The following is a 214,713-nucleotide window of genomic DNA, read 5'->3' as shown; positions in this document are numbered from 1 at the left end:
GCCAATGGACCAAGGGTTAGTAGATAGAGTAGATAGAAACAATTTAGATAAATGTGAGGTGCCGCATTTTGAAAAGGCAAATCAGGGCAGGGCTGTCTCTCTGGAGTTGGCGGGGGGGGGGGGGGTCGAGTTGATATCCAATCCACTCTCTGGGGGTGAGTGTGCTGGTACCCAGCCCATTCTCTAGGGGTGGGGGCTGATATCGAGCCCACCCTCTATGGGTGGGAGTGGGAGCTGAGTTCCCACTCTGTTAGAAATCACACAACACCAGGTTATAGTCCAACAGGTTTGTTTGGAAGCACTCGCCTTCGAGGCGCCTCTGCTTCATCAGGTCTTGAAGCTACTGCTTCCAATTACACCTGGTGTTGTGTGATTTTTAAGTTTGTCCACCCCAGTCCAACACTGGCTCCTCCACATCATGCCTACCAACTCTGTGGCATGATTTGGAGATGCCGGTGTTGGACTGGGGTGGACAAACTTAAAAATCACACAACACCAGGTTATAGTCCAACAGGTTAAAAGGAAGCACACGAGCTTTTGGAGCGATGCTCCGAAAGCTAGTGCTTCCAATTAAACCTGTTGGACTATAACCTGGTGTTGTGTGATTTTTAACCCTGTGGCTGTGTGTGCTGGAATGCCTGGTCACTCTAGCTTGATGGCAGACCCTGGGGAGGGAGGGAGGGGGTGGGGCCGGAGATGATCGACGTGGGCTCTGTCCAATCCACAGCCAGAGAAGTTACCCCGCCCCTGGGTAAGCGCCAATAGACGGGTGAGGGGGGCGGGACCTCCGTTGAGATGGTGTTTGGTTGCGCGGTTGCTAAGTGGATTCCCTCTCTGTCTGCCCTGAGATGACTCAGGAGGAGGTTCCTTCAGCCGCGTAAAAAGAAATGCACGAACATCGACCGTAACGGGAGCAGGGGAAAAGTAGCGACGCTTGTTTATCAATTTTTTAAAAAAAAATTGTTGCAATGTATCTCTCTCGATGTGAAGGAGAATCACAGCAATTATAATGTAACCTTAGGCCAAGGCTCTGCCAGCAGCAGCCCCCTCAGTCTGATACAAGTTGCCATCCACAGGCCCAGAGCGGTTCCTCTGAGGTTTCCAGTTACACTGTTGCCCGAAGACACCGCCGATTGCACCCATCTGCACCGTGCTGTGGGAACTCGAGGCCTCCCCACGGTGAGTTGGCCAAAATGCACCACGTTTACAAAACAAAAGTGAGAGTGAACTGGCGCAGGCGGGACGCCTCTCTCCTTGAATCTCACTCCCGTGAATCCCACCCGACTTGGGAAGCAAATGCATCGTTATCATGTCGGGGGATTAAAGGTGGTGCATGCCTGCGACTGTTACCAGCGTTGCCTATGGTAACGCTTGACTCAGTTGAGGTGGAAACGATTCTGCCTCAGCCAAGTCAAACCCAAAGCCGTCCGTGTCACTGCTATTTTATTAAATGTAGGTCATGGGGTTCGTGCAATGAATTCTTGTTGGTTTATCCTTACTACAACTTTCAGTGGAACTTTCCTGCAGTTGTTGCTTATTTTGAAGCATTAACTTTGGCGAAGTTTTTTACATGATGTATTTGGATACTTCAATTTGAATGATTTAAAAATGAAGCTTGGTCTGGTGCTTTAAGAAAGCCATTAATCAATTAAATTTAGAGGAGTTATTAGTCCTTTTAGAACAGATTGAAATTTGTTTTATTTGTTTGCGGTTTGTGAGCATCATAGGCTTTAATCAGGGCTTATGGCCGACTCCAAACTGTTCTTGAGAAGGTGGCAAGGAGCCACCTTTTGAAATGCTGCAGCCCTGGTGTGTAGAAACATTCAAAATGCTATTACGAAGGGATTTAGTATTTTGACCCAGTGATGGTGAAAGAATATCTATGTAGTTTGAAGACAAGATGGGAAGGGAGTGAAGGGGCACTTGCAGGTGATGCTCCCATACATTTGCTGTCCTTGACCTTCTAGGTGATTGAGGTCATTGATTTGAATGGTGCCGTTGAAGAATCTTGTGCATCTTGTAGATGGGGCACACTACTGTCACTGTGCTTTGGGGAAGGAAGTGAATGTTGAAGTTGGTGCTTGGGATACCAATCGAATGGATTGCCTTTATCCAGATAGTGTATTGTGATGTTGGAGCTACACCCATCCAGGCAAGTAGAGATTGTTGCATCACACTCCTAATGTGCCTTGTAGATGATGGGCAGGCTTTGAAGTGACAGGAATTAAGCTAGTCGTTGCAGAATTCCTGGTCTATTGTAGTCACAGTATTCTATGGCCTGTCTAGTTCATTATCAGAATAATGTTAATCGCCAGGATGTTGTTTGTGGGAAATTCAGTGATGGTAATGCCATTAAACGTTAAGGGGTGATGGTTAGATTCTCTCTTGCTTGTGATAGTCGTTGCTTGATAATTATATAGTGCAAAGGGTACTTGCCCCTTTTCAAACCAAGCTTGGATGTTGTTCATGTTGTGTTGCTGCTTCAGTATCAGAGGAGTCATGAACGATGCTGAACATTTTACAGATGTCAGCAAGTGTCCCCACTTCTGATCTTGTGAAGGACGGAAGGTCATTGATGAAGCAGCTAAAAATGGCTGGGCTAAGGCCATAATGCTGAGGATTACTAGTGCTCCCTTGATGTTGAGGGAACTTGCTCTCTTCAGCAAGCAACTTTTACTGAGCTCGTGCAACATCATCGCACTGTCAATGACAGTGATAATTTTCTTATCAGCAAGAGTAGACTGTTACTAGAATCTTGTCAGGGTTCATAGTTTTTGCAGTATCTTTTGGGTTTAGCTGTTTCTTGGTATCATGTGAAGTGAATTGAATTGGCTGAAGGCTGGCATCTGCAATGCTGAGGATCTCAAGATGAGGTTGAAATTTATCATTTACTTGGCACTTCTGATTGAAGGGGATGAAAATGCCTTGTCATCTGCACTGATAATCTGGGCTATTTGAGGAGCCTCTTCCTCTGCCTTTTAATATAATGTATTGATTACCTATATGTTATTGTCCCATCTGTCAATTTAAAATCCTTGCATCCTTTTGAAGAGAATTGTTTGAAATATACAGCTTATTTTAATCTACTGTGTTTGAATACCTAGTTATGGGTTATTTTTCTTCCAGAATTTGCATGTAAATTTGTGTATCTTTTGACATTCTCATCAAATCATATTCAAATCAGATTGGCAGTTAACATCAAAAGGAAACCAAAAGTATTTTGTAAAGGCATAAATAAAAATAGGGTCATTCAAAGAAAAGAGAGGCCGATTTGGGACCAAAAGGTAGATCTTGTGAAGACATGATTTAGAGGTGCTGGTGTTGGACTGGGGTGTACAAAGTTAAAAATCACACAACACCAGGTTATAGTCCAACAGGTTTATTTGGAATCACAAGCTTCATCAGGTGATGAAGGAGCAATGCTCCGAAAACTAGTGCTTCCAAATAAACCTGTTGGGCTATAACCTGGTGTTGTGTGATTTTTAACCTTGTGAACACAGAAAGTATGGATAAGGTACTAAATGAGTACTTTAACATTTATACATGATAGCAAGCGTAGAAGACATGGGATTAAATTAACAATGGCGACAAGGGTGGGTGGCACATTGGCTTAGTAGTTAGTACTGCTGCTTCAAGGCACCAGTGACACTGATTCAATCCCAGCCTCAGACGACAGTCTGGGTGCATAGAACATAGAACATTACAGCGCAGTACAGGCCCTTCGGCCCTCGATGTTGCGCCGATCAAAGCCCACCTAACCTACACTAACCCACTATCCTCCATATACCTATCCAATGCCCGCTTAAATACCCATAAAGAGGGAGAGTCCACTACTGCTACTGGCAGGGCATTCCATGAACTTACGACTCGCTGAGTGAAGAACCTACCCCTAACATCAGTCCTATATCTACCCCCCCTTAATTTAAAGCTATGCCCCCTTGTAATAGCTGACTCCATACGTGGAAAAAGGTTCTCACTGTCAACCCTATCTAACCCCCTAATCATCTTGTACACCTCTATCAAGTCACCCCTAAACCTTCTTTTCTCCAATGAAAATAACCCCAAGTGCCTCAGCCTTTCCTCATAGGATCTTCCTACCATACCAGGCAACATCCTGGTAAACTTCCTCTGCACCCGTTCCAGTGCCTCCACATCCTTCCTATAGTATGGCGACCAAAACTGCACACAATATTCCAGATGCGGCCGCACCAGAGTATTATACAACTGCAGCATGACCTCAGGACTCCGGAACTCAATTCCTCGACCAATAAAAGCCAGTACGCCATATGCCTTCTTCACTGCACTATTTACCTGGGTGGCAACTTTCAGAGATCTGTGTACATGGACACCAAGATCCCTCTGCTCTTCCACACTACCAAGTATCCGACCATTAGCCCAGTACCCCATCTTTTTATTACTCTTACCAAAGTGAATCACCTCACACTTAGCTACATTGAACTCCATTTGCCACCTTTCTGCCCAGCTCTGCAGCTTCTCTATATCCCGCTGTAACCTGCCACATCCTTCCTCCCTGTCTACAACTCCTCCGACTTTCGTATCATCCGCAAACTTGCTCACCCAACCTTCTAACCCTTCCTCCAGGTCATTTATAAAAATGACAAACAGCAGTGGTCCCAAAACAGATCCTTGCGGAACACCGCTAGTGACGGCACTCCAAGATGAACCTTTGCCATCAACTACTACCCTCTGTCTTCTTCCAGCCAGCCAATTCCTCATCCAATCCTCCAACTCACCCTCAATGCCATATCTCTGTATTTTCTGCAGTAGCCTACCATGGGGGACCTTATCAAATGCCTTACTAAAATCCATATATACCACATCTACCGCTTTCCCCTCATCTACCTCCTTAGTCACCTTCTCAAAGAATTCAATAAGGTTTGTGAGGCACGACCTGCCCTTCACAAAACCATGCTGACTATCCTTGATCACATTATTCTTATCCAGATGTGCATAAATCCTATCCCTTACAATTCTCTCTAAGACTTTGCCCACAATAGAAGTGAGACTCACTGGCCTATAGTTACTAGGATTATTCCTACTCCCCTTCTTGAACAAGGGAACCACGTTTGCTAGCCTCCAGTCCTCTGGCACTACTCCTGTAGACAAAGAGGACACAAAAATCAAGGCCAATGGCTCTGCAATCTCCTCCCTTGCTTCCCAGAGAATCCTAGGATAAATGCCATCAGGCCCAGGGGACTTATCTATTTTCACCCTTGCCAGAATTTCCAACACCTCTTCTCTACATATCTCAAAGCCATCCATTCTACTTATTCGTGCCTCAGTATTCATATCGACAACAATGTCCTGTTCCTGAGTGAATACTGACGAAAAGTATTCATTCAGTGCCTCCCCAATCTCTTCAGCCTCCACACGCAACTTCCCATTACTATCCTTGATTGGACCTATTCCTACCCTAGTCATTCTTTTATTCCTAACATACCTATAGAAAGCCTTAGGGTTTTCCCTAATCCTACCAACTAAGGACCTTTCATGTCCCCTCCTTGCTGCTCTTAGCTCTCTCTTCAGGTCCTTCCGGGCTACCTTATAACTCAATCGCCCCTATTGAACCTTCACGCCTCATCTTTACAAAGGCCGCCCTCTTCCATTTAACAAGGGATTCCAATTCCTTATTAAACCACGGCTCCCTCACACGACCCTTTCCTCCCTGCCTGATAGGTACGTACTTATCAAGGACACTCAATAGTTGCTCCTTGAACAAGTTCCACATATCAATTACGCTCTTGCCTTGGAATCTACTTTTCCAAACCACACATCCTAAGTCATGCCTCAACGCATCATAATTTCCCTGCCCTCAGCTATAACTCTTGCCCTGGAGTACACACTTATCCCCCTCCATCACGAGAGTAAAAATCACCGAATTGTGGTCACTGTCCCCAAAGTGCTCACCTACCTCTAGTTCTAATACCTGGCCTGGTTCGTTACCCAGAACCAAATCCAGTATGGCCTCACCTCTTGTTGGCTTATCTACATATTGTGTCAGGAAACTCTCCTGCACACATTGCACAAACACTGACCCATCTAACGAACTTGAGCTATAGCTTTCCCAATCAATATCAGGAAAGTTAAAGTCTCCCATAACAATCACCCTATTACTGTCACTCTTCTCCTGAATCATCTTCACAATCCTTTCTTCAACGATTCTAAGACTATTAGGAGGCCTGTAAAAGACTCCTAACAGGGTGACCTCACCTCTCCTATTCCTAACCTCAACCCAAACTACCTCAGATGGCAAATCTTCGTCCATCTTCCTTTCCACCGCTGTAGTACTATCTTTGACAAGCAAAGCCACACCCCCCCCCCTCTTTTACCCCCACCTCTGACCCTACTAAAACATTTAAACCCTGGAACCTGCAACAGCCAATCCTGTCCCTGATCTAGCCATGTCTCCGTAATAGCCACAACATCGAAGTCCCAGGTACCAACCCACGCTGCAAGTTCACCTACCTTATTTCGTATACTTCTGGCATTAAAGTATACACACTTCAAGCCACTCTTCTGTTTACAGGCACCCTCCTTTAAGATTGATGCCATATTCCTAACCTCCCTACACTCCAGGTCCTGCACCCTAAAGCTACAGTCTGGGTTCCCATGCCCCTGCAGAGTTAGTTTAAACCCCCCCAAGAGCACTAGCAAACCTCCCCCCAAGGATACTGGTGCCCCTCAGGTTCAGGTGCAGACCATCCTGTTTATAGAGGTCCCACCTTCCCCAGAAAGAACCCCAGTTATCCAAGTACCGAAATCCCTCCCTCCTGCACCATCCCTGTAGCCACGTATTTAACTGTTCTCTCTCCCTATTCCTCGACTCTCTATCACGTGGCACGGGTAACAAACCAGAGACAACAACTCTGTTCGTTCTAACTCTGAGCTTCCAACCTAGCTCCCTAAAAGCCTGTCTAACATCCTCAGCACTCCTCCTACCTATGTCATTGGTGCCAATATGGACCATGACTTCAGGCTGCTCCCCCTCCCCCTTAAGGACCCGGAAAACACGATCAGAGACATCACGTACCCTTGCACCTGGGAGGCAACATACCAAACGTGAGTCTCTCTCGTTCCCACAAAACCGCCTATCGGTGCCCTGAACTATCGAGTCCCCAATTATTATTGCTCTGCTCTTCTCCACCCTTCCCTTCTGAGTAACGGGGACAGGCTCCGTGCCAGAGGCCTGAGCCCCGTCACTTACCCCTGGTAAGTCGTCGCCCCCACGTATCCAAAACGGTATACTTGTTCTTGAGGGGAACGACCGCAGGGGGTCCCTGCACTGGCTGCTTCCTCCCAGTCCCCCTCACTGTCACCCATCTATCTGCCATCTTTGGAGTTACTACTTCCCTATAGCTCCGATCTATGACCCCCTCTGCCTCCCGAATGATCCGAAGTTCATCCAACTCCAGCTCCAGTTCCCTAACACGGTCTTGGAGGAGCTGGAGATGGGTGCACTTCCTGCAAGTGTAATCAGCAGGGACGTCCATGGCATCCCTCACCTCATATTGCAGGAGGAACATTGCACTGCCTTCACTGCCATCCCTCTAAAGCTAACCTTTATTTTAAAACAAAACTGTGCAGTTTGCACATTCTCCCAGTGTCTGTGTGGGTTTCTCTTCGGGTACTCTGGTTTCCTCCCACAGTCTAAAGATGTGCAGATTAGCTGAATTGGTCATGCTAAATTGCCCATAGTGTTCAATGATCTGTAGGTTAGATGCATTAGTCAGGGATAAATATAGAATGGTAGGATAGGGAAATGTGTCTGGATAGGTGACTCTTCAGAGGGTCAGTGTGGACTTTGGCGTAATGGCTTATTTCTGCACTATAGGGATTCTTAAAATAACAATTGGCCAAGAGACTGATTGATTATTGTGAATGGTTCTTTTTCAGACTGGTTGATGCCAACCTCCTCTGTTGATTTTAGGACCTGTGCTATTTCTGATTATTTATTCAGGACCTAGAATTTTGTATGCAGGGCATAATTTAAAATTTTGCAGATAAGTGCAACTCAGAAATGGAATAATGAATGAGAAAGATTGTCATAGATTTAAAGAGAGAACAGAGAAATTGATGAAATTGACAGATGTCCAGTCGATGAAATTAATATGGATTACTGTAAAGAATGAGGGCAGCAATACAGTGTGCTATTTAAAGAGAATAAAGGAATGGGGAAACCCTGGTGGGTTATATACATAAATGTTTGAAGGTAGCTGGACAAGTTGAGGGCTATTTCTTAAAAAAAAGACATATCAGCTTTATTAATAGGTAAGTGGAGTACAAAAGCAAAGAGGTCAAGCTGTATATTTTATAAAAACATTGATTAGATTTCAGCTGAAGTGCTGTGTTCTATTCTAGGCATAACAGTTTGGGATTCTGTCAACCCTTCGGGACAGTTATGGAGGAGGTTTACTAGAATGGTACCAAAAGAAAGGAGAATATTTGAGAGAAAGCGTTAATAGGGCCATGGGGGAAAATCCAGGGCTCTCCTAAAGAGCCAACATGGCTGTGATAGGATAAGTGCAATTCCACAAATATTTCTGAAGTATTCTGTGTTAAATCAAAATGCATTAGAAAATAAGGTTTTTAACTGGATCATTTGTTAGATTAGAAAATGTTTGTTAGATTAGAAAAAATGATAAAATCAATTGATTTTATTTTACAAAGTAATAATAATTCAAAAGCCAAACATAAGTTATTTGAGAGAAGTGTGTAGCAATATTTTTGATATAAGGACTGGGTTGAAAGAATCAATTTACAAGTAAAACAAAAAGATTTCAAGTAATTGAGCTGAAAGTAATTGGACATGGGAAGGAATTTTGTCATTAGATTTTGTTGTCAGGTAATGAGTGCATGAATCAGAACTTTAATTTAGTGAATTTTTAATGAATTATTCTATTTTCCAAATTAAAAGCATATTTCTCCAATTAATATACTTGAAATTGATATTCAGTTCTCAATTCATCCCCGTGGAGCAAAGCAAGTTAACATTCATTTGGTTGTTAAACCATTAAAATAGAACATTTATTAATTTGGATTTGAGACAAGTTGCTTTGTTGTGTCTTTGGTGCAGTGCTTTGTCAGAAATAACAGTATGCTAAGCTGCTGGGTTGGTCATTGCCTACAAGTAAACAGTATAGGCAACAAATTCATTTCATGCATTTGCTAGAATGGATAACATAGCTAGAATGGAACTTGAGTGATATCAAATGATTGTTAATGTAGATGGTGATGACTTTTCATCAGTACGTTAGCATTATTTCGTTTGTACAATGCTTTTCAGTTTTTTTCTTATGTGCCTATAAAGAGATTTTTTTTCTCACTCTGTTATCATCAGATGGGAGTACTCAGTCATTGTTTAATGATAAAGTTCCTTTTATATCTGGAGTAGGATGACCAGCTTGAGACTGGCAGGGTTCAGTGGATTCATGAAATAACTGCTCAGAGGCTGGCCAGCCAGATCAGAATCACTTCATTTTTTAAAAGCCTTTTCTCCCGTACTATCGCCTAATGGCAGAGTCTTCTGGTTATATCAGTCAGCCAGGGCTTTTCTGATTGGAGTTATTAACCTGGTAAAAACAAGGACTGCAGATGCTGGAAACCAGATTCTAGATAAGAGTGGTGCTGGAAAAGCACAGCAGTTCAGGCAGCATCCGAGGAGCAGGAAAATCAACGTTTTGGGCAAAAGCCCTTCACCAGTTATTAACCTGGGCCAATCAATGACCTCATCAACGAGATCAACTTGGTTCCAATCACTACAGTTAGGTTGAAGTGCAAGTGCATCAAAATAGAATGATGAAGAGGTCCTTTTCAGTGTTTTCACACATTCAGAACCAGTATAAAAATAGTTCACAGAATAAGGAGCTAGATGTAATCTTTAATGAGTAATGTTTGGTGCTATGTGGGAGGCTTTCTCTTTCCAGATACAGGAACTTCAAGGTAACTTCTAAACTGTGCAGATCGACAAACAGTACTAACTGCTGATCACCAAAATTCCATATGCCGTGAAAATAACCTTGTGTTCTTGCTGAAGAGAATTGCCAAAACAATTTTCAAGGCTAGATCAACTGAACAGTGATTTTATTTTTACATTTGCTCAGAATTGGCATTTTCAGAATAAGCTTTAGCAAGGTACATTTTCAGTAGTGATAGCTTAATGCTATCTGATGCTTTTTGGCCATCTGATCCAGGGCACCTTGAGGTTGTGATTAAAGATTTATGTTTTCATGAACTTGGCTGATCCTTAGACATTACCATAAATCTGATGCTTTTAACCGTTTGCTGACTTTTATATTTTCATTGTCCTTTATGATTGTTTTACCTTTTGAATTAAATTTTACAATTACAGCACTGTTTTTGCTTTAGTTGTTTTGAGCATATTTTAAAAATGTTTAACTTTGGTACTGCAGAGTATGAGATTTAAGTTGTATGTATTTGTCAAAGAAGTCCATGAAGCAAACCTAAGTATTTCTTAATGAAGTTAGCAAAGAATAACCACTTGCAGTGTATTATAATGTAGTAAAGGGGAGTCACAGAAACATGATCCGACACACACACAGATTTTTAAAATGAAGAGCAATGTGTTAGCTTGGATGACAAAAGACTTTTAGTAAGATTACATCACATCTGGGGGACCTAGTAAATTGGGTACAAAATTGGATTGAAAATAGGAGATAGAGTAGTGGGTTACTTTTCGGACTGGAGGCTTGTGACCACGGGTGTGCTAAAAGAATTAGTGCTGGTTCCACTGCTTTTCGTTTTTATATAAATGATTATGATGTGAATGTAGGAGATATGGTTAGTAAGTTTACAGATGACACCAAGAAAGATGGTGTAGTGGACAGTGAAGAAGGTTATCTCAGAGTACATTGGGCCCTTGATCAGATGGCCAGTGGGCTGGTGAGTGGCAAATGGAATTTAATTTAGATAAGTGTGAGGTGTAGCATTTTGGTAAGGCAAACCAGAGCAGGATTTGTTAATGGTAGTGTTGTCCTGTTTCCCCCCTCAGTCGAAGCAAAATGCTCAGAGACACAGAGTAGTTTTACGTCCTTCATCTTTATTCCGGGCGCTGGAGGGAGAGAGAATGATCACCCATGAGCACAGAGACATGAGTTCATGGGCTTCTTTGGAATAGCAGTTTCTCAATGAATTATATAGTTATTTTACTGGGGGGAGCATCCAGATAAGGCAAGATATATATTGATTCGGTGACCGTTGCAATCAGCAAGTGTCAGTAGTAAAGATTAAGCCATCTGCTGTTACACAATGGCCCTTGTTGGGGCTGGCTTCACATAATGAATACTTTTCACCTTGTTGAACTGACCTCACATACTGAATGCTACCTTATCTTGTTAAATGGCTGTACGTAATGAATGCTTTTCCACCTTGTTAACCCATTACCCTCACCTCCAGCATCCCATTGTTAACTGCAAGTTCTTATCTGATCTGAGTTCTGCTCAGCTGAACCTCTTGTTTCACAAAATTCAGAACTTGACTCTTTCCCTGCCTGCTTATAGCCTATACACATTCTCAGTAGGACCCTTGGGTGTGTGGCTGAACAGAGAGACCTCGTGGTGCAGGTGTGTAGTTCCTTAAAAGTGGAGTCACAGGTAGACAGGGTGGTGAAGAAGGCATTTGACTTGCTTACCTTCATTGGTCAGAACATTGAATATAAGAGTTGAGCTATCATGTTGTGGCTGTATAAGACATTGGTGAGGCCACTTTTAGAATACTGTAGACAGTTCTGGTTGTCCTTCTATAGGAAGGATGTTGTTAAACTTGAGAGGGTTCAGAAAAGCTTGACGAGAATGTTGCCAGTAATGGAGGGTTTGAATTATAAGGAGTTGCTGAATAGGCTGTGGCTTGAACAGCCAAGATCGCTTTCCCGGACTAGGGGTGTCTAAAATTCGAGGGTATAGTTTCAGGTGAGAAGGGACAGATATAAAATTGACCTAAGGGGCAACCTTTTCATGCAAAGGGTAGTGTGTGTATGGAACAAACTGCCAGAGGGAAGTGGTGGAGACTGATACAATTACATCATTTTAAAAGGCATCTGATTGGGTAGATGAATAGGAAGGGTTTAGAGGGTTGTGGCCAAATGCTGGCAAACGGGACTGAATAAGATTGTGATTTACATTTTTTGAGAAGATTTGTAGCTTAGGTTGTGGTTCAAGTTGTAAGTTTGCTCATTGAGCTGGCAGGTTTGTTTTCAGACGTTTCGTCACCATCTTAGGTAACATCATCAGTGAGACTCCAGTGAAGCACTGGTGTTCTCTCTGCATTCTAGTTATGTATTTAGGTTTCCTTAGGGTGGTGATGACATTTCTGGTTCTTTTTCTCAGAGCTTGGTAAATGGGGTCCAAGTTGATGTGTTTATTGATGGAGGTCCAGTTTGAATGCCAGGCCTCTTATGAATTAGGTTCATCAGCTGATGTTTAAGTGTGTTGGTTGGTTTGTGGGCTACCATGATGCCAAGGAGTTAGTAGTCTGGTAGTCATTTCAGAGATGTCTTTGATGTATTGTAATGTGGCTAGAATTTCTGGGCGCATTGTGTTTGCTTGTTTGGGTTTGTTGTTGAGAAATAGGTGGACTGTGTTTATTGGGTACTGGATTAGTGGTGCTGGAAGAGCACAGCAGTTCAGGCAGCATCCAACGAGCAGCGAATGGTGCCTGAACTGCTGTGCTCTTCCAGCACCACTAATCCAGTATTTGGTTTTCAGCATCTGCAGTCATTGTTTTTACCTGTGTTTATTGGGTACCCGTTCTCCATGAAGACACTGTATAGGTATTTTTCATCTGCTGCTTGTAGTTCCTGTGTGCTGCAATGCGTTGTGGCCTGTTTAAATAATGCCCTGATGCAGCTCCGTTTATAGGTGTTGGGATGATTGCTTCTGTAGTTAAGTATCTGATCTGTGTGTGTTGCTTTCCTGTAGCCGCTGGTCTGCAGTTCTATGTTAACTGTTTGTTCCACTGTGACATCTAGGAAGGGGAGTCTGTTGTTGTTGTTCTCTTCCTCTTTGGTGAAATTTATGCCAGTAAAGATGTTGTTAATGATATTGTAGGTTTCCTCTAATTTGTTCCATTTTGTGATGACAAAGGTGTCATCCATATAGTGGACCCAAAGTTTGGGTTGGATCTTCAATAACAAACCCAAAGAAATAGACACAACACACCCAGAAACTCTAGCCACCCTGTCATACATCAAAGACATCTTGGACTACCAGACTACTCTGACCCCCTGGCATCACGGTAGCCCACAAACCTACCAACACACTGAAACAGCTATAGAGGAACCTTGAAGGACATGGGTGGAGTTAATCAAATGATGGATGGCATAGCTTAGCCAAGCATCGGGACCTTGCGATCTTGTCAGATAATCCAAAATTTGGATAATCGCATGCCAATAATTGAGGTTCCTCTGCACTTATGAACCTAAAGGACCCTATGCCAACAACCAGCAAAACAAGTGTAATTTCCTAAATACTCTGTGAAGACTGTAACAAATACTACATCAGACAAACAGGCAGAAAACTAGCCAGCAGGATACATGAACATCATCTAGCCACCAAAAGACATGACCCATTATCACTAGCAACCTTATGTACAAATGAAGAAGGACACCACTTTGATTGAGACAACGCATCCATCCTCAGACAGGCTAGACAGAGACATGCATGGGAATTCATAGAGGCCTGGCATTCAAACTGGGACTCCACCAATAAACACGTTGATTTGGACCCCACTTACCAACCTCTGAGAAAAAGAACCGGAAATGATATCACCCACTGTAATAGGCCAATGCACATCAACAGAAACCAAGACGTAACACCAGCACTTCACCAGAGGCTCACTGATGATGTTACCTAGCATGGTGATGAAATGTCTGAGAACAAAACTTCCAGCTCAGCAAGCAAGCTTACAACCTCAGATTGGGATGTTTGGTTGGTGTGGATGAGTTGGACTGAAGATTCTGTTTTCCATGCTGTATGACTTTTATTTGATCAAGGCAGAGGCCTGGGGAGGTGGAAAAAGGTTTCAGAAATATATATCACAGGGGGTAAACTGCTGCAAGCATGGCTTCTAATGATGGGGCGAACAATGGGGAAAGTGCATATCAAAGGGCAAATGTAAGGAACAGTAACTTCCTGTTGGACAAACAGGGTAGGGGTGAATGTCTTCAGGAAGATAAAATAATGAGGGTCATTACAATAAAGGGGTTTAAACATGAGAATGAGTATTTTAAATGGAAGAAGAGAGATAGTGAGTGAAAGGGACTGATTAGTTAAAATACACAAAGCAGAGGTTCAGATAAACTGAAGTTTATAGATGCTGTAGTTTGGGAGACTGGCATGGAGAGGAGTCAACTGGTCAAGGTGATAAAGGTGTAATTGACAACTTCAGTAGCAGATGAAATACAATAAGAGTACAAACATACGAAGATACAAATTAAGAGTGGGAGTAGACCATTCAGCCCTTCAAGCCTGGTCCACCATTTGATTAAGATTGTAGCTGGCCTTTTTAACCTCATCTCCACATTTCTGCCAACCCCCGATAGCCTTTTACCCCATTACTTACCAAAAATCTATCCAGTGTGGATGGTGCCAACAAGTTGGTGGAGTTCCTCAAGGGGAAGAGTGCATTATCTCTCCTTCCAACTCTGTTTTGATTTAGCCCCTCCCCTACCTCTCCCTCACTTTGGTGTTCGTGTGTTGTCCTTAATTAACTCTATATGTAAATTCAACAGTTGGAAACAAGGGTGGTTTAAAAGGGATTTGGTGGTGGGAAAAGCTATTCAGTTGTGTGTGATAGGAATTCTGGATATAAGAAAAGGAAGAAATATGTTTTTCTGTATTCTTGGTGAGTGAGCATGTGATGTCCAATATTCTTGACACTTTTAGAGAAACATAGGCACTGCAGGGGCTGCAGTGCTTTATCACCTCCTCTCCAACTCCATTTTGCTTTAATCCGCTCCCTCTGTTCCTTCCTTTCCCTCACATTTGGTGGTACACTGCATCGCCCTTGCTCGCTTTGCATGTAAATTGGTTAATTTAAACCATAGATCACTTAATGCTGGTGGAAAATGAATAAAAAGTACCACCAGTGATTGGTGATGGCATATTAAAAATCATCACATTAAACTGATATTCTATTAGCTTTTCTACTTATTTGATGCAGCTAACCTTTGTCTACTCAGCTCATGTATCCATAATTTTTCTATAGTCCCCTTGATTCCTCTTCACAATTTCCTTTACTCCTTACATTTGTTTCATTTGCAGGTTTGACAACTGTACATTTAGCCTCTTCATCTAAATTATTTACGTAAACTGCAAAGAGTTGAGGTTCCAATATTGATTCTTGGGGCACATCACTTTTGTTCTGTATTGCCAACCCAAAAACTATTTATGCCTATACTGCTTTTTGTAGCAAAGCAATTTTCTATCCTTGCCAGTGATCTAATTTATGACCTGATATTTAATTTTCTGATGAGATATTTCATCTAATGCCTTCTGAAAGTTTTAACTGGAGTACGTCCATTGGTCATTCACAGTACATATTACTACTTCAAGCAACTCTAAAAGGTTAGATAAACGTAATTTCCTTTTCAGGTTGTAAGTTTGCTTGCTGAGCTAGTAGATTTGTTCTCAGATGTTTCGTCACCATGCTAGGTAACATCATCAGTGAGCCTCTGGTGAAGCGCTGGTGTTCTGTCCTGATGGCTATTTATGTGTCTTGGTTTGTTGTGGTGGGTGATATCATTTCTGGCTCTTTTTCGGAGAGGTTGGTAAATGATCAATGATGCTCTCAACCCACTCCACAAATACGAACGAGAAATTTTGGGCTCAAAAATTATGTATATTAATGTGACTGACCATGAATGGACAAGTACGCTAGAAGGAGCAATCAAGACTAAACAGTTCCTTCATTCCTGATGAAGGATTCATGTGTGAAAGGTTGATTCTCCTGCTCCTCAGATGTTCCCTGACCTGCTGTGCTTTTCCAGCGTTACACTCTCAACACTAAACACCAGCAGACCAAGGCAAAGAAAATACTAGCCCTACAAGAAAAAGTAGCTAAACTTACACACAGCAATAACATGGACAATTCAGAGACTTGGATAAAGCACCTATTGAACCGACCACACTCAGACATGGAAAAAGCTGTCATAGTACGAGGGCTGAACTTCAACCACAGGGACGAAGTCAAAAAGGACTTCTTGGCAGCACTGGAATCCACCCTGAAAGACAATGGACTTATGGAAGAAATCGAGCAGACCCTTCAGGCAGACAGTAGCACCAACACTAAGCAGAAAGAAAGAACGGAACGCCCTCAACACACTGGAAATGAAAGCCGTAAACGTTTTCTCTCCTATTAATTTTAAAATTTATTTTTTGGTAAAGGTACAATGTAAAATTGCTATAGTCCTATCATAGGCTACTCTCTCAGAGAGAGATGGTTGGTGCTGGTTTAACCTAAGAGTCACCATGCCTTTGTAAAGGGGAGAGATTGAGAAAGAGACTCCTTCATGGATAACTTCATGGATGATGCAAGAATTGAATCCACTCTGTTGGCATCCCTCTTTATCGCAAACTATCCATCCAGCCAACTGAGCATACTGAACCCCTATTCTTTAGACGGAATATAAAAACACAGCAGTCCTCTGACCTGCCTCCCATTTTGCATAATTAAATGCTATTTCTTTAAGTTCAATACTATTTTTGCATTTGAAGTAACCATGGATTATTTTTGTACCCCATGGCATTTTTTGTTCTGGAGTTGAATGCCTCGATGGTATCTTACTAAATGTAAAATCTCTACTGTCAGCTGAAAAGGGGAAATCATCTTCCATCTCTTTAACCGTCTTTCTGTCGATTGTAACAAGTATTTCAAATTTCTAGCTAGAAGGTAGCTGCTATGGCACTTGAAATAAAACAGAGCTTGCTAGAAAAACAGCTAATTATCAAGGTTTATTCAAATGGAAAGACAAGGGAGTTTTATTATCCAGTCACTGGGAGATAAAGAAAAGCACAGCATCAAATACATGCACAAACACAGGTAATACGTTTAAAAGTGGAGTGCCTTGTACAGACAGGAGGAATAAAACAAGCCGTTTTTAAACAAAAGCTTGGAATGTGTGGGTCATTAGCTTTTGAATCTGATGCCACAGTTGTTTAATTTTTGATTTTGCTATAATAATGGCAGAGCTGGTGTATATCTGTCATTGTCAGTGAATGGGTGTTGAATGACCACATGAGCCAAACTGACATGTTTAGACCAGGAACACTCTGAAAACCGTGCTTTTTAAAATTTTAACCTTTTTTCTAATCAACCTGTTCAGAGATGTTATTACATGGTGGGCCTCTGAATCCAGGCCTTTTGGTCTAGGGGTAGGGACACTGCCACTACACCACAGAAGGGCCCAGGATACAATGAATTTTTAAAATGTGGTTTTATACAAAAATTACTTGAAATTGTTCATGTCGCATGAGGAATGTTTGCTTTTTTTCTTTTATATTCAGCCATGTTATCACAAACAACCAATGGTTTTTTTCCCATTAACAAATCGCCTGTGATATTTTTCATCTATTAACTACCACTGCTAAACCACTCGTGTTCCAATTGATTACTGCAAAGCCTGTTAAAGGCTATGCAATAACACAAAAAATGAGGGATAGATAGGAACAGGATGTTTACTCTCTTCAGGAATTTTTTATTTCTGAATTTATTTTTCTCCTTCAACCTGTTCAGCGATGGATTAGGTGGGACATGAACTCATGCCTTTTGTTCCAAGGGTAAGGACACTACCATTGTGTCACAAGAGGGTCCTGGATATAGTGCTTAGACTGTGTTGCTAACTGAATTCAGCTGGTGTTATTAAACCTGTTTTCTGTGCATGCTGGTAGAATCTTCACTTGGGACTTTAGCAAATGATTTGACTGTTTCAACAAACAAAGTATTCCTTAAATTTAAAACTAGAACAGGCCTCAGACGCAAGTGATTATTCTGAAAGCTGCAAAGAAATCCTAATTATTTTGAAGTATTAAACGACTGGGATTCAAAAGGCAAATATTAACATATCATTTTCTAATTTCATTTCAGGTTTCTTTTTAATGTGCATTCACAATGAATACATCACGAAGCAGTTCTTCATTCCTCAGTGATGGATTTGATCTTAGCTTGACTGGCTCTCAGTTACCCATGACTAAACGCCCCAGCAGTGCTTCACCTGCCAAACAGCTAACACGCTCCACCTCTGTCATCTCTGAGACCAAGGCCAAAAGGAACACTTTGGTAAATAATACCGATGGAATCTGTGCTGTAACTTTATAGAACTTTAGGAGTTTAGAAACTTAGGCTTACAAACTCAAAGATGTTTCGAAGTCTAAGGCGAGACCTTAATTGAAGCATAACATGTTTGGTGGACAGCAGTTGATAAGGTAATTGCACAAAGGATTTGGATGAGTCTAGGTCCAGAGGGCATAATCTCAGAGAAAGGGTTGCCTAGTTAGATTAATGATAAAGTGGAATTGCTTCTCTCAAAGGGTAAACAATCTGTGGAATTCTTTACTACAGAGGACCACAGAGGCTGGGTCATTGAGCCAATTCAAAATGTTTTTTAACAGTAAGGGAACCCAGGGTTATGGGGAAAAGGTAGTAAAGTAACGTTGAGGATTATCAGATCAGCCATGATCCCATTGATTGGCCAAATGGCCTATCTCTCCTGCTATGTCTTAAGGTCTTATTTCAAGACCAACTAGATTCTTGAGAAAATGGTTATTTTTCATGAATGTGATGATCCATGGTGAGTAAATCTAATATACCAGAAATCTACTGGTACGAGACCCAAGTTGTCATTTTGTGGGCAATTTAGTTGTTTTGTTGGACATTAGACATGTTATGACACACTCTGGTACAGGTGGGACTTGAATCCAGACCATGTGCCCTAGAGGTAAGGATGCTTCCTCTTATGGCCAGTTTAACCTTAGCTTAATCACTGCTAATTCCCTTATTACTCTCACTTGACACTTGTAAAAGTACTTTCCAGTGAGCTTTTGGAGAGCAATTAGAAGCATAGATTTTGGATACTTTTCATTCTATGTCACTGCACAAGGAATACTGTGTCAAATTTTAGTTCTTGCTTTCACAACTGATTGCCTGCCCGCAGCTCCTCAGTGTTGGCCAAAGCTGTGGTTAGCTAATATGTGACACCAGGGATTGTGTCTGGGATATTTCTGTGCTTTTTAATTCCATGTTCCAGATGTTATACATAAGCAGCTGTCCCTTGGTTTACTGGTGCATAGAAGTATCACAAGTGATTATTACTGCCTATTCATCAATCTGCATCTTCTCATGCCTGGTACGTTCCATAAACCAGTTAGTGAGGAAGGAATGGGTACAGTTAGTGCTATTGCCCCTGATTGATTTTGCCTGTTGTTAGTATTGCTGTGCATTTCTTCTCTGCCACCTAAAATCAGCACTACGACAAATTGGACAACGCAAAATGCAAAACTTGAAAATATCACAAATGTGCTGCAGTACTTAGAATTGTTTACAGAAATGGATAAAAATTTGTAGGAAAAATTGTTGGATGTGTGTGAAAATATAAGTGCAAGGGAAACCAAGAGAATGATAAACATAGCATTGAAAATTTATAACCGCAAAAGATATGTGTTTGCCTCTCTCTAGGTTAATGGTGGGCATGGAAATGTCAATGGCAACAGTTCCCGTACCATCAACAACTTACAAAGGTCAAACAGTGCAACACAAGTCAGCCAGCAAGCCAGTGCATCAATAAGGTAATGTTGTTAGTTCACACCACTGGAAAGTGTAACATATTCTTGGTTTAGGCTGTATTTAATCCCCTCTGAAAATATGAAAGAAATCTTGCAAATCAATTCACCAATAACTTTGTCAAAACAATGAGCAACATTTTGATTGTTCAATCAGCATTCATTGCCTCAATGTAATTTCTCTGTTTTCCATGCGTGTCTGAAAGAAGCATTTGCATAATGCCTTTTCGTTACATTTTCCCCAATGCTGTTCATAGCAGAGTCACCAATAGGTGTTGGTGAGTTTTGAGAAGATTTGTAGCTCAGGTTGAGGTTCTGGATGTAGGTTTGCTCACTGAGCTGGCAGGTTCATTCTCACCCTTCCAGCTCAGTGAGCAAACCAACATCCAGAGTCACCAAATGTGCAGAGATATTCTTGGGCTGATAGGTCAAAGCTGTGTAGTGATTGAAATAAGGTCAGCCAGGTGGATCTCATAGAATATGTGTTCCTTGATACGCTATGCTGAGAGAAAAAAAAAGTGTCTCCATTGCTTCTTTTGCCATTCAAATTCAATCAGTGTCCCCTGGTTTTTGATCCTTCCATCAATATGATCAATTTCTCCTGTTCTTCTCTGTCCGGATCGTTCATGATTCTTCATATATCAAATCTCTTTCTTCTCTGAGGAAAATAGGCATAGTGTTACCAGTCTGTTTCTTCATGTTTATAATGAATAGGCTTTAACTTTGCTGATGAGCCTGTATTGTGGCACCTTTTGTCAAACTTATACACTCCATGTACATGACATCAACAGCATTATCCTCATCAGCCCTCTCTGTTATCTCATAAAATCTAAACCAAGTTAGTCAAACATAATTTGCTTAGTGCTGTTTGAGGGACATGGCATTGTGAAAGGATGGGTGTCCATTGAGAGCCACCTTCCTGCCTTTAATCCTGAATCCCTTGCCCCATTTCATCACAACCACCAATCCTGCAAAGCACCCCTTGCCATCACTCATTGATCATGGGTCTCTCCAGTGGTGCCGCTGAACATGAGATGCTGGCAGCTCTTTGTAGACAGGTGACCTATTCCTGGAAAACTGATCCTTTGGAAGGCCTACTGCTGGTCTGGTTGATCCAAAGGAGGTGACACTGGTCACTTGCCACATCGTCAAAGGTGAGAGCAGCTGGTATATCTGAGAAACAGGACTGAATGTGCCAGTATCCTAGGGAAAAACAAGGACTGCAGATGCTGGAAACTAGATTCTAGATTAGAGTGATGCTGGAAAAGCACAGCAGTTCAGGCAGTGTCTAAGGAGCAGGAAAATCGATATTTTGGGCAAAAGCCCTTCATCAGGAATAGAGGCAGAGTGCCTGCAGGGTGGAGAGATAAATGAGAGGAGGGTGGGGGTGGAGAGAAAGTGGCATAGAGTACAATAGGTGAATGGGGGTAGGGATGGAGGTGATAGGTCAGGGAGGAGGGTGGGGTGGATAGGTGGAAAGGAAGATAGGCAGGGAGGACAAGTCATGGGGACAGTGCTGAGCTGGAAGCCAGCTCAGCCAGGCTGGTGAATTGCAAAACCTGTGTCCACACTTCCTCCGTCCAAGGCCCCAAAGGAGCCTTCCACATCCCTCAAAGTTTTACCTGCATGTCCACCAATATCATTTCTTGTATCCATTGCTCCCGATGTGGTCTCCTGTACATTGGGGAGACTGGACGCCTCCTAGCAGAGCGTTTTAGGGAACATCTTTGGGCACCAATCAACCACACCGTCCTGTGGCCCAACATTTCAACTCCCCCTCAGCCGAGGACATGGAGGTCCTGGGCCTCCTTCACCGCCGCTCCCTCACCACCCGACGCCTGGAGGAAGAATGCCTCATCTTCCGCCTCGGAACACTTCAACCCCAGGGCATCAATGTGGACTTCAACAGTTTCTTCGTTTCCCCTTCCCCCACTTCACCCCAGTTCCAAACTTCTATCTCAGCACTGTCCCCATGACTTGTCCTACCTGCCTACCTTCCTTTCCACCTATCCACTCTACCCTCCTCCCTGACCTATCACCTCCATTCCCACCCCCTTCACCCATTGTACTCCCATTAGATTACTTACTCATTAGATTACTTACAGTGTGGAAACAGGCCCTTCGGCCCAACAAGTCCACACCGACCCGCCGAAGCGCAACCCACCCATACCCCTACATTTACCCCTTACCTAACACTACGGGCAATTTAGCATGGCCAATTCACCTGACCTGCACATCTTTGGACTGTGGGAGGAAACCGGAGCACCCGGAGGAAACCCACGCAGACACGGGGAGAACGTGCAAACTCCACACAGTCAGTCGCCTGAGGCGGGAACTGAACCCGGGTCTCTGGCGCTGTGAGGCAGCAGTGCTAACCACTGTGCCACCGTGCCGCCACTCTATGCTACTTTCTCCCCACCCCCACCCTCCTCTAGCTTATCTCTCCACCCTGCAGGCACTCTGCCTCTATTCCTGATGAAGGGCTTTTGCCCGAAATGTCGATTTTCCTGCTCCTCGGATGCTGCCTGAACTGCTGTGCTTTTCCAGCACCACTCTAATCTGTGCCAGTATCCTCTAAAGTCTTCTTCTAAGAAGGGGAAAAGTAAAAAGGCCAACTTTACTTGATTGCAATGGAGACGGAGGCCCCCAGAGGGCCACACTGGCCAGGAGGATGCCTCTATGTGTGGAGTGGTCTTCAACTGCACGTGGTACCTAGTTAGCTTTGGAATATTGATTTTAATAAGCATTTGTCTCTTACCTAATCAAACAGGCTGCTCAAAACGGGCCTTGAGATGGAACTGTGCTGGCTAACCAGCAGGTTGGCCTGGTGACAAAGGATTGTGGTCCATCTGAAGTGTTTGGATTTGGTGCCCAGATTTGCCCGCTCACCTGGCCGGCCACATTCTTCTTTTTTTTGTTTCTTTATTTCTCCTTTGTTTCAAATTTCAAGTTTTGATCTTTTCTGCGGCAGCGATGGAGGTGGGCAGTTGCAAGGACCTGCCGCGGCAGTGGGATCCAGATGTCTGTTCCTTGTAGTGGCTGCAGCTTTATCAAAGTCTTCATTGTTGTTGGGTCTGGTCAATTTCTCCTGGCGGTGGTTTCAATGGTGGCTACAGCAGTGGTGGCCTGGTGGTTCCGGTTTGTTCCTTGTGGCTATGGCCTCAATGTGGTGGCTTTGAGCAGCAGTTGAAGTGGGGATGGCTTGAGTGATGGCTTCAGCATCGCCAACCTTTTGGGTTCGGTCTGTCCCTCATTGCTATGGCGCTGATACAGTGGCTTTAGTGTCAGCTTTGATGTTGGTACAGTGTGTCCAGTCTGGAAACCCGTGGTTTGGTGGCCTCGGACACTTTCGGTAGCCACTTCAGAAACCCAGGAGCCGAGGAGGGAACAAAAGATGAACTTTGTCCTTACTTTGTCTCAGTTATCTCTTTTTATACTTTCTGTAATTATAATTGTGGCAACTTATACGCATTTCACTGTATTTTCATAAATGCAAGTGACAATAAGTTGCTATTCAATTCTATTCTAAACAATCCTGCCTTTGCATCCATTTTAAAATTAAATGCATTTAGTTTTTTGAGTTTCTTCAAATATATACTTCTCTGTTCTTGGAAAGTAGAGATATAAAGTAATTTTAGTTTTGTAAAAGCAGCAAAATCATCTTATTTTACCTGATGTGGAATTTATTTTGTGTGTCTATAACTTTCATTTTTTTTTTGGATTGCAAGCAGTAAGTGATGAAATTTAACTCGCTTGCTATTTTTTTGTCCCGAGAAGGATTTGAGGAACCAATTTGCAAGATAATCAATAATTTCAAAAAGAAAACAAATGCTTTTCCACTTCATTCACTGACATTGAAATTACCAAATTGTCATATTAGAGAGATCTGAAATCCTATACAATTGCTTATTGTAATGAATATAGATTACCACTTATTTGCTTGTAGTTAGTGACAGTAGGTGGCAGTGTGACCATACATATTTCAGTAACATCTCCGATCAATAAATGGTGCCCAGTTAGTAAAAACTTGATGATGAAGAAGTGGAAATGAATTAGAAAATGTTTTCTCCATCTATTTCATTCAGCATCAGTCCATTCCCCTCTCTTCCTTGAGTTTTAATCATTACTTGATTTAAAACAGCGATCACATAGTCACCAGGTGGAGTAAAGTTCAGGCCACCAGCAATTGCTTGGAGGGAAATTCAGCTTGGTCACAGTATCTGCATGAGTACTTGATTTATGTAATCAATAAATCTGCATTTTATTCCTAATTCTTGCCTAGTTAGGGCTGAGGGAGTGATGCAGTGACTTTCGAAGAGTCAAATTTCAAATGTGCAATAATGGAACACACTGAACAGACCCGCAAGAGAGCACAGTTTGGAACTAATGAGGCATTTATGTGCATGTCATATAAGGAGTGTGGAATTATGAGAATTAAGACTTTAGGAAAAGTGAATATCTGGAACTGGCTGCACATAATCACTCAAAGTTCATTCTACTGTAGCACAACAGTTGCGTTCCTCTCAACCCTGTGTTATAGAAATCGCGCTGTACAAGATCACTATAGAAAATTGCTATATCCTTCAGTAGAAAGTTTGCATAATTCAAATAGCGGCAAAAATTCGTCAATTGCATTATAGCCAATTTGTATTAATAAAATGAATTATACCAGAATGACTATAATGCTATTTACAATTCATTGTGGCACTGTGAGTGAACAAAATAAGTCCATTAATTGTGACTCTTATCCTGTTTCCTGCTTAGTGAAGAGAGAGCAGATGATTTCCTGGCTTTGTTTGATAGCTCAGCTGATGGGAGGAAAAAACTATCCAGTTTGAGCAAGACATCCCCAGAGAAGAGGACCACTTGGAATGTTCTGGTAATTATAAACTAGCTAACTCACTAAATTAACTCTCCCACTAACAGCGTGCCTTGATGCGTCAACAAGATTTTGCCATTTGTCCTTCAGAATCCTGTATAGTTTTATTTGTTATTTTCCATCTCCAATTTACAGAAGTGTTGGTCATTTCCTGGAGTACAGTTCCAACCGCTAAATGTCCCTCACTTCTCTGGACGCTCAAAGAGTATCTTAGCCTCTTGATCTCCTGAATGTAATGAAGCTTTCTAAGTTATTTGAACAGTTATTCAAGCTGGAATAAAGAAAGTAATATTAAAATGGTACAAAAATAAACTCAAACAGTTTAAAGATTATTTTGACAGCCTGTCCTTTTTAAATGTTTCAGTATATTGCACTTATTCCCCCACCAAATCTTTCACTAATTACCTCTTGTTTGAATGTCCTGAACTTTGCACTGTAGTCACTCATACAAATATACAAAGTTAGAGCAGAAGTAGACCATTCAGGCCCTCGAGCCTGCTGTACCGTTCAGTATGATCATGGCTGCTCTGATAACATTTTGACTTCCATACTCCCATTCACTCCCAATAACCACAGATTTTATCTAACGAGAATCTATCAACCTTGTTCTAAAGAATATTTAATGACCTTTTGAGGCAGAGCTCCAAAGTGGCACAACCTTCAGAAAGGAAAAAAAAATTATCTGAAAGAGTGACCCTGAATTAGAAAACAGTGCCCCCTAGTTCTGACAGACTCACAAGAGGAAACATCCTTTCCACGTCTAGGCCATTATTAGGACCATTCAGAATCTTGTATGCTTCAACCATGCGTCTGGACAGATACATGAGTAGGTGGGGAGCAGAGGGATACAGATGCTTAGGAATTGGGCAACAGGTTTAGGCAGTAGGTATGGATTGGCTCAGGCTGGGAGGGCCGAAGGGCCTGTTCCTGGGCTGTACATTTTCTTTGTTCTTAACCACATCACCTCTCTCTCTTCTAAACTGCACTGAAAACATGACCAGCCTAACTTAACTTATCCCCATAAGAAAACCCATTTATTCCAGGTATCAATCTAGTAAACCTCCTCTGAACTGCATTTACATCCTTCCTTAAATAAGAAGACCAAAACTGCACACAGTAACCACCTTCAGAAACTTTAATTTCAATTGTACCATTTCAAATAATCACATCTTTCCAAAAGAACCAGCTCAACTATACTCACAAAACGCTGTGGACTTGAAGTAGCAGCTCTTCCACTTTAACTTGCTATCTCTGGTTTTTATTTGAGCTGTTCATAAAAGGTTTCAAATGCATGGTTTTCAACTAATTTGGCACTGCTTCACATTCAATATTAAATTGCTTCTTCATTTGACACTCTATATTTTAGGAAGCAAGATCATGCAGGAAAACATTACGTTCCATAGAAATGTTCTCTGAGAAGCAATGGCTGCTAGATCAGTTGTTAATTTTAAACCTGAGATTTTTTTATGAAACATAGGTGTTAAGGGATATGGGCCAAAGGCAGGTAAGTAGATTTCGGCCAAAGATCAACTTTGATCTCATTGAATGGTGGACCCGGCTCAAGAGGGTGAATGCCCTATTCCTGTTCGTCTGTTCCTGTGGAAGTTCTCCATTTGATTGTACTTACATTTTCGAATGATACTTTTTTTTTAAAGTGATTAATCCATGAATTAAAAGTAATTTGTCTTTAACTGCCAGGAATTAAAAGTCTCACCAACAATATTCAAGTACACCAGGCAGAATAGAATTGGCTTCCTGTAGAAATATTTTTTCATGGAACATGACTGCAGTAGTTGTATTCTACAAGGCTATCTGAATGCTAACATTCTAATAGTTAAAGCTTGAGAAATGTCCTCTTAAACTGTCGTGCTGAGTGGTCGTATATTAATTGCATTTATAATGGAAAGTTGAGGTAGCTCTGTCCCACTGTGATTCAGCGTGCTGTTGAAGATTAATTATTCTGGCAGTTCCTCAGCTGCTAATTTGCTTGAGTGTCATGCTACAACTTAGTCATGCTGTCTTGAGTTTATAGGGAATACAGGAACAGCACAAGGCCCTTTGGACCATTTACTGTGTCCCACATAATTGTAGATTGTGTGAGATGACAGTCATTGCATGAGATGAAAACTAGTTCAAGACCTCTATAGGTTCATAATTCTCTAGGCAAAGAACCAGCTTCTGACCTGTAACTCCTTTACCCTTCCAATGAAGAAGGAAGAGAAGGACCTCTGGAGCTCGTCTGTTCCGTCCACTTTGTTTTTGTTTCTTTCCTCCTTTTTGTCTCTCTTCTATCTTTTTTTTTCTCTTTTATTTTATTTATCTCTTGGTGAAGAGCTTGGTCATGGCAACACCAACAGTGGAGGCGAGTGGGCCCAGCAGTGCAAATTTAAGTAGTTCCAGGAGCATGGATTGATGGCAACAGCATCAGAAGCAAGTTTGGGTTCCCAACAACTGCTGCATCATCGAGTTGGTCCTAGAGACGACTCATGGCTGCTGCTGTGGAGTCCAATTTGGTTTTGCGGTGGCATCTGCGTGCAGTGCAGAGTCATGAAGTCGGTGGTGGAGGTGAGTTTGGGCCCAGTATGCCGTTGGCGTCAGCTGCGGCTACATTGTTGAGGTGGGCCTGAAGCTGACTCAGGCAGTGGCGGAGGTCAGGTTGGTACCCAGAAGCATCAGTGGCATCTGCATTGGCGAGGTCCAGAAAAAACTCATAGTGGTGAGGGCATCGATGGAGGTGAGAGAGTGCCAAAGAACGGGGACTTTCGTTGCAGCAGTGGCAGCGCGGTGAAGGGGACTCATGCCTGGCCTCCAGGCCCACGGCAGAGCATTTCAGAAGAATCACTGCAATGTTGGACACTTTATTTCTCTACCTTTGTGTTCTATGTGTTGGTTTATTTTTCTGTGTTTTAAAATGGCGCAGGAGAGTGGCAACATTATATGACACTGTATTTTGTAACAAGATGTACATGACAATAAATAAATCAAATTAAATCAAAACACATCTTGTGTGACATAATTGGAAGTTCTCATCCTGGGTCATTCCTAACCTATTTGATTGTAAAATATAGCTAACTGAAACACAATATATTCTTTTCATCATCTTGTATGCCTCAATCATATCATTGTTAAACCTAGGCTTTTTTAAAATGCAGAATTCCAATTCTTTTCACCTGTCTTAATAACTGAAATGATTTATTTTGGGATTAAGTCATCACTAAGTTTAAAACTAACTTTATCTTGCTCCTTTCCTTTGTCCTTTCCAAAGCGTTGGTATTATCTGACAAAACCAGACATCATATTGTAAGTCAGGCCTGGTCATTTTCAACAGGGCTTCCCAATCTGTGGTTGTTGTCACTGCCTTTTAGTCGACTACCCTCCACCTCCCCACACCATGTGGCAATGAGGGTTAAAGTTGGTAGGGGATTGGGAGAAGTGAAGGAAGGAGGGGATGAACAACTCTCCTGCCCTCCAAATTTCACTCTGGGATCACAAACCATCTAATGCATTAAAATAAGCCCCACCAGGAAAAGAGTTTGGAAGCTTTGTTCTGTGAGGACAACATTATTTATTGTGTGAGTTGTCCTTTTAATGCATCACAGTATCTTAATTGCTCTTCACAGTGTTGTTCATATGTGATTTTGAGAATTTGTGCACCTGGAAGTATGGATTTCTTAGTTTCTTCATCTTCTTTAACACTTTCCCTGAAGCGTATATGAATAAAGAGAATTCACCCTGCATCATTCACACTCCTTAACACAATTATGAAATTTCATGCTATCTGAAAGTTTGCAGATTGTTCCCCCCATGCCTTCATTCAGATCATGTATTAAAATAGCAAGCAGTAAAGGTCCCACTGTGAAATCTGGCCTAACTGTGTGGGTCAGGTGATGCCTGTGGATATTTTAAAGTAAGTGGTTTCTGATCCTTTATTTTTGAACCTATTTTAGTCCATAGAAATCCAGGTACCAAATTGACCAAATGAATTCACAATTCAATAATCCTTAATCTGTACTATTGTGATAGCAATAACTTTTTAAAAACTGCAGTTAGGTTTGCAAGATGTGATTATTTTTTGTGAAACCATTATGGGTGTCCCATGTATGCTTTTCTGTCCAAGCAATCATTTACATCATTCCTAAGTATTCTGTCAAAAATGTTACCTCTACTGGTGTCTAACTAATGGGACTGTAGTTTCCTCCTTCTGTCATGTCACCTTTTTTTGAAGCCTTGGTTCATCCAGCTTAATCATTTTATACAATAGTATTGTCCCCAAGCTCTGTCCAAATGCTGGATTTACTGATGACCCAATTGGAGACCTGAAAAGAATACTCATCTTCACTTACATGACCTGAATGTCTTATACTTCAAAGAATTATACAGTTCTTCTGTAATCCTTGCTGTTGGATCTCCCCTAACTGATGTGTGGGAAACCACTTGAGTAACTTGTAGTGGAAAGATGAAGTTAGTTTTAAATCTAGTGATGTCACACATACTGTACTAAACCAGATAGTTGAAGAGAAAGCAACTTCTTGTAAAAGATCGTTCCACTGTACTTATGACTTAACCATTTAATGACAAGTCATTTGTTGTTGATGAGAGCCAGGAAGGTAAAAGTGGCTATTGTATGACCTTGGCTTCAGCACAGTGTAGAAGGATAGTATTTTCTGTTTTAAATACAAGCAATTCATTTCAAAAACAATGGACATATTTGTAGAATAACCTGTTGTTTCTCCATTCCGGTCTTTGTTTCTTCCGAATGGCAGGATGAAGAGCCCAGAGCTTTCCCAGTTCCTGTTAGTGGTCGCAGTACCAGTACGATAGACGTGCCTGTCTTGTCGAAAAGGAGAGAGACCGCAACTGTGTCACTAGCAGCCAACTTTACAGCCAACAATCGGTTAGTGGATTTCTGGAAAGCTATAATAAGGATATAAGAATAAAAAAAGTTAATTCCCAAATATAATTGAAAGTACCTTTTGATCTTTGAACTTTACAGAAATGTTTAATAGTATGATGGTACATTTTGTTTTTTATTAGTAAAGAATGGATTTTGCCCTTTCATACATGCTTCTGTGTACTTTCAGCACTATTACTGTCCACTCCTGGATACTACCACACTTGAGAGAGGATGTGAGGATTCTTGATAATGTTTAGAGGAGGAAAGTTTTTGGAATGATTCCCTGGCTGAGGGAATTTAGCAATTGGATTTAGCAATTGTTGATGCTAGAGTTATTCTTCTTGGAGTAAAGAAGTGTGAGAAGTGATGTGATAAAGGACACAGGTTATGATAAATTTAGAGAAGATAGAAAGAAAAGCTGTGCCCATAATCTGAGACACAAGGAATAGGGAGCACAGAATTTGGACTCTGGGGAAACGATAAAGGAAGTTATTTTCTATGAATAAGTGGAAATGACCCAGAACTTGCTGTCAGTGAGATTGATGGAAGTGGTGCTGGTGAATGATTTCAAAAGAAAATTGGATGGCACCTGAGGAAAACAAACTTGCAGTGCAATGCAATAGAGTCATAGAGATGTACAGCATGGAAACAGACCCTTCGGTCCAACCCAATCTCGTCCCATCTGCCAGCAGCCGGCCCATATCCCTCCAAACCCTTCCTATTCATATACCCATCCAAATGCCTCTTAAATGTTGCAACTGTACCAGCCACCACCACATCCTCTGGCAGCTCATTCCATAAACGTACCACCCTCTGCGAGAAAAAGTTGCCCCTTATGTCTTTTTTATATCTTTCCCCTCTCGCCCTAAACCTATGCCCTCTAGTTCTGAACTCACTGCCCCCAGGGAAAAGACTTTGTCTATTTATTCTATCCATGCCTCTCATAATTTTGCAAGTCTCTATAGGGTCACCCCTCAGCCTCCAACGCTCCAGGGAAAACTGCCCCAGCCTGTTCAGCCTCTCCCTTTCGCTCAGATCCTCCAACTCTGGCAACATCCTTGTAACTCTTTTCTGAACTCTTTCAAGTTTCACAACATCTTTCTGATAGGAAGGAGACCAGAATTGCACGCAATATTCCAATAGTGGCCTAACATGTCCTCCCAACTCCTGTACTCAATACTCTGACCAATAAAGCAAAGCATACCAAACGCCTTCTTTACTATCGTATCTACCTGCGACTCCACTTTCAAGGAGCTATGAACCTGCATTCCAAGGTCTCTTTGTTCAGCAACACTACCTAGGACCTTACCATTAAGTGTATAAGTCCTGCTAAGATTTGCTTTCCCAAAATGCAGCACCTTGCATTTATCTGAATTAAATTCCATCTGCCACCTCTCAGACCATTGGCCCATCTGGACCAGATCCTGTTCTAATCTGAGGTAACCCTCTTCGTTGTCCACTACACTTCCAATTTTAGTGTCATCTGCAAACTTACTAACTGTACCTCTTATGCTCGCACCCAAATCATTTATGTAAATGACAAAAAGTAGAGGGCCCAGCACCGATCCTTATGGCATTCCACTGATCACAGGCCTCCAGTCTGAAAAACAACCCTCCACCACCACACTCTGTCTTCTACCTTTGAGCCAGTTCTGTATTCAAGTGGCTGGTTCTCCCTGTATTCCATGAGATCTAACCTTGCTAATCAGGCTCCCATGGGGAACCTTGTCAAATGCCTTACTGAAGTCCATATAGATCACATCTACTGCTCTGCCCTCGTGAATCTTCTTTGTTACTTCATCAAAAAACTCAATCAAGTTTGTGAGACATGATTTCCCACACACAAAGCCATGCTGACTATCTCGAATCAGATAGAGTGGGGACTTTCTGGTTTGCTTTCTAGAGGGCCAACATGGATTCAATGGCTGTCTCCTTCCGTGCTGTGATGCCTGTATGTCAGGAATAATGTATCTTACTGTGGCATTTATTTATTCTATTTTTTTCAACATGAAAAGACTGCCATCCTGAATTTATCCCATGATTTAATAACCTGCAGTTAATAAATTATGTACTGTGCTGAAAAGTATTAATTAGTTTCGGAATGGATTTGGGGTACTGTCATTCATGAGAAAGGGCCAATTGCTAATTTGTTTTAATTTGAGCCAGACTGACTGGCTTGATGGTGAAGCTCTTGCATTTGTCATCACCTGTGGTCTGTCTGAGAAAGCAGAATCTGGCTGGAGAACCAGTCTGCTAGCCTGCTCACATAGACACTAATGATCTACGTGTTCTTCTTATTGCACTGTAATTTCAAAAAAGAAAGTTGTAGAGTTGCAATACTACGGATTCTATCATAAATGAAACTTAACGCCACAGTGCTTTCCTGGAGCTCAGCAGCTTTCAGGTCCAAGTGTACTACAGTTTGCTCTTCTGCTTTTAATTACCATCCAGTTAAACCCGCTGTAACATGCTCTAATGTGCCAATTGAGTACAGTACTAAGTAGACCATAGTGAATAAAAGTGAACAGGGCAGATATGTGCAATTAGGATGATTGCTTGTGTGGAATATAAACATCAGTATAAATCCTTTTCAAGGATTAGCTGTTTCTATGTTGTAATTTCTATTTTACACCGATAATGGATGGTGGTTTTATCACTGAAAGATGACACAATATTTGCAGTTAGCTGCCGGATAAGATGGAGAAGATAGCCTGAGATTGGAATCTTTTGCTGTCTGATGGCAGGGTTAGAGATGAGAAGGACATTTAATTACATAGAATGATGGTTAGCTAAAATAGTGGACGGATGTGCTCGGATGTTAAATTTATTCTTTTGTTGTCTTTTATTTTGAGGAGCTGTTAATGGTCCATCGTGTCTGTGCAACTCTATCCAATTAGTTAAATTTTCCCAGTTGTATCACATACTCTGCAAATGTCAATCTTACAAGTATATATCTGGTTGCCTATTGAAAGCCATGGTTCTACCTCCAGCACTTTATCAGGCAGTGAATTCTAGATCATTTTTATTATCATAATTTCATAATCATAACAAAAATTTTCCTCATTCTCTGGATTATGACCAATTATCATAAACTCTGCTTTCTGGTTACCAATTGTCCTCTCTGTGGAAACTTTTTCTTCTGACTTCATTGCATTAAAGCCTTTCATTATTTATCAATGCAGCCATCAAATATCCTCTTGACCTTCTCTCTGCAAGGAGAACAATCTTAGCTGTTCTAGATTTTCCACACAACATAAATTCCACATATCTGTGCAGTTTGTGAAATGGTTATCGTGAAATGTTTATTATGATTCACTATATGGATAGAAAAGCAGACTTTACAATGTGTACGATGCTTCATTGATTTAAAATATGCCCACACCATGAATCAATAGGTAAAAGTCATGGTTATAAATTTATTTTATCAACTCTATTGCAATGCAGTTTATTTATACTTGAGTATGCAAGCTTGAAACAATTCAGCCATATCTTGCTTTGGAGAGAGATGCTGACTGGTGGATTTTAAATTCAATCAATAAAATCTGGAATTAATAAATCCAGTCTCAGTAATGGTGACCAACATCATTGCCTCCGTGTATAATACAACATGTTGAAAGCTGTCAGGATTTGCTAAACAAAGTCAAAATGCTTAACTTGGAGAGTGTTTGCTCATGTTTATCCAAATAAAATAACTTCATTGCAAGATGTTTTGTCTTTGTGGGTTGAATAATTTTTAATTTTCTTGCTTTACAGGAGTAACAAGGGAACCGTTGGGAATTCTGTCACCACAATGCTGCACAACAACTACCCAACTATTGATAAACTTTTGACCCCAAAAAGCTCCAATCAGAAAGCCACATCTCTGAAGTAAGTGTAATATTCTTCTGAATCGTGGAAACTATTCAAAAATCAATTTAAAATCCTATTATTCTCACTTATTTATGAAATGATAATGTTTGCAATTGTATTCAAAGTCTGATATCTTTTCTCTATGGTCTAATTTTATTAATGCATACAACCAAGAATATCAGCGGATGCTATATCACATTTCTTGACCGTGGCAGGGTAGCTCAGTGGTTAGCACTGCTGCCTCGCAGCACTGGGGACCTGGGTTTGATTCCAGCCTCGGGCGACTGTCTGTGTGGAGTTTGCATGTTCTCCCTGTGTCTGCATGGGTTTCCTCCAGGTGCTTGGGTTTCCTCATTTCCCCTCCCCCCCCCACCTTGTCTCAGTCCCAACCCTCGAACTCAGCACCACCTTCCTAACCTGTAATCTTCTTCCTGACCTCTCCGCCCACACCCCCACTCCGGCCTATAAACCCTCACCTTAACCTCCTTCCACCTATCGCATTTCCAACGCCCCTCCCCCAAGTCCCTCCTCTCTACCTTTTATCTTCGCCTGCTTGGCACACTTTCTTCATTCTGGATTAGTGGTGCTGGAAGAGCACAGCAGTTCAGGCAGCACCCAAGTAGCTTCGAAATCGACGTTTTGGGCACAAGCCCTTCTTGTGCCCGAAACGTCGATTTCAAAGCTACTTGGATGCTGCCTGAACTGCTGTGCTCTTCCAGCACCACTAATCCAGAATCTGGTTTCCAGCATCTGCAGTCATTGTTTTTACACTTTCCTCATTCCTGAAGAAGGGCTCATGCCCGAAACGTCGATTCTCCTGCTTCTTGGATGCTGCCTGACCTGCTGCCCTTTTCCAGCAACACATTTTCAGCTCTTTCCTCCCACAATCCAAAGATGTGCAGGTTTGGTGAATTGGCCATGCTAAATTGCTCATAGTTTTCAGGGATGTGTAGGCTAGGTGCATTGGTTGGGGTAAACATAGGATAATAGGGTAGTGGAATGGGTCTGGGTGGACTTGTTGGGCTGAAGGGCCTGTTTCCACACTGTAGGGATTCTATGATTTCAGTCTGCAGTAACACTTTGGTATTCAGTATGGTACATTGGATTTTATCAATGGCAAGGGTACAGCTTTTGGCTTTGGTGGGTCACTGGCATTGTACCAATGCCTTTAAGCTGGTGGCAACAGAAGAAATTCCCAAAAGAATTGAATTCCAATTTGCAAGACGTATCCCATAGATGTATGCCAAATCTCAAGAGGAAATTAAAGTCAACAGTACAACATGCTCCACTGGGGCCATTGAGGACATTTGATAGGACTGCTTAAGATGAGGTTCCTATTCTTGTAGGGATCTGGAGGTTCCTTGAAGCTATGCTACAGACAGAGTGGGCTGTGTAACCTTTGCATACTGTGCCTCAGAAGGCTAGATTGGACAAAAAGGGAAATGATGGATGGTGAGGAGCTGTGAGAGTGGCATTGTTCTTCTGCAAACAAAGATGAGGGTGTTGATTAGGAGAACATCATCAACATGATAAAGTGCAACAGCACAACAAGCTGGACAGAACTTAGTTCTGTTGTAAGTAGTTGTCTCTAAGACAGGTGAAGTCATCATTCATTGACTGTAAATGTGCTGATTTTGGAAAGGCAAAGAGCCCCTGTTTATTCCCAAATGCAAGTACAGCTTATCGGTTAGTTCCTCTCTTTCCTGTTGTGCAATAAAAGTTAATGTTACAAATCATTAGAAGGTTTCACAACATTTGATGCTCCTACATTCAAACATGGCAATGATTTATGCTAGTATATGGGACAGAATAGTAATCCTTCAGGCGGGGTTTCTGACAGAGTAGCAAAAGGAAGTGTAGCCTCTGTAGCTTCATTCTTGCAGTTGATGATGTAAAGTGAAAATGTGAAATTCAAAATACATTGAGATATCTCCCCTGCCACCTTGGTGCCCTCCGAAGGTTTTAATTTTCCTTTTAATCCCACTATGTTGATGTAGAGTCCTATGGTCTGAGACTGGCATGGAGGAAGTCTGCTGGTTGATGTTTTGGGCGGACACGCATGGGGACCTTTCTGCCTCGGGTGCCCAGACATATTGAGAGTGTGCCACCCAGAGATATCCTCACCATCCTGGGTTTGAGCATCCATGGGGGTGAGGGTTGCAGGCAGGGGTGAACTGTCTTGGCCTTCTCTTCCATATTTTCTTCTGCAGTGAGACAAAGGCAAAGATTGGAGATGATAAATCCTGCCAATTCCATGCTGTCTTACCCTTCCCAAGGAATCAGCTTGTATATCACTTTTTTAGTCTCCTTACTGAATGTCTGTTCATTGGAAACAAAACTTTTGCCATTTGTGAGTTTATTGAACATTAACATCTTGGTATCATTTGGAACTTGATTTCACTATCCTTTATATAAATTAATTTTTTAAAAACTAATTGTTTATATATACCCACTGTTCAAGAACAGGCATTTGAATAAAGCGTTGGAAGGTTACCAGGGCATATGGGCTAGTACTGAAGCATGAGTTATTCTTAATGCTTTCTCATGAATTAAGATACGAAATGTTCATCTGTTTTGTATACATGGATTCTAAGGCGATTGTTGGAATGTTTATATGTTTTGACAGCAACATGATTAAGATGCCAGCTAATGAGGAGAATAGCTTGGATCAGGGCTCCTTTAAGAAATCACAGAAAAACCTATCCAGTAATAATGTTGTAACAAGAAATAACACAGCCCTGTTGAAGAAAAAGGAAGTGACTGAGGAGGAAGCAGAAAGGTCAGTTTTAACATTTGATAATTGCAGTTAAGAAGTAGTTATAATTTGTAAAACTAGATCAGAATCTACATTGTATTTTCTAGCCACATCATGACAAGGTAGTTGAATATTTGTCCCCACAGATGGTGAAATTTAACTGTCAAACTCTGTGGTTGTCTTTATAATGTGTTTTACTCTGTTTTAATTAGCTTGCAGGAATCATTTGTCAATAAATACTGACTTGAGAGGGCAAGATCTGGTTGTATTGTCTACTTGAGATATGTGCAAATTCATGAGAATAGATATTGGAACCAATGGCAAAATCTTCTGATCTCACTGGAGTTGAGCTTGGAGCTCCGAAGGATATTTACTTAGGCAAGATAATGGTGACCTGAACTGCATAGCTTTCCTGCCCCCTTGTCAGATGACACTCACTCAAGGGCTTTGACACACTGCAGCTGGAATTAACCAAGGTCTGGGGAAGGGCTGACATTTTCATCATGCACTGTGCCCAACAGATGAAATGGTAGAGGCCACTTGTGACCTGAGGCTGGGTAGGTGGTTTTTTGTCGAAGAAATGAAAGGCAATCAATGCCTGAACAACAGGATGGCAGGAACCCAATAAGAGCTAACTCTTGCTTTGCTTTTAACTCCTTCTGAACCTCCCTTTTCACACATTCCACCTTGAGAGATGGAAGAATGAGGAACGGTTCTCCTCATTGCAGCAGCCATGGAAGCCTGAACAGTACTGCTGAGCACCAGAACTGCCGACCTTTGCCAGCTCTTGTTGCAGTACTTCTGGACCTACTCTGGGTCTTGATTCCAGGGGAAAACCTGCTGATGGTCTTGCCACCAACTGATTTGTGTGTAACATGGCAGACCTGTCCAAGACAAGGCAGCATGGATCTTTCGCTTGCTCTCCAGCTAGCAGGTAAGAGTGGCACGGCAGCTCAGTGGTTAGCACTGCTGCCTCACAGTGCAAAGGACCCACGTTTTACTGCATGACTATCATCTTTTAGAGATCGGGGGATGCTGGAACAAGCCTGGAGCATGAAGTGCAGAAATTATTGATGAATATTTGAACTGAGCAGCTGTGAAACTGATCACTATTGCAAAGCCCAAATAGCTTGGTCAGAAATCTTAAGTTTTCTTAAGTCTGGTGTTAATTGATTTCATTTTATATTTCGTACCATTCCAGCTAATTAACTTAACCTCAGAATAGATGACTCAAGGCTGTGGTGCAGTACTGTGCATATATCTGACCGTTGTAGGTCTGATTGCAAACAACAATGATACAGTACCGGAGGAGATAGAGTGTTTAATGGCATGGTATAAAGATAACAATCTCTCCATCAACGTCAGCAAAACAAAAGAGCTGGTCATTGACTTCAGGAAGTGGAGTGGAGGCCATGCTCCTGTCTGCATCAATGGTGCCAAAGTGGAGAGGGTCGAGAGCATCGAGTTCCTGGGAGTGACGATCTGTCCTGGCCTACCCAAATCGAGGCAACAGTCAAGAAAGCACACCAACACCTCTGCTTCCTCAGACGGCTAAGGAAGTTTGCCATGTCCATAAAGACTCTCTTAAATGTTTACAGATGCACCATAGAAAGCATCATACCTGGATGCAGCACGGTATTGTATGGCAACTGCTCTTTCCAAGGCTCCAAGGAGCTCCAGAATTGTGAACACAGCCTGGTCTGTCATGCAAACCAGCCTCCCATCCATTGACTTCATCTACATTTCCTGCTGCATCAGGAAAGCAACCAACGTAATCAAAGTTATATTCCCATTCCCAGTTATATATTCTCCCATCCTCTTCTACCAGTCAAAAGATATAAAAGTTTGTTTGATGTACCAACAGATTCAAGAACAGCTTCTCCCTAGCTGTTAATGTTAATCTCTCTCTGCACCTTCTCGGTAGCTGTGACATTGTATCCTGCACTCTGTTCTGTTACCCTGATGCACTTGTATAGTATGATCTGACTGTGAGGTACATAAGACAGCAGTTTTCACGGTACCTCAGTACATGTGATAATAGTAAATCAATTAAATCAAAATTATTCTACACAGCACTAACTGATGCTGAAAAGCACATTTTAGCCTTTTTGTCAAATTTGTGGGAAAAGAGCGGGTATAATATAATGTTGAGGAATGTATCAACCAAAAACATTGAAACAGTGGTTCAGTGTTTCCGATCAGTGTTACAGTATTCCAGTAATTGGTGTGGTGTTGTATTACCCAAACAATTGTACAATAGCAACTCACTCTTGGAGAGCTAAATCCTGGCACTTCAATAGGTTACTTGTTTTCATCACCTGATGTGGTTATTCTTTAAAAATGAGTATTTACTTAAATCCTGAAGCATGTTGCAGATTTCAAATGGAATCTTGCTGTGTAAAATTAGGCCATGCCATAATATCTGTGGTTGGCTTTAATACTTGTTTTAATGCACAGCTTGAGCCACTTAATTTGGAAATGTCTACTATATTCTTAGTTAAAAATCACACAACACCAGGTTATAGTCCAACAGGTTTAATTGGAAGCACACTAGCTTTCGGAGTGACGCTCCTTCATCAGGTGATTGTGGAGGGCTCGATCGTAACACAGAATTTATAGCAAAAATTTGCAGTGTGATGTAACTGAAATTATACATTGAAAAAGTGATTGTCTGTTAAGCCTTTCATCTGTTAGAATACAGTGATAGTTTCACTTCTTTCATGTGTAAATCACAAAACCGTTTTTTTAAAGCTGCATTCTCGGGTTAGCTGTTAACAATGGTGATAGCTAGACAATATGTTGGAGGTGTTAGCCCCCTATGTTCTCACCTTCAACATATTGTCTAGCTATCACCATTGTTAACAGCTAACCCGAGAATGCAGTTTTAAAAAAAAGGATTTTGTGATTTACACATGAAAGAAGTGAAACTATCACTGTATTCTAACAGATGAAAGGCTTAACAGACAATCACCTTTTCAATGTATAATTTCAGTTACATCACACTGCAAATTTTTGCTATAAATTCTGTGTTACAATCGAGCCCTCCACAATCACCTGATGAAGGAGCGTCGCTCCGAAAGCTAGTGTGCATCCAATTAAACCTGTTGGACTATAACCTGGTGTTGTGTGATTTTTAACTTTGTACACCCCAGTCCAACACCGGCATCTCCAAATCATGACTACTATATTCTTGACATTGTATAAATCATTATGTTTTGTAATAGTTGCTTTTTATTTTCTAGTTTGAGTTGGTCTGTGTATTGTTAGGAAGGATGCAGTACAGATTTATGCACTAGTTTACTTGGTGTGAATAGAAAAATTCCTTCTGTCGCTAAAATTTTCAGCTTTGATTCGAGTTAGTAAGTTAAATAGTATGTAAGTTAACATGTAAATAAATTATTCCATAAATTGGAATTAAGCCTTAAAATTCTTCCTAAAATCATTGTAAGGTGAAAATTGCCATCTTGCATTGAAGTTTGTGTTGCTATTCCTTCCTTAAAAAAAATGGATGCTCCATTTCCAGATTTGAAGGGCTGGCTTAAAATGTCCCGCCATCAAAACTGCAATGCATCTTGCTACCTGCTCCTAAACTAGTCGTGTTCCTTTGGTTATTCAATCAACTTCCTATTTGCCATGGTTACAATGTCTGGCTCTGCTGTACGGTCAAAACTGGTTCACATTTTTCCATGAAGTGGTAGGGTACATTTTTGCAATATTGTCCACTTAAAATATGCTGCTCTTCCACTGTCTCATTTCCAGTCAGTCCATTCAATGGTCAGTATGAGGCAGAGTACACACACTTGACACTGTTACTTTAAATGGTACTGGGTTTGTTGAAGTTGACATGCTATTGATCTAGGAGAGAACAAAGCACTGCTCTTTATTGCTGGATAATACTTGAAAGTAACAGGACAATGAGTGGGTCATCACATCATTTGAACCAGATCTTTGGGGGCTTCTATGTCCATAAATGGTAGAAACCTAAAGAGAGAGTGCTGGAAAATCTCAGCAGATCTGGCAGCATCTGTATGGAGAGAAAAGAGCCGACGTTTAGAGTCTAACTGACCCTTTTGTCAAAGCTAAAAAAAAGGGGAGAAATAGGGAGGTATTTATACGAGGCTGAGAGAAGGCGAGTCATGGCTCTAGAAGCAAAGGTAGCAGTAAAGAGGTGATAATGACAGTGCATGGAGAGATTATGGGGAGATTAGAAGCTGTGAATGACCAAGGCTGAAGCCAGTGCTATGTGACAAAATATGGGGGGGATGGGTGAAGCAGAGGCAAATGGAAAACAGGGGAGAAGGGTAGCAAAGGGGGAAGAGGAGAGGGAAAAAGGTGATGAGAGAGTGGGGAGCTAGAGGAAGAGAGACAATCAAAAAATAAGAGGAACAGAACAGTGAAAGAAATATAAAAAAAAATGAAATGAAATAAAACTACGGAGCAGAATGAAAACAAAGGAGTCGAGATGGGATAACCTGAAGTTGTTGAATTCAGTGCTGAGACCGGCTGGCTGTAACGTACCTAGTCGGAAGATGAGATGCTATTTCTCCAGTTTGTGTTGAGCTTCACTGGAATGTTGCAGCAGGCCAAGGACAGACATGTGGGCATGGGAGCAGGATTGTGTGTTGAAGTGGCAAACAATGGGAAGGTCCGGGACCTGATTGCGTACAGATCGAAGGTGCTCAGCAAAGCAATCACCCAGTCTGTGTTTTGTCTCTCCGATATAGAGGAGACCACATTGGGAGCAACGAATGCAATAGACCAAATTGAAAGAGGTACAAGTGAAATGCTGCTTAATCTGAAATGAGTGTTTGGGGCCTTTGATAGTGAGAATGGAAGAGGTAAAGGGGCAGGTGTTGCACCTTCTGCGATTGCATGGGAAGGTGCCATGTGTGATGGGAGAGGTGTTAGGTGTGATGGGAAGGTGCCGTGTGTGATGGGAGAGGTGTTAGGTGTGATGGAGGAGTGGACTAGGTTGTCCTGGAGGGAACGATGTCTGCGCAATGCAGACAGGGTGAGGGGAGGGAAGATGTGTTTAGTGTTGGCGTCGTGCTGGAGTTGGCGAAAATGGCGGAGGATTATTCTTTGCATGTGAAGGCTGGTGGGGTGAAAGGTGAGAACAAGAGGGACCCTATCCTTGTTCTGGGAGGGGAGGGAGGGGGTGAGGGTCATGGCACGGGAGTTGGACTGCACACTGTCGAGAGCCCTGTCAACAACTGTAGGTGGGAAGCCACGGTTGGAGAAGGAGTACATATTAAGAGCACCACTTTGGAAAGTGGCCTCATCGGAACAAATGTGGTAGAAACTGGGGTTGATGGGGTTGAACTGATCGGAAGAAGCTGAAATGAGTTACTAAATGACAATAATAAAATAAAGCTTTAGTTTGATACACCTAACTAACATCTAATCAACTTTATGCAAGTGAGAAAGTAATGGGTGCAAGTTTTCATTGTTATATGCTCTGAACCAGACCAGACCGCCCCGTCCTGCCAAACTATTGTGAGGAGAGGGCCGAGACCCTAACTTTTATATTTATTTAAAGAGAAGAGTAAGGTGCTGTGTTCCAGAACATGGTTCAATAGGTCTACCACTAGGCTTTAATCAAAACACACTTTACTCTGACAGCATAAAAAAAGAATTGGCATAACTTTATTGAAATACCTAATAAGGTTGTGTGTTATTTAACCATTAATCATTTACTGTTCCAATATGGGCTGCATCCCAAAAACACACTGCAGTATTTGGCAAAATAACAATTCAGCAAAACAGTTATGATTCTCACATGCTGTCTCCCTCCAGTGCAGAAGCAAGAAACAATCTGCCCTTTTGATTTTAAAGAGGAAGCCTCACTGTCTAATACTTCACTCGAGCAGCCAGCAGAAACGTTCAGCTTATTAAAAGCAAAGCTAAAAGGCTTTCTAGATCTGAGAGCCATGACCCCGCTCAATCACAATTCTTTTGTCTTTTAAAAAAAAATTCCAGGGTGAGCTCAAAAGCTGTTAACCAACCGCCTGTGTGAATGAGACCTTTTGACCTCACTCTGACAACACCTCTCTGCAAGAGAAACAGGACAAAACATCTCTCTTAAAGGCACAGTCTCATCACATATAACAAGTGTAGTGCATAGTTGCTCAAAAATGTCCAGTTGTGTTGGTCTGCTGTATCATTTGTATGCTGGTTATAGAATATTTAAAGCTACCTTCGTTTGGTGAGCAGCGCAGGTAGGCAGGTGAAATGCTACAAGATACTCTGATGGTCATATCGGAATCATGCATTATCCTCGAAATGATGAAAGCAGCATGGTTTCTGGGTCAGTTAGAACGCTTTTGCGACTCGAGTTTGCAAAACAAGCTGGCTGCCAAACATCTGGTACAAGTTACAATTCATCAATCAACCTCCATTTGAATTTCAGTGGGATGTGTCTACCCAGGATTAGGCCATTTTGGCCAACACCCATCCACCAATTCTGCAGACTTAAACATCATAAAAAGCAGTTTTACAGAAAAGTACATCCTGTTTCCAGAGGTAGATGTAATTCTTTTAAAAGCCAATTTCTCCAGACTGAGCACCTGTGAACATCGAGCATCTTATGGCATTTTTTTGGATTGTTTTAAATATTGATTTTTCAGTTTGATTGCCAGTTACAGTTCTGCCAAGCACAAGCTATCAATTATTTGCATTTTTGCATATCTTTGTAAAATTTTGTATCTGAGTCATTACATTTGCTTTGAGAACAGGTTTGAAGCATTTGTTCTGAGTTTTTCATTAAATCATTGGAAATTATTTTATGTTAAAACTATGATGACCTTAAATGCTCATGTTAACAGCACCATATATCCTACCTAAACATCAAAACAACTCTGAATCAAAAATTGTCTCTAAATATGTTTTTCTACCACCCCTAGAATCCGATACTTAAATCTTAACGATAAAATGGATTTTACTCAACTGCTCCAGAACGATAATCCAGATATCGCTCATCCCGATTTAGGGTATGCATAGATTTTTATGTAGGAGTGCGTTGCTTACCTTTATGGTGTTGTGCAGAAAAAAATTGCTGTCCATGTACGAGCTGACCTGTGCGATTTTGCAAAGCACATATATTAGTATTTGTAGTGCTTCCTTGCTGTTCTTCTAGATTTCTTTCTACTTAATCTTTGTGCATGAGCTTACTGCTGTAAAAAGCAAATTCTAAACTTAAGTGTTTGGTTGACAAAGTTGGATATAATGCTGTAATTTCACTGCAGTTGTGTTTGGAGTCATTGAGAATGATGGGGTAAAATTTCTTTTGCCTTTTTCAATTACATGCTCTCTCTCAGCTGTAAGAGACCTCTTAGAAATTAGTTGAGTCCAAGCACACATTGCTCTTCATCAATAATAATTGGCGTCTGTGTATTAATCGTAAATATCACTTCACTCAGTCCTTTACATGAAGTTAACTGGGCTGGAGAGAGGTTGTGTGGTGAAATTACTGCAGCTGTCGTGTAGGTGATAATCTGAAAAAAAAATGTTTTTCTTCCAATTAACTAAACATACATTGACCAGGTGGAATTTTTTATCAGACTGTTTGACAACAAATGAGAAAGTGAGGACTGCAGATGCTGGAGATCAGAGCTGAAAATGTGTTGCTGGAAAAGCGCAGCAGGTCAGGCAGCATCCAAGGAGCAGGAGAATCGACGTTTCGGGCATCAGCCCTTCTTCCTGAAGAAGGGCTGATGCCCGAAATGTCGGTTCTCCTGTTCCTTGGATGCTGCCTGACCTGCTGCGCTTTTCCAGCAACACATTTTCAGCTATTTGACAACTAAACCATATAGGAAGTCCTGGAAGTAAAATTTTAATGTTGGTGTAATGAAGCTGATGTTAGACTGGATGTTATACTCCTTTTCCAATCTTTCTTTCCAGTGATGTCTGCAGCAGAATGCAGTGTAGGTGACCCATTCAATATCACCTTCTAAAAAACTGGTGAACCTTGCCCAATGTTTAAATTGTTTCATGGAATGTCTCTTTATGGATGAGAAAGGCCTCTACATGGCACTCACTCGGTGTGTTGTTTTTGATCTCTAAGCATTGGACTTTCTTACTCAATGTGCTGTCATTTACAGCTCTCACTGAACAGCACATGATTTTATATCCCATCCCAGAATTACTGTACAGGAGGATGTTAGAGGAAGTGAAGATTCTCTGAAAGTTGTGAACATTCATTGGAGAAGAAGTGAGAATTCATACAAAATCATCCAGTATAAAAATTGCCTTGGTATCCAGAAGTGTTTCACCACAGTTTTTGAGCTGGATTTGTTTATCTGTGTAATGTATAATTTTAATTACCTACCTTATTTTAGCATGTCCTGAAAAATAAAGACTCATTACTTAATGTCACACGGTGTTCTGGTTGTAGTGCATTCACAGCATACAGAGGCAAATTAGTCATGTTATCTTAAGATCAACTCTTGATTTTCAGCTGATGCATCATGGATAATTGTGTGCAACTTCTCCATTGGTTAACACTGAGTAGGAAGAAAGGTCTTTATTTTATTGACAAATTATTAATTGAACTATGTTCTCATTTTTAAAATATTGTTTTTGGTCTTTTTCTCTCTTTGGCCCCACATCTAAATGATAGATTCATACAACATGTGAACCATGCAGTGATTACCATTCAGCGTTGGTACAGACGTCATTCCCAGAGACGCAAAGCAAGTCAAGCTGCCCTAAAGCGACTGCTTGCTACTAAAAAACAGGTGACTTCAAAAGAAATACAACTGGATAAAATGCTGTACACTGAATATTCACATTGAGCTCATCAAGGCTTCTAGCTAGGAATACATAAATTCCTCGATAAAGAAAAATCCAGATTAATTTAATTTTCTTTCTACCATCCTGATTGTCATGCGATACAGCTGGGTGGCACGGTGGCTCAGTGGTTAGCACTGCTGCCTCACACTGCCAGGGACTCTGGTGCCAATTTCCTTCTTGGGCGACTGTCTGTGTGGACTCTGCATGGGTTTCCTCCGGGTGCTCTGGTTTCCTTCCACAATTCAAAAGATGTGCAGGTCAGGTAAATTGGTCATGCTAAAGTTTCTGTAGTGTTAGGTGCATTAGTGTCAGGGGTAACTATAGGGTAGGGGAATGGGTCTAGATGGGTTACTGTTTTGGAGGGTTGGTGTGGACTTGTTGGGACAAATGACCCATTTCTCATTTTGTAGGGAACGTAATCATAATCAGAATTGTAATAATGACTCTTTGTGAATTAGTTTACTTTAAATCCAGGCATGAAGTGAAGAAAATCCCCAATGTTGGAAAGCTTTAGGCACCATCAGTCCAAAGTGACATCTTCACTCTCGAGCCTACTACACTTAGCTTATGTCCTAAATCAAAGTACTCATTGCAAGATATCCCAAATGATAACTTTCTGAAATAAAAGTTTTAATTTGCAAATGAATTCAACAATGTTATCTTCCTTCATAATCACCATGGCTATCCTGTACCATTAATAGATGACATTTACTTAATGAGTATTATATTATTTTCAGATCAGTTTGAATTCCACTACACCCCCACCCAAAAGAAAACCTGCACTATGCATTAACACACATACGTGCATACATAGATGTAACTATTGTCCTCGCATTCACTCTGTCTGGACTAGCTGAAGTAGTTTGTGGTCTACATTATCGAGTCCACTAAAGATGAACCATCTGCTAAGTTCCCCAACAGGTAGGTTCATCCGGAAAGGATGAAGCAAAAGTCCTAAAGGTGAAGCATCAATTTCAGCAAGATGGCTCAATTTACTTGTAGCTTACAGCTGACAGTTACAGAAATGTGTTTGCTGAAGTCTGGTTGCCTAATCTAGCTGATGAATGATCTGTTAGGTAAGACAGACCCCTTAAAGAGCACAGAACAGCAAAAAGTGTATTTATAATGTATATTCCATACAATTGTTTAATTCTGTGATGCAATCAAAGCAAAATGCTGCAGTTCCTAGGCATATGAAATAAAAACAAAGTGCTGGAGAAATTCACTAGATCATGCAGCATCTGTGGAAGCAGTTTATGTCTTGAATCCAATATAACTTTTCTTCGCACTCTGAAGCAGTTCTGAAGAAGTCCAATGTTAATTTCTTCTCTCTGTGTAAATGCTGTGGGACCTGCTGAGTTTCTCCAGCAATTTCTTCCTTTAGTATCTGTACTGTACTTGGTTGTTGTGAAATATTTAGTATACTTAGCGCAGAATTTGCTTTTAAGTTATGTTTCATCAAAATCATGAATCTTTAAGAAAGTGAATTATAAACAATGAAAAATTATTGAAGCTGTCAACTATCAGTACTCTTGTGCATTAGCAGCATATAATTATTTACAGTAGGGTAGAATTATGTTCACCCATCATTTGGATTAAGATCCATTTCAACTTGCCAATTAAATACAGGGAGGTGGTAATTAACTGATAGTGCATTTTTGTGTCAGGAGAGAGAGCAAGAAATGTTAGTTGAAAGTGATCAAGAGCGCCAAAGGAAAAAAAGTGAAGAACGGAAGAGGATTCGAGAAGAAAAAGCCCGACAAGCGAGGAAGGCTGCCATTGAGGTACAGTGCTGCAATGTGAATTTCATCATTCGGCTTCAGTTTGATTTTTTTTTAGTTTTAAAATAACCTTATATATGAACATCCTTATTTCAACACTCCAGTAGACTTTTATTATGTTGATGATGTTATGTGCAGCAGTCTGATAATGTCAATATGAGACTCTTCTTTTTCTATGGCCTACTTCTACAGGACATGACTACTTAAATATTGAATGTTAACAACATCTTATGTAACTTGTCAATGTAAATGTATGTCAGGCCCATCGCTTTATCATGACTTTTTTGTGGAAACAAAATGATTTAATGATTTTTTTTTAAGTTTAATTTTCTTAATTCCACTTTAAGAAATTAAACTGTGGTTTTGGTGTGGAAATTAAGTGAGGATTTATTGAAGTTCCTAATGGCCCTTAAGTATGATGATTGTTATTCATATTTTGAGCAGAGCTAGTTAATTACCTCCTCAGTGCATTATATTGTAGCTCCTGGACTAGTTCCTTTGTATGGTAGCAGTGGCATTGGGAGAGCAACTCGTACAGTTCGGAGTTTTCAAGTTACCGTAACTGTTCATTTGGGTGGATACTGTGCTCTTTCTGACAGCATGATAGCTTACTGATCAGATTTGAGTTTCATTCCAACTACTGTGACAAGGCTATAATGAGGACACAATTTCTGCAAAATTAGTACTTGTCTTTGTTGTTTTTATCTAACATTAATTTTATGTTATGAACATAATAAAATCAAAGTTTATGATTAGTAAGGGAATCAAGGGTTACAGAGAGAAGGAAGGAGAACGGGGAACATATCGGCCATGATCAAGTGGTGGAGCAGACTAATGGCTTCATGCTGCTTCTCTGTCTTATGGTCTATATATGTTATTGTGTTCAATATTGGCACTTGTCTTAAGGATGGAGAAAAAGGTGCTACAATAGGAGCTGAGAGCTTGGTTGCCTAATCTAGCTGATGAATGATCTGTTAGGTAAGACAGGACCCTTAAAGAGCACAGAACAGCAAGAAGTGTATTTATAATGTATATTCCATACAATTGTTTAATTCTGTGATGCAATCAAAGCAAAATGCTGTGGTTCCTAGGCATATGAAATAAAAACAAAGTGCTGGAGAAATTCACTAGATCATGCAGTTTATTTAGTACTGAACAATAACAAGAAATAGCATCAGGAGTTGCCTTTTCAGTCCTTTGGGTCTGAGTTTGCTCTTCCATTGAATAGGATTTAGAAGTGGCCTTAACCAGTTTTCGGTAGGGTCTCTCTGTAGCCTTGGACTTGCTTATTGATCAAAGATTTGTCAAACTCACCTGTTATTCCGAGCATAGTTGGGGTTGATTCTTCTGTTAAAATTCCTCCGTTCATGCTGTTGTAATTGCCAGAGGGATTTCTGGATCTCCTCACTCCTGTTAGCTATGATTCTCCTTTTCATATTGAAGCTTTCAGTCCCTGGAATGCTCTCACATTGGCACCACCACTGAATCCTCCATTCTTTGTGACATCCCATTTGAACAGTAATGGCCACTTAGAATGAATGTTTTCGCAGGATTTGTTCTCTTTGAGCCTCTGATATCTGTTCCATATGAACAATGAGTGGGAGTAGGCTATTCGGCCCCTTAAGCCTGCTGCTGCTTTCAAAGCAGGTTTTTTTCCCTGAAAATCTAACGCTAGTTAATGCTAGGAGTCTGTCCATGTTCGACACCTTATCATAATGCAACAATTTATATTCGATGACCCAACCTCTTGTCCTTTCAGGGGTAAATAATTCCAAAGTTTAAAGATCCTCTGAGAGATGAAATTCTTTCTCATCTCCATCTTAAATGTGTGAGACTCTTATCCTGAAACTGGGCCCCTTCATTCTAGATTTCCCCACAAAAGGTGTTGCATTGTTAGAATTGCTGGCTTTCAGATGAATGTTATTGATTCTGTTGAAAGTACAGCAAGGACGTGTCTTCACACTGATGCTCTGTGAATCTAAACCTTACAGAAGTTTTAAGAAAGATGGCTCAGTAAATGTTTATCAGGTCTCATCAAACTTTTACAAATTTTGAAAGCAACATGGAAATTCTACAGAAGAATATATAATAGAATTTAGCAAACTATATACAAGATTGTAAAAAAAAATTCCACTTGGAGATTGACAACTCACTGTTTGCCTTTAAATTGCTTCACTATTGCTAAAATGTATAACATGGATAGATTCCTTAGATTAACTGGAGTTAGATTTTCAAAAAGAAATGTGTCAGGAACAGCATTTAGAAGCTTTAAAAAAATTCTTTGGAAAACATCCAGTAGACATCAGAATGAAAGAGTCCAAAAGTGTCCATATGAATGAATATTAACTAAAAGAAGTGATTATAGAGACACCTCTGACAGGAATTGGGAACTATAACAGAAAACTGAACCCCAGGAAATTCCATTGCAAGACTGAAAGATGTTTTAGTTATGACTTGAAAAAAAAATTTGTAGTGCATTGTCTTAATCCGAACAACAAAGCTTTCCAAATTACCCATGACATGGAATGTTTGGAAGAAGGTAGTGGCGATGATACTGATCAAGCAGTTTTTTTCCCTGAAAATCTAACGCTAGTTAATACTAGGAGTCTGTCCATGTTCGACACCTTACCATGATGCAACAATTTATATTCAATGACCCAACCTCTTGTCCTTTCAGGGGTAAATAATTCCAAAGTTTAAAGATCCTCTGAGAGATGAAATTCTTTCTCATCTCCATCTTAAATGTGTGAGACTCTTATCCTGAAACTGGGCCCCTTCATTCTGGAGGAGCCTCAGCCAACCACAAATGTTTTAGTCACAAACTCATTCAATCACACTGCGTTGAGTAATGGATGCACATCTACAGTTTGTGGAGTGAATTAGTTAACATAAGTAATTAGCGATAAATGTAATACAAGTCACATCTTAAGGGGGGGTCACCATCATGGCTCATTGTGAGTCTCCCATGAATAAGAGACTTTAACAAAGTTGGAGCAATGGACTGAAAGGCATGGGATAAGGAGGGGGAAGAAACATTTTAGCATGAAAAGCTTTAAAACAAATTCATGAAAACATTTTGTGATTAAATGTGTTTTTATCTTCAAAGAAAGAAAGGGGAATAATGGAGGTTAATTTTGTTAGATGGAATATGAAAAAATTTAATTTTGTTATGAATCATATTTGTATTTTACAGTAAGATATAAAATACGAAAACAATTTTTACTTTTCATTCCTCCTCCTTAAGGATTGTTTTTTATGTCTAAAGGTTTTATTTGAAGAGAAGAGCCAAATCTGATAATGCAGTAAATAATAGTATTTAACTGATTGATTCATTGGTTGGGTTTATATAATTGGGGAACAGTTTTTGGGGGCAGGGCGTGTCATGTGGAAGGAGCTACAAGTTTGAATAGTTAATAAAATCTGTTCAGAGAGAAGGGGTTCTTCCTCACTGACTAGCTTGGATCTGAAATGACCAACCAAAACAAAGATTTACTTGTTGTTTAGTTCATTTGCTAGATGTGAGACCTTGCTGGGTCCACTTATACCGATGTAACCAGTGGATATATTTTTCCATGTACTGCATTAGCTTCAGGACATCCTGGGGACATGAAAGAGGCCATGTTCTCACACTTTTTGCTACTAAGAGAGAACACACACAATTCTTGTAAATAAGTGGTTAGACTCGTTGAATATTACCAGTTTTTGATGCCTTGGTGGTGCTGTTATGAAGAGCTGCAGTGAGGCACTGCCTGAAAAAATATCTATTATCATTCTGAAGGAGATAGCTGAAGAGATACTGGAGATGTTAGTGGTGATCTTTGAGGGATAACTGGAGTCAGGGACGGTCCCAGAGGAATAGAAAATAGCTAGTGTAACCCCCCCTCCCCCCTGTTTAAGAAGTGAGTAAGGCAAAAGATAAAAGTTACAGGCTGATTAGCCTGAACTTGGTCGTTGGTTAGATTTTGGAATCCATTGTGAAGGATGAGATTTCTGAGTACTTATAAGTGCATAGTAAATTAGGACAAAGTCAGCATGGTTTCATGAAGGGGAGGTCATACCTGACAAATCTTCTAGAATTCTTTTGAGAAGATAACAAGCAGGTGAGACAATGGATGTTATATACTTGGAGCACCAGAAGGTCTTTAGAGCCCATGGTGTTAGAGGCAAGATGTTAGCATGGATAGAAGATTGGCTGTCGGGCAGAAAGCAGAGTGTTGGATTAAAAGGGTCCTTCTCAAGATGACAGCTGGTGACTAGTGGTGTTCCGCAAGTATCTGTCTTGAAACCACAACTTTTCACTTTAGATTCCTGAAGAAGGGCTTATGCCCAAAACGTCGATTCTCCTGCTCCTCGAAGGTTAGGAGAGTGGGCAAAGCAGTGGCAGGTGGAATACAGCGTGGGAAAGCGTTAGGTCATTAACTTTGGTAGGAAGAATAGAGACATAGACTATTTTCTAAATGGGGAGGAAATCCTAGTCCAGGATTTTCTTAAGCTAAATTTGCAGGTTGAGTTGGTAGTTAGGAAGGCAAATATAATGTTGGCATTTACTTTGAGAGGGCTAGAATATAAAAGCACGGATGTACTTCTGAGGCTTTATAAAGCTCTGGCCAGACCACACTTAGAATATTGGGAGCAATTTTGGGTCCTATACCTCAGGAAGGATGTACTGGCTCTGCAGCAGGTCCAGAAAAGGTTCATGAGAATGATCCTAGGAATCCTAGGCTTAATGTATGAGGAACACTTGCGAACGTGAGGTCTATGCTCAATGGAGTGTAGGAGGATGAGGGGGAATCTAATTGAACCTTGAAGAGTACTGAAAGGCCTGGATAGATTGGAAATTGGATAGATGTTTCCATTAGCAGGAGAGATTAGGACTCGAGGGCACAGCCTTAGAATAAAGGAGAAACGTCTCCAGCCAGAGAGTGGCGAACCTATGGAATTCATTGCTACAGAAGGCTGTGGAAGCCAGGTCATTGAGTATATTTAAGACTGAGATAGACAGATTCTTGATTGTTGAAGGAATCAAAGGATATGGAGCGAAAGTGGGAGAATGAGGTTGGGAAACTCAACATGATTGAATGGCGGAGCAGACTCGAAGAGCTAAATGGCCTAATTTTCGCTCCTATGTCTTATGGTCTTATGGTCACATTGTAGAGTAAGGTAGTTCTCACAACAAAGCTGTGCCTCAGAAAATTGGAAATAATCTTCATTTCAAATTTCAAAGATAAGTAGTCATGTTGACTGAATGCTGTACAGGTGGAACTGGTCCATTCCCAGTATTGAGTATTATGTTTTAATTTAAATTGAAGACTTGATTTGGAGATGCCGGTGTTGGACTGGGGTGTACAAAGTTAAGAATTGCAAAACACTAGGTTATAGTCCAACAGGTTTATTTGGAAGCACTAGCTTTTAGAGCGCTGCTCCTTCAACTGATGAAGGAGCAGCGCTCCGAAAGCAAGTGCTTCCAAATAAACCTGATGAACTATAACTTGGTGTTGTGTGATTTTTAAAATTGAAGACAGTATTCTAAGGGGTAAATTCAATATCACTGTTCAAATAACACTAAATTGTAATTCCTAATACCTGCATTTTGTTTTTGAAGGAACTGCAGCAGAAACGTGCAGAAAAAGCAGCTGAAGATAAGCGAATTAGTGAGGAAGAAATTGCCATGCTGCAAGAAAGGGGAAAGATAGCAAAGAGAAAAACTATCAGGCCTGTGCGTGTCAATAATAGAAGTCCAGATCATAGTCGAATCAAATCCAAAAATTCAGGTGTGGGAAAATGTTTGTATTACCATAGACAAGATATTGACGATATGTGGTTAGAAGTAGAAATACATTGAATTTATTATTTTTGTTATATTTTTATATTTTCTGTCTGTCAAACTTTATTTGAACACATTGCCCCTAAGACTTCAGTACCATCAAATTTTTGCAAAGTTTTTCAGTAGGCAGACAAACAGTAGGCTTGGATTATAGAGTGCGTTCCTACAGGGGTTTTCTTACTTGATCCTCACTTTCAGGGGAAAAACTAGAAATCCAGGAAAACTGATAGTAACATTTACACTATTTTTCTAGAGCTTGCATGGTTTTTACAAAGGTTGTAGCAAACGAACATTAATTAAAGAACCTCCTTGAAAATTTATCCTCCAGAAAATTTTCTCAATTTTATATTGTGTCTCAAGACAGAACTTGAAAAGTTGAACACTGGAGTAAAGTATTCTTGTTTAGAAGTCTAACATTGTTCAAAGTCTGTATCAACAGCGTGAATTAAGTTATATTGACCTAAGTGCCATTTTTCTCCTTGCTGCTGATTTGTATGCCACACAATGTACTTAATTTGCCAGAGTGTGTATTGGGATATCCTGACCCCATGAAAGTTGCCGTGTGAATACAAGTCACTTATTCTTTTATATGATTTATGAATGAAACTGAGTGATTACATAACCTGGCTTATTGTACTTTCCATTAAGTCCCAGCACTTGATTCGATTTACTCTTTAAATTTTATTTCATTTTCTGTCCATCTGGACAAATCTTTCTCCTGATAACAAAACTATGAGAAGATTATCTCCAAGTTTAGTGATTTCAATGCGATGTGATATTCTACATAGTTCCTAACAGACTCTCTGAGTCCATATTTGCCCATACCATGCTTGATTTTTAAAAGTTTGAAGTTTTGTCCATTTTTTAAAATTTTAAAATCTTGTACTTAATGCAGTTGCGGATCCGGAAGTGCATTCTAACCAGAGAACTGAAAGTCCCCCTCATCTTTGTGTAAACACAGAAGAACCACAGGTATGTGTTCACATTACATAATATCAATACCATTTATGTTAGCTTTTTATTTCACTTTCGGTCAGTTTTGCTTTCCATGCAGCTCATACATTTTTATTGGTTCTGATTTGTATTTTTTTCAAACAAGTGCCACTTAACCCATACCTAAATATACAACGCATAATGCTTCCAAGTTTCATTTGTCAAGCTGTGCTTAGTTATTGGGTTGATAGCAGAGACACTGTTGGCTTCAGTCCCTTTTGGTAAGATATAAGAAATAGAAACAGGAGTAGGCTATTCAGCCCTTCAAGCCTGCTCTGCCATTTATTGAGATTTTGGCTGATACGCTACTTCAATGCCATTTTTCTGCAATGCTGTCTATATCCTTTAATATATAGGTATCTGTTGATCTCAGTCATAAACATACTCCATGAATGAGCCTCCATGACCATCTGGGACAAAGAGTTCTAAAACAATTTCTCCTCACCTCAATTCTAAATGGCCTGTCTCCCTTGGTTCTAGACTCTTCTAGTTAGGGGAAACATCCTTCTTGAACTTACCCTGCCAAGTTTTACCTTGTAAAACTTTAGTATGCTTCGTTGAGATCATCTCCTATTTTTCTAAGCTAAAAAGAAGGTTCCTGATCTGTATGTGTGGCTACATCAAGTATAGACAGAATAGAATGCAGTCTGTATTTTTTTCTTCTTTCTTGTCTTCTACTTCTCTTTGATCAGCTTGCCGAATGAAACTCAACTGTACTTGTTAAAAATGGACTGGCTGGTTGAGGTTTTGGAGTGTCCCGGCTCTTCTTATCCCTGTATGGAGCCAATAGTTAAGGAGAGAGTGAAGGAACACTGGCGAAGAAGTAGGCAAATTTTAAAACTAGTTTTCAAGTGAAACCAGTTACGATGCAAAGTAAAACGCACACTGCTTTCTATCCAAATAATGCCTCTTAATATTTCAGCAATTCTTCAATTTCTTGTATAGAAACACACATAATAAACATCTGTAATTTAAGGTTTTGCAATATCTTGGTGGTAATTATAATTTCAAATATGTTCTCAACCAAGATGTAGAATCATAGAATCCCTATAATGTGGAAACAGGACATTCAGCCCATCAAGTCCACACAGACCCTCTGAAGAACATCTCACCCAGACCCACTCTCCTATCCTATCCCTGTAACCCTGCATTTCCTGTGGCTAATCCACCTAACCTGCACATCTTTGGACTGTGGGAGGAAACCGGAGCAAACCCACACAGACACTGGGAGAATGTACAAACTCCACACAGTCACCCGAGAGCAGAATCAAACCCAGTCCCTGGTGCTGTGAGGCAGCAGTGCTAACCACTGAACCACCATGCCATCCCTCATGTCTTGTGCCTACAGGTAGCCTAAAATGTTAATATTGAGTAATTTATTGAAATGTTTTGCACCACAAAGGATGTGTATTTAAACATTTGAACGTGCGCTTCCTTTTACAGGATGTCTTCTAATGTGGAAAAGCATCCCAAAACCTGTCATGAGGATATAATCAAACAGAGAACATAGATTCAAAGAGGGAGATATTTAGTTGGGATAAGAAAGATTCGATCAGTGAGAGGTGTATTAAAGACACACAGGGCTTCTTGAAAGGATTTCCACACTATATGGTTGTTCCTCTTACAAACAGCAGTGGTGGGGATTTGCTAGGCCGTTGGTAGAGGAATGGACATATTATCAGGGAGGAGTTGGGCTGTAGGAGTGCAAGATATTAGAATGAATCAGACCATGAAAGCATTTAAATGTGAGGGTAACATTGTGAATTAAAACTATGGGGCATGGAAGGAAAATTGGCTGGTCAGCAACTTATTGGGAGATGAGGTAGGTCTCATGGGATGGATAAATTTGGACAAAACATTTGAAGAGATGGGGAAAAGCTGGGTTCACCGTTAAGATGGGCATAGTCTGTGAACAAGCTTGACTTGATGGGCAAGAAGAGAATGCGATTCTGCATAGACAAATGAATTTCCGTAGGAGTGGGGCTGATTTCCTCACGAAAAAACAGGAAACTGGCAGTGAGGTGGGGAAAGCTATCCAGCTGTATTTGAATAAGTACTTTACCCACGAGATCTGGTTGAAACCTCCTCCGTCCAGGTGTTCCAGAACCTTAGGCAATCCAGATCTCAACAATAGAAAGAGTAAGTGTGTTCAAATCTGAGGCATAAATCATCATTGTCATACTTAAATTATTGATCAACTTTTTAACGACAGGCTATTTCACACCTATGTTCACCTTCAGTGCATCCTCTTTAAACTGGAAGTGGGTAAATTGACTGTGGTCAGGTTTCAGACTTTTCAGTACTAAAGTTCCTGGCTGGCTGGAAGAGTTGAGTCATCCCCTCCACTATAGTGCCTGATCTAGTGATAGATGGTCAAGAAAGTTGTGTGTTTGGGGCATCAAATTCTATGTCCATTGGACTTGAGACAGCGAAGACAGGAGCTTTAATGGAATAAGCAACTGAGATGGAAGACAGTGGTTTTTACTGAGGACAAGGATAGAAATGGTGAGGGTAAGTTCATGAGTCAGTTGGGAAAGGTTAGTGATGATGCATAATAACACACAAATTAATAACTGTCATCCCATGGATCATTTAGTTGAGGCCAGGGGAATGACCTGGATTGTGCTGGTACCTATTATAAATTTTGTGGAGGTGGTGATGACATTGGCTGTGAAGCTTTTGTTTTCCTGCTGTTACAAAGGAGCTAAAACGTGCAATTGAAAGATGATTTTATTGAACACTACAAGTACCTGTGTCTGAAATTCTGCTGTAATTAATAATGAACTTACTGTGAAATTTGTTATGTTATTTAAGAAAATGCATTATTTAGCTTATTAATATTCCAAGCAGCAGATATAAAAGTTTTCTCCAGCATAAATGCAACCAATTAAGTTACTGGATCAGTTTATTATGGATAGTAATTTAATTCCCTCACTTTGTCAGACACGGATTATTTGATATTTGGTTCTCAATGACTTAAATTTTTTGTTAAAACGTTGCCAAGAAGAAAAACAATGAAAAACATCAAATATTTGCAATCTGCAATTTTATCTGAATAGCTATTTCAGATCCCCTGTGACAGAATTAAACAGTGGGATGTCATAAGCAAAATGTGACAAGAAGTATATCTGACACAGCAAGTGTACATGGTCAGCAAAGCTGCTATAATGTATAAAGTAATTGAAGGCTTGAAATTACCTGCACATAACTGTATAGAATATGGCCATTTCAGTGTTATGGTGACAGCACATGCATTTGTACTGCATATTGTTCTTGTCAGACCAAAACAGTTTTTCATCATCATGGCTTGACTATTGTTAGCCTTTCTTACAGAAGCGTGAAACATTTAGCAAAAAAGGGTTGCTATCCAAACCTTCAGAGATATACTAAATTACTTGTATCTCTTCCACCTCTCATTTAAACTATGGTCATATTTTTCTTGAAAATGCTGACTCATGATAGCATTTAATTTGTTGGATATCAGCTACATATGTCATTGAGGTCCTTATGTATGCCTGAACATGGAACATTGAAGCCTGAACTCTATTCTGTTTTTGTATGTGGGAGATTACATACACAGACTTCCAGTAGAGGTCCTTGTAGTCCCTTTATCGCAAAGAATGTATTAGACTGCTAACATATGTTTATCAGTTCTCCCCTCCATCAAACTATATTGTGGTAATCTTTTCTTTGGAATTTCTGAATTTCCTTTCTACTGTCCTATAATTGTACTGATTTATACGATTCCACGTATTTCTCATTTTGTATCTATATCTCAGCATCAGAATTGTCACAGAAGGAGGCCACTGGGCCAATTGTGCCTACATTAGCTTGTCAAATGAGTGTCATTACCTCATGCCAATCTCCTGCTTTTACCTGATGCTGAAAACCTGAAATGAGATAGAAATTGCAGTAAAGAGTCGCAAGTCAGGCAGATCAGTGGAGACAACAGAACACCTGGTATCGGCAGATAATTTGTTAAAAGAGATTTTAATTTTGTTCATTTTGTCAATTCACATTCTATCTTGGGGAAAAATGCTTAAATTTAATGAGGGACCTTTCAAATTTTAGTCCATTTCCCTCAGTGGTACAACTATTATCTTTGAAATTCTTGAGTTTTATTTCAGTATAATGCTTGAATTTTAGTGCAGCACTGAGAAGAATTGGGCAGATTTTTATCAGCTCTTTCCACCATCCCAATCTCAAATAGTTCTGTATTAATATTAAAATCTTGCTTTGTTGGAGGTGCTGCCTTTCAGATGAGTCAACAAACCTGTCCTTAATCCGTGTCTCACTGTGAACTCAAAAATTCCCGCGAACTAACTAAAGAAGACTTTGTCATTTTCTCTGGTGTCCTCACCAACATTTGCTCCTCAGTCAATGCATTCAAACATATTGGTCATGAATTTCCTTATTGTTTGTGGGACTTTTACTGGATGTTGTTTGGGCTGCATTCACCCACAAAACAACTAATTTTAAGTTTCAACAGTAATCCATAAACTGTTAAGTGCTTTTGGAGGTCCTGTTCATATGAAGAGTCATAGAGATATACAGCATGGAAACAGACCCTTTGGTCCAACCCATCCATGCTGACCAGATATCCCAACCCAATCTAGTCCCACCTATCAGCACCCGGCCCATATCCTGCCCCCCCCCCCCCACCCCCCCAACCACCAAACCATTCCTATTCATATACCCATCCAAATGCCTCTTAACTGTTGCATTTGTACCAGCCTCCACTACTTCCTCTGGCAGCTCATTCCATACACGTACCACCGTCTGTGTGAAAAGTTGCCCCATAGGTCTCCTTTATATCTTTCCCCTCTCACCCCAAACCTATGCCCTCTAGTTCTGGACTCCCCGACCCCAGGGAAAAGACTTTGCCTATTTACCCTATCCATACCCCTCATAATTTTGTAAATCTCTATAAGGTCACCACTCAGTCTCCGACGCTCCACGGAAAACAGCCCCAGCCTGTTCAGCCTCTCCCTATAGCTCAAATCCTCAAACCCTGGCAACGTCCTTGTAAATCTTTTCTGAAACCTTTCAAGTTTCACTCAACTTTCCGATAGGAAGGAGACTAGAATTGCCCACAATATTCCAACAGTGGCCATTGTCCTGTACAGCTGCAACATGACCTCCCAACTCCTGTACTCAATACTCTGACCAATAAAGGAAAGCATATCAAATGCCACCTTCACTATCCTATCTACCTGCGACTCCATTTTCAAGGAGCTATGAACCTGCACTCCAAGGTCTCTTTGTTCAGCAACCTTACCATTAAGTGTATAAGTCCTGCTCAGATTTGCTTTCCCAAAACGCAGCACCTCACATTTATCAGAATTATACTCCATCTGCCACTTCTCAGCCGATTGGCCCATCTGGTCAAGATCCTGTTGTAATCGGAGGTAACCCTCTTCGCTGTCCATTACACCTCCAATTTTGGTGTCATCTGCAAAATGTATCTCTTATGCTCGCACCCAAATCGTTTATGTAAATGACAAAAAGTAGAGCGCCCAGCACCGATCCTTATGGCATTCCACTGGACACAGGCCTCCAGTCTGAAAAACAACCTTCCACCATCACCCTCTGTCTTCTACCTTTGAGCCAGTTATGAATCCAAATGGCTAGTTCTCCTTGTATTCCGTGAGATGTAACCTTGCTAATCAGGCTCCCATGGGGAACCTTGTCGAACGTCTTACTGAAGTCCATATGGATCACTTCTACCGCTCTGCCCTCATCAGTCCTCTTTGTTACTTCCTCAAGAAACTCAATCAAGTTTGTGAGACATGATTTCCCACTAATCAATCCTTGCCTTTCCAAATACATGTACATCCTGTCCCTCAGGATTCCCTCCAACAACTTGCCCACCACCGACGTCAGGCTCACTGGTCTATAGTTCTCGGCTTGTCCTTACCACCCTTCCTAAACAGTGGCACCACGTTAGCCAACCTCCAGTCTTCCAGCACCTCACCTGTGACTATCGATGATACAAATATCTCAGCAAGAGGCCCAGCAATCACTTCTCTAGCTTTTCCACAGAGTTTTCGGGTACACCTGATCAGGTCCTGGGGATTTATCCAACTTTACCCATTTCAAGACATCCAGTACTTACTCCTCTGTAATATGGACATTTTGCAAGATGTCACCATCTATTTCCCTACAGTTTATATCTTCCATATCCTTTTCCACAGTAAATACTGATGCAAAATACTCACTTAGTATCTCTCCCATTTTCTGCGGCTCCACACAAAGGCCGCTTTGCTGATCTTTGAGGGGCCCTGTTCTCTCCTTAGTTACCCTTTTGTTCTTAATGTATTTGTAAAAACCCTTTGGATTCTCCTTAATTCTATTTGCCATAGCTATCTCATGTCCCCTTTTTGCTCTCTTGATTTCCCTCTTAAGTGTACTTCTACTTCCTTTATACTCTTCTAAGGATTCACTTGATCTACCCTGTCTATACCTTACATATGCTTCCTTCTTTTTCTTAACCAAACCCTCAATTTCTTTAGTCATCCAGCATTCCCTATACCTACCAGCCTTTCCTTTCACCCTAACAGGAATATACTTTATCTGGATTCTGAAGGCTTCCCGTTTTCCAGCCGTCCCTTTACCTGCGAACATCTGCCCCAATCAGCTTTCGAAAGTGCTTGCCTAATAGCGTCAAAATTGGCCTTACTCCAATTTAGAACTTCAGCTTTCAGATCTGGTCTATCCTTTTCCATCATTATTTTAAATCTAATAGAGCACTAAGTTAATGCAATTTTCTTCCTAAAAATTGTTAACTGACCTCAGAATGTTTTGTAGAACCAGCCACAGGATGTGATTGAGGGTGAAGTACCAGTTGAGGAGCAGGAGATAATGACAACAAGCCTAACCCAGTCGAAAACAACGCTGAATGATGTACTCGACACGCTCAAGCTACTGGAGGAAGAACCTAAATTATTCACTGGACCAAAGGTCCATAAGAAGGATAAATATGCTTGGATTGATGAGGTATGTTTTACTGTTATGTGACAAGGAAGCTATTAACTGATGCACTTGGCGAGGGTTCATCTCATAAGCCAAGATTGTCCTGTCGGTGACGATTTTGCATTTGTTTCAACCATTGTCAACTTGTGTATTCTAAGGGGCTAGTAGCCCTTAATTTTAATAGGGACTATACAGGAGCACCATCAAAGGGAGTATGGCGACTTTGCCTTGTTTTTGGACAGGGGACCAGAAGGCCAGAAATTTGTTGATCCATAATGGTGCTATTGTAACAGTAGTGTGACGTTTGCTCTAATCACATCCAAAATCAAGGGCTTGCTTTTGAGCTTACTTTGGATGACCATTATCCTGAGTGTGAGATGCAAGATACCTTGTGATGGAATGACACCCAGGGATGGCACACAGAGGATCCATCTATTAGTAAAAACTCCTATGAACACAACTCTGGTCCCATAGGTGCTAATGGAAAATTATATAGTTATTCATATGAGCCTATTTATGTTACTACATGAGGGAATAGATGACGAGTTGTGTAATGAAGCTCTTGGGTAGTGATCCATTTTAGACATTTGTAGCTCAGCAGTGGAACATTTGGCTTATTGTGTCAACACCAGTCAACAAAGACCTGGCTACACAAATCTCATTTTCCAGCTCTTGGCCCATAGCCCTGAAGACTCGAGCAAGGCAAGAGATTATGCAAGTACTGCTTAGATGTTGTGAGAGTTCCTGGCCCATCCAATCTTTCAGGCAGTGAGTTCCAGACTCTCACCATCCCCTGAGCAAAAAAACCTTTCTCCTCAACTTCCTTAGTCTTCTCCTTATGTTAAATCAATGCCTCCTGGTTATTGACCCCTTTACTAATGGAAAAAGTGCCTTTCTATCTACCCTATCTATACCCCTCAACTTTTCGTATGCTATATCACTGCTTAGACCCTCCAGCCCAAGCAACATTTTGACAAATCTCCTCTACACCCCCCCCCACCCCCCACCCCCCCCAAACCCCATAGTATAATTGCATATTTCCTATACTTGAATGACCAGAACTGCGTGCAATACTCCAATTGTGACCTAACTTGCATTTTATTCAGTTCCAGCATAAATCCCTTGCTCTTGTACTCTGACTTTCTTTAATCAAGGCAAGTTTCCATATGCTGCCTTAATCATCTTATCTGTCTGCCTTGCTACTTCAGAGATCTATTGATTTTCATACCAAGCTCCCTCTAATCTTCAATACATTCCAGAGTTCTCCCATTACTTATGTAAGCCATTGCTCTATTAATCCTCCCAGGTGTACTACCTCACTTTTTTTTCCAGGTTGAATTTCACTTATCATCGCTCTGCTCAGCTGACCAGACCATTGATGTGTTTCTGCAGTTGATGGCTCTCATCCTCACTATCTACCACCCTACTGATTTTCATGTCATCTGTGAATTTTTTGATCGTACCCCACATGATTAAGTCCAAATTGTTAATGTACACCACAAACAGCAATGGTCTCAACATCTCACCCTGCAGAACCCCATTGGTAAAGAGGCTTCTCCTGTCATGGAGCCTCCTTTTGTATAGGAATATTTTGGCTCTGTACTCTTGCTTTTTCTTCCTTGAACATCTCCCACTGTTCTGATGCAGTTTTATCTGCAAGTAGCTGCTTCTAATCCACTTGTACCAAAACATATCTCATCTCAGTAAAATTAGCCTTTCCCTAGTTTAGAACTTTTAATCCCAGTCCAAACTTAACCTCTTCCATAGTTATCCTGATTCTAACTGAATTATGGTTACTGCCTCCAAAATACACCTCTACTGATACACCGACCAATGCTTATTTCTGAATATTAGGAGTCCAGAACTGCCCCTTCCCTTATTGGACTTTCTAAATGATGGCTAAAAAAACTTCTCCTGGAGGCAACTCAAGAATCTTGCTCCCTCCCTACTTTGCATACTAAACTATCCCGAATATTTGGGTAGTTAAAATCCCTATTAATGCCTTATTATATGTACACTTTTCTGAAATTTGATTTCACCTATGCAATTTATCCTCTTGCCTTCAATCTGAAGGCAGACTACTGTTCTGTAAATTTCAGTAGAATGTTACAGGACAATCCACATCAACTTTAGTCTCTCGGTCTGCCTCGATCCCCAACAATTTGCCTCCCGACTTAAAAGGTCCACAGCAGATGCCATTTCCCTAACCCTGCAGTCATCCCAGGAAAATCTGGACAACGAAGATACTTACATCACACACCTGCCCATTGAAGACAGCTCCACCTTTGACACCATTATCCTCTCCAGACTGATCTCAAAACTCTGAGACATTGGTCTCGGTTTCACCCTCTGCAACTGGATCCTCAGCTTCTTGACCCCACAGACCACAATCAGTGAGGATAGACAATTGCAACTCCTCCACAATAATGCTCAACACTGCAGCACCCCCCCCCCCCTTCCCACCCCCCATAGGACGTGTCCTAAGCCCCCTACTGTGCTGTCTGTACATCACCAGAATGAACACCGTCTACAGGTTTGCTGACGATACCACCTTCATAGGATGGATATCTTAACAATGACGAATCAGAATACAGAAAGAAGATGGTGATGGCTTGGTGATGTGGTGCAATGAGAACAACCTTTCTCAACATCGCCAAAGCTAAAGAACTGATCATTGACTTCAGAAAGAAGGGAGAACACATCCCCATCTATATCAGTGGAGCTGTAGTAGAGAGGGCAGAGAGCATCAAGCTCCTAGGAGAGACGATAACCAACAACCTGTCAAGTTTTTATTTCACCCTGTGGTCTGTATGTCCTTGCTTACTATGATCTGCCCGTACTTCTCGTAAACAAAGTTTTTCACTGTACTTAGGTACACGAGTCAATAAATAAATCAAATCAAATCAAATCAAATTTGAATGTTGGAATGAAGGGAATACAAGAAAATTGAGCCAATGAATGTGGGAAGCAATATTTAATAACAACACCACAGCTTTCTATGCCCTTGCATTGATTCAAATTACCTTGGTGGGTATTATTCTGTACTGGTCAGGTACTAAGCTCCAGTCAGAACTAAAGAACATACAAAATAATTGTTTGCTGTAACCCAAAAGGAAGGTTTTATTCTGAGCTGTTGTACTCTGAAAACTCAAGACAAGTTTGAAAAAGCCCATGAACCTGGCTAATGACTAACCAGTGTGACACGCAAGTACTCATGTGACTCACTTCTTAAAGGAAGACTATCCAAAGATAACATACCCCAACTATAATAATTAACAGGTACCATGACTCTAACACGCTGTCCTGCTACATTTTGAGAGACTTGACACTTTGAATTAATTCACACAGAAAGAAATAAATAACAAATTGAAAACGTATTTGGTTTTTCTGGCTTTCAGGGTAAGGACTGTGTCTTGAATGAATCCACTGTTACTTGTAAAGCACATTTTGATCTTAAATTGTTTCACCATGGCTTGTAAGGTACATTGTAATCTTATATAATTTCACTGTAGCTCATAGGCACATTGCGATCTTAAATTGTTTCATTGTTGCTAATAAGGCTTCACAGTGGTAGAAACATGAAAAGAATTGGATGAAACACATTGGATGCCTGTCAATATAGTGTTAAAATTTTAAACTGTGCCTTTGATTGGTTGAGGGTGTCATGCTTGTGTGGTTACGAACTGCTTTAATATAAAATACGGTTTTAAGGTGGGACGGCAGAGGGACTGTAGAGAATCAGACAACTATGAAGACTTGTCACTGGATCTCCAAAGGATTGATGTAATATCTATTTTGTTCACTTAGTGCCCTTCTGACTGCATAACTATTAGTGTTTGATTCTCAAAGTTACTAATTGCTATCATTTTAACAGCCAGTACAATTTACTTGAAGTGCACAGTTTGTCCTACACGCTATCTCTTAATAAACAGGATTGTGACTCCACATCCTTGACGGCAGATAATCTGGAGAAACTGGGGCAAATTGAGCAGGCTTCAGGCCTGCCAACTGCTAGCCCTCTGCTTTCTGAAGCAAAGCTACAAAGTATTATGAGTTTCCTTGATGAGATGGAGAAGTCTGAACAGGAGAGACCGAAGTCTCGTTCCTCAACAGCTCCCAAAGAGGTAAGTCAGACTAATTGCTTTTGATTTAAATTAGATTGAATTCAATTCATGTAACCCAAAAATCAATAGCAAGCAAGTTCTTTAATTTAGGAAAAACACAAATGAGTTTATTTCATGATCCATGTGATATTTATGTATTTTCTGTCATTAGTGAAATCATCTGTGTAAGATTGAAAATTACATACTGGCTGTCCATGTGAGAGAACAATGTTAGTGAAGAAATCTGAGGACCTACTGTGTAAACTGCAGGCCAAAAATAGCTTGACCACAACATGCTTAACTTGACTAAAGAGTCGCTGTATGATTTATTGGGTTTATGTTATGGGTGTGAGTCATGTCAGTTGTAGAGGTATGCAGGGCATTTACTTTTCCTTTGGTAAAGGAAGAAGGAGAATTGGACATTGGCAATCGAAGCCTGGGAGGTGCACTGTGCCCTCATAAATAGACTTGAATTGGACTACATTTTTTAAAAAAATGAGGCATGGAAACAAGTACTACGTCTTGGCCTGACTGCCAACTGTTACATGGCAATTAAAGCCATGATGTGGAGGTGTTGGGCTGGGGTGGACAAAGTCAGAAGTCACACGACACCAGGTTATAGTCCAACAGGTTTATTTGAAATCACAAGCTTTCAGAGCACTGCTCCTTTGTCAGGTGTGACTTCTGACCATGAAATTAAAGTCATTTGAAAACAGTAGGTCACGTTGAGCATGTGATGTAGCCCTTTCAATGTTGCACTTATATTAAAATTTGCTGTATACTGTTTGCAGGTTCTGCTTTCTGAAGAAGAATTGTCTCACCTGGAACAAGCTTCAGTCATGGCAACTGAGGTTACAAGCTCAATGATCAGGTTAAAACTGGAATTTGAGGAAAAGAAACGTGCAATTGTCATGTTGCAGACTGCTTTGGTAAATACCAGGAGCAATCCCCACAATTTGTGGTTAATATTCATTTTAATTTCAGAGGACAAGGTGATAGAATGCAGTTTGGCTGCTGATAACAGATGGATTGAAAATTTGTACAATCTTTCTGTTGAGCACTGAAGCTAATGTAGGCAGTCTCAAATGAATTCGTCCTAGCCTTTAACTTGAAATAAACTTGAAAGGTTTTACTTGACTGCAGACTAAAGAATAGGGAAACCCTTCAGAGGAGGTAATCTAACAGCACTTCCCTTTGATATTGCGTGAAATGTAAATGCAATGCATTGTCGAATCTCGTCAGTGTTTTAATACCTATCTGCTACTAATTGTTTACACAGTGCAGATGGTGCCACCAGTACTATCTGAATATTTCCAAACTGGGCAAACTGTGAGGGCTGGGATTTACCCAATCAACATTACGGCAATGAGTAGCCAGAATGCCACATCTTTATTTTTACTTACGACTTTGTTGTGTGCAACAAGCTGAATGTTGTAGTCCTTTGCAGTCAAACATTCCGTGCTAATGAAAACATCAGGAAAGTGGATTTTATCTTTCCTCCTTGGCCTGCCATATCATTTATTCCAGTAAAATCTTTCTGCAAATAATTTAAAAATAGCTGATTAAATTTGGGAGTGGTTGGAATATTCACAAACAATTACAAAGTACCTATAGCATGAATTATAATCTGTTTGGAGCAATTTTTCTATGCTATTGTTTATATCACATATAACCCTTCTTCAACTCTTCATCCTTACCAGCATATCTATTCTGCTTTTTTCTCCCTCATATGTTTATCTGGCTTCTCTATAAATCTATCCATGCTGTTTGTGCTAATTACTTCCTGTGGTTGAAAATTCCACACTGCCACCACTCTCCAGATAAAGGCGTTTTTCCTGAATTCCCTAATCAATTCATTCGTGACTATATTGTATTTAAGGCACCCAGTTCTGCGCTTGGCTTCAGATGGGAACATCCTTTCATTTTTACCCTACCAGATGCTTTCATAATTATAAAAAGTCTGATCACATTACTCCTCAGTCTCGTGTTCAACAGAGGATGGGGTTTTAAGCCTCTTGCAGTATTTCCTAATAAGTATAACCTCAATGTTCTGGTATCATCTTAATACACCAGGTTAATTCCTGGGGTGAAGGGATCGATTTATTGAAACATATATGATTCTATGTGGGCTTAGGATGAACACTGGAAGTTTTATTTTGTGTGGCAATCTATAACTAAGGAGCGCAATTTGAATACTAAGGTGGTGATGAGGAGGAATTAGTTCTCCTTTGGGGTTCTCGGGATTCACTACCCAAGGGAGCAGTCGAGGCTGAGTTTTTGAATATATCCAAGGGGGTCAAATGTTATTGGGTTTGAAGGGGCACAAGTAGGAAAGGAGAGTTAAAGGCATAATCAGATCAACAATGACCCTTGTTTTGATGGAGGAGCAAGCTCAAGGAACCACGTGGCCTACCCATTGTTGTATTTCTCATGGGTTTTTTTTCAACTTTGCAGTGACGCTGTATTTGATGATAATGAGAGCCAGGGGAAATGGCATTAACGTCACTGGAGTGTAATCTAGAAGCGCAGGCTAATCCTCTGGAAATACAGGACTGTAGTTGCTGGTTGAATTTAAATTCAGTGGATGGGATTTATCCTAGGATTCTCTGGGAAGCTGGGGGAAGATTGCCGAGCCTTTGGCTTTGAGCTTTATGTTGTCATTGACCACAGGAATAGTACCAGAAGACTAGAGGTTTAGCAAATGTTGTTCCCTTGTTCAAGAAGGGGAGTAGAGACAACCCCGATAATAATAGACCACTGAGCCTTACTTCAGTTCTGGGTAAAGTGTTGGAAAAGGTTATAAGAGACAGGATTTACAATCATCTCAGTAGGAATAAGTTGATTAGGGATAGTCAATACAGTTTTGTGAAGGGTAGGTCGTGCCTCACAAACCTCATTGAGTTCTTTGAGAAGGTGACCAAACAGGTGGATGAAGGTCAAGCCATTGATGTGGTGTATATAGATTTCAATAAGCTGTTTGATAAGGTTCTCCATGGTAGGCTGCTGCACAAAATACAGAGGCATGGGATTGCGGGTGATTTAGTGGTTTGGATCAGAAATTGGCGAGCTGAAAGAAGACAGAGGGTGGTGGTTGATGGGAAATGTTCATCCTGGAATTCAGTTCCCAGTGGGGTACTGCAAGGATCTGTTTTCGGTCCACTGCTGTTTGTCATTTTTATTAACGACCTAGATGAGGGCGTAGAAGAACGGGTTTGTACATTTGCGGACGACACTCAGGTTGGTGGAGTTGTGGAAAGTGCCGAAGGATGTTGTAGTTTACAGAGGGACATAGATAAGCTGCAGAGCTGGGCTGAGAGGTGGCAAATGGAGTTTAATACAGAAAAGTGTGAGGTGATGTACTTTGGAAGGAGTAACAGGAATGCAGAGTACTAGGTGAATGCTAGGATTCTTGATCGTGAAGGTGAGCAGAGAGATCTCTGTGTCCATGTACATAGATCTCTCAAAGTTGCCACCCAGATTGATAGGGCTGTTAAGAAGGCATATGATTTGTTTGCTTTTATTAGTAGAGAGATAGAGTTTCAGAACCATGAGGTTCTGCTGCAGCCGTACAAAACTCTGGTGTGGCCGCACTTGGAGTACTGCATCCAGTTCTGGTCACCGCATTATAGGAAGGATGTAGAAGCTTTGGAAAGGGTTCAGTGGAGATTTACTCGGATGTTGTTTGGCATGAAGGGAATGTCTGATGAGGAAAGGTTGAGGGACTTGAGGCTGTTTTTGTCAGAGAGAAGAAGGTTGAGAGATGACTTGAGAGATAATCAAACAGATAATCAGAGGGTTAGATCGGGTGGACAGTGAGAGCCTTTTTTCTCAGGTGGTGATGGTTAGCATGGGGGGGGCTTAGCTTCAACTTGATGGGTGATAGATAAAGGACAGATGTCAGAGGTAGTTTCTTCACTCAGAGACGAGTAGGGGCGTGGAACGCCCTGCCTGCAACAGTTGTAGACTCGTCAACTTTAAGGGTATTTAAATGGTCATTGGTTAGGCATATGGACGAGAATGGAATAGTGTAGGCTCAGATTGGTTTCACAGGGTGGTGCAACGTCGAGGGCTGAAGGGCCTGTACTGCGCTGTTACGTTCTATACTCTATGTTCTATGAATGGAAAAAAAAATCCCGAATGGTCTTGAAAAACTGGATGTGGAGTGGTATTTCATCATATGCAGAACTCGGGGCACTATTTTAAAATTAGAGGTTCTCTTTTAGGACTGAGATGTGAAGAACTTTTTTCTGTGAGTTGTGTAACTCTGGAACTCTCTGGCTGAGAAGGCAGTGGGGTCCTTGAATACTTTTAAGGCAGAGGTAAATGGATTCTTTGTTAGGCAATGGAATCAAATTTACTCTTTAGTGGCTACTTAAGGCCTCCTGCCACCATTGATAATTTATCATTGGTTGAAGGGTGGGGGTGACTAGGGTATACCCTGTCCCTCTTGTTGGAGGCTATTAGTCGGGGACAGTGTACTTGCCAGCTAGGTTCTGGTGAAATCCTCTCCTTTTAATCCAGCAACAGTGATTGTTGTTGAGGAACACATGCAGCTCTCAGCAGTGTCTGCCAGCTCCTGTTGGCATTGCTGGGACTAGAAAGAGTGGCTGGCAGCTCTCAGAGCAGGGGCTAGCTTCCCAATGGGGCAGAGGTCTTGGCTGAGCCAAATAAAGATCCACTGATTGGAACATCAAGTCATGCTTTCCATTCCCTGAAGGCTCACCCGTATCTTTAAGCTGATGGTGAGTGGCTTTCTGCCTCCATGTAAAATTCCACTCGCTTGTTCTGAACTTAGTGTTGAGTCAGCCAAGTTGTACAGTACCTTCAGTAAGACTGATTTGATTTACATAGTGAGATAAATGGGACAAAGTGTAAACAGTTTCTGTTTGGTTGTACAGTTCCTTGAAAAAACAAAGCACAGAAGTTTACATTTTCTTATCAGACTTTTCTTTTTAGGCTCAGCAAAAAGAATTGACTATGCATCACATGAAGGAAGCTGAAAAGGAAATGTGTCAACGGATAAAAATGCAGAAGGAACAATACGAATCAACTATTCAGCGGCATCTGGCATTCATTGATCAGGTAAAGTTCACAATAAGGTTTTAAAATTGAGATTTTAGAGTGAATCTTTCCAAAAATTGGGCTTAAAGTAAAGGTCAGCCACAGAGTGCCCTGAAGGAAATTTACCATTGCTTATGTAAACATCTACCAGCTTTACCTTTGCTACGTTATTTGGTGCCTGTAAAACATGCCAGGTTAACAGTCCATGATTGTTCAGTAAGCCTCAATGAGATTTTCACTTTCTTTATGTAATTTTTTTGGTATTCCTGTTAAAATATTGTTCATAGATTCAGAAATGTAACAGTACAGATTGACCTCACTGGCTCATTGAGGTGAATTTTACCAAAAATTGGCCAAGTGTCAATTTCAGGGAATTTAATGGATGGCTTCTACTCATGAGCTCCAATGAGTTATTTCATGAAATTTTACTCTGCTCACCTTGTTAAGAATGCACCACAACCCTATGCTGTCATTGTCTCGTTACCTTGCACTCACCAGCATTAATGCTGCCAGGTCTTCTGGATTTATTGCTGCCAATGCCGTATTTAAACTTTGTGCACACTGATCAAGGGCTTATGCCCAAAATGTCGATTCTTCTGCTCTTCGGATGCTGCCTGACCTGCTGTGCTTTTCTAGCACCACACTCTCAATTGTGTACACTGCAAGCCAGGAAGTGCCTTTCACAGTTCCAGAGTGTGAAGAATTGTGCCAGAGATGATGTCAGAGGCAAGTTGCCACCTCGACTTTGCTGATGGAGACCTGGAGAATCTGCTGGATGGGATGGTGGAGAGGAGGGCCATCCTCCTTTCCTTGAGATGGCCAGAATAGACCATACCACCAGACGGGGTCTGGTCTGAAGTTGCCACCTGGTTCTGCGTGATGTCCTGATCTGGAGGAACACCTTGTGTAGGAAGGAGTTAATGACCTTTTGTGCTCCACAAGGGTAAATATTACCACCTCCTCTTTGCTACTTCACTCTCAGTCTAATTCCGCTGCTGCACACTCATTTACCACTTCCTCCATTGTGTGTGGTACTTTTCCTCAATGGCTGTCATCCACATTTTTTCCCCAGATACTAATCCTGCACTTCCTACTAACTCATTCAGGACACCTCCCCACCTTTCACCTGCCTGCACCAACACAAGCAGCTTTGTGTGTCCAGTTCATCTCAGTCAGCCCCTGTTTGTCTCATTGCAGGAGAAAACAGCCCACGATATGGCTGAAAGACCCAAAGTGGGGGGCACGATGTCCAACATTTGTCTCCTCTGCTCATTCAAGGAGAGGATCCTTGAGCTCATGGGAGAGGAAGGAGACTGCAAGAATACCGAGACCTGCAATCAAGTAAGATTCATTGTGAACTGTGAATGTATTTTTAACAAGCCCAATCTTCTTCCCCTATTTCACCACTCATTCCCTGTTTTGTCTTCTGCAGGCACCTGTGGAATCTGTTCATTGTCCAGCCTCAAGAGAACAGCCCCTCAAGCCAACATATCTTCCTCCACTCCTAAGGAAGTATTCACAAATTCTTCAGGGGAAGCACTGACCTTCGCTGTGTTCTGGCTCCTCCACCAGCTCAGATAATGACATTTCAGTGTGCTTTAGCTAGAGCACATTCTGGTGAGCACATCTTTGGCATGTCTGCAGCTTGCCAAGGAAGAAATGGTTCAGGTTGCTGGCACTTGGAGGACTGCTGGAGACCAGGCACCTGGACAGGGCTAAGGCAGGAGAGGACCTCATGGTGTTGCTCATGAATAACTTAGTCAAAATACAAGAGCTGACAGAGCAGAGCAGTAGCAGTGACACTTGAGGAACTGGATCAAAGATTTGCTAAGTCGGCCAATGCTATCTCCAATGGCAGTTTGGTAACCACCATGGAGAACCAGGTCCAGCACACACACTCTGTTAGATATGTGTATAGATCTGCATTCTATTGCTGTCTCCATTGGTTATCAGCACTTAATGGTAAGGCAGCAGGGGACGAAGGACTTTGACCTCACACCGAGTGCCCCTTCCCCATTGGGAGATAAGGTGGTCAGAAGGCACTCAGCAGGAACACCACCACGCACACAAACACTAGCCAACCCCCCACCCCAATCCCCATCTTATGTCAGTACACTCCAGAGCTTCCCCCCCTTCTTCCCCCCCCCCCCCCCCACCCCCCCACAACACTACCACCCCACCAAATCAACCTTGTATGTAACCCCCAGATCTTTGGACGTTCAAGCCGACAATGGTAATCCTGCATTTGAATACTCACAGCAAGCCTGGGCCTTGTTGCTATAAAGGCCCATGGAGGTGATGGCCTGGTGGTATTATCACTAGACTATTAATTTAAAGACCAAGGTCATGTTCTGAGGATTAAGGTTCAAATGAGCTTTGGTGATGACTGGAAGTTGAATTTTAATTAAATTAGTTAATGCTTTATTCTGTTACGTTCAGCAAGTATTTTTGATAACTATTGGACCAGTTACTTTGTTGTTTCAGATATTTGAAATGTGAAAGGATTTTTCCCCACTTGCCTGTGTTTTGGAAGAATGGTGGATCATTGAAGGGATGCAAAGCATCTCAGGCTGCAGCAGATTGGCAGCCACTGATCCATACATACACCTGATCACAATGAGGTGCACAAATGCGTACTGATCTTGAGCCAAATTGATTCATAAGCACTTGACTGTAAAACACAGTTTTTAATGTCTGTCATTTGACATCATTCTAAAGTGCTTTTAGTAACAACACATTAGTTAATCCATAGTACATAACAGTGCAAAACAAGTGGCAAGTGCACTGTCGGCCTAAACAAACAATCTAATCTCCTTCACAATTGAAAATAGGCAGTTTAAAAAGGCTAGATATTTTTTATTGAATGGATTAATTTTGCCAGAGATGCAAGCATAAAGAGATTGCATAGTTTGACTTGTGTATACCTTGTCCTGACCATTTCTTTGCAGAAAGGATTGTATTCTGTAATATTTAATTTATTTGCAACCATTAGGAATGTGTTATGCAAGTTAATGCACAGTTCCCAGGCAACTGTTATGAAGCCTTCAGTTCAAGGCAGTTTATTTTCTCAGTAATTGATCCCTAAAGACAAGTCTCCAGGTGGCTGTGGGATGATCAGTATTCTCCTTTGACCCGTGAAGTGAAGCTCCCTTTACAAACAACATCACCTGAATTGACCATTTGTCTTCATGTTGCTTGGAAGGTCTTGCTGTGCACAATCTGGGTGGTAAACCTGCCTACACTTGGACTACACTTGGACTCATATTGGAGTACACTTCAGAAGTACCGTCTTGGCTCTTTAAGATGCTTTTAGGATTTGGAATGCATTGGATTATTGGACCCTTTTTTTTAGATTAGATGGAAACAGTCCCTTCAGCCCAACATGTCCACACTGATCCTCTGAAGAGTAACCTAGCCAAACCCATTCCCCTACCCTCGATTTATGCCTGACTAATACACCTAACACTCTGGACAATTTTGGTGGAAATCGAACCTGGGTTCCTGTTGCTCTGAGGCAGCAGTGCTAACCACTGAGCCACCCTGCTGCCCTGGAGCCTGTTACAGTTCCATTAATACTAAAAAATAAAGGGAGAGAAATTAAGTACGGTCACCATCAAACTAATAGGGCAAAGGCTGATCAGTTACCTGGCCCTGATCATTTGCACCCTGGGATCCTAAAAGAGATAGCTACAGAAATAGTGGGTGCAATGGCTTGCAATTTTCAAAAATCGTTGGATTCTGGAGAATTTCTAGTGGACTGGAAAATTGCTAATATGACACCCCTATTCTTAGAAGCATGGCATTCCAATCAGAACTCTATCAACAAACACATCAAGTTAGACCCCATCTACCACCCCCTGAGAAAAAGAACAGGAAATGGCATCACCAACCCAAAGAAAGCCAAACATATAAATAGAAAGCAGGAATCATCAGCAGCGCTTCGCTCGGAGGCCCACTGAAGATGTTACCTAGTATGGTGATGAAACATCTGGAAATAAACCTTCCAGCTCAGCGAGCAAACTTACATCCAGAACCTCAACCAGAGCTACAAATCTCAAAACTCACCCCTATTCAAGAACAGAGGGAGGCAAAATGTCAATTAGCCTTACATCTATTGCAGGAAAAGTATTGGAATCAATTATTAAGGAAGTAAAAGCAGAACATTTGGAAGATCATAATCTAATCAAGCAGTCAGCGTGTCTTCATGAAAGGGAAATCATATTGGACAAATTTGTTAAAGTTTCCTGAAGTCTCAACCAGATCGAATAGTGGGGAACCACTAGATGTGCCGTATTTGAACTTCCAGAAGGTGTTTGACAAGGTACCTCACAAAAGGTTAAGTCACGAAATAAGACCCCATGGTGTGAGAGCTAGTATATTGACATAGATAGAGAACTGACTCATGGACTGGAAACAGTGAATGGAGATTAAGGGTCCTTTCGCGGATTGGTGACCTGTGACCTGTGGAGTTCCCCAGGTAGCAGATTGGCAGAAACTGATTCATGTGTACACCTGATCACATTGGAGGTGCATGAATGAGTACTGATCTCAAGCCAAATTGATTCATAAGCATTCGAGTGTAAAACACAGTTTTCAATGTATGTAATTTGACATTGTTCTAAAATGGTTTTACTAACAACACACAGTACATAACAGTATGAAACAAGTGGCAAATGCTGGGAGCACAACTGTTTACAAGATTATATTAATGACTTGGAGGAAAGAAGTGAATATACTGTAACCAAATTTGCGGGCAACACCAAAATGGGTGGAAAAACTGGTTATGAGAGGGATACACAAAGTTTACTGAGATATTGATAGGTTAAGTAAGTGGGCAAAAAAATTGGCAAATGAAGTATAATGTAGGAAAATGCAAAATTGTTCATTTTGGAAGGGAGACCTAAAGAGCAGAATGTTATTTGAATGGAGAGAAACTGCACAAAGCTGCAACACAAAGGGACTTGGGGGTACTTATGCATGAAACACAGAAAACCAGCACACAGATGCAGCAGGTAATCAGGAAGGCTAATGGAACGTGCCTTATTTCAAGGGGGTTGGAATATAAAGAGTAGGGAAGTCTTACTGCAACTGTACACAGTGCAGGTGAGACCATGTCTGGAGAACTGTGAGCAGTTTCAGTCCCCTTATTTAAGGAAATGTATCATTTCAGAGAAAGTTCACTAGGATGATCCCTTGTATGGGAGGGATTTTCTTATGAGCAAAGGTACAGACTGAGGCAATATTCATTGGAATTTAGAAGAATGAGAGGTGTCTTAAGGAGCTTGGTAAGGTAAATGCTGAGGGCATATTTCCTCTCATAGGAGAGTGTACATCAGAGGGCATAGTCTCAGAATAAAGAGACATCAATTCCAGACTGAGACAGGGAGGAATTTCTTTCTCTAAGGGTTGAGAGTCTTTGGAACTCCTGGTCACAGAGGGCTAGCGGGGCACAGTTTGAATGTATATTTAAGACTGGGATAGATTCTTGATCAGTCGGGAATTCAAAGATTATGAATTCAAAGGGCAGGAAATGTGGATGTGAAGAATGTCAGCTCTGATCCTTTTGAATGGCAGTGCAGGGCCAAACAGTCTCCTCCTGTTCCTGTTTTGTATGGCCTTATGGTCTACACTATTTGATGAGTTTGTGGCTCATTTGTATCTGAACTCCACCCACTCATCTTAGGCCTCAAATCTTGAATGAGTCAACTTGATTCCATAACAGGGAAATACAATTCTATCTGAGTTCTTTCTTGACATAATGAGCAGGATTGATAAAGGAATACCAGTAGCTCTAGTATATTTAAATGTATCCAATAAGGTGGCACATAAAAGACTGGTGCACAAGATAAATGCACATGTATTGGCGATAATATATTAAAGAGGACTGGCTAATATCCAAGTAACAGAATTGGTGAAGGGTAGAACGGTCTCAAGGGGCTGAATGCCTACTCTTGCCCTTAATTTATCTGCATGTTTTTATGTCAATGGGTTCAGTTTCCAGTTGGCACACTAACTAGTGGAGTGCCTTAGGGAGCAGAGTTGAGGCTTTAACTGTTTGCAATCTATTTGAATGAGTTAGATGAAGAGACTGAGTGTACTACAGCCACATTTGATGACCACGCAAAGATAGTTGGAGAAGCAAATTATGACAAGGACACAAAGGCTGGAATTTCAGTGGCCTCCCATAGGTCCTGCTGCTGAGACCTCAACCAACACTGGGGAACTGTGGTACTACAGAGGGCCTTTTAAAATTGCTAGGCTTTCGGTTCACTGGAACAACAGCCCAGCTCTTTAAACTGGCAGATCCACCTGGAGGGTCAGCAGTTTAGCATTGTTGCTAATAGAGGCACAGGTTTATTTAAAAGTACCATCTTTCGGAACGCTGCTTCTTCATCTGGTAGCTAGTGGTGCAGGATCGGAAGACACAGCTCCGAAAGTATGTACTTTCAAATAAACCTGCTGGACTATTACTTGATGTTGTGTGATTTTTAACCTTGTCCACCCCAGTCCAATACTAGCACCTCCACATCATAGCTGCTGCTAAGGCTGCAAGGGGGAAAAGAGATGCCCTTGAAATGTTGGAGTGCATTTTTTCTATAATGTAACCTGACCAGGTCATCCCAGCGATCAGAAGGAAAAACCCTTCAGTGGCAGCACTGGAGTTGTGAGTTATCGAAACATAGGAACAGGAGTAGGCCCAAACAGCCCCATAATCCTATTCCACTATTCATTGAGATTGTGGCCCAACTCCATATACCTGCCTTTGGCCCATATCCCTTCATATCTTCTGCTTACAAACATTTATCTATCTCACATTTAAAACTAACAACTAATCCAGCATCCACTGCCATTTGTGGAAGAGAGTTCTAAACATGTACCACCATTTGTCTGTAAAATGCTTTTTAACATTTCTCCTGAATGATGTGGCCCTAATTCTCAGACTCTGCCCCTAGACCTAGAATCCCCAGCTAGTGGAAATAGTTTATCTTTATCTGCCCTGTCTTTTCCTGTTAAGATTTTGAAGACTTCAGCCCTTAGCCTTCTAACTTCTAGAGAAAACAGACCCAATTTGAATGATCTCTTCTCATAACTCCTGAAATCCTTGTAAACCTATGTTGTATTCCCTCCAAGGCCAATGTATCCTACCTATGTTGTAGTGCCCAGATCTCTTCACAGTACTGCAAGTGGAGTCGAGCCAGAGTTTTATATTACTGCAGCATAACTTCTGTATTTTTGTATTCAAAGTCCTTTCGATATAAACACCAGCATTCCATTAGCTATTTTAGATTATTTTCTGTGCCTGCTCATGATATTTTAAAGATCTATGCACCTGAACCCCAAGTAAATTTTGATATCCAGTATATCTAACTTCATATAACCTAAAAAGTACCTTGATCTGCTTTTTAGTCCAAAATGGATAACATCATACTTGCTTGCATTGAACTCCATTCTGCTGCTGTTTTACCCATTCGCTTAGTCTATCAATATCCCTTTATAAATTTATTTTATAATCACATTGTCTGCAATGCTGCTCAACTTTGTGTCATTAGCAAATTCGGATATATGACTTTTTAATGCAATTATCCAAGTTGTTAGCAAATAATATGAATAATTGAGGCCCTAATATTGATCCTGTGGGACACCACTGTTCACAAATTGCCAATTTGTGTACCTACTCATTACCCCTACTTTCTGTTGTCTGTCACTCAGCCAACTTCTAGCCACATCAGTAATTTGCTGTTAGTTCCCTGGGTTTCTCACTTAGTTAACAGTTTCTTATGTGGGACTTTATCAGATGCCTTTTGGAAGTCCAGATAAACAACATCCATGACATCCCCGGTCTACTCATATCTTCAAAAAAATTCAATGAACTTTGTCAGGCATGAACTACCTGTCATGAATCCATGCTGGCTCTCCCTGATTAACAAAAAATGTTCAATGTATTCTGGTTTTATATCATGTAAATTTTTCTTTAACCATCCTCCACTGTTATTTTATGCATTAACAGATTTTCCAAGTTTACTGTGGACAGTCTCTACCTCATCTTGTTAACGGTGCCTTACCTAAATCTAAACCTCTAGTAGCTGATTCATGTTTTTTGCTTTCAAGCTCTACATTGAATTCCCTCGTGCTGTGATCAATATTTGGTAAATTAGGTTACTAATTAAATCTGGCTCATTACTCATTACTAATTCCAATATTGCTTGTCCCATTGTTGCATCCAGGACATATTGCTGTAGGGAACTCTCCTGGACACACTTCAGAAATTCATTTCCTAAGATACGGGCTTATTGAATTGGGATGAATTTATTAACATAGATATAATTTGTGATGAAGGCCATAAAACAGACTAGTAACTGATGAATAATTTTCAGATTGGCAGACTGTTATTTGGGTGCTAAGTGGACCACACCTGGGGATTTTAGCTATTTGTAAATATATTTTATTGAATTAGAAGGAAGGGTCAAGTCTAATATTTCCAAATTTACTGATGCTGTGAAATTAAGTGAGAAAGTCACGTGAGAATACCGAGAGGCTTGATGGGATTTACACACTAACTGATTTAGCAAGAAGCTGACAGATGGTGTCTGACATGGGGAAATGTGAAGTTATTTGTTTGAAAGGAGGAGTAGAAGGAACAGAATATTTTTAAACGGCAAGCAACTGTTTTGTTTGTGTTCGTAGAGATTTGGCTGCCTTGTACAGAAAATATGGGAGGCCTTGTGGCACAGTGCATCTGGGTCAGAATTCTGGATTCAAATACCAGCTCAGGCCAAGATGGTGAAGGCCAACAGGCCATCATGGCCAACAGGTTACTGGACTGTTGAGAGTGTCTTCTGGTCATCTGTGCTTGATGTAGAATGAGACCCTTGAAGCTCCAGTCTCTGCAGCAGGGTGGTAACATGTTCAAAAAACAATTACCTGTGGAACTAGACATAAGAACATACTTTGTCTGCTATACCACTAGGTGTAAGAAGATAAAAAGAAGCGCAAAAAATATATAAAGCTAATATGCACGTATAGCCAGTAATTAGGAAGATAAATGGTATGTTGACACTGAGATGGTAGAGTTTTGGATACTAAGAAAATTGAGGGATGTAGGATTGGATGGAAAGATGGAATTGAAGTTGAAGACCAACTGTGACTTTATTGAATGGCAGATCATGCTTGAGGGGCCATATGTGACTGGTACATTTAGTGGGTAATATTGCATTGCATTCTTCCTAGTTAGACTCCGGTCCAGAACTTTCGACAGCAGCAGGTGTCCTGGAATCGTGTATCCAAAAATTTGTTATATGTATTAGGAGTGGCATAGTGGTTAGCTCTATTGCCTCAGCACCAGGGATCCAGATTCGATTCCAGACTCTGTGTACGATTTCCAGGTTCTCCCCGTGTCTTTGTGGGTTTCCTCTGGGTGCTCTGGTTCCCCTACACGGTCCAACGATGCGCAGTTCTCTGGGGTAGCAATGGCCTTGTGGTATTATTGCTGGGTGGTTAATCCAGAGATTGAGATAATTTTCTGGGTACCCCGAATACAGTTTAAAAATAGTCTATAATTAAGTGTCTAATGATGACCATGAATCCATTGTTGATTGTCATAAAAACTCATCTGGTTCACTAATGTTCTTTCGGAAAGGAAACTGCCATCTTTACCTGGTCTGGCCTGCATGTGACACCAGACCCACAGCAATGTGGTTGACTCTTAACTGCCCTCTAGGCAATTAAGGATGGGCAATAAACGCTGCGTAGCCAGTGACGCCCACATCCCATGAATGAATAAAGAAAAAAAAGATTAGGTCCATTGGCCATGCTAAACAATTGCCCTGTCATATCCAGGAATGTGCGGATTAGGTGGTTAACCATGGTAAAAACCCCATGTGGGTTTTTGAGGATGGGTTGTGGGTGTGGGTGGGATGGTCCTCAGAGGGTCAGTGCAGACTCGATGTGTTGAATACCCTCTCTCTGCACTGTAGGAATTCTATTTTATTCTATTTTCTTGATGTATTCATTATTTATCTTTATCTACGCATTACAGTGTTGACACTATTTTCCTTGTACTGTGCTTTGAACCTTGGGACTTGAATTGAATTAATTAAATAAACAGTGGTAACCATTAGTTTATTCAATTTGTTACGATCTTTCCTGGTTTTTGGACTTTAAATGGCTAACAGCACTAAATGTAATTGAAAACAACTGTACACCTTTCAAATGAATTACATATTAAATACTTTAATATATTGTAAATTTCGTAAAATAAAAATTCTGTGGGTGTTGCTAGTACTGATAGTTGCTGGTATCAGAAATGTGTAATAAGAAATTAAGATAGGAAGTTTATAAATGATTGGTTCAAATAAATTTCAACAGGTTGATCTCTGAACATGCCTTAATCACTTATTTTCTTATTGATATTTCTTATGGGTGTTATCAGGGGTGGGGATTTAATTTGAGGTAGGAAGGTATAAAACAATTATATCTTGTTTACAGATGAAAGGTTCAGCAAAGTTTCAGCTGGAACCCTTCCAAGCCAATGATTTGTACCACTTAGAGGGACAAGAGCAGCAACTGTATGGGAATACCACCACCTTAAAGTTCCAATCCAAGCAACACAGTTCTTTCATTGTCACTGGAACAGAATCCAGGAAGTCCCTTCATAACAGCACTGTGGGTGTACCTATACCACATGGATTTCATTAGCTCAAGAAATTGTCTCATCACTACCTTCTTTGGGGCAATTATCAATGGGCAATAAATGCTGGCTACAGCACAAGTGATACATGTATCCCACGAAGGAATGTAAGATCATTTATATCTTTGTAAACAGCGGCAGAGTAAGGACACCTTTATTTAATCAATTTGGATGGGTTCAGGCAAAAGTGATGGTGAACTTAGTTAACTTGCTACCGGGTTCTTCTCCCAACCCCGTATAATATCTTCATATACATTATCTCTCTGTTAAATTTGAAATATGTACTGAAAAAGAATTGCTCCCTGAAGTGGTCCAGCGTCATTATTTTAAATATTCTCGTTAGTTTCCAATCAGTAGTAAATTTATTATTTTTGATGGGGCAGGAAGGGGATGAAGGCTTTAGAGTGCTTATAATTGGCATTGGTATTCTTGGTAGAGGAGGACAAAATTAACCAGAATTCCACCTCCAATCAGTATCCAGTTACTCTTGCTATAAGTGTTAGTATATAGGCAATGTGTCACAAGAGGATCAGATTTGGTTATGATACTTCAATTCTTGAGTCAATTGGCACAAGTCTTAAGCACTTTTAAGTGGCTATATAGTGATGTTAGTTGAGGGATAGATATCTGTCAGGATGCTGGGATGAAAACTCGCATGTTTTTCTTTGAATGGTGCTATTCACCCGTTTTATGTATACCAGAGAGAACAGATAGTGCCTTGGTTTAATGTCTCATCCAGTAATCAATATTGCAGCACTCTCTCCCTCGGTGTTCCACTGAATTAGGAACTTAGATTCTGTGGTCACGTCTTTGGAGTGGAGCTTGAACCCATAGCCTTCTGATTCAGAGGTAGGTGTGAGCTGGTGTGCTTTAAGACTGACACCTTATTTCATTGAGCAACAAAAGAACTCATGACATGATTGGCTAAATTACTGTAATGCTCTGGATGTGTGTCATTAGGAAGGCAAAGGGAAGACATTTGGCAGAGAAAATTTTGATGAAGTTAGAACTTGACAATAATAATGTTTATTCGTCATTTGTATTGGTTTAGACTTGTTTTTATTGTTATTCATCCTGAGCTTCATGGTCAGCTCAATTATTCTTTCAAACTGTAAATATTTACCTCTTTGATAAAGTTATGTTATAACTGTTGTAATGCTTAGTATACTACAGAATGTATTGGGTTTTTTTTGAGGGCTGAATTTAAATATACTTTGCTCAATGTTTAGTTATGTTGATAGAATTTTTGAGATTTTTATTATCTGTTCCTTACAGCTGATAGATGACAAGAAAGGGTTAAGTGCAAAGTGTGAGTCCATGGTAAATGAATTGAAGCAGGTGGACCAGAAATACTCTAAGAAAATTCAACAGATGCAAGAGCAGCATGAACTGGTGAGAGATTCAGACTGCAAATCCATATAATTATGCAGAATGTACAGTATAGGAACAGGATAATTTGCCTCCTCATCTATTCTCGTGCTTATACTCCACAACCTCTTTCCATTTTATTCTTCGTTCCTATTCCTTTTTCCTTCATATATTTGCCTAGATTTCTCTAATCTGTGCAATTCACCTCCCCTACTCTAAGTGGTAGTGAGGTCTACGTTCTTGCTGCTGTCTCTTTAGACAAGTTTCTCCTTAATGTGTAATTGAATTTATTAGGAGCTAACTTAAATGCGTAATGTCTAGCTATGGACTCCCCAGAAGTTGAAACATCATCTGTACCTTCATCCTATCAAGGCAAAAGTGAGGACTGCAGATGCTGGAAACCAGAGTTTAGATCAGAGTGGTGCTGGAAAACCACAGCAGGTCAGGCAGCATCCGAGGAGCAGGAAAATAGATGTTTTGAGCAGAAGCTCTTCATCAGGAATAGAGGCAGGGAGCCTCCAGGGTGGAGAGATAAATGGGGGTGGGGTGGGGCTGAGGAGAAGGTAGCAAAGAGTACACTAGGTAAATGGGGATGGGGATGGAAGTGATAGGTCAGATGGGAAGGTGGAGTGGATAGGTGGTATGGGAGATTGGCAGTTAGGACAGGTATTGAGGACAGTGCTGAACTGGAACGTTGGAACTGAGGTAAGGTGGGGAGGGGAAATGAGGAAACTGATGAAGTCCACATTGATGCCCTGGGGTTGAAGTGTTCCGAGGCAGAAGATGAGGCGTTCTTCCTCCAGGCGTCGGGTGGTGAGGGATTGGCGGTGGAGGAGGCCCAGGACCTGCATGTCCTCGGCAGAGTGGGAGGGGGAGTTGAAATTTTGGGCCACGGGGTGGTGGGGTGGATTGGTGTGGGTGTATCGGAGATGTTCCCTGAAGCGCTCTGCGAGGAGGCGTCCAGTCTCCCCAATGTAGAGGAGACCGCATCGGGAGCAACGGATACAATAAATGACATTGGTGGATGTGCAGGTGAAACTTTGATGGATGTGGAAGGCTCCTTTGGGGCGTTGGATGATGGTGAGGGAGGAGGTGTGGGCGCAGGTTTTGCAATTCCTGCGATGGCAGGGGAGGGTGCCAGGATGGGAAAGTGGTTTGTTGGGCGGGGCGAGGATCTGACCAGGTAGTCACGGAGGGAATGGTCTTTGTGGAAAGCGGAAAAGGGGTGGGGAGGGAAATATATCTTTGGTGGTGGTGTCCGTTTGGAGGTGGCGGAAATGTTGGCGGATGTTATGGTTAATGCGAAGGTTGGTATGGTGGAAAGTGAGGATCGGGGGGTTCTGTCCTTGTTATGGTTGGAGGGGTGGGGTTTGAGGGCGGAGTTGAGGGATGTGGCTGAGACGCGTTGGAGGGTATCTTCAACAATGTGAGAAGGCAAATTGCGATCTCTAAAGAGGGAGGCCTTCTGGTGTGTTCTGTGGTAGAACTGGTCCTCCTGGGAGCAGACACGGCAGAGGTGGAGGAATTGGGAATACGGGGTGGCATTTTTGCAGGAGATCGGGTGGGAAGAGGTATAATCCAGGTAGCTGTGGGAGTTGGGTTTGTAAAAAATGTCAGTGTCAAGTTGGTCGTCATAAAAGCGCCATTAGCCATGTGGCTGGTACAGCTACCATCCCCATGGTGATCGATGACATCACTTCCACCCCCATCATGGCCACATCTGCAGTCACTTCTGCCCCTCATGATTCCTCGTGCACCACACGTGACATCACTTCCATCCCCCATGTCATCACTGACGTCACACGTTCAGCGACATCCGCCCCCTCTACTGCCATGTTCACCCCCACTTCCGCCCCTACCAATGCCATTCACCTGCATTCTGCCAACACCCCCCCCCCCCCCCACAGATTCCATTGCCACCATCCCAGCCCCCCCAGAACCCTGAGGGGAACACCACCCCTGCTAATGACTCTCCCCCCATTCCCCCCACCACCATGCCTACACCAGGTCCTAGCTCCCAGCCCTGCCAAGTTTTCACCATTTCCCCCAGACCTTCCCCTCACTGAGGATGAACGATCAGTCCTCAGCAAAGGCCTTTCCTTTATCCCCCTCCGTCCATGCATCAATGAATTTAATATGCATTGTGACGTTGAACATTTCTTCTGCCGCCTCCGCCTCCAAGCTTACTTTTACAATCAGGACTCCCGCCCACCTTCTGAGGACCCCTTCACTCGCCTCCAACACACTCCATTCACCTGGACATCCCGTACTGGCTATTACCCGCCCTCGACCTCTTCATTTCCAACTGCCGCCGATACATTAACCGCCTCAAACTGTCTAACTCCCTCCCCCACTCCAACCTCTCAATGCACAGCCCGCCACTCCCTCTGCTCCAATCCAACCTCTTTATCAAACCAGCAGATAAAGGGGGTGCAGTGGTAATTTAGCGCACTGACTTCTACACCACTGACACCAGACGCCAACTCGAAGAACCTCCTCTTACCGCCCCCTTGACCATGACCCCCATCCCCATCACCAAACCATTATCTCTCAGACCATTCAGAACCTCATCACCTCAGGAGATCTCCCACCCACAGCTTTCAACCTCGTAGTCTGGGACGCCGCAGCGCCTGATTCTACTTCCTTTCCAAGATCCACAAACCTGACCACGCCAGACGACCCGTTGTCTCAGCCTGCTCCTGCCCCATCAAACTCATCTCCACCTACCTCAATACTGTCCTATTCCCCCTAGTCCAGGAACTCCTCACATACGTTCGAGACACCATCCCAGCACACCACCTCCTACAAGACTTCCGTTTCCCCGGCCCCCAGTGCCTCATCTTCACCATGGACTTTCAATTCCTCTAAACTTCCTTCTGCCATGACAAGGGCCTCCAAGCCCCCTCACCCGACGTCCCCAACAGTACCCTTCCACTGACACACTCGTTTGTTTGGCTGAACTGGTCCTCACCCTTAACAATATCTCCTTCGAATCCTCCCACTTCTTCCAGACCAAAAGGGTAGCCATGGGCACCTGTATGGGCCCCAGCTAAGCCTGTCTCTTTGTCGGCTACCTAGAACAGTCCATCTTCCGTAGTTAACTGGCACCACTCCCCACCTCTTCCTCCATTACATTGATGACTGCATCAGTGCCACCTTGTGCTCCCGCGAGGAGATTGAGCAGTTCACCAACTTCACTAGCACATTCCACCCCAACTTTAAATTCACCTGGACCATCTCTGACACCTCCCTCCCCTTCCTGGACCTCTCTATCACCATTAATGACGACCAACTTGACACTGACATTTTTACAAATCCACCGACTCCCACAGCTACCTGGATGACCTCTTCCCACCCTATCTCCTGCAAAAATGTCACCCCGTATTCCCAATTCCTCTGCCTCTGCCGTATCTGCTCCCAGGAGGACCAGTTCCATCACAGAACACACCAGATGGCTTCCTTCTTTCTCACAAGGTTGAAGATGCCCTCAAACCCTACCCCTCCAACCATAACAAGGGCAGAAACCGCGCCCCCCCCCCCGGTCCTCACTTTCCACCCTACCAACCTTCACATTAACCATATCATCTGCTGACATTTCCGCCAGCTCCAAACGGACCCCACCATCAGAGATATATTTCCCTTCCCACCCCTTTTCCACTTTCCGCAAAGACCGTTCCCTCTGTGACTACCTGGTCATGGAATGGGACTATTCGGCGCCGCCCTTTTGGCGCCAATCAGTTGGCCCCGCCGTTTTGGCTCTAAACTGTTTTGGCGCTCATTACTTTGGCGCTGAACTGTTTTGGCACCAATACATATAGATAACCATTGTTTGAAAATTTTGGTTTGTATCATCAAGGCGGTAGATGACTATTAACAATTGTTAAATGAGAAAATGATTACAAAACGAGATTTGAATCTACAGCTGGTCATTACAGCTTTGACTATCAATTCTTGCTAGTTGAGAAAATTACTTTGGATCATTAGTCATCCTCTCTTCTTTAATCAAACAAGACTTTTTTTTATTCTGAATTGGCGCCAAAACAGCTCAGTGCCAAAGTAATGAGCGGCAAAACAGTTCAGAGCCAAAATGGCAGGGCCAAATGATCAGCGCCAAAAGGACGGCGCCAAAACGTACCTGATCCACCTGGTCAGGTCCACGCCCCCCAACAAATCACTGTCCCATCCTGGCACCCTCCCCTGCCACTGCAGGAATTGCAAAACCTGCGCCCACACCACCTCCCTCACCACAATCCAAGGCCCCAAAGGAGCCTCCCACATCCATCAATGTTTCACCTGCACATCCACCAATGTTATTTATTGTATCCGTTGCTCCCGATGCGGTCTCCTCTACATTGGGGAGACTGGACGCCTCCTCGCAGAGTGCTTCAGGGAACATCTCCGGGACACCCGCAGCAATCAACCCCACCACCCCATGGCCCAACATTTCAAATCTCCTCCCACTCTGCCAAGGAAATGCAGGTCCTGGGTCTCCTCCACCGCCACTCCCTCACCACCTGATGCCTCAGAACACTTCCACCCCAGGGCAACAATGTGGACTTCACCAGTTTCCTCATTTCCCCTCCCCGTCACCTTACCTCAGTTCCAACCTTCTAGCTCAGCACTGTCCTCATGACCTGTCCAACCTGCAAATCTCCCTTTCCACCTATCCGCTCCACCCTCGCCTCTGACCTATCACTTCCATCCCCATCCCCATTCACCTATTGTACTCTTTGCTACTTTCTTCCCAGCCCACCTCCCGCCCCCCCATTTATCTCTCCACCCTGGGGGCTACCTGCCTATATTCCTGATGAAGGGCTTCTGCCCGAAACGTCGATTTTCCTGCTCCTTGGATGCTGCATGACCTGCTATGGCTTTCCAGCACCACTCTGATCTAAACCCTTCGTTCTGTCGAGTCTCTTTACAAATTTAAAGTATCCCATCAGGTCACCAGTAGATCTTTCTCTAGAAAGATTAATCTAGTCAATCTTTCCTGATAGTTGAACATTCTCTGCTCTATTATTCTATTATGTCATTTTTGTACTTTCTCCATACCTTCTGTATTTTCTTACTGTGGAAACCACTCTACGCAGTACTATATGATCAAGTACCAAGATTCTGAACAAGGGATGAGGGGGCTGATAATCATGCCATACAATTTCACAAGAAAAAACAAAATGTCTAATGCCTAGTGGCACAATTGCTAAATTATTAATCCAGAGACCCCAGTAATGATCTGGAGGCCTGGGTTTAAATCTCACCATGGCATATGGTGGAATTTGGATTCAATTAAAAATCTGGAATTAAGGTCTAGTGAGGACCGCGAAACCATGTTGATTGTCAGGAGAAGCCCTTCTGTTTTACTATTGTCCTTCAGGGAAGGATATCTGCCATCTTTATCTGGGTCTGGCCAACATATTACTCCAGGCCGACCATAATGTGGTTGACTCTTAATTGCCCTCTGCGCAATTAGAGATGGACAATAAATGCTGGCCTAGCCAGTGACTGCCACATCCTGCGAATGAATAACAAAAACTAGAAAATCCTAAAGAGACCACCAACATGACCTATTATTCAGAATAAAAGCAATTCACACCAGATTTTCTTCAGTAACAGAAAAAAAACAACAACAATGTAAAAGATTTATGCAACTTAAACTATACCCCCCCACACAAATACTTGCAGAGACACAGACACGCGCACACATGCATTCATGCGCACACACACACAAAGTTAACACAGTTACTACATATGGAAATAGAATATAGATGTGGTAAGAAAAATTCCAAAAGTCCACACCACAAAATGGAAAATAATTTTTACCAGTCCTTTTGATTTTTTGCGATAGGGCGAAGGTCATTCTTCAGTTTGATGGTTGATCAGATGAAGTGTCTTTTCATAGAATCATAGAATCCCTACAGTGTGGGAGCAGGCCACATGGCCCATTGAGTCCACACTGACCCTCCGAACAGTATCCCACCCAGTCCAACCCCCTCTACCCTATCTATGTAATCCTGCATTTCTCATGGCTAGCCCACCTAGTCTACACATGCCTGGACACTGAGTGATTTATCATGGCCAGTCCCCCTAACCTGCCCAAATTTTGGACCATGGGAGCAAACTAGAGCACCCAGTGATAACCCATGCAGATGCAGGGAGAGCATGCAAACTGCCCACAGACAGTCACTCAAGGCTGGAATTGTCCTGGGTCACTAGCAGAGTGAGGCAGCAGTGCTAACCACTGAGCCAGCATGCTGGCCTTGTATTTTCTTGTATGAATTCTTTCTTTTCTCTTTCTGCCTTTCTCTGACATGGAGAGACATGAGGAGAGATGGATGCTTTCTGTCTGCAGGCTTTGGATATTTCTTTCACACTGTTGCTTTTGGCACTTTTTCTCCGTGCTGTTCAGTCTTAAGTTCTCTCTTTTACAGATTCTAAAAAGCAATATTGAATTACCCAATTCAATAATATGCAATACTTGAATTTCAACTTGTAAAACTTTCCTGGTATTCTGGTCATAGCAGTCCAACCCCATTTCAGTTTATATCAGGAAGTTTAAATCCAACTGTGGCAGCTGGTGAAATTCAAAATTCAATTGATAAATTTGGAATTAAGAGCTAATCTCAGTGGTGCACGTGAAACTATCACCAGTTGCCTTAAAAATTCTGTCTGGCTCACTAATGTTGTTTAGAGAAGGAAATTTGTCGTCCTTACCTAGTCTGGCCTACATGTGACTCTGGGCCCATAGCAATGTGATGTACTCTTCACTGTCCCCAAACCATTGAGTTGAAGGGCAGTTAGGGATAACCAACACCCACATACGGTAAAGGGTTCTTTCTCCTGTTGTTGGGTGCTGCATATGGGTCTGAAAAGGTTAATACTTGATTGAGTACGTGAGGCACTCCATCTGGGTGATGATGTCACAGGGACATGGTCAGATTAAGTAAGGAGCTAGTTGGAGACAGATCTGCTGAGAGTCTCTGTAGTAGTAGGTCCCATTCATATAATCTGTGACTAGTTGCACTAATGCAGTAAACTTCAACTTATTGACTCAACATGACTAAGATGGAAAGATGGCTACCCATCTAAAAATGGGTAGACCATCCAAACATCCATACACACAATAGTGACTGATATTGATACCTCAACTAAAATCCTCTAAACAGTTTACTTAATTCATTGGGTGTTTGTAAATTGCCTGCTTTTTACCCTGAATTATATCAAAAGTGCTCTGTAATCTGCCAGACGTGAAAAGTGCTACAGCTTTTGTTTTATCTGTGACCACAGGGCAGTCTTTGTACATATAGGTTGTACTTCCCTAATCTAACACATCCACAGTATGATTCCAGTTCTAGTTTCTGGAGAACCCAACCTCTCTGCCCTTCTCCCCAAAACTGTTTTCTTGCTGCATCCATGTAAACTGGTTCAGTATCCTTTCTTGGGCCAATTTCCAAATCATCATCATTGTCTACAAGCGGCAGAACAATTGGTCCATGTAAAGTAGCTGTTTAGATCACAAGATCATGGTGTGTGCGTGCCCAGTCTGCACTCGCATTCATTTTATGTTTTGAATATTTCACATTATACTTGTTACACCCTTTGGCAAAGGATATATTTTGTTTCCCACAGCTGGGTGAGGGAGGTATAAAAAAATTAAATGCTTCAAGCTCACACAGGAACGAATGCCTCTGGGGCCATTAATACAACCTTATCTTTTTTCCAGATTCTACATTAAGGAACATTAATTATTTCAAACTATGGTTTGCAACAAGGAAATGTAATTGAATCTAATACTAAAATGCAGAAGGATTGCAAACTGCGTGGTGCATAGCACATTTTAAATGTATTTAAAAACTCCTAAGCTAACCCTGACATATGACTTCCTGTGATCTGGCAAAGGCCTGATCCTGAGGCTGCCAGAGGACAGAGGTACAATCTGAATAGTTTTTTAAAAATATATATGACCGCGTCCTTTTATTCCTGTCTCTGAATTTTTTCAGCATTTGAACTTCATAGTAAAGACCATTGTGCTGCAGTTTTTTTTAAATAACGTCCTGTTTCACTATTTCTGTCTATAGGAAATCAAGAAGTTAAAAGAAATAATGAGTGCAACAGAAAAAATACGCAGAGAGAAATGGATAGATGAGAAGACAAAGAAAATTAAAGAGATTACTGTAAAAGGTACCAGTTTACAAGCCTGGGGCTTATAATTGATGTTCTAAAGAGAATATCTGACCATTAACAGTTGCATATTGTTGTGGATGACCACGAATGGGAAAGTATTGTATTCAATCATTTTGCAACAGATTAGCCATTTAACTGAACTAAAAGAATTTCCAACTTTATCATATAGCTACTGCTCACGTTTTCAAATATACAATAGGACATATTTATTGTAACAGGTTTATAATCAGATTTGTTACCTTATAGCTTGCTTGTGAATGTTGAGAAGATTTGTAAAGAGCAAATCATCAAGAAGTACATGATGCAATTACTTTACCAGCTGTCGTCTACTTTTAAGCTGCAACCAAAAAAAAGTATCTCTTGACCAAGTCTCTGATCAGCTGCCATATTATTTGTTGACAAAAGGAAAATACTATGGATGATGGAAAGCTAAAACACTTGTGTGTTTGTGGATGTCTTGAACAGCTGCAATTCTTAACAATTCTTCAAGAATTGAGTAATACTGAGAGTTGGAGAGCTTTATTAGAACGATACAGTAATGAGAAAGAAGCACTTTGTATGTTGTAGGCACAACAACTCTATGGAACATTGCTGCAGTTGCCTCTGATCATCACTTGCGTTGCTGAAATGTAGGTGGGTTTGGCATGGTGAAATTATCAGAGTATTGTTACAACTTGATTCACTGAAGGAGCCAGAAAAGCAGAATCACTTAGTAATTGAGTGTAAGTAAGCACTTTAACCTTGTTGCAGAATTGGCTGACAATGTCACGAAAAGGTGCTTGACCCTGAACAGGAAGCTGTTAATTTTACTCAGTATTCCTTGCAAAAGTACATAGTGTGCTTTATTGTGGCATGTCTAGGTTTCCTGGAATAATACCACTGCGACTGGGATTGTTCTTCAAGTAGTAGTTTAATAGCAGCTTTAATAGAAGAGTTAAGAACTATAAACTTTTTGTGTAGAGAAACTGTTTCCACTGGCAATAGGCTCAAATGACATAAATTTAAGATAACTGATTAAAAAAAAAGGCAGAGAGCATGAGTGTTTTTTTTACATTTTGTGAAAGGGTGGTAGAGAAGATTCAATTTTTAAAAGTGAATTGGACATATGCTTGAAAAGGAAACATTTTCAGGAGAGAAAAGATGACCGTACAGGCTTTTTCTGTGCTGTAAGATTTTGCAAAGTCCTCCTAGGCGCTGACCTCTTGTCTAAACAAATTAAACCAACAAAATCTGGTGTGACCTTGGTCTCCTAGGTGTAGACGTTAAGTGAGATGGTCTACACATTTCAGTGCTAATTGTACATTGTGTTAAAAGTAATTGAAGATATAGATAAATGAGTACAGCATCTTCATGCTGTTTGCATTGAATCTGTACATTGAAATGCTCATTTCTCAAAAATGCTACACAATTCTATTGTTATCTCACTCCATCTCCACAGGTTTTTGTTCAGGTAACATTGTAAAGCATAGAGATATCTGGTGGCAAAAACTGATACTTGTTTATCTAGTACACCATTAGTGCACATGCTAAACTTGCAAACCATTAAACAACATATGAATCAATGTACCATTTGCTGGCTCTTCCTTTCCCCTTTGGGAAGAATTTGGAAGAGTCTATGCAACCTTGGCGTCTTATTTGACCCTGAGCTGCAGCAAACTTCCACCCAAAATCCAGAGCATCGTAAAAGTAGAAGAGTTTCACACACATGACATTGTCCATCTCCACTCATACTCATTCTACCTGCTAGAGGATACCTTGTATCACCTCTAGACTTTGACAATCCCAGTGATGTCCTGGACAGCCTCCTGTTTCCCACTCATCATAAATACCTGTTCCCATAAAACCTTGCCTTTCATAACCTGTCATACTCGCCCCTAACTTCAGTGACCTTATTTGTCAGTGCCACCCCCCCCCCCCCCCCCCCCCCACCAAGTTCCCTGTCTCTCCTTATGTGTGTAACCTCTTCCAGTCCCATAAATGCCCTCTGTCTTTGAATTCACCATTTCCCTGACTTTGACCTCTTATGCATTCCACCCAATTCTTTTGTCCCTTCCTTGGTACCCATGCCTTTAGGCATCCAAGCTCACCGGGAAACCATTCTCTAAACCTTTTCTCCCATCCACCACCTTCTTTTAAAAGCCTCCTTAAAACTTAAACAAAAACAAGAATTGCTTGACAAACTCGGCAGATCTGGTAGCATCTGTGGAGAGAGAGCAGCATCCATGTTCTGAATCCACTGACCCTTCTTCAGAACTCTGAACGGGTCAGTGGATTCGAAATATTAAATCTGCTTTCTTTTCACAGATATTACCAGACTGCTGAGTTTCTCCAGCAATTCCTGTTTTTTTGTTTTAGTTCTTCAGCATCTGCAGTACTTTGTTTTATTTAACTCTTTGAAACTTTGCACTTTGACAAAGTGCTTCGTCACATTCTTCCCCAACCACCCACTTCCCAATGTCCCATTCTTTGCCATTATGGATGTTCACACCTCTATAATGTGCCTTGGAAAGGCTTCCTATGTAGCAAGTTATTGTTAAAAGTCATAGCATTTTCTTCTGTCTGGCCTCTCAGTGGCCTTATCATAAATCAGCATAACTGAATTTCTTGATTTCCAGGATTGGAGCCAGAGATTCAAAAGCTAATAGCTAAGCATAAACAAGAACTCAAGAAACTGAAAGCATTGCATGAGGCTGAACTTCTGCAATCTGATGAGCGTGCGGCCCAGAGATACATCAAACAGACTGAAGAATTGAGGGAACAACTGGAGAGGGAGAAAGAAGATCTGTGCCAGAGGGAGCGGGATCTTGCTAGACAAAGGTTTGGAGAAAAGAAATTCAAATAATGTCTACCCCTTGAGTCCGATAACACTGAACTGTTCATTTCAAAGTCGGAGAATATAAATGACAGTGTTCTGCTAAAAAATAATAAGTTGTGTTTTGACTTCAGATATCAGTTCAGTTAAGGGCAAATTTCACATAAAACCTGTTTATAGCTGATTTGTGAGCAATTTTTACTGAGGTCATAGTATAATCTAAAGGCAATAGATTTGTAATCCATTCTGAGGAATGGAAAAGGTGCCATTTTAATTTGAAGAGTGTGTCATCATCAGAACAAATTTTCATAACTGATCACATTCTGTAAAGGCTTTTATAAAGTAAGTATTTAGAAAACTGTTAGTCAGCATTATAAAACTTCAGTTTTGTAATTTTTGTTTCTTTTTCTCAGTTTTGCTGACATGACCGTCAGCAATTGATTCAAGTTGATGGAAATTGTTTAAAAGGTTAAATTGAATGGTCATGTAAAATGAATTTCAGTACTTTAAGTAATTATTTTAAACTACATAGTTAATTTACATGATATTGTTTATGGTGGGGGATCAGTTAGCTTGGTTGGCTGGATTGTGATACAGCATAATGCCAACAATATGGGTTCAATTCCTGCACTGGCTGAGGTCACCATGAAGGATTTTCCTACTCAACAACTCCCCTCACTTGAGGCGTGGTGACCCTCAGGTTAAACCAGCACCAGTTATCACTCTGTAATGAGTGAGCAACCCGATGGTCTGGTAAGACTCTACCTTTACCTTTATTGTTAAGGATGTTTTCTCATTCCCCTCAGTTACGCTAAAGATACTTTCAGCATATTAAAGAATATGATTATTGCTTACCTATGTTAATTCTCCAAAGTGATTGTTACTGTGTTCCAACAGATATGAGAAACAGCTTGAACAAGAGGAGCAAGCTATCCAACAACAGCGAAGAAGACTGTATGCTGAGGTGGCTGAGGAGAAGGAACGTCTCAACCAGCAAGCGGCTAGGTCAGAATATCACCATACTGTCAAATTCAAGTAGTGATCTCTGTTAGCTTTCTCCTTGACCTGTTCCTTTTTCCTGAAATCATGACAGCCTTTGGGTTTGCAAATACCTTGCCCAACTGATTATGTTTCATGTGGGAGCCTAGACAGTCAGGTTCAGCATAGCATGCTAACCAGCACAAACAAACCAAGTGCAAGGTCACCTGATGTCCACTTTTCCTTCCAGAAGGAGAAACTGAATGTACCAATGTTAATCGCAATGTCCTTGTCTATCCTACTTGAGGTCATAAAACTCTGCATGGGCCAATGTTTAATCTATTGACTGATGTAGTTCAGTTACCCAGTCAGCTCAATAAGTCTTTGATTAGTGTTTATGGCTTTAACTGTCCTTGTAACTGTTTTATTGGCTCATTTTTGTTTAAAACAGGACCGTACAAAAATGCATCAAGGTCACCAGTTTCCTTTATATTTGTTAATAAAATGTCAAATCTCTAGCTGGCCTTGAGAAGTCATAATGTGCCCTCATCTTGAACTGCAGCAGTCCATCAAGTGTAGGCACATCCACAGTGCTGTTAGAAAGGGAGTTCTAGAATTTTGTTACAGCAACAGAGAAGGAATGGAAACATATTTCCAAGTCAGGATGGTGTGTGGCTTGGAGAGGAACTTGTATAGTTGTTGAATTGCAATTGAACATACAGAAATAAAATTAAAACAAATTGCTGGAGAAATTCAGTGAGTCTGGCAATATCTGTGGACAGAAGCAGAGTTAACATTTCAAGTCCAGTGATCTTCTCCAGAAATAAAATTTGCTTCTGTGGAGCACCTATGTATTGCATAGCTTTATGTTTTTGTGAAAAATACAATGGGTGGAACCTAATTGGGGCCTGAATGATGTGGGCTATGGTGAGATTTGTGGCAGAATCATGTGAGGAGTTGAGCGAGTGTTATCTTGTTGGAAGGAGATTTAAACATTTTTTATGCATCTTCTCGGTGGCTGGGTGAGTTTCTCACTGGGCAGCAGTGAGAACAGTGAGCCAGTTAAGAGGATTATTGCTTGTTAAATGCCTTATTAACATCACAACTCACCTATTAATATTCAGTTTTCTATCTTACTAAATAAATTAGAAATTCTCAACAGGGAAGGCAGAGTGAGTACCAGGCACCTTCAGCTTATTGATGTCTCCAAACAGCCTCTATGTTGCTCAACAGCGAACTACCTCTTGGAGAACATTCCATGGCAGCAGCCTCACAGTCCTCCGACATTGACATTGACATTTGTCAATACCTCTCAAACTTTGTGGCTCCTCTCCAATCCACTTTTAGTGTACTGAAGAAGTATAGACTTGCCTTGCAAAGGTGCGTTGGCAACGAGCCTCGAATGAATGCTTTATGTTGCTGGGCCAGGGCACCCAGATCATAATTAGACCAGGCTGTATCTCCGAGCTGCTTGCTTGCCCTCTTAGCACTTGCTTAATTAGCATCTATCTTCAAGACAGCAGCATTCATACTTTGCCTTGTCATACCTGCCATGCTGTGCCATGCCTCTTAATGCATTTGCATTTCAGTGAGGCGAAAGGCTGTCAGTACTGCTGTATTAATAAGCTCTTTTGCCCAGATGTACCTGCTGCTTGTCATAGAAGCATAGAAAGCAGGAGTAGGCCATTCAGCCCCAATTCCTGCTCCATCACTCAACATGATCATGGCTGTTCATCCAAATCAGTACCCTGTTCCCACTTTCTGTCCATGTCTTTTGATCACTTTAGCTCTAACTACTAGAGACAACTCTTTCTTGATAAGATTTAATGTCTTGACCTGAATCACTTGCCTGACTGGGGGAGACATCTTGTTGGTAAAAACAATGACTGCAGATGCTGGAAACCAGATTCTGGATTAGTGGTGCTGGAAGAGCACAGCAGTTCAGGCAGCATCCAAGCAGGCAAATCATTTCGAAGCTACTTGGATGCTGCCTGAACTGCTGTGCTCTTCCAGCACCACTAATCCAGAGACATATTGTTGTACAACACACCGAGACATCAATCCAATGAATATAGCAAATGACAGCTCTTATTTTGATTCACTCATGAGACATGGGCATCACTGATTGCCTGTCCCTAATTGCCCTTGAGAAAGTGGTGTTGAGCTGTTTCTTGAACAGCTGCAATCCATATGTTGTAGGTAGACCCACAATGCCCTTAAGGAGGGAATTCCAGGATTTTGACCCAGTGACAGTGAAGGAATGGCAATATATTTCTAAATCAGGATGGTGAGTGGCTTGGAGAGGAACTTGAAGGTGGTGGTGTTCTCATGTATCTGCTGTCCTTCGAGATGAAATTGGTTATGGATTTAGAAGGTGCTGTCTAAGGATCTTGGGAGAATTTCAACAGTAAACTCTGCTGCTACTGAATGTTGGTGGTGGAGGGAGTGGATGCTTGTGGATATGGAGCCAATCAAGCGGGCTGCTTTTTCCGGGATTATGTCAAGTTTCTTGAGTGTGTTCCAGGTCCCATTAGTGACTTACATGGGATACAGAGTTTGAGACCGGGTTATACTCGTTGGAAGATAAAGTGAGGGCGACCAAAGGCGTCTGGCTTCCACGTCTGTACCAGAGCTTAGCTCTTTCCTTGGGCTGGTGAATTATTACAGAATGTTCATACATCAACATGGTCTCCATCTGGCACCTTTGTATCAGCTCCAAAAAGGGTCAGCCTTGGGAATGGTTGTATAGCCAAGCCATAGCGTTCAGGGAAATGAAGAAACAGCTAACATTCTCTCAGGCACACTATAATCCCAAGCAAGATCTGGGATTGACATGGCGATACCTCCCTACACGGCATCAGGTTGTATTAGCTCATAGGTGACCCAATGGAGAGGGACGCCCAATAGCGTATACATCCAGGTCTTGGACTAATACAGTGGGTAAATATGCCCAGATAGTAAAGGAAGGTTTGGCAGTCATATCTAGAGTCAGGAAGTTCCACCAATTCCTTTATGGACATTAATTTGTAATAATAACAGACCACAAACCCTACTAGGTTTACTTGGAGAGGACAAGGCAGTGGTACCATTAGCCTCAGGCCAAAATCAGCAGTGGGCTGTAATACTAAGAGCTTATAATTACTGGTTGGAACACCGTCCAGGAAGCCAAGGATGTATGCAGATGCACTAAGCTGCCTTCCACTGGCAGATACAACACCGATGGTACCACCATTGGACGAGTCCATAATGGTTTTAAATTTTCTCGACACACTTCCAATCACAGCTGACAATATTGGATGAAGAAAGATCCAATCCTGGTAAAACTGAAACAGCTGGTGGTGATGGGGAAACCAAAGGGCCCATCGCAACCAGAATTGAAACCCTTGTGGACCTGCAGAGAACAGATCACAGTAAAGGATGGCACATTATTATGGGGAGCAAGAGTGATTGTCCGAAGCATAGGTTGCTGCCAATTAGGGGCTGAACTCTGCCAGGGTCATCCAGGGGTTTCCAAAATGAAGCTGTTGGTGAGAAGTTATGTCTGATGGCCAGGATTAGATGGTCATGTTGGTGTGACAGTGCCCAGAGTGCCAACAAGGACAAAATTTACAGCCAGCACGTTTATGGGAATAGCCAGGTCAACCCTAGACTCAGTTACGTATCGACTATGCAGGTCCTTTATGGGGTCAGTGTTCTTAGTCACTATAGACGCCCACTCAGAGTGGTTGAATGTTCATAGAGTTCATTTGTCAAACATGGGAATGACAGAAAACTTGCACACATCTTTTGCATAACAGAGACTCCAGGAAGTGTTGCTCACTGATAACAACAGGTCACCATTTACAAGTAGGGAATTTTGAGTATTTCCTAAAGTAAAGTGGGATATATGACATATACGGAGACCATCCATCATCCAATGGTCTGGCGGAAACAGCAGTCCAAATTTGAAGGCAAGCTGAAAGAAACAGCAACAGTTTCATTAGATACCGAACTGTCCTGGTTCCTATTTGATTTGAAGACCATCCCTCACCCAACCACAGGGATAGTTCCAGCAGAGTTGCTAATGAGGAGGAGACTGCACCAGTTAAATTTGATCTTCCCAGACACTCGGGAGGGGGGAAAGTGTGAAATAGCATCTGGAATGTCAATGCCAAATGCAGGACTCAGCCAAGCGAGAGACACAGTTTACTACAGGGGATGAATTCCCTGTAGAAACCATGGAAATGGCCCTGCATGGGTAAGAAGCTTGTTCGATGCAAGGTCAGGTTCAGTAATGTGTAAAGCTCGGGTCTAATTGACGGTACTGAATAAGTACGTGAACAATATGAAAACCGCAAACTCACAGATGGTGCGGGAGCCAAACTTACCCATGTCCTTGGAACAGTTGGAAAAGCTATCGGAACCTGTGGGTTTTCCCTCTCTGACAGATGTTGAAGAGACCTCTAAATCTGAGATGGACACAGCAGATCTTGTTGCATTGATGCCTTTGTTGCTGGAAGAAGAAAGTGAATTTCGACCAAGATGCTCCAGGCACATGGGGCAAGTTCCTGGGCATTACACACCACCCATATCTGACACAGAGTCAAAGGATTCTGGATTAGTGGTGCTGGAAGAGCACAGCAGTTCAGGCAGCATCCAAGTAGCTTCGAAATCGACGTTTCGGGCAAAAGCCCTTCATCAGGATAAAGGGCTTTTGCCCGAAACGTTGATTTCGAAGCTACTTGGATGCTGCATGAACTGCTGTGCTCTTCCAGCACTACTAATCCAGAATCTGGTTTCCAGCATCTGCAGTTATTGTTTTTACCCCACAGAGTCAAAGGAACCTGATCCAATGCTCAAATTCCCCAGGAAGTGCTATTTTTAATAAAAAGGACTGACCTATGTCCTCAGAGACAGAGGAAAAAGGGTGTGTGACGGTAGGGTTTGGGGTCTGGCTTTGCTGCTCCTCTCCCTTGTAAAATTGCTGTTTCTCTATATACACCTGTTAATGTTAACTGTCTTGTAAACTGTGTATTGTTTAATGAAATAAAAAAAGAGGAGTTCTCAGACATCCTCGCACTTTGAGAGCTGGCTCTGGGGGAAGCTGATTCAGTGACAAGGTCTTTCTGTGTGTAACAAATAAAGGGTGACTTGGTGACGGTAAACTTACCTGAATGGAGTATTTCATGGCGAATGTTAGCTCAAGCCTGGATATTATCCCGATCTTCCAGATCCAATAATCAGCGATCGTCCCCTTTTTGATCAGTATGACTCCAACAAGCAGAGATTTTTCCCTCTGATCTCCATTGATTCCAGTTTTGGTCGGGCTCTTTGATGAGATATTTGGTTCAATGTGGCCTTAATGTCAAGGTCTGTCACTCTCACCTCACCTCTAGAATTCAAGTGTTATGTCCATGTTTGAAATAAGGCTCTATTGAGGTCAGGAGCTGGGTGACCCTAATGGAACTTAAACTGAGCATTACTGAGCAGGTTATTGCTGAGCAGGTATCACTATTGATGACACCTCCATCATTTCCAAGAGATGTTTCATCATATGCCCTGTAAATATGACGATAGACTGTAGAGAATGTAATGTAAAGTTGAATTATTGATGTTATTGGAATGGAAAGGGTGTCAGAGCACAGTAGTTACTCCGTTTTGAATGTAATGAGTTGATCACTTGGCCAGCGCAGCACATTCACCAAGTTGATGCACATGTTACAACCAGGGCCATGGTGGAACAGAGGATGCTGAAGAAGAGGTTCCCCTGTTTGGACTGGTCTAAGCAGATTCCTCAGTGTAGCCCGGAGAGCATGTGGTACATCATCCTAGTGGGCTGTACTCTTCAGTTTAAGCAGGTAGCGAAGAGATGTGCTGGATGCTGAGGAGCTAGGGCAATAGGAGCAGTCTTCCAAGGATAAAAATGAGGCGATTTGGGAGGAAGAAATCTTGCGCATATCAAAGCTCATTGTGTCAGGTGCAAGAAGTCAGACTAAATCTCATTGATGCCCAGTTCCAATATATGAGAGCTGGCTGCAGCAGATCCTCATGGAAATCAAAATAGTTTTTGGTCTTTGTGCCAGATTTTATTTGCATTGTGGGGACAAAACACAGTCTCGACTCATTTGCTTTTGCTGGCAGTAAATAGTAGTCTATTACATTGATGAATACAATCCCAGATCATCCAGAGTTCAGAAGGTTGAGGGAAGATCTAATAGAAACTTACAAGATTATGCATGGCTTAGAAAGTGTGGACACTGGGAAATTGTTTCCATCAGGCGGGGATACTAAGACTCGTGAGCACAGCCTTAGAATTAGAGGGGGTCAATTTAAAAAGGAATTGAGGAGACATTTCTTCAGCCTGAGAGTGGTGGGCCTGTGGAATTTACTGCCACGGAATGCTGTGGAGGCCGGGACATTAAATCTTTTCAAGGCAGAGATTGATAAATTCTTAGTCTCGCAAGGAATTAAGGGATACGGGGAGACTGCGGGTAGGTGGCGTTGAAATGCCCATCAGCCATGATTTGAATGGCGGAGTGGACTCGATTGGCCGAGTGGCCTTACTTCCACTCCTATTTCTTATGGTCTGCCTATGGTCTTATCTGTTGGCAGTTATATATAAATAAGTGCTTTTAGGCAATTTTGTGAGAAGTTATTGAGTACCTGTACAAGCAGAGGGGAGGGACGGCAAATTAGTAAGATTGAGTTATTCCTCCTGATCTCCACTGAGTTTTTAAAACTCAAGTTTGGAATTGCCTGATTGCTTGTCTGTATGTGATATTGCCCTTCTGTAAAAATGGTATCTCTTACACTGAATTCCTCTGTCTCCAATGTATCTGCTCCCAGGAGGAGCAATTCCACTACAGGACATCCCAGATGGCCTCCTAAAGAACCACAGCTTCCCCACCCATGTGATCCAACACATCTCCGCCACTTCCTATCCTTGAACCCAACCGTGCCAACTGCAACAAGGATAGAACCTCACTAGTCCCCATCTTCCACCCCACCAATCTCCGGATACAGCACATCATCTTCCACCATTTCCACCGTGTACAATCAGATCCCACCACCAGAGATATATTTCCTTCCCCACCCCTAATGGCATTCCATACAAACTATTCCCTCCATGACTCCCTCGTCAAGTTCACACCCCTCCCCCACCCCTCCACTCCTGGCACCTTCTCTTGCTGCCGCAAGAGATGCAAAACTTACGTCTCCACCTACCCCCTCACCTCCGTCCAAGGCCCCTAAGGATCCTTCCATATCCAGCAGAGATTTTCCTGCACATCCAAACACCTCATCTACAGTGTCTGTTGCTCTTGATGTGGTCTCCTCTGCATTGGGGAGACAGGATACCAACTTGCAGAACGTTTCAGGGAACACCTCTGGGACACACGCACACATCAAACAACCCCATTGCCCTGTGGCCAACCACGTCAATTCCCCCTCCAACTCTGCCAAAGACATGCAAGTCCTGGGCCACCTCCACTGCCCAATCCAAGCCACCTGATGCCTAGAGGAAAAGCACCTCAGCTTCTGCCTTGGGACTCTCCAACCACATGGCATCTACGTTGACTTCACCAGTTTCCCCATCTCTCCTCCCCCCACCTCATCCCAGATCCAACCCTCCAACTTGGCACCGCCCTCTTGAACTGTCCTACCTATCCATCTTCCTTCCCACCTATCCGCTCCACCTTCTCCTCCGACCTATCACCATCACCCCCACCTCCATCCACCTATCACTTTCCCAGCTACCTCACCCCCACCCCCACCCCCATCCTCCTATTTATCTCTCAGCAGCCTCCCCTTTTCCCACTCCCCACATTCTTGATGAAGGGCTTATGCCCGAAATGTTGATTCTCCTGCTCCTCGGATGCTGCCTGACCTGCTGTGCTTTTCCAGCGCCTCACGTTTCGCTCTGATCTCCAACATCTTCAGTCCTCACTTTCTCCTACTGACCAATGACAAGCCGCAGGTCTCCTATGGACATTGCAGACAAAGTGATAATGACTTAGAGGGGAAATTCAGACAGGACGTAGCTAAGGACAGGTAAACTGTGGTCTAGTGATCAAACAGTGACAAGTGTGAGAGAAACGGGTTGTTTGTGCTCTGGAGTATTAGTCCCTGTGGCCAGCGAAGCTTTATGCCTACTGAGCCATTATTATGTCAGTGAGAGGAAACACCTGATCACCCATGTTCCTCTGGGAGCACAGTAGCCTTTTAAATGTGATGTGGATGCAGCGAATGCCGGTCTTTTGGCGGATATCCATTAAGTAGTAAGTTGTTGTGGGAATGGTGCATGTAAGATGGGGCTGGAATTGAATGAGTATGATGTCAAAGGTAGGTGTAGGTAGTTAATGGAGCAAGTTTGGTAAGATCTGGTTGAGAATTCTCACCAGGCCTCTCAAGATAAAGCTGGCATAAATGCCATAGCAAATGATTATCTGTTTGTTTAGTTGACTTAAGTATCATGGTACAGCAATTGGTAGGAAATAGTTTTGCCCTTTTGAAACACAGATTTTACATTGGTAACTTTTATAACTCGCAGGCAGCGAGCTGAGTTGGATGAGCTGCGACGACAGCTGGAGGATAACTCTTCCCTTGTAACCAAAGCCATAAAAGAGGAATTTGAAAAGGCAAAAGAAGAGCAAGAAAGACGTCACCAGGTAGCATTGTGTCAAATGTTAGAATGATGCTTTCATATGATGTGTTACATAATCTTTGTTGTTTCTCTTCTTACTAATTTTCTGACTCCTCACTTCTGCTTGTACAGGTACCTAACAGCTTCTTACAAAATTGCCTAAAGCAGTTATTTATATATAACTATCAGCAGTTGTAATAGACCATTATGGTAGAGTTACACTGTCCCTGTTTCATGTTTCATGTTTCATACATACAGGAGCATAAACAGCCCAGTCCTTCCCTCAAACCAGCTCTGTATTTTAACACCATTGACATACCTTAGCTTCAGACTCTTTTATATGCTAATCTAGCAAAACATTTGTCCATTCCAGTTGAAGAGGACGCACACAAAATAAACAGCAGCACAAAAAGATTAAAAGCATAACTTGTATCAACTTCATCCTTCATTTCTTTTAAGACATCATTTTGTGAATTGAATTGAATTTATTGTCACGTGTACCAAGGCCCAGTGAAAAGCTTTGTCTTGCAAACAATACAGGCAGATCACAGAGTTAAATAGCAGGCCTCTGTACCTTCTCCCCGACGGTTGAAGTTGTAGAAAAACATTGCCAGGGTGGGATGGATCTTTGAGAATGCTGGTGATCTTTCCTTGACAGCGGGCCTGGTAGATGGATTCTATAGATGGGAGGTTGGCCTTTGTGATTGTCCAGCTGAGTTCACCACTCTCTGTAACTGTCTCTGATCTTGAATAGTATAGTTGCCATACCAGGTAGTGATACATCCAGATGGAATGCTCTTGATGGTGCACCTATAAAAGTTGGCAAGGGTATTTGCCATCATTGCCACATTTCCTCAGCTGCCTGAGGAAGAAGAGATGTTGTTGGGCCTTTGTAACCTGTGTGTCCACATGAAAAGTCCAAGAAAGCTTGTTGTGGATGACCACTCCCAGGAGCTTGACATTCTCCATCCACCTCTGTGCGGTTGATGTGTAGGGGGCATGAGTAACATCACGCCAAAAGTCAATAACGAGTCCCTTGGTTTTGCTGGCATTGAGAGCGAGGTTGTTCTCAGTGCACCATTTTTCCAGGTCTTCCATCTCCCTTCACTACTCTGTTTCGTCGCTGTCTGAGATTCGACCAATTATGGTGGTATCATCAGTGAACTTGTAAATGGCATTAATCTGGTATTTGTCGATGCAGTTATGGGTTTACTTTTTCATATTTAATTGATAACATCACTGTTGTAAAGCAGAAGTCAGCACCACAATTAATGTGTCAATCGAACTTGCTTTCAATGGGAGACAGTTTCAATAGTTATTTCCCTTTGTGTGAAGATGTGTTTCCTAACTTCTCTGTCAAATGACCTGGTTTTAATTTTAAAATTCCATCTCCTAGACATACACTCTCCCAAGCAAGTTGACAAATTTTCTCTCTACTTACTCAAATTCCTTTAAACTCCTAAAAATCTCAAACAAACCTCAACATCTTTAAGATGATGGTAGAGCAGGGCTCCTGAGCCAGGACTCATCTGCTCCGACTACCTATTAACTTTTTACATACCTTTTTTCCTGAGTTCTGGTGGTGGTGAGTGGACCCTGCACTGTCCTCATGGTGGTGGTGGGTGGGCCCAGTGCAGACCTCGTGGCGGTGGTGGGTGGGCCCAGTGCAGACCTTGTGGCGGTGGTGAGTGGACCCTGCCCTGTCCTCATGGTGGTGGTGGGTGGGCCCAGCACGGTCTTCGTGGCGGTGGTGGATGGGCCCAGTGCAGACCTCGTGGTGGTTGTGGATGGGCCCAATGCGGACCCCGTGGTGGTGGTGGGTGGGCCCAGCACGGTCTTCGTGGCGGTGGTGGGTGGGTCCAGCATGGTCCTCGTGGCGGTGCTGGGTGGGCCCAGTGCAGACCTCGTGGCGGTTGTGGATGGGCCCAATGTGGACCTCCTGGCGGTGGTGAGTGGGCCCAGTGCAGACCTCGTGGTGGTGATGAGTGGGCCCAGTGCGGACCTCGTGGCAGTGGTGAGTAGGCCCAGTGCAGACCTTGTGGCGGTGGTGAGTGGGCCCAGTGCGGACCTCGTGGCGGTGGTGAGTTGGCCCAGTGCAGACCTTGTGGCGGTGGTGAGTGGGCCCACTATGGACCTTGTGGCAGTGGTGTGTGGGTGGCCCGTTGTGGACCTTGTGGCGGTGGTAAGTGGACCCAGCAGGGACCACATGGCGGTGGTGAGTGGGCCGAGTGTCGACCTTGTGGTGATGGTGAGTGGGCCCAGTGTGGACCTAATGGCGGTGGTGAGTGGGCTAAGTGTGGACCTTGTGGTGGTGGTGAGTGGGCCCACTGTGAACCTCATGGTGATGATGAGGGGGCCCAGTGTGGATCTTGTGGCAGTGGTGAGTGGGCCGAGTGTGGACCTCGTGGTGATGGTGAGTGGGCCCAGCATGGTCCTTGTGTCGGTGGTGAGTGGGTCGAGTGTGGACCTCGTGGCAATGGTGAGGGAGTGCCTACGTATCTTTCCGGTGCGGGCACTGGAATCTGAATTGGTGGCTGATACTTTGGTGGAGGCAGTTTTGGCGAGGTGGGACCCGATGGCGAAAGATGACACCTGAGGATCGGCGACTTGGTCATTGGTTGGGTCCGGTGCTGATAGCAGCAAAGTGGTACCAGAAGGGCATCAGACTGCCATCGGCGAGATGGACCAAGCAGTGACAGACATTAGTGGGTCCAGCTCAAGTAGTGGCAAGGCAGCAGTAAAGGAGAATCGGCCCAGCGATGAAAGATGGTGCCTGAAGAGCAGTGACTTCAATGCAGACGGTGGTGAGGTGTTGGAGGTGGGATGGCAGCTCTGGCTCAGGACTGATGGATTCTCTTTAAGCAAAATATTTCTTTTTTTCTTCTTATTCTTAAAACTATTCAAAATGGTGCCAGATTGTGGTGATAGTGGAAAGGTTTTTCATTGTATTTTACTGTTTTTCTCTCTGTAAAATGCGCTAACATCAAAAAAAACATCCAAATTAATCTATTCATTCAAATCACCAGTTGTCTTCTAATACAAGTATAGTTTATGCCAATCTCTCCTCGTAATGTAATCTCAGGACTCTGGTGCTTCCAAATTCGCCACCTCCACCTCTTTTAAAAAAATGGCCAGGAGACACATGGAAACACCACCACAAATTATCCTCCCAGTCACACAACATCATGCCTTGGTAATGTGTTGCCATTCCTTTACTATCACTGGCTCTAAATTCTGGAACACTTTTTGTAAAAACAGTGTGTGCTTGAACACATCGCATGCAGTGATTCATAAATCTTCTCAAGCAGCGTTCTTGTCCCGCAAGCAGTTTTAAAAAAGGCCTGTGCTGTAATGCTTCCACGATGTACTGCCAGCAGAGATAATTGGATCACAAGCAGGAATGAGAGACCTAATTTTTTCCTCCTTGATCCTGGTGTGGTGAGCCCATAACAGAATCATTTAGCACCAATGTTAAGATTAACACAAACCAGATAGTGAATCTGTTTTGATGAAGAGTCAAACAATAACTTTGTTTCTGTCTCTTCAGGTTCTGTCAAACCTGCTGACTTTCTCATGCATTTTCTGTTTTGTTGTAGTGAATCTATGGCCGAACTTGTTTTGTTTAGCCTAGCAACTTACTGTGTAAACTTGTAAAGCTAAACCACAAGTTATCAATCTTTTGAACTATAATGTTTTTGTTTAATTTTAGAACATTGTAATTTTTCTTCACTCTGTATCTATTATGCATCTGAGAAATATAGTCTAGCTTTACTGAATTTATGAAAAAGTACATTTGCAGGAAAATTTGTCCTTATTTTGTAAGTGGATAAATGGCAACCTGGAGGTTTCGCATACTTGCATTTCCAATAGGCATTTGAACAAAATAGCAGGTCAAAGGTGTAGGGAGTAACATATTAACATGAGAAAGATTGATAGCTAACAGGAAGAAGACATTAGGGATAAAATGAGTCATTTTTTCATTTATAAGGTGTAACTAGTGGAATGCGACAAGGATCAGAGATTGAGCTTGCTGCAGTGTATGTCAATGACACATGGTAGCTATGTTTGGCAATGGCACCAGGATTGTCAAGGAGAGATAAACCACTTACAGAGGCATGGAAGTAGGTTAAGTGAGTTGGCAACAATTTGGCAAAGATGCAATTTGTTTAGATTAGATTAGATTACTTACAATATGACGAATGAAAGCATGATCTTGTCTGCTTTAAGAGGAAGAACAGAATAACAATATATTATTTAAATGGAGAGAGATTGCAGAACCTGGGGCTATAGACTGATCTGGGTATCCTGGTACATGAATCTCAGGAAGTCAGTGTGCAGGTACAAGTGATAAGGAATCGTGTGGAATATTGTTACTTATTGCAAGAGGTATGAAAAATAAAAGGAGGGGCATTTTGCTGCAGCTATGCAGAGCCTTGGTGAGACCAGTCATGGTGACCAACAGTGGCTCAGTGGCTAGCATTGTTGCTTTACAGCACCAGATTCAATTCTACCCTCGGGTGACTGTCTCTGTGTGTGGAGTTTGCACATTCTTTCAATGTCTGCATGGCTCCTCCTTCCCCCCACCCCGCCCCCCCAAAGTTCCCTGCTCCTCCCATAGCCCAAAGATGTGCAGGTTAGGTGAATTGGCCACGCTAAGTCATCATAGTGTCCTGGGATGTGTAGGCTAGATGGGCCAGCCATGAGAGATGCAGGCTTTCAGGAATAGGGAAGGAGGATGGGTCAGGGTGGGATGCTGTTTGGAAGGTTTAGATTAGATTAGATTAGATTAGATTACTTACAGTGTGGAAACAGGCCCTTCGGCCCAACAAGCCCACACCGCCCCGCCGAAGCGTAACCCACCCATACCCCTACATCTACATTTACATTTACCCCTTACATAACACTATGGGCAATTTAGCATGGCCAATTCACCTGGCCTGCACATCTTTGGACTGTGGGAGGAAACCGGAGCACCCGGAGGAAACCCACGCAGACACGGGGAGAACGTGCAAACTCCACACAGTCAGTCGCCTGAGGTTGCTCTGTACTCAATGGTCTGAATGGCCTGCTTTCACACTATAGGGATTCTATCATTTAATCTGGAATATTATGTATAATTTGGTCTCCTTATTGGACAAAGGACACAATTGCATATTACATTAGAAATTGTTCAGAAGAATTTCATTTGACTCATTCCTTATGAGTCAAATGAATGACTTATGAGGAAAGATTGAATAGGTTGGGCCAATACCAATCAAAGCTTAGGAAAACGTTGGGTGATCTCACTGAAACATACAGGATTCAGAGGAGACTTAATAAAGTGGATACTGTGTGGATATTTCTAGGGGGGGGGAATAGGAATGTAGGTGTCTTAAGGGACTTGGCAGGGTAGATGAGGAATTTTTGCTCCTTCTTGTGGGATTGTTTGGGAGCAGAGCGCATAATCTCAGAAGAACGGATTGCATATTTAAAACAGAATTGAAGAGGAATTTCTTCTCTGAGGGAGTGAATCAGTAGAATTCTTATTCTCAGAGGGCTGCTGAGGGTCATTAAGTATATTCAGGGTTGAGCAGAGCTTCAATCAATAAGGCTGGGGGGAAAAGGCAGGAACGTGGAGTTGAGGATTATCAGATCAGCTATGATCTCATTGAATGATGGAGCAGACACAGTGGACTGAATGGCTTACTTCTGCACATGCATCTTTATGGTCTTATGTAGTTTAAAAACAGGATGTCTCCTACTGAAGATGGGGAAGAAGAGAAAACAGTGAAGGCTGGGTTACTGAGTTTATTTAGGGCTGAGTCAGTTAGATTCTTACTGGACAAGGGCATCGAGGATTATAGAGGGCAGACAGGAAAGTGAAGCTGAGGCCACAATCCATGATTTTATTGAAGGGCAGAGCAGATTTGAGGAGCCATGGACTCATTCCTGCTCCTAAGTCTCCATGTTCCCAGATGGGATATAGTATTTTCTATTGCTGGAACTGATTGGTCTGAAATTTTGAGATTTTAATTTCCTCGGAAACTAAGGCATTTGCAGCGGTCACCAAAACACTAGGTAAATTTAACAGCACACTCTCCTTTTCAGGAGTACCATGCAAAGGGAAGCAATACTACACTGTTTCAGTTGTACGGAATGGCACTCACCAACCCATGCTGTTTTGATGTCCATAAAAGCGAAACTTGTTGAAAAGAGCCACAGCAGAAGTCAAAATGTCTCACTGTAACTCCAGTGTCCTACAGTGGATTATATTGTCTGTTGTCACATACAGTAAATGGCCTACTTCAGATTCAAGAACGTGTTTCTGTGGTTAGATTGCTAGTCTCTGCTGCAGGCTGGAAACATTGTGCACATGCCACACCTATTTACAATTTATCATGGCACCTAAAGTGTCTCTTGCCTAAAAAGAACAGCTTTAATTGGGGTATGGTGTATATAATCTATCAGTGCAGATAATGTAGCCCTAGATTATTAAATAAAATTGAAATGTAGTTTGCTGCGACCCTTCTAATGCTGAAGCCCAAAGGGGACTGCCCCTCCAGGCCCGACAAGTAGAATAAATGGCATGTTTGATAGTAACCAGTATTTTCCAAAGGCTGCTCATTTGTCCAGGATCATCACAGCATGAACTCTGCTTAATTTTACTCCCTCTCTCTAACTTGAAGTACTGATATTAGTTGTGCCATTGCTCTAGCAGGTATAAGTCAGTTCAATACAAACTGGGAAATTACCTTGGAACTTTCCATGCCTGCTACTCACTGTTTAATGAGCTAAACTCCTGGGAGTTGGTGGACAGAGGACATTTTTTCAATACTGTGCTCGTATTTTACTGAGTTAATTTGGGATCTTAATCTTGCCTTTGGTTTTGGCTGAAAGAACTGTTAATGTTTTGTTTCTTTTTCATTCCTCTACTTGATCAGGCAGAAATTCAATCATTGAAGGAAAGACTAGACATTGAAAAACAGGCCTGGGAAGAAAATTACATGAAGAAACAGGTAATTTTAATTATCTTTCAGCTTACAACATGTGTTCCATTTGTTTGCAGTAAAGTAGTCAGAGAATTTGTTTTGCAAAGAGCAATTAAATGTTGCATTACTTGGATTTTGAAGGCTTGTAGATAGTGATACCATAAACAACTGTAGACAGACGAAACCGCAAAATAAACTCGGCAGAGCAATTTAGGTTGTAAATGCCAATAAATGTCCCTCAAAGTTTGACAGTAAGAAAGACAAGTAGGAAAACCATTACAGCAGTTAGTTTGAATTAGATAGATCATTAGGATGAATTTTACAGCTCTCAAATGATGTATTTGAAGGTGGAATAAAAACAGAAATTGCTGGAACTGTCACTGAACCCAAAATGTCAACTTTGATTTCTCTCCACAGACACTCCTGACCTGTTGAGCTTTTCCAGCAATTTCAGGTTTTTTTTCTGATTCCGACATTTGAAGTTACTTCGTTTTTTCTTTGAAAGTGAGTTGTGGAGTTTGTGACATAAAGCAAGTAACTTACCTGCTCCCTTCCAACCAGTCGCAACCTGTGCGCCATATTAAGGTGGGCAACATATCAGGCATCTGGCCCACTTGTGGGCCTTTTGAAGTCCATAAATGACCAATCAATGGCTGCTGAAGGACCTCATTCTGCCTCAGCCACTATTTTACGTGTGGCTGCGGAAGTTGGAGACATGTTAAGCTGCTGTGGAAGTAGGAATGCTCCTGTAAGTTCATCAAGAGGATATCTTGCAAGATCATACCCCTCCCTTTATCCTTTCCTCTGTGCTCTAAAACACAACTCCTTCCCTTTGCTAAGGTCTGCCATGCAGATCTGACCAAACTTCCAGATTTACTTGGAACTCCAGGATCTGTTGCCTCTTCATCTTCGTCAACTACCTGAATTGGCCAGCAGCTCTGTAGGGCAGGTCTCCTCACAGATTGGGGGCAGAGGTGCAACTCCAAACTGGTTAATTCAGTTTCTTGTCTCCCTTTTGCAATGTTAAATCCCCATAGGTATACAATAGAAAGAACACATAAAGATGTAGAAAAAGACATGAGAATGATAGTAGACATAGTATTTTCATTGTCGAAAGAATGTGCTTCAGCAATTCTGATCAGTCTACAGAAGTGGTTCAAAATTTAATGCGTGATTGATTGGCTATTTTAGTCATTTGACTGAAGAAAAACCACATGTTCAGAATGAAAGAATAATGACTGATTCCACTGATTTTCCTCTAAGCTATAAGGAAAATTAGAGAAGCTTAAACTTTAGAATGTAAAAGTGGTTAATTTTCATTGAGATACTTGAATTAGTTTAGGTAATGTAGCCCTAGATTAGTAAATAAAATGAAATGTAAATTAAAGTATTAAAAAAATCAATTTACAAATTATCCAGAATCAATTAATAAATGCCATTCATATCTCTTGTTAATCTGAAGGAAAGATTATGTTGAATGTGTTAGATGGTAAAGACAAACTAACCCCAATTAAATACAATATTGGAATAATAACTATTTTAAATTAATGATATTGGATATCTGTGCACTTAGTTTTTTGGGTAAATTCCAAAAATACCTCTGATTCAGAAATGTTATCTTAAAAATAAAAACGAAAAGAGCTGCAGATGTTGTAAATCAGGAACAGAAACAGCATTTGTGAAGAGAAACCAGTGACCCTTCCACAGATGATGCCAGATCTGCTCTGCTTTTCCAGCAATTTCTGTTATTTTAGAAATGTTGGTTTTGACCACTTGTGGTTACATAGTTAGAATCATAGAACGGTAACAACAAAACAGGAAGCTATTGAGTCCATTTTGTTTGTTTCGGGCCATTTTTTCATAGTTCTGCAATTTTCTTTTGAAACAATTATCCTTTTGCTTTTATGGAAACTATAATTGCATGTATTTCTGCCAAATTTTCAGACAGTGGAATTCAATTGTTGTGTGAAAATGGTTAGCTTCTTTAGGAAAAATAACCCTAACTATGCCAGTCTATGCATATAACTGAAGCTTCTTATCCTCAGTGCCTTCTGATAAATCCTTTCTGGACCCTCCACAATGCCTTGGCATCCTTCAGATGCTTGGACTTTGACTTCATCTGATGCACTAATGATATTTTATAATGGCTCATTATTACTATTTTGCTTTTGTACTCTGTCCTCATTTATTCAACCCAAAATTCTATCTGCTTTGTTAATGGTTTCTGAACCTGCCCTGCCACCTTTTTCAATTGGTACACATTAACCCCCTTCTCCTGCGTACTTATCATTCACAGTTATATTATCTGTCCTTTTCACTTTACCAAAAATAATCACTTCATTTATGTATGCTTTCAATTTCATTTGCCAAGTTTTTGCCCATTCCACTAGTCTGCCCATGGATTCTTGGCCAGCAGTTCACTGACCCTCCCAAGTTTTGCGTTATCTGCAAATTTGAAATTTGTCAAGTCTAAATTATTAATGTAGGTCAAGAAGAACTATAATCACAATATTAATTCTGAGGAAACCCCATTATATACCTGCACCAGTCTGCAAAACAGTAATTCCGTCAGTAAACCAACTTTATATCCTTGCTATCACTATCCCTGTTACTGTATGGATTGCAAATTTTCTGGTATGTCTGATATGTGGCACTTTAATTTGTAGTGCAGTACTTCATGCTACCAACTTGCTTTGGAAAAGTAACCTTCAGGGTTGGAATTACCCAATTAGTCTTCAAATAGTCCTTGCTTTTAGGTTGAGCCATTTCCTTTCTTCTTTAGGAGGCGTGGTTGCTTACCCACGAGCGGGGGTTAAAAGAAGAGGTCCGCAAAGGACGAGATAAGGAGATCGAGCTTGTTATCCAACGTCTGGAGGAGGAAGTCAGAGTTTCTAAGCAGGAGTGTGAGAGGGTGGCAGAGAATACGTGAGAACGTTTTCAGAATTTCTTCTTGCAAGAATCTGTATCCTAAAAGAAATTCACTGTGCTCTTGTACAAAGAAACTGAAACTAATATTTCAAATTACTAGATTAGATGGGATTCCAAATGGCAAAGACAATGTTTTAGCAATTTTGGAAAATCTGAAAATAGACCCCTGGGCCAGATGGCATTTATCCTAGGATTCTCTGGGAAGCCAGGGAGGAGATTGTCAAACCCTTGGCTTTATGTCGTCATTGACCATAGGAATAGTACTAGAAGACTGGAGGTTTAGCAAATGTTGTTCCCTTGTTCAAGAAAGGGAGTAGAGACAACCCCGATAATGATAGACCACTGAACCTTACTTTGGTTATGGGTAAAGTTTTGGAAAAGGTTGTAAGAGATAGGATTTATAATCATCTGGAAAGGAATAATTTGATTAGGGATAGTCAGCACGGTTTTGTGAAGGGTAGGTCATGCCTCACTAACCTTATTGAGTTCTTTGAGGTGGTGACAAAACCAGTGGATGAAGGTAAAGCGGTTGATTTGGTGTATATGGACTTCAGTAAGGCGTTTGATAAGGCTCCACACGCAACCTTTGCACAAAGTATGGAGTTTTGGGATTAAGGGTGATTTCGTGGTTTGGATCAGAAATTGGCTAGCTGAAAGAAGACAAAGTGGTAGTTGATGGGAAATGTTCATCCTGGAGCTCAGTTACCAATGGTGAGCCTCAAGGATCCGTTTTGGGTGTACTGCTGTTTGTCATTTTTATAAATGGCTTAGATGAGGGCATAGAAGGATGGGTTAGTAAATTTGCAGATGACACTCAGGTAGGCAGAGTTGTGGATAGTGCCGAAGGACGTTGTGGGTTACAGAGGGACATAGATAAGATGCTGGGCTGGGCAGAGAAGTGGCAAATGGAGTTTAACAGAAAAGTGTGAGGTAGTTCACTTCAGAAGAAGTAACAGGAATGCAGAGTACTGGGCTACTGGTAAAATTCTTGGAAGTGTGGATGAACAGAGAGACCTCAGTGTCCGGGTATATAAATCCCTGAAAGTTGCCACTGAGGTTGATAGTGTTATTAAGAAGGCATATGGGTGTGCTGGCATTTATTGGTAGGGGGATTGAGTTTCGGAGCCATGAGGTCATGCTTCAGCTGTACAAGACACTGGTAAGGCTGCACCTGGAGTGTTGCGTACAGTTCTGATCACCGCATTATAGGAAGGAAGTGGAAGTTTTGAAAAGGGTTCAGAGGAGATTTACTGGGATGTTGTCTGATATAGAAGGAAGGCCTTATGAGGAAAGGCTGAGGGAACTGAGGCTGTTTTCATTGGAGAGAAGAAAGGTTGAGAGGTGACTTAATTGAGATGTATACGATAATCAGAGGGTTAGATCGGGCAGACGATGAGACGTTTTTCCACAGATGGTGAAGGCTAGCACGGGCCATATCTTTAAATTGAGGGGTGATAGATTTAGGACAGATATCAGGAGTAGTTTCTTTACTCAGAGTAGTAGGAGCGTGGAACGCATTTCCTGCAACAGTAGTAGACTTGCCATGTTAAGGGGATTTAAATAGGCATTAGACATACATATAGATAATAATGGAATGGTAGGTTAGATGGGCATCAGATTAATTTCACAGGTTGGCGCAACATCGGGGGCAGAAGGGCCTGTACTGCGCTGGAATGTTCTATGTTCTGTGTAAAATGACATGTAACAAAAGTGATGTCATAACATCAGGAGACTTATATCTGAACATTAAAATTGTAAAGAATCTAGCTGCCCTGTGCAACTTGTTTGCTCCATTTTATAGATGTATAACTTGTAATCCAACACACAGGGTTGAATGTGCACCATGGAGACAGAATACATAAGTAGAATGTCTAAATGATCATTTAGATAATAGTTTGGACACCTGTGTAAACATAACGATTGGCTGAAAAGAGGAATAGTTTGTTTGTTAGAGTCTATAACTATATTTCATCTCTAATGTTTAATTGTAGAATTGGGGAGAGTTTGAACAAATTTTGAGAGGGAAGGGGTGAACTTGTGATTGGTAACCAGAAAGGAACTGCACCATAATCATAGGACAGACATAAACAACAGTGTAATTAGAGAGATATAGTACTAAAACGTTCTGTCATCACATTGAGGAAAATAGCAAAATTGACATTGGAGGTATCACATTGTATTTATTTCAGTGTTTTCTGGGTTACTAATAAAGTTGGGGTATTGCACGTAGAAGTTGCCATGTGAGATTGTGAGGTTGCATTTACAGAGATGGAGTAGAGAAGTAAGGCCAAGAATGGGTCCTTAATATTCCACATTATAAATATTCAAGTATGCTAGTGGAGGGAAAGTGGCAGGGTTAATGAAATTTCATTTTGTAGTTTTAAATAAATGGGATACATTGGACGGCTGTAGGACTGAAACCATTTGTTCAGAGGATGAGAGGGGCTGTTTTACATCTCTGAAGCTTTTATCATAAAGTTCAAATGGTAGTCAGAATCTATTCGAAACAGGTTCAGCTAATTTCAAAGGCATGTAACAAAAGTAAAGTATTAATAATAGATTTTACTACTCTAATGTAATCTGAGAAAACTTTGTGGTAAGAGTAGAGAATGGAAGCATTGAATGTTGTCACTGGAGAGAGCTTTCTTGATCAAGTTCTTCCTAGTCTAGCAGCGAAGAAAGCAGTGTTGGTTCGAGTTCACAGAAATGAAGTATGACAAATGACCACTGTCTGTCATTCACAACATAATTCTGTTTGGATTAATTATTGGAAAAGAGACTTCAAATTCTCAATGATAAAAATGTCCAACTAGGGAAGAGCAAATTCCACTAACTTGGAAAAGGTCCTAGCATTGGTAAGCTCCTAGAATAGGTAGTTTGCAGGATAAAGCTGAAATGGACTTATAGAAGGCGTTCAGAGAAGGTCAAATTAGGCATATTCCTCTGAAATGGTATGGTAAAACATCTAAAATCAATATGCCCTAGATATGAGAAGAAACAAAAATCAAATAAAACAGAATAAGGAAACTTCTGGCAAATGTCAGAGCAAGAGTCATTTAGTATCCCGGTATATTGTTGGCAGGGATAGAGGAAAAGGGAGAGATTACTTGAACATATTAAAAACTGTCACTAAACAGAATCCTAAAACATTTTCTATGCCTACAAAGTATAATGGCTTTCACTAAAGTAAATTCAGACTTATTTGGAACCCAAAGAGAGTCCTTCATATAGAGGCAAGATTATGGCAAAGGTTTAAATCAGTACTTTACATCTCTTTTGATATAGGAACCAAATAATGTGAATATTATTGTCAGTGAGGATGGGGAAGATGAGGGCAGGACAGGAGAAGTCATGAACAGTCTACATTTCAGATGTAGGGAACAAAATTGCAACGTTTGTAGATGGCACAAACCTTGGTATTGTCGTGGATAGTGATGAGGATAACTTTCATCTTCAGGATAATGAATAGGAATAATGATGTGTGCAGGAGCATGGCCAATGGTGTTCAGTACAGTTTAATGGGAAGATTAAAATGGAAAGATATTACACTAGGAATGGCACAATTTGAAAGTGTAAGTGAGCAGAGAAAATTGCTGTCCATGCACTTAAATCCTCAAAGGTGTACTTCGACAGCCTGTGGTTGTTGTCCATAAACTTCCTATGTTGGGTAAGCACAAGAACTAAGGCTCCACCAGTACTATACTCTGGATCCCCATAGCCTGCTCACCAGTATTCACAACTTCCTGTTTTACTGCAGACAAAATCTGAAGTATGGAGAGCAGCACAGCACCGGAACAGATCCTTCAGCCCACGATGCTAATTTAAATTAGTCCCATCTGCCTACACATGCTCTGCATCCTCTGTCTATGCTTCTTAAACTTTGCTATCATATCTGATTCTACACACGCCCCTGGCAGTGCATTCCAGGTGCCTACTACCCTCTGTGTAAAAGCATTTTTCTTGCACATCTCCATTAAACTTACACCTCTCACTAAACCTATGACACACACTTACTTTCTCTCTCTCTCTCTCTCTCTCTCTCATTTTGATATTTCCACCCTCAATACTACCCCCAACTATCCAACCAATCCATGCCTTTCACAATTTCTTACACTTCTATCAAGACACCCCTCAGCATCTGATGCTCGAGTGCAAACAACCCAGGTTTGTCCAAACACTCCTGAGATCAAAAACACTCCAATTGAGGCATCATCCTGGTAAACCTTTTCTTCACCCTCTCCAAAGCTTCTACATCCTCCTGATAGTAGATCAGAAGTGCGCATAAATGTAGCCCGACCAAAGTCTTACACAGTTACAGCATGATGTGTCGACTTTTATACACAATGCCCTGACCAGCAAAGGCAATTATGCTGTATGCCTTCTTTCCAGCACACGCACACATGCACACTGGAAGGGGAGAGGGGGGGGGGTGTGGAATCCAGCTGTTGTGGTCCACGTTGGCACTAACATCATAGGCAAGGCTAGGAAGGAGGACCTGTTTGGGGATTATCAAGCTCTAGGAAGGAAATTGAAGAACAGGTCCTCAAGGTTCATAATCTCTAGATTACTACCCAAGCCACATGCTAATTGGCATATGGATAAGAAAATTAGGGAAGTAAACACATTGCTAAGAGGTTGGTGTGGGAAAGAAGGATTCCATTTCATGGGACATTGGCATCAGTTTTGTAACGGGGGATCTGTACCGATGAGACAGGTGTCCACCTGAACCGAACTGGAGCCAGTGTTCTGGTGAAAAAGATAAATCGGGTGGTCACTAAGACTTTAAACTTGTGAGTCAGGGTGAAGGGAAAGGGAAAGCAACAGGGAGTATGGAGTCAAGTAGAAAGATAAACCCTGCACACATGCTAACCTGCTGCTTAAGTTCAAAGCAGGCTAGGAATGAAGCAAAAAAGAATGATAACTCAGGACATATTACTAGAGATGTTGGAAATCATGAGGATAAGAAAATTAGCATTAAGGTTCTTTATCTAAATGCTCGTAGTATTTAATAACAAAACAGATGAATTAATGGCACAAATCATCGTGAATGATTAAGATGTGATAGGCATCACAGAGAAGTGATTGCAGGGGATTCAGGACTGGCAGTTAAACATTCGAGGATTTGCAACTTATCAAAAAGACAGGGAGACTGGTAGAAGGGGCAGGGTTGCCTTGTTAGTTAAGAATGGCATTAAATCTATGGCACTGAATGACATAGGGTCACGTGATGTGGAGATTCCCCAATGTCCTGCTGAAACAGAGCAATCTTCCTCTTTCTTGAACTCCATCTGCTGGGGGGACCTCTCCATGCCCAAGTGACAGACCCTGTTCTACTCACCCAATGACCCACAATCCTATCTCTTTCATCCCCCAATGTTCCTCTCTCCTTGGTAACACCACCTCCCCTCATTTCCTGTTGGTGGAGTTGAGGAGCCACAAAGGCAAAAAAAAATAATGGGAGTTATGTACAGACCCCCCAGCAGTGGTCAGGACCAGGGATGCAAGATGTATCAGGAAATAGATATGATTTGGAGATGCCGGTGTTGGACTGGGGTGTACAAAGTTAAAAATCACACAACACCAGGTTATAGTCCAACAGGTTTAATTGGAAGCACGCTAGCTTTTGCAGCGACGCTCCTTCAGGTGGTAGTGGAGGGCTCAATCCTCAATAGATAGAACATGTCAGAAAGGCACGGGCACGGTGATCATGGGGGACTTCAATATGCAGGTGGATTGGGTGAATAATGTTGCTGGTGGATCCAAAGAAAGGGAAATCATGGAATGCTTACAGGATGACTTTTTGGAACAGCGTGTGATGGAGCCCACAAGGGAGCAGGCTATTCTGGACTTAGTTCTATGTAATGAGCCAGACTTTATAAAAGAGCTTTAAAGTAAGGGAACACTTAGGAGGCAGCGATCATAATATGGCAAAGTTCAGTCTGCAGTTTGAAAGAGAGAAGGCAAAATTCGATGTAATGGTGTTACAGTTAAATAAAGGGCACGAGAGAAGAACTGACGAAAATCGATTGGACGCAGAGCCTAGTGGGGAAGACAGTTGAGCAACAATGGCAGGAGTTTCTGGGTATAATTGAGGACACAGTACAGAGGTTCATCCCAAGGAAAAGAAAGATTATCCAGGGAGGGGTGAAACAGCCATGGCTGACAAAGGAAGTCAGGAATTGTATCAAAGAAAAAGAGAGAGCCTATAAAGTGGCCAAGAGCACTGGGAAGACTACAAAAACTATTAGAGGATAACAAAGCGAGAAGTAAGGAAGGAGAGGATCAAATATGAAGGTAAGCTAGCCAGTAATATTAGAAATGATAGTAAAGGTTTCTTTCAATGTATAAGAAACAAACGAGAGAAATTGGGCCACTCCAAATTGATACTTGAAGGCTAGTGCTGGGAGATAAGGAAATAGCTGAAGAAATTAATAAGTATTTTGTGTCAGTCTTCACAGGGGAAGACATGAGTAATATTCCAACAATTAAGGCAAGTCAAGGGGAAGAGTTGAGTATGGTAGCCATTACAAAACAGCAAGGACTAGAAAATCAAAAAGATCTGAAACTTGATAAATCTCTTGGCCCCTATGGGCTACATCCTAGAGTTCTGACGGAAGTGGCGGAGTAAATAGTGGAGGCGTTGGTTGTAATCTTTCAAAACTCACTGGAGTCAGAGAAAGTCCCAGATGATTGGAAAATTGCTGTTGTAACCCCCTTTGTTCAAGAAAGGATCAAGACAAAAGATGGAATATTATAGGCTGATTAGCCTATAGGTTGGAGATAAAATTCTAGAATCCATCATTAAGGATGAAATTTGTAAATTCTTGGAAGTGCAGGATCGGATTAGAACAAGTCAGCTTGGATTTAGTAAAGGGAGGCCATGCCTGACAAACCTGTTAGAATTCTTTGAAGAGGTAACAAGTAGGTTAGACCAGGGAAACCCAGTGGATGTAATCTATCTAGACTTCCAAAAGGTCTTTGATAAGGTGCCTCATGGGAGGCTGCTTAGTAAGGTGAGGGCCCATGGTTCAGAGGTGAGCTACTGGTATGGATTGAGAATTGGCTGTCTGACAGAAGGCAGAGAGTTGGGATTAACGATTCTTTTTGGGAATTGCAGCTGGTGACTAGTGGTGTCCTGCAGGATTCAGTGTTGGGACTGTAGCTGTTCACTTTGTATAATAATGATATTGATGAAGGGATTGGGGGCATTCTGGCGAAGTTTGCTGATGATATGAAGTTAGGCAGACAGACAGTTAATACTAGGGAGGTTGGGAGGCTCAGAAAGATTTAGACAGTTTAGGAGAGTGGTCCAAGAAATGGCTGATGAAATTCAACATGAGCAAGTGCAAGGTCTTGCATTTTGGTGAAAAGAATACAGGCATGGACTATTTTTTAAATGGTGAGAAAATTCATAAAGCCAAAGTACAAAGGGATCTGGAAGTGCTGGTCCAGGATTCTCTAAAGGTTGACTTGCAGGTTGAGTCCGTGGTTAAGAAAGCAAATATAATGTTCTCATTGATTTCAAGAGGATTGGAATATAAAAGCAGTGATGTGCTTCTGAGACTTTATAAAGCTCTAGTTAGGCCCCATTTAGAATAATGTGTCCAAATTTGGGCCCCACACTTCAGGAAGGACCGACTGGCACTGGAGCGTGTCCAGCGAAGATTCACATGGATGATCCCTGGATTCGTAGACCTAACATATGTTGATCGGCTGAAGATTCTGGGATTGTATTCATTAGAGTTTAGAAGGTTGAAGGGAGATCTAATAGAAACTTACAAGATAATGCATAACTTAGAAAAGGTGGATGCTGGGAAGTTGTTTCTGTTAGGCAGGGAGACTAGGAACTGTGGGTGCAGCCTTAAAATTAGATGGGGTCAGTTTAGAACGGAAATGAGGAGACATTTCTTCAGCCAGAGAGTGGTGGGCCTGTGGAATTCATTGCCACGGAGCACAGTAGAGGCTGGGATGTTGGGTGTCTTCAAGGCAGAGATTGATAAATTCTTGATTTTGCAAGGAATTAAGGGCTACGGGCAGAGTGCAGGTCAGTGAAATTGAAACACACATCAGCCATGATTAAATGGTGGAGTGGATTCGATGGGCCAAATGGCCTTCCTTCCACTCCGATATCTTGTGGTCTTTACCACCTTATCCACTTGTGTTGCCACTTCCAGGAAACTATGGACTTGGACTCCCAAGATCCTCTGTATGTTAGTGCTCATAAGAGTCTAGCCATTTACTTATACTTTATAGTTTCCTCACACTTGACTTCTCAAAATGCATAACCTCACTCTTGTACAGATTAAACTCCATCTGCAATTTCTTTGCCAACCCTTCCAACTGTCTGTATCCTGCTGCATCCTCTGATATCCTTCCTCACTATGTCCAACTCCACCAATTTTTGTGTCATCTGCAAACTTACTAATCAGGCCACCAACATTTCCATCCAAATAATTTATATATATTGCAAACAACAGAGGTCTCAGCACTTGATCTTTGTGGAAAGCCACTGGTCACAGATCTCCAGTTGGAAAAAATATCACTCCACAACTACACTCTATCTTCTATGACAAGACAATGTTGTATTCAACCTGCCAAATCACCATGGATTCCATTCCATTGACCGTCTGGACTGGCCTACCATGAGGGACTTTATCAAAGGCCTTGCTAAAGTCCATGTACACCACATCCACTCCCTTACCGTCATCAGTCATCTTTGTCATTTCCTCAAAAAACTCAGTCAAGTTTGTGAGGCAAGGCTCCCCCCCCCCCCCCCTTTCATAAAGCCAGGCTGACTATCCCTGACTGACTATTCTTCAAATGCAAGTAAATCTTACCCCTCAGAATCTTCAATAATTTCCCTACCATTAATGTAAGGCTCTATAATCCTGATTATTCTTGTTGTCCTTCTTGTTGTCTTCTAGGGCCTTGCCTTTGGCTAAAGAGGATACAGAGATCTCTGTCATGGCCTCAGCAATCTTCTCCCTTGCCTTTTTCAGTATCCTGGCATAGATCCCTCGGCCCTGGGACTTACCTACCTTAATGTTTTTCAAGACCCAACCCCACTTCCTTCTTAATATTGACATGCATTACAGTATCAACAACCCCTCTCCAAACTTAACATCATCCATGTCTTTCTCTTTAGGAAATACCGATGTGAAATACTTATTAAGAACCTCACCCATTTCTTGTGGCTCCTCGTAAATATTCTATATTTTGTATTTGAGTGGACCTGCTCCTTGGATGCTGCCTGAACTGCTGTGCTCTTCCAGCACTACTAATCCAGTATTTGGTTTTCAGCATCTGCAGTTATTGTTTTTACCTCTATCCTTTCCCTTGTTCCATTCTAGCTCCTAATATACGTCATTGAGTCATAGAGATGTACAACATGGAAACGGACCTTTTGTCTATGCTGACTAGATGTCCTAAATAAATCTAGTCCCATTTGCCAGCATTTGGCCCATCTCCATCTAAATCCTTCCTATTATAAAATGGCTTGGGATTCTCCTTAATCCTAGAGGTTGTCCTGCTATAATGCGCATTTCATCTGCGCAAATTGGCTATAATGCAATTGATGAATTATGAACATTGTTTAGATAATGGGAAATTTTTACTGAATGGGTATAGCGATTTTTTTTATTAGTGATTTTCTACAGTGCGATTTTCTATAGCAGTTTTCCACAGTGCAATTTTCTATAGCACAATGTTGCAGAAGAACACAACTGTTGCGTTATAGCAGAACAACCTGTATTTGCCAAGGGCATGTCAAGGCCCCTTCTAGCCCTCCTAATTTCTTTAAGGTCTTTTCTGCTTCCTTTATACTCCTGAAGGGCCTTGTTTGATTCCTCTTTCCTAAATCTTACCTTTGCTTTCTTCTTTTTAACTAAACATCTCTCATCACCCAAGGTTCCTATACTTTGCCATCCTTACCTGTCATCCCATTTGAAAGTAAATCCAAATCTAACATGCTGGTCCTGAACTCTTGTCAAATGGCTTTTTAAAAAACTCCCACACGTTAGATTTGGATTTACTTTCAAACAGCTGCCTCAATCCAGTTTTTCCAGTTCCTGCCTAATACTGTTGTAATTAGCCCTCTCCCAATTTAGCACTTTGTACTGAACATAAGGGATGTAATTGTCACCTGCAAATGGTGCCTCTCTCCCTAATGCATCCTAATTTCTGAAACTACACTCAAACTGCTATTGCTTTAAACCAAGTGAAACAGGCACTACAAGCCTATATGTATAAAATGTACTTTTTGCAGGATTAAGCATGTTCGTCACAAATATGAATCTGAACTGAGGGAACTGGAACGCTCAGAACGCAATCTGCAGGAAAAATGCAATGAACTTAAGGCACGGCTAATGGATGCGGAAGGAGAGACTATCCGCTTCAAGGGATTATTCAGATATAAAGAACAAGAAATAGAAGATATCAGAAAGGTAACATAAAGGTGTTTATTTGTTAGTGTTAGATATATCATTTACAGATTAGAGAGTTTTTACAGTAAAGAAAGAAGCCCTTCGGCCCTTCATGTCCATGCCAGTCATCAAACAGCCATCTATTTTAATCCTGTTATCTCAGCAGCAGGCACCACCCCAATGAGCAATGAAATAGTGTTTGTCAAACTGCTTATGTTCTATATTCATGGTGAGGCAGATTTGATGCCATTACAGGAATTATAGTTGGCCTTGGTGCCCTTGGTTGAAGGGTGGAAGAACTTGGCTGGGGTTCCAACTCATGATCTCTGCCCAGTCGTCTTTACTGGACATCTGTCAATATTGAAAAGAACAACGGAAATGTCCCTCAAGAGCCATGCCACTTTGTCTCTACTAGTCACGAATGGGCACTTTGTTTGATACTGCTGAAAGCAGCAGCAGTACTCAATCACTTTGAGCTGACTTTTCTTAGTGTTTTGGAGCTGGCTGGGGGTACTGTGGGAACGCATCAGGAGGGGAGGCCCACATCTTCTTGCTGTCACATTAGGTCTTTTGCTTCCCAATGGGTTCCCAGGGGAGATGTTGGAAACCCCAGAGATAATGGCTATCCCTGCCTAAATTGTTGCCACTGCAAGTGCAGTCTCTCCCCCAGCTCTGATCACCATAGCTTGTCTGCTCTTCCTGGATTACTAAGAAAAACCTACCTGTCTTCAAAGCACTTGGGCAGCTGTTCCTCATACTGAAGACTTCGTAGCACCCACCACAAGTACGAGCACCTTTGAGCCTCTTCTTTCAGGCTCCAAAACTCTCCTCTGTTATTGCTTTGAGAAATGGGAGGTAAACATGAAGTACAGAATGGAAATATTAATTCACCATTATTGGTTCAACAAAACACCTCCAGGAGAAGAAACTGAACTTTAGTTTGTTATGCAATTGGGTTATTTGGTTTATGAAAGCAACTTCTACTCTGAAAGTAACTATTGGAATATGACCCCAAAATCATGATAAATTTACTTCAAATTTCCAAGTATAGGTTTTGAGGCCTTATTGTTGGATGATGGGAGATGGGTGTGTGTTCATAGAGACAATAGGACAATATTAACTTTGGACTATTAATCTGCACCTTTGTCTCTGATTAAGTCCTGTGATTTGTCCAATGAAGAGTCTTTCATTCTGCTTCAAAATCTTGTGCTTTTTCCCATTGATTTCTTCATTTGGTCCCATGGTTTGTTAACCATTTGTTTTGATCCTTCTATCTTACAAATGGATTTTTCATCCTTTTTTGACACTCAGCCCACATTATGTCTAACCCTCTAGTTAATCTTTCATTGCTATTCAATGCTTTTTTTCTATCAAGGAATTGTTATACGTAGTTACATTTTATGGGGGACATTCCTTAAATTGGAAAAGCTCATTTTTCTAGGGTCTTTCCCAGTGTATAAGGGTGGAGATGAGATGACAATTGTATTGGCCTCAGAATATTTAGCCATCTTTAAAAGATGTTTATTTGCCTTACTGTTACACTTTCACAACACACACACTGTTTTATTTCTACCCCTGTTTATTATGTGATTTCATGGGCCTAAGCAATATGTTCTGGTTTTAAAATTGAAATTTTCATTCTAAATTGCAAGTATGACAGGCACTGCCAGCATCTTCATGTATCAGCAAGTTCCACAGAAGTATTTGATTTGAATAGCATATATGCATATAATTGAAAGGTTGGGAAGCATGTCCAGAAAAAAAGGATATGTTGATAGGAGGGAATAATGTTTCCGGTTGTAAATTTGAGCCGGTAGGTTTGTTCTCAGATGTTTTGTCATCATGCTAGGTAATATCATCAATGAGCCTCCATTGAAGCACTGGTGTTAGATCCCGCTTTCTATTTATGTGTCTTGGTCTGTTAAGGTGGGTGATATCATTTCTGGTTCTGTTTCTGAGAGATTGGTAAATGGGGTCCAAATCAATGAGTTTATTGATGAAGTTCCAGTTTCAATGCCAGGTCTTTATGAATTCCCATGCATGTGTCTGTTTAGCCTGTCCTTGGATGGATGTGAGGTCCCAGTCGAAATGGTGTCCTTCTTTGTCTGTGTGTAAGAAGGATACTACTGATAGTGGCTCATGTCTTTAAGTGCATAGTTGGTGTTCGTGTATCCTGGTGGCTAGTTTCCTGTCTGTCTGATGTAGTGTTTGTTGCAGTCCTTGCAGGTATATTGTAAATGACATTCGTTTTGTTGGTTGTTGGTACAGGGTCCTTGAGGTTCATTCGTAGCTGTTTCAATGTGTTGGTAGGTTTGTGGGCTACCATGATGCCAAAGGGTCGGAGGAATAGTTTGGTAATCATCTCTGAGATGTCTTGGTATTGTAGTGTGGCTCATGTCTTCTTGTTTGGGTTTGTAGTTTAAGAAACAGCGGACTGTGTTTATCGGGTACCCATTGTTCTTGAAGGCGCGGTATAGATATTTTTCTTCTGCTTGTAGTTCCTGGATGCTGCAGTGTGTTGTGGCCCATTTAAATAATGGGTCGAGAATGTGGTGCTGACAAAATCACAGCAGGTCAGGTCACATCCAAGGAGCAGGAGAATTGATGTTTCGGGCAAAAACCCTTCATCAGGAACGACGCTTGTGAGCCAAGAGTGTGGAGAGATAAATGAGAGGGGTGGGGCTGGGGGAAAGGTAGCTGAGAGTGCGATAGGTGGATGAAGGTGGGGGTAATGGTGATACGTTGGGGAGCTGGTTGGAGCGGAATAGGTGGGAAGGAAAATGGACAGATAGGACAGGTCATGAGGACGGTGCTGAGTTGGAAGGTTGGAACTGGGATAAGGTGGGGTGGGGGCAAATGAGGAAACTGGTGAAATCCACATTGATCCCGTGTGGTTGGAAGGTTCCCAAGGTGGAAGATGAGGTGATCTTCCTCCAGGCAGTGGGTGGTTAGGGTTCAATGAAGGAGGCCCAGGACCTGTATGTCCTTGCCAGAGTGGGAGGGGGAGTTGATGCAGCTGCGTTTGTGGGTGTTTGGATGATTGTTCCTGTAGTTGAGTGTCGTCTGTGTGTGTTGCTCTCCTGCAGACACTGGTCTGCAGTTCTCCATTGAATGTATGTTCCACTATAACATCTTGGAAGGGGAGTCTGTTATTGTTCTCTTCCTCTTTGCTGGAACGTATGCCAGTAAGGATGTTGTTAATGATATTGTACATTTCCTCGAATTTGTTCTGATGACAAAGGTGTCATCCACGTAGCAGGCCCATTGTAGAGTAGTGTTTCATTTGAAGCATAAACACCAGCATGTATAAGTTTCACCAAATAGCTTGTTTCAAAGCTGTAAATTGTGTAATCCTATTTGCCTTTTTCTATCATACCATCTTTCTAAGAGTGTTTTGTTTTTCTTCAGATGCAATTTGGAAATCTTAATTCGAACCCTTCACTGAATTTGCTTATTACTGTCACCTGTCTTTTTTTTGCCACCAGCTTTGCTTGACATTGTTTTCATAGTAATCGGTAGCAGTGGTTCTCCTGGGAATATTCAATTCATTTGCTAATTTAAGCAAGTAGTCAATAAATTCTGAATCTTTACAGCTCAAAGAGAGATACAGTTGTTGGTGTTAACATTAGCTCACTAATTTTCAACAACAATGCTTAAACAATTCGGCCAGGATTTAGGAAGACATTCAGATATCCATCAGTTAATGAGTCAGAGTTCTTATATTTTTGTAATTTATTGTTAGAATATTAAGAGTTTTGGTAAAGGCATTTTCATTTCAAGAAAACATAAAGCATAACAGAGCACTGACAATCTTAGGTAATTACTTCCTAGTTCTTTCCTATCTCTGGACACAATTCCTGTCGTCAGTGACTTGTTATGTGGTTTTGAAAAATGAGCAAACCCAGACCTCGTTAGGAAAATCTGTAGGTCCCTGTAAGTTTAAATATTAAGCGTTCATATTTTATAAATTCCCATCTCCTCAAGTATGTCTAAGGGCTCACCTTTTCTATAATGATTCCACTTATGATGGCTAAATGCTATTCTGTGTGCAATCTTAAACTAACATGATGAGTGTTCTGCTGTGGTGAAGCTTATATTTCCCCTGGTTTTGAAATGTGGGCTAAGAAGATGCCAGCGTGCAAACTTTGTACTAAAAAAAGAAATAATGCACGTACAAACTGACAGGGAATTATCAGTTTTGATCTAGTGTGGTGTGGAACTGCACATTTTCACAACGCACTTCACAGCCAATGTGTTCCTTCTGACATATGATCACTGTGTGCTACAGCCAAACATGAGTTTATGCCTTTGTGCAGCAAAATCTCAAGCCAATGGGATAAACCTATTTTTTTAATTGGCTGTGTTATTTTTCTTTGTGTTTACTCACAGGATTTCAGCATCCTGGTCTGGGCTGATATTTATTGCCCATCCCTAATTACCTTCGAAATAATGCAATGAGCTGCCTTCTTGAAGTACTGCTGTTCAGCTGGAGTAGATATTTTCACAATGCTGTTAAGGAGCACGATTCATGTTTTTGACCCAGTGACAGTGAAGGGATAGCAGTGTATTTAAATATCAGGGTGACATGTAAATTGGAGAAGGTCTTGAAGATGGTGTTGCCATGCATCTGCTGCCCTTTTCCTTCTAATTGATAAAGGTGATGGAATTTGGAAGGTGTTCTTAAAGGAACCTTGATAGTGAATTTTGGAAAGGTTTTTGAGAAAGGAACCTCGATATTTCGATCTATGATCTAAGAATGAGTTGCTACAGTGTATCTTGTGAATGAAACAACCAATATTGGTGGTGGAGGCAGAGGATGTTTGTGGATGTGGTGCCAATCAAGAGGATTGCTCTGTCCTGGATGGTGTCAAGCTTCTTGAATGTTGTTGGAGCTGTACCCATCCAGGCAAGTGGAGAGCATTCCATCATACTCCCAACTTGAGTCTTGAATATGTTTGGGAAATCAGGAGCTGAGTTCCTTGTCTAAATTTGTTGGCTGAGAAAAAATATTAATTAAGAAATGGAAAAACTCCCTAACTTTATTTTTCTGAACAGTGACAAAGAAACTCTTCTGTCTATTTGAATAAATAACTTGTTCTTTGTTTTTAAAGGCTTACCTGAAAATTAGATCTTTCACCAATTCAGCAATCCCTCAGTACTTTGCTGGAATGTTAATCTGGGATATGTGGTCTGTTCTTTGCAGTGACCTTTAAACCTACAACCTTCTGACTCAATTACGGTTACTGAAACACTGAAGCTGGGGTAGAGACCCAGATTAAATTTAAGTGCTAGCAGACACCAGGAGATGAGGAGCAGGAACTTGGGAGTTTAGAGTGTCTGTCTCAGCATGAGAAAATATTGAGAAAGTTTGAAAAAAAGATATTGAGTAATTAGTGCTGGTAATGAAGAATATCAGCACATAGTTACTGGAAAAGCTCTCTTTGTCCTAAAATATTTGTATGATTGATATTAAGGTAACGTTAGTAACAATACTCACTATTAATTGACAAAGATAAAATATGTGGGGTGGACTTTTTCCCTTTGGGGGAACAGCCCTAAGACCCAATGGAACTATTACATGCCTGTGTATTGATGTTCTTGATACTGCTGGAAATCCCAAATTTTTAAAGTATCTTTACAATATTTCATCAGACATTTTAGCAAATTGCCTCATCTCTGATTAGGAAGTAAATGCTGAAAAACAGATGATTGCTAGAGATTCATTTTCAATATTATTGTCTTTGTAGCATCCTTAAACACAGGTGAGGTGCCGGAGGACTGGAGGGTTGCTCATGTTGTCCCCCTGTACAAGAACGGTAGTGGGATATTCTGGGTAACTACAGACCCATGAGCCTGATGTCATTGGTGGGAAAGTTGCCAGAAAAGGTACTGAGGGATAAAATCTATTTATATTTGGAAAAGAATGGGCTTATCAGTGATAGGCAACACGGTGGGGGAGATCATGCCTTACCAACTTAGTCGATGAAGGAAGGGCTATAGATGTCATATACATGGACTTCAGTAAGGTGTTTGATAAGGTTCCACATAGTAAACTATAGGAGAAAGAGAAGTCACATGGTGTGCAGGGTGTTCTAGCGAGATGGATAAAGAACTGGCTGAGCAACAGGAGACAGAGAGTAGTTGCAGGGAACTTCTCGAAATTGAGAAAGATGACCAGTGGTGCTCCACAGGGATCAGATACATAAATGATCTGGAAGAGGGCATTGTTGGTCTGATTAGTAAGTTTGCAGATGACCATGAAGATTGGTGGAGTAACAGAAAACATAGGGGACTGTAAAAGAATACAGGAGAATATAGATAGACTGGAGAGTTGGGCGGAGAAATGGCAGATGGAGTTCAATCCAGGCAAATGTGAGGTGATACATATTGGGAAGTCTAATTCTAGAGTGAACTGAACTGTAAATGGAGGAGCCTTGGGAAAAGTTGATGAGCAAAGAGATCTGGGAATTCAGGTCCATTGTACCCTGAAGGTGGCTGCACAGGTGGATAGAGTGGTCAAGAAGGCATGTGGTATGCTTACCTTCATCGGACGGGGTACTCAGTATAAGAGCTGGCAGGTCATGTTAAAATTGTACAAGATTTTGGTCCGGTTGCATTTAGACTACTGTGTACAGTTCTGGTCACCGCATTACCAAAAGGATGTGGTTGCTTTGGAGAGGTTGCAGAGAAGGTTTACGAGGATGTTGCCTGGTATGGAAGGTGCTAGCAATGAAGAAAGGGTGAGTAGGTTAGGATTGTTTTCATTAGAGAAAAGGAGATTGAGGGAGGACCTGATTGAGGTCTACAAAATCATGAAGCGTATAGATAGAAATAAGCCTTTCCCGGGGTGAAGGATTCAATAACTAGAGGTCACGTTTTCAAGGTGAAAGGTGGAAAGTTTAAGGGGGATACACGCAGCAAGTACTTCACACAGAGGGTGGTGGGCGTCTGGAATGCGTTGCCAGCAGAGGTAGGGGCAGGCACTGTAGATTCATTTAAGATGTGTCTGGATAAATGCATGAGTAGGTGGGGAGCAGAGGAATACCAATACTTAGGAATTGGGGAATAATTTTAGACACTGGATTTGGGTCGGCTGAGGCTTGGAAGGCCAAAGGGCGTGTTCCTGGGCTGTAAATTTCCTTTGTTCTTTGTTCTTCTTTGTCTATAGTAAAAAGAGAAGTGGTAAAATAGTACAATTTACATAAAGTACACTCAAAAATTCCTTCATGTTGCCTCAGTGGTTTGATCAACTGAATCCTCAGTGGATGAGTCAGGCCATGGGGAGAGGAATGAACTTGAAAATTGTTGGACTGGTTCATGAAAGCAGTTGAAACCACTAGAAGACAGAAGAGGATCTCCTTTTTACATTTTCAGTTTTCGCTCATGGTGTGAGCTCTGCAACAACTTAAGATTCCTCCCCCATCCCTTGAAACATTTGACAACACCTGGACTATCATCTCATCAAGGAAACAGAATTTCCAACAGTGTAGTGTTCCCTCTATACTCTTCTGAAACTTGAGCTTAGCTTACATAGTTAAGTCTCTGGTATGTGGCTTGAAGCAACAATCTTTTTTGAGTCACAGTCAAGTAATACAACTGAAACAAGGCCAACAGATTTGAGTTATAACAAAAGGCTGGATAGGCTGCGACTTTTCTTGGTGGAACTTGGGAGGCTGAGAGGTGACCTGATAGAAGTTTATAAAATAACGAGAAGTATAAATAGAATTGATAGTAGTTGTCTTTTCTGTAAGATGGGAGAATTTCAAGACAAGGGAGCACATTTTTAAGATTAGAGTGGTGCTGAAAAAGCACAGCAAGTCAGGCAGCATCCAAGGAGCAGGAAAATTGATGTTTCGGGCAGGAGCCCTTCATCAGGACATTTTTAAGGTGAGAGGAGCGAGATTTGAAAAAGACATGAGGCAATTTTTTTTCACACAGAGGGTGGTTTGGGTGTGGGATGAACTTGCTGAGGAAGTGATGAATATGGGTGCAATTACAACGTTTAAAAGACATTTCAATGGATAGGTAAGGTTTGGAGGGAAGTGGCCCAGGAGCAGGCAGGGGTACTAGTTTAGTTTGGAATTATGTTTGACATGGACTGGTTGGAACGAAGAGTCTGTTTTCATGCTGTGTAACACTATGACTAACGTAGGATAGTTAATCTCTGAAAGAACAGTCATTTTCCAAGTTGTCTGGTTCAGAATCTTATGCATTACACAGGCAACCTTGTCACAACAAGGTTTCATCTGCCAAAAGTATAAAATATAACAAAGTTCCTGTCCTATTGTAGCTATCCTGGTTGGACCATTATACCTACCGTTCTATTTTACTGCTTGCATTTTCCTCCTAGGAACGACTTTTGGAATGGGGACATATCAAGTGAGCTTCCAAGAGCTGGTCCCAATGTGTTTGATGTTGCTTCAGTTCCACGTTCTTAGTAATACTGCTTGTAACAAAATATGCAAGAACCGATTTATTAATTTATCCTTTTAAAAATTAAAAACAAATAGGAGACTTTCATTATGATTATTTGTAACTTAATAAAGAAATCCTTTTGAACTTTAAAGAGTTTGTGCAATTTATTGTCATTTACATTTTGAAACCAGATCAATGACAGACTTACAGAAGAGAGAAACAGTTTAGCAGAAGTAATTCGTCAAGAGTTTGCAGACCGATTAGTCAGCACAGAGGAAGAAAACAAGCGGTTAAAGACAGAGATGTCTGAGATGAGAGCACGTCATCGTTTGGAAGTGGAACGAATCACTAAGGAAAAGGAAGACGAGCTGGAAGAGGTGCATAAAAGGTACGATGCACATTCTTTAGATTATCGGGATAGTCCAAATCCAGGTTAATGTTTGAACATGAATATGAAAATATAATGAAGCCCTGTTCTTTGGCAAGTAATTCTTCACAATTTGTAATATATTAGTGATGCCAATTACATGTACAATATCTCTTAGCGGGATGGAATTGAAAAGCAAACAAGTTACATTCAACTCCATTTGCTCTTTGGTTTGTCCACATTTGCAGTTTAATATACAATTCTAGTTGCATGTTATAAAGGGGCACAGAGCAGGTGGCAGAAAGGGTCATAAAAAGAAACAGCAGAACTGAAAATTCATGCTCAACACGAAAATCTGAGCAGGCTGAAGCTGTTTGCACTGGAAAGAAGTGACAGATGATCTCATGTGGATCTTTAAGATTATGAAAAGGTTTGTTGATAGACAAAGGCAAATGATTACACTTGTGCTGGAGACCAAAAATAGGTGCCCTAATGATAAGATAGTTGCCAATAAATCCAATCAGAAATTCCGGAGACAGCACTTTATGAGAATGTAAAATTCACAACCACAAGTAGGTGAAGTTAAAGGTTTAGATGGATTTAAAGGGACACTGAATGAAAAAGGATGACAGTTCTTTTTCAATAAGATTGGATGAAACAGGAAGTTCAAATGGAGCTAAACCAAATGACTTGTTTGTGTGCTGTACTCTAGATGTAACAGCAGCTCAATTAACATCTGCAATGGAGAGTTTAATTTTAGATTAGATTCCCTACATTGTGGAAACAGGCCCTTCGGCCCAACAGGTCCACACCAATCCTCTGAAGAGTACCCATGCAGACCCATTCCCCTCTGACTAATGCGCCTAACACTGTGGGCAATTTAGCATGGTCAATCCACCTGGCCTGCACATCTTTGGATTGCAGGAGGAACCGGAGCACCCAGTGGAAACCCACGCAGACACGGGGAGAATGTGCAAACTCCACACAGACAGTCGCCCAAGGCTGGAATCGAACCTGGGTCCCCGGCACTGTGAGCAACAGTACTAGCCACCGTGCTGCCCTAGGAATGAAAGTTTTCATCAGGACCTTTTTGGTGTTATAGTTTACTGGCTGAAATGTTGTTTCAAAACTCCTTCACCTTGCTTGGCAGTCATGTTATGATTTTTTTTTATCATAGAGTAAAAGTAGCAATAGTAAAGAAAGAAGAAGCGGTGAATAATCTTCGAAAACAATATGAAGTGAGTATTTACTTTAAAATAGCTAAGCATTTAGTTTCTCACCTACTTTTAAAATTGTCACTGAGTACTTAAATTGACGCATACAAAATCGGTGACATTTGGTAACGTTTTTGTCAGACTTTCAAATTTCAATCAGTCATTGCATTTGCTGTTGTGCTGCCTTAGTTCTGAGATATTTTAAAAGTGCAACAACCTGCCTTAAAAGAATGTTTCGTGATGTTAATGTATACGGTCATATTTTTAAATACCAATATCCAACCTCCACCACAACGTAACTATTCCCTCCTTTCTGATTTACGTCGGAAATATAACTTATCAAATTTAACCTGCTCAGTTTCTAGTTGGGATCAGAATTTTTATTCAGTTTGAATAAAGGACTATTACGTTTAAATTTTTGCAGTTGACCGTAATTCCATCTTTGTTTCTAAATGCACTGTCATCCTTATCCAGTAATAACTATGGCCTTGGCCACCTCATTAACTGGTTTAATGTTGGATTTGATTGAGAACCGTGGCTGCCAACTCCTAGCACGAGGGTTTCACACCACTAAGTAAATCTGCTGGACACGCTCAGGACCTTTCTACCTCCGGGATCTTCCTTACCAACATAGCAAATTAACATTTGATTGATGATTGACTTTGGTGGTACCAATTCACAAGCACCTTAGGAGGGAAAAGGATGCTTTTTAAGTGTCATTACCTGTGAAGCTTTTCCCTAATTTTCTCAGTTCTGATGTTGGTTTTCTGGCTTCCCCATATGTGTGAAGCCCTGAATGGGCTACTTTTTAAATGGTGCTCAAACATAGAAGCAACTTGCTAATTATATCTTCACTTGCTAGAATTCAGTCTTTTACTTTTGCTTAGGTTATGGAATAACTGAAATTTTGACCTAGTCCTCATTCACTCCCCTCCTTGAATTACCATGTAACTAGATTATATTTCAAATTTGGAGAAACTCAGTCAGTCTGGCAGCATTCATGGAGAGAAAAACAGAGTTAACATTTCAAGTCTGATATGACTGTCTTTTCTGTATGAAGAAGAGTTAGTTTGAGCTTGAAACATTTAACTTTGTTTCACTGTCCACACCTACTGTCCAACCTGCCCAGTGTCTTTAGTATTCTCAGTTTTTATTTTGGATTTCCAGCATTGGAGGTGTTTTGTTTTCATTTTCTTTTAAATGTCTTGAACACCATCCCCACTTGCATGATTCAATCAGTTGCTTTCCAATATCTGCCAGTTGGTATTCTAAGTTGTAAACTGCGTATACATCAGCTGCATTTATGGACCTTGTAGCTCTGAAGAATCTAATTTAAAGAGATCCTTGAGGTATTGAGTTCATTGCTAATCAGGGCAAACCTTTTCAAACAAAAAAACAACAAAAGTTAACTTCATTATAAATTCTTGAAGAAGTTTATATGTTACTGTTTGGGCACGGAAGTTACATTTGCCTGGTTCCAGTTGCCTCGAAACCAGCCCATATTCATTCATCCAGCAGTGTATGCATTTACTGACATATGAAACTCTCAGTCCTGTGCTATTGTTAATTCAATTAATCTCAGTTGTAATTGATTACATCTTTATAGCAATGCCAATTGGAATGTGTGCCTTTTGTTGTTTGAGACTTGGGACTATAAAATAAATGATATTTGAAGATCCAGAGAAACAAGAGTTAGTTTTACAGCCCTTCAAGCCAATTCCAATATTCCATGAAGTTAAAAAAACCCTGCATCTGAGGAAGGGTCACTGGATCAGAAACATTCTCTCCAGAGATGCTGCCAGATTCATTGAATTTTCCAGCTATTTCTGTGTTTGTTTCATCTGCACCTTGATTTATAGTCACCTATCTGTAACCCAGGATACCCTGACCTGATTTACTTAGAGAGGTCTAAATCTGGAACTTGCAGCCACATTGAGCAGTTGAGTTGAATTGCATAGCTGAATCTAAAGGAACTCTAGAAAATGGAATGGAATGATATATTGATAGGCTAAAATTAAATAACAGAAGTAAAAATATTGGAATGTGACATCAGATGATTTGATTCTGTACTGTAAATTCAGTGAACACATGCACTAGTATCACCGGCTGCCAGGCTTTTGAAATTTGTTGCCCTTTATGTGAGAAATTATGTGAAGATTTCATTCACAACTGGCTTAGCCTCATACAGGTCTTTGTGATGAGAGGGGTCATGAATTATGATTTGAAAACTTTCCTTAACCTACAATGATGCAGAGTGTCACTAATATTATATAAAGCTGCAGAAACTAGCCCTTTAGTCACTGAACACTGCAGTTAATTGCTTTCAAGCTATTTTCAAATGTTCATTACATTTTGGCAAGAAACTATTTTTAATTCTTGTGCATCGTCATTTTTCTGTGTTTAGGCAGCACATAAAAGAGCTGATCATCTTGAAGCCCTGCTTGAACAACAAAGAAAGCAACTCATTGGCAAATGAACATGGAGACCATTAAAGCAGACTGACAAGACCATAAACCTCACGCTGCGAGTATTTGCACCGTCGAGTTGCATAAGTGAGATGCGCAAGTGTCATGATTTGTGCAAATGCCAACAGAATTAATTTAATGTTTGTTTTTGATCAATAATCTCATGTAGTTTAACTGTCCAAATCAAACATTTTAGCTAAATGGTCTTTTTTTAAAAAACGTTTTTTTATTTTTCTACATTATGTATCGTAATATTTTTCTCAAATTGCAGCCCTTGTTTTGTATGTTAGCTGTAATGTGTAGCATGATAGAATTTATAAAGCGTTTCAATTAGTTTCATTATTGCACAAAATCTCTTGTAATTAAATGACTCTTTTCTTTGACCCACTTTTGTTTCATTTTGGTTGGAAACACTTACTTGAATTCAAGAAATTCTGTGCCAATTAAACTGATAAATAACTGCCAATAAAGCTTTTTCCCCCACAATCTAATTATTTCTAAACAAACCACATCTGAAGAAGAGTCATACCAGAATCAGAATATTAGCTGAGTTTCTCTTGCCACAGATGCTGCCAGGCTTAGTCATAGAGTCATAGAGATATACAGCATGGTAACAGACCCTTTGGTCCAACTCGTCCATGCCGACCAAATATCCTAAGTTAATCTAGTCCCATTTGCCAGCATTTGGCCCATTTCCTCTAAGTTGTTCCTATTCATGTACCCATCCAGATGTCTTTTAAATGTTGTAATTTTTAAATGTCCACCACTTCCTTTGGCAGCTCACTCCATACATTCATCAACCCCTCTATGAAAAAGTTGCTCCTTAGGCCCCTTTTAAATCTTTCCCCTCTCACCATAAACCTATGCCCTATAGTTTTGGACTCCCTCACCCTGGGGAAAAGGCCTTGGCTATTTACCCTATCCAAGCCCTTCATGATTTTATAAACTTCTATAAGGTCAGCCTCTAATGTTTCAAAGAAAATAGTCCCACCTATTCAGCCTCTTCCTATAGCTCAAACCCTCTAACCCTGGCAACATCCTTGTAAATCATTGCTGAACCCTTTCAAGTTGTGCAACATCTTTCTTGTAGGAGGGAGACCAGAATTGAACGCAGTATTCCACTGGCCCAACCAATGCCCTGTACAGCCACAACATGACCTCCCAACACCTATACTCAATAGTCTGACCAGCATAGGCAAGCATACCAAACACCGCCTTCACTAATGTCTACCTGCACTCCACTATGACCCCCACACTCCATGGTGTCTTTGATCAGCAACTGCTGAGTTTCTTGAGCATTTTCTGCATTTGTTTCAGATTTCCAGCATCTACCATATTTTACTTTCCAATCACATCTGTTGTAGCTGGTCCAGAGCTTCTTTCTTGGTGGGTAGCCCTGCCAAGTTTTATCTCATTCCTGACAGCAGCACAGTATTATAGAGAACTGTGGTACACCACAACTTCCAGGGCAGCCGATGACTCAATATACTGAGGATTGACCATGTGACATCATTCTGTGATAAGTACAGTAGAAAATGACACAAGCTACTGTGTTGATCTTAATTGTACTGTGTGTACACCCTCAACATATATAGAGCTGCCTCCCTGAACCACTGCAGTCTGTGTCGTGTGGCTGTTTCCACTTTGCTCTTTGGCCAGGAGTTCCAGGGTTTTGACACATCAGCGAAGGAACATTTAAGTCAAAAATAGGTGGAAAGGTGGGCTTATGAGAGGGATACAAACTGTTTACAGAAAGAAGTTCGCAGGTTACCTAAGTTGGCTAATAGAATATAATGTGGGAAAATATGAAGTTGTTCATTTTGGAAGGGAGAACCAAAGAACAGTGTATTATTTACAGAAACAAAAACAGATGTTGCTGGAAAAGCTTGGCAGGTCTGACAGCATCTGTGAAGAGAAATCAGAGTTAACATTTTGGGTCCAGTGACTCTCAAAATATTTTATTTAAATGGACAAAAAGCTGCAGAAAGCTGTACTCACAGGAACTTGGAGTACCTGTGCACAAAACACAGAAAGCTAACACACAGGGGCAGCAGGTAATCAGGAATGCTAATGAAATGTTGGCCCTTATTTCAAGAGAGTTGGAATAATACAGTAGGGAAGTCTTATTGCAACTATACAGGGTGCCTCGTGTGATCACATCTGGCATATTCTAAGCAGTATTGGTCTTCATATTAAGATAATATTATTACAATCATCGTAGAATCCCTACAGTGTGGAAGCAGGCCATTTGACCTATTGTGTCCACACCAACCCTCCAAAGAACATCCCGCCCAGACCCACCTCCTGTCTCTGTAATCCTGCATTTCCCATTGCTATTCAACCTAGCCTGCACATCTTGGTCACTACGGGTACTTTAGCATGGCCAATCAGCCTAACCTGCATATCTATGGATTGAGGGAGGGAACCTGAGCAGACAGAAGGAGAATGTGCAAACTCCACACAGACAGTTGCCCAAGGGTAGAATTGAACCCAGATTCCTGGTGCTGTGAGGCAGCAGTGCTAACCATTGAGCCACCATGCCACCCCTGGAGGTACAATGGAGATAGTTCAGAAATTAGGATGCTCCCTGGTATGGAAGGATTGTGTTATTGAGCAAAAGTCAAACAACTTGGGACTCATTTGAATTTAGAGGAAGTGAGGTGATCTCATTGAAACATATAAGATTCTTCAGGGACTTGACAGGGTAAATACTGAGAGATGGCTTCCCCCATAGGAGGGTCTAGGACCAGTAGACATAGCCTCAGAATTAAGGGGTGCCAATTTAAGGCTGAGATGAGGAGGACTTTCCTCTCTGATGGTTGAATGTCTTTGGAACTCATTGCCACAGAGAGCTGTGGTGGCAGAGTCCTGGTGTCTATTTAAAACTGAGATAGATCGATTTTTGATCAATAGGTGAATCAAGTTATGGTGAAAGACAGGATAGTGGATGTGAGGAGTGTTAGATCAGCCATGGTCCCATTGAACGGTGGAATAAGCTCACGGGACCAAACAGCCTACTTCTGTTCCTGTTTCTTATGGTGTTATGGTCATAAGTCAGGATGGTGTGTGGTCTTGAGGGGCCTTGGAGTGGGGAGTGTTCTCATACGGTTGCTACCTTTGTCCTTCTAAACAAAAGGTCATGGGTTTGGGAGATGCTTTTGAGGAGCCTTGACCACCTCCAAATCTCTCACCATCCTGACTCACCACCGTTTCAAGGGTGGATACAGATAATCATTAAATGCTAGTCTGATCAGCAACTCCATATCCTTTGAGGAAATAAACAAAAGTACGGATTTCAGTGTTAATCTTGTGGATGGTACATAGTGGGGTTTGTACTAGACAATATGTTTAAGGGATGGATAGGGTGCCAATGAAATGGCTGCATTGGCCTGAATGCTTTCAAAGTGTTTGATTGTTATGAAGTTGCACTCACCCAGGCAAATGGAGAGTATTCCATCACCTCCCCTGATTTATATCTTGGAAATGGTGGCAAGGCTTTGGTTACTAAGGAAATGAGCCACTCAACAACAAGTTGTATTTATATAGCAATGTTTGATAAAATATCCCAAGATGCTTCAGAGAACTGTTCGTGTGTTATATTTGGCACCAATCCACATGTGGCGATATTAGAAGGTCAAAGGAGTAGTCAAAGACCATTTTAAAGGTAAAACGGGAGGTTTAGGGACAGAGTTCCAGAGCATAGGTCCTTAACAGCTGAAGTTATGGCTACCAGTATCAGAGCAATTCAAATTGGGGAATCTGAAAGTAATTAGGAGAGTGCAGAAATCTTAGGGTTGTTGACTGGAGGAAATGAAAAGATTAAAACACAAGAATGCAAATTTTAAAATTACTGCTTAACAGGAACTAAAGTAGATTGGCAAGTACAGGAGGATGAGCAAACAATGTGTGGCACAGGTTAGGATAAGGAAACCGTTTTGGATGACATGTTTCTGGAAGGTAGACCGTGGGGAGCTGATCAGGTAGGATTGGGATGACTGGATCTAGAGTTGGTGAGAATGTGAATCGAGACAGGGACGGAATCACACCATGCTACTCAGGTGGATGTGGCCATCTTAGTATTGGGGTTAATTTGTGTTTTATAGTTCAACACGGGGTCAAATGTGGCATTAAGGTTCCAAACCATCTAGGTCAGCCTCACCGAGTTGTCAGGAATCGGATTGTTATTGATGATGAGGGAGCAGAGTTTATGTCAAGACCTGAAGACAAAAGTTTCAGGTCGTCTGAATATATAATTGGATGAAATTTCTGCTTGCCACAGAATGCCCAGACTTGTGTAACCACATTATTTACATGGCTGGTCTTATTAAGTTTTGATTATTGGTGACCCCGGCATTTTAATGGTGGGCAGTTCGGGGATTGTAATGCTGTTGAATGTAAAGAAAATTAGGTCGACTTGATTTTATTTTTGGAGATGGCCATTATCTGACACTTGTGTAGTACATTACTTTTCACACAGTGGCATAAAGTGAATGTTGACAAAGTCTTGCTACCTGTAGGTATGGATTCCTCAACTCTGAGAAATTATGTATGATATTGAACACCTTGAAAACATCAGTCAAAATCCCTATTTCTGACTGTATGATGGGGAGAAGGTCAATGATGAAACATTTGAAGATGGTTAGGCTAGGACCCTGACCTGATTAACCAAAACAAAGTCCTCGGGTAGGGATGTTCTCTGTCCAACAAATTCACTTGACTTATTTTGAGCAGTTTATCATTCCAGCCATTTCAGAGTTTTATTCCCATTGATTTTGTTGTGATCATAATGAAAATAGACTATCAGTATTCAATTGTAATACATTGACTTTAATACTGGAGTCTGTCATAAGCTCAAATGATTATTTAATAAAAACAACTGACTGAAAATGGTTGCTGCATTCTCCTGACAAGCTCAAGCAAGTCAAATTTAAAGATATAAAGCTGGCTGCATTAATCTTACCGTATTAAACAAGATGCTATGTAAAGAAATTTGCATCTCTTGTTTTACTCACACTTGTGTGATAAATTCACATATATTGAGAGGTGAAATACAGCTTGTAACTATCTAGCAATGACACAGACATCAGAATCTGCAAAGAAAGTGTGTACCAACAGCAACCTTGGATCAGCAAAAGAGGAAAGAAGCCAAGTGGGCTTTCAGCTGGATACTGAAAGTTCTTCCCTACTTATCAAGCTCAGAAACAAATTCTGGGGAAAAAAGCAACTGGAAAACCATTGTTTTGTCAAGAAATCAATGTTATTCATGATGTTTGCCACTGCAGAGTAACCAACTGTCAACTCAAAGGCTATACAAACTAAGTTGTGGCTGCCTTTGCCTTCCTATCTGTCTAGACACCATCCATCTGCTCCATCCTAGTTTTTAAATTGTTATTACTTTTGTTTGTGTTTGATGTCACATTTTCTCATTATCCTCTGGTTTAGCAGGTAATAAAGTTCCACTCTCTTATTCAAAGTCTCAGCAGTGGCTCTCCTTCACTTTGATCTGGTCAGCTACATTTAATGGAAGAATGAAAACTACATGCTTAAAAAATACTTTAAAATATTTGGTGCCACTGACTGTGAGAATATTAGAAAGAGGAGAGCTAATCCCGCCTCCTCACCTGATTATAACAACCTCAGTTTTATTAGGGCTGCTTGAAACAATATTCAGTCATAGGTTTTCTTTGATGTGAGGTAATTAAGTGTTGCTTGATAACGATGTGATGGGATTGCTTCCGTCAACACATTGGTGGTAATTGGCACACAAGGGGCCTTGTGGCATATTTATCTCTGAGCCAGGTGCAGAGGTATGTAATAACATCTCTGAACAGGTCGATTCAAAGATATCTAACACTGCGATGATTGCTTCCATCAATATAATGGTAGCAATCAGTAATGAGCCAATGTGGCAGAGTGGTAGTGTTTCTACCTTTTGGGCTGCAAGGTTTGGGTTAAAGATCCATGTGCTCCGCAGGTATGTCATAGGTCTGAACATCCTGATTGAAGATAACTTGGACTTGTCCTGCCTTTTGTGCACAGGATATTCCTGGTCGATTTTCCATTTTGAAGAGTAGGTTGTGATGTTGTAGCTTTATTGAAATAGTTTGGTTTGGTATACGGCTAGTCCTGCAGTGCATATCTTCAGCACGACAACTGGGATCTGTACAGAACACACTGACAGATGCATTGTACCTTGATATCACATGGAGTGAATCTGATTAACTAAAGATTGGCACACCACAAAAGTGATTGTGCCACACAGAATGATAGTATAATCAGTGTGATGATAGAATTTCATCTCTGCAAGGATTTGTGTAGTGATCACTGCAGCAGTATTGTCATAGAGAAATGTCTCTGTGACAGGTAATTTGGTGAGGACAAAACCACACAGTTTTTCTCTTGTGTTGGTTCCCTCATGATCTGACCTATTCTGGAAAATATGTCCTTTGAAGTTTGTTCAGCAGTATGATGATTGATTCACTCTCTGGGAAAGAAGCTCCCACGCTGAATTGAGTTTGTGCCTTACTACCTTCAGTGCTTTTTGCTAAATGCTGCTCAAGATGGAGGAGAAATCAGCATCATGTTTCCTTGCTCATGTTTGATCTGATATTGTTCACTTTGCTGGGATCTGAAGTCAATGTTGAATACTTCCAAGGCCACTATCCCGAGTGTCACTGTATTGCCACCTCTGGTGAGTCAGTCCTGCGATATATATGCAAGGATGATAATGAAGACGTTTGGGAGGCTGGTTGGAAGTCCAGATGTTGTGAGAATGACTATTTCAGCCTGCTGCTTGAGCACTGTCTGATGCAACAGCTCAAAGACCGGTACATTCTCGGATGTTAATGAGGAGGACTTTTCGAGTTGTCTGATCTGGGTGTGCCTTTGTCACATTCAAATCCAGTACCAAAATGACGCAAAATGTTTCAAATCTTCTGCACGTCACTCTGCATCAGTGAAAGTCTTTTAAGACTAAATTCTTGTTGACTTATCTTGTACTCCAGGTATGTTAACTTCATTCTTTTGTGATGTTCTTAATTATTACTAATTATGGTAAAGTTGCCACAGTCTTACCAGACCATTAGAGAGAGGTAACTGGTGATGGTTTTAATTTGAGGACCACTATGCCCCTAATGAGGGGAAAACTGGAGAAGGAGAATCCTTCATAGAATCATGGAATCCCTACAGTGTGAAAGCAGGCCATTTGGCCCATCAAATTCACACTGACCATCCAAAGAGCATCCCTCCCCCCCCACATGCACACTCACTTACACACACCCCCCCACCCGACCCTATCTCTGTAACCCTCCATTTCCCTTGGCTAAACTATCTAGTCCACACAGCCTGGACACTATGAACAATTTAGCATGATCAATCCACCTTACATGCACACCTTTAGACTACGGGAGGAAACTGGCGCACCCAGAGGAAACCCACGCAGACACTGGGAGAATGGGTAAACTCCACACATACAGTCACCCGAGGCTGGACTGAAACCTGGGTCCCAGGCACAGTGAGGCACCAGTGCTAACCTGAACAGCTGTGGGAGTTGAACCTATTGGCATCCCTTTACATTGTCTAACATTCTAATGCTGAAACATGAAATCACATGGTTTTGCCATTTTTCTGTGAAATTTATGATTCAATGGTCACATTGAATATTTACCATTGGCAAGGTATTTTGTAACAAAGATATTCAATTTTCACTCAATACAATTTTGATATTACTAACATGGGAATTAAAGTCTAATAGGTACTATCTGTCAAGTAGTTAGCAAGTGTATGAAGTATAGTTGGAACAATAGTTTTACAAATAAAATAAAACTTTTATTTACAACTTTGAATGAAATGTGGGCTTTTTCAGTGCATTTGAGACACAATTTGGAATTGGATATATCAGTAGTTAATTGTGGACATTTTAAAACAAATTGTATAAAGTTTATTCCCATTTTATGCTGCTAAATTGAATACATAACTGTGTCTAGTAACACAGAGTACGATTGCATTAATTCTATTAACCTGATTATCTTATTTCATTAACAGTGCAGTGTTTTGGAAGGTTCTTGCTGTGGCATTTGGTATGATATTTGATGTAGAATTGCAATGACAATTTCAAATCAAAGCAAGTTACATAAAATCAAATTGATGCATGGAGGTTTAATAGATTTGCATTACACAAACAAGATTCATAAACAGGATGGCATCCAGGAATTTACATTGTTCTTCTGAATTTTTTTTCCCTAAAAAGGGTTATAGAGAAACAAATACATTGGGAACAATACAATGGCAATAGTAGTTAACACAGAAGGGAGTTGGAATTCCTTTACTCTGTGGGATGTTTTACTCTTATCTGCAAAATTCACGATTTCTGTTCCGTGAAAACGAACAAAAAAGCAGGAGTGTTTGCCAACTTAAATCATAACGTTTCATCATGATGTTAGCACAGAATTTAGCTTGGAGTGTGCCCAAATATCAGTCATTAAACTTGAGGGATTCTGCTGATTTATGGTTGTCAGTTTTGTAGCTGATCCTGAAAAATACATTAAATCAAATGACTTTGGAGGACTATAATTTGGTTTTGGCTTACAATATTTTGATTCAAGTGCAATATAGTATTCTGCATAAAGTACTGGGATAAAAGTCTCTCTCTCTAGGTTATAAGAATTAGGTATCAATGACATAAACTTGAACAATCAGCCTATTTCAGTTGTAAAATATAAACCACTTGAGTTTGGCACTCTTCATTCAGATTCAGCAATTGGATGAGAAATGAAAATATCCATTATCTTCTGAAAGTGGGGCAACGGAAAATCTTTACATTCTTAAAGCAGTTTATGTTTCATTTCCAGAGCTTGTGGCTCTGTTCTTGGGGCAATGTCTGAGTCATGATCTGTGTTTTAAATTATTGACCCTGATTTTGATTAATAATGAATATGAGACATGTCATGGTGGCTCAATGATTATCACTGCTGCCTTACAACGCCAGGGACCCAGGTTCAATTCCAACCTTGGGTGACCGTCTGTGTGGGTTTTCTCCAGGTCCTCTGGTTTCTTTCCACAGTCCAAAGATGCCCAGGTTAGGTGGATTGGCCATAGGTTTAGGGGGACAGGTTGGATGGCTGGGTCTGGGTGCACTTTGAAGGGTTGGTGAGATCCGATGGACTGAATGACCTCTTTCCACACGTAGATTCGATTACTTACAGTGTGGAAACAGGCCCTTCGGCCCAACAAGTCCACACCGACACTCTGAAGAGCAACCCACCCAGACCCATTCCCCTACATTTACCTCTTCACCTAACACACTACGGGCAATTTACCCTGGCCAATTCACCTAACCCGCACATTTTTTGGATTGTGGGAGGAAACCGGAGCACCCGGAGGAAACCCACGCAGACACGTGGAGAATGTGCAAACTCCATACAGGCAGTCGCCTGAGGCGGGAATTGAAGAGTAGTTACTGTTTTGTAAAATGTGGCAGCCAATATGTGCACAGTAAGTTCTCACAAACAGTAATGTCATAAAGATCAGAATGTTGTTGATTCCATAATGGCTGGGAATTTGCACTTTGATTTCTGTTTCTGTCCTACTATATCCCAACAAGTGGTATAATAATCTCAACCTGCTTCCCACCCTTGCCCTGAAGTGTGACACAGCGAGGGTTAAGAATTACTCCGAAACTGATGACTTTACATATAAACCTACATGAAACCTCCATTATAAAAGATGAAAGTAAATTGAGGAAAGAATTGTCCACTCTCTTCTGTTGACAGTGTTGTTAATGCCGGTTGCACAAGGTTATGACATTCTCAGTAAAACTGTGTGTGTGTGTGTGTGTGTGTTAGGAGAAGGGGTGGAGGTCAGTGTCAGGATACATATTTGAAAGTCAAGATATTGCCTGATCAGGATGTAGATCAAGTGACCACAGGACTGGTGGGTCAATGGGACTTTGTGTGATGAGGAGAAAGTGAGGACTGCAGATGTTGGAGAGCTTATGTTCGAAACATCGACTCCCCTGCTCCTTGCATGCTGCCTGACCAGCTGTGCTTTTTCAGCATCACACTTTTTGCCTGAGCATACAAGCTGCTGATCTTTAGTTGAGCTCCGGTTTATGGATGTAGGAGCTGGACTGGCAGTTCATTGAAATAGGCAAATTTAGAGCTCACAGAGGAATGGGTGTAGTTTTCAGCACCATATAAGCTGACACACTGTCATGTGGATCAGATGGGCCAATGGGCTGAGAAGTGGACATGGAGTTTAATTTAGATAAATGTGAGGTGCTGCATTTTGGGAAAGCAAATCTTAGCAGGACTTCTACACTTAATGGTAAGGTCCTTGGGAGTGTTGCTGAACAAAGAGACCTTGGAATGCAGGTTCATAGCTCCTTGAAAGTGGAGTCGCAGATAGATAGGATAGTGAAGAAGGCGTTTGGTATGTTTCCCTTTATTGGTGAGAGTATTGAGTACAGGAGTTGGGAGGTCATGTTGTGGCTGTACAGGACATTGGTTAGGCCCCTGTTGGATATTGCGTGCAATTCTGGTCTCCATTCTATCGGAAAGATGTTGCCAAACTTGAAAGAGTTCAGAAAAGATTTGCAAGGATGTTGCCAGGGTTAGAGGATTTGAGCTACAGGGAGAGGTTGAACAGACTGGGGCTGTTTTCTCTGGAGCGTTGGAGGCTGAGGGGTGACCTTATACAGGTTTATAAAATCAAGAGGGGCATGGATAGGATAAATAGACAAAGTCTCTTCCCTGGGGTGGGATAGTCCAAAACACGAGGGCATAGGATTAGGGTGAGATGAGAAATATATAAGAGAGACCTAAGGGCCAACTGTTTCACGCAGAGGGTGGTGGGTGTATGGAATGAGCTGCCAGAGGAAGTGGTTGAGGCTGGTACAATTACAACATTTAGAGAGCATCTGGACGAGTATATGAATAGGAAAGGTTTGGAGGGATATGGGCTGGGTACTGGCAGGTGGGACTTAGATTGGGTTGGGAAATCTGGTCGGCATGACAGGTTGGACTGAAGAGTCTGTTTCCGTGCTGTATATCTCTATGCCTCTGCAGTAAGAAATAACTTCACATCTCAGTTTTAAATGAGTGTCTCCTTATTCTATAACTATGCCCATTTATTTGAGATCCCCTGATAGTGGAAACATCTTCTCAACATCTACCTTACCAAGCCCAATCAGAATCTTGTATTCTTCCAAAAACTCTAATGTATAAGACCTACTCTGTTTAGCCATTTGCCTTCTAGATTGTTTGCAACACTGCAAGTTAATTTTTTTGTGTTTCATGCACAAGAACACCCAGATCCCTCAGTGCTATAATTGTTTGATCTCTCTCCATTTAAATAGTAGTCTGCCTTTTGATTCTTCCTACCAACATGGAAGACCTCATGCTTTCCTACATTAACTTCAATCTGCTAAGATTTTTCCCACTCCCTAAAACTATCTGTAACCCCTTGCAGATTTCTTGTGTCCTCATCACGGCATATCTACCCACTTTTGGTATCATTAGCAATTTTTATATATGTGACACTGCCCCCTCCTCCAAGTTATGAGTATTGGTAACAAGTAATTGTGGTCCTAGTACAAATTCTTATGGCAATTGACTCAATGTGTTTTCAACCAGAAAAAGAACCATTAATCCCAACCTTCTCTCAAACCTTACTCCATGCTAATACATCAGTCTCAAAAGTGTGAAATCTTACACTTTTATAAAGCACCTAATGAAATGTCTAATGAAGGTTTAGATACACTACATCTCCCAGTTCTCTTTTATAAACTCTGCTTTTTATATCCTCAAGGAACTTTGGCAAATGTGTCAAATGTAATGTCACTTTCACAAAACCATGCTAACTCTGTTTGATTTTGTTAAGTTTTTCCAAATGTCTTATCGTTTCCTCCATAATAACAGAGACTAGCATTTCTCCAATGTCAGTGACCTATGGTTTTCTGCTTTCTGTCTCCCTCCCGTCTTAAATAGAAGAAGTGCGATTGTGATTTTCTAATCCGCTGGAACACTCATGGAATCTAGTGAGTTCTGGAATATTTTGACCAAAGCCTCCACCATCTCTGCAGCCACTTCCCTTAAAACCCTTGGATGTCGGCCATCAGGTCCAGGTGACTTATCTACCTTTGGTCACATTAGTTTGTCAAATATTGTGTCCCTTGTGATAGAGACTGTGCCATGATCTTTCCTCCCTTAGTATCTTGCTTATCTGTTACCTTTAGGTTGTTTTAGGGTCTTCACCATGAATACAGATGTAAAATATTGGTTTAAATCATCCGCTGTTTACCTGTTATCAATTCTGCAGTTGCAATCTCCAAGGCTCCCACACTTACATTCGTTGTTCCTTTTTTATATATCACTGGATACGTTTGTCAATATTATAAATATTCCTCAATTAGTTTGTGTTTGGACGGTCTCTTTGATTGCCTTTGTGTATCACAAGTGGTTCATCCTTCTCATTGTGTCCTTCACTGTGACCAGAATAAATTTTTGCTGACCCTTATGAAATATCTGCTTGAATGTTTGCTATTTTTATCCATTGATTTTCCCTTTAGTCTACTTTACTAGCTCACATTTGACAACTCTTTCTTTGTACCTCTGTAATTGTCCTTATTTCAGTTCAGGATGCTGGTTTGAATCCAAGTTTTTCTCTCTCAAACTGAATTTCAAATTCTACCATGTTGTGATTTTGGCTACTACCAAAAGGATCTGAAATGACTCCACACCGGCCGATATCCCATCACTAAGTCACCCTTTATTTACACATGCATAACACTGACCCAGCTAGCACAAAGCCAGCTCTTAGAGTGAACAGAACCCCTGACACTCCTGTTTATATCTGTCAGCCAGGGCTCCTTGATCAGACCACGTTAGCAGCCGCAATCAGGGAAATCATATTTCATAAGATCCACCTAGCTGATCATGTTACAGTCACTACAGGAACATTAACTACAAATTTTATTATTAATCCTCCCTCATTGCATATTCGAAATCTAAAATAGCATCTTTCAGTTTCGGTTCTGCAACATACGGCTCAATGAAGCAATCCCTAATGTACTCTAGAAATTCATTTTCCATGCTACCTTTGCCCATCTGGTTTAGTTCCATTAATATGCAAATTAAAATCAATTTGAGAACCCTTCTTATGTGTCTCCATTATTTCTGAGTTTATACTTTGTCTTTCAGTGATGGTAAGTAGACAACTCCCATCCCTGTCAGCTTTCCCTTGCGATTACCGATTTCCCCTCAAAATGGTTCTACATCACAATTCATTGCACCTAAATCACTACTCCCCTCTGCACTGATGCCCTTCTTTATTAACAACGCTATCCCACCTCTGTTTCCATTTTCTTCCAGAACATTGAATACCCTTACACCTTGAGTCCACAGTCTTGGTCACACTGCAACTCTGTCTCTGTAATGGCTGTCAAGTCATATTCATTTATTTCTATTTGTGTCATGAACTCATCTGTCTTGTCACAAATGGTGTGTTTATTCATGTAATATTCCTAAGCTCTGCTTTTTAAATCATCATGACTTACTTTGATTCTAATTTCTGCTGAGGTCTTCTCTGTATATTTTCTACCCTTCCTGTCACACTTCAATAATCATTTGTCACTTCAATACCTCACCTTTTTGCTCTTTTGTTTCTGTCTGATTTTTAAAACTTGCCTTCAATTGAGTACTGGATTAGTGATGCTGGAAGAGCACAGCAGTTCAGGCAGCATCCAACGAGCAGCGAAATCAACGTTTCGGGCAAAAGCCCTTCATCAGGAATAAAGGCAGTAAGCCTTACTGCCTTTATTCCTGATGAAGGGCTTTTGCCCGAAATGTTGATTTCGCTGCTCGTTGGATGCTGCCTGAACTGCTGTGCTCTTCCAGCACCACTAATCCAGTATTTGGTTTTCAGCATCTGCAGTCATTGTTTTTACCTTTTCAATTGAGTACTCCCATCCACTAATTAATGTAAAGCTCTATCTACAATGCTAGTTGTATGATTCACCAGCATTTTGTCCCAGGCATGCTTCAAATGATTCTGGATTAGTGGTGCTGGAAGAGCACAGCAGCACTGAGCTGGAAGTTTAGAACTAGGGTGAGGTGGGGGAAGGGGAAATGAGGAAACTGTTGAAGTCTACATTGATGCCCTGGGGTTGAAGTGAAGCTCTTCAACCAGCTCAGTAACTGTCCCCTTGACTTGCCCGGACTTGTCCTACCTGCCTATCTTCTTTTCCACCTATCCACTCCACCCTCTCCTCCTTGACCTATCACCTTCATCCCCTCCCCCACTCACCCATTGTACTCTATGCTACTTTCTCCCCACCGCCACCCTCCTCTAGCTTATCTCTCCACCCTTCAGGCTAACTGCGTTTATTCCTGATGAAGGGCTTTTGCCCGAAACGTCGATTTCGAAGCTATTTGGATGCTGCCTGAACTGCTGTGCTCTTCCAGCACCACTAATCCAGAATCTGGTTTCCAGCATCTGCAGTCATTGTTTTTACCTCGATGCTTCAAATGATGTCTATCCCAACAGAACAGTTCCCTCTTTCCCCAGTGTTGGTGCTAGCGCTCCCTGAATCTGAATGGATCCCTCCCATGAGCCATGAACCATGCATTTGCAATTAGAATCGAGACAGTCCACTTTGGCTTCAGTTGCCAGGGAGACAGTTGGACCCAGTGACCAGACAAAAGAGAATTTTTAAGCTGGAACTAATTCTTCCTCAATACTAGGCATCATCAGAATCCTTCTTAATCTATTTTCAGACACAACGCTGTGCAATTATTTCGGTTTGGTGTGTGTGACATGGGAGCCACATTTTTAACTGACAGTAATATCGTCCTACTACAGGATTTGTCAGCACAGACCAAAATAACAGAGAGGATTAGGTGACTGCTGTCATGTTACACATTTAAAAATAAATCAAGTCTGTCTTGTATTCTAGTAATATATTTAAATCCTATTTTAATACTGAGCATAACTGATTGAATTGCAGAAAAATTTTATATTTTAGTTTTGGCACTATCATGTATCAGTTTATGAATGTTGAAATAGAATTACTTTGCTGACCCATTGGTTGGAAAATAACTATTGTTTAGATAATTCCCCAACCATCAATCAAATAGTAATGCAGTTACTCTTTCAACACTGTTTAGTACTGCACTGAGCCATAGTCACAAGCTGCAGTCTCGCTGGGATTGCGACTTGAAACATTAACCAACAGGGTGATTATTCAAAATGTCTGGCTAAAAGGTTTGAGTTCAGTGTTGAGGGTCATTGAGTATTTTCAGTTTACTGTGTTGTAAATGCAGGGATGGGAGAGCTGATTTGATTTGGCTGTCTGTCTCTGTGCTGTAACAGTGCCCAAACACAACTGATGGAGTCACTTTATCCTACACCCATGACTCAAGTGTTCAACAAGCCAGGAGATGAATAGAAGAATTTTGGTTGCGTTTTATTGACTTTCCCAGCAAGAGCTGAGAAATCTGAGACACTGCAAAGCAGTTTTGCAATGGCTTTCTGTTAGGAAGTCAACAAGGTGCATGTTAGATGTTTTCTTCTTCATTTTTATCCTTCTAAATCCCCCTACAGTCACACTGTACCCAAAGGGGGTCCATTAGTGCTCCTAATGTTTTCCCCAAATCACCCATGACTCTGTGGGTGTGAGTGTGTGTGAATAGTGAAACAGCAAAAAGCAAACATTATGCAAATATTTCAATCCATATTTGCATATTAGGTGTTTACTAACAACCCACTAAGTATAAGTAACTGGAAAATCTTGACTGATTTTGGCAGATGTTCCTTAAAGTTGCAGATTATTATTCATATGTAGGCAATTGAGAGTTGCCAAGGGAGTCATTGGCACTTGGATGATCTATGACCAGTGCTATATTGCTGAGAGTCCATGCTGTGTGGCACTTTGACATAATAGTCTATACAGTACTTGGTGACACCCCATGAACAAGAAACGTACCGCGTACATTACTGATTCATAGAATGAGACAACACAGGGTAAGGCCATTAACCCAGGAACGATTCTTTGAAGGAGCTTTCCAGTTAGTCCCATGAAGGCAACAAGGATATCTTGAAACTTATGAAATGCTCATTATGCTTTGGCAGAAAGACCTGAGTCTTTCCCCACTGCACCTTGGCGGCAGTTGCCCCAGGCTTTAGTGTGTCCCCAGCACATGGTCCTGGATCTTGGAATGTGCCAGTCTGTTCATTGTCTTAATGGGAATGTAAATTGCTACCTTTCATGTTTAGAAATTGCCTTTTTATTGCAACTGGGTTGAGTTGTACTGAGGAATGTCAAATTTCCACTGTATTCTCTGCAGGGTCAGTGTGGACCATGTTGGAGTCATCACCATTGTGCTCCAGAGTCCAGACTTGCTTTTTTTTCATGGTACTCGCAAAGATGTTGATCTTGAGGCCACATGTTTCAGCTGTTAGGTATTTCTTGCTGCAATTGATGAGCCCAAACTGGATCTGCTGACTAAGACTGGGGTCATTCGCTGCATGGTTGCAGGCTTTGCTCTTTGTTAACACTCTTTGAGTCTAAGTTTTTTTTATTGTTGTTGCAGTTATTTTTTGGTTAATGTAGTTTTTGTTGCATAGGTTGGGTTCTGTGTCTTTGTTTGAGTGGAGATCCCAGTACATGTTAACTCAACCTCCTCCAGTAATGCTCAACTGGGCACATGGGTGGCTTGTGGTTAGCACTGCTGCCTCACAGCACAGGGATCCGGGTTCAAATCCAGCCTCGGGCAACTGTCTGTGTGGAGTTTGCACATTCTCCTCATGTCTATGTGTGTTTGCTCTGGTTTCCACCCACAGTTCAAAGATGTGCAGTTAGGGTGGATTGGCCTTGCTAAATTACTCATTGTGTCCAGGGATGTGCAGGCTAGGTGGATTAGCCTTGGGAAATACAGGTGTTATGGGAATTTGGGGGGGGGGGGGGGGGAGGGTGGTGTGTGGGTGGGCTGCTCTTCCGAGGGTCAATGTGGACTCAATGGACCCAATGTTTTGCTTCTGCACTGTAGGGATTCTGTGACGACCTATTTTGTACTTTTATTTACTTAGAGATAATTTATGAGCAAAATGCATTTTTAAAATTAATAAAATCTGATAAATGCCAACAACATTTCCATTTCAAATGTTTTTCCAATTTCATTTTGATTGGTTATAAATCTGTTTCTATATCTCTTTCAGACAATGCAAGCCAGACCTCGATAACTTTAAACAAATAATTTCTCTCCCATTTCCCTCTTGATCATTTGCCAGTTGCCTAAAATGTACGTTTGGTTGACTTCCTGCCTTGGTTGTTCTGTGTGTTTGCATTGGCACAGATTGCTTGGACCGAAAGGAAAGAGAACACGTAATGTGGCTCTCCTGGGTTTTGGCAGGTTTCTTCCTGATAATTTGAATCAACTACAGGTTATGTGACATAAATTTGGCAAATCTTCTCTGAAAGTATCTAAACTATGCCACATTGGCAAAGTGCAGTATAAGTACACAAAGGATTCTGGATCAGCTCATTCCTCAAAAATCCATTCCATCAGTTTTGTAGTTCTGAAAAGAGACTTCATACAGCCGAACCAAAGCAGTTCAGCACATTTTTCGGGACGTTAGCTCCTAACGCATGATCCCCTTCCCTAAACTTTGAAAAGAGGTAGCATAGTAGCTTAGTGGTTAGCACAGTGTGAGGCGATGAGCAGTGTGAGGCGATGAGCAGTGTGAGGGTGATGAGCAGTGTGAGGCGATGAGCAGTGTGAGAGTGATGAACAGTGTGAGACGATGAACAGTGTGAGGTGATAAACAGTGTGAGGGTGATGAGCAGTGTGAGGGTGATGAGCAGTATGAGGCGATGAACAGTGTGAGGGGATGAGCAGTGTGAGGCGATGAACAGTGTGAGACGATGAACAGTGTGAGGTGATAAACAGTGTGAGGGTGATGAGCAGTGTGAGGGTGATGAGCAGTATGAGGCGATGAACAGTGTGAGGGGATGAGCAGTGTGAGGGTGATGAGCAGTGTGAGGGTGATGAGCAGTATGAGGCGATGAACAGTGTGAGGGGATGAGCAGTGTGAGGGGGATGAGCAGTGTGAGGGTGATGAGCAGTGTGAGAGTGATGAACAGTGTGAGACGATGAACAGTGTGAGGTGATAAACAGTGTGAGACGATGAACAGTGTGAGGTGATAAACAGTGTGAGGGTGATGAGCAGTGTGAGGCGATGAGCAGTGTGAGGGTGATGAGCAGTGTGAGGCGATGAGCAGTGTGAGAGTGATGAACAGTGTGAGACGATGAACAGTGTGAGGTGATAAACAGTGTGAGGGTGATGAGCAGTGTGAGGCGATGAGCAGTGTGAGGCGATGAAACAGTGCGAGGGTGATGAGCAGTGTGAGGCGATGAGCAGTGTGAGGGTGATGAGCAGTGTGAGGCGATGAGCAGTGTGAGAGTGATGAACAGTGTGAGGCGATGAGCAGTGTGAGGCGATGAGCAGTGTGAGGTGATGAACAGTGTGAGACGATGAGCAGTGTGAGGGTGATGAGCAGTGTGAGGCGATGAGCAGTGTGAGAGTGATGAACAGTGTGAGACGATGAGCAGTGTGAGGGTGATGAGCAGTGTGAGGCGATGAGCAGTGTGAGAGTGATGAACAGTGTGAGGCGATGAGCAGTGTGAGGCGATGAGCAGTGTGAGGTGATGAACAGTGTGAGACGATGAGCAGTGTGAGGGTGATGAGCAGTGTGAGGCGATGAGCAGTGTGAGAGTGATGAACAGTGTGAGGCGATGAGCAGTGTGAGAGTGATGAACAGTGTGAGACGATGAGCAGTGTGAGGGTGATGAGCAGTGTGAGGCGATGAGCAGTGTGAGAGTGATGAACAGTGTGAGGGCGATGAACAGTGTGAGGCGATGAACAGTGTGAGGCGATGAGCAGTGTGAGACGATGAGCAGTGTGAGGGGATGAGCAGTGTGAGGTGATGAGCAGTGTGAGGCGATGAGCAGTGTGAGAGTGATGAACAGTGTGAGGGCGATGAACAGTGTGAGGCGATGAACAGTGTGAGGGGATGAGCAGTGTGAGGCGATGAGCAGTGTGAGAGTGATGAACAGTGTGAGGGCGATGAACAGTGTGAGGGGATGAGCAGTGTGAGACGATGAACAGTGTGAGACGATGAACAGTGTGAGGGGATGAGCAGTGTGAGGGTGATGAACAGTGTGGGGTGATGAGCAGTGTGAAGGTGATGAGCAGTGTGAGGGTGATGAGCATTGTGAGGCGATGAACAGTGTGAGGGGATGAGCAGTGTGAGGGTGATGAACAGTGTGAGGGGATGAACAGTGTGAGGGGATGAACAGTGTGAGGGTGATGAACAGTGTGAGAGTGATGAGCAGTGTGAGGGTGATGAGCATTGTGAGGCGATGAGCAGTGTGAGGGTGATGAACAGTGTGAGGCGATGAACAGTGTGAGGGTGATGAACAGTGTGAGACGATGAACAGTGTGAGGGGATGAACAGTGTGAGGGTGATGAACAGTGTGAGGCGATGAACAGTGTGAGGGTGATGAACAGTGTGAGACGATGAACAGTGTGAGGGGATGAGCAGTGTGAGGCGATGAACAGTGTGAGGGTGATGAACAGTGTGAGGCGATGAACAGTGTGAGGGGATGAACAGTATGAGACGATGAACAGTGTGAGGTGATGAACAGTGTGAGGCGATGAACAGTGTGAGACGATGAGCAGTGTGAGGGGATGAGCAGAGTGAGACGATGAGCAGTGTGAGGGTGATGAACAGTGTGAGGGTGATGAACAGTGTGAGGGTGATGAACAGTGTGAGGGTGATGAACAGTGTGAGGCGATGAACAGTGTGAGGGGATGAGCAGTGTGAGAGTGATGAACAGTGTGAGGCGATGAACAGTGTGAGGCGATGAACAGTGTGAGACGATGAACAGTGTGAGACGATGAACAGTGTGAGGGTGATGAACACGGTGAGGCGATGAGCAGTGTGAGGGTGATGAACAGTGTGAGGCGATGAGCAGTGTGAGGCGATGAGCAGTGTGAGGGTGATGAGCAGTGTGAGGGTGATGAACAGTGTGAGGCGATGAGCAGTGTGTGGGGATGAGCAGTGTGAGGCGATGAACAGTGTGAGACGATGAACAGTGTGAGACGATGAACAGTGTGAGGGTGATGAACAGTGTGAGACGATGAGCAGTGTGAGGGTGATGAACACGGTGAGGCGATGAGCAGTGTGAGGGTGATGAACAGTGTGAGGCGATGAGCAGTGTGAGGCGATGAGCAGTGTGAGGGTGATGAACAGTGTGAGGCGATGAGCAGTGTGAGGCGATGAGCAGTGTGAGGGTGATGAGCAGTGTGAGGGTGATGAACAGTGTGAGGCGATGAACAGTGTGAGACGATGAGCAGTGTGAGGCGATGAGCAGTGTGAGGGTGATGAGCAGTGTGAGACGATGAGCAGTGTGAGACGATGAGCAGTGTGAGACGATGAGCAGTGTGAGGCGATGAGCAGTGTGAGGGTGATGAGCAGTGTGAGACGATGAGCAGTGTGAGAGTGATGAGCAGTGTGAGGGTGATGAGCAGTGTGAGGCGATGAGCAGTGTGAGACGATGAGCAGTGTGAGGCGATGAGCAGTGTGAGAGTGATGAACAGCGTGAGGGTGATGAACAGTGTGAGAGTGATGAACAGTGTGAGGGTGATGAGCAGTGTGAGGTGATGAGCAGTGTGAGGCGATGAACAGTGTGAGGCGATGAGCAGTGTGAGACGATGAGCAGTGTGAGGCGATGAGGAGTGTGAGAGTGATGAACAGTGTGAGAGTGATGAACAGTGTGAGGCGATGAGCAGTGTGAGACGATGAGCAGTGTGAGGCGATGAGCAGTGTGAGGGTGATGAGCAGTGTGAGGCGATGAGCAGTGTGAGACGATGAGCAGTTTGAGGCGATGAACAGTGTGAGGCGATGAACAGTGTGAGGGTGATGAGCAGTGTGAGGCGATGAGCAGTGTGAGACGATGAGCAGTTTGAGGCGATGAACAGTGTGAGGCGATGAGCAGTGTGCGACGATGAACAGTGTGAGGTGATGAGGTACTTGGATGCTGCCTGAACTGCTGTGCTCTTCCAGCACCACTAATCCAGAGTGTGAGAAGATGAACAGTGTGAGACGATGAGCAGTGTGAGAGTGATGAACAGTGTGAGGCGATGAGCAGTGTGCGACGATGAACAGTGTGAGAAGATGAACAGTGTGAGGCGATGAACAGTGTGAGGCGATGAACAGTGTGAGGCGATGAACAGTGTGAGGCGATGAGCAGTGTGAGGCGATGAGCAGTGTGAGGCGATGAGCAGTGTGAGGCGATGAGCAGTGTGAGGCGATGAACAGTGTGAGGCGATGAACAGTGTGAGAGTGATGAACAGTGTGAGGCGATGAGCAGTGTGCGACGATGAACAGTGTGAGAAGATGAACAGTGTGAGGCGATGAACAGTGTGAGGCGATGAACAGTGTGAGGCGATGAACAGTGTGAGGCGATGAGCAGTGTGCGACGATGAACAGTGTGAGAAGATGAACAGTGTGAGACGATGAGCAGTGTGAGGCGATGAGCAGTGTGAGGCGATGAACAGTGTGAGGCGATGAGCAGTGTGAGGCGATGAACAGTGTGAGGCGATGAGCAGTGTGAGGCGATGAGCAGTGTGAGAAGATGAGCAGTGTGAGAAGATGAGCAGTGTGAGGCGATGAACAGTGTGAGGGTGATGAACAGTGTGAGACGATGAACAGTGTGAGAAGATGAACAGTGTGAGGCGATGAACAGTGTGAGGGTGATGAACAGTGTGAGACGATGAACAGTGTGAGAAGATGAACAGTGTGAGGCGATGAGCAGTGTGAGGGTGATGAGCAGTGTGAGACGATGAGCAGTGAGAAGATGAACAGTGTGAGGCGATGAGCAGTGTGAGACGATGAACAGTGTGAGAAGATGAACAGTGTGAGGCGATGAACAGTGTGAGGGTGATGAACAGTGTGAGACGATGAACAGTGTGAGAAGATGAACAGTGTGAGGCGATGAGCAGTGTGAGGGTGATGAGCAGTGTGAGGCGATGGGCAGTGTGAGGGTGATGAGCAGTGTGAGGCGATGGGCAGTGTGAGGCGATGGGCACTGTGAGAGGATGGGCACTGTGAGAGGATGGGCACTGTGAGAGGATGGGCAGTGTGAGAGGATGGGCAGTGTGAGAGGATGGGCAGTGTGAGGTGATGAACATTGTGAGACGATGAACTGTGGGAGGCGATGAGCAGTGTTAGGGGATGAGCAGTGTGAGGCGATGAACAGTGTGAGGTGATGAACAGTGTGAGGGTAATGAATAGTGTGAGGGTGATGAACAGTGTGAGGGTGATGAATAGTGTGAGGGTGATGAGCAGTGTGAGGGGGATGAGCAGTGTGAGGGGGATGAGCAGTGTGAGGGTGATGAACAGTGTGAGACGATGAGCAGTGTGAGGGTGATGAACAGTGTGAGGGTGATGAACAGTGTGAGGGTGATGAGCAGTGTGAGACGATGAACAGTGTGAGGGTGATGAGCAGTGTGAAACGATGAACAGTGTGAGGGTGATGAGCAGTGTGAGACGATGAGCAGTGTGAGGTGATGAACAGTGTGAGACGATGAGCAGTGTGAGACGATGAACAGTGTGAGGCGATGGGCAGTGTGAGGCGATGAGTAGTGTGAGGCGATGAACAGTGTGAGGGTGATGAACAGTGTGAGACGATGAACAGTGTGAGGCGATGAGCAGTGTGAGAGTGATGAGCAGTGTGAGAGTGATGAGCAGTGTGAGGCGATGAGCAGTGTGAGACGATGAGCAGTGTGAGGCGATGAGCAGTGTGAGACGATGAACAGTGTGAGGCGATGGGCAGTGTGAGGCGATGAACAGTGTGAGGGTGATGAACAGTGTGAGGCGATGAGCAGTGTGAGGCGATGAGCAGTGTGAGGCGATGAACAGTGTGAGGCGATGAACAGTGTGAGGGTGATGAACAGTGTGAGGCGATGAGCAGTGTGAGGCGATGAGCAGTGTGAGGCGATGAACAGTGTCAGGCGATGAGCAGTGTGAGGCGATGAACAGTGTGAGGCGATGAACAGTGTGAGGGTGATGAACAGTGTGAGGCGATGAGCAGTGTGAGGCGATGAGCAGTGTGAGGCGATGAACAGTGTCAGGCGATGAGCAGTGTGAGGCGATGAGCAGTGTGAGACGATGAACAGTGTGAGACGATGAACAGTGTGAGACGATGAGCAGTGTGAGGCGATGGGCAGTGTGAGACGATGAACAGTGTGAGGCGATGAACAGTGTGAGACGATGAGCAGTTTGAGACGATGAGCAGTGTGAGGCGATGAACAGTGTGAGGCGATGAACAGTGTGAGACGATGAGCAGTGTGAGACGATGAGCAGTTCGAGACGATGAGCAGTGTGAGGCGATGAACAGTGTGAGACGATGAGCAGTTTGAGACGATGAGCAGTGTGAGGCGATGAACAGTGTGAGGCGATGAACAGTGTGAGACGATGAGCAGTTTGAGACGATGAGCAGTGTGAGGCGATGAACAGTGTGAGACGATGAACAGTGTGAGACGATGAGCAGTTTGAGACGATGAGCAGTTCGAGACGATGAGCAGTGTGAGGTGATGAGGTACTTGGATGCTGCCTGAACTGCTGTGCTCTTCCAGCACCACTAATCCAGAGTGTGAGGTGATGATCAGTGTGAGACGATGAATAGTGTGAGACGATGAATAGTGTGAGACGATGAGCAGAGTGAGATGATGAGCAGAGTGAGGCGATGAGCAGTGTGAGGCGATGAGCAGTGGGAGGGTGATGAACAGTGTGAGGGTGATGAACAGTGTGAGGGTGATGAACAGTGTGAGGGTGATGAACAGTGTGAGGGTGATGAGCAGTGTGAGGCGATGAGCAGTGTGAGGCGATGAGCAGTGTGAGACGATGAACAATGTGAGACAATGAGCAGAGTGAGGTGATAAACAGTGTGAGACGATGAGCAGTGTGAGACGATGAACAGTGTGAGACGATGAGCAGTGTGAGACGATGAACAGTGTGAGGTGATAAACAGTGTGGGGCGATGAGCAGTATAAAGTGGTAAGCAGTGTGAGGCGATGAGCAGTGTGAGGCGATGAGCACTGTGAGGCGATGGGCACTGTGAGAGGATGGGCACTGTGAGAGGATGGGCACTGCGAGAGGATGAGCAGTGTGAGACAATTTTCAGTCTGAGACGATGTGCAGTGTGAGACGATGTGCAGTGTGAGACGATGAACAGTGTGAGGCGATGAGCAGTTTGAGGCGATGAGCAGTTTGAGGCGATGAGCAGTTTGAGGCGATGAGCAGTGTGAGGGTGATGACCAGTGTGAGACGATGAGCAGTGTGAGGTGATGAGCAGTGTGAGGCGACGAGCAGTGTGAGGCGACGAGCAGTGTGAGGCGACGAGCAGTGTGAGGCGATGAGCAGTGTGAGGCGATGAGCAGTGTGAGGCGATGAGCAGTGTGAGACGATGAGCAGAGTGAGATGATGAGCAGTGTGAGGCGATGAACAGTGTGAGGCGATGAACAGTTTGAGACGATGAGCAGTGTGAGGTGATGAGGTACTTGGATGCTGCCTGAACTGCTGTGCTCTTCCAGCACCACTAATCCAGAGTGTGAGGTGATGATCAGTGTGAGGTGATGATCAGTGTGAGACGCTGAATAGTGTGAGACGATGAGCAGAGTGAGATGATGAGCAGAGTGAGGCGATGAGCAGTGTGAGGCGATGAGCAGTGTGAGACGATGAGCAGTGTGAGGCGATGAGCAGTGTGAGACGATGAGCAGTGTGAGGCGATGAGCAGTGTGAGGCGATGAGCAGTGTGAGGGTGATGAGCAGTGTGAGGGTGATGGGCACTGTGAGGCGATGGGCACTGTGAGAGGATGGGCACTGTGAGAGGATGGGCACTGTGAGAGGATGGGCACTGTGAGAGGATGGGCAGTGTGAGAGGATGGGCAGTGTGAGAGGATGGGCAGTGTGAGGTGATGAACATTGTGAGACGATGAGCAGTGTGAGGCGATGAGCAGTGTGAGACGATGAACAGTGTGAGGCGATGGGCAGTGTGAGACGATGAGCAGTGTGAGGCGATGAGCAGTGTGAGACGATGAACAGTGTGAGGCGATGGGCAGTGTGAGGCGATGAACAGTGTGAGGGTGATGAACAGTGTGAGGCGATGAGCAGTGTGAGGCGATGAGCAGTGTGAGACGATGAGCAGTGTGAGGCGATGAGCAGTGTGAGACGATGAACAGTGTGAGGCGATGGGCAGTGTGAGGCGATGAACAGTGTGAGGGTGATGAACAAGGTGAGGCGATGAGCAGTGTGAGGCGATGAGCAGTGTGAGGCGATGAACAGTGTGAGGCGATGAACAGTGTGAGACGATGAACAGTGTGAGGGTGATGAACAGTGTGAGGCGATGAGCAGTGTGAGGCGATGAGCAGTGTGAGGCGATGAACAGTGTGAGGCGATGAACAGTGTGAGGGTGATGAACAGTGTGAGGCGATGAGCAGTGTGAGGCGATGAACAGTGTGAGGCGATGAGCAGTGTGAGGGTGATGAGCAGTGTGAGGGTGATGGGCACTGTGAGGCGATGGGCACTGTGAGAGGATGGGCACTGTGAGAGGATGGGCACTGTGAGAGGATGGGCAGTGTGAGAGGATGGGCAGTGTGAGAGGATGGGCAGTGTGAGGTGATGAACATTGTGAGACGATGAGCAGTGTGAGGCGATGAGCAGTGTGAGACGATGAACAGTGTGAGGTGATGAACATTGTGAGACGATGAGCAGTGTGAGGCGATGAGCAGTGTGAGACGATGAGCAGTGTGAGGCGATGGGCAGTGTGAGGCGATGGGCAGTGTGAGGCGATGGGCAGTGTGAGGCGATGAACAGTGTGAGGGTGATGAACAGTGTGAGGCGATGAGCAGTGTGAGGCGATGAGCAGTGTGAGGCGATGAACAGTGTGAGGCGATGAACAGTGTGAGGGTGATGAACAGTGTGAGGCGATGAGCAGTGTGAGGCGATGAGCAGTGTGAGGCGATGAACAGTGTCAGGCGATGAGCAGTGTGAGGCGATGAACAGTGTGAGGCGATGAACAGTGTGAGGGTGATGAACAGTGTGAGGCGATGAGCAGTGTGAGGCGATGAGCAGTGTGAGGCGATGAACAGTGTCAGGCGATGAGCAGTGTGAGGCGATGAGCAGTGTGAGACGATGAACAGTGTGAGACGATGAACAGTGTGAGACGATGAGCAGTGTGAGGCGATGGGCAGTGTGAGACGATGAACAGTGTGAGGCGATGAACAGTGTGAGACGATGAGCAGTTTGAGACGATGAGCAGTGTGAGGCGATGAACAGTGTGAGGCGATGAACAGTGTGAGACGATGAGCAGTGTGAGACGATGAGCAGTTCGAGACGATGAGCAGTGTAAGGCGATGAACAGTGTGAGACGATGAGCAGTTTGAGACGATGAGCAGTGTGAGACGATGAACAGTGTGAGGCGATGGGCAGTGTGAGACGATGAGCAGTGTGAGGCGATGAGCAGTGTGAGACGATGAACAGTGTGAGGCGATGGGCAGTGTGAGGCGATGAACAGTGTGAGGGTGATGAACAGTGTGAGGCGATGAGCAGTGTGAGGCGATGAGCAGTGTGAGGCGATGAGCAGTGTGAGGTGATGAGGTACTTGGATGCTGCCTGAACTGCTGTGCTCTTCCAGCACCACTAATCCAGAGTGTGAGGTGATGATCAGTGTGAGGTGATGATCAGTGTGAGACGCTGAATAGTGTGAGACGATGAGCAGAGTGAGATGATGAGCAGAGTGAGGCGATGAGCAGTGTGAGGCGATGAGCAGTGTGAGACGATGAGCAGTGTGAGGCGATGAGCAGTGTGAGACGATGAGCAGTGTGAGGCGATGAGCAGTGTGAGGCGATGAGCAGTGTGAGGGTGATGAGCAGTGTGAGGGTGATGGGCACTGTGAGGCGATGGGCACTGTGAGAGGATGGGCACTGTGAGAGGATGGGCACTGTGAGAGGATGGGCAGTGTGAGAGGATGGGCAGTGTGAGAGGATGGGCAGTGTGAGGTGATGAACATTGTGAGACGATGAGCGGTGTGAGGCGATGAGCAGTGTGAGACGATGAACAGTGTGAGGCGATGGGCAGTGTGAGACGATGAACAGTGTGAGGCGATGGGCAGTGTGAGACGATGAGCAGTGTGAGGCGATGAGCAGTGTGAGACGATGAACAGTGTGAGGCGATGGGCAGTGTGAGGCGATGAACAGTGTGAGGGTGATGAACAGTGTGAGGCGATGAGCAGTGTGAGGCGATGAGCAGTGTGAGGCGATGAGCAGTGTGAGGTGATGAGGTACTTGGATGCTGCCTGAACTGCTGTGCTCTTCCAGCACCACTAATCCAGAGTGTGAGGTGATGATCAGTGTGAGGTGATGATCAGTGTGAGACGCTGAATAGTGTGAGACGATGAGCAGAGTGAGATGATGAGCAGAGTGAGGCGATGAGCAGTGTGAGGCGATGAGCAGTGTGAGACGATGAGCAGTGTGAGGCGATGAGCAGTGTGAGACGATGAGCAGTGTGAGGCGATGAGCAGTGTGAGGCGATGAGCAGTGTGAGGGTGATGAGCAGTGTGAGGGTGATGGGCACTGTGAGGCGATGGGCACTGTGAGAGGATGGGCACTGTGAGAGGATGGGCACTGTGAGAGGATGGGCAGTGTGAGAGGATGGGCAGTGTGAGAGGATGGGCAGTGTGAGGTGATGAACATTGTGAGACGATGAGCAGTGTGAGGCGATGAGCAGTGTGAGACGATGAACAGTGTGAGGCGATGGGCAGTGTGAGACGATGAGCAGTGTGAGGCGATGAGCAGTGTGAGACGATGAACAGTGTGAGGCGATGGGCAGTGTGAGGCGATGAACAGTGTGAGGGTGATGAACAGTGTGAGGCGATGAGCAGTGTGAGGCGATGAGCAGTGTGAGGCGATGAACAGTGTGAGGCGATGAACAGTGTGAGGGTGATGAACAGTGTGAGGCGATGAGCAGTGTGAGGCGATGAGCAGTGTGAGGCGATGAACAGTGTGAGGCGATGAACAGTGTGAGGGTGATGAACAGTGTGAGGCGATGAGCAGTGTGAGGCGATGAGCAGTGTGAGGCGATGAACAGTGTGAGGCGATGAGCAGTGTGAGGGTGATGAGCAGTGTGAGGGTGATGGGCACTGTGAGGCGATGGGCACTGTGAGAGGATGGGCACTGTGAGAGGATGGGCACTGTGAGAGGATGGGCAGTGTGAGAGGATGGGCAGTGTGAGAGGATGGGCAGTGTGAGGTGATGAACATTGTGAGACGATGAGCAGTGTGAGGCGATGAGCAGTGTGAGACGATGAACAGTGTGAGGTGATGAACATTGTGAGACGATGAGCAGTGTGAGGCGATGAGCAGTGTGAGACGATGAGCAGTGTGAGGCGATGAGCAGTGTGAGACGATGAACAGTGTGAGGCGATGGGCAGTGTGAGGCGATGAACAGTGTGAGGGTGATGAACAGTGTGAGGCGATGAGCAGTGTGAGGCGATGAGCAGTGTGAGGCGATGAACAGTGTGAGGCGATGAACAGTGTGAGGGTGATGAACAGTGTGAGGCGATGAGCAGTGTGAGGCGATGAGCAGTGTGAGGCGATGAACAGTGTCAGGCGATGAGCAGTGTGAGGCGATGAACAGTGTGAGGCGATGAACAGTGTGAGGGTGATGAACAGTGTGAGGCGATGAGCAGTGTGAGGCGATGAGCAGTGTGAGGCGATGAACAGTGTCAGGCGATGAGCAGTGTGAGGCGATGAGCAGTGTGAGACGATGAACAGTGTGAGACGATGAACAGTGTGAGACGATGAGCAGTGTGAGGCGATGGGCAGTGTGAGACGATGAACAGTGTGAGGCGATGAACAGTGTGAGACGATGAGCAGTTTGAGACGATGAGCAGTGTGAGGCGATGAACAGTGTGAGGCGATGAACAGTGTGAGACGATGAGCAGTGTGAGACGATGAGCAGTTCGAGACGATGAGCAGTGTAAGGCGATGAACAGTGTGAGACGATGAGCAGTTTGAGACGATGAGCAGTGTGAGGCGATGAACAGTGTGAGGCGATGAACAGTGTGAGACGATGAGCAGTTTGAGACGATGAGCAGTGTGAGGCGATGAACAGTGTGAGACGATGAACAGTGTGAGACGATGAGCAGTTTGAGACGATGAGCAGTTCGAGACGATGAGCAGTGTGAGGTGATGAGGTACTTGGATGCTGCCTGAACTGCTGTGCTCTTCCAGCACCACTAATCCAGAGTGTGAGGTGATGATCAGTGTGAGACGATGAATAGTGTGAGACGATGAGCAGAGTGAGATGATGAGCAGAGTGAGGCGATGAGCAGTGTGAGGCGATGAGCAGTGGGAGGGTGATGAACAGTGTGAGGGTGATGAACAGTGTGAGGGTGATGAACAGTGTGAGGGTGATGAACAGTGTGAGGGTGATGAGCAGTGTGAGGCGATGAGCAGTGTGAGGCGATGAGCAGTGTGAGACGATGAACAATGTGAGACAATGAGCAGAGTGAGGTGATAAACAGTGTGAGACGATGAGCAGTGTGAGACGATGAACAGTGTGAGACGATGAGCAGTGTGAGACGATGAACAGTGTGAGGTGATAAACAGTGTGGGGCGATGAGCAGTATAAAGTGGTAAGCAGTGTGAGGCGATGAGCAGTGTGAGGCGATGAGCACTGTGAGGCGATGGGCACTGTGAGAGGATGGGCACTGTGAGAGGATGGGCACTGCGAGAGGATGAGCAGTGTGAGACAATTTTCAGTCTGAGACGATGTGCAGTGTGAGACGATGTGCAGTGTGAGGGTGATGACCAGTGTGAGACGATGAGCAGTGTGAGGTGATGAGCAGTGTGAGGCGACGAGCAGTGTGAGGCGACGAGCAGTGTGAGGCGATGAGCAGTGTGAGGCGATGAGCAGTGTGAGGCGATGAGCAGTGTGAGGCGATGAGCAGTGTGAGACGATGAGCAGAGTGAGATGATGAGCAGTGTGAGGCGATGAACAGTGTGAGGCGATGAACAGTTTGAGACGATGAGCAGTGTGAGGTGATGAGGTACTTGGATGCTGCCTGAACTGCTGTGCTCTTCCAGCACCACTAATCCAGAGTGTGAGGTGATGATCAGTGTGAGGTGATGATCAGTGTGAGACGCTGAATAGTGTGAGACGATGAGCAGAGTGAGATGATGAGCAGAGTGAGGCGATGAGCAGTGTGAGGCGATGAGCAGTGTGAGACGATGAGCAGTGTGAGGCGATGAGCAGTGTGAGACGATGAGCAGTGTGAGGCGATGAGCAGTGTGAGGCGATGAGCAGTGTGAGGGTGATGAGCAGTGTGAGGGTGATGGGCACTGTGAGGCGATGGGCACTGTGAGAGGATGGGCACTGTGAGAGGATGGGCACTGTGAGAGGATGGGCAGTGTGAGAGGATGGGCAGTGTGAGAGGATGGGCAGTGTGAGGTGATGAACATTGTGAGACGATGAACTGTGGGAGGTGATGAACAGTGGGAGGCGATGAGCAGTGTGAGGCGATGAACAGTGTTAGGGGATGAGCAGTGTGAGGGTGATGAACAGTGTGAGGGTGATGAACAGTGTGAGGGGGATGAGCAGTGTGAGGGGGATGAGCAGTGTGAGGGGGATGAGCAGTGTGAGGGGGATGAGCAGTGTGAGGGGGATGAGCAGTGTGAGGGTGATGAACAGTGTGAGACGATGAGCAGTGTGAGGGTGATGAACAGTGTGAGGGTGATGAATAGTGTGTGGGTGATGAATAGTGTGAGGGTGATGAACAGTGTGAGGGTGATGAACAGTGTGAAGGTGATGAGCAGTGTGAGACGATGAGCAGTGTGAGACGATGAACAGTGTGAGACGATGAACAGTGTGAGGCGATGAGCAGTTTGAGGCGATGAGCAGTTTGAGGCGATGAGCAGTGTGAGGTGATGAGGTACTTGGATGCTGCCTGAACTGCTGTGCTCTTCCAGCACCACTAATCCAGAGTGTGAGGTGATGATCAGTGTGAGACGATGATTAGTGTGAGACGATGAGCAGAGTGAGATGATGAGCAGAGTGAGGCGATGAGCAGTGTGAGACGATGAACTGTGGGAGGTGATGAACAGTGGGAGGCGATGAGCAGTGTGAGGCGATGAACAGTGTTAGGGGATGAGCAGTGTGAGGGTGATGAACAGTGTGAGGGTGATGAATAGTGTGAGGGTGATGAACAGTGTGAGGGTGATGAACAGTGTGAGGGTGATGAGCAGTGTGAGGGGGATGAGCAGTGTGAGGGCGATGAGCAGTGTGAGGGCGATGAGCAGTGTGAGGGGGATGAGCAGTGTGAGGGGGATGAGCAGTGTGAGGGGGATGAGCAGTGTGAGGGGGATGAGCAGTGTGAGGGTGATGAACAGTGTGAGACGATGAGCAGTGTGAGGGTGATGAACAGTGTGAGGGTGATGAATAGTGTGAGGGTGATGAACAGTGTGAGGGTGATGAACAGTGTGAGGGTGATGAGCAGTGTGAGACGATGAACAGTGTGAGGGTGATGAGCAGTGTGAGACGATGAGCAGTGTGAGACGATGAACAGTGTGAGACGATGAACAGTGTGAGGCGATGAGCAGTTTGAGGCGATGAGCAGTTTGAGGCGATGAGCAGTGTGAGGCGATGAGCAGTGTGAGGCGATGAACAGTGTGAGGCGATGAGCAGTGTGAGGTGATGAGGTACTTGGATGCTGCCTGAACTGCTGTGCTCTTCCAGCACCACTAATCCAGAGTGTGAGGTGATGATCAGTGTGAGACGATGATTAGTGTGAGACGATGAGCAGAGTGAGATGATGAGCAGAGTGAGGCGATGAGCAGTGTGAGGCGATGAGCAGTGTGAGGCGATGAGCAGTGTGAGGCGATGAGCACTGTGAGGCGATGAGCACTGTGAGAGGATGGGCACTGTGAGAGGATGGGCACTGTGAGAGGATGGGCACTGCGAGAGGATGGGCACTGCGAGAGGATGAGCAGTGTGAGACGATTTTCAGTCTGAGACGATGTGCAGTGTGAGACGATGTGCAGTGTGAGACGATGAGCAGTGTCAGACGATGAGCAGTTTGAGGCGATGAGCAGTTTGAGGCGATGAGCAGTTTGAGGCGATGAGCAGTTTGAGGCGATGAGCAGTGTGAGGGTGATGGATAGTGTGAGACGATGAGCAGTGTGAGACGATGAACAGTGTGAGACGATGAACAGTGTGAGGCGATGAGCAGTGTGAGACGATGAGCAGTGTCAGACGATGAGCAGTTTGAGGCGATGGACAGTGTGAGACGATGAACAGTGTGAGGCGATGAGCAGTTTGAGGCGATGAGCAGTTTGAGGCGATGAGCAGTTTGAGGCGATGAGCAGTGTGAGGGTGATAGACAGTGTGAGGTGATGAACAGTGTGAGGTGATGAACAGTGTGAGACGATGAGCAGTGTGAGGGTGATGAGCAGTGTGAGGGTGATGAGCAGTGTGAGACGATGAGCAGTGAGAGGTGATTAACAGTGTGAGGGGGATGAACAGTGTGAGAGTGATGAGCAGTGTGAGGTGATGAACAGTGTGAGGGGGATGAACAGTGTGAGAGTGATGAGCAGTGAGAGGTGATGAACAGTGTGAGGTGATGAACAGTGTGAGACGATGAGCAGTGTGAGGCGATGAGCAGTGAGAGGTGATGAACAGTGTGAGGGGGATGAACAGTGTGGGGCGATGAGCAGTGTGAGGCGATGAACAGTGTGAGGGGGATGAACAGTGTGAGGCGATGAGCAGTGTGACAGGATGGGCAGTGTGAGGCGATGAGCAGTGTGAGACGATGAACAGTGTGAGACGATGAGCAGTTTGAGACGATGAGCAGTTTGAGGCAATGAACAGTGTGAGACGATGAACAGTGTGAGACGATGAGCAGTTTGAGACGATGAGCAGTTTGAGGCAATGAACAGTGTGAGACGATGAACAGTGTGAGACGATGAGCAGTTTGAGACGATGAGCAGTTTGAGGCAATGAACAGTGTGAGACGATGAGCAGTTTGAGGCAATGAACAGTGTGAGACGATGGGCAGTGTGAGGCGATGAGCAGTTTGAGGCAATGAGCAGTGTGAGGCGATGAGCAGTGTGAGGCGATGAACAGTGTGAGGTGATGAGCAGTGTGAGGCGATGAGCAGTGTGAGGCGATGAGCAGTGTGAGGGTGATGAACAGTGTGAGGCGATGAGCAGTGTGAGGTGATGAGCAGTGTGAGGGTGATGAACAGTGTGAGGCGATGAGCAGTGTGAGAGTGATGAACAGTGTGAGACGATGAGCAGTGTGAGGGTGATGAACAGTGTGAGACGATGAACAGTGTGAGACGATGAGCAGTGCGAGACGATGAGCAGTGTGAGGCGATGAGCAGTGTGAGACGATGAGCAGTGTGAGGCGATGAGCAGTGTGAGACGATGAACAGTGTGAGACGATGAGCAGTTTGAGACGATGAGCAGTTTGAGGCAATGAACAGTGTGAGACGATGAGCAGTGTGAGACGATGAGCAGTGTGAGACGATGAGCAGTGTGAGGCGATGAGCAGTGTGAGGCGATGGGCACTGTGAGAGGATGGGCACTGTGAGAGGATGGGCACTGTGAGAGGATGGGCACTGCGAGAGGATGGGCACTGCGAGAGGATGGGCACGGCGAGAGGATGAGCAGTGTGAGACGATGAGCAGTGTGAGACGATGAGCAGTGTGAGACGATGAGCAGTTTGAGGCGATGAGCAGTGTGAGGCGATGAACAGTGTGAGGGGATGAGCAGTGTGAGGGTGATGGACAGTGTGAGACGATGATTAGTGTGAGACGATGAGCAGAGTGAGATGATGAGCAGAGTGAGGCGATGAGCAGTGTGAGGCGATGAGCAGTGTGAGGCGATGAGCAGTGTGAGGCGATGAGCACTGTGAGGCGATGAGCACTGTGAGAGGATGGGCACTGTGAGAGGATGGGCACTGTGAGAGGATGGGCACTGCGAGAGGATGGGCACTGCGAGAGGATGAGCAGTGTGAGACGATTTTCAGTCTGAGACGATGTGCAGTGTGAGACGATGTGCAGTGTGAGACGATGAGCAGTGTCAGACGATGAGCAGTTTGAGGCGATGAGCAGTTTGAGGCGATGAGCAGTTTGAGGCGATGAGCAGTTTGAGGCGATGAGCAGTGTGAGGGTGATGGATAGTGTGAGACGATGAGCAGTGTGAGACGATGAACAGTGTGAGACAATGAACAGTGTGAGGCGATGAGCAGTGTGAGACGATGAGCAGTGTCAGACGATGAGCAGTTTGAGGCGATGGACAGTGTGAGGCGATGAGCAGTTTGAGGCGATGAGCAGTTTGAGGCGATGAGCAGTTTGAGGCGATGAGCAGTTTGAGGCGATGAGCAGTTTGAGGCGATGAGCAGTGTGAGGGTGATGGATAGTGTGAGACGATGAGCAGTGTGAGACGATGAACAGTGTGAGACAATGAACAGTGTGAGGCGATGAGCAGTGTGAGACGATGAGCAGTGTCAGACGATGAGCAGTTTGAGGCGATGGACAGTGTGAGGCGATGAGCAGTTTGAGGCGATGAGCAGTTTGAGGCGATGAGCAGTTTGAGGCGATGAGCAGTGTGAGGGTGATAGACAGTGTGAGGTGATGAACAGTGTGAGGTGATGAACAGTGTGAGACGATGAGCAGTGTGAGGGTGATGAGCAGTGTGAGGGTGATGAGCAGTGTGAGACGATGAGCAGTGAGAGGTGATTAACAGTGTGAGGGGGATGAACAGTGTGAGAGTGATGAGCAGTGTGAGGTGATGAACAGTGTGAGGGGGATGAACAGTGTGAGAGTGATGAGCAGTGAGAGGTGATGAACAGTGTGAGGTGATGAACAGTGTGAGACGATGAGCAGTGTGAGACGATGAGCAGTGAGAGGTGATGAACAGTGTGAGGGGGATGAACAGTGTGAGAGTGATGAGCAGTGTGAGGTGATGAACAGTGTGAGGGGGATGAACAGTGTGGGGCGATGAGCAGTGTGAGGCGATGAACAGTGTGAGGGGGATGAACAGTGTGAGGCGATGAGCAGTGTGACAGGATGGGCAGTGTGAGGCGATGAGCAGTGTGAGACGATGAACAGTGTGAGACGATGAGCAGTTTGAGACGATGAGCAGTTTGAGGCAATGAACAGTGTGAGACGATGAACAGTGTGAGACGATGAGCAGTTTGAGACGATGAGCAGTTTGAGGCGATGAACAGTGTGAGACGATGAACAGTGTGAGACGATGAGCAGTTTGAGACGATGAGCAGTTTGAGGCAATGAACAGTGTGAGACGATGAGCAGTTTGAGGCAATGAACAGTGTGAGACGATGGGCAGTGTGAGGCGATGAGCAGTTTGAGGCAATGAGCAGTGTGAGGCGATGAGCAGTGTGAGGCGATGAACAGTGTGAGGTGATGAGCAGTGTGAGGCGATGAGCAGTGTGAGGGTGATGAACAGTGTGAGGCGATGAGCAGTGTGAGGTGATGAGCAGTGTGAGGGTGATGAACAGTGTGAGGCGATGAGCAGTGTGAGAGTGATGAACAGTGTGAGACGATGAGCAGTGTGAGGGTGATGAACAGTGTGAGACGATGAACAGTGTGAGACGATGAGCAGTGCGAGACGATGAGCAGTGTGAGGCGATGAGCAGTGTGAGACGATGAGCAGTGTGAGGCGATGAGCAGTGTGAGACGATGAACAGTGTGAGACGATGAGCAGTTTGAGACGATGAGCAGTTTGAGGCAATGAACAGTGTGAGACGATGAGCAGTGTGAGACGATGAGCAGTGTGAGACGATGAGCAGTGTGAGGCGATGAGCAGTGTGAGGCGATGGGCACTGTGAGAGGATGGGCACTGTGAGAGGATGGGCACTGTGAGAGGATGGGCACTGCGAGAGGATGGGCACTGCGAGAGGATGGGCACGGCGAGAGGATGAGCAGTGTGAGACGATGAGCAGTGTGAGACGATGAGCAGTGTGAGACGATGAGCAGTTTGAGGCGATGAGCAGTGTGAGGCGATGAACAGTGTGAGGGGATGAGCAGTGTGAGGGTGATGGACAGTGTGAGACGATGATTAGTGTGAGACGATGAGCAGAGTGAGATGATGAGCAGAGTGAGGCGATGAGCAGTGTGAGGCGATGAGCAGTGTGAGGCGATGAGCAGTGTGAGGCGATGAGCACTGTGAGGCGATGAGCACTGTGAGAGGATGGGCACTGTGAGAGGATGGGCACTGTGAGAGGATGGGCACTGCGAGAGGAAGGGCACTGCGAGAGGATGAGCAGTGTGAGACGATTTTCAGTCTGAGACGATGTGCAGTGTGAGACGATGTGCAGTGTGAGACGATGAGCAGTGTCAGACGATGAGCAGTTTGAGGCGATGAGCAGTTTGAGGCGATGAGCAGTTTGAGGCGATGAGCAGTTTGAGGCGATGAGCAGTGTGAGGGTGATGGATAGTGTGAGACGATGAGCAGTGTGAGACGATGAACAGTGTGAGACGATGAACAGTGTGAGGCGATGAGCAGTGTGAGACGATGAGCAGTGTCAGACGATGAGCAGTTTGAGGCGATGGACAGTGTGAGACGATGAACAGTGTGAGGCGATGAGCAGTTTGAGGCGATGAGCAGTTTGAGGCGATGAGCAGTTTGAGGCGATGAGCAGTGTGAGGGTGATAGACAGTGTGAGGTGATGAACAGTGTGAGGTGATGAACAGTGTGAGACGATGAGCAGTGTGAGGGTGATGAGCAGTGTGAGGGTGATGAGCAGTGTGAGACGATGAGCAGTGAGAGGTGATGAACAGTGTGAGGGGGATGAACAGTGTGAGAGTGATGAGCAGTGTGAGGTGATGAACAGTGTGAGGGGGATGAACAGTGTGGGGCGATGAGCAGTGTGAGGCGATGAACAGTGTGAGGGGGATGAACAGTGTGAGGCGATGAGCAGTGTGACAGGATGGGCAGTGTGAGGCGATGAGCAGTGTGAGACGATGAACAGTGTGAGACGATGAGCAGTTTGAGACGATGAGCAGTTTGAGGCAATGAACAGTGTGAGACGATGAACAGTGTGAGACGATGAGCAGTTTGAGACGATGAGCAGTTTGAGGCAATGAACAGTGTGAGACGATGAACAGTGTGAGACGATGAGCAGTTTGAGACGATGAGCAGTTTGAGGCAATGAACAGTGTGAGACGATGAGCAGTTTGAGGCAATGAACAGTGTGAGACGATGGGCAGTGTGAGGCGATGAGCAGTTTGAGGCAATGAGCAGTGTGAGGCGATGAGCAGTGTGAGGCGATGAACAGTGTGAGGTGATGAGCAGTGTGAGGCGATGAGCAGTGTGAGGGTGATGAACAGTGTGAGGCGATGAGCAGTGTGAGGTGATGAGCAGTGTGAGGGTGATGAACAGTGTGAGGCGATGAGCAGTGTGAGAGTGATGAACAGTGTGAGACGATGAGCAGTGTGAGGGTGATGAACAGTGTGAGACGATGAACAGTGTGAGACGATGAGCAGTGCGAGACGATGAGCAGTGTGAGGCGATGAGCAGTGTGAGACGATGAGCAGTGTGAGGCGATGAGCAGTGTGAGACGATGAACAGTGTGAGACGATGAGCAGTTTGAGACGATGAGCAGTTTGAGGCAATGAACAGTGTGAGACGATGAGCAGTGTGAGACGATGAGCAGTGTGAGACGATGAGCAGTGTGAGGCGATGAGCAGTGTGAGGCGATGGGCACTGTGAGAGGATGGGCACTGTGAGAGGATGGGCACTGTGAGAGGATGGGCACTGCGAGAGGATGGGCACTGCGAGAGGATGGGCACGGCGAGAGGATGAGCAGTGTGAGACGATGAGCAGTGTGAGACGATGAGCAGTTTGAGGCGATGAGCAGTGTGAGGCGATGAACAGTGTGAGGGGATGAGCAGTGTTAGGGTGATGGACAGTGTGAGACGATGAACAGTGTGAGACGATGAGCAGTGTGAGGCGACGAGCAGTGTGAGGCGATGAGCAGTGTGAGGCGATGAACAGTGTGAGGCGATGAACAGTGTGAGGCGATGAGCAGTGTGAGGCGATGAGCAGTGTGAGGCGATGAGCAGTGTGAGGCGATGAGCAGTGTGAGGCGATGAGCAGTGTGAGGCGACGAACAGTGTGAGACGATGAGCAGTGTGAGGCGATGAACAGTGTGAGGCGATGAGCAGTGTGAGACGATGAGCAGTGTGAGGTGATGAGGTACTTGGATGCTGCCTGAACTGCTGTGCTCTTCCAGCACCACTAATCCAGAGTGTGAGGCGATGAGCAGTGTGAGACGATGAGCAGTGTGAGGTGATGAGGTACTTGGATGCTGCCTGAACTGCTGTGCTCTTCCAGCACCACTAATCCAGAGTGTGAGGTGATGAGCAGAGTGAGGCGATGAACAGTGTGAGACGATGAACAGTGGGAGGGTGATGAGCAGTGTGAGGGTGATGAGCAGTGTGAGGGTGATGAACAGTGTGAGGGTGATGAACAGTGAGGGTGATGAACAGTGTGAGGGTGATGAGCAGTGTGAGGCGATGAGCAGTGTGAGGCGATGAGCAGTGTGAGACGATGAACAATGTGAGACGATGAGCAGAGTGAGACGATGAACAGTGTGAGACGATGAGCAGTGTGAGGTGATAAACAGTGTGGGGCGATGAGCAGTATAAAGTGATAGGCAGTGTGAGACGATGAGCAGTGTGAGACGATGAGCAGTGTGAGACGATGAGCAGTGTGAGGCGATGAGCAGTGTGAGGCGATGAGCAGTGTGAGGCGATGAGCAGTGTGAGGCGATGAGCACTGTGAGGCGATGAGCACTGTGAGGCGATGGGCACTGTGAGAGGATGGGCACTGTGAGAGGATGGGCACTGCGAGAGGATGAGCAGTGTGAGATGATTTTCAGTCTGAGACGATGTGCAGTGTGAGACGATGAGCAGTGTCAGACGATGAGCAGTTTGAGGCGATGAGCAGTTTGAGGCGATGAGCAGTGTCAGGCGATGAGCAGTGTGAGGGTGATGGACAGTGTGAGACGATGAACAGTGTGAGACGATGAGCAGTTTGAGGCGATGAGCAGTTTGAGGCGATGAGCAGTGTGAGGGTGATGGACAGTGTGAGACGATGAACAGTGTGAGGCGATGAGCAGTTTGAGGCGATGAGCAGTTTGAGGCGATGAGCAGTGTGAGGGTGATGAGCAGTGTGAGGGTGATGAGCAGTGTGAGGGTGATGGACAGTGTGAGGCGATTAACAGTGTGAGACGATGAGCAGTGTGAGGCGATTAACAGTGTGAGGCGATGAGCAGTGTGAGGCGATTAACAGTGTGAGGCGATTAACAGTGTGAGACGATGAGCAGTGTGAGGCGATTAACAGTGTGAGTGTGATGAGCAGTGTGAGGCGATGAGCAGTGTGAGGCGATGAGGTACTTGGATGCTGCCTGAACTGCTGTGCTCTTCCAGCACCACTAATCCAGAGTGTGAGGTGATGATCAGAGTGAGGCGATGAGCAGTTTGAGGCGATGAGCAGTTTGAGGCGATGAGCAGTGTGAGACGATGAACAGTGTGAGGCGACGAGCAGTGTGAGGCGATGAGCAGTGTGAGGCGATGAGCAGTGTGAGGCGATGAGCAGTGTGAGACGATGAACAGTGTGAGGTGATGAGCAGTGTGAGACGATGAACAGTGTGAGACGATGAACAGTGTGAGGCGATGAGCAGTGTGAGACGATGAACAGTGTGAGGCGATTAGGAATGTGAGACGATGAGCAGTGTGAGACGATGAACAGTGTGAGGCGATGAGCAGTGTGAGACGATGAACAGTGTGGGGTGATGAACAGTGTGAGGCAATGAACAGTGTGAGGCGATGAACAGTGTGAGGCGATGAACAGTGTGGGGTGATGAACAGTGTGAGGCGATGAGCAGTGTGAGGCGATGAGCAGTGTGAGGGTGATGAGGTACTTGGATGCTGCCAGAACTGCTGTGCTCTTCCAGCACCACTAATCCAGAGTGTGAGGTGATGAGCAGAGTGAGGCGATGAACAGTGTGAGACGATGAACAGTGTGAGGGTGATGAACAGTGTGAGGGTGATGAGCAGTGTGAGGCGATGAGCAGTGTGAGGCGATGAGCAGTGTGAGGCGATGAGCAGTTTGAGGCGATGGGCACTGTGAGAGGATGGGCACTGTGAGAGGATGGGCACTGTGAGAGGATGGGCACTGCGAGAGGATGAGCAGTGTGAGATGATTTTCAGTCTGAGACGATGTGCAGTGTGAGACGATGAGCAGTGTCAGACGATGAGCAGTTTGAGGCGATGAGCAGTTTGAGGCGATGAGCAGTGTGAGGGTGATGGACAGTGTGAGACGATGAACAGTGTGAGGCGATGAGCAGTTTGAGGCGATGAGCAGTTTGAGGCGATGAGTAGTGTGAGGGTGATGGACAGTGTGAGACGATGAACAGTGTGAGGCGATGAGCAGTTTGAGGCGATGAGCAGTGTGAGGGTGATGAGCAGTGTGAGGCGATGAGCATTGTGAGGCGATGAGCAGTGTGAGGCGATTAACAGTGTGAGGCGATTAACAGTGTGAGGCGATGAGCAGTGTGAGACGATGAGCATTGTGAGGCGATGAGCAGTGTGAGGGTGATGAACAGTGTGAGGCGATGAGCAGTGTGAGGCGATGAGCAGAGTGAGACGATGAGCAGTGTGAGACGATGAGCAGTGTGAGGTGATGAGGTACTTGGATGCTGCCTGAACTGCTGTGCGCTTCCAGCACCACTCATCCAGAGTGTGAGGTGATGAACAGTGTGAGACGATGAGCAGTTTGAGGCGATGAGCAGTTTGAGGCGATGAGCATTGTGAGGTGATGAGCAGTGTGAGGGTGATGGACAGTGTGAGACGATGAGCATTGTGAGGCGATGAGCAGTGTGAGACGATGAACAGTGGGAGGGTGATGAACAGTGTGAGGTGATGAGCAGTGTGAGGCGATTAACAGTGTGAGGCGATTAACAGTGTGAGGCGATGAGCAGTGTGAGGCGATGAGCAGTGTGAGGGTGATGAACAGTGTGAGGGTGATGAGCAGTGTGAGGTGATGAGCAGTGTGAGGCGATTAACAGTGTGAGGCGATTAACAGTGTGAGGCGATGAGCAGTGTGAGGCGATGAGCAGTGTGAGTGTGATGAACAGTGTGAGGCGATTAACAGTGTGAGGCGATGAGCAGTGTGAGACGATGAGCAGTGTGAGGCGATGAGCAGTGGGAGGGTGATGAACAGTGGGAGGGTGATGAACAGTGTGAGGGTGATGAACAGTGTAAGGGTGATGAGCAGTGTGAGGCGATGAGCAGTGTGAGGCGATGAGCAGTGTGAGACGATGAACAATGTGAGACAATGAGCAGAGTGAGACGATGAACAGTGTGAGACGATGAGCAGTGTGAGGTGATAAACAGTGTGGGGCGATGAGCAGTATAAAGTGATAGGCAGTGTGAGGCGATGAGCAGTGTGAGGCGATGAGCACTGTGAGAGGATGGGCACTGTGAGAGGATGGGCACTGCGAGAGGATGAGCAGTGTGAGACGATTTTCAGTCTGAGACGATGTGCAGTGTGAGACGATGTGCAGTGTGAGACGATGAGCAGTGTCAGACGATGAGCAGTTTGAGGCGATGAGCAGTTTGAGGCGATGAGCAGTTTGAGGCGATGAGCAGTGTGAGGGTGATGGACAGTGTGAGACGATGACCAGTGTGAGGCGATGAGCAGTTTGAGGCGATGAGCAGTGTGAGGGTGATGGACAGTGTGAGACGATGACCAGTGTGAGGCGATGAGCAGTGTGAGACGATGAGCAGTGTGAGGCGACGAGCAGTGTGAGGCGACGAGCAGTGTGAGGCGACGAGCAGTGTGAGGCGATGAGCAGTGTGAGGCGATGAACAGTGTGAGGCGATGAGCAGTTTGAGACGATGAGCAGTGTGAGGGTGATGGACAGTGTGAGACGATGAACAGTGTGAGACGATGAGCAGTTTGAGGCGATGAGCAGTGTGAGGGTGATGGACAGTGTGAGACGATGAACAGTGTGAGGCGATGAGCAGTTTGAGGCGATGAGCAGTTTGAGGCGATGAGCAGTGTGAGGGTGATGGATAGTGTGAGACGATGAGCAGTGTGAGGTGATGAACAGTGTTAGGGTGATGAACAGTGTTAGGGTGATGAACACTGTGAGGGTGATGAACAGTGTGAGGGTGATGAGCAGTGTGAGGGTGATGAACAGTGTTAGGGTGATGAACAGTGTTAGGGTGATGAACAGTGTGAGGGTGATGAGCAGTGTGAGGCGATGAGCAGTGTGAGGGTGATGAACAGTGTGAGGCGATGAGCAGTGTGAGGCGATCAGCAGAGTGAGGCGATGAGCAGTGTGAGGCGATGAGCAGTGTGAGGTGATGAGGTACTTGGATGCTGCCTGAACTGCTGTGCTCTTCCAGCACCACTAATCCAGAGTGTGAGGTGATGATCAGTGTGAGACGATGAATAGTGTGAGACGATGAATAGTGTGAGACCATGAGCAGAGTGAGACGATGAGCAGAGTGAGGTGATGAGCAGTGTGAGACGTTGAGTAGTGTGAGACGTTGAGTAGTGTGAGACGATGAGCAGTGAGAGGTGATGAACTGTGTGAGGGTGATGAACAGTGTGAGGTGATGAACAGTGTGAGGTGATGAACAGTGTGAGACGATGAGCAGTGTGAGACGATGAGCAGTTTGAGGCGATGAGCAGTGTGAGACGATGAGCAGTTTGAGGCGATGAACAGTGTGAGGCGATGAGCAGTGTGAGGCGATGAGCAGTGTGAGGTGATGAGGTACTTGGATGCTGCCTGAACTGCTGTGCTCTTCCAGCACCACTAATCCAGAGTGTGAGGTGATGATCAGTGTCAGGCGATGAGCAGTGTGACAGGATGGGCAGTGTGAGGCGATGAGCAGTGTGAGGCGATGAGCAGTGTGAGACGTTGAGTAGTGTGAAACGATGAGCAGTGTGAGGCAATGAGCAGTTTGAGGCGATGAGCAGTGTGAGGCGATGAACAGTTTGAGCTGATGAGCAGTTTGAGATGTTGAGCGGTGTGATGCGATTAGCAGTGTGAGAAGATGAACAGTGTGGGACAATGAGCAGTTTGAGGCGATAAGCAGTGTGAGACGATGAGCAGTTTGAGGCAATGAGCAGTTTGTGGCGATGAGCAGTGTGAGGCGATGAGCAGTGTGAGGCGATGAGCAGTGTGAGGCGATGAGCAGTGTGAGGCGATGAGCAGTGTGAGACGATGAGCAGTGTGAGACGATGAGCAGTGTGAGGCGATGAGCAGTGTGAGGCGATGAGCAGTGTGAGACGATGAGCAGTTTGAGACGATGAGCAGTTTGAGGCGATGAACAGTGTGAGACGATGAACAGTGTGAGACGATGAGCAGTGTGAGGCGATGAACAGTGTGAGGCGATGAGCAGTGTGAGGCGATGAGCAGTGTGAGAGTGATGAACAGTGTGAGAGTGATGAACAGTGTGAGGCGATGAACAGTGTGAGGGTGATGAGCAGTGTGAGGGTGATGAACAGTGTGAGGGTGATGAACAGTGTGAGGGTGATGAGCAGTGTGAGGGTGATGAACAGTGTGAGACGATGAACAGTGTGAGGGTGATGAGCAGTGTGAGGCGATGAGCAGTTTGTGGCGATGAGCAGTGTGAGGCGATGAGCAGTGTGAGGCGATGAGCAGTTTGAGGCGATGAGCAGTGTGAGGCGATGAGCAGTGTGAGACGATGAGCAGTTTGAGGCGATGAACAGTGTGAGACGATGAGCAGTGTGAGGCGATGAACAGTGTGAGGCGATGAGCAGTGTGAGACGATGAGCAGTTTGAGGCGATGAACAGTGTGAGGCGATGAGCAGTGTGAGAGTGATGAACAGTGTGAGGCGATGAACAGTGTGAGACGATGAACAGTGTGAGAGTGATGAACAGTGTGAGGCGATGAACAGTGTGAGGGTGATGAACAGTGTGAGAAGATGAACAGTGTGAGGCGATGAACAGTGTGAGGCGATGAGCAGTGTGAGAAGATGAACAGTGTGAGGCGATGAACAGTGTGAGGCGATGAACAGTGTGAGGCGATGAGCAGTGTGAGAGTGATGAACAGTGTGAGGCGATGAACAGTGTGAGACGATGAACAGTGTGAGGTGATGAGCAGTGTGAGGCGATGAGCAGTGTGAGACGATGAGCAGTGTGAGAAGATGAACAGTGTGAGGGTGATGAGCAGTGTGAGGCGATGAGCAGTGTGAGACGATGAGCAGTGTGAGACGATGAGCAGTGTGAGACGATGAGCAGTGTGAGAAGATGAGCAGTGTGAGGCGATGAACAGTGTGAGGCGATGAGCAGTGTGAGACGATGAGCAGTGTGAGGCGATGAGCAGTGTGAGGCGATGAGCACTGTGAGACGATGAGCAGTGTGAGGGTGATGAATAGTGTGAGGGTGATGAATAGTGTGAGGGTGATGAGCAGTGTGAGGCGATGAGCAGTGTGAGGCGATGAACAGTGTGAGGCGATGAACAGTGTGAGGGTGATGAATAGTGTGAGGGTGATGAATAGTGTGAGGCGATGAACAGTGTGAGGGTGATGAATAGTGTGAGGCGATGAGCAGTGTGAGGGTGATGAATAGTGTGAGGGTGATGAATAGTGTGAGGGTGATGAATAGTGTGAGGCGATGAGCAGTGTGAGGGTGATGAATAGTGTGAGGGTGATGAATCGTGTGAGGGTGATGAGCAGTGTGAGGCGATGAGCAGTGTGAGGGCGATGAGCAGTGTGAGGGTGATGAACAGTGTGAGACGATGAACAGTGTGAGACGATGAGCAGTGTGAGGGTGATGAATAGTGTGAGGGTGATGAATCGTGTGAGGGTGATGAGCAGTGTGAGGCGATGAGCAGTGTGAGGGTGATGAATAGTGTGAGGGTGATGAATAGTGTAAGGGTGATGAGCAGTGTGAGGGTGATGAGCAGTGTGAGGGTGATGAGCAGTGTGAGACGATGAACAGTGTGAGACGATGAGCAGTGTGAGGGTGATGAGCAGTGTGAGGCGATGAGCAGTGTGAGGGTGATGAGCAGTGTGAGGGTGATGAGCAGTGTGAGGGTGATGAGCAGTGTGAGACGATGAACAGTGTGAGACGATGAGCAGTGTGAGGGTGATGAGCAGTGTGAGGCGATGAGCAGTGTGAGGGTGATGAGCAGTGTGGGGCGATGAGCAGTGTGAGGGTGATGAGCAGTGTGAGGGTGATGAGCAGTGTGAGACGATGAACAGTGTGAGGGTGATGAGCAGTGTGAGGGTGATGAACAGTGTGAGGGTGATGAGCAGTGTGAGGGTGATGAACAGTGTGAGACGATGAACAGTGTGAGGGTGATGAACAGTGTGAGGGTGATGAACAGTGTGAGGGTGATGAGCAGTGTTAGGGTGATGAGCAGTGTGAGGGTGATGAACAGTGTGAGGGTGATGAACAGTGTGAGGGTGATGAACAGTGTGAGACGATGAACAGTGTGAGGGTGATGAACAGTGTGAGACGATGAACAGTGTGAGGGTGATGAACAGTGTGAGGTGATGAACAGTGTTTGACGATGAGCAGTGAGGTGATGAACAGTGTGAGGGTGATGAACAGTGTGAGGGTGATGAACAGCGTGAGGGTGATGAACAGTGTGAGAGTGATGAACAGTGTGAGGGTGATGAGCAGTGTGAGGCGATGAGCAGTTTGAGGCGATGAGCAGTGTTAGGGTGATGAACAGCGTGAGAGTGATGAACAGCATGAGGGTGATGAACAGTGTGAGAGTGATGAACAGTGTGAGGGTGATGAGCAGTGTGAGGGTGATGAGCAGTGTGAGGCGATGAGCAGTTTGAGGCGATGAGCAGTGTTAGGGTGATGAACAGTGTGAGGGTGATGAACAGTGTGAGGGTGATGAACAGCGTGAGGGTGATGAACAGTGTGAGAGTGATGAACAGTGTGAGGGCGATGAGCAGTGTGAGGCAATGAGCAGTGTGAGGCGATGAGTAGTGTGAGGCGATGAACAGTGTGAGACGATGAGCAGTTTGAGACGATGAGCAGTTTGAGACGATGAGCAGTTCGAGACGATGAGCAGTGTGAGGTGATGAGGTACTTGGATGCTGCCTGAACTGCTGTGCTCTTCCAGCACCACTAATCCAGAGTGTGAGGTGATGATCAGTGTGAGACGATGAATAGTGTGAGACGATGAGCAGAGTGAGATGATGAGCAGAGTGAGACGATGAGCAGTGTGAGGCGATGAGCAGTGTGAGACGATGAACAGTGGGAGGGTGATGAACAGTGTGAGGGTGATGAACAGTGTGAGGGTGATGAGCAGTGTGAGGCGATGAGCAGTGTGAGGCGATGAGCAGTGTGAGACGATGAACAATGTGAGACAATGAGCAGAGTGAGACGATGAACAGTGTGAGGTGATAAACAGTGTGGGGCGATGAGCAGTATAAAGTGATAAGCAGTGTGAGACGATGAGCAGTGTGAGACGATGAGCAGTGTGAGGCGATGGGCACTGTGAGAGGATGGGCAGTGTGAGACGATTTTCAGTCTGAGACGATGTGCAGTGTGAGACGATGTGCAGTGTGAGGCGATGAGCAGTGTGAGGCGATGAACAGTGTGAGGCGATGAGCAGTGTGAGGCAATGAGCAGTGTGAGACGATGAACAGTGTGAGACGATGAGCAGTTTGAGACGATGAGCAGTTTGAGACGATGAGCAGTTTGAGACGATGAGCAGTTTGAGACGATGAGCAGTTTGAGACGATGAGCAGTGTGAGGTGATGAGGTACTTGGATGCTGCCTGAACTGCTGTGCTCTTCCAGCACCACTAATCCAGAGTGTGAGGTGATGATCAGTGTGAGACGATGAATAGTGTGAGACGATGAGCAGAGTGAGATGATGAGCAGAGTGAGACGATGAGCAGTGTGAGGCGATGAGCAGTGTGAGACGATGAACAGTGGGAGGGTGATGAACAGTGTGAGGGTGATGAACAGTGTGAGGGTGATGAGCAGTGTGAGGCGATGAGCAGTGTGTGGGGATGAGCAGTGTGAGACGATGAACAATGTGAGACAATGAGCAGAGTGAGACGATGAACAGTGTGAGGTGATAAACAGTGTGGGGCGATGAGCAGTATAAAGTGATAAGCAGTGTGAGACGATGAGCAGTGTGAGACGATGAGCAGTGTGAGGCGATGAGCAGTGTGAGGCGATGAGCAGTGTGAGGCGATGAGCAGTGTGAGGCGATGAACAGTGTGAGGCGATGAGCAGTGTGAGGCGATGAGCAGTGTGAGGGTGATGAGCAGTGTGAGGCGATGAGCAGTGTGAGGCGATGAGCAGTGTGAGGGTGATGAGCAGTGTGAGGCGATGAGCAGTGTGAGACGATGAACAGTGTGAGGCGATGAGCAGTGTGAGACGATGAACAGTGTGAGGCGATGTGCACTGTGAGAGGATGGGCAGTGTGAGACGATTTTCAGTCTGAGACGATGTGCAGTGTGAGACGATGTGCAGTGTGAGACGATGAGCAGTGTGAGACGATGAGCAGTGTGAGACGATGAGCAGTGTGAGACGATGAGCAGTTTGAGGCGATGAGCAGTTTGAGGCGATGAGCAGTTTGAGGCGATGAGCAGTGTGAGGGTGATGAGCAGTGTGAGGCGATGAGCAGTGTGAGGCGATGAGCAGTGTGAGGCGATGAGCAGTGTGAGGCGATGTGCACTGTGAGAGGATGGGCAGTGTGAGACGATTTTCAGTCTGAGACGATGTGCAGTGTGAGACGATGTGCAGTGTGAGACGATGAGCAGTGTGAGACGATGAGCAGTGTGAGACGATGAGCAGTTTGAGGCGATGAGCAGTTTGAGGCGATGAGCAGTGTGAGGGTGATGGACAGTGTGAGACGATGAACAGTGTGAGGGTGATGAGCAGTGTGAGGGTGATGGACAGTGTGAGACGATGAACAGTGTGAGGGTGATGAGCAGTGTGAGGGTGATGAGCAGTGTGAGGGTGATGGACAGTGTGAGACGATGAACAGTGTGAGGCGATGAGCAGTTTGAGGCGATGAGCAGTTTGAGGCGATGAGCAGTTTGAGGCGATGAGCAGTGTGAGGGTGATGAACAGTGTGAGACGATGAGCAGTGTGAGACGATGAGCAGTGTGAGACGATGAGCAGTTTGAGGCGATGAGCAGTGTGAGGCGATGAGCAGTGTGAGACGATGAACAGTGTGAGGCGATGAACAGTTTGAGACGATGAACAGTGTGAGGCGATGAGCAGTGTGAGACGATGAACAATGTGAGACAATGAGCAGAGTGAGACGATGAACAGTGTGAGACAATGAGCAGTATAAAGTGATAAGCAGTGTGAGACGATGAGCAGTGTGAGACGATGAACAGTGTGAGACGATGAGCAGTATAAAGTGATAAGCAGTGTGAGACGATGAGCAGTGTGAGGCGATGAGCAGTTTGAGGCGATGAGCAATGTGAGGCGATGAGCAGTGTGAGGCGATGAGCAGTGTGAGGCGATGGTCACTGTGAGAGGATGGGCACTGTGAGAGGATGGGCACTGCGAGAGGATGAGCAGTGTTAGACGATTTTCAGTCTGAGACGATGTGCAGTGTGAGACGATGTGCAGTGTGAGACGATGAGCAGAGTGAGACGATGCGCATTGTGAGGCGATGAGCAGTGTGAGGGTGATGAGCAGTGTGAGGCGATGAGCAGTGTGAGACGATGAGCAGTGTGAGACGATGAGCAGTGTGAGACGATGAGCAGTTTGAGGCGATGAGCAGTTTGAGGCGATGAGCAGTTTGAGGCGATGAGCAGTTTGAGGCGATGAGCAGTGTGAGGCGATGAGCAGTGTGAGACGATGAGCAGTTTGAGGCGATGAGCAGTGTGAGGGTGATGGACAGTGTGAGACGATGACCAGTGTGAGACGATGAGCAGTTTGAGGCGATGAGCAGTTTGAGGCGATGAACAGTGTGAGGTGATGAGCAGTGTGAGGTGATGAGCAGTGTGAGACGATGACCAGTGTGAGACGAACAGTGTGAGGCGATGAGCAGTGTGAGGCGATGAGCAGTGTGAGGCGATGGGCAGTGTGAGGTGATGGACAGTGTGAGACGATGACCAGTGTGAGACGATGAACAGTGTGAGGCGATGAGCAGTGTGAGACGATGAGCAGTGTGAGGTGATGGACAGTGTGAGACGATGACCAGTGTGAGACGATGAACAGTGTGAGGCGATGAGCAGTTTGAGACGATGAGCAGTGTGAGACAATGAGCAGTGTGAGGCGATGAGCAGTGTGAGGCGATGAGCAGTGTGAGACGATGAGCAGTGTGAGACGATGAGCAGTGTGAGGCGATGAGCAGTGTGAGGCGATGAGCAGTGTGAGGCGATGAGCAGTGTGAGACGATGAGCAGTGTGAGGCGATGAGCAGTGTGAGACGATGAGAGCAGTGTGAGACGATGAACAGTGTGAGACGATGAGCAGTGTGAGGCGATGAGCAGTGTGAGACAATGAGCAGTGTGAGGCGATGAGCAGTGTGAGGCGATGAGCAGTGTGAGGCGATGAGCAGTGTGAGACGATGAACAGTGTGAGACGATGAGCAGTGTGAGGCGATGAACAGTGTGAGACGATGAACAGTGTGAGACGATGAGCAGTTTGAGACGATGAGCAGTGTGAGGCGATGAGCAGTGTGAGGCGATGAGCAGTGTGAGACGATGAGCAGTGTGAGACGATGAGAGCAGTGTGAGGCGATGAGCAGTGTGAGGCGATGAGCAGTGTGAGACAATGAGCAGTGTGAGACAATGAGCAGTGTGAGGCGATGAGCAGTGTGAGGCGATGAGCAGTGTGAGACGATGAACAGTGTGAGACGATGAGCAGTGTGAGACGATGAGCAGTGTGAGACAATGAGCAGTGTGAGACGATGAGCAGTGTGAGGCGATGAGCAGTGTGAGACGATGAGCAGTGTGAGACGATGAACAGTGTGAGACGATGAGCAGTGTGAGACGATGAGCAGTGTGAGACGATGAGCAGTGTGAGACGATGAGCAGTTTGAGACGATGAGCAGTGTGAGACAATGAGCAGTGTGAGACGATGAGCAGTGTGAGGCGATGAGCAGTGTGAGACAATGAGAGCAGTGTGAGACGATGAGCAGTGTGAGACGATGAGCAGTGTGAGGCGATGAGCAGTGTGAGACAATGAGCAGTGTGAGGCGATGAGCAGTGTGAGGCGATGAGCAGTGTGAGGCGATGAGCAGTGTGAGACGATGAACAGTGTGAGACGATGAGCAGTGTGAGACGATGAGCAGTGTGAGGCGATGAGCAGTGTGAGACGATGAGCAGTGTGAGTGTGATGAGCAGTGTGAGGCGATGAGCAGTGTGAGGCGATGAGGTACTTGGATGCTGCCTGAACTGCTGTGCTCTTCCAGCACCACTAATCCAGAGTGTGAGGTGATGATCAGTGTGAGACGATGAATAGTGTGAGACGATGAGCAGAGTGAGATGATGAGCAGAGTGAGGCGATGAGCAGTTTGAGGCGATGAGCAGTGTGAGGGTGATGGACAGTGTGAGAAGATGAACAGTGTGAGGCGATGAACAGTGTGAGGCGATGAGCAGTGTGAGAAGATGAACAGTGTGAGGCGATGAACAGTGTGAGGCGATGAACAGTGTGAGGCGATGAGCAGTGTGAGAGTGATGAACAGTGTGAGGCGATGAACAGTGTGAGACGATGAACAGTGTGAGGTGATGAGCAGTGTGAGGCGATGAGCAGTGTGAGACGATGAGCAGTGTGAGAAGATGAACAGTGTGAGGGTGATGAGCAGTGTGAGGCGATGAGCAGTGTGAGACGATGAGCAGTGTGAGACGATGAGCAGTGTGAGACGATGAGCAGTGTGAGAAGATGAGCAGTGTGAGGCGATGAACAGTGTGAGGCGATGAGCAGTGTGAGACGATGAGCAGTGTGAGGCGATGAGCAGTGTGAGGCGATGAGCACTGTGAGACGATGAGCAGTGTGAGGGTGATGAATAGTGTGAGGGTGATGAATAGTGTGAGGGTGATGAGCAGTGTGAGGCGATGAGCAGTGTGAGGCGATGAACAGTGTGAGGCGATGAACAGTGTGAGGGTGATGAATAGTGTGAGGGTGATGAATAGTGTGAGGGTGATGAATAGTGTGAGGCGATGAACAGTGTGAGGGTGATGAATAGTGTGAGGCGATGAGCAGTGTGAGGGTGATGAATAGTGTGAGGGTGATGAATAGTGTGAGGGTGATGAATAGTGTGAGGCGATGAGCAGTGTGAGGGTGATGAATAGTGTGAGGGTGATGAATCGTGTGAGGGTGATGAGCAGTGTGAGGCGATGAGCAGTGTGAGGGCGATGAGCAGTGTGAGGGTGATGAACAGTGTGAGACGATGAACAGTGTGAGACGATGAGCAGTGTGAGGGTGATGAATAGTGTGAGGGTGATGAATCGTGTGAGGGTGATGAGCAGTGTGAGGCGATGAGCAGTGTGAGGGTGATGAATAGTGTGAGGGTGATGAATAGTGTAAGGGTGATGAGCAGTGTGAGGGTGATGAGCAGTGTGAGGGTGATGAGCAGTGTGAGACGATGAACAGTGTGAGACGATGAGCAGTGTGAGGGTGATGAGCAGTGTGAGGCGATGAGCAGTGTGAGGGTGATGAGCAGTGTGAGGGTGATGAGCAGTGTGAGGGTGATGAGCAGTGTGAGACGATGAACAGTGTGAGACGATGAGCAGTGTGAGGGTGATGAGCAGTGTGAGGCGATGAGCAGTGTGAGGGTGATGAGCAGTGTGGGGCGATGAGCAGTGTGAGGGTGATGAGCAGTGTGAGGGTGATGAGCAGTGTGAGACGATGAACAGTGTGAGGGTGATGAGCAGTGTGAGGGTGATGAACAGTGTGAGGGTGATGAGCAGTGTGAGGGTGATGAACAGTGTGAGACGATGAACAGTGTGAGGGTGATGAACAGTGTGAGGGTGATGAACAGTGTGAGGGTGATGAGCAGTGTTAGGGTGATGAGCAGTGTGAGGGTGATGAACAGTGTGAGGGTGATGAACAGTGTGAGGGTGATGAACAGTGTGAGACGATGAACAGTGTGAGGGTGATGAACAGTGTGAGACGATGAACAGTGTGAGGGTGATGAACAGTGTGAGGTGATGAACAGTGTTTGACGATGAGCAGTGAGGTGATGAACAGTGTGAGGGTGATGAACAGTGTGAGGGTGATGAACAGCGTGAGGGTGATGAACAGTGTGAGAGTGATGAACAGTGTGAGGGTGATGAGCAGTGTGAGGCGATGAGCAGTTTGAGGCGATGAGCAGTGTTAGGGTGATGAACAGCGTGAGAGTGATGAACAGCATGAGGGTGATGAACAGTGTGAGAGTGATGAACAGTGTGAGGGTGATGAGCAGTGTGAGGGTGATGAGCAGTGTGAGGCGATGAGCAGTTTGAGGCGATGAGCAGTGTTAGGGTGATGAACAGTGTGAGGGTGATGAACAGTGTGAGGGTGATGAACAGCGTGAGGGTGATGAACAGTGTGAGAGTGATGAACAGTGTGAGGGCGATGAGCAGTGTGAGGCAATGAGCAGTGTGAGGCGATGAGTAGTGTGAGGCGATGAACAGTGTGAGACGATGAGCAGTTTGAGACGATGAGCAGTTTGAGACGATGAGCAGTTCGAGACGATGAGCAGTGTGAGGTGATGAGGTACTTGGATGCTGCCTGAACTGCTGTGCTCTTCCAGCACCACTAATCCAGAGTGTGAGGTGATGATCAGTGTGAGACGATGAATAGTGTGAGACGATGAGCAGAGTGAGATGATGAGCAGAGTGAGACGATGAGCAGTGTGAGGCGATGAGCAGTGTGAGACGATGAACAGTGGGAGGGTGATGAACAGTGTGAGGGTGATGAACAGTGTGAGGGTGATGAGCAGTGTGAGGCGATGAGCAGTGTGAGGCGATGAGCAGTGTGAGACGATGAACAATGTGAGACAATGAGCAGAGTGAGACGATGAACAGTGTGAGGTGATAAACAGTGTGGGGCGATGAGCAGTATAAAGTGATAAGCAGTGTGAGACGATGAGCAGTGTGAGACGATGAGCAGTGTGAGGCGATGGGCACTGTGAGAGGATGGGCAGTGTGAGACGATTTTCAGTCTGAGACGATGTGCAGTGTGAGACGATGTGCAGTGTGAGGCGATGAGCAGTGTGAGGCGATGAACAGTGTGAGGCGATGAGCAGTGTGAGGCAATGAGCAGTGTGAGACGATGAACAGTGTGAGACGATGAGCAGTTTGAGACGATGAGCAGTTTGAGACGATGAGCAGTTTGAGACGATGAGCAGTTTGAGACGATGAGCAGTTTGAGACGATGAGCAGTGTGAGGTGATGAGGTACTTGGATGCTGCCTGAACTGCTGTGCTCTTCCAGCACCACTAATCCAGAGTGTGAGGTGATGATCAGTGTGAGACGATGAATAGTGTGAGACGATGAGCAGAGTGAGATGATGAGCAGAGTGAGACGATGAGCAGTGTGAGGCGATGAGCAGTGTGAGACGATGAACAGTGGGAGGGTGATGAACAGTGTGAGGGTGATGAACAGTGTGAGGGTGATGAGCAGTGTGAGGCGATGAGCAGTGTGTGGGGATGAGCAGTGTGAGACGATGAACAATGTGAGACAATGAGCAGAGTGAGACGATGAACAGTGTGAGGTGATAAACAGTGTGGGGCGATGAGCAGTATAAAGTGATAAGCAGTGTGAGACGATGAGCAGTGTGAGACGATGAGCAGTGTGAGGCGATGAGCAGTGTGAGGCGATGAGCAGTGTGAGGCGATGAGCAGTGTGAGGCGATGAACAGTGTGAGGCGATGAGCAGTGTGAGGCGATGAGCAGTGTGAGGGTGATGAGCAGTGTGAGGCGATGAGCAGTGTGAGGCGATGAGCAGTGTGAGGGTGATGAGCAGTGTGAGGCGATGAGCAGTGTGAGACGATGAACAGTGTGAGGCGATGAGCAGTGTGAGACGATGAACAGTGTGAGGCGATGTGCACTGTGAGAGGATGGGCAGTGTGAGACGATTTTCAGTCTGAGACGATGTGCAGTGTGAGACGATGTGCAGTGTGAGACGATGAGCAGTGTGAGACGATGAGCAGTGTGAGACGATGAGCAGTGTGAGACGATGAGCAGTTTGAGGCGATGAGCAGTTTGAGGCGATGAGCAGTGTGAGGGTGATGAGCAGTGTGAGGCGATGAGCAGTGTGAGGCGATGAGCAGTGTGAGGCGATGAGCAGTGTGAGGCGATGTGCACTGTGAGAGGATGGGCAGTGTGAGACGATTTTCAGTCTGAGACGATGTGCAGTGTGAGACGATGTGCAGTGTGAGACGATGAGCAGTGTGAGACGATGAGCAGTGTGAGACGATGAGCAGTTTGAGGCGATGAGCAGTTTGAGGCGATGAGCAGTGTGAGGGTGATGGACAGTGTGAGACGATGAACAGTGTGAGGGTGATGAGCAGTGTGAGGGTGATGGACAGTGTGAGACGATGAACAGTGTGAGGGTGATGAGCAGTGTGAGGGTGATGAGCAGTGTGAGGGTGATGGACAGTGTGAGACGATGAACAGTGTGAGGCGATGAGCAGTTTGAGGCGATGAGCAGTTTGAGGCGATGAGCAGTTTGAGGCGATGAGCAGTGTGAGGGTGATGAACAGTGTGAGACGATGAGCAGTGTGAGACGATGAGCAGTGTGAGACGATGAGCAGTTTGAGGCGATGAGCAGTGTGAGGCGATGAGCAGTGTGAGACGATGAACAGTGTGAGGCGATGAACAGTTTGAGACGATGAACAGTGTGAGGCGATGAGCAGTGTGAGACGATGAACAATGTGAGACAATGAGCAGAGTGAGACGATGAACAGTGTGAGACAATGAGCAGTATAAAGTGATAAGCAGTGTGAGACGATGAGCAGTGTGAGACGATGAACAGTGTGAGACGATGAGCAGTATAAAGTGATAAGCAGTGTGAGACGATGAGCAGTGTGAGGCGATGAGCAGTTTGAGGCGATGAGCAATGTGAGGCGATGAGCAGTGTGAGGCGATGAGCAGTGTGAGGCGATGGTCACTGTGAGAGGATGGGCACTGTGAGAGGATGGGCACTGCGAGAGGATGAGCAGTGTTAGACGATTTTCAGTCTGAGACGATGTGCAGTGTGAGACGATGTGCAGTGTGAGACGATGAGCAGAGTGAGACGATGCGCATTGTGAGGCGATGAGCAGTGTGAGGGTGATGAGCAGTGTGAGGCGATGAGCAGTGTGAGACGATGAGCAGTGTGAGACGATGAGCAGTGTGAGACGATGAGCAGTTTGAGGCGATGAGCAGTTTGAGGCGATGAGCAGTTTGAGGCGATGAGCAGTTTGAGGCGATGAGCAGTGTGAGGCGATGAGCAGTGTGAGACGATGAGCAGTTTGAGGCGATGAGCAGTGTGAGGGTGATGGACAGTGTGAGACGATGACCAGTGTGAGACGATGAGCAGTTTGAGGCGATGAGCAGTTTGAGGCGATGAACAGTGTGAGGTGATGAGCAGTGTGAGGTGATGAGCAGTGTGAGACGATGACCAGTGTGAGACGAACAGTGTGAGGCGATGAGCAGTGTGAGGCGATGAGCAGTGTGAGGCGATGGGCAGTGTGAGGTGATGGACAGTGTGAGACGATGACCAGTGTGAGACGATGAACAGTGTGAGGCGATGAGCAGTGTGAGACGATGAGCAGTGTGAGGTGATGGACAGTGTGAGACGATGACCAGTGTGAGACGATGAACAGTGTGAGGCGATGAGCAGTTTGAGACGATGAGCAGTGTGAGACAATGAGCAGTGTGAGGCGATGAGCAGTGTGAGGCGATGAGCAGTGTGAGACGATGAGCAGTGTGAGACGATGAGCAGTGTGAGGCGATGAGCAGTGTGAGGCGATGAGCAGTGTGAGGCGATGAGCAGTGTGAGACGATGAGCAGTGTGAGGCGATGAGCAGTGTGAGACGATGAGAGCAGTGTGAGACGATGAACAGTGTGAGACGATGAGCAGTGTGAGGCGATGAGCAGTGTGAGACAATGAGCAGTGTGAGGCGATGAGCAGTGTGAGGCGATGAGCAGTGTGAGGCGATGAGCAGTGTGAGACGATGAACAGTGTGAGACGATGAGCAGTGTGAGGCGATGAACAGTGTGAGACGATGAACAGTGTGAGACGATGAGCAGTTTGAGACGATGAGCAGTGTGAGGCGATGAGCAGTGTGAGGCGATGAGCAGTGTGAGACGATGAGCAGTGTGAGACGATGAGAGCAGTGTGAGGCGATGAGCAGTGTGAGGCGATGAGCAGTGTGAGACAATGAGCAGTGTGAGACAATGAGCAGTGTGAGGCGATGAGCAGTGTGAGGCGATGAGCAGTGTGAGACGATGAACAGTGTGAGACGATGAGCAGTGTGAGACGATGAGCAGTGTGAGACAATGAGCAGTGTGAGACGATGAGCAGTGTGAGGCGATGAGCAGTGTGAGACGATGAGCAGTGTGAGACGATGAACAGTGTGAGACGATGAGCAGTGTGAGACGATGAGCAGTGTGAGACGATGAGCAGTGTGAGACGATGAGCAGTTTGAGACGATGAGCAGTGTGAGACAATGAGCAGTGTGAGACGATGAGCAGTGTGAGGCGATGAGCAGTGTGAGACAATGAGAGCAGTGTGAGACGATGAGCAGTGTGAGACGATGAGCAGTGTGAGGCGATGAGCAGTGTGAGACAATGAGCAGTGTGAGGCGATGAGCAGTGTGAGGCGATGAGCAGTGTGAGGCGATGAGCAGTGTGAGACGATGAACAGTGTGAGACGATGAGCAGTGTGAGACGATGAGCAGTGTGAGGCGATGAGCAGTGTGAGACGATGAGCAGTGTGAGTGTGATGAGCAGTGTGAGGCGATGAGCAGTGTGAGGCGATGAGGTACTTGGATGCTGCCTGAACTGCTGTGCTCTTCCAGCACCACTAATCCAGAGTGTGAGGTGATGATCAGTGTGAGACGATGAATAGTGTGAGACGATGAGCAGAGTGAGATGATGAGCAGAGTGAGGCGATGAGCAGTTTGAGGCGATGAGCAGTGTGAGGGTGATGGACAGTGTGAGACGATGAGCAGTGTGAGGTGATGAACAGTGTTAGGGTGATGAACACTGAGGGTGATGAACAGTGTGAGGGTGATGAGCAGTGTGAGGGTGATGAGCAGTGTGAGGGTGATGAACAGTGTGAGGGTGATGAACAGTGTGAGACGATGAACAGTGTGAGACGATGAGCAGTGTGAGGCGATGAGCAGTGTGAGGTGATGAGGTACTTGGATGCTGCCTGAACTGCTGTGCTCTTCCAGCACCACTAATCCAGAGTGTGAGGTGATGATCAGTGTGAGACGATGAATAGTGTGAGACGATGAGCAGAGTGAGGTGATGAGCAGTGTGAGGCGATGAATAGTGTGAGACGATGAACAGTGTGAGGCGATGAGCAGTTTGAGGCGATGAGCAGTTTGAGGCCATGAGCACTGTGAGGGTGATGAACAGTGTGAGGTGATGAACAGTGTTAGGGTGATGAACAGTGTTAGGGTGATGAACAGTGTTAGGGTGATGAACAGTGTGAGACGATGAGCAGAGTGAGACGATGAGCAGAGTGAGGCGATGAGCAGTGTGAGACGTTGAGTAGTGTGAGACGTTGAGTAGTGTGAGGTGATGAGCAGTGTGAGACGATGAGCAGTGTGAGACGATGAGCAGTGTGAGTGTGATGAGCAGTGTGAGGCGATGAGCAGTGTGAGGCGATGAGCAGTGTGAGGCGATGGGCAATGTGAGGCAATGAGCAGTGTGAGACGATGAACAGTTTGAGCTGATGAGCAGTTTGAGATGTTGAGCGGTGTGATGCGATTAGCAGTGTGGGACGATGAGCAGTGTGGGACGATGAGCAGTGTGAGACAATGAGCAGTGTGGGACGATGAACAGTGTGAGACAATGAGCAGTGTGGGACGATGAGCAGTGTGGGACGATGAGCAGTGTGAGACAATGAGCAGCGTGAGGGTGATGAACAGTGTGAGGCGATGAGCAGTGTGAGGGTGATGAACAGTGTGAGGCGATGAGCAGTATAAAGTGATGAGCAGTGTGAGACGATGAGCAGTGTGAGGCGATGAGCAGTGTGAGGCGATGAGCAGTGTGAGAGGATGGGCACTGTGAGAGGATGAGCACTGTGAGAGGATGGGCACTGTGAGAGGATGGGCACTGTGAGAGGATGGGCAGTGTGAGAGGATGGGCAGTGTGAGACGATTTTCAGTCTGAGACGATGTGCAGTGTGAGACAATGTGCAGTGTGAGACGATGAGCAGTGTGAGACGATGAGCAGTGTGAGGGTGATGAGCAGTGTGAGACGATGAGCAGTTTGAGGCGATGAGCAGTTTGAGGCGATGAACAGTGTGAGGGTGATGAACAGTGTGAGGCGATGAGCAGTGTGAGGCGATGAGCAGTGTGAGGCGATGAGCAGTGTGAGACGATGAACAGTGTGACACGATGAGCATTGTGAGGTGATGTACAGTGGTAGGTGATGAGCAGTGTGAGGCGATGAGTAGTGTGAGACGATGAACAGTGTGAGACGATGAACAGTGTGAGGGTGATGAACAGTGTGAGGGTGATGAACAGTGTGAGGGTGATGAACAGTGTGAGGGGATGAGCAGTGTGAGAGTGATGAACAGTGTGAGGGTGATGAACAGTGTGAGGGTGATGAACAGTGTTAGGGTGATGAACAGTGTGAGGGGATGAGCAGAGTGAGGGCAATGAGCAGTGTGAGACGATGAGCAGTGTGAGACGATGAACAGTGTGAGGGTGATGAACAGTGTGAGGGTGATGAACAGTGTGAGGGTGATGAACAGTATGAGGGGATGAGCAGTGTGAGAGTGATGAACAGTGTGAGGGTGATGAACAGTGTGAGGGTGATGAACAGTGTTAGGGTGATGAACAGTGTGAGGGTGATGAACAGTGTGAGGGTGATGAACAGTGTGAGGGGATGAGCAGTGTGAGAGTGATGAACAGTGCGAGGGTGATGAACAGTGTGAGGCGATGAGGTACTTGGATGCTGCCTGAACTGCTGTGCTCTTCCAGCACCACTAATCCAGAGTGTGAGGTGATGATCAGTGTGAGACGATGAATAGTGTGAGACGATGAGCAGAGTGAGGCGATGAGCAGTTTGAGGCGATGAACAGTGTTAGGGTGATGAACACTGAGGGTGATGAACAGTGTGAGGGTGATGAACAGTGTGAGGCGATGAGCAGTGTGAGGCGATGAGCAGTTTGAGGCGATGAGCAGTGTGAGGGTGATGAACAGTGTTAGGGTGATGAACACTGAGGGTGATGAACAGTGTGAGGGTGATGAGCAGTGTGAGGGTGATGAGCAGTGTGAGGGTGATGAACAGTGTGAGGGTGATGAACAGTGTGAGGCGATGAGCAGTGTGAGGCGATGAGCAGTGTGAGGCGATGAACAGTGTGAGGTGATGAGGTACTTGGATTCTGCCTGAACTGCTGTGCTCTTCCAGTACCACTAATCCAGAGTGTGAGGTGATGATCAGTGTGAGACGATGAATAGTGTGAGACGATGAATAGTGTGAGACGATGAGCAGAGTGAGACGATGAATAGTGTGAGACGATGAACAGTGTGAGACGATGAGCAGTGTGAGGCGATGAGCAGTGTGAGGCGATGAGCAGTGTGAGAGGATGGGCACTGTGAGAGGATGGGCACTGTGAGAGGATGGGTACTGTGAGAGGATGAGCAGTGTGAGAGGATGGACAGTGTGAGACGATTTTCAGTCTGAGACGATGTGCAGTGTGAGACGATGTGCAGTGTGAGGCGATGGGCAGTGTGAGGGTGATGAGCAGAGTGAGGGCAATGAGCAGTGTGAGACGATGAGCAGTGTGAGACGATGAGCAGTGTGAGACGATGAACAGTGTGAGGGTGATGAACAGTGTGAGGGTGATGAACAGTGTGAGGGTGATGAACAGTGTGAGGGGATGAGCAGTGTGAGAGTGATGAACAGTGTGAGGGTGATGAACAGTGTGAGGGTGATGAACAGTGTTAGGGTGATGAACAGTGTGAGGGTGATGAACAGTGTGAGGGTGATGAACAGTGTGAGGGGATGAGCAGTGTGAGAGTGATGAACAGTGCGAGGGTGATGAACAGTGTGAGGCGATGAGCAGTGTGAAACGATGAGCAGTGTGAGAGGATGAGCAGTGTGAGGGGATGAGCAGTGTGAGGGGATGAGCAGTGTGAGAGGATGAGCAGTGTGAGGCGATGAGCAGTGTGAGACGATGAGCAGTGTGAGACGATGAACAGTGTGAGACGATGAGCAGTGTGAGACGATGAGCAGTGTGAGACGATGAACAGTGTGAGACGATGAGCAGTGTGAGGTGATGAGGTACTTGGATGCTGCCTGAACTGCTGTGCTCTTCCAGCACCACTAATCCAGAGTGTGAGGTGATGATCAGTGTCAGGCGATGAGCAGTGTGACAGGATGGGCAGTGTGAGGCGATGGGCAGTGTGAGGCGATGAGCAGTGTGAGGCGATGAGCAGTGTGAGACGTTGAGTAGTGTGAAACGATGAGCAGTGTGAGGCAATGAGCAGTTTGAGGCGATGAGCAGTGTGAGGCGATGAACAGTTTGAGCTGATGAGCAGTTTGAGATGTTGAGCGGTGTGATGCGATTAGCAGTGTGAGAAGATGAACAGTGTGGGACAATGAGCAGTTTGAGGCAATGAGCAGTTTGTGGCGATGAGCAGTGTGAGGCGATGAGCAGTGTGAGGCGATGAGCAGTGTGAGGCGATGAGCAGTTTGAGGCGATGAGCAGTTTGAGGCGATGAGCAGTGTGAGGGTGATGAGCAGTGTGAGGCGATGAGCAGTGTGAGACGATGAGCAGTTTGAGGCAATGAGCAGTTTGTGGCGATGAGCAGTGTGAGGCGATGAGCAGTGTGAGGGCGATGAGCAGTGTGAGGGTGATGAACAGTGTGAGGCGATGAGCAGTGTGAGACGATGAGCAGTGTGAGAGGATGGGCAGTTTGAGGCGATGAGCAGTGTGAGGGCGATGAGCAGTGTGAGGGTGATGAACAGTGTGAGGCGATGAGCAGTGTGAGACGATGAGCAGTGTGAGAGGATGGGCAGTTTGAGGCGATGAGCATTGTGAGGCGATGGGCACTGTGAGGCGATGGGCACTGTGAGGCGATGGGCACTGTGAGGCGATGGGCACTGTGAGGCGATGGGCACTGTGAGAGGATGAGCAGTGTGAGGCGATGGGCACTGTGAGACGATGAGCAGTGTGAGGCGATGGGCACTGTGAGGCGATGGGCACTGTGAGGCGATGGGCACTGTGAGAGGATGGGCACTGTGAGAGGATGGGCACTGTGAGAGGATGGGCAGTGTGAGAGGATTTTCAGTCTGAGACGATGTGCAGTGTGAGACGATGAGCAGTTTGAGACGATGAGCAGTGTGAGGTGATGAGCAGTTTGAGGCGATGAACAGTGTGAGGCGATGAACAGTGTGAGACGATGAGCAGTGTGAGACGATGCGCATTGTGAGGTGATGTACAGTGGTAGGTGATGAGCAGTGTGAGACGATGAGGAGCGTGAGACGATGAGGAGCGTGAGACGATGAACAGTGTGAGACGATGAACAGTGTGAGACGATGAACAGTGTGGGGCGATGAGCAGTGTGAGGCGATGAGCAGTGTGAGGGTGATGAGCAGTGTGAGACGATGAGCAGTGTGAGGGTGATGAACAGTGTGAGGCGATGAGCAGTGTGAGGGTGATGAGCAGTGTGAGGCGATGAGCAGTGTGAGGGTGATGAGCAGTGTGAGGGTGATGAGCAGTGTGAGACGATGAGCAGTGTGAGACGATGAGCAGTGTGAGGGTGATGAACAGTGTGAGGCGATGAGCAGTGTGAGGGTGATGAGCAGTGTGAGGCGATGAGCAGTGTGAGGGTGATGAGCAGTGTGAGACGATGAGCAGTGTGAGGGTGATGAACAGTGTGAGGCGATGAGCAGTGTGAGGGTGATGAGCAGTGTGAGGCGATGAGCAGTGTGAGGGTGATGAGCAGTGTGAGGGTGATGAGCAGTGTGAGACGATGAGCAGTGTGAGGGTGATGAACAGTGTGAGGCGATGAGCAGTGTGAGGGTGATGAGCAGTGTGAGGGTGATGAACAGTGTGAGGGTGATGAACAGTGTGAGGGGATGAGCAGTGTGAGGGTGATGAACAGTGTGGGGCGATGAGCAGTGTGAGGGTGATGAGCAGTGTGAGGCGATGAGCAGTGTGAGGGTGATGAGCAGTGTGAGGGTGATGAGCAGTGTGAGACGATGAGCAGTGTGAGGGTGATGAACAGTGTGAGGCGATGAGCAGTGTGAGGGTGATGAGCAGTGTGAGGCGATGAGCAGTGTGAGGGTGATGAGCAGTGTGAGGGTGATGAGCAGTGTGAGACGATGAGCAGTGTGAGGGTGATGAACAGTGTGAGGCGATGAGCAGTGTGAGGGTGATGAGCAGTGTGAGACGATGAGCAGTGTGAGACGATGAGGAGTGTGAGACGATGAGCAGTGTGAGACGATGAGCAGTGTGAGACGATGAGGAGTGTGAGACGATGAGGAGTGTGAGACGATGAGCAGTGTGAGGCGATGAGCAGTGTGAGGGTTATGAACAGTGTGAGGTGATGAGCAGTGTGAGGGTGATGAGCAGTGTGAGGCGATGAGCAGTGTGAGGTGATGAGCAGTGTGAGGGTGATGAGCAGTGTGAGACGATGAACAGTGTGAGGGTGATGAACAGTGTGAGGGTGATGAGCAGTGTGAGGGTGATGAGCAGTGTGAGGGTGATGAGCAGTGTGAGGCGATGAGCAGTGTGAGGCGATGAGCAGTGTGAGGGGATGAGCAGTGTGAGGGTGATGAGCAGTGTGAGGGTGGTGAACAGTGTGAGGCGATGAGCAGTGTGAGGGTGATGAGCAGTGTGAGACGATGAGCAGTGTGACGGTGATGAGCAGTGTGAGGCGATGAGCAGTGTGAGGCGATGAGCAGTGTGAGGGGATGAGCAGTGTGAGGGTGATGAACAGTGTGAGGCGATGAACAGTGTGAGGGTGATGAACAGTGTGAGGTGATGAGCAGTGTGAGGTGATGAACAGTGTGAGGGTGATGAGCAGTGTGAGGGTGATGAACAGTGTGAGGTGATGAGCAGTGTGAGGTGATGAGCAGTGTGAGGGTGATGAATAGTGTGAGGGTGATGAGCAGTGTGAGGCGATGAGCAGTTTGAGGTGATGAGCAGTGTGAGGTGATGAGCAGTGTGAGGCGATGAGCAGTGTGAGACGATCAGCAGAGTGCGACGATGAGCTGTGTGAGACGATGAGCAGTGTGAGACGATGAGCAGCGTGAGACGATGAGCAGCGTGAGACGATGAACAGTGTGAGACGATGAGCAGTGTGAGACGATGAGCAGTGTGAGACGATGAGCTGTGTGAGACGATGAACAGTGTGAGGTGATGAGCAGTGTGAGGGTGATGAACAGTGTGAGGGTGATGAACAGTGTGAGGTGATGAGCAGTGTGAGGTGATGAGCAGTGTGAGGGTGATGAATAGTGTGAGGGTGATGAGCAGTGTGAGGCGATGAGCAGTTTGAGGTGATGAGCAGTGTGAGGTGATGAGCAGTGTGAGGCGATGAGCAGTGTGAGACGATCAGCAGAGTGCGACGATGAGCTGTGTGAGACGATGAGCAGTGTGAGACGATGAGCAGCGTGAGACGATGAGCAGCGTGAGACGATGAACAGTGTGAGACGATGAGCAGTGTGAGACGATGAGCAGTGTGAGACGATGAGCTGTGTGAGACGATGAACAGTGTGAGACGATGAGCAGTGTGAGACGATGAACAGTGTGGGGCGATGAGCAGTGTGAGGGGATGAGCAGTGTGGGGTGATGAACAGTGTGAGGCGATGAGCAGTGTGAGGGGGATGAGCAGTGTGAGGGTGATGAGCAGTGTTAGGGTGATGAGCAGTGTGAGGGTGATGAGCAGTGTGAGGGGATGAGCAGTGTGAGGGTGATGAGCAGTGTGAGGGTGATGAACAGTGTGAGGCGATGAGCAGTGTGAGGGTGATGAGCAGTGTGAGACGATGAGCAGTGTGACGGTGATGAGCAGTGTGAGGGTGATGAGCAGTGTGAGGGTGATGAACAGTGTGAGGCGATGAGCAGTGTGAGGGTGATGAGCAGTGTGAGGCGATGAGCAGTGTGACGGTGATGAGCAGTGTGAGGCGATGAACAGTGTGAGGGTGATGAACAGTGTGAGGGTGATGAGCAGTGTGAGACGATGAGCAGTGTGAGACGATGAGCAGTGTGAGACGATGAGCAGTGTGAGGGTGATGAGCAGTGTGAGGGTGATGAGCAGTGTGAGGGTGATGAGCAGTGTGAGGCGATGAGCAGTGTGAGGGTGATGAACAGTGTGAGGGTGATGAGCAGTGTGAGGCGATGAGCAGTGTGAGGGTGATGAACAGTGTGAGGCGATGAGCAGTGTGAGACGATGAGCAGTGTGAGACGATGAGCAGTGTGAGACGATGAGCAGTGTGAGGGTGATGAGCAGTGTGAGGGTGATGAACAGTGTGAGGCGATGAGCAGTGTGAGGCGATGAGCAGTGTGAGACGATGAGCAGTGTGAGACGATGAGCAGTGTGAGGGTGATGAGCAGTGTGAGGGTGATGAACAGTGTGAGACGATGAACAGTGTGAGACGATGAGCAGTGTGAGGGTGATGAGCAGTGTGAGACGATGAGCAGTGTGAGGGTGATGAGCAGTGTGAGACGATGAGCAGTGTGAGACGATGAGCAGTGTGAGACGATGAGCAGTGTGAGGGTGATGAGCAGTGTGAGGCGATGAACAGTGTGAGACGATGAGCAATGTGAGACGATGAACAGTGTGAGGCGATGAGCAGTGTGAGACGATGAGCAGTGTGAGACGATGAATAGTGTGAGGCGATGAATAGTGTGAGGCGATGAACAGTGTGAGACGATGAGCAGTGTGAGGGTGATGAGCAGTGTGACGGTGATGAACAGTGTGAGACGATGAGCAGTGTGAGGGTGATGAACAGTGTGAGGCGATGAGCAGTGTGAGGGTGATGAACAGTGTGAGGCGATGAGCAGTGTGAGACGATGAGCAGTGTGAGACGATGAGCAGTGTGAGGCGATGAACAGTGTGAGACGATGAGCAGTGTGAGACGATGAGCAGTGTGAGACGATGAGCAGTGTGAGACGATGAGCAGTGTGAGGGTGATGAGCAGTGTGAGGGTGATGAACAGTGTGAGACGATGAGCAGTGTGAGACGATGAGCAGTGTGAGGGTGATGAGCAGTGTGAGACGATGAGCAGTGTGAGACGATGAGCAGTGTGAGACGATGAGCAGTGTGAGGGTGATGAGCAGTGTGAGGCGATGAACAGTGTGAGACGATGAGCACTGTGAGGCGATGAACAGTGTGAGGCGATGAGCAGTGTGAGACGATGAGCAGTGTGAGACGATGAATAGTGTGAGGCGATGAATAGTGTGAGGCGATGAACAGTGTGAGACGATGAGCAGTGTGAGGGTGATGAGCAGTGTGACGGTGATGAACAGTGTGAGGTGATGAGCAGTGTGAGACGATGAGCAGTGTGACGGTGATGAGCAGTGTGAGACGATGAACAGTGTGAGACGATGAGCAGTGTGAGGCGATGAGCAGTGTGAGGGTGATGAGCAGTGTGAGGTGATGAGCAGTGTGACGGTGATGAACAGTGTGAGGCGATGAACAGTGTGAGACGATGAGCAGTGTGAGGGTGATGAGCAGTGTGACGGTGATGAACAGTGTGAGGCGATGAGCAGTGTGAGGCGATGAGCAGTGTGACGATGATGAACAGTGTGAGGCGATGAACAGTGTGAGACGATGAGCAGTGTGAGGGTGATGAGCAGTGTGAGGCGATGAGCAGTGTGAGACGATGAGCAGTGTGAGGCGATGAGCAGTGTGAGACGATGAGCAGTGTGAGACGATGAGCAGTGTGAGACGATGAGCAGTGTGAGACGATGAATAGTGTGAGGCGATGAGCAGTGTGAGACGATGAGCAGTGTGAGGGGATGAGCAGTGTGAGGCGATGAACAGTGTGAGGGGATGAGCAGTGTGAGGGTGATGAACAGTGTGAGACGATGAGCAGTGTGAGGGGATGAACAGTGTGAGGCGATGAGCAGTGTGAGGCGATGAGCAGTGTGAGACGATGAACAGTGTGAGGGGATGAGCAGTGTGAGGCGATGAGCAGTGTGAGACGATGAGCAGTGTGAGACGATGAATAGTGTGAGGCGATGAATAGTGTGAGGCGATGAACAGTGTGAGGGGATGAGCAGTGTGAGGGTGATGAACAGTGTGAGACGATGAGCAGTGTGAGGGGATGAACAGTGTGAGGCGATGAGCAGTGTGAGGCGATGAGCAGTGTGAGACGATGAACAGTGTGAGGGGATGAGCAGTGTGAGGCGATGAGCAGTGTGAGACGATGAGCAGTGTGAGACGATGAATAGTGTGAGGCGATGAATAGTGTGAGGCGATGAGCAGTGTGAGACGATGAGCAGTGTGAGGGGATGAGCAGTGTGAGGCGATGAACAGTGTGAGGGGATGAACAGTGTGAGGGGATGAACAGTGTGAGGGGATGAACAGTGTGAGGCGATGAGCAGTGTGAGGCGATGAGCAGTGTGAGGCGATGAGCAGTGTGAGGGTGATGAACAGTGTGAGGCGATGAACAGTGTGAGGCGATGAACAGTGTGAGGCGATGAACAGTGTGAGGTGATGAACAGTGTGAGGCGATGAACAGTGTGAGGCGATGAACAGTGTGAGGTGATGAGCAGTGTGAGGTGATGAACAGTGTGAGGCGATGAGCAGTGTGAGACGATGAGCAGTGTGAGGGTGATGAACAGTGTGAGGGTGATGAGCAGTGTGAGGTGATGAACAGTGTGAGGTGATGAACAGTGTGAGACGATGAACAGTGTGAGACGATGAGCAGTGTGAGGGTGATGAGCAGTGTGAGACGATGAACAGTGTGAGACGATGAGCAGTGTGAGGTGATGAGCAGTGTGAGACGATGAGCAGTGTGAGACGATGAATAGTGTGAGGCGATGAGCAGTGTGAGGCGATGAGCAGTGTGAGGTGATGAGCAGTGTGAGGTGATGAGCAGTGTGAGGTGATGAGCAGTGTGAGACGATGAGCAGTGTGACGGTGATGAGCAGTGTGAGGTGATGAGCAGTGTGAGACGATGAGCAGTGTGAGACGATGAGCAGTGTGACGGTGATGAGCAGTGTGAGCTGGAAAGCAGATTGAGGCTAATCAGGTCTGGCAGGATCTGTGGATTATACGATTCCTGTCCAGCAACCAATCCTCAGAACTGAATTCAAAATGTGTCACTGCATCTGCAAGCATCCCCTCCCTGCACCATCTATGCTCAGTACCATCTACAAGATCCACTCCAGCAATTCACTAACTATCCTTCATCAGCACCTTCCAAACCCACAAGCTCTTCCATCTTGAAGGACATGGAGAAAATGAGCAGTTACATGGAGAAAATGAGCACTGCAGATGCTGGAGATCAGAGCCGAAGAGTGTGGTGCTGGAAAAGCGCAGCAGGTCAGGCAGCATCTGACAGAGCAGGAGAATCGATGTTTTGGGCATAAACCCTTCTTCAGGAATGAGGCTTGTGGGCTGGGGATGCTGAGAGATAAATGGTGGTGTTGGCGGAAGGTCAGCTGAGAGTGCGATAGGTCGATGAAGGTGGGGGAGAAGGTGATAGGTCAGAGAGGGGGTGTGGAGTGGATAGATGGGAAAGGTGATGGACAGGTCAGGAGGCCGGTGCCGAATTGGAGGCTTGGGACTGTGGTAATGTGGGTGGAGGGGAAATGAGAGAACTGTTGAAATCCACATTGATCACGTGTGGTTGCAGGGTCCCAAGGAATGTGGTTTCTGGGTAATCCAAGATGGAGGATGGGAAAAATTTCTGGCTGTAACAGCTGCTCCTCCTTTGAGGTATTTTAGGTGCTGGAGGTGATTTCCTCGAATTCCAGGAGCAGCAATTACTGTTTCATATGCTCTTGCAAATTGTTTTGGAACTTTGGAGAAAAAAAAAGTCAAAACAACAACAGTTTTAAAAGGGAGAAGAACAGACAAAGGCAACACAGGGTGAGGTAATTGCAGGAGAGAGAGAGAGAAAGAAACTAACAGAGCAATGTACCTGCACAGTTACTGCCTTTGCTGTTTGAATTCACATATCGCTGGACATCAGAGTGCACCTGGGAAAATTAACAAACAGTAAAATTCACAACTGATCTTGGAGGAACTGTTTGGGTGAAGTTCACAGCACAGAAACAGATATATAAATTGTTTCAACTATGGCCTGCAGAAAGTCTGCAGTACTGAGTAGAGTGGGTTCTTTCTTGATTATATGTTTTTTGAGATATGTCTCTTGATTAAACTTAAAATATAAGCCATAACTATTAATTTAACACGGGGCAGTGTTTGTAGAGGAATAAGACGGTATTATTTTCTGGGCCTGTAGATTGTGAAGGAGCAAAAATGGCCATTAGTAAAGTGATATGTGCTTCTTGTCAGATGTAGAGAGTTTAAGGGTTACTGTGGATTATATCTGCAATAAATGTTGTTGGTTGCGAATCTTATCAGATCAAATGGATCAGTTGGAGACAGTTAGAGGCAATGAGGAATTTGCAACAGCAACAGTATGTGATGGATGGCAGTTAAAGGAAGGGGGGATATTCTCAGATACAGTCACATAAATGGGTTAACTTCAGGAAAGGTAAGAGAAGTAGGCAGCTAGTATAGGACTCTTCTGTGGCTATATCTATTTCGAACAAGTATGCTGTTTTGGAAAATGCAGGGGGTGATGGATTCTCACGGGAATGTAGGACGAACAGCCAAGTTTCTGGTATTGAGACTGGCTCTAATGCAATAAGGGGTATGTCAGATTGCAAGAGATCGATTGGGTTAGGGGATTCTCTAGTCTGAGGCACAGACAGACGTTCCTGTGGCCAACAGCAAAAAATCAGAATGGTGTGTTGCTTCCCTGGTGCCAGGATCAAAGGTGTCTCAGAGAGGGTGCAGGATATTCTCAAGGGGGAGAGGGACCAGCAACAGGTCATTGTACACATTGGAACCAATGACATAGGAAGGGAAAAGGATGAGATTCTGAAGGGAGATTACAGAGAGTTAGGCAAGAATTTTAAAAGGAGGTCCTCAAGAGTAGTAATATCTGGATTACTCCCAGGGCTACGAGCTAGTGAGGGCAGGAATAGGAGGATAGAGCAAATGAATGCATGGCTGAGGAGCTGGTGTATGGGCAAAAGGTTCATAGTTTTGGATCATTGGAATTTCTTTAGGGGTAGAAGTGACCTGTACAAGAAGGATGGATTGCACCTAAATTGGAAGGGGACTAATTTACTAGCAGGGAGATTTGGTAGAGCTGCTCGGGAGGATTTAAACTAATAAGGTGGAGACGTGGGGCCCAGGGAGATAGTGAGGAAAGAGATCAATCTGAGACTAGTACAGTTGAGAACAGAAGTGAGTCAAACGGTCAGGGCAGGCAGGGACAAGGTAGGACTAATAAATTAAACTGCATCTATTTCAATACAAGGGGCCTAACAGGGAAGGCAGATGAACTCAGGGTATGGTTAGGAACATAGGACTGGAATATCACAGCAATTACAGAAACATGGCTCAGGGATGGGCAGGACTGGCAGCTTAATGTTCCAGGATACAAATGCTACAGGAAGGATAGAAAGGGGGGCAAGAAAGGAAGGAGAGTGGCATTTTTGACAAGGGATAGCATTACAGCTGTGCTGAGGGAGGATATTCCCGGAAATACATTTAGGGAGGTTATTTGGGTGGAACTGAGAAATAAGAAAGGGATGATCACCTTATTGGGGTTGTATTATAGACCCCCTAATAGTCAGAGTGAAATTGAGAAACAAATTTGTAAAGAGATTTTAGCAATCTGAAAGAATAATAGGGTGGTTATGGTAGGGGACTTTAACTTTCCAAACATAGACTGGGACTGCCATAGTGTTAAAGGTTTAGATGGAGAGGAATTTCTTAAGTGTATACAAGAAAATTTTCTGATTCAGTATGTGGATGTACCGACGAGAGAAAGTGCAAAACTTGACCTACTCTTGGGAAATAAGGCAGGGCAGGTGACTGAGGTGTCAGTGGGAGAGCACTTTGGGGCCAGCGACCATAATTCTATTAGATTTAAAATAGTGATGGAAAAGGACAGACCAGATCTAAAAGTTCAAGTTCTAAATTGGAGAAAGGCCAATTTTGACGGTATTAGGCAAGAACTTTCGAAAGCTGATTGGGGGCAGGTGTTTGCAGGTAAAGGGACGGCTGGAAAATGGGAAGCCTTCAGAAATGAGATAACAATTCCAGAGAAAGTATATTCCTGTCAGGGTGAAAGGAAAGGCTGGTAGGTATAGGGAATGCTGGATGGCTAAAGAAATTGAGGGTTTGGTTAAGAAAATGAAGGAAGCATTTGTAAGGGATAGATTGAGTGAATGAAGAGTATAAAGGCAGTAGGAGTATACTTAAGAGGGAAATCAGGAGGGCAAAAAGGGGACATGAGATAGCTTTGGCAAGTAGAATTAAAGAGAATCCAAAGGGTTTTTACAAATATATTAAGGACAAAAAGATAGCTGGGGAGAGAATCGGGCCCCTCAAAGATCAGGAAGGCAGCCTTTGTGTGGAGCCGCAGAAAATGGGCGAGATACTAAATTAATATTTTGCATCAGTATTTGCTGTGGAAAAGGATATGGAAGATATAGACTGTAGGAAATAGATGGTGACATCTTGCAAAATGTCCAAATTACAGAGGAGGAAGTGCTGGGTGTCTTGAAATGCATTAGGGTGGATAAATCTGCATGACCTGATCAGGTGTACCCTAGAACTCTGTGGGAAGCCAGAGAAGTGATTGCTGGGCCTCTTGCTGAGATATTTGTATCATCGATAGTCACAGGTGAGGTGCCGGAAGACTGGAGGTTGGCTAATGTGGTGCCACTGTTTAAGAAGGATGGTAAGGACAAGCCAGGGAACTATAGACCAGTGAGCCTGACATCGGTGGTGGGCAAGTTGTTGGAGGGAATCCTGAGGGACAGGATGTACATGTGTTTGGAAAGGCAAGGACTGATTAGGGATAGTCAACATGGCTTTGTGTGTGGGAAATCATGTCTCACAAACTTGATTGAGTTTCTTGAGGAAGTAACAAAGAGGATTGATGAGGGCAGAGCGGTAGATGTGATCTATATGGACTTCAGTAAGGCATTCGACAAGGTTCCCCATGGGAGACTGGTGAGCAAGGTTGGATCTCACAGAATACAGGGAGAACTAGCCATTTGGATACAAAATTGCCTCAAAGGTAGAAGCAAAGGGTAATGGTGGAGGGTTGTTTTTCAGACTGGAGGCCTGTGACCAGTGGAGTGCCACGAGGATTGGTGCTGGCCCTCTACTTTCTGTCATTTACATAAATGATTTGGATGCGAGCATAAGACGTACAGTTAATAAGTTTGCAGATGACACCAAAACTGGAGGTGTAGTGGACAGTGAAGAGGGTCACCTCAGATCACAACAGGATCTTGACCAGATGGACCAATGGGCTGAGAAGTGGCAGATGGAGTTTAATTCAGATAAATGCAAAGTGCTGTATTTTGGGAAAGCAAATCTTAGCAGGACTTACACACTTAATGGTAAGGTCCTTGGGAGTGTTGCTGAACAGAGACCTTGGAGTGCAGGTTCCTAGCTCCTTGAAAGTGGAGTCGCAGGTAGATAGGATAATGAAGAAGGCGTTTGGTATGCTTTCCTTTATTGGTCAGAGTATTGAGTACAGGAGTTGGGAGGTCACGTTGCGGCTGCACAGGACATTGGTTAGGCCACTGTTGGAATATTGCGTGCAATTCTGGTCTCCTTCCTATCGGAAAGATGTTGTGAAACTTGAAAGGGTTCAGAAAAGATTTACAAGGATGTTGCCAGGATTGGAGGATTTGACATACAAAGAGAGGCTGAACAGGCTGGGGCTGTTTTCCCTGAAGCGTCGGTGGCAGAAGGGTGATATTATAGAGGTTTACAAAATTATGAGGGGCATGGATAGGATAAATAGACAAAGTCTTTTCCCAGGGGTCGGGGAGTCCAGAACTAGAGGGCATAGGTTTAGGCTGAGAGGGGAAAGATATAAAAGACACATAAGGGGCAACTTTTTCACACAGAGGGTATTACATGTGTGGAATGAGCTGCCAGAAGAAGTGGTGGAGGTTGGTACAATTGCAACATTTAAAAGGCATTTGGGTGGGTATATGAATAGAAAGGGTCGGAGGGATATCGGCCGGGTGCTGGCAGGTGGGACTAGATTGGGTTGGGATATCTCGTCGGCATGGATAGTTTGGACCGAAGGGTCTGTTTCCCTGCTGTACATCTCTATGTCTCTATGACTCTATGAGGCGTTCTTCCTCTAGGCGTTGGGTGGTTATGGTTTGGCGATGGAGGAGGTCAAGGACCTGCCACACCCCACTCCCGGCACCTTCCCCTGACAATACAGGAACTGCAAAACCTGTGCCACACCACCCCCCTCACATCTGCCCAAAGCCCCAGTGGACCTTTCCACATCTGGCAGAAATTTACCTGGTACCTCCACTATAGAAAATCACGCTATGGAGAGCCGCTATAGAAGCTCAATAATAGAAAATCACTATATTCATTCAGCAGAAAGTTTGCATTAACCAAACAATGTCCACAGTTAGTCAATTATGTTATAGCCAATTAGGCGGCAGGGTGGTTCACAGTGCCAGGGACCTGGGTTTGATTCTGGCCTCGGGTGACTGTCTGTGTGGAGTTTGCACATTCTCCCCGTGTCTGTGACATTTTCCTCCGGGTGCTCTGGTTTCCTCCCACAATCCAAAGATGTGTAGGCTAGGTGAATTGGCCATGTTAAATTGCCTATAGTATGAGGTGCATTAGTCAGGGGTAAATATAGGGGAATGGTTCTAGATGGGTTAGTCTTCAGAAGGTCGATGTGGATTTGTTGGGCCGAAGGGCCTGTTGCCACACTGTAGGGAATCTAATCTAAAATTCATGTTGACGAAATGTGTGTTACAATCGAAGACCTACTCGTATAGCACAGCACATGGATTGCAGCAGTTCAAAGGGCAGCTCACCATCAGCTTCTCAAGGATAACGATAGATGGGCAATAAATGACGCCCAGTGACGCCCACATCCCCTGACTGAATTAAAACAACAACCTCAACGAAAACATGTTTTACCAGCCTGATCAGTTAATACTAACCAATACAAAGTATTGCTAATGCTCCTTGTTCAGACTTTCATTCAGTGCTTGTTGAAATGATAAAAGCAAAATGCTAATCTTGCGTTATAGATTATTGTGAGGTACATGTATGTTGTGGTTACATTTCTGAACTAACAAAGGTTCGAAGCTAATTTTAGTGAAATCGAAGACAATTTCACTTTCACAGGGGGCGGGTTAAATTCTTAATAACTCTCCACAATTCTCTCACTTATTGCTTTAACTGAGGCAAGCATTGGGTTTCTTGGTTCAGCAGCTTCAAGGAAGTGAGTTGACATTTTAAATGTCAGAATAAGGCTGTGTCATTATTACTCAACTTTAATTCTATTTGGATTGAGTTTCCCACACCTTGAAAAGTCTGCTCGCTCCAAAGGTTGGCATTTTACACCCATACCTGGACTCTGTCAGTTGGCAATGCCCTCCCACTTTCCAATGAGAACTCCCAGCACATGTTGAACCTTTCTATTCAGTTACCATTTACCCAGGCCTTTCATTCTGAACCCACCTCCCCCACTCCCAACTCACTCAACTCCAATTCCATTTCCCACACCCCCAACCACTTGAGCCTCTTAATCCCTTACCTCCCACCCTGGGTACCAACCATCATCTCCATTGAAAGCACTCTATCTGGATACTTGGTACCACAACTGCTCTGCCTAGGACCATAAGAAACCAGTGAGTGGTATGAACATAAGCCAGTCCATCAAGTAAGTCAACCTTCCATCCATGGACTCCATCTATACTTCTCATTTAGGGCGGCACGGTGGTTCAGTGGTTAACACTGCTGCCTCGCAGCGCCAAGGACCCAGGTTCAATTCCCACCTCGGGCAACTGTCTGTGTGGAGTTTGCACATTCTCCCTGTGTCTGCGTGGGTTTCCTCCGGGTGCTCCGGTTTCCTCCCACAATCCAGAGATGTGCAGATCAGGCGAATTGGCCATGCTAAATTGCCGTAGGTGTATTAGTCAGGGGTGAATGTAGGGGAATGGGTCTGGGTGGGTTGCTATTTGGAGGGTCGGTTTGGACTTGTTGGGCTGAAGGGCCTGTTTCCACACGTAGGGAATCTAATCTAATCTGATCTAGTCGGCAGCCAACATCATCAAAGAATCCTCCCACCCCAGTTATAATTTCTTCCAACCTCTTCCATCAGGCAGAAGATACAGAAGCTTAATCACACACACCAACAGGTTCAAGAACAGTTTCTTACCAGCTGTTATTAGACTGATTAATAGACCTTGAGAAAGTGAAGATTGCAGATGCTGGAGATCCTGATAAAGACTTATGCCCAAAACGTCAATTCTCCTGCTCCTCAGATACTGCCTGATCTGCTGTGCTTTTCCAGCACAACGCTCTCAACATTGATTAATGGACCTGTCAAATTTCATATGTAGTGTTGATCTTGCTTTTTGTGCGCCTTCTTTGCAGCTGTAACTTTGTCGACCTCAGTCTCTTCAATCACCCTATGACCGTTGTATGGTATGATCTGTCTGTACTTCACGCAAAACAAAATTTTTGACTGTACCTCGGTACATGTGACAATGATAAATCAAATCAAGTCACGTGTTGGCCAGTTTAAACAGCCCACAAACTCTTAGTGCCCTCCGAACCTTTCCCCAGCCCTTGGATTTCAGCTCCACCCCACCCCTCACCATCACAAAATCCTCACAGCCCAAAGGATCTGAGAATTGGCGGATCACCCAATCAACATCCCTCCCTCAATATCCAGATGGCTTTTCTGCCCCAGTATGTACTTAAGGGCAACTTTTGCCAAAATGTGAATCAATCCCTGGCAGAATAGTGATTGGTGAAGCCACCTGCATTGTAGAATTTAACCCCTTTTACTATGGGGTGACAAAAGGCAAGTCTTTAATGTGATGCACTGGTTTGACAGGATAGAATGAAACCAGGGGTCTTAAATTTGAGGTAGTCACTAACAAATCAACCAGGAATTTCAGGAGAAACCTCAAAATCCAGAGGGTAGCTAGAAAATGGAACTGACTACTACTAGGAACAGTTGAATGAGGACACTTAAGGAGAAGGGGAAGTTTCAAACAAAAAGGGAGAAATGAACAGAAGGATAGATTGGGAAAGCTGGTCAAAGTAAGTTGAGAGAGGGCTTGTACAGATGAGAAACACTGGTATGGACCACTGAGGTGAGATTACCTACAATGACCGAATGGTAATATGACTTGATAGCTATGACTGAAATACGGTTACAGAATGACCAAGACCTGAAAACTCAATATGCAAGGGTATTCAACTTCTCCAGAATCAGCTTAGATGGAAATAAGGAATGTTGAGGGAAAGGAGTGATTGGTGTGTTGTCTATAGGCCCCCAAAGATTTGCTGTTTTTAGGGCAAGCCATCTAAATAATGGGGGCAGGTACAAAGGACACTACAAATGCTGTAGGAACTTTTAATCTGCATATTGACCGAACAAATCAAGTGGGCAAAGGTGATGTGGAAGATGAATTTTTAGACTGGATCAGAGCTTGTTTCTTAGAGCAATGTGTAACACAACCTAACTGGTATTAGATCTACTAATGGGGGGGCGGAGATCAAGAGGAGACCTAGGAGCAAATTAGGAGCTTTCTCTCCATGGATGCTGCCTGATCCTTTGTGATCCCTAGATTTTTTGTCCTCAGATAAGAAGGGATCTTGTCGTGAAGGATCCTTGAGGTGGTAGCGATCACATAGTGGTAGAATTTCAAATTCAGCTTGAGGGAGACCAACTCGGGTCTCAAATCAGTGCTCTCAACTTAAATAAAGGCACTTGCAAAGGTAGGAAGAAAGTGTAGTCTAAAGGGAGCGAGACAAATAGAAAAAGGAGAAGATTAGTGGATGAACGATGGCAGACAGATAAGCAGAAATTTCATAAAACTTAACAAAACTTTCTTCTGGTCACAATGAAGGAGGAACTACTCATGATTCACAAAGATAGTCAAAGACAAACAAAAAATAAAGCATACTAAGTGGTGAAAACTTGCGATAGACCAGAGGATTGGGAAATTTTTCACGAGCCAACAGCGGATGGCTAAAAGGTTAATAAAGAGGGAGAAAATTGATGATGAAAATAAATTCACAAGAATCATAAAATCAAACAGCAAGAGCTCTTCATAAATATAGAAAGAGAGTAGCTAAAGAGCTGTGGCACCTTTGGAGGTTACAACTGGGGGACTGGGAACTAGCAGATAATTTAAACCAATGTTTTGCATTGGTCTTCATGGTGCAGGACACTAAATACAGCCTCACTGTAATGCTTATATCTCAAAAATAAACAGTTACAGGAACTAGTAGTTTAAAGCACTGTAGACAGTTTTGGTGATTGCATTGCAGGAAGGATGTCATTTTGTGAAGATGTTACAAGGGCTGGAGAATTTGAGCTTTGATGAAAGATTGGATTGGCTGGGATTCTTTTCTTTCAACATAGAACATAAAACAAGACAGCACAGAACAGGCCCTTTGGCCCACCACAACTGTGCTGACCATGATACCATTCTAAACTAAATGGGATCATCTGCCTGCACATGGTCTGTATCCAAGTATTCACTGCCTATTCATGTGCCAGTCTAAATGCCTCTTAAATATTGTCATTGTATCTGCTTCTACCACCTTCCCAGTACATTCCAGGTACCTACTACCCTCTGTGCAAACAAAAAACCTGCCTCCCATACCTCATATAAATCTTCCCCCTCTCCTTAAACCTATGCCCCCTGGTATGTGACATTCCAACTTGGAAAAAAGATTCTGACTATCAACCCTATCCATGCCTCTCATAATTTTCATACTTCTATCAGGTGACCCCTCAACATGAGAAACTCTAGCAAAAACATTTTAAGTTTGTTGAACCTCTCCTTATATCTAATACACTCCAATCCAGGCATCATTCTGGTAAAACCTCTTCTGCACCCTATTCAAAGTCTCCAGAACTGCACACAATACTCCAAATGTGGCTTAACTAAACTTTTATACAATAGCAACATGACTTGTCAACCTCTATGTTCAATATTCAAAATGTTGAAGGCAAGTATACCATACACGTTCTTTGCCACCTTATCCACCTGTGTTGCCACTTTCAGGGAATTATAGACTTTGACACCAAGATCCCTCTGCATATCAATGTTCCTAAGGATCATGCCATTTACTCTATACTTCCCACTTGCATTTGAGCTCACCTCCCAAAATGCAACACCTCACACTTCTCTAGATTAAACTCCATGTGCTATCTCTCCACCCAATTTTCTAATTGATCTATATTCTGCTGTGTCCAATGACAACCTTCCTCACTACCTAAAATTCCACCAATTTCAGTGTTGTCTGCAAACTGACTAATCAGACCAACTACACTTTCATCCAAATCATTAATATATTAAAAGTTAGAGGTCCCAGCACTGATTCCTACAGAACACCACTGATCAGACTCCAGTCAGAAAAACACCCCCTCCACAACCACTCTGTCTGCTAAAACCAAGCCAATTTTGTATCCAGTTTATCTACTCACTGTGGAACCCATGTGAATTAATCTTCTGGATCCACCTACCATAAGGGTCTTTGTCAAATGATTTAGTAAAGTTCACGTAGAAATAATTTAAGTTTCCTAAACTTTATATGTGTTTCCTTTAACTTTTTGACTAAACTTTCAATGTCTCTGGTCATCCACGTTTCCTAAAACTTGCCACCCTCACTTTTCATCCTCACAGGCTGGTCTTGAACTGTATTCAACTGGCTTTTAAAAGACTCCCATGTGTGAAGTGTGGATTTTTCCACAAACAAACACACCCAATTTAATTTCTACAGATCCTGCCTAAAACTGTTGTGGTTAACCTTCCCCCAATTTAGCACTTTCACCCAGGGACCAGAGAGTCATAGAAATGTACAGCACAGAAACTGACCCTTTGGTTCCACTCATCTATACCAACCAGATATGCTAAACTGATCTAATCCCATTTGCCAACACTTGGTCCATATCCCTCTAAACCCATCCTATTCATTTACCCATCCAGATGCCTTTTAAATGTTGTAATTGAACCAGCTTCCATCACTTCTTCTAGCAACTTATTCTATGCATGCGCCATCCTCTGGGTGAAAATGTTACTCCTTAGATCCCTTTTAAATCTTCCCCCCTCACCTTAAACCTATGTTTGGACTCCCCCCATCCTGGTACACTATCCATGCCCCTCATGATTTTATAAACTTATATAAAGTCACCTCTCAGTCTCTGATGCTCCAGGGAAAAGAGACCTGGTCTATTCAGCCTCTCCCTATAGTTCAAACCCTCCATTCCCTAAAGTCATCCTTGTAAATCTTTTCTGGACCATTTCAAGTTTCACAACATTGTTCTTGTATCAGAGAACCAGAATTGCAAGCAGTATTCCAATAATGGCCTAACTTACGTCCTGTACAGTCACAACATGACGTCCCAACTCCTATACTCAGTGCACTGATCAATAAAGGCAGGCTTCCCAAATGCCTTCTTCACTCTCCTATCTAGATGCGACTCTGCTGTCTGTGTGGAGTTTACGCATTCTCCCTGTATCTGGGTGGGTTTCCTCTGGGTGCTCCAGTTTCCTCCCACAGTCCAAAGATGTTCAGGTTAGGTGGATTGGCTGTGCTACATTGCACATGGTGTCCAGGGATGTCCAAGCTAGATGGAATAGCTTTGGCAAATGTGGTGTTAAAGTGAGAAGGTGGGGGGGTCTGGGTATAATGCTATTTGGACTCAATGGGCTGAACGGCCTGCTTCCACACTGTGAGGATTCAAGGTGTAACTCACAAGGTGAGTGGAAGGTGCTGTCAAGAGGGGACATGTTGAAGTTTCTATTTGCAGATGGTACAAACTGCTGCCACTCCACATTGATGGTGAAAGTGGCGGATGGAGTGCCAAACAAGCAGATTGCTTTGTCTTGGAATGTTGCCAAATTTCGAGTGTGGCTGGAGCTGCACTCATCCAAGAAATTGGGGAGTATTCCATCCCCCTGTGCTATATCAATGGTGGACAAGCTCGGTGGGGGAGGTCAGAAGGTCAAAAGCGTAGGTAGTGTTGTTAAAGCCCCTCCCTCTGACATTACCAGTAGAGGCAAAAAAAGCATTC

At 44.2% G+C, this 214,713-nt stretch overlaps 1 protein-coding gene and 1 long non-coding RNA gene across 3 annotated transcripts; both read left to right on the top strand.

Moving 5' to 3' along the window:
- Positions 1–811: 811 nt before the first annotated feature.
- Positions 812–135,516, top strand: cep131 (centrosomal protein 131). Of its 2 annotated transcripts, XM_072558774.1 has the most exons (27): positions 812–1,179; positions 18,118–18,309; positions 19,705–19,814; positions 24,573–24,687; positions 29,451–29,581; positions 33,335–33,448; positions 36,057–36,209; positions 43,088–43,174; positions 44,803–44,920; positions 46,643–46,759; positions 52,359–52,527; positions 53,476–53,552; positions 60,381–60,569; positions 64,478–64,669; positions 65,440–65,577; positions 69,605–69,730; positions 81,672–81,788; positions 89,840–89,942; positions 92,561–92,762; positions 93,655–93,762; positions 102,263–102,380; positions 109,276–109,350; positions 112,106–112,248; positions 122,516–122,693; positions 131,279–131,475; positions 132,632–132,692; positions 135,073–135,516. In XM_072558774.1, exons 2-27 carry the CDS (start codon positions 18,142–18,144, stop codon positions 135,142–135,144), a joined length of 3,378 nt encoding a protein of 1,125 aa, XP_072414875.1. In that variant the 5' UTR covers positions 812–1,179; positions 18,118–18,141; the 3' UTR covers positions 135,145–135,516. The 2 variants fall into 2 exon arrangements, with proteins under 2 accessions (XP_072414875.1, XP_072414876.1); XM_072558775.1 differs by lacking the exon at positions 43,088–43,174.
- On the top strand, positions 69,740–71,824 carry LOC140464086 (uncharacterized). Its single transcript, XR_011954850.1, has 3 exons — positions 69,740–70,652; positions 70,907–71,050; positions 71,142–71,824. It is a non-coding gene; the product is annotated as an uncharacterized lncRNA (long non-coding RNA).
- Positions 135,517–214,713: the final 79,197 nt, after the last annotated feature.

Source organism: Chiloscyllium punctatum, chromosome 39 (genome assembly GCF_047496795.1).
Source record: "Chiloscyllium punctatum isolate Juve2018m chromosome 39, sChiPun1.3, whole genome shotgun sequence".
NCBI lineage: Eukaryota > Metazoa > Chordata > Chondrichthyes > Orectolobiformes > Hemiscylliidae > Chiloscyllium > Chiloscyllium punctatum.
The sequence above is the reverse complement of the archived record's forward strand: the minus strand, read 5'-3'. Positions and strand labels throughout refer to the sequence as shown.

Excerpts from the sequence above, each read along its gene's own strand:
- cep131 (XM_072558774.1), top strand. The coding sequence starts at position 18,142 with ATGAATACATCACGAAGCAGTTCTTCATTCCTCAGTGATGGATTTGAT. Across the intron at positions 52,528-53,475 it reads AATCAAATCCAAAAATTCAG|TTGCGGATCCGGAAGTGCAT; the intron begins GTGTGGGAAAAT and ends TACTTAATGCAG. Across the intron at positions 64,670-65,439 it reads CCTCAACAGCTCCCAAAGAG|GTTCTGCTTTCTGAAGAAGA; the intron begins GTAAGTCAGACT and ends TACTGTTTGCAG.